The following is a 279,336-nucleotide window of genomic DNA, read 5'->3' on the forward strand; positions in this document are numbered from 1 at the left end:
AGAGGTTTGCAAGATTTTGAGCAGTTAAATATTGATTGACAATTCAATAACAAGAAAGCATAAACTTAGGGTTTCACAAAGGGGAAGTTCGTAATTTTTTTTTTCTTACTGAAGGTTATTAGAACACGGAATATTTTACCACAAATGTCTTCAGGCAGAGACTAGAACATAATTTGAGGTAATTGGATCAGTATTTGAAAAGGAAGAATATGAAGGGATATGGGGCAATGGCAAGGAAATAGGATCAGTACGTAGCCCCAGTTAAGGCAAATAGACATAATTCTCTCTGCTGTAAATTCCTTAAATTTTGGACTTAAATATTTTACTATTTTAATGAATATACCAAAGGAGCAGGAAATGAAATAAATTAATAATGTTGGCGAGATGAAAGTTGGTGAATTGCAGATGGTTAGATCCACATTTAAATGAGTCACTTTTAAACTGCTTTTGGAAAAACTAGATGGTCGATCTGTGGAACAGATCACCATCAAAAGTTTCTAATACTGTTGTGAGTAATGTCGTCAAAAGAACTGGATAAATATGAGAATAAGATTGAAAGTTATGAAGGATAAGTTCAGATATGGATGATCTATCTATGCTTTATTGTTCCAGCCTTTTGGGACTATGGAAATTCCATCAGTGGACTGCTACATTGGTAGAGTTGAAAATAATGGACTTCAGTGCTAAATTGCTATTCTTGGGCTTTGTCCAATCTTCATGGGCCTGGGTGACATTTTGCAGAATTTTTTAAAATGCCAGCTTGATGGGTTTGAGTGGTTTTATTTAATTCCATATTTTATGACGAAGTAGACTTTACAAGAGGTGGTAAATTTTTCATTCAGTTGTCAATCTTGCTGCAGTGCAAAACTTGGATGGGTGAACTTCTTTTAAACAAGCAGAGATCTCACAGGTCTGAACCCTTGATCTGTCAGTTTCCTGGGCAATAAAATTCTGCTGTCTCATTTTCCCTTCCTTGGTATTTTGGAATGGCTTTCGAGAGGATCAGGATTCTAAAGCAGCATTTACACTACAAGTTTAATGCCAGTACAAAGTAGTTTTGTCTTCACACTAATGCTAAACTTGTGTAGTATAATGGCCCAAACATAGGCTCCCTCCTCCGTGGCGTCTCAATGCTTCACTTCAATCACCCTGACTGGATTCTGCCTACATTTATAACTGCAGTCTTGATGCAAAGTGAAACAGCTTTGGTAAAAAGTTAAAAACAGTGGATGTCCAAAGGGACCTAGGAGTTCAGGTACATAGATCATTGAAGTGTCATGAACAGGTGCAGAAATAATAAGGCTAATGGAATGCTGGCCTTTATATCTAGAGGCCTGGAGTACAAGGGGGCAGAATTTATGCTGCAGCTACACAAAACCCTGGTTAGACCGCACCTGCAGTACTGTGAGCAGTTCTGGGCACCGCACCTTCGGAAGGACATACTGGCTTTGGAGGGAGTGCAGCGTAGGTTTACTAGAATGATACCCGGACTTCAAGGGCTAAGTTACGAGGAGAGATTACACAAATTGGGGTTGTATTCTCTGGAGTTTCGAAGGTTAAGGGGTGATCAGATTGAAGTTTATAAGATATTAAGGGGAACGGATAGGGTGGATAGAGAGAAACTATTTCCGCTGGTTGGGGATTCTAGGAGTAGGGGGCACAGTCTAAAAATTAGAGCCAGACCTTTCAGGAGCGAGATTAGAAAATATTTCTACACACAAAGGGTGGTAGAAGTTTGGAACTCTCTTCCGCAAACGGCAATTGATACTAGCTCAATTGCTAAATTTAAATCTGAGATAGATAATATATTTTCTTGCCAAAAAGTTAAGGGGTTATGGGCCAAAGGCGGGTATATGGAGTTGGATCACAGATCAGGCATGATCTTATCAAATGGCGGAACAGGTACGAGGGGCTGAATGGCCTACTCCTGTTCGTATGTTCACACTGACACACAGTTACGCCCTCTGGCTGTCAAGTAAGCTGATCTCCCATTTAGAATCAGAAATCTACGCCTAGAAGGATGCCGTTGAGCTTATCATCTTTGTGCCAGCCAACAAGAAGCTATTCAGCTCTTGATCCGTAGCATAGAAAATAGGAGCTGGAGTAGGCCATTCAGCCCTTCGAGCCCGCTCCACCATTCAATATGATCATGGCTGATCCTCTATCTCAATACCATATTCCTGCTCACTCCCCATCCCCCTTGATGCCTCCAAAGCCTCCGGTGCTAGAGAATTTCACAGGTTCACCACCCTCTGAGTGAAGAAATTTCTCATCTCAGTCCTAAATACCCTACCCCGTATCCTGAGACTGACTCCTCGTTCTGGGGCACCCCCCCCCCCTCAGCCAGGGGAAACATCTTCCCTGCATCCAGTCTGTCTAGCCCTGTCAGAATTTTATATATTTCAATGAGATCCCCCTCATTCTTCTAAACTCGAGTGAATGCAGGCCTAGTCAACCCAATCTCTCCTCATGCGACAGTCCTGCCATCCCAGGAATCAGTCTGGTGAACCTTCGTTGCTCTCCCTCTATGGCAAGTATATCCTTTTTTAGGTAAGGAGACCAAAACTGCACACAATACTCCAGGTGTAGTCTCAACAAGGCCCTGTATAACTGCAGTAAGACATCCTTGCTCCTGTACTCAAATCCTCTTGCGCTGAGGCCAACATACCATTTGCCTTCCTAACTGCTTGCTGCACCTGCATGTTTGCTTTCAGTGACTGGGTTACAAGGACACCCAGGCCCCTTTGTACATCAACATTTCCCAATCTATCACCATTTAAATAATACTCTGCCTTTCTGTTTTTCCTTGTAATAACTTCACATTTATCCACATAATACTGCATCTGCCATGTATTTGCCCACTCAACTTGTCTAAATCGCCTTGAAGCCTCTTTAAATCCTCCTCACAACTCACGCTCCTACCTAGTTTTGTGTGGTCAGCAAACTTGGAAATATTACATTTGGTTCCCTCATCCAAATCATTGATATATATTGTGAATAGCTGGGATCCCTGTGGTATTTATTCCTACTCTCTGTTTCTGTCTGTCAACCAATTTTTAATCCATGCCAGAATATTACCACCAATCCCATGTGCTTTAATTTTGCACACTAACCTCTTGAGGTGCCTTAAGCTATAAGGCTACATAAGTGCACATCCAAGTACCCTTGAAATGCAATGAGGGTTTCTACCTCTACCACTCTTCAGGCAGTGAGTTCCACAGATTTGGACATTCAGCTCTTGGCATTCCCATGTAGGGAAGATTTATTTTTTTTATATTTGTTCATGGGATGTGGGCGTCGCTGACAAGGCCAGCATTTATTGCCCATCCCTAATTGCCCTTGAGAAGGTGGTGGTGGTGAGCCACCGCCTTGAACCGCTGCAGTCCATGTGGTGAAGGTTCTCCCACACTCCTGTTAGGAAGGGAGTTCCAGGATTTTGACCCAGCGATGATGAAGGAACGGCGAACGGGTTCGGACTGCATTATTTGAGGGGTTGCGAATGGAACTGAACGCTGTGCAATCATCAGCGAACATCCCCATTTCTGACCTTATGATGGAGGGAAGGTCACTGATGAAGCAGCTGAAGATGGTTGGGCCTAGGATTTATATTGTGGTTGCTTTAGTCTTAGGTCTGTGAAGTGTACTTTGACCATTGAAAACCCCTACCTAACATGATACTACATTACAGCAGTGCTTATGCTTAATATTGAGTCCTAGATGGCACATTTGGATTTACTTGTCTTGGGAATGCTTCTCTTGGGGCCACCAGTAAATTTCCTTATCTGCAAACAACTTCTGTTTGTTAAAGGGAAAATGTGAATAATTGACCAGACACTCAACCTTCAGCAGTTTGCCATTTGTTTGGAAATCTGGCAATTCTTTTCAACGTTGATCCTCCAAAATTGAAAATGGGAACAGGAAGACAATAAAAAAGGTAAATTTAAACTAAAAACAATGCAGTGTTTAGTCGGCATCTACTGCTGTCAACCACTAGAATGAAATTCTCTTGCTGACAGCATTAATATTAAAGTAATACTACCCAACCATGAGGAATACCGATTGCTATAATACTAAATTAGAAATGTTATCAAAAAATTAGTTTGAATTTCCTTGTCCTAACATCCATATTTTTACTTCTATCCTTGCTCCTATAGTCTCACTTTTTATTTATTTTACTTTTGGTCCCCTACCTAATCTAACCTGTGCTATTATCTCTTAAAATATTTAGTATTAACCCTGATTATATTTTCTGGCTCCCCTCCATTTTGGAAGTTGGAGCCAGTTTTTTTTTAATCTTCAAAAGCTGATGGAAAGCCCAGAATATTGACACGGTTACATCAAAGCTGCATCGAGCTGAATCTTTTGACATGCTTTCCATATAGTTTAAGAAGGATGTCTTGTAAACATTTAATTGTGATAGTGCTTTGATATTTGGAACTTAGTAAAAGTGTATGTGATCTCAGAGGTGTTTGCTGTGACCTGTTTTCTGGGTTGGCAGTCTTGCATTATGAATACCGCCTGTCGCTGTGGGTGGATCCACAACAATTTGGGTTTGGCCCAGATCTAACAGATTCTGCAGACCACCAAGGATCTCTGGTCTGGAACAATCTGCAATGATACTGTTAATTGTTCCAGTCTACAAATCATGGTATAAATAGAACATGAGAAATCACAAACAGTAAATGCTCAACATTCTCTTCCATGGTGCTGATTACTGTGGCATCTTACATTTTTAAAAGAGACAAGGAAAGACACATCTCTCAGCATGTTTCGAAAATATCAGAATGATACAGCACAGAAGGAGGCCATTTGGCCCATCATGCCTGCGCCAGCTCTTTGAAAGAGCTGTCCAATTGGCCCCTGCTCTTTCCCCATAGCCCTACAAATGTTTCCACTTCAAATATTTATCCAATTCCCTTTTGAAAGTTATTGAATGTGCTTCCATTTCACGCAGTGCATTCCAGATCAACAAAACTCGCTGTGTAAAAGTTTTCCTCATGTCGCCTCCGGTTCTTTTGCCAATTACCTTAAGTCTGTGTCCTTTGGTTACCAACCCTTCTGCCACTGGAAACAGTTTCTCCTTATTTGCTCTTATAAAAACCCTTCATGATTTTTAATATCTCTATCAAATCTCCCCTTAACTTCTGCTCTAAGGAGAACAATCCCAGTTCATATTAATTACTGGTTTCATTCTCAAATTCAAAAAAATTTCTGTTTGAAATTCCACAAAATCAAAACTTTGTAGTAGGAAAAATTGTTTTACAAGTTTTGATTTGTCAATATTATGAAAATAAAATTATATGCTTAGTAAAGAAAATCATGTTATATATGAGCCATGTCATGCTTGTAGGAGAATGAGCACAGTTTCTAAATAAGATGTCTGCTGTCGGTGATTGAGTGTTTAATGTTACTAATGTTCTTAAAGACTTCATGTGCAAGCCCACAATCTGTGACCTCGTTTTAATCTTCATGTAAGCAGCATATCTGTTGGATTGGTATTAAGTTTTTCTGCCACATTTTCCCACTGTTCCGTTTATATCATGGTTATGCTGAGGCTAGTGATTTAATTTGAGTTTGATATTTTGAATTTTTAGAGGTTGATTTGAGTACACCTTCAAATGGCAAAAATGTATGTTTCAAAAGAACATCATGAATGGGATGTGATCAATTCAGTCTGTTTTATGTCCAGCCTGAAGTGCTCATGACAGGTTAGTGGACAAGTGCATCAGAAAGGTGCCAAAAGCGAGATGATTTGAGCATTATATTCTCTCCCACCCACATGCATTCCCTTTATTGATAAAGTACCAAAAAAAGTCTTGTTTTAAAAAAAGGCAAAGAATGGTGCACAGGTTCTGAGGGAGCAAGATAAAATTGAATATTTAATTTACAAATCTTATTAGGAATGCCCCTTTACACTAGACATACACAGAATCAGTGGTTCATTGGAATTTAGGATGATTCAAGAACCTTGTAGTTGGTTCAATGCAGAATTTATGTAAAAATGAAATGTTTGTTTATTGTCAATGTTCCATATTTCTCCCTCGTCCCTTAACCCTTGGAAGCACTGAAACATGCTGGGGTATGGTTTTTGTCATCTGGTGTTCGGCTCAAATGACAATTCTAAATTTGTCAAACTGCCAAGATAATGTGTGTTGCCATGCTATTTGGTTGGTGAGGGGGGTGGGAGGAGGCATCACAGTTGGTTTCAATCATGTTTCACCTGATATCCACACATGACTTTGTTGAATGAGTCACTAGATAGCAGTAAAAACCAGTGGCCTGGCTGATTTGTGGTTGTTGAGGCTAATAGAAGCACCACAACCACCCTTGCTGACACAGGCCAGAAATTAAGTCAGGGATCGTCTGATCTATATGATGTAGTTACATGGTACCGTTACCAACTGAGCCTTCAGGGGAGCTCGACATACCATGTTCATTTAAAATTATTTCATGTTTCAAATATATGGTTTTCAATTTTAACAAAAGTGCATAATAATACTCATACAATGAGGGAAAGGGGGTGGTTAGTGAAAGGGAAGAAACACCACAGGTCCACTTTAACTTTAAATGGAGGGGGTGGGGGATGCAACGGAGGCAGAGAATGGATGTTCTCAATCTTGATGACAAAGAAGTGCATAAGTTCCTCACACTTGTTGGGAGGTGAAGGGGGCAGGGGAGAGGGATTTAAGGAAACGATTGGAGCAAAGAAGCCGGGGGTTTTCTTTGCTTTCCTGGAGTAGTGAGCGGTTTTGGTAGGCCACACTAAGTAAGTGTCATACTGTGTTTGTGTTCTGGCATTTTAGTGAAATTACACTTTGTATCTGATGTTGTCCTGCCTGTCAGTATTAATACTCAGCTGAACCACTGTATTAATGAGGATTGTTATCCTGGGTAACATTACAGGAAATGGATATTGATAGGGATATGTGCAGTAATTTGCAACAATGGCGTAATAGTGATATGTTAAACAATGCTGCTGCACTTGGACCTATGGGCTCAGAGGGGCAGCACTCCAGTCATCAAAACGTTAGCAAAAACAGAAAATGATGGAAACACTCAGCACGTCAAGCAATACTAGTGGCGAGAACAGAGGAGTTAACGTCTCAGGTGTGGACCCTTCATTATCAAATCAGAATTTGGTAATGATTTGAATCAAAGTATATATATATATGTATCTATCTGAGATGCAACTAATCATTTTAATTTAGGTTACTGCCGGCCTGCTTTCCTCAGGTGGCAGAGAATGTATGTTACAGTGTGGTATACAAAAAGTCACTTCATTGATATTATTCCTATGCAAATATATTTTGATTTTAAAGCAAGTTAAGTCACCACAGAAACAAAAACAGAAAATGCTGGAAATTCAGCAGGTCATGCAGCACCTGTTGGGAACACAAGTTGTCGTTTCAGGTATGGAACCCTTCCTCAGAACCCTCATGAAATGTAAACAGTTTTTATTAAACTTCAATCTTTATGCCAACGTTACACCAAGGTTTTTGATACATTTGGAGCAAAAGGATAGTATAATGACCCTTTTCATATTATGGAAGTGGTTCTGTTAGTGGATTGGTTCTGGATGGTGCTAAATCACCCTATTTCTACTGTGCACATGCAAGATTTGGTCATAAGGCTGTTGCTCAGAAGTTGCAAACTTTGATATTTTGGCTGTGAATCATCAGGGTAAGAACTATACACACCAGTACTGGTGGCCAGATCCAAAATAGTCAGCCTGAAAGCTAATGCCACTCTATGGCTCCAGGGGCATTTTCTTTGGAGTTACTGAAAGAAACCCCTAGTTGGAGATTTTTGATGCATTAGATGACATGAGCCAGGATTCTTTGCTATAAGGTTTTCTCCACTAAGAACATAAGCAGTAGGAGTAGGCCATAAGGCCCCTCGAGTCTGCTCCAACGTTCAATCAAATCTTGGCTGATCTTCAACCTCAACTCCACTTTCCTGCCTGATCCTCATATCCCTTGATTCCCCTAGATCCAAAAATCAATCTATCTCTCAGCCTTGAATATACTCCTTTGGGGTAGAGAATTCCAAAGATTCACAAACCTCTGACTGAAGAAATTCCTCCTCCTCTCAGTCTTAAATGGCCGATCCCTTATCCTGCATTGCACTTGCTGTTGGGGGAAACCCTGCAATATAAAGGATATAGAACTGGTATTCGAGGAAGCAAGAGCACTTCCAAATTGTGGCCATGCTTTGTTCTTGCCTTGCATTCTAAACTCTTTTTAAGAAATTGACGAGTCAGAAGAATTTGATGCATTCATGTAAGCGTGAAAGTGGCCTGCATTCCTGTCTCCCCGTCCAAAGCTTGAATACTTACTGAAATTATGTTAGTGGGAACTGATTGGTGCTGTGTGAAGACTTTTTAAAGTGTTAAGTGTAGTCTCCCAAATGCTACCTTACTAAAACAAAATTGTGAACTTTGTGCTCAAGTATTGTGGAATTAAACAGATAATCCACTTGGGATACCAACTGCCAAAATGAATTGCTCACAAGCCAGATACAGAATGGGTTAGATGCAAAGTGATACCCTATTTATTTTACCATGTTGTCTCCAAGGGCAAGCATGCGATCAGAAACAGCCCTGTAAAATAAAGCAATGGCGGTGCTGTGGGAGGAACCAGATTCCACTTGAATGGGGATTTCCTGGGGTGCCTTTGACCTCTGGGTACCGCTAATGACAAATATAATCAGGAATCCACCATTTTGAGCCTGATTATGGAAACGCTGACTTCTCAGCTTGCTCATGAAGGCCAACAATGTGGTTTCCCCATTGCTAGCCTGTATGGATTGTTTCCCACAATCTAAGATCGTCTGGGGTGTGATAAGTTGGGTGCACGGTTTGTGTTGGTCCTTTTGCATTTTACCAACGCTCGCTCCATTCTTCCTGTTCTATTTGGCTGCCTTCAGGTTTTCTCCGTCTGTTGATCAGAGATTACCAACCTACTGCACGCCCCATCCAAAAATTCCATTATTAATAATTTCTAAAAACATATGAAGGATGGCCACTTATGGCGAGGCACTGTAGGGCAGACGTCACTAGCGGGACAGTATATGTATCCAATATGAGACCAGGGCTCAGGAGAGGAGAAAAACAGCGTAATTACCATTTTTACATATATTTGTGCGAAATTTGAAGCTTGAAAAATTACATTTCTTAGATGCCATGTGGGATGAAGTTGCTTTCAGTATTCAATCTAACACTTTCTGACCAGAATCCTTGTTGCATTCATCCTTTTCTGTCACTTCTATTTGCTTGTTTTCTCCAATTTGTTCAGTCTTTTTCTCCGGTAATAATTTGTTATTGGACTCAGAGCGATATTCAGCCCATCTTCCCACCTTCCTGACCTCTTCAGTCACATCGGGGGCATTCTTACAGGGATTGTGATCGTATATCACTAGCTTCAGGTTTTTCATGTGAACCAAACTGGGGAAGAACCTAATCCCGTTTCTGTCCACATCGATGATCTCCAGGCTGTTCATCTCCAGCAGAACTTCGGGGAACTCGCAGAATAAATTGCCCGAGATCCAAATGCTTTGTAGCTCTCCGAGGCGCCTGAGCTCCTTGGGCAGCATCTCCAGCCGGTTGCTCCCAGCGTGTAGGATCTTCAGTTGCTTCAGTTCGCAAATGACTTTGGGGATCTGCTCGAAGCAGTTGTTCTCGATCCACAATGTTTTCAGGTCCGTTACTGAGCTCAGCTCTGCAGGCAGGTCACTCAGATTGTTATTGTCCAAGTACAGGATGGAGAGCTGGCGGAGACGGCATACCGCTCGGGGGAGTTCCTTAAAACGATTGAAATCCAGAGCTAAAATCTGTAGGCAGCTCAACAGATGAAACTCAGGAGGTAGCGTTCTCAGATTGTTGTTGCTCAGGTATAATTTAATAAGTTCTGTGAAAGCACAAACCTGAAGGGGAAACTGCCTCAGCTCTTTCCCACTTAAATCCATCATTTTATCTGGTGGCAGTTCTTCGATATCACCTCCTAGAAGATACTTCTGGCACGACTTCGATGGAAAAAAAGCAACCACAGACATTATAGCATTACCCATTCCAACGTCTATTACATGTTTCACTCGGTTCAAACACTTTAATTCTACCGGTACTCGTGTAATGTAAAATACTCCGCGTCTATTAAGCTTTTCGTGGGCAATATTCCCCTTCGATGCTTTTAAATAGTTGAGTTTACAGAGAACTCTCCGGAGCTGGGAAGTGTTCCTGATAACTGAAGGAGTGCTGGCTGGAGTGCGAGTTGAGCGTGACCTTACAGTGAGGACCATATAAGTAAAGTTTCATTGTAAGAATTCAGCACACATTGCCATCTCCATCCTTATCTACAGACGTAAGTGGTGCTCTTGTGAGAGATATTTGCCAAACCCGAAAACAGCGGTTCATAAATTACACTCATCTGAAATACCACCGATGAGTATGTGGCCAGGTCTGTGACACATAGCTTGATTTGCATGCTTCAGAAAACGTTTAATGCAAGCCAAACGCAAACCCAAAACAATTGTACTTAATTTGCTTGTTTAATTCTCACAAATTAAGAAATGTTGCAGTGTTAACACGGGAGTTTTATAAGGTTTTTTTTTCAAGGAAGCTATTCTTTTCTGTCTAATACAGCATTTGATTGAGTGTATGGGAATACTGACCCAAATATTTGGAAGAGACAGAGGAGGAATTCATGCAGGCTCTGCTTCTCGTCATCTTTTTAAAATACTAGCCTGCAGTACTTTCTTACTGCTTACTTTTTGGCCGCGCTTCAGGTATTTATTATCCAAAGCCCCCAGTGCTACTATATTTCGGTAGGGATCTGTGAGAAACAAACTGACTACCAAATCCTAGGTCATGATAAATTGTAGCCTAGCTGATTGAACAACGTAGAGTATACTGACATCCTGTGAAAACAAACAAGAATACGCACAGAAATCTGGCCTTATTTCGGTTTTAAAAGGTTTGCATTTTACATTAATAATAGTTAATGTATATGGTTAATTTATGCAGGATAACTTATCGAAAATATGCCGGAGAACAGAAGTTCATGCAAAAAAAAATCACAGATTGACACAGACCATAAAGTTTCTGTCGTGTAAAGTCATGATAGTTTTCTATTTCATAAAACCAAGTTGTTTATTCCACATATAACTGGTGGGGTGGGGGGAGGGGGTGGAGACTAACCCTCCAACAGAGGAGGTTTGTGCCTACATGCTGAGTTTCTAATCTTAGTTATGCTGTTGTGGGGATGCACCAAGCAGTGAGAGAAAATCAGAGAATACGTTATCCCCAGTTCAGTGCTGTACACCTTCTAGAGGCTGATTTTAGAGCAGCATTGGTGGAGGCCTGATAGCCAGGCACCTGCCTGTTCTCTGGACTGTGGATTGCATGTAGTACAGGAAGAAGGAATATGGGTGAAAAATACCATAAAGAAGGGAGTCTCATGTTTCCCAACAATAATTAACTCCCACCATGTAATTGTTCATAAATTCAATATAGATAATGTAGGCCATTTGATCTATAACACATCGACGACACCTTCCATCACTTTGCTGATGATTGAGAGTAGACTGGGGTGGTAATTGGCCAGATTGGATTTGTCCTGCTTTTTGTGGACAGGACATAACTGGGCAATTTCCCACATTATCGGGTAGATGCCAGTGTTGTAGCTGTACTGGAACAGCTTGGCTAGAGGCGCAGCTAGTTCTGGAGCACAAGTCTTCAGCACTACAGCCGGGATGTTGTCGGGGCCCATGGCCTTTGCTGTACCTGGAAGCCCATTCCATGTATGGATCACCCTTTGTGTGAAAAACTTCCTGATAGCAGCCTTAAATTTGAATTTTACTAATTTGAACCTGTTTACCCCTTGTTCTACCCCCACAATTTAGTTTGAAGTAATTCTATGGATCTACTTTTTGGTTTACTATCATATACCTCCACAACATCACCTATTAGTTGCCTCCTTTCAAGACTGAAAAGTTCAAGTTTTTCCAGTCTTTTCTCATATTCTTGCCTTCTGATGCTAAGGATCAGCCTCATGGCTCTTCTCTGAACTTCCTCCTGAGTTCACTATTTCCCTTGTGTCTATGTGACCAGGCTGGATACAATGCTCAAGGTGCAGTTCAATCAAAGCACCATATAATTGAAGCACAATTTCCTCTGTCTTGATTTATACTGTTGTGGCCATGTAGTTCAGCATTGTATTTGTTCTATTGATTGCGGTTCTGCCATGATTGGACATTTTGAGGACAAAGTCTACTAAGACTCGTAGACTTTTTTTTTACTTAATCCTTCCCTTTTTCAACATAATCTATGCAGTATCCATATCACCTATTTTTCTTATGTGCAATAAACTACACTTAAATTTCATCTGTTCTGCATATTTTATCCAGCTCATTTTGTAGTGACAGGCTGCTTCCTCAGATTCAATTGCCCCTCCTAGTTTGGTATCATACGCAAATATGACCAATTTGTATTAAATTTCTGTATTTATGCAAAACCACAATCCTCCAAAAAATAACTTTATATGGAAGTATTTTAATACAAATAATAATACCCCATATGTTTTGGAGAGGGTGCAGAGGAGATTCTTTCTAATTGTGTCTTCCTTTTTCTGTTCCTACAGGTGGAACCATTCTCCACTGATGTCAGTCATTAATCTTGCTTCTCTCTGCTGTTTTATGAAATTACTGGGTAGGCCTCCCTCTGGATACAAGATGGGTTAACTAATTTATTTTCTCTGTCAAAGTGCACATCATCTCATCATGTGATGTTTAGCAAGCTACTAACAAAGCCTGCTGAGGTATAGTTGCTCTGAAACAGTCCAGTCAGATGGAATTATGTGCAATTAGCAGCTGAATTAGCTCATAGTTCTTTCAAATATGGTCGTCTTTTTTGGAATACCCTTTGGGAATATTGACTTCAGATGCCTTTGGAGGTGGCAACTGGGCATATGATAGGGCAAAGAGAGAACTATGTTGATCTGGGGGAGGTGTTTTATTACCACTCAAGTGGGAGCAGTGAATTGCTGTATCCATCTTCCACCTTATTAGCTCCCTCTGACTTTTTATTACCCATTTCCCCCTTCCCCCTGGAATTTCAATAATCATGGATCCAAAATGCCCAATCCACAACATGGTCTACCGTAAGCTATCCTCATTGAAATGCTCACCAACATGTGTCATTATTATTGAAACCATTGCTGCCCTTCATGACAATATGTGTTCCTGTTATCTTGATTAGCAGTGTTATCTATGTCAAGACCTTTAGATTATCTTTCCATGCTATTGCACTAAGAAACTTAGGTAAATCTAACTCAAGAGTGTTGGATGTTTATTACTGTTATAGATAGTTCTAATTCCCCGTCCCACTCCCACTCTGACCTCTTGTCCTCAGCCTCCTACACAGTTCCAATGAAGCTCAAAGAAAGCTCGAGGAACAGCACCTCAGCTTTCGATTAGCCACTTTACAACCTTCTGGACTCAACATTGATTTCAATAACCTCAGATCATAACCGCTGCTCTCATTTTTTGGTGTGGAGATGCCAGTGATGGACTGGGGTTGACAATTGTAAACAATTTTACAACACCAAGTTATAGTCCAACAATTTTATTTTTAATCCCACAAGCTTTCGGGGGCTTCCCCCTTCCTCAGGCGGTGTGGATTTTTTGGAACAGTGGGTGCTGGTAATGGTTCTGCTGTTGCCATTTACAGCTTCTCTAAACCCATCTTTTGTTTCTTTACTTGTCCCATTACCACCTTCCTTGCCTTCACCATCATCCCTTTTGTCATTTAATCACTCCTGCTCTCTATCCTATCAGAGACCTTCCCTTTTGTTCCTTCCTCCCTCCCCCCCTCCACCCCCCATTTCCCTGGCTCTGTACTTGCTTAAAAACTGTTAAGTCTTCAACTTCTTCCAGTTCTGATGAAAGGCCATTGGCCTGAAGCTTTAACTCTGTTTCTTTCTCCACAGATGCTGCCTGACTTGCTGAGTATTTCCAGCACTTTCTGTTTTTATTTCAGATTTCCAGCATCTGCAGTATTTTGCTTTTGATTTTGTTGTAAAACTAAAAGCTAACAAGTACAAAGTATCAAAAAAATTAAACTCAGTGGCAAGTTTCCACTGTAAGTAAATGAAAATAGGAAGAAAGCATTTCTATAGCTCCTTTTATGACCTCAGAATGCCCAAAGTGCTTCCCAGCCAATGAAGTACTTTGAAGTGGTAGTCATTGTTGTAATGTAGGTAAACATAGCAGCCAGTATCAGCACAGCAAGGCATCACAAGCAGCAATGAGATAAATGACAACGTAATATGTTTTAGTGGTGTTGGTTAAGGGATAAATGTTGGCTAGGTCAGTGGAAGAACTCCTCTGCTCTTGTTCAAATAGTGCTATGGGATGCTTTATATCCACCTGAGAGAGCTGATATCTCGTCCAAAAGATAGTGTAGCACTCCTTCACTATTGTACTGAAGTGTCATTCTAGATTATGTGCTCAAGTCTCTGGAATGGGGCTTGAACCCATGAGGCAAGTGTGCTACCACTGAGCCAAAGCTGACACCTATAAAAGGTAAAATAAAAGTTAAAAATAGGATGAGAAAATTAAATTATTATAGAACTTACTTTTTACATTTTAAATTAAAAATAAAAAGTATATTAATATTACAGTAGTGAAGCTACTTCCAACATCCCAATAGTATTGCTACTGCAACGTTATGCAATTCTTAAAACAGTGTCCAGGGTGAAATGCTTAAATGCATAATCACTGCACAGCTGGTATAGAATCCTCTGGTGATACTGGCACTGCAAGAGTTAGTTTTCCTGTAGATTGTTGACATTCCCAGTTTCATATTGCCAGTACTTCATGGATTTTAGTAAACAAAACACGCTGTATCAAAATGTTCTGTCAGCAGTAGCAGGTCAAGTTGGCCCTTAGAGCTGAACCAACAGAGATTGCATGTGAAGGTTACGGATCAATACTGCTTATTTAGAATCAAAAAGCGTGCATTCTTCGAAGGTCTTTGTTAACACAAATGTAGAAATGTCCATCAAATTCATTTTCACAGGAAGAGGATAAATAAGCTGCAAGATGCATCACTAATTTTAATTACCAGTTGACACATTTTATTTTACTGTTGGACTTACATAGGGTTCAATAGATAGTCAACTTTTTCATAAATCTTCTGAGCAGACTGACAGATGAAATTTCTTCAAAATCCAAGTTATACCAACATGAATTTTGTTTTTACATGTGACACATAAGGTGTGCCAGATTTGTCTAGGTTTCAGACCCTAGACTTGTGAACCCAGATTTTGCAATGCTCTGATGGCACAGAACCTTTTTGGGAGAGTGCTCGTGCATCCGCGAATTTAATCGCCTCACCATTAGCGGCTGTGCCTTCAAGCCCTGGAATTCATTTCTTAAACCTCTCCGCTTCTCTACCTGTCTCTCCTCCTTTAAGATGCACCTTAAAACCTACCTCTTTGACCAAGCTAATATCTCCATATGTGGTTGAGTATCAGGTTTTCTTCGATATCGCTCCTATGAAGCGCATTAGAACATTTTACTGCGTTAAAGACGCTATATAAATGCAAGTAGTTGTTGTTGCTTGGTTCATTAGTTCATGGAGTTAGCATTTTGCGGCAAAGAAAACTGGAAGTCAAAAGGTGGCCGCATTGGTGGCCTTCACCAGCCTCATTGGAATATGCAAATTATATTAATCGGGCCCCACATCAAATCTTATGTCCACTGGGCTAGCTTTATCCACAACACTCAGCTCACCCATATAAAATGGGCATGGTTAATGCACTGGCCTTACTAAAGCTGTAGAAAAGTTATTATTAAGTTTCTAATTGTTATTATTTTTTTAATTCATTCATGGGATGTGGGTGTCGCTGGCGAGGCCGGCATTTATTGCCCATCCCTAATTGCCCTTGAGAAGGTGGTGGTGAGCCGCCTTCTTGAACCGCAGCAGTCCGTGTGGTGAAGGTTCTCCCACAGTGCTGTTAGGAAGGGAGTTCCAGGATTTTGACGCAGCGACGATGAAGGAACATCGATATATTTCCAAGTCGGGATGGTGTGTGACTTGGAGGGGAGCGTGCAGGTGGTGTTGTTCCCATGTACCTGCTGCTCTTGTCCTTCTAGGTGGTAAAGGTCGCAGGTTTGGGAGGTGCTGTCAAAGAAGCCTTGGCGAGTTGATGCAGTGCATCCTGTGGATGGTACACACTGCAGCCACTGTGCGCCGGTGGTGAAGGGAGTGAATGTTTAGGGAGGTGGATGGGGTGCCAATCAAGCAGGCTGCTTTGTCCTGGATGGTGTCGAGCTTCTTGAGTGTTGTTGGAGCTGCACTCATCCAGGCAAGTGGAGAGTATTCCATCACACTCCTGTCTTGTGTCTTGTAGATGGTGGAAAGGCTTTGGGGAGTCAGGAGGTGAGTCACTCGCCGCAGAATACCCAGCCTCTGACCTGCTCTTGTAGCCACAGTATTAATATGGCTGGTCCAGTTAAGTTTCTGGTCAATGGTGACCCCCAGGATGTTGATGGTGGGGGATTCGGCGATGGTAATGACGTTTAATGTCAAGGGGATGTGGTTAGTCTCTCTCTTGTTGGAGATGGTCATTGCCTGGCACTTGTCTGGCGCGAATGTTACTTGCCACTTATGAGCCCAAGCCTGGATGTTGTCCAGGTCTTGCTGCATAAGGGCACAGACTGCTTCATTATCTGAGGGGTTGCGAATGGAACTGAACACTGTGCAATCATCAGCGAACATCCCCATTTCTGACCTTATGATGGAGGGAAGGTCATTGATGAAGCAGCTGAAGATGGTTGGGCCTGGGACACTGCCTTGAGGAACTCCTGCAGCAATGTCCTGGGGCTGAGATGATTGGCCTCCAACAACCACTACCATCTTCCTTTGTGCTAGGCATGACTCCAGCCACTGGAGAGTTTTCCCCCTGATTCCCATTGACTTCAATTTTACTAGGGCTCCTTGGTGCCACACTCGGTCAAATGCTGCCTTGATGTCAAGGGCAGTCACTCTCACCTCACCTCTGGAATTCAGCTCTTTTGTCCATGTTTGAATGAAGGCTATAATGAGGTCTGGAGCCGAGTGATCCTGGTGGAACCCAAACTGAGCATCGGTGAGCAGGTTATTGGTGAGTAAGTGCCGCTTGATAGCACTGTCGACGACACCTTCCATCACTTTGCTGATGATTGAGAGTAGACTGATGGGGCGGTAATTGGCTGGATTGGATTTGTCCTGCTTTTTGTGGACAGGACATACCTGGGCAATTTTCCACATTGTCGGGTAGATGCCAGTGTTGTAGCTGTACTGGCACAGCTTGGCTAGAGGTGCAGCTAGATCTGGAGCGCAAGTCTTCAGCACTACAGCCGGGATGTTGTCGGGGCCCATAGCCTTTGCTGTATCCAGTGCACTCAGCCGTTCCTTGATATCATGTGGAGTGAATCGAATTGGCTGAAGACTGGCTTCTGTGATGGTGGGGATATCGGGAGGAGGCCAAGATGGATCATCCACTCGGCACTTCTGGCTGAAGATGGTTGCAAACGCTTCAGCCTTGTCTTTTGCACTCACATGCTGGACTCCGCCATCATTGAGGTTGGGGATGTTTGCAGAGCCTCCTCCTCCCGTTAGTTGTTTAATTGTCCACCACCATTCATGACTGGATGTGGCAGGACTGCAGAGCTTTGATCTGATCCGTTGGTTGTGGAATCGCATAGCTCTGTCTATAGCATGTTGCTTCCGCTGTTTAGCATGCATGTAGTCCTGAGTTGTAGCTTCACCAGGTTGGCACCTCATTTTATGTACGTCTGGTGCTGCTCCTGGCATGCTCTTTTACACTCCTCATTGAACCAGGGTTGATCCCCTGGCTTGTTGGTAATGGTGGAGCGAGGAATATGCCGGGCCATGAGGCTACAGATTGTGCTGGAATACAATTCTGCTGCTGCTGATGGCCCACAGCGCCTCGTGGATGCCCAGTTTTGAGCTGCTAGATCTGTTCTGAATCTATCCCATTTAGTGCCACGCAACGCATGGGACTTGGTCTCCACAAGGACTGTGCGGTGGTCACTCCTACCAATATTGTTATGGACAGATGCATTTGCAACAGGTGGATTGGTGAGGACGAGGTCAAGTAGGTTCTTCCCTCGTGTTGATTCAGTCACCACCTGCCGCAGGCCCAGTCTAGCAGCTATGTCCTTTCAGACTCGGCCAGCAGTGGTGCTATCGAGCCACTCTTGGTGATGGACATTGAAGTCCCCTACCCAGAGTACATTTTGTGCCCTTGCTACCCTCAGTGCTTCCTCCAAGTGGTGCTCAACAAGGAGGAGGACTGATTCATCAGCCGAGGGAGGGCGGTAGGTGGTAATCAGCAGGAGGTTTCCTTGCCCATGTTTGGCCTGATGCCATGAGATTTCATGGGGTCCAGAGTCAATGTTGAGGATTCCCAGGGCCACTCCCTCCTGACTGTACCGCCACCTCTGGTAGGTCTGTCCTGCCGGTGGGACAGGACATACCCAGGGATGGTGATGGAAGAGTTAGGGACATTGGCTGAAAGGTATGATTCTGTGAGTATGGCTATGTCAGGCTGTTGCTTGACTAGTCTGTGGCACAGCTCTCCCAATTTTGGCACAAGTCCATCCGGTTTTATTCTTATTATGACTTTTTTTAAGCGAGATTTTACAACTGAGTGGCTTGCTAGGCCATTTCAGAGGGCAATTAAGAATCAACCACATTGCTGTGGGTCTGGAGTCACATGACGGCAGGTTTCCTTCCCTCAAGGGCATTAGTGAACCAGATGGGTTTTTACAACAATCTGGTAGTTTCATGGCCACCATTACTGATACTAGTATTTTAATTCCAGATTTTATTTAATTAATTGAATTTAAATTCCCCAGCTGCTATGGCGGGATTTGATCTCATGACTCTGGATTACTAGTCCAGTAACATAATCACTATGCTACCGTTCCCTTATTAACAAAGCACAGAGCTTGGTGAGAGTTGTGTGAATCTACTAAACACAGTGACTTGCTGAACAGAGTGATGACTGGAATTTGGTGAGAGTGGGAATTCGGTGCAGAGGGGGAAGGAGGTGCTAAGTAATTTAAACCAAGGGGCAACAGTAAATATATAAATAAATAATCAGAGCAATTAATTAGATCAAAGGGGATAACATTAAAATTAACTAAATAGAGGATACCAACATTGAAAGGATTTGAATTGCATTAAATAAAAATCTGGTATAGATAAATAATAAATAAGATTTAAGGGGACACTAAAGTAAAGAAGTTAATAAACAAAAAACAAGACTAATTAGTTACAAATTAATCTGAAATCAAGCTAAATCCATCTCCCAAATATAATCTAGATCTTGAGTAATTGTATTTTATCTAGAATTAAATTACTACCAATAAATAAATAAAAACTAGAAATGGCTGTCCAGGCCATAAGTCAGGACTGTGATATGTGGGAGTTTGTGGATATGTGAGATTGTCCTGGATTGCCACATCTGCAGGAAATGTCTCTATCTTGAGACAATCCAGCTCAGAGTCCTGGAGCTGGAGTGCGAGTTAGAGACACTCCAACACATAAGGGAAGGGGAGGAATTTTGGACAGTTTTCTCCAGTGTACAGTGACACCTCAGAGGAAAGCAATCTTTCAGCCATGCATTCAGCTTCCTGATCCGTCTATCCCTATGCCAATTAGCACACAGCTCAGGTAATAATCCCAAGATTACTACCCGTGAGGTTTTTTTTAAAATTTAGTTCTTAACTTCTGATATTCTCTTAGCAGGTTCTCCACCCTGCTAAGGACTTTAAACTAGTAAGAAGAAGGGAAGGGATCTGGTGAAAATGACATAAGGCTGAAGATAAAAGAAATAGAGATGAAAGCAAAGCTCAGACCAAGGTAAGGAATAAGGGTAACATAAATGGTCAGGGAACAAATACAGTTATAGAACATAAATACAAAATGACTGTTAAAAATAAGGTGAAGGGAACAATTATCAAAAACAAAATAAATTGCCTGTACAGCAATGTGCACAGCATCTGAAACAAAACAGGGGAACTGGAGGCAATAATTCGTAGCGAGGAGCCAGATGTGGTAGGGATAACTGAAACATGGCTCCATAAAGAACAGGACTGGCAATTAAATATTTCAGGATATAACTTATTTAGAAAGGATAGGGAAGGAAGAAGTGGAGAGGGGGAGGGGGTGGTGGTGGTGGCTGTACTAATTAGAGATAACAAAATGGCAGCAGAAAAAAGGGACATAAGTAATATTAAGATAGAAACAGAATGGGGAATGGAGTTTTTACAGTGTGTACAGGATTCCTTTCTTACCCAGTATGTGAGAAGCCCAACAAGAGAGGAATCACTGCTGGATCTAGTAATGGGAAATGAACCAGAGCAGATAAGAGAAATAGCATAGGGGAACATCTAGGCAATAGCGATCATAACATGATAAGGTTTAAAATAATGATTGAGAAAGATATAAGAAAGATAAAGCCCAAAGTAATGGACTGGAAGAAAGTTAACTTTGAGGGAATGAGAATGTAACTAGGGAAGGTAAACGGGAAAAAAATTGATAGACAAAGAGATAGAACAGCAGTGGGAGATATATAAAATGGTGATCAATAGAGTTCAGGAGAAATATATTCCTCTAAAAAAACTAAACAAACAAGCTAATAATGAAACACCATGGATGAATAAAGAGATAAGAGTAAAATTGAAACTAAAGAAGAAAGCGTACTCTAAGTATATAGACAATAAAGGAGAGGATGACAAAAGGGACTATGAAGAGGTTAGGAAAAAAAGTAAAAAAAAATAGGAAAGCAAAGATGAACTACAAAATTAAATTATCAAGGAATATAAAAAGAAATAGTAAAGTATCCTACAGACACATAAATAACAGAAGAAAAATCAGGATAGGGATAGGGCCACTAAGGGATGCACAAAATAAACTCACAGGTAATGACAGCGAAATGGCAGAAATATTGAACAGTTACTTTGCCTCAGTATTTACCAGGGAGACTAACAAGGTGGGCATGACATTAGAAGAAGAGATCAAAAAATATATTTAAGTTGGAAGGGGGGAGATAATTGATAAACTAATCAAATTTAAAGAGGATAAAACCCTTGGACAAGATGGATTGCATCTGTGCATATTAAAAAAGTTAGGGAAGAGATAGCACAAGCACTATTACATTTATACAAAAATTCATTGGAAAGAGGAATAGTGCCAGAGGACTGGTGGACAGCTAATGTTATTCTGATATTTAAAAAGGGAGATAGAACAAGTCCAGGGAACTATAGACCAGTTAGCTTAATGCTGGTGGTAGGAAAGATAATGGAATCTTTCTTTAAAGATGTAATAGAAAAATATCTAGAAAATAAAAATATAATAAAGAATAGCTAGCACAGATTTCAGAAGGGAAAGTCATGCTTGACCAACCTTATTGAATTCTTTAAAGAAGTAACAGAAAGAGTAGACAAGGGTAATGTAGTAGATGTAATATATTTGGATTTTCAAAAGGCCTTCGATAAGATACCGCATTGTAAACTCATGACTAAGGTCAGAGCATGTGGAGTCAGGGGACAGGTAGCAGAATGGATAGCAAGCTGGCTACAAAACAGAAAAAAAAGAGTAGGGGTTAAAGGTAGCTACTCAGACTGGCAAAAGGTGGGAAGTGGTGTTCCACAGGGATCGGTACTGGGACCACTGTTGTTCACAATTTACAATAACGATTTGGACTCAGGAATTGAAATTACAATTTTAATGTTTGTGAACGACACCAATTTGGGGAGTGTAGTTAATACAAAGGAAGAATGCATCAAAATGCAAGAGGACATTAATAAACTTGCAGAATGGATGTGAAATTGGCAAATGAATTTCAAAATAGATAAGTGTGAGATGGTGCATTTTGGTAGGAAGAATAAGGAGGCCACATTCTGCTTGGATATTAAGAGTCTAAACGGGATAGAGGGGCACAGGGATCTCTGAGCACAGGTATACAAATCACTAAAAGTAGCAATGTAAGTTAATAAGGCCATTAGAAAGGCAAACCAAACACTGGGGTTCATTTCCAGAGGGATAGAATTGAAAAGCAAAGAAGTTATGTTCAACTTGTATAGAACCTTGGTTAGGCCACACTCAGAGTACTGTGCGCAGTCCTGGTCTCCATATTATAAAAAGGATATAGAGGCAGTGGAGGTGGTGCAAAAAAGATTCACAACGATGATACCAGAACTGAGAGGATATACTTATCAGGAAAGGTTGAACAGGCTGGGGCTCTTTTCTCTAGAAAAGAGAAGACTGAGGAGTGAGCTGATAGAGGTTTTTAACATAATGAAAGTGTTTGGTAGGGTAGACATGGAGAAAATATTTCCACTTGTGTGGTGGATTCCAAAACTGGAGGTCATAAATATAAGAGAGTGGCAAGAATGTGGAACGCGTTACCACAGGGAGTAGTTGAGGCAAATAGCATAGATGCATTTAAGGGGAAGTTAGATAAGTACATGAAGGAGAAAGGAATAGAAAGATATGCTGATGGGGTTAGATGAAGTAGGGAGGAAGGAGGCTTGTGTAAAGCAAAAGCGCTAGTATAGACCAGTTGGGCCAAATGGCCTGTTTCTGTGCTGTAGTTTTGATGTAACTCGATGTAAGCATTGATGTTTAGTTGAATTTTGGTCCTTGAATTAACTTATGCAAAAGAGCATTTTTTTTCCAGAAGACTTTCCTCAATATTGTTAAGTAAAATACTCAAGGTGGAAATTCCTTTGGGGGTTCTCATAGTGTTACATAATATACATGAGGAAGATGAGTTCATGAGCGACGCCAAATGCAGGTGTTGCACCACCTGCACCCGTCAGTACCCTACGACATGTATTTATAGAACCTGACACTCCTAGCATGGCATCTCAGATGAGATCTGTCTTCACTGCTTCTGTCTCACTATAGAAGCTGCCACTGAGCATACCACCTATCCAGGCTGACCTGCAGATAACTTCTGCTACAGGGATGGCTCTTTGCATAACTATAGTTAGTGTAGCATTAAGCTTTTATGTTACCAGATCCTTCCATGTTACAACAGTGAACATTTTAAAAAATTCGTTCATGGGATGTGGGCGTCGCTGGCGAGGCTGGCATTTATTGCCCATCCCTAATTGCCCTTGAGAAGGTGGTGGTGCCTTCTTGAACCGCTGCAGTCCATGTGGTGACGGTTCTCCCACAGTGCTGTTAGGAAGGGAGTTCCAGGATTTTGACCCAGCGACGATATATTTCCAAGTCGGGATGGTGTGTGACTTGGAGGGGAACGTGCAGGTGGTGTTGTTCCCATGTACCTGCTGCTCTTGTCCTTCTAGGTGGTAGAGGTCGCGGGTTTGGGAGGTGCTGTCGAAGAAGCCTTGGCGAGTTGTTGCAGTGCATCCTGTGGATGGTACACACTGCAGCCACAGTGCGCTGGTGGTGAAGGGAGTGAATGTTTAGGGTGGTGGATGGGGTGCCAATCGAGTGGGCTGCTTTATCCTGGATGATGTCGAGCTTCTTGAGTGTTGTTGGAGCTGCACTCATCCAGGCAAGTGGAGAGTATTCCATCACGCTCCTGACTTGTGCCTTGTAGATGGTGGAAAGGCTTTGGGAGTCAGGAGGTGAGTCACTCGCCGCAGAATACCCAGCCTCTGACCTGCTCTTGTAGCCACGTTATTTATATGGCTGGTCCAGTTAAGTTTCTGGTCAATGGTGACCCTCAGGATGTTGATGGTGGGGGATTCGGCGATGGTAATGCCGTTGAATGTCAAGGGGAGGTGGTTAGACTCTCTCTAGCTGGAGATGGTTGTTGCCTGGCACTTGTCTGGTGCAAATGTTACTTGCCACTTATGAGCCCAAGCCTGGATGTTGTCCAGGTCTTGCTGCATGCGGGCTTGGACTGCTTCATTATTTGAGGGGTTGCGAATGGAACTGAACACTGTGCAATCATCAGCGAACATCCCCATTTCTGAACTTATGATGGAGGGAAGGTCATTGATGAAGCAGCTGAAGATGGTTGGGCCTAGGACACTGCCCTGAGGAACTCCTGCAGCAATGTTCTGGGGCTGAGCTGATTGGCCCCCAACAACCACTACCATTTTCCTTTGTGGTAGGTAGGACTCCAGCCACTGGAGAGTTTTCCCCCTGATTCCCATTGACTTCAATTTTACTAGGGCTCCTTGGTGCCGCACTTGGTCAATCTGCTAAATCAGCCAGTCAGCAGTCCATAAATGTATCATACAAGGGCAATACTTTCATCATTTTCCTGTGGAAAGGAGACATCATCCGGACAGAACTTTCATGAACGGGCAGGGTTGCCAAGAGTCCAGGGCATAGTGGATGGTACCCACGTACCCATCAGGACTCCTCACATCAACCCTATTGCCTACATGAACAGAAAGGGATTCCATACAGTTAACATTCAGGTGATGTCTGACCATAGAAACATCATAGTGCAAGTAAATAAGCACCCATGATGCCTTCATAGAATCATAGAAGTTTACAACACGGAAACAGGCCCTTTGGCCCAACATGTCCATGTCGCCCAGTTTATACCACTAAGCTAGTCCCAATTGCCTGCACTTGGCCCATATCCCTCTATACCCATCTTACCCATGTAACTGTCCAAATGCTTTTTAAAAGACAAAATTGTACCCGCCTCTACTACTGCCTCTGGCAGCACGTTCCAGACACTCACCACCCTTTGAGTGAAAAAATTGCCCATCTGGACCCTTTTGTATCTCTCCCCTCTCACCTTAAATCTATGCCCCCTCGTTATAGACTCCCCTACCTTTGGGAAAAGATTTTGACTATCTACCTTATCTATGCCCCTCATTATTCTATAGACTTCTATAAGATCACCCCTCAACCTCCTACTCTCCAGGGAAAAAAGTCTCAGTCTATCCAACCTCTCCCTATCAGTCAAACCATCAAGTCCCGGTAGCATCCTAGTAAATCTTTTCTGCGCTCTTTCTAGTTTAATAATATCCTTTCTATAATAGGGTGATATGACAGTCCACGGCACCCACATTATTTGAAGGCTTCGATAAACTGATGGCTGCTGGGAGGACTGGGCTGTCCTCTGCAGCCCTGGATCATCACCCCAACCAAAACTGTCCTAAACAGCAATGGAATGTAAATACAGTGAGGCAACTGCCCTAACTACAGCACACCACTGGGATGCTACATCAAAGATTCCACTGTTTGGAATCTATGGCCCTGTGGCCCTGCAAAAATATCTTCTATGGCCTTGCAAAAATATCCAAATAATTACTGTATGATACATAACTTCACAATGCAAAAGGAATAAATATGCGGCAAGAGAAAGATGGTGCAGCAGAAATGGATGATGAGGAGGAGTTGCAGTAAGCAGAGGTGCAGCCAGGCGGATTGATATGGTAGACACTCATTGGTAACTGCTTCTAGTAATTTCTAGAACCAGACCTACACATGTAATGCAGATTAATGAAACACCACATACATGTCCCCAGAAACATGTCGTACATTTCTACATGCTATATCTTAACCGTATTTTACACCATCCTACATCAGTTCAACATGGGACTGGGATGTTATAGCTATTACTGAAACATGGCTAAGGGAGGGGCAGGACTGGCAGCTCAATGTTCCAGGGTACAGATGCTATAGGAAAGATAGAGCAGGAGATAAGAGAGGAGGAGGAGTTGCGTTCTTGATTAGGGAGAACATCACGGCAGTAGTGAGAGGGGATAAATCCAAGGGTTCGCCCACTGAGTCTATATGGGTAGAACTGAAAAATAAGAAGGGAGAGATCACTTTGATAGGATTGTACTACAGACCCCCAAATAGTCAATGGGAAATTGAGGAGCAAATATGTAAGGAGGTTACAGACAGCTGCAAGAAAAATAGGGTGGTTATAGTAGGGGACTTTAACTTTCCCAACATTGACTGGGACAGCCATAGCATTAGGGGCTTGGATGGAGAGAAATTTGTTGAGTGTATTCAGGAGAAATTTCTCATTCAGTATGTGGATGGCCCGACTAGAGAGGGGGCAAAACTTGACCTCCTCTTGGGAAATAAGGAAGGGCAGGTGACAGAAGTGTTAGTGAGGGATCACTTTGGGACCAGTGATCATAATTCCATTAGTTTTAAGATAGCTATGGAGAAGGATAGGTCTGGCCCAAAAGTTAAAATTCTAAATTGGGGAAAGGCCAATTTTGATGGTATTAGACAGGAACTTTCAGAAGTTGATTGGGAGAGTCTGTTGGCAAGCAAAGGGACGTCTGGTAAGTGGGAGGCTTTCAAAAGTGTGTTAACCAGGGTTCAGGGTAAGCACATTCCTTATAAAGTGAAGGCCAAGGCTGGTAGAAGTAGGGAACCTTGGATGACTTGGGAGATTGAGGCCCTAGTCAAAAAGAAGAAGGAGGCATATGACATGCATAGGCAGCTGGGATCAAGTGGATCCCTTGAAGAGTATAGAGATTGCCGGAGTAGAGTTAAGAGAGAAATCAGGAGGGCAAAAAGGGGACATGAGATTGCATTGGCAGATAAGGCAAAGGAGAATCCAAAGAGCTTCTACAAATACATAAAGGGCAAAAGAGTAACTAGGGAGAGAGTAGGGCCTCTTAAGGATCAACAAGGTCATCTATGTGCGGAACCACAAGAGATGGGTGAGATCCTGAATGAATATTTCACATCGGTATTTACGGTTGAGAAAGGCATGGATGTTAGGGAACTTGGGGAAATAAATAGTGATGTCTTGAGGAGTGTACATATTACAGAGAGGGAGGTGCTGGAAGTCTTAACGCGCATCAAGGTAGATAAATCTCCGGGACCTGATGAAATGTATCCCAGGACGTTATGGGAGGTTAGGGAGGAAATTGCGGGTCCCCTAGCAGAGATATTTGAATCATCGACAGCTACAGGTAAGGTGCCTGAAGATTGGAGGGTAGCAAATGTTGTGCCTTTGTTTAAGAAGGGCGGCAGGGAAAAGCCTGGGAACTACAGACTGGTGAGCCTGACATCTGTAGTGGGTAAGTTGTTAGAGGGTATTCTGAGGGACAGGATCTACAGGCATTTGGAGAGGCAGGGACTGATTAGGAACAGTCAGCATGGTTTTGTGAGAGGAAAATCATGTCTCACGAATTTGATTGAGTTTTTTGAAGGGGTAACCAAGAAGATAGATGAGGGCTGTGCAGTAGACGTGGTCTACATGGACTTCAGCAAAGCCTTTGACAAGGTACCGCATGGTAGGTTGTTACATAAGGTTAAATCTCACGGGATCCAAGGTGAGGTAGCCAATTGGATACAAAATTGGCTTGACGACAGAAGACAGAGGGTGGTTGTAGAGGGTTGTTTTTCAAATTGGAGGCCTGTGTCCAGCGGTGTGCCTCAGGGATCGGTGCTGGGTCCGCTGTTATTTGTTATTTATATTAATGATTTGGATGAGAATTTAGGAGGCATGGTTAGTAAGTTTGCAGATGACACCAAGATTGATTATCTGATTATCCATCATCATTCTCGAGTGGATGTGGTAGGGCTACAGTACTTTGCTCTGATTTATTGGTTGTGGAACCACTTAGTTCTGTCTATAGTCTCTGTTTTTTTGTGTTTTTTGTGTTTAGTCTACAGGTAGCCCTGTGATGCAGCTTCACTAAGTTATTTCCTCATTCTAAGGTATGGTAATCTCTCCTGTTCTTGATGTCTTTATTTCTCATTTGCTCCCTCTTCCTTTTTATGTCTGTTTCTATGGCTTTTTTCCTGTGTCTCTTTTTCTGTAATACTTTTATCTCTCTCTCATTTGGTTTTCTATTGTTTATCCATGTGTTTCTGTCTCTTGCTCTGGTCTTGACTGTGTGTGTGTTTCACTGTGTTTTTGTCTGACTCAAATTTCCTGTTAATTTTGCCTTTATCTCTCTCTTCTGTGTTACAGTTTTATTTTGTGTGTGTGTGTATTTCTCTTTCTATTTTTCGATCTCTTTGTTCCTGGTGCTTCCACTACTCTATGTGTTCAGCAGCTTTCTTGTTGCCTTAGTCCCTAAAGTCCTCCTCTGTTGCAGGTATTTTTGGTGATTAGCTGGCTGGCATAAAAGTCATTGCTGTGACTTTACACTGATCCAATCAAAACCCTGAATTTACTTTACAGCCAATTAAGTACTTTTGAAGTGTCATGTAGGAAACGCAGCAGCCAATAACAGCACAGTGGGAGAACCTTCACCATATGGACTGCAGCAGTTCAAGAAGGCGGCTCACCACCATCTTCTCAAGGGCAATTAGGGATGGGCAATAAATGCTGGCCTTGCCAGCGATGCCCACATCCCATGAACGAATAATAAAAAAAAATTAAGCATGGCAAGGTCCCACAAACAGCAATATAATAATGACTAGATCATCTGTTTTAATGATGTTGGTTGAGAAAAAAATATTGGCCAGGACATTGGGCAGAACTCCCCTGCTCTTCTTCAAAATAGTGCTGTGATACCTTTCACATCCACCTGAGAGGGCAGACGAGGCCTCTGTTTAATATCTCATCATATCTCGGTTTAATATCTCATCTGAGAGACAGTGCAGCACTCCCTTGAGTGCCAGCCTAAATTTTGTGCTCAAGTCTCTGGGGTGGGACTTGAACCCACAACCTTCTGACTCAGAGGCAAGAGTGCTACCATTGAGCTATGGCTAACACCTAATCAGATAATCAGTTTAGTGATGTTGGCCAGGACACCAGGAGAACTCTGCTGCTCTTATTCAAATAGGGCTCACAGCCTTCTGATTTGGCGGCTAGAGTTCTCACACTAAATATGTGGTCATTAATTTCAAATTCATATATTGAAGATTGAAAAGATTAATTTTAAATTAGATAGTAATCTTCCTATTCATAACATCATAGTAGGTTTTTTTTATTCGTTCATGGGATGTGGGCGTCGCTGGTGAGGCTGGCATTTATTGCCCATCCCTAATTGCCCTTGAGAAGGTGGTGAGCCGCCTTCTTGAACCGCTACAGTCCGTGCGGTGACGGTTCTCCTACAGTGCTGGTACAGCACAGGAGGAGGCCATTCGGCCCATCGTGCCTGAGCCTGCTCTTGGAAAGAACTATCAATTAGTCCCATTCCCATGTGCTTTCCCCCAGCCCTGTAAATTTTTTCCCTTCAAGTATTTATCTAATTCCCTTTTGAAAGTTACGATTGAATCTGCCCCCACCACCCTTTCAGGCAGTGCATTCCAGATCATTAAAACTCGCTGCATAAAAAAAAATGTTTCCTCATGTCACTTCTGGCTCTTTTGCTGATCACCTTAAATCTGCGTCCTCTGGTTACCGACCCTTCTGCCAATGGAAACAGTTTCTCCTTATTTACTCTATCGTAACCGTTCATGATTTTGAATAGCTCTATCAAATCTTCCTTTAACCTTCTCTGTTCTTTTTTTTTATTCATTCATGGGATGTGGGCGTCACTGGCAAGGCTGGCATTTATTGCCCATCCCTCATTGCCCTTGAGAAGGTGGTGGTGAGCCGCCTTCTTGAACCGCTGCAGTCCGTGTGGTGAAGGTTCTCCCACAGTGCTGTTAGGAAGGGAGTTCCAGGATTTTGACCCAGTGACGATGAAGGAACGGCGATATATTTCCAAGTCGGGATGGTGTGTGACTTGGAGGGGAACGTGCAGGTGGTGTTGTTCCCATGTACCTGCTGCTCTTGTCCTTTTAGGTGGTAGAGGTCGTGGGTTTGGGAGGTGCTGTCGAAGAAGCCTTGGCGAGTTGCTGCAGTGCATCCTGTGGATGGTACACACTGCAGCCACAGTGCGCCGGTGGTGGAGGGAGTGAATGTTTAGGGTGGTGGATGGGTGCCAATCAAGCGGGCTGCTTTGTCCTGGATGGTGTCGAGCTTCTTGAGTGTTGTTGGAGCTGCACTCATCCAGGCAAGTGGAGAGTATTCCATCATGCTTCTGACTTGTGCCTTGTGGATGGTGGAAAGGCTTTGGGGAGTCAGGAGGTGAGTCACTTGCCGCAGAATACCCAGCCTCAGCCTGCTCTTGTAGCCACAGTATTTATATGGCTGATCCAGTTAAGTTTCTGGTCAATGGTGACCCCCAGGATGTTGATGGTGGGGGATTCGGCGATGGTAATGCTGTTGAATGTCAAGGGGAGGTGGTTAGACTCTCTCTTGTTGGAGATGGTCATTGCCTGGCACTTGTCTGGCGCGAATGTTACTTGCCACTTATGAGCCCAAGCCTGGATGTTGTCCAGGTCTTGTTGCATGCGGGCTCGGACTGCTTCATTATTTGAGGGGTTGCGAATGGAACGGAACACTGTGCAATCATCAGCGAACATCCCCATTTCTGACCTTATGATGGAGGGAAGGTCATTGATGAAGCAGCTGAAGATAGTTGGGCCTAGGACACTGCCTTGAGGAACTCCTGCAGCAATGCCCCGGGGCCAAGATGATTGGCCTCCAACAACCACTACCATCTTCCTTTGTGCTAGGTATGACTCCAGCCACTGGAGAGTTTTCCCCCTGATTCCCATTGACTTCAATTTTACTTGGGCTCCTTGGTGCCACACTCGGTCAAATGCTGCCTTGATGTCAAGGGCAGTCACTCTCACCTCACTTCTAGAATTCAGCTCTTTTGTCCATGTTTGGATCAAGGCTGTAAGGAGAATAACCCCAGTTTCTCGAGTCTCTCCATATAACTGATGTCTATCATCCCTAGTACCATTCTAGTAAATCTCTTCTGCATCCTCGCTAAGGCTTTGACATCTTTCTTAACATGTGGTGCCCAGTATTGAACACAATACTCCAGCTGAGGCCTAACCAGTGTTTTATAAAGGTTTAGCAAAACTTCCTTGCTTTTGTACTCAATGCCTCTATTAATAAAGTCCAGGATCCCATATGCTTTTTTAACAGCCTCCTCAAGTTGTCCTGCCACCTTCAAAGATTTGTGTACATGCACCCCCAGGTGTCCCTGTTCCTGCGCTCCCTTTAAGGTTTGCCCCTTTAATTCCCTTTTTTAGATCCTATCTACAATTAAAATAAAAATTGTAAGAATATTAAATATTTGGACGTGAAACCATATCACACAAAAATAGTTTAGAAACAAACCATAATTTGTTAATTTTTTGATAATCAAAAATAGTTATTTTGATTTCTATGAAGACTTCAAATCACAAAATTGTTATTGCATAATGTAAACTATGGGCTTCTTACTGCCAAACAGTGATTTTGCATTTTGTTTACCTTGTCATGAGGTCTTGCCGACCTGTAAGTTCAATAAATTCACAGAAACCTTTTCACTGTTACTAATGTACGTTGAAGTGACCGGTCCAGTAACATCTGTCCAGTGAAAGCAGAAATGAAGTGGCTGGTAATAGTTTTAGTTTTAATTTACCTTGCAGAATCTGCCATCAGGTGAGTGGTTTCTAAGTCCTTTTAAAAGTTAATGAAATAAATGCAATGTTTTGTGACAAACATGTATCTTGGACTTTTGATCTGAATGGAAGTAAACTGGAAGTATAGAACATTGCGGAAGAATGAATGAAATCTGATTTTGAAGGTATGCATAATAGCAACAATATAAAATAGTGACCTTGCCTTGTCTCCATCTAAATTATAAATCTATTTAAGTAATAAAGCAATGTTGCTGCAAACTGTACTAGGAAATTGAGTATAGATACATAAAATGTGGCATAAAAATCGTACCATCACCTGGTATATAAGTCAGACCTTCGCAGAGGTTTCTTTCCATAAATCTGGGGGACAAGTAATGTAGCACAGTGATTAATGTTATTCAGCTGACGTAATAGTCACAGGTACAATTTTACACAATACAACCAAATTCGCTGAATATTACAATTGTCAGCCTGTATTTGTTTGTTTGGTACTGAACTCAAGAAAATGCCTTTGTTGCTATTTGATCACAGTTTTAGCCTGGAAATATGTGAAAGAAAAACTTAAATGTGATTTGTGCCTGCTGTCATTTCCTGTTGAGTAACAAAAAGTAAAAGTTGCCAGTGAGTAACAGGACTGCGCATTTGTATTTAGAACTTTTATTTGGCAATTTCTTGCATTGAGAATGAGAAATATTTATATCACAGTTTAGTGGCAGACTCTGAAACAGCAGCCAAATAAAACATAAGTTTGGAAAAGAAATCAAGAGTGCAAGAGTCCAACTCCATGCTTCAAAAAGCTTAGTTGTAACCAAAATAAGAAATGACGTTGGCAAAAAACTTTGGCATCGTAAGTGCAGAGGGACTGAACTTATGCACATTGAATTCTGCATAGGCTGACCCAATTAAATCCCGGAGTCAGCTAATTTAAATAATGGTAGCAGGACAGGCTACCAGAACTAAATGCAGTACTCCAGATGAGGTCTGGCCAAGGCTCTATACAACTGAAGCATAACTTCCTCCTTTTTGTGTTTCAGCGCCCTTAAGATAAAGGTCAACATCCCATTAAGCTTTTTGATTACTTTTTGTACCAGTGCACTAGCTTTTAGTGATTTGTACACATGGGCATCTAAATCCCTTTGTTCCTCCACAGTTCCCAATCTCTTGCCATTTAGAAAATATTCCAATTTGCCATTCTTGAACCCAAAGTGGATGCACCAGCCATTTCAGTCATCTTCCTAGAGCCTGCTCAGCTCTTTAAGAGTCCCACCAGCAGCGAGTCAGACGCACAGGTGGTGGTAGTGGAAAAATTGGGAGAGGGGCAGAACAAGGCTTCAATTCAGTATTTAAAGGACTGGATGCAATTAAATCTCTTCAACAGCTACCACTTTCCTCAGTAGCTGATTAAGACAGAATTCTGCTCAAGTACATCCAAGTTAATAGTACTGTTTTATCCTCCAGAAGCTGCAGACCAGGAGATAGATGAGAAGGATGCTGAAGAGCAAAACCCTGCAGTCCCCTCTACCTCTAGCAACAATAGTGGCCACTCACCCACCCCATCATTCACCCTTTCCTTCGCATTCAGCAGCCCAGGGACACACACTCGAGGGGGGTACAGACAGTGTAGATGAGGAATGGCCATTTGGTAAGATACACAGCACAAGGAAACCAGAGGATATGGATATGGAAGTGGAGCCTGATGTAGTTGAATGGAGGTGGATGACATATCAAACACTGGCTGCAGAGCAAGTGGATGATGATCTCAGGATTCCTGCCATGAAGAGAAGGATGGGAGCAGGGCATCAGACACATATGGAGTTCCGTGACCTCTTCCAAGATGTGTGGCAAATGGTTGGGATAGCAGTGAAGTGTACTCTCCTGCTACGCTCCAACATCCAAGAGGCTTTCAATTCATTGCTGGACAGCCTGTAGAAAGTGGCAACTGCAAACTTTCCTTTGCTGCATGAGAAATTCAGGCAAGTCAGTCAACTCGACATGGAGGTAGTGAATGAAGGACTGCAGGTCTTGTGGGACCATCTGCAGAAGTCAATATCACCCAATTTGCTAAGTATACAGAGCAGTGTCTCAGAGGGGGTAAAGTATATTTGGTTGACTCAGGGACTCCATGAGGTCCATCCTTCCATTGATTGCTGGCAACCAGTGTCCTGTTCCTTGTACCAGTGAGGAAGCTGGTTTGTGTGCCCCAGGGGCTGCTTCCCATCACAGAGAAGCACTCCATCAGGTCCTCACAGAAACCTTCATCTGCCAATGACAAAGAGTCAGCCAGTCCTGTGTCTATCCCAGGACAGAGAAGGGCCACCTCCATTCCTGGAGGCTCATAAGAGTTTTCAGCAGTTGTCTACATCTCAGACCTCAGGTGGCAAGGTAGAAGAAGTTTTACAATAGAGCAGAGAAAATCTCTTGTGGTCACAAGGAATATGCACGGTGACAAAACCAAATAATATTTTTGTAAATAGTTGCAATATATCATAAGAATATAAGAACATAAGAAATAGGAGCAGGAGTAGGCCATACAGCCCCTCAAGCCTGCTCCGCCATTCAATCAGATTATGGTTGATCTTCGACCTCAACTCCACTTTCCCGCCCAATCCCCATATGCCTTGATTCCCCTAGAGTCCAAAAATCTATCCATCTCAGCCTTGAATATATTCAATGACTCAGCATCCACAGCCCTCTGGGGTTGAGCATTCCAAAGATTCACAACCCTCTGAGTGAAGAAATTCCTCCTCATCTCAGTCTTGAATGGCCGACCCCTTATCCTGCGACTGTGCCCCCTAGTTCTAGACTTTTTAGCCAGGGGAAACAGTCTCTGAGCATCTACCCTATCATTGGAATATTTGATGTAAGGACTGTTGGTGTTTTGTTCTCTTGTATGACAATGTGCTGATGTTGAGGTTCAGGATTAGGATGTGATGGTTACCTATGAATAGCATTGATTTTTACTTAGACCATGGAGAGGTTGGTAAGAGGAGGCAGATCGTTGATTCCCATTGGGAAACCCATTGTGCAGCCCTCAGCTACAGGCTCGGTAACTCTCTTGGAGAACAATGCTCTCCAAGGGTATTGTAGAATTTAGGGCTTCCTGAGTATAACAGAAGAAGAATTCCAATATTTGCAAGTTGGCTCAGCTGCTATCATTCTTATCTGAGTTGGAAGGTTGTGGGTTCAAATCCCACTCTAGGTCTTGAGTTTATAGTCAGTGAACTAGTATTTCTTGGCAGTCTCATCACAAAGGTAATTAGTGAAAACATCATCAGAAGAAACCATAGCATAAGAGTAACAACATGGGACCGGATGTGAGAGAGTGCAAGTCAAGGATGATGACGATGGACTGATAAAAAGAAACTGGATTAATCCAAGAAACCTATGAGAACATTCAGAGTTTGATATATTGCTGATGTTACCTATACTTTTCATACAAATTGGGATTCATATATTATTCAATGTTTTTGGCTGGAAAGTAAGAAATCCCGAGAATTTTTTCTTGCAGTTGTTTCTTTTTTCAAGAGTACTTTATATATTCCATAAGTGCTAACCTTATCTGCTTATAAGTAAAACCAGATCTGTTTCACACAATCTAAATTACTGCATTTTGATTGTTTTTTTTGGAAAGTTGATCTCTTGCATAAGTATTCTGGGTTTGTCACTTTAAAAAAAATATTTGATCCTGATGTCTTTTCAAATTTTGCTTTATAAAATTAGGGGTGGTTTTGTAGCAATATTACTGTCACCCTTTCATTCTGCATTTGTTCAAGTGTGATGTTTTTAATTGAAAATTTAATGCATGTTACAGGATTCCTCTAATCCGTTTCAAGACAATTAGAAAAGTCCTGAGAGAACGCAACGAACTTGAAGAATTTCTAGTACATCACAATTCAAGTGCATTTGTCCGCAAATTCAGTAGCTGTTATCCTTCTGAACTTTTAACGATTCGTGGCACTGGTGTTGCTTTTGAGCACTTATCAAATTATATGGATGTAAGTTATCATTAACATGGACGGGAGATAAAAAGAACTGTAAATGTTGAAAATCTGAAATAAAACCAAAAAGTGCTGGAAATAGTCAGCACTTGAAAGAGAAAAATTAAATAAACATTCTGTATGGACACCCGTCATCAGAACTCAGGGCAATTTAATTTCCCAGAGGGGTTCTAAAACAGATAAACGGTCCTCATTAGTATATACAAGGGGCCTAACACCCAATTTTTATCGACTGCCCGAGATGCCTGAAAAATGGCCCTACCCAATATGAGGTCAGTCGTCTTTAAAGCATTCTTGGGGCACAGGTCGCTGGTCCCCAAAATTGGCCCTTGTTGCTCCTGTTTTTATGCTTGTAAAACCAGTTTATCCCCCACACTCAAATGGCCACTTTCAGTTATTTTCTCTGATACATTAGCTTTACGTATTTCCTATTAACGCAAAAGCAATAGTGCATTGTCTATTTTTGGTTTGGCCTATCTCAAAAATGTCAAGTTGTCTTTGCAGTTTTTTGGAACATTTATAAAATTTTTACCATCTTTTGGTTTTTAAATCTGCATCAGCTGCAGGACAGTCTCCCTTATAACTGATACCCACAGTTAATGTTTCTGGTACCTTCATTTTGCTCACAGCTTTGCTTTGTGGGAGGTTTGTCGTTAGGAATTATGCAAATATAAGTTAGACTAAGTCCCTACTTTTCCTGCTCACATTGCTACTTCCGGGTTTCCTGTCCACAATTTGACCCCACCCGCCCCTTTCCCGGCTCGGGGTCAAAATCATGCCCATGAACTCTGGCACTGTTGCAGTCCCAATTTCCTTGAGTTCATGACAGTGGTCTAACACTATATGAATGATAAGCCTATAGTTCAAAATGACTTCAGCATCCACCTTGTGGTGGAAAGTACCCAGGACTTGAGAGGGAGGAGGGAAGAGTGTCCCTTCTTGCACCAACTGGATGTTAAGGAAAGAAAATCCTTGTTGTGAGAAAGGAAATCCAAAGCAATTCAGTGCACCATTTGAATTGTATTGTGAATAAATAACAGGAGCTTGATGTTCTTGAAATTCAATTCCCCTTGAACTGGCAATCTTCAGGGCAGCAAGGTTTACTGAATATTAATATACATATCCACATTTCCATTTGAATCCATGAGGCTGGTATTTGGCAAAATCCCAGTACATTCTGTTTTCACAACACTGCAGTTCGTAAATACCCTGCACCTGTACAGTTTTCATCGACAGTGTTAGTTTGTCCTTGCTGAAACATTTGTAAAGAAAAAAGTTATGATTTGAACCAGCTTAGTGAGCAAGCGATTTGGTGTATTATGCAAGTCCCACCACGTTTCGATTTCGCACCAGGTGTAGTATAACTCCAACCTGGTGTAAAGGAGACTTAAAATGTTCCTATGACCCGGGGACATTATAAAATTAGTTTCCAATATTTCTAATGTTAGGAAAGAATGATATTTGTGCCATAATATTTTAACAAAACAATTCAACCCAGTGGAGAGTGGAGATCTGTGAATGTGTACAAACATGCTCATGCAGAGCTCCTTTGTTGATGAGACGAGTGCAGTGTCCAACTTGAGCTGCCTGACTGCATGCCACACTGTACAGATCAGAGTCATACAGTGTGGTGTATATATAATAAACAGACAAGTCTTGCACAGTAACTAAATTAAATTCTTAGGGCTATCTCATTTTGAGTGTCTTATTAGGATTGCTAAATATCCTGAATCCAAGGGGAAGTAAATTGGTTTGCGCCCGTTTTCAGGCACGAAGCAGGTGGCACGCATAAAAGAGGCCAGCCTGAGGACCGTCCGAAATTCACCCTTGGGCCGCACCTTAATAACTTGGGTGAGCTGTCGGTGCCTGTCATGCCTCCAGAGGCAGCTCGCCACTGTGGTCCCCTCCAATTTTGGGCCACCTGCTTCACCGACAGCGACCCCAAGGTAAGTCCTGAGAAGGGGGAGGAGAACAGGAGGGGTGCGGTGCAAGGGCAGGCAGTGGCCCATAATAGCGCTAAGGACTTGGGAGGAGCATTCCTGCTCCTCCTGGCTCCACATTAAGGTATTTTCTAAAAACTTACCTTTTTGGTGGTGGCCTCCAGCATGTAGACCAGGTATTGGCACAAGGAGGTCCAATTCTGCCCCCAAGGGATCTACCCTAGAATCAAAACACAGGGGGGAAAATTGGACCTCTGTGCCCATGTTTTTTGGGTGAAAAACAGGGGCATAGAGGTCCAATTTAAGGGGCCAACATCCTGCACCAAAACAATGTTGGTAACACGTCCGACTCCATATTGGTTCTGGCGCTGTAGAGATGTCCCTGGCAGCTACCTAAAACCGATGTTAGGCATCTTGAATATGTTAATAAAGGGCCTAATGCCTATTTTAGGACCCACTTTGGAAATTTATATGCCCTCCCCCAGAAACCTCTATATTTACTGTATAATATTCACAACACTAATCTGCAAAGTCACAGTAACGTTACTTTGCATCTGGCTCACTCTCTTCAGCTCACCATCTGTGTCTCTGCTCTGGCCTGCATTGCTGCTGTTCTCAGTAACCAGGATCCAAGACTGCTCTTGCTCACTCTTCAGCAAGAGAGTTGGGGCTACTCAGTTTACTCTAATAGTTATAGTCTAGCCCGAGGCCTGCTTCAGGTGAGGATTCAAGAGTCACTCGAGGAAAATAGAAAGCAGCTGCCAAACCAGGTCAGTCACAGCAGAAAGCTGGGGCTGATGAGATAAATACTTGTGCAAAGGTGTGTGTGAAGACAAGAAGGTAGATTTTCAACATTGCACAGGCATAAAACTGGTTGTTGCAGATCGGCTGCCCAAGTTTCATTTCCATTTATCCAATACGCAGGCAGCAAGCTAAAAATTTACTCCGGTGAGTCAGTAAGAGAATGAGAGGTGAGTGTAAATAGAGAGGGAGATTATGAAACTTGAAGTTAGGATTTATAAATGATTTCAACAACAGAGGGAACAGCAGCCAGCATGGGAGAGCCATTTCAGGAAGCAGCTCAGTAGTATCCAGCAAGAGATTTTTAGCTACAAAATGGTAGTATTTTGATTTTTGGCATGCATAATTTAGTGCAAATGTTTTAAATGTTGTCGTGGTTTAATTTTGTTATGTTTTTGAACACTTAGGCTCAATATTATGGAGAGATTAGTATTGGAACCCCACCACAGACATTTACTGTAGTGTTTGACACTGGCTCATCTAATCTCTGGGTGCCTTCAGCCTATTGCATCAGCGAGGCATGCAGTGAGTAAAACCAAAGTTACAACGATTCATATTGTATCAGATAAAATGATCCTACTTGAATTAAAATGGAAATGTTGAGTTGCAGTATGTTGCTGGTATAACGAGCACACTACAAACAATTGGTTTGAAATGTGCTGGTTGTACCAACAACATATGGCAACCCTACATTTCCTTTCATTATTATAGAAACAAATCTGGTTTCTGGATGGTCATTCTGGAGCCTCTCTGAGCATTGTTTGCAAACTTACAAATTCCGCCTTTACGGTTGGGTCACATGCTATTGCTTATAAGTTTATAATTTTTTTGTGGAAATTTCCCTGTTTGTTCCTCTATTCTTCCTGGTTAGGAACATAGAAACAGGAATAGGCTATTCAGCCCCTCGAGCCTGATCTGCCATTCAATTGGATCATGGTTGAACTATAATGTAACTTCATCTACCCACCTTGATTCTGTAACCCTTGATACCCTTGCCTAACACAAATCTATCAATCTCAGTTTTGAAATTTTCAATTAAGAATTCGGGATAGGAGAGTTCAGATCATGGATGTGAATAAAACTTCATAATATACACTACCACCTTTCCCCTCCTCTGAGTTGGTGCAGAAAGTAACCATGTTGCCCTAAACCTACCTGAAATCAGAAAATATTGATGTTGGGGAGAAGGCTAAATGCAAATATAATGAAAAAAAGACTCAAACTTAAGTTTCCCACTTAGGAGTCTATTATAAGAAGTAGGAGCAGGAGTAGGCCGTATGGCCCCTCGAGCCTGATCCGCCATTCAATAAGATCATGGCTGATCTTCTACCTCAACTCCACTTTCCTGCCCGATCCCCATATCCCTTGATTCCTTTAGTGTCCAAAAATCTATCGATCTGAGTCTTGAATATAATGAACAACTGAGCATCCATAGCTCTCTGGGATAGAGAATTCCAAAGATTCACAACCCTCTGAGTGAAGAAATTTTTCCTTATCTTGGTCCTAAATGGCGACCATTTATCTTGAGGCTATGACCCCTAGTCTCCAGTCAAGGGAAATAGCCTCTCAGCATCTACCCTGTCAAGCCCTCTAAGAATTTTATACATTTCAATGAGATCATTTCCCAGTTTTCTAAACTTGAGAGAATATAGGCCTATTGTACTCAATCACTCCTTGTAGGACAACCCTCTTATCCTAGGAATCAATCCAGTGAACCTTTGTTGCACCCCCTCTAAGGGAAATATAGGTACAGCAACCAATAGGATGGCAAATGCTACTTTAGCCTTTATTACAAGGGATTTCAACTATAAGACTAAGGAGGTCTTGCTGCAATTATATAGGGCTCTTATAGTTTTCTAGTCATTCGACCAGAACACTGGTCCCAGCCTGGTTTAAGTGGAGCCCACCCCAACGGAACAGCTCCCTCTTTCCCTAGTACTGATGCTAGTGCCCCATGAATTGAAACCCCTGCTTCATTATCACTCTTTCAGCCACATATTTAACCATCTAATCTGTTTGTCCCTATGCCAATTTCGCGTAACTCGGGTAGTAATCCAGACATTATTACCTGTGAGGTTCTGCTTTTTAATTTGGACCCTAGCTCCTCAAATTCCCTCAGCAGAACCTCATTTCTAGTTTTACCTATGTCATTGGTTCCTATGTGGACCACGACAACTGGATCCTCCCCCTCCTCCACCAAGTTCTTCTCCAGCTGTGAGGAGATGCCCTTAACCCTGGCACCGGGCAGGCAACACAGCCTTTGGGACTCCCGGTCGCTGCTGCAGAGAACAGTATCTATCCCCCTGATTATAATATCCCCTAACGCTACCACATTCCTTTTCGCTCCCCCCACTTGAGTAGCCTCTTGTACCACGGTGCCGTGGTCAATTTGCCCATCCTCCCTGCAGTCTTACTCAAAAGTGAAGCATCATCACATTTTCTGCAGGTTTTTTGACTCGGGTGAATTTAGCATATGTCAAGTAAGTCAGGACAGTCACCCAGAAGACTCCTTTGGCATAGTCTACATTGATGATAAGGGGTCAGCACAATAATATAACATCACAGTAAGGGTATTCTCGCTATGAATCTTTGCGGGGTTTGACAGTGGAGTCTGATTACTTCCTTCATCTGCTGTGATATCAATGAGAGAAGTTCCAGCCAGAAGTGGAGTTTTTTTTAAATTACCTATTCTCCCCAATTGTCTCCTCTTCTGAAGGTCCTCACTTATGCCAGAGGAAAGTTCTAGAGATGCAAGCAGACCTCTGGTACCTTGGCTAAGTGAGCATTTTTCATGTGTTAGCTTTGACGGTGTATGTTGGCAGGCTATTCAACAGTGGATGGCATCACAGCTGAGCCCGATCCTATCCTCACCCAATATCCATACACATGCACTTTCTAGCAAGAGTCACTGGATCATGATCGAAGGTGATAACCCTGGCTGTTTTTTCCACTTCTTAACTCAAGGCACTGGGGCTAATTGTAGTATCTCTACTGCTGCCCTGTCTGAGATCAGCTGACTGGCCAATGGCATCATCGACTAGGTAGCAATCCTTAGCCCTATGGAATGAAAATAATCTACCCATTATAATGTTTCTCTTTTCTTTATAGGACCACATCACCGCTTTAAATCATTTTCCTCATCAACATATTCTCCCAGAGGAAACCATTTTGCCATACGATACGGCACTGGGCAGCTCGTTGGAGTGTTGGGTAAAGATAAAGTCAGAGTAAGTTTGATTAAAACCATGTCAACTAAGACAGGAGATGAGCATAATTTGAGTGGGTCCTGAACATGGACCTTAACAGGGTGACCTGAATGGACTGATTGTCTTTTCTTCTTTATCCCCTTCAATTGATAGATTTTTATTTAAAATAAATCTAAACTGGAGGATGTAGATAGTTAGTTCATCGAGATGTATTTCCACTTTGCTTTCACTATTGTATTTTTGTTTTATAAGTGATGATAAATGTCATGCTTGTCATATTTTAAGTCAAAATGTGTTTAGTATAATGTGTCATATCCATAAATAATACATGAACCTTTAAACCATTGCAAACAACCAAAAACCTTTATGTAGTTAATTAGAAGGGACTATTGATTGAATATAGAATGTTCTTGCTTTTGCATGGATGAGCTGCTGAACACCATAATACTTCAAACATGCTCAGTGTTGCACTGCATGACAGCAAGAAAATTAACCTAATTAAACTAGCATACAGGATTGGTGTTATTTTATGGCAATGTACAACTCCATGAGTTCCATGAAGTCTTACTAATGTGCTTTTTCTGCTGCTCCTTTATTCCTCTTACTCAATTTCACTCAACTTTTCTTTCTTTCTTTCTTTACTGATTACCTTTTTTTCTGTTTCTATTCCCCTTTGTTTTCTTGTATATGCTTTCCTTCCTCATATTTTTGTTTTACTTGTTATATCTCCATCTACTTTCCTTACTTTTTCATCACCGTTAATCTGTTTTAATATACTTTCGGAGATTATCCCCTTCGTCAGATGAATGAGTGAAAAGGTTCTCAAATCGCATATCTTATACTAGGCTGGGACAGCATCACACCAATCAAAAGGTGTCGTTGTTATTCAAACAGGCCAGTCACGGAGAACAGCACGTCCCAGTACACTGGATATACATTGTGTCAATTACACAGACAGGCAGAAAGAAACCCAAAATGGCAGAGAGAGAGAGAGAGAGAGAATATTAAAAAACATAATTTTTTTCCCTTTTTTGCTGGTGGGGTTACGTTTAGCGTGACATGAACCCAAGATCCCGGTTGAGGCCGTCCTCATGGGTGCGGAACTTGGCTATCAACTTCTGCTCGACGATTTTGCGTTGTCGTGTGTCTCGAAGGCCGCCTTGGAGAACGCTTACCCGAAGATCGGTGGCTGAATGTCCTTGACTGCTAAAGTGTTCCCCGACTGGGAGGGAACCCTCCTGTCTGGCGATTGTTGCGCGGTGTCCGTTCATCCGTTGTCGCAGTGTCTGCATGGTCTCGCCAATGTACCATGCTCCGGGGCATCCTTTCCTGCAACGTATGAGGTAGACAACGTTGGCCGAGTCACAGGAGTATGAACCATGTACCTGGTGGGTGGTGTCCTCTCGTGTCATGGTGGTATCCGTGTCGATGATCTGGCATGTCTTGCAGAGGTTGCCGTGGCAGGGTTGTGTGGTGTCGTGGACGCTGTTCTCCTGAAAACTGGGTAACTTGCTGCGAACGATGGTCTGTTTGAGGTTGGGTGGCTGTTTAAAGGCGAGCAGTGGAGGCGTGGGGATGGCCTTCGCGAGGTGTTCGTCGTCATCGATGACATGTTGAAGGCTGCGGAGAACATGGTGTAGTTTCTCCGCTCCAGGGAAGTACTGGACGACAAAGGGTACTCTGTTGGTTGCGTCCTGTGTTTGTCTTCTGAGGAGGTCTATGCGATTCTTCGCTGTGGCCCGTCGGAACTGTGGATCGACAAGTCGAGCGTCATATCCCGTTCTTACGAGGGCGTCTTTCAGCGTCTGTAGGTGTCCATCACGTTCCTCCTCGTCTGAGCAGATCCTGTGTATTCGTAGGGCCTGTCCATAGGGGATGGCCTCTTTGACGTGGTTGGGGTGGAAGCTGGAAAAGTGGAGCATCGTGAGGTTGTTCGTGGGCTTGCGGTAGAGTGAGGTGCTGAGGTGCCCGTCTTTGATGGAGATTTGTGTGTCCAAGAAAGAAACCGATTCTGAGGAGTAGTCCATGGTGAGTGTGATGGTGGGATGGAACTTGTTGATGTTATCGTGTAGTCTCTTCAGTGATTCTTCGCCGTGGGTCCATAGGAAGAAAATGTCGTCGATGTATCTGGTGTATAGCGTTGGTTGGAGGTCCTGTGCAGTGAAGAAGTCGTGCTCGAACTTGGGCATGAAAATGTTGGCGTGTTGGCGTATTGGGGTGCGAATTTGGTCCCCATGGCTGTTCCGTGTGTTTGGGTAAAGAACTGGTTATCGAAGGTGAAGACATTGTGATCCAGGATGAAGCGGATGAGTTGTAGGATGGCGTCTGGAGATTGGCTGTTGTTGGTGTTGAGTACTGAGGCTGTTGCAGCAATGCCGTCATCGTGGGCGATACTGGTGTAGAGTGCCGAGACGTCCATCGTGGTGAGAAGTGTTCCTGGTTCAACTGGTCCGTGGGTGCTGAGTTTTTGTAGGAAGTCTGTAGTGTCGCGATAGAAGCTGGGAGTTCCCTGTACAATGGGTTTCAGGATGCCCTCGACGTATCCAGAGAGGTTCTCACACAGGGTTCCGTTGCCTGATACGATAGGACGTCCGGGTGTGTTGGCTTTGTGTATCTTTGGGAGGCAGTAGAAGTCTCCCACGCGGGGAGTACGTGGGATGAGAGTGCGTAGGATGCTTTGAAGGTCTGGATCGAAGGTCTTGATCAGTTTGTTGAGCTGGTGGGTGTGTTCTTTGGTCGGATCTGCGGGTAACTGTCTGTAGTGTTCCTGGTTGTCCGAGCACAACGCAACGCCATCAACGCTCTCAAGACCAACCGAAACATCATCATCAAACCAGCGGACAAAGGAGGAGCCATTGTCATACAGAACAGAACGGACTATTGCAAAGAAGCATACCGACAACTGGACAACCAGGAACACTACAGACAGTTACCCGCAGATCCGACCAAAGAACACACCCACCAGCTCAACAAACTGATCAAGACCTTCGATCCAGACCTTCAAAGCATCCTACGTGCTCTCATCCCACGTACTCCCCGCGTGGGAGACTTCTACTGCCTCCCAAAGATACACAAAGCCAACACACCCGGACGTCCTATCGTATCAGGCAACGGAACCCTGTGTGAGAACCGCTCTGGATATGTCGAGGGCATCCTGAAACCCATCGTACAGGGAACCCCCAGCTTCTGTCGTGACACTACAGACTTCCGACAAAAACTCAGCACCCACGGACCAGTTGAACCAGGAACACTTCTCACCACGATGGACGTCTCGGCACTCTACACCAGTATCCCCCACGATGACGGCATCGCTGCAACAGCCTCAGTACTCAACAGCCAATCTCCAGACGCCATCCTACAACTCATCCGCTTCATCCTGGATCACAATGTCTTCACCTTCGATAACGAGTTCTTTACCCAAACACACGGAACAGCCATGGGGACCAAATTCGCACCCCAATACGCCAACATTTTCATGCCCAAGTTCGAGCACGACTTCTTCACTGCACAGGACCTCCAACCAACGCTATACACCAGATACATCGACGACATTTTCTTCCTATGGACCCACGGCGAAGAATCACTGAAGAGACTACACGATAACATCAACAAGTTCCATCCCACCATCAAACTCACCATGGACTACTCCTCAGAATCGGTTTCTTTCTTGGACACACAAATCTCCATCAAAGACGGGCACCTCAGCACCTCACTCGACCGCAAGCCCACGGACAACCTCACGATGCTCCACTTTTCCAGCTTCCACCCCAACCACGTCAAAGAGGCCATCCCCTATGGACAGGCCCTACGAATACACAGGATCTGCTTAGACGAGGAGGAACGCGATGGACACCTACAGACGCTGAAAGACGCCCTCGTAAGAACGGGATATGACGCTCGACTTGTCGATCCACAGTTCCGACAGGCCACAGCGAAGAATCGCATAGACCTCCTCAGAAGACAAACACGGGACGCAACCAACAGAGTACCCTTCGTCGTCCAGTATTTCCCTGGAGCGGAGAAACTACACCATGTTCTCCGCAGCCTTCAACATATCATCGATGACGACGAACACCTCGCTAAGGCCATCCCCACGCCTCCACTACTCGCCTTTAAACAGCCACCCAACCTCAAACAGACCATCGTTCGCAGCAAGTTACCCAGTTTTCAGGAGAACAGCGTCCACGACACCACACAACCCTGCCACGGCAACCTCTGCAAGACATGCCAGATCATCGACACGGATACCACCATGACACGAGAGGACACCACCCACCAGGTGCATGGTTCTTACTCCTGTGACTCGGCCAATGTTGTCTACCTCATACGTTGCAGGAAAGGATGCCCCGGAGCATGGTACATTGGCGAGACCATGCAGACACTGCGACAACGGATGAACGGACACCGCGCAACAATCGCCAGACAGGAGGGTTCCCTCCCAGTCGGGGAACACTTTAGCAGTCAAGGACATTCAGCCACCGATCTTCGGGTAAGCGTTCTCCAAGGCGGCCTTCGAGACACACGACAACGCAAAATCGTCGAGCAGAAGTTGATAGCCAAGTTCCGCACCCATGAGGACGGCCTCAACCGGGATCTTGGGTTCATGTCACGCTACACGTAACCCCACCAGCAAAAAAGGGAAAAAAATTATGTTTTTTAATATTCTCTCTCTCTCTCTGCCATTTTGGGTTTCTTTCTGCCTGTCTGTGTAATTGACACAATGTATATCGAGTGTACTGGGACGTGCTGTTCTCCGTGACTGGCCTGTTTGAATAACAACAACACCTTTTGATTGGTGTGATGCTGTCCCAGCCTAGTATAAGATATGCGATTTGAGAACCTTTTCACTCATTCATCTGACGAAGGGGATAATCTGCGAAAGCTTGTGATTTTAAAATAAATTTGTTGGACTATAACCTGGTGTTGTAAGATTCCTTACATTTGTCCACCCCAGTCCATTACCGGCATCTCCACATCATGTTTTAATATACTGTTCAATTAATTGCCTTTGAGACCAATGTCCCTTGGATCTGTTCAACACAACAATGATTGTGACATTGTCATCGTACCTCTTGCTACAATTGTATTCTGTGTTGAGTCTGAACATTATTCTGCAATATCAGCTCAGAAATGCATGAAAGCCAGTGAAATCAATACCAAGATGGCATTTAGCATCAACTTTACTAAAGCATCTTTTTAAAACCAATTTTTAGTATGGTAGTTACATCAAACTATTATAAAGACACTGATCTGCATGCTATGGGTGTCTTAATCAAAGTTTTTTCAGACTTCAACAATATATACTTAAAAGCATATATGATATAAAATAACATGTATGTTATATGAAATATACATGATTGGAAGATGAAAATGCCATACAGTTTTCATGGTTCAGATCATCACCAACCTATCAGTTGGATTTTAGTCTTCTAACCTGCCTGATACGAATCTACTATTCTTCCTCTTCATTCTTTACAGATTGGAAACATTACTATAAAAGGACAAGAATTTGGTGAATCTATCTATGAGCCAGGTTCGACATTTACTCTAGCACAGTTTGATGGTATTTTAGGACTGGGATATCCTTCTTTAGCTGAAGGTGGAGCCATTCCAGTGTTCGACAGAATGATGCACCAGGGTCTGTTGGAAGAACCTATATTTTCTATCCGAATAAACAGGTTTGTTTTACACATCTCCATATTATATAAAACAAAGTAGTGTTTGCAATGCAATAATTTATATCTCAAAGAAAATAAACACAAATTATATATATTACCAAATTGCTCATGGTTAGTTGGTGAATATGTTTATTTTTATAAAAATAAGATAGCAACAGAGTTGGGAGAAAGAAATTCACTCTAGTGGCCAGAGCCTGCAACATCACGATGAGAGTTGACATTGCAAAATTGAAAGGGAAATCTTGACATAGCGGGAAGAATCTCCCATAATAGGCCATTGTGGCATGCTGCTACTGGGAGATCATTATCATTATTCATGATTACATTTATAGAAGGGAAAGTATCAGAGCTTTTCAGGATAACATGCAGAGAAACAAAATGGAAAAGTGAGCCTGTGATAACTTTGGTAAGTCTGTCAATTTGAGGATATGTATACCTTTTAAGGTTGCCTTCATTAAGTGCAGTAAAAGATATATAAGCTATTATATTAAATATGAATGTAAACACTTAATTGTATACAATAAGCATTCATATATCTATTGTATGGAGTTTCTTTCTAAACTGATAAATAGCCATCAGAGTTGGTTTTTGTCCTTAGTACAACAAAAATCAACAGAATTCACCATGTTATAGCTGTAATTTATAATCCCAAGTGACACTAAAACATATAGCATGCCATGAATGGGAACATCTGCATGTACCCAAGGCAAGCCATAATGGTATCTGATGAGGAGGTTCACCTGCAGACAATACTACTACCACCTGAGTATCAAGATCCTGATGATGCAAACAAACAGCCAGAAGAAGAATCAATGCAACATAATAGGAATGACAATGATATATTCCTACTGACCCCAAACTGTCCATCGGTGGGTCTACTAGACACTTGTATCGGTATTGGTCTCTTTGCAAGGGAATAGATTGTGAACCTGGTACGCTGAACAATTATATTTTTCTCACAGGAAGCCTTGTAGTGGGAAATAATTGCAACGGCACTTTTTTTGAAAAATGCAATTTATTTCCTTAGTCCTAAGCCAACTCTTCTCAAAATCAAAACCTTAAATTTCCACATTGGCAAGTTATGTTTCCATCTTCCTTACCGATAGTAGTAATAGCACAAATGGTGCACATGAATGCCAATCACACAATTATTCTCAACTTAAACCAAATAATTGTTCAAGAATGCAGAATTTTGAAAGGGACCACAATTGCTTTAAAAATAATACAAGCACAAGTTTCTGAAACAAATGTATAATGCAAGTGTGAGTCATGCTAATATAGTAAATCTGTAGTTTCATTTTTCATATGAAGCATTTTTTTGATTTGTACGCTAACTACATTTTTATTTTTCCAGAGAGGCAGACAGTGAAAATGGTGGTGAATTGTTGCTGGGAGGTATCGACCATACAAGCTACACAGGCCCTATTAACTGGGTCAATGTCACAAAAAAGGGTTACTGGCAAATAGAACTGCAAAAGTAAGTGGGTATGAAAGCATTGTACCATAAAGAGTCTGTAAACTCCCCTTCAATATACAACAGTTGTGGACAGTATGCAATTTTTGTTTTGGTGATGCATGTTGAAACTATTCAGAACCTGCCAGAATCTTTATTATTTAAGGAAGGCCATTTAACCTTTTTTATCAATCAAATAATCTGAGTTTAAGAATTTTTATGTAAGCATAAATCAGAAAGGAACAATGAACCCTAGTTTAGTTTACTAGTCTAGTAGCTTTCAGTACATATTATATGGCAAATGGAGTGACTGCTCTGATATGTTACTAAGCATAGCATTAACTTTAATATTAATACTTACAAGAGCTGGGAATTTATTTTTGATAATCAGCATATTTGAAAATCTGATAAAGTGAAAGATTGGGAAACCACAAGCTAAATGTGAGTTAAAGCACAAATTGAAGAATTTTTTTTACACTGAAGTTTAAGTATGTCCATTACCGCAGTAAGATAAATCTACACGAGTAAGATTTCCTTAAGCAAAACTACATGCCATTGGAAATGCCTTTAATTTTATCCATCCTGAATGAAGCATGGATGGTACAAAGTGATAAAGAAAAATGTCTGGTGGGGTAGCTAATCCACGGAGTTGAATATCTCATTTACTCTTGTATCTTTAATCTGAACAAATAAGGATTCAAAATTAATTCCTGAGATTGGTTGGTGCACATCCACTTATGGCTGTGCACCTTGAATCTCAGAGGAAGCAGAGGAAATATATTATTTCAAACCATGCATATCCTTGGGACAATTTAAGTACACCAGCTGAGCAATGTGCAAGGAGGTACAAACTGGTAAATGCATGGAAGGTTAGCAACATTGAAGTCTGCAATCTTAAGAACAACATTGAAAGTCACTCAGGTAGTCTGCACACTCTATTTTGATGAAGTAATAATTCAGCCAGTAGACACATCATAAATTAGACATTTTTTTTGAAAATTCTGCCAGATCTCTTCATGAAATATACATTGTAAAATTGTTTGATATGGCAGATATGGGAGAAATGAAGAGTAGATAAAAAGAGACTGGAGGGCCGATTTCTGTCTGCCTCCCGCCCTATTTTTGGCGTGAGGTGGTAGCAGGATGAAAATTGTGCAAAAAAAAAATCTGAATTTCCACCGGTGACCTGCCTGGTGCGATTTTGGAGTGGGCCCTGATTTAGATGGCCAACTCTCCTGCCGGAAATGGGTGGAAGCCTAATAAATATATTTAAATTAGGTCATGGATGCCATTTTCATGTGTGGCACCCATTTGCAACCTGAGGGAAACAACACCTCCTTCCTGGCCCTGACCTCTTCAATAAGCACCTCCACCACAGTATCAGAAAATTAGGGTGCCCTGGCCCTCAATATTATGCCTGCTGCTCCACACACATACTTTCCTCACATAGCCAATGAAAACTATACCTCTTTAAGAGGTGCAGGCTGGTTGCATGAAGGACTGGCACATCGAATTTCCCACCCTACCTATAGGTGAGTGTAAGCTACCTATAAGCAGCTCACCATTCATACTTAAGTGAGGCCTGATCATGCAAATTGTCCAGGCCTCCCCCCAACACCATTGAGTGGGTAACAGATGGTTCCGGATGGATCGCTCCCCTGATGTGCACCAGAAACAAAATTCAACCCCCGGGAGTGTAACTAAGCTTTTTTTTTAATAAAGCTAGTAAGTATCAGAGAGAGCACTAGAAAAGTTCAGAACTACAAGGTAGAAAAATGCATGGGAGGACTGGAGAAATTTATAGATTTTGTAAAGAATGGAAGAAGAGTAGAGAACTGTTAGAAAATGAAGAGTAAAATAGAAGCTAATAACTACAACAAAATGTTTAAAAATATATCAGTGAGAGCGGTGAAAAATATTGTATCCAGCAAATTAGGCAATGCAACAACTTTTGACCTGTACTCCTTCCTCCCCAAAAACAAATCTTTTCCTCTGGGTATAAGCCCTGCTCATAACTCTCTGTTGATCTAACTCTGTGATTCACATCAGCATCAATTAGGAATCTAAAATCAAGATCTGAATTATCAGCCATGTTGAATGAATAAAGATCTATATGCTGTGCTTATGATTCAGGGATAACTTACATTGTGCAATGCTTTCTATCCAGTATAACATTTCAAAACATTGTCCTCTGTCGCAATGGGTGTTCTGCAATAGTTGACACTGGAACCTCTTTGATAGCTGGTCCTTACTTGGCAGTAAAAAGAATGTTTCATGATATTGCTGGCATGCAGTTTGGCAGGGGAGAGGTATGAATTTTGACTTTAATTTGAACTGATCATAACTATTTAATTTTTATAAGGCATAGGAATCAATGGTTTCATGCTGAATTCTAACTATTCGTACAATCAATATGCATTTTAAGTAATGTTAGAAAATGTAACATTCTTCAACAGAGAAGTTAATTTTTTTAAGTATTACAGGCATAACAGTCTTAAACATTTATCTGTATTTTATTAAAATTTGACATTGAAACATTTTAGAGATTTAAAAATAGATTTCTGGTGACATTAGTTATGAAATTATTTATTACTTTTGGGATTATGGTTCTTGAGTACTTAATATAACCGTGGCATCTCCACAAATCTACTGATTGAATGATGATTTTTCACAGTACAATACAAATTGATTATCAGTTTTCTGAGTTTATTAGTCAAATTCAATTGTTACCAAACCAATAAATATTACATCTCTGTATAAAATACTCAAGAATACATATCAGGCCACTTATAATATGCCAAACATTGATAAAAATGTCAATATTGGCTTTCCCAATGGATCTGTGGATAAATACACTGCATTGTGCGATATTGAGACATACGACCAGGAAGGTCCTAACTGAGTTAACTTATTTCTGCTATGTTAAAGTCTGTCAATTGATTGTCAAAGTGTTTGCTGCTTTAATATAGCACATTTTTAATCCCAGTACTCTTTGGTGTTTGCCATTAGGCAACAACTTTAAATGGGCAATATCAACTATTTCCTTCTATTGAAGTTCATATTATGTTAGTGGAATGTATTAAAGGTTTAATGATATGTACCAACATTTTAGCACATAATCCATAGACCCTAGAGTTAAAAAAACATACAAAACATATAAAGGACAGGCAAAGACCAGCTGGCTCGTTGAGCCTGTCTTATTCTGGCACGGTGTAACTTCTTCACCCCCATCCCTTCCTACACATGCAGCCACATAATCTCCTCGGAGAGGCAAAAAACAGAGAAAAAGACTTGGGTCAATTTAGAGAAAACTATGGGAAATACTTCTCCAACCCCTGAAGGTGATCAAAGAAGCTCCAAGAGACTATGGTGACTGGGTGACACAACCTCCAATGCTTGCAGCGAATTGACATTCACTGCATGTGTCAGCAACTTATTCCAGAGGTCAACGATTCTTTGCAAAAAGAAGCATCTCCTCGCATCTAACCTATTTCTATTGTTACATAACTTATACTTATATCTCCCTAACCTATCCACTTCGACTGAGTCCAATCCTTTCATTATTTTAAAGCTCTCAATCAAAACTTCTTGAAGTCTATGCTTTTCTAAGATAAAAATCCGTATTACTCTTAGCCTATCATGGTAACTGAGGACCCCCAAATGAGGTATTAATCTAGTGGCCCTCCTTTGAATATTTTCCAGGGCCTCTATATGTCTCACCATGTGAGGTCACTATGTGGCCTGACCAAGGATTTATATGGAGAAACGATAGTGTTTCTTATTTTATATTTGATTGTTCTGGTAATACACCCTAACACCCTATTTGCTTTTACAATAGCCTTGCGGCACTGATTATGGACCTTCAATAACTCATGGATTGTATCCCCAGGTCGTCTTCCCACTCACCAGCCTTGAGCACACAACCCTACATGGTGTACATGTGCTTGGAGATCTCCCTACGCAAGTATGGCCTATTCCCCCATTGTATCTAGATCCGTTTGCAATCTATTTTTTTCATCTAAGGTCCTTACACCCACACATATCTTTGTGTTATCCATGAACTTGCAGACAGTTCTCTTGACATCATCATCTAGATTATTGATAAAGATGGTGAAGACCAATTCCTGCCGGACTCCACTCCTGACCCGTCCCCATACAGCCCGTTATGTTTTGAGCTCACTAATTCTAACTAGGACGATATCCACATCCACTTTAGTACTTTGACAAAGATATAGACAGAGAGAACCTAGATCTTAAGCAAAGTCATTTAAATAGCGTGAAGATGTTTCAAGAGAATCCTTTCATCAATAACCTGTCTCTTAATTGCCAGTATATGGTAGAATGCAAAAAAATACCCATGCTGCCAAGTGTGACTTTCACTATTGGAGAGGTAGAATATACATTGGAAGCAGAAGATTATGTTAAAAAGGTACCCCTTTCAACTGGATTCATTCATATTTTATTTTTATTATAAGAATTTTTATTTGTAATAATATTTTATGTTATTTCTTGTAAAGTTTTTAATATGATGTTTTGTTCTTTTATTGCACAAGTTTCATGGAGAACACTCGGTGTGTTTATATGGATTCCAGGCATTAAATATGCTTTCTTCTGAAGGACCTCTTTGGATTCTGGGAGATGTTTTTCTTACAAAATTCTACACCATTTTTGACCGGAGAAATGATAGAGTGGGATTTGCTAAATCTCGTCATATACAAGATAGTCGTGAAGACTGAAACATCAGAAGTGAACTGTTCCTATTTATTATCAGTAAAATTGTCTTTAATGGTTCAGTACTTTAATGCAATGTTACATAGTATTTTTCAACTGAAAGATTAGTGCCTCTGTTTTACTGAAATAAAAATAACCAATTTAAACTCTCAGGCTTCAGAGACTACATTCTACAACATAGATATAATAAAACAAATGCATTTTTTGAGGAAAGCAACTATAACTTCAACCACCAACTATCAACTATATTTTGTTTATTGAGAAATCAAGGTGAAAGGCCCAAGGTCCACACTCCAGGATTCTGCTCCTAAAGCTGAAAGAATGAGAAGACAAGGTAAATCTTAATGGGCTGGATTTTGCTGTGAGCGGCACTTGCACTTGCCCATAGACTTTCTGTGAGCTTTTGCACGGCAAGTTCCTCTAAATTAGAGATCCAAAAAACGTGGTGCCCTCTACAGGGCATCTGGGACCTGTGTGAACAGGGCAAGCAGCTTTGTACCCCCTTAATCAGGTTTAAGCATCGTTAATGAGCAGCACAGACTGAACCAGGAAGTGTAAGTTAGAATAGTGAATTCAATGTCAAATCAGGTACAGTAAGCAAAATAAAGAGGGGGAAAGAAATATTGAATTAAAAGACAGATAAAGCAGACAGAAAGAAAAAATAAGAAACATTTTTTTATTTAATTTTAAAAAAAATGTTCAACAATAATTAAAATCTGAAGGAATGAGACTCCGCACTTGTCAAAGTTAATTTTCAGTGCCAGAGATGTTGTTTGGCAGTAATTAAGACTTACCACGCCGTTAAAATGATACTTAGACTGAAATGACCTGACTTAACTTTTGTTGACTCGATTAGTCCGATTCTGCGATGTCAGTACAGGAACTTCACGCCGTTAAATATATTTGAACTGGGAGTCAGCGAGGGAGATGCAGTTTTTGCGCAGCTTTTGGAGGAGCTGGGCATCTGGTACAGCAACTTTGGGATTTTTGTATTTAACTGCGCATATGCGGTCACCGGAAGTTGCTGCTGGATTTGCACATGAAAAATGATGATCGCTGTTAGCTTCACTGTTATTTTTACGGCAAAATCCGGCCCAATAAAATAATAACTCTAATAATTGTATATATGGGAGAAATCACATAGGAACAGGGAGTCAATGCAACTGTGGACATGGTGGAGCCAGTAGCTAGGTCAACTCCTGACATAACTCAAGTAGATAGATGACCACTTGCTTCCCAAGAGGCTCCCACTGCCATGAAGAAAGCACTTAGGGGGACCAGTAAATTTGAGTCTACAGCATACAAATTATGCGCCACCAAAGGAAAGTACAAGGACACTAAACACCAGTTGCATACATGCATCACTTTTAGGGAATTAAAATGTGGTTGGACCAAGGTTTGACGTGTATGGTAATTGTTTGCAATAAGGAAAATGAACATCATTGTTTTGTATAAACATGTGTCACTAGAGAAATATTCTGAGATTAATTGCATTTGTTATCTGTGTGGATCAATAAGTTGGGTCACTGATCACAAACCACTAACCTGTTGAGTAGGTTTTAGGGAAAACATGTCCATTTTGTCACTGGCATAAGCTGATGGTTAGAATGAAAACAAGCTTTAGTGGCTTAACATTTTAAACCCTTTAAGGATTACTTGGCTACAGCCTGATTAAATTATCAAAAAACATTTTTACTTTGGAATCATACCTGAGGAGAAACAACATTTAACTCTACAAAAATAAGGATACATTAGATATTACTCCTAGCTAATTATACTCTAGACTAATTATAATTCCCATTACGCTTCTCCACAGCAAAATAAAATTAGACCACAAATGCACCTCTTCAAATTATATATAAAAAACTGTGTTCTTGGCTGACACACGGTTTAAAAAAAACTACCACTATACCTTTGGAAACAATTTTACAACACCAAGTTATAGTCCAACGATTTTATTTGAAATTTACAAGCTTTCGGAGGCTTCCTCCTTCCTCAGGTAAATGTCAGGAACTCCTCGAAGCCTACACATTTATAAATCACTGAACAATACATGGTGATTACAGAAAGTCTTTGCAACTGCCCGTTGCCAAGGCAATCACTGTGTTCAGACAGAGAGGTGTTACCTACAGAGCCCCCGAATATACAGTCAACAAAAAAAAAGAAACAGAAAAAAAAAAACAGAGAGAGAGAGGCAGAAACATCCGGAAGGCAGAGAAAGCCAGCAAATGACCCGTTATATTAAAAACAGATAGCTTTTGTTCGCTGGTGGGCTTACGTGTAGCGTGACATGTTACGCTGCACGTAAGCTACATGTCATGCTACACGTAAGTGTGACATGTTACGCTACACGTCACGCTACACGTAAGCCCACCAGCGAACAAAAGCTATCTGTTTTTCATATAACGGGTCATTTGCTGGTTTTCTCTGCCTTCCGGATGTTTCTGCCTCTCTCTCTCTGTTTTTTTTTTCTGTTTGTTTTTTTTTGTTGACTGTATATTCGGGGGCTCTGTAGGTAACACCTCTCTGTCTGAACACGGTGATTGCCTTGGCAACGGGCAGTTGCAAAGACTATCTGTAATCACCATGTATTGTTCTGTGATTTATAAATGCGTAGGCTTCGAGGAGTTCCTGACATTTACCTGAGGAAGGAGGAAGCCTCCGAAAGCTTGTAAATTTCAAATAAAATCGTTGGACTATAACTTGGTGTTGTAAAATTGTTTACAATTGTCAACCCCAGTCCATCACCGGCATCTCCACATCATCGCTATACCTTTGGGATCTGGGTCTGAATCCAGTCTAAATTAGCAGACTGTGATTCTTCTTTTTCTTTCTCTTTTTCTGATGAGAATGATGGGTCCAAAGTGGAAATTAGTTTAAGTAGTTTCTGTTCAGATCCTAGTTGCTACGAGTCCAAAGGAGGAAACTAGTCATATCTTGCCACTAATTGAGCAACCTCACTTGGAGTGTTATGAGGATGGCTGATGTGGATCATGATTTATGCCGCGCAGGAGAGATTTCTTTTAAAGTCAGAGTTATGGTAGATTATTACTGAAGTATAGATGGAGCTTTAAACTGCGTCTGACTTGTGCTACTCCTGAACACGGCATTTTTGGTGTTGGCATTGAATGTAAAATCTGTAAGCTGTGTCATTATCCAGCTCTGCCTATTCTTTACTTTGATAAGTATGAAGAAAATAAACCATAAGGCCAATCCCATCACGTACTGTATCTTAAATGCTTGTGGGCTGCACCAGCAGATTCAGGATCCATAAGTGAGGTGCTGTGCATATCATATATCCTGGTGTGTAGTGGCTTACTTAATACACAGGACTTGCACTCCTATTAAAATAGTATTGCATGCAAAAAAAACTTTAGATTCCCCCTGCAAGGTAAAGAACTAAAACTAAAATGTGTCTCCTGCCATGAAAGGGTATTTGATGTTTACAAAAATAACTCTGCCTTTTCTAATTGGGATATTATGGTACATAGGGAGTGCTGCTTTGTTGCAGCTAATGGCAGAGCTAGGTTTGGCCGACTGTGTGTGTGTGTGTGTGTGTGTGTGTGTGGCGGTGGTTGAACTTGAGATTTGGCCAACTTGGCAGGAAGGGGACAAAGCTGAGAACTGGGAAATGCCAATATACCTAGTCCAAGGAAACGCACAGATTTGCAGGCAGATCCCGGCCAAAGATGGGTGACAGAGGTTCCTGGGAGTGAAATGGAAGCAGTCCTCCAATGACACGTTAAATAATCTCAATGTGATTGGAGGTCATCCCCCCACCCTGACCCCGATTGACTCTGCTACTGTTTATCAGACAAGGTATTAAATCGAGCCCTCGTCTGCCTGTTGAGGTGGATGTAAAAGATTCAATGACACTATTCAAAAGAAGAACATATGAGTTCTCCTGGCCAACATTTATACCTCAATCAACATCACCAAAACAGATTACTAGCCATTCATCTCATTTACTGTTTACTTGCTGTGCACAAATTGACATCTGTGTTTGCTTACAGAACAATGTCTATATTTCAAAAACAATTTATTGGCTGTGAAGCTCTTTGGGGCACCTTGAGGACAAGAAAGGCACTATATAAATGCAAATTCTTTCTTTGATTCTGTGTGCCCTGATCTGAATACAATACTTCCATAACTGAACATGTTCTGGCTGTTCCTTAACTCGTAAATAGGATTGAATGTTTCAAAGTATCACTACATGTATTTAAGTTAACAGAGGATTTTTACTTGTGCATCATCTTTATTGTTCATCCTAGTGGTTCTGTGTGAAAGAACCAGTTCTTGTTGGAATTTTAATAATCAGTGAATAAAATTACATTGGGGATTAGCTGCAGACAGCACCCTTGAGTTCATTGAAGATAGATTGATAAACCAAATCAAAACCTGAAACTAAAAACAAAACCGCTTCCCTCACAACTCAGGACGACATGCATGCGAAACAGCGGAAACAACGTGCTACAGACAGAGCTAAGCGATTCCACAACCAACGGATCAGATCAAAGCTCTTAGTCCTGCCACATCCAGTCGTGAATGGTGGTGGACAATTAAACAACTAATGGGAGGAGGAAGCTCTGTAAACATTCCCATCCTCAATGATGGCAGAGTCCAGCAGGTGAGTGCAAAAGACAAGACTGAAGCGTTTGCAACCATCTTCAGCCAGAAGTGCCGAGTGGATGATTCATCTTGGCCTCCGCCCGATATCCCCACAATCACAGAAGCCAGTCTTCAGCCAATTCGATTCACTCCACGTGATATCAAGAAACGGCTGAGTGCATTGGATACAGAAAAGGCTATGGGCCCCGACAACATCCCGGCTGTAGTGCTGAAGACTTGTGCTCCAGAACTAGCCGCGCCTCTAGCCAAAATGTTCCACTACAGCTACAACACTGGCATCTACCCGACAATGTGGAAAATTGCCCAGGTATGTCCTGTCCACAAAAAGCAGGACAAATCCAATCCAGCCAATTACCGCCCCATCAGTCTACTCTCAATCATCAGCAAAGTGATGGAAGGTGTCGTCGACAGTGCTATCAAGCGGCACTTACTCACCAATAACCTGCTCACCGATGCTCAGTTTGGGTTCCGCCAGGACCACTCGGCTCCTGACCTCATTACAGCCTTGGTCCAGCATGGACAAAGAGCTGAATTCCAGAGGTGAGGTGAGAGTGACCGCCCTTGACATCAAGGCAGCATTTGACCGAGTGTGGCACCAAGGAGCCCTAGTAAAATTGAAGTCAATGGGAATCAGGGAAAACTCTCCAGTGGCTGGAGTCATACCGAGCACAAAGGAAGATGGTAGTGGTTGTTGGAGGCCAATCATCTCAGCCTCAGGACGTTGCTGCAGGAGTTCCTCAAGGCAGTGTCCGAGGCCCAACCATCTTCAGCTGCTTCATCAATGACCTTCCCTCCATCATAAGGTCAGAAATGGGGATGTTCGCTAATGATTGCAGTGTTCAGTTCCATTCGCAACCCCTCAGATAATGAAGCTGTCTGTGCCCACATGCAGCAAGACCTGGACAACATCCAGGCTTTGGCTGATAAGTGGCAAGTAATATTCGCACCAGACAAGTGCCAGGCAATGACCATCTCCAACGAGAGAGTCTAACCACCTCCCCTTGACATTTAACAGCATTACCATCGCTGAATCCCCCACCCTCAACATCCTGGGGGTCACCATTGACCAGAAACTTAACTGCACCAGCCATATAAATACTGTGGCTACAAGAGCAGGTCAGAGGCTGGATATTCTGTGGCGAGTGACTCAGCTCCTGACTCATAAGAACATAAGAACATAAGAAATAGGAGCAGGAGTAGGCCAATCGGCCCTTCGAGCCTGCTCCGCCATTTAATAAGATCATGGCTGATCTGATCCTAACCTCAAATCTAAATTCATGTCCAATTTCCTGCCCGCTCCCCGTAACCCCCAATTCCCTTTACTTCTAGGAAACTGTCTATTTCTGTTTTAAATTTATTCAATGATGTAGCTTCCTAGGGCAGAAAATTCCACAGACCTACCACCCTCTGAGTGAAGAAGTTTCCCCTCATCTCAGTTTTGAAGGAGCAGTCCCTTATTCTAAGATTATGCCCCCTAGTTCTAGTATCACCCATCCTTGGGAACATCCTTACCGCATCCACCCGATCAAGCCCCTTCACAATCTTATATGTTTCAATAAGATCGCCTCTCATTCTTCTGAACTCCAATGAGTAGAGTCCCAATCTACTCAACCTCTCCTCATATGTCCGCCCCCTCATTCCCTGGATTAACCGAGTGAACCTTCTTTGTACTGCCTCGAGAGCAAGTATGTCTTTTCTCAAGTATGGACACCAAAACTGTATGCAGTATTCCAGGTGCGGTCTCACCAATACCTTATATAACTGCAGCAATACCTCCCTGTTTTTATACTCTATCCCCCTAGCAATAAACGCCAACATTCCGTTGGCCTTCTTGATCACCTGCTGCACCTGCATACTAACTTTTTGATTTTCTTGCACTAGGACCCCCAGATCCCTTTGTACTGCAGTACTTTCCAGTCTCTTGCCATTGAGGTAATAACTTGCTCTATGATTTTTCCTGCCAAAGTGCATAACCTCACATTTTCCAATATTGTATTGCATCTGCCAAATCTCCACCCACTCACCCAGCCTGTCTATATCCCCTTGTAGGTTTTTTATGTCCTCCTCACTCTCTACTTTCCCTCCCAAAGCCTTTCCACCATCTACAAGGCACAAGTCAGGAGCGTGATGGCATACTCTCCACTTGCCTGGATGAGTGCAGCTCCACAACACTCAAGAAGCTCGACATCATCCAGGACAAAGCAGCCCGCTTGATTGGCACCCCATCCACCACCCTAAACATTCACTCCCTTCACCACCGGCGCACTGTGGCTGAAGTGTGTACCATCCACAGGATGCACTGCAGCAACTCGCCAAGGCTTCCTTGACAGCACCTCCCACACATGCGACCTCTACCACTTAGAAGGACAAGAGCAGCAGGCACATGGGAATAACACCACCTGCACGTTCCCCTCCAAGTCACACACCATCCCGACTTGGAAATATATCACCGTTCCTTCATCGTCGCTGAGTCAAAATCCTGGAACTCTCTACCTAACAGCACTGTGGGAGAACCTTCACCACACAGACTGCAGCGGTTCAAGAAGGCGGCTCACCACCACCTTCTCAAGGGCAATTAGGAATGGGCAATAAATGCTGGCATCGCCAGCGACGCCCGCATCCCATGAACAAATAAAAAAAAAATTATCGTCGGAACATAGGAACAGGAGCAGGCAAATTACCCCCTTGAGCCTGTTCCACCATTCAATGAGATCATGGCTGATCTGTGACGTAGCTCCATATAGCTGCCTTAGCCCCATATCCCTTAATACTTTTGGTTGACAAAAATCTATCAGTCTCAGATTTAAAATTAACAACTGAGCTAGCATCATCTGCCATTTGCAGAAGAGTGTTCCAAACTTCTACCACCCTTTGCGTGTAGAAGTGTTTCCTAACTTCACTCCTGAAAGTCCTGGCTCTAATTTTTAGGCTATGTCCCCTAGTTCTAGATTCCCCAACCAGCAGAAATAGTTTCTATCTACCCTATCAGTTCCCCTTTATATCTTGAAAACTTCGATCAAATCACCCCATAATCTTCTAAATTCCAGGGAATACAACCCTCGTTTGTGTAATCTGTCCTTGTAATTTAACCCAGGTATCATTCTAGTAAATCTATGCTGCACTCCCTCCAAGGCCAATATATCCTTCCTAAGGTGCAGTGCCCAGAACTGAACACAGTACTCCAGGTGTGGTCTAACCAGGACTTTGTATAACTGTAGCATAACTTCTACCCCCTTGTATTCTAGTCCTCTAGAGATAAAGGCCAGCATTCCATTAGCCTTTTTGATTATTTTCTGTACCTGTCCATGACATTTTAATGATCTGTGTGCATGGACCCCTAAGTCTCTTTGTAAGAGTATCCCTAAGTTCTCCCAGTGTCTCTCATTCTCTTCCTCCTCCAATCTCTCACACATGCACACTCAATCGTGCATCTGCATGCATGCACTCTTGCACTCCCCATTTCACAATCATGCATACACAAAGAGAGGTAGAGAGAAGGAACAAAATATGGATATGCACTAGAGCAGAGAGAGAAAGAGAATCAGAGATACCCACTGGGACAGAGAGTGGTTTTTGTCACTTACCACTATTGCATGTGAAGGTGGGCGTACAAAACATAAGAACATAAGAAATAGGAGAAGGAGTAGGCCATACAGCCCCTGGAGCCTGCTCCGCCATTCAAGAAGATCATGGCTAATCTTCTACCTCAACTCCACTTTCCCATCCTATCCCCATATCTCTTGATTCCTTTAGTGTCCAAAAATCTATCGATCTCAGTCTTAAACATACTCAACGACTGAGCATTCACAGCCCTCTGGGGTAGAGAATTCCCAACGATTCATAACCCTCTGAGTAAAGAAATCTTTCCTCATCTCGGTCCTAAATGGCTGATCCCTTATCTTCAGACTGTGATCCCTAGTTCTGGACTCTCCAGCCAGGGGAAACAGCACCTCAGCATCTATCCTGAGAATCCCTCTTAGAATGTTATATGTTTCAATGAGATCATCTCTCATTGTTCTAAACTCCAGAGAATATAGGCCCATTCTACTCAATCTCTCCTCATAGGACAACCCTCTCATCCCAAATATAAAAATAAAATAATTTTGCTCCAGAGCTTCTGCATTTCAGTCCAACAAAATTAGATGTGCCCACTATTGCACTGGAAAAAATATCCAAAATTCAAATTGGGAGTTGATAGCTAAAGGCCACTCAAGGCTGTAAGGTATGTGGTCCATTCCCAATGCTCCCAATCCATTGTTTATAGTGAGATATAGCATATTTCTGACAGGAAGAAATGTTGCAGATGTGATTGGTATTTTCTTAACTCCTTTGTTTATTTAAGGCTTACACAGTTTCCTCCCAGCTGCCTTCTATAAATGTACAGTAATTATACTGTTATCTATGGCTGAGCCTACAACCAGCATTCATATCATATCTTCAACAGAGTAAATATCCCAATGGGCTTCACCGAGAAGAAAAGGATCCTAAGCAGGAGTGGGGGAATTTGGAAAATCAACCAAAAAGATAGGTTTTAAGGAGGCTTTTAAAAGCAGAAGAGAAGTAGCAAGGCAGAGGGGTTTAGGGAGGAAATTCCTATAATTGGCCCAAGACAGCTGAAGGCTCTGCCATCGATTGTTAACATTAGGAATTATCCATATTCATTTCCTTAAAAAAGGAAAATAAAAAATACAAATCCACAAGAGTAAGTCATTTAATGTTATATTGAAATTGTAATGCAGTTGAATTGGTACAAATAGAGAGAAACATCAAACAAGAGCAAATATGTGTTTTAGTGGTGCAAAGTTTGATCAAACAACATAGTGGAATATCTCTTAAACCGCATCTAAGAAATGACCGTGATATTACTTTACCATTTACACATTCAAATGACATTCCTTTGTCTACTATTTCAACAGAGATGTTAAGCTGTTTAAAATGAATGGGGAGCCACCCCATTAGAATTGCAGATAAAGGAATGTCATACAAATAAGTTAAGGCTTTTGTACACTACCGTATTCTTGGTTTTAATTCCCTAGGAGTGAGGAGCCAGAATTATGACATTATTTTCCTATGTTGAATTCAGTTTATTTGCATGTATTTTGAAGGGAGATTAGAGTGGATTTTCCTGACCTTCACCAACAGGGAACTCCTATTTTCCAGAAACAAAGGTCAGGAAAAGGGGGCAGAAATTTGTTTCACCAGGTCTTACATTGGCCAGGGATTTCTTGGACTTTTGTGGAGGTAAACAACAACATTTCTTCTAACCACCAACCTTGGACCCCACCCCCAAAGGTTACTAAGGCCCTGATCCCTGCAGCCAGCAGGATGACAGTTGAAGGCCTCTCAGGCACCTGCATTTCCTCATGGTTTTAAGGCTCATGGCCCAGCCAGGAGATGGGCCTATGCCTGAACTCTGCACAGACCCTGTTAATAGCTTGGGACAGGAAATGCCAGCGCTGGTGGGCCTGGATGGGAGCAGTGCCTTTCAGGTTAATTTCTTTTGTCCAGTCTCAAGGCAAAAGGAGTCAGGAAAATCGTCCCTATTGTCTTCATGGGGAATTCCTTAGGTTCAGTCAATTCTTGGAACAGCCAAGTGTAACATGCACTGTAATGTCTGCTATGATAGCGACTGGGAAACAGTTGAATTGTACTAATTGCTGTATTTGCTAAAGTGAAAATGTTTCTGAAGATGTTAAAAAACAATATAAAAAAGTACGTTGATATAGCTCCCTAGACGTGATGATGTGATAGCAGTACAGCCATTAAGTATTTTCCTGCTTCAAGTGTCTTGAAGATGACAATGCTCTTTTAGGCGTATTTGCGTGCTGGTGATGTGTATAAGTCATTTGCTCCTGTTTAGTGTTCCTCCAAGCTTCTATCTCAATTGCTACTTTATTTGTGTGCAGATGTAAACAATACTACTTCGAAATAAACTGTATTGCACCATTATCCCCATGCCCTCAAATTTTAAAGTACTGTACACAAACCAACTCATTAAATGACATTCTTGAAGCGCTAAATCCATTGAAATCGTGATATATATATAAAGACACATTTTCACAGTTTTTCTACTTTTAAATCCTCAGTCTTTCATTGCCAGGCTTCTGCTTTTCTATATCCATCAACATTCATATTTTACCATCCTTCACTTTAACAGAAATAACTCTGATGTTTACTACTTTCTTCCTCTCCCAACCAGCTGCTTTGTTGATGTGGAGTGCTCTATCTAGTGGCCGAGCCAAGAACGGGTGATGGTCATCAAATATTAAGGAAGATTTTCTCTCTGCGCCGTATGCGTAACAAAATTGTAAACCTATTCTCAAAGCGCAGGTTACAGTCTTGTCACAGAGGAAATCTTCCCTATGGCGAGTTTTCAAATCAATGAACGTTGGAGTTCAAGCTCATGCTTCAGGTTTTGGAGCCTAACTTTACTGTTAAACCTGTATTGCTATTTTGATCCAAAATTGATCAATAGTTATTGCTTTTAAACAACTTGTTGTTAATTGGAGTAACACTCAATTATTAACCCGTATATTTTCCAATTTATATGCAGCAATATGAATTCCTATTTAATACATCATTACCATATCATAGTTTCAGAACATAAGGTTCTGCACAAGAGATTGCTAGCTTAAAATGAGATGTATGGAATTGGAAGCATGGATATGAAATTGGTTGGGAAATAGAAAGCAGGGAATTGAGGATAAAAGGGACATTATTGGATTGATCGGGAATGATAAGTCACACCTTCAAGCTTTACATATAAATGGCCTGGATTTGGGAACAGAGTATATTCAAGTTTGCAAATTATACTAAGTTAAGAGCCTCAATTTTAACTCCCTCACCTGCCCACTCCTTTCCTGCCCTGATCTGGCCGACTGCAATTTTAACTTACAGGCAGCAAGGACACCCACCCCAAGCTGGCGGGGTCCTCTTTAAAGATGTAGATCAGGCGCCGATGTTATCACTGAGGCCTGATTTGCTATTTTAACCTGAATGCTGAGTGGGAGGAGTAGTAATGGCTTCCTAGCCAGGCCAAACCTGCCTGGAACAGCAGCCAGGGCCAGAAGAGGTCTAACAAGGTAAGTTTTAAAAATTTTATTTGGCTGTTTTTAGCCATTTACACAATTTCTCTGAGAGCTCTGCCAATTTCCCAGTGGAGAACTCCCACAGAAATTCCAGGCGAAGGTATGTGGGAGTACACTTTGGGCATAATAATGACAGATAATTGTTATGAATTGGACTTGCTCCAATTAACTCTTACTTGTTCTCACCATAAAAGGCACCTTCCACAGGCAAGCTCATGCTTCCTATGATTTGATACTTAGTCCTTTACGTATAGTATTTGGAATAGAACATGCAGCAAACTACATCTTTACTGTAAACGTTCTACTGGACAGGGCATAGAATGCCACTATTTCTCATCTCTTCAGAATTCGGCGACAGGGGAAGGGATTTTACGCTGCATTACTGCCTGAAAATAGGCAGTTTTGGGCTGGAGAATAAAGGAAAATGGGGCAGGGAGGCCTTTCACTGAATTTTCCCCACTAAAAATTACAGCTGAGATTTTTCTGCATTCCCTCTGAACAGATTCCCACACATGCTAATGACAGTGAGGGGATAGGGCTTAGGTCTGCAGTGAATTCTCTCTGTTCTCGCCTCTGCTTTGCTGATGGAAAGGAAGGCTTGCAAGGATGAAGCGGTAGTGCTGTGGCTGTGTGAGGCAGGTGGAATGGACTCTAATGGATTCACGGTATGTGATCTGGTAACTCCTGCTTTTTCCTACTCATCCAACTGCTGGGCTGCTACAAAACCAATTACAAATATGAACCCAGCACATTTTGGAGGCGTGTTGCTCCCTTTAAATTTTTCCTCACCCATTTCAGGTGCTAAAGTGAGTGACTCACTGCAGTGAGGTTTCCATCTCCCACAAAGGCAATCGCCCATTTAAGAGAGTTGGGAGTGCGCCATGCATATTTAATTGACCCCAACCTAGGAAAATAAGACAAGGTCACTGCAGGGTCAGAACAGCAGGTGGAAGTTGCGACCCACCCTGTCCCGCTGCCCTTCCAGTAGGAAACCCAAGTGGGAGGAAAATCCATTCCAACATCTGCCACACAAGACATTTTTTGTAGCAGGCTAAACTATTAAATAAGTTTATTCACAAATTGAATTATTTAAAGAAACAAGCAAAATAGGCAAGACATTGATCAGTAGAATACTATACTACAAGTCTGAAGATAGTTGGCAATATGTTAATCAAACAAATCAGTCGGACAAATCTCTTTGAATATTTTTGTAGAACTTATAACCTTGCTCCTTAGCAAAAACTAAATGCAATCTTACTGTGTACAGTTTGGGAACGATATATAAGCAATGGAAAAGACACAGCAGATTCACCGATTGTTACTATGGATGAGGGGTCATAGTTACAGAGAGACTTTAGAAGTTAGTTTTTTTTACTTTAGCTGTGAAGGTTAAGGGGTAACCTGATAAAGATCTTCAAAATTACAAAGGGTTATGATAAAATAAATCGATTTGCTTACACTGATTGACAAGATGGTAATGAGGGGGCACAAATTTTAGATAATTACAAAAAGAATTAAAGGGGCGGTTAGAAAATAATTTATTTACACAGAGGATGTGGAATTCTCTGCCATTATTGAAGTAGTCGATAAATTTATTTAAAGGGGAATTAGATAATTTCTTGAAAAAGCAATGTTAAAAGGTCTGAGGAGGAGACAAGAGAATAGAATTAGACTAGTTGGTTCATGTAGAGAGAAGTACTGGTGTCAATTTGATGAACTGAAAGGTTGGTTTCTGTGCTGTTACAAGCTACCTGACGGTCTTGAGGCCAACAATTAAAAGATGTTGCATGAATTATTTTGTGCATCACATAGTTCCTATTATTGGTAAGAAATGGCAAAGAAGAGTTTGGAAGTTTAGATAAGTATCTTTTGAACCAACTTAAGTTTCTAATAACCAATAATGATCAGGACACAAAGTTGACATTTCAAATTAAAACTACTATGATTCATAACATGGATCTAACATACTTTATATAAAACTAGTTGATCTCCCAAATGCAGTCTTCAGGGTCAGAGGGATAATTGCATGGGGGAGGGGGAGGAGAAAGAAGGAAGTGGACGGAATATGGAAGTGGAGGGAATATGGAAGTGGAGGAGGGGGAGAGTACTTGGGGAAGAGGGGACAGGGATGGAGCAGGGGGAGAAAGGGGAAAGAATGGAGGTAAAGGAGGGAGGAAAGGAGGGTTGAAGGAGGAGGGAAGGAGAGGGGTGGAGGAATGGTGTGGGTGGGAAGGGGGATGGAGGGGAGGGAGGGTAATAGGAGATGGCAGAGGAGAGGTGATGGCAGAAAAGAGGGGAGGAGAGGGGCAGGAGCGATGGCAGGTGAGGAAGAAAGGGCAGAGAGAGAAAAGGTAAGGGGGAGGGGAGGGGGAATGAAGAAAGGGAAAATTACCTCAATGGGAGGTGGGATCTATCCCGGTAGAGGGACAGTGCATTACCAGGCCAGATACATATCTCAGTATAGGGTTGGCAGTATACTGCAAGTCCGGGACTATATTTAAGTTGGGCAGGGTGGAGTATTCGGCAAGTAAATTGTTAATATTTTCAAAAGACTAAAAACTCACCAGGGGAGAAATTCAATTTGTGCCCATAACAGGCTTTGGTCACAATCACCGAAGGTGTCGTTGTTCTCTTTGAATAAGGCAGTCTCAGGGCTGTGGTCAGAGCAGAAACTGGATTGAATGGAAGAAGGAAGTTTTGGGAGAAATGAGAATGGACCTGGTTGGAAATGATGTGTTTAAGGATGGTGGAGAGGAAAGGGAAATTAGATATGGGATGGCAGTTAGAGGGATTTTTGAGGGGGGTGACTGGTAATTTTTAAGGGGAAGGGAATAGTGCCTGTGCTAAGGGAGCGGCTTATAATAGCGAGCATTGGCATGAGGAGAGATGGTGGAGGTATTTAGGTTTTAAGTTTTGGGAGGGATGGTGACGGCAAAAGATGTCTGCTATAGGTCAAAGGAATTCAGTGGTTTTGTCACAGAGGAATAGAACTAAATGGGTTTGGGAACTGAGAGGGGTATGTTCAAATGCAAGTGGACATAACTATAGTAATTTTAGGTTACATAATCAGGATGCAGAGGAAACTAAACATGGCCAAACAAGTCCTTTAGGTCCATGTGTTCTCTCACATGGAACATTTAAAAGGCCTCTCTCCACTGTGAACTCAGTGGTGTGTCAGCAGGTGGGATGAATGAGTGAATCCCTTCCCACACACGGAGTAGGTGAATGGCCTTTCTCAGGTGTGAACCACTGGTGCATCAACAGCCTGGATCAATGCCTGAAACTCTTCCTGAGGGATGGGTTTGGGAAGGAGGAAATATTTGTGGCAGAGGCTGGCAGAGAAACAAGTTGAGGAGGAGAGCAGAGAGGACTTGGAGGTGCCCAGTAAGGGTAGAGGAGCTTGGATGTGAAACAGTAGCCAGTATGGACATTGGTTCTGAATTAGTCTGTTGAGTGGGAAAGAAACCTAGGTGTTACAGTACATGAGTCTTCAAAGGTTTACGAACAGTGTTGAGAGCCTATAGCAAAAGTAAATAGAGTATTAGGATGCAAAGCTCGGATGATCCAATATATAACAAAAAGCTCCTTGTACAAGAGATTAGTTAGGCCCCTTCTAGAATACTGCGTACAGTTCTGATCCCCTCACATGATGGGAGATATAGAGGTTGTGAAAAAGATTCAGAGGATGGCCACTAGGTTAATACATAGTTTAAAAACCTTTAGTTATCACGTTAGGCTCAGAGAGCGGGGTCTTTTACTCTAGAAATGCATCGAATTTAGGATGATTTGATTGAAGTAATGATGAAGAGATTAGACTCTGTCCATGTGGACAGATTAATTGGATTAGATAATTAAGGAGAACAAGGAGACACGTGTATAAGTTATGTAAGTATAGAGCTCGGTTGGATGTCAGGCGGCTCTTCTTTTCACAAAGAATCATAGACCGTTGGAATATAATCCAGCTCATGCAGTGAGTGCAGATTCACTGCAAATGTTTAAAAGCGAGCGTTTCTGGAGGAGGCTGATATTGTTGCATTCAAAAGGTAGTGGGATATTGGGTGATGTACCTCATGGTCACTGATCTCCTGGAATTTGTTTTTCATCACTTTTGAGGGTCAGAGAAAAATTTATCAGAATTCTTTTCTCCCTGAATTGGTTTAGGGTTTATTTTATCTGCATTTTTTCCTCTGCCTCTTTAGGTAGGTGGGGAGCATTGAGTGTAACATTGCTTAGTTGCAACATTGACTGAATAGGATGGAATCGATGGAGTCTGGTCCTTTTCTGTTCATCTTTTTTGTAAGTCCCTATATATGTTCATATACAAACTATAGTAGTTTTAGGTTACACAATCAGGATGCAGAGGAAACTAAACATGGCTAAACAAGTCCTTTAGTTAGAAGCTTAGGAGTCTGGGGTCAAACCAAATGGTGCAATGTCCAGATCAGGCTGGTAGACCAAGTCTGGTCCAGTAATTGGGACCAGGACTCGATTTCTGGTCACAAAGAGTGGGGTTAACTGAAGTATGGCGGTCTTAGCTGTGGTCAGTGGACTGAGAGCAATCTGAAGCTGTCCAATGGTTCAGGAAACAGAGGTCCAAGAATGTTCATAGTCCAGGATAGTCTGCGGTAATCTGAAGCAAACTGGGTGTGATCTGAGGTAATCGGTAACCAGGGCAGTCTGAGAGAGATGTCTGGGGCAGCCAATAGTTGATTCAAAAGGTATCTGCAAGTGGTGGTGTGTGGCTTTGGTTTTCTTTGTTGTCCATCTATTGAGCCTTTAATGCCATATTCTTGGAGATGTTTTTCTCCTTCAGCAGCACTCCCCTAGTGGTTGCTGTGCCCTTACTTGTCCCCTGATATTTTAACCCTCTCTTTGGCTGTCTCACCGCCAACTTACTTGCTCCCTACTTACCTGGATTAAATTGAGCAGCATTCCCTTACTTGTGAGATGAAGGTGGATCGAGCAGCACCAGCCATATGTAGGAGAGTAATTAACCTGCTGCGTGAAGTTAAGTGGGAGACAGGGCCAGCAGGAGTGGTGTCGAGAAAGCAAGAAGTGATACAGGATCAGTATCCAAGGTGCCGAGGAGCAGCAGATTAGTGGCCAGGCAATGAGAGGAGTAGTGCAGAAGTGTCTGAGGTGGCACAACAATGGAGTAGCGATCCTGGTGGCAGCAATGAAGGTTCAATGATCCAGGTGGTAACTTTCACAAGACAAGGATGCCTCAAGCAGAAGAGGATTGGAGAAAGGGATGGCTGTTGATGGCTGCAATGTAGCTTGAAAAGAGAAAAACCCTAATATGGTGCTGCTGTTATAGATGTCATCTTGATTCAACACCAATATATCTGTAGGATCCGGAGACATAGAACTCCTTTGAACTGCTGTCAATTCAACTTGTTTTAAAAAAAAATGGAGTCTCACTTGGATATGTACTGCAATTTTCTAGTTTGCTAATTGTTCTGTTTTGCCAGCCTTCATTTGTGAATATTTCAGAGGGACACCACACTTACAGATTGCATAGTATATGCCATATGGTTAACCAAGAAAGTTCCACTTAAGATATTTCTCTATTATCTTGGAACTTCTAACTGTAATGAAGGAAGCAGAAAACATCTATTATATATTGATAGATAAATATATTAAAAACAGTGAGTGTGGTCAAGATACCAAAGGTACTACATCAATAGGTGAGGCTGTGAATGTAACTTAATATAACAAATTGATTTACAATGGAGCATCCCCTCACATCCCTTTACTGAGCACTTAAAATCGCAATGAAAGCTGTCCATTAAAAAAGTTGCAGTACCCTGCATATAAGTAAGCAGAATGAATCTGTAAAAAAATTGAACTCATCTGAACGAGATCGCAGCCACCCCGAATTCTCTATCCCCAACTGATCAGATATTGCTTCCCTCCCTCCCACTGGGCAGTGATAAAGGTTGAGATCAGGCATCATTCTCCTAACCCACTGTTCAGTCATCACTTCCACCCCTATCAAACGCCCCGCTGAAACCCCCAATGAACAGAGATATTGGCCAAACTACTCCACCCACATTTTGCAGCGATTGGATGCTATTCTTTCAACTGCACTGATCAGGCGTTGCGTCCAACACTCCCTCCCCACCAAGCAGAGTTCAGGAGCCCTTCTCCCAACCCCATTTATCAGACATCGAGCCCAATTCATTGTCTTTTGTTGTTCCTTGTCCTCCTCCTCTTCCCTTCCACTCTCCATCTTCCTGTCTCCTTCCTCTACTTTCTCCATTCCCTCTCCTCCTTCCCTCCACTATCCTCTCCCTCCTATCCTCTCCCCCATCTCTCTTTACAGATAGGTCTGTGTATCATATATCTATGGATAGGTGTGTGTCTGAATGTTTATGTGTAATTTTTTTAACACACAAATTATAACACAGAAACATGCTGTTTGGCCCAACCAGTTTGTGTTGGTGTTTATCCTACACGCCAGCAGTCGTCCTAATCTGATGAGCCCATCTTGTTCCCATATCCTTTATTTCCTTTTCCTTCAACCACCTAACCTATACTTAAATGTTCACATGGTCTCTGCTTCAATCACTAACTCCAGTAGTGCATTTCACAACCATCTGTGTAACAACATTTCTCCTGCTTTGTCCTAAATCTCCTATTTATACAAATGTGTATGTAGAATACAGATATGTGTAAGTTATATGTATAAGATTTGTGTATGTATATCTATAATACAGATGTGTATATGCATATTTGTGTATGTATAATTCAGCTTTGTATACATGGTATATAAGATGTGTGCATGTAAATGTAAAAACAGCAGTTGCTGCTAGCTTAATTGTTAATTTTAAATCTGAGATTGATAGATTTTCGTTAACCAAAAGTATTAAGGGATATGGCAGAACAGGCTCGAGGGACTAAATGGCTTACTCCTGTTCCTATATAAGCTATATGTATAAGATATAGGTGTGCATACATATAATTCTAAACAATTTTACAACACCAAGTTATAGTCCAGCAATTTAAAATAAAATTGCTGGACTATAACTTGGTGTTGTAAAATTGTTTACAATTGTCAACCCCAGTCCATCACCGGCATCTCCACATCATACATATAATTCAGATGTGTATATGTATAATCCGGCTGTGCATATGTGATCTATGCATGTAAATGTTGTATGTGTAAGATGTGTAGTATATGTATAAGATGTATGTCTATATAATTAACGTGTACATACGCCATATGTGTAAAAATGTACATGTTCCCGCGCAGTCGCAGAGGAAGACAGCCGGTGCCGCGCAGGTGCAGTGGCTCGGGCTCGCTGGAGGTGTTCAAGTCTCTGAGCCAAGAGAGGAGACGCGGAAAAGCAGGTGAAGACGTGGAGGAAAGTTAAGCGTGTGGCCGGGATATCGACATCGCGCCTGAAGTGACGGAGGGGGCAAAAATAATTATTAAATACAACGACGAAACTGGACACTAGACTTTGGTTTTTGTTTTTGTTTCCCCTGTCGGTTTAAGGTGAAGGTTTATAGTTCGGCGAGTGTCAGGTGAGAAATGGCCGTGACGTTAAATGAAACCTGATGTTTATACCTGAAGGGTCGGAGCGCCTTGGTCGCATCCCCGGGGCCTGTTTGTGTCCGTCTCTCCCTCTCCCGGACGCTCGCGTGACCAACGGTTTTACCGGCACGCCGTTCCATTATTTTCGAACTTGGTTCCATTAAAGGGGAGGTGGCGGGGTTCTTATTTTATGAATGGAGCGAGTTGTCATATCTGCGGCCCCCCGCACCGCCGCTGAGATACCACCTGCGGCCAAGCCTTGTTGATTCAGACCTTTCAGGCGAAGGCACTGTACGTGGCTTTGCTCTCGCGTATATGTGAACCGAGTCTCTCGGCCTTGTTGCAGCGGTCAACCCGCACGCAGCAGTGTCTTGTGGCTGTGGACTTCAGTTATAGTGCAGGCGGCATCAGGTTGGACAAACACATTAAAAAAACCCAGCAGTTCCTGAGAAGGAAGCTGTTCAAGAAAATAAAAACTGCACCCTTTATAATTGCACACGCTATTTTTTGGTTGAAAAAATATATTTAACAGCATTGGTGAAAGGGGTGGGTTACAGTCATCTGCAAAGGATTTGCAGTTAATCCTGCAAGAATTATGGGATTTTGCCAATATTATTGTACATTGGTTTCATTAGAAGAGTTGATGTAAGCATCAGTTTCTTTATTGAGGATTTGTTGCAATTGGGAAGGTGATTTTCATTTAGTTTACTGGGAAGAAAATATAAATTACCCAGCTACGGTGTAAATAATTTTGCATGCCCAAATTATATGTGAAAATACTAGATCAGATGTTAATAGTTAGTATATAGCTTCCTTTTCGTTTGGCTAAAAAACACATTTGATTTTAGATTTCTGGATCAACTATAAATTTTACATATTGCAGAATTATTGATGTGATTGGATTAAAACTTGCAGTTCTGTGTTCACTCCTTTACAGTGCAGTTTTAGTTTTTGAGTCTGCTTAGTCCTGGCATACTCATAAAGCTTTCCCATCAGGGATTGACATACAGTATTTGCTGACTAACCATCTGGCTTTCTGAATCTGCTCAGTCTTTGTCTGTTTACTTCCACAAAACATGGAAGTATTGCCTGCGTGCTGTCATCATCACCTTTTATCACAATCACCTATTCCCATTTGATATTCCGATAGTTACTGTCTATTTTTATTTTTAATGAGTATAGATTAGAATAAGGATTGTGCAATTGGACTTTCATTTATTTTAGGAGGTTGATATTGTCAATGAAAAGAAAGCTTTAGTGGCTTATATATATGTGTATGTACTCTGAAACTAAAGAGTCTATTACTTGCCCTTTATGTAGTATATATGTCTATACATTATAAACTCAAGAAAATAAGATTTAGTATTAACAATTAAGACCAGAGCTGAAATGACATTGAAGGTTGGGTTTGCAGGACAGTATCGTTGCTTGATTCAGAGGATGATGTGGAGATGCCGGTAATGGACTGGGGTTGACAATTGTAAACAATTTTACAACACCAAGTTATAGTCCAACTATTTTATTTGAAATCTACAAGCTTTCGGAGGCTTCCTCCTTCCTCAGGTAAATGTCACAGGTAATAGTTGGACTATAACTTGGTGTTGTAAAATTGTTTACAATGATTCGGAGGAGGCAGTAGGAGTGAGGAGATCACCACATTGTAATCATGACCATGGATTTTTTTTAAAAAAGTGTTGGAATTATGGAGGCTGCACCTTTTGTTATTTTTGTCATTTCTCTCATGGTGCACCTGGGTCAAATTGAATGATTAAAGATTGTGATGTTGTCACTCAGTTTCAGTGATCCACCAGTTGGTTACTGGGTAATAACAGTATAGGTAAATAACATACACTCTGACGTTCATAGGGATGATTTTGTTCAGTTGTGGACCATTTTTGATAACTGACTACAGTGGCAGATTTTGATCTGCATTATACTGTAATAATTTCATAAGCAATTATTACTAGGAAATAATGGACTCTATAAGGGAATTAGATTTTAAAATCTGTTCTAATCAGACATAATTAATCTCTTCAAGACTTGTGGTCATAATTTCCTCATCTTTTCAGGTGGTCTCTTCAAGTCTCTGTGCATCCACTGTTGATGCCTTTGCCAGAGGTTCTGCTAACAAGTAATTACTGATATAAATATATTTATAGTCCAGTTGAACTTGATCAAACCTGCCTTGCAACCCACTGGAAATAGCCCATTGTCTAAGGTAAGAAACATGTTGTTCTTTAGTAGAAAACCATTAATAGAAAAGATCAATGATTTCAGTAGAATATTAGAAATAATTCATTTGTGGAAAACATCTAATCGCTTATGATTAGTAATCATTAGTTATGAGAGTCTCACTTGTGTGATTATTTTAGTGAATGATTATTCTATAGTATTACTGGGGTTGGACCAGATTTTAGTCTGGAGAACTAAATGCAAAATGGGAAAGGTAATTGCAGTGTAAGAAAATTTTTCTAAGTCAATTCCCCTCCTAATCTTTTCTGTAAAACTCATATCACAATGGGATATGCATCTTTCCAGGGCTAGAATGTATTACTGTCTCCAGATAATTGCATGATTTATATCAGAGTGTTAATTGCATTCAGTTGGTGGTTATCAGTTGGAGATTCTCTTGTATCCTTTTTATAGGAGAGCTTATCTAGGGTGTGGGGTGTGTGAGGGGAATCTCTGTGAATAAAGGCTTGGAAACAACCAAAGACCCCAGGCTTTAAATTTCTATCCTTCACCACATGGTTATCCCGTAGCAGAGGATGGTTGCCCAAAAGTGAAGGTTGGAAACTACGATTTTTGTTTGGGACTTAAAACAAAACTTGAAAGCCGTGTGGCCATTGTGGAAAATGGCAGAAAGCAAGTTTAAATCGTCGAGGTACGATTTCCCTCCGATGTTCTCGGAGTTTGAACCGTATGACCACTGGAAGAATGTGGTTGATATCCTTCACCACATGGCTATCCAATTTTAACATCTAGACAAATTAAACACATTAAATATACAAGAATAATATACCCAGATTCTTCATTGTGGTACTTTCAAATAAAATATTACATTGAGAAATCAATCCAAATTCCCTTCATTCCATCTTGTCAACTGGTCTGAGACATGTAAAAAGCCTATCAGGTCCATCAATGCCTGAGGAACAGGTAAATGGCTGGGAAGGGGCAGCTGCAACTTGTGTATAAATACAATTTTCCCCCTTTCATACAAATTTAAGATTGCTGTTTATATTAAATATTTACATTGTATTTTTTTCTAATAACTATTGTGGTTAATAACTTGTTAACTACTGCAGCTTAATTATATGATCATAACTATATATTTGCTTTAATTACAAATGTTTTATTAAAACTCAAACCAGAAAGGTTGTAAAGGGGCAGTATGTCTTGCCCCTGGTAGTGGAATTGCTAGTGTTATGTATTCTCTTTGTCTTCACCCCGCCCCTTCAATTAAAAGCTGGCAACTTTTGGGTGGGCAAATACGTGGCAGATGAAGTATAACATGGATAAATGTGAAGTTATCCACTTCAGAAGGAAAAACAGAAATGGTGATAGATTGGGAAATGTTGATGTACAAATGGACCTGGGTGTCCTTGTACACCAGTCACTGAAAGCAAACATGCAGGTGCAGCAAGCAGTTAGGAAGGCAAATGGTATGTTGGCCTTCATTGCAAGAGGATTTGAGTACAGGAGCAAGGATGTCTTACTGCAGTTATACAGGGCCTTGGTGAGACTACACCTGGAGTATTGTGTGCAGTTTTGGTCTCCTTACCTAAGAAAGGATATGCTTGCTGTAGAGGGAGTGCACCGAAGGTTCACCAGACTGATTCCTGGGATGGCAGGACTGTTGTATGAGGAGAGATTGGGTCGACCAGGCCTGTATTCACTCGAGTTTAGAGGAATGAGAAGGATCTCATTGAAACGTATAAAATTCTGACCGGGCTAGACAGACTGGATGCAGGGAAGATGTTTCCCCTGGCTGAGGGGGTCTAGAGCGAGGGTCACAGTCGCAGGATACGGGGTAGGATATCTCGGACAGATGAGGAGAAATTTCTTCACTCAGAGTGGGGTGAACCTGTGGAATTCTCTACCACAGAAGGCTGTGGAGGCCAAGTCACTAAATATATTTAAGAAGGAAGTAGATATTTTTCTGGACACAAAAGGCATCAAGAGGTATGGGGAGAGAGCAGGAATATGGTGTTGATAGAGGATCAGCCATGATCATATTGAATGGCCTACTGCTGCTCCTATTTTCTATGTAACTTAAAATTGCAGGCACTGTAGCGCTCCTGCTAACTTGTCGTGCGGTCATTTTACTGGGCAGGCTGCGGCAGCTCGTTCCTAGCCATTTGCAGTTTGAATCTGTTTCTCAGGCAGTGATATTCTTGATAGGCTCACTGTCATGTCTCACTCCATCAGACTTTGGAGATGGTTAAAAGGAGGAAGGATTGATTTCCCAGTTATTTAATATTTTATTTTACAAGGATCTGGATACATTTATATCTATATAATAAAAATCTTAGACTGCATGCACTTAGTCATCGTCATTTGCACACCTGTTGTCATATTTCTGTCACACTTTTCATTAACTTTTTTTCCATTATAATTTCCTATGTGCACATTTATAATGAAAAACACCAATGTAAACTTGTCACTCTGCAATCTGGCTGCCACTACAGTGTGACAAACATCCATAGGCAGTTTCCGATATAAGTGTGGACATAGGAATTTATAACGGAATTGCAAAAATAAAGACACAATAGATGATTCTAAAATGGGAACTGAATTACATCTGCGTGCCCTGGTCCAATTATCTCCCACTCTCTAACTCTGCTTTGCCTGAAGACAGTACTTGGTCTTGACTCCCTGTATACACCACCATGGGAGATTAACAAGTAATATATTTAATTCTTCCAATATATTGAAGCCTTGGAAGTGCTGTAAAGGTGATTGTTTAATACCTTGTGTGATGAGTTTTAAAGAATAGATAGGGACTTCAAAGTAAAGTCTTTAAAAATACAAACACAGCTATTGCATATTATCCTCATGGATACTTGATTTTGGGGCTTTTTCCTGGATGATTTGTTTTAATTTTCCAGTCTCTCACTTAAAAACCACAAGAATTGACTGATGTGGGAAAGGGAAATGGAAATGGCTCATTGGGTGGCAGCAGTTTTCAGAGATTAAAATTACTGCTTACTGTTGGAACATTGTGAAGGGAGCTTTATTCGGCACCTGTGCTTGGAGGGGTGCTTCATACAAACTCTTTTATATATAAAAAAATATTTAAAATGTGCCATTTCATTTCTGTTGGAATGATACCCATCTACTTCACAAAATTTACTCAAAATAACCCCTTTTCCTGTCAATTATTGCATTTTCAAACTTTTCCTGAAAATATAGAAACTAATTTTAAATAATACTCTTTCCTGGATACTGTAATATTGAGATGTTTTCCATCTTAAGAGGTATATGCATGTGTAAACAAAGTAGCTTCTTTTATGTTCTAATTTTGCATTTGGTAATTGAGTGTTTATGCCAGTGCTCTATACTGAACTGTAAATAATTTATGATCTATTCTTTGTGCTTTTAAATAAATAAAGAAGGCACATAAGCTGTGTGACAGCTGACATTTGTAACATGTTGAAAGCAGGTACAGATAATGACTTGGAAATATTAGTTTAAAAAGTGGCTATAGTGGCAAGAATTGATGAGTTTTGATGTTTTGAAATTAATACCATTGATTGCTATTGCCTTTAGTGTTTACATATTTTTCCCCATAGAATTAGTTCTTGTACAGTTCTGTTGCTACAAAATGATAACTTTAATTAGAAATTGATTTCTCTGCTCTTTTGTGTCCCCCCCCCCCCCCCCCCACTCAACCCAGCATCAGCACGATAACTCATTTTGGTGACATTGCCCTCTTTTTTTTGTTAAACCAGTAAGGGAATTTAATTAGTTTGTGGCTCTGAAAATGGACAGTGGGTTGGCAGAGCAAGTAGAACACAAGGAAGTAAGTTTGAAAGATTAAAAAGTAAATCAGAGAAGAGACTAGGGAAGAGAGAGGAGACCGGACAGAAATAATAGCCTAGAAATTCGATCGCGAATCTGAAAATGGGTGCGCAGCGGACAGGGTGCGTGTTGCACATGCCTGTTACCACGTTAAATTGAGGCTGGCAGTTCGTTATGAGTATCCAGGAGTGCAGCCTGTACTATCCACACTATTCATTGGCTGTGCATTTGTTTTTTGGGTGGGGGGGCTGGGGAGAGGAGAAATCGGACTTTACTTACCCTGCTTAAATGCAACCAGCCTTAAAGGCAACTAGGGAGGTTTACTCTGGCTGCAGTCAGCATGGAAACTTTGCGAGTGGAGAAATGACTGCAAGAGATCCAGAGAGAGCACCTAGGTTCTCTGCTGCTGCATTGGAGACCCTGCTTCAGGCGGTGGACAGGAGGCGAAAGATCTTGTTTCCCCCATGGGGCATAAAGTCCACCAGACAACACCTCCATTGCCAGTAGGAAGAGGTCACTGAGGAGGTTAATGCCAGGAGCTTAGCTCCCAGGACATTGCTGCAGTGCCGAAAGACGTTAAATGACCTCAACAGAGTTGCTAAGGTAAGAATCGTACCTCTTAGCTCAACTACTCTCCCCTCACACCTACACCCTTGCTACGCAATGCACCCCTCACTCAACAGCAATGACTTGTAATTATATAGCGCCTTTAACATAGTAAAACGTCCCAAGGCACTTCACAGGAGCGATCAAAAAAAATCTGACACCAAGCCACATAAGGGGATATTAGGACAGGTGACCAAAAGCTTGGCCAAAGAGGTAGGTTTTAAGGAGTGTCTTAAAGGAGGAGATAGAGGTAGAGAGGTTTAGGGAGGGAACTCCAGAGCTTAGGGCCTGGGCAGCTAAAGGGATGGCCGTCAGTGGTGGTGCGATTAAAATCGGGATGCGCAAGAGGCAAGAATTAGTGGAGGTCAGAGATCTCGGAGAGTTATAGGGTTGGAGGAGGTAACAGAGACAGGGAGAGGCGAGGCCATGGAGGTATTTGAAGACAAGGATGAGAATTTTAAAATCGAGATGTTCCGGGACTGGAAGCCAATGTAGGTCAGCAAGCACAAGGGTGATGGGCAAACGGTACTTGGTGTGAGTTTTGGATGAGCTCAAGTTTCTTTTTTATTCATTCATGGGATGTGGGCGTGCTGGCAAGGCCAGCATTTATTGCCCTTGAGAAGGTGGTGGTGAGCTGCCTTCTTGAACAGCTGCAGTCTGTGTGGTGAAGGTTCCCCCAAAGTGCTGTTAGGAAGGGAGTTCCAGGATTTTGACCCAGCGACGATGAAGGAATGGTGATATATTTCCAAGTCAGGATGGTGTGTGACTTGGAGGGGAACGTGCAGGTGGTGGTGTTCCCATGTGCCTGCTGCCATTGTCCTTCTGGGTGGTAGAGGTCGTGGGTTTGGGAGGTGCTGTCTAAGAAGCCTTGGCGTGTTGGTGCAGTGCATCCTTTGGATGGTACACACTGTAGCCACTATGTGCTGGTGGTGGATGGGGTGCCAATCAAGCGGGCTGCTTTGTCCTGTTGAGCTTCTTGAGTGTTGTTGGAACTGCGCTCATCCAGGCAAGTGGAAAATATTCCCTCACACTCCTGACTTGTGCCTTGTAGAAGGTGGAAAGGCTTTGAGGAGTCAGGAGGTGAGTCACTCGCCGCAGAATACTCAGCCTCTGACCTGCTCTTGTAGCCACAGTATTTATGTGGCTGGTCCAGTTAAGCTTCTGGTCAATGGTGACCCCCAGGATGTTAATGGTGTGGAATTCGGCGATGGTAGTGCCGTTGACTGTGAAGGGGAGGTGGTTAGACACTCTTGTTGGAGATGGTCATTGCCTGGCACTTGTCTGGCGTGAATGTTACTTGCCACTTATGAGCCCAAGCCTGGATGTTGTCCAGGTCTTGCTGCATGTGGGCACGGACTGCTTCATTATCTGAGGAGTTGCGAATGCAACTGATCACTGTGCAATCATCAGCGAACATCCCCATTTCTAACCTTATGATGGAGGGAAGATCATTGATGAAGCAGCTGAAGATGGTTGGGCCAAGGACACTGTCCTGAGGAACTCCTGCAGCAATGTCCTGGGCTGAGATGATTGCCCTGCAACAATCACTACCATCTCCCTTTGTTTATGGAGGGTGGAAGATGGGAGGCTGGCCACAAGAGCATTGGAATAGTCAAATCTAGAGGTGACAAAGGTATAGATGAGAGTTTCAGCAGCAGAGGTGGGGCGGAGATGGGCGACGCTACGAAGATGGAAGTAGGCCGTCTTGGTGATGGAGTGGACATGTGGTTAGAAGCTCATCTCGGGATCAAATAAAATGCTAGTGTTGGGAACGGTCTGGTTCAGCCTCAGGTGGTGCACCACACTTCACACCATCTTCTCTTCCTATTCTGTTGGTGGCATGGCTCTCATTGTAAGCCAGCTCCACAAAAGGAGTCTTGAGCTATGTCTGAAGGGGATAGCACTTGTCGCATAAGCCAGCCTGTAACCAGATAGTCTGGTTGGAATAAAAGTGGCACAGAGGACTGGCGCAGGATGAATGAATCATGACTGCTGCCAGGAAACTGGGAACAGACCTGCATAATGCGTTGCCTGTCTCAAAGAAGCTGGATGTTGAGGGAGTGGCATCCCTTTCATAAAAGATGCCAGTATGGTGATGGGGAACATGCAAGGCAATGTTGGTGCAGTCTATGGCACCTTGCAACCCGGGGAAGCCTGCAATGCAGCCGAAGCCCAGCGCCCCCTCGCCCTGCTTCGTTCTGTCCACGGGGAAAGGTGTTTCTCCTGGCGTAGAGAGCCTCGGTGACTTCCTTGACACAAAGATGTATAGCAAATTGGGAGATGTCATTGTCACCTGCTGCAGCCTGGAAAAAACCTGTTGCATAAAAGTCAGGGGCCAGTGACCTTGACAGCCACAGGCAGTGCTCTCCATGCCCTGATTCGAGGCTCTAGTTATGGCTGCAGCAGGTGACATAGCTCAGTGATAGCCTCCTTGATGAAGTAAAGGGGCTGACACATTACCCCTCAGTGAATTTAAGGTAGGAGAAGTGCTCCCTGAAGTTCTGCTATGGCTTGCACAGTGCTCTTCTCCCAGCTGCTCCTGCTACCTCCTGTCTTGGCTGCTCTTTCTCATCCTCCAGCCCCAATGGCAGCACTGCCAGACCACCCATGACTGCAGTGAAACTTCTCTGCTTCCCAAATTGTTGTAAGCTTTGTCATTTAATTATAAGTAATAAAAGATCAAACTATTATATAAAAGTAAGGAAAGAATGTATGACTTTAAAATCGGGAATGAATTATGTCCTCTTTTTATTCATTCACGGCATGTGGGCGTCACTGGAAAGGCCAGCATTTATTGCCCATTCCTAATTGCCCTTGAGAAGGTGGTGAGCTGCTGCCTTCTTGAACCACTGCAGTCCATGTGGTGAAGGTACTCCCACAGTGCTGTTAGGTAGGAAGTTCCAGGATTTTGACCAAGCGACGATGAAGGAACGGCGATATATTTCCAAATCAGGATGGTGTGTTACTTGGAGGGGAATGTGCCGGTGGTGTTGTTCCCATGTGCCTGCTGCTCTTGTCCTTCTAGGTGGTAGAGGTCGTGGGTTTGGGAGGTGCTGTCGAAGAAGCCTTGGCGAGTTGCTGCAGTGCATCTTGTAGATGGTGCACACACCATGATGCGCCGGTGGTGGAGGGAGTGAATGTTTAAGGTCTGCGCACCTGGTCCAGTTATCCCCTCCCGCTAACCCCGCCAAACCTGAAGACTTCCTATGGGCAACTGCTTGGAATACCAATTTGTATATTATGTTTGTTGTTCAGGGGGTCACAGTTATGCTTGTGATTTTTTTTTAATAAAAGAAATGGCCAAGAAATCTATTAGTAATCTTGTGCAGAAAATATTACTGCATTTTTATGGGCCAGTTACTGCATATTATTACCAATGGTGTTTAATGCATAGTTATTTACTGCTAGTATTAATTCATTTTTCCCTCATCTGTTTATCTGAACCAGCTTATAGCTGGTTTAATCTTAATAAAATCTTTGCAAGTAATGTGGAAACTGGAAATGGTGTTTTTTTAAAAAAAAAATTGGATCTGTCTCCCAAAACACATTTCTCTTATAACATTAATGTTTCATATATTGCATTCATGGAGAGACCAGCAGGGGCCTGAGAGTCAGGTCAGCTTGTGTATGTAAGTTGTTACTTTTCACAGGCTATTATATATGAATTAAAAGTACTACTAACAGCCATCCCATTATTAACTCTATTTGCTGTTACTAGTATTTTTACAAGAATATCCCAGGAAAGGTCTTTGTACTTGCAGATGAATGCAAGAACTATTTTTTTTTGTTTGGTGTGGGTTGGGGGGGTGGTTTCTGCTGACATTTATAAACAGTTTGCATTAGGCTTGTTTATGATGCCATTAGAGTTGCTGATTTTAATTACTGGCTTTCTATTCAATGTGCTCATCTATTACCTTTCAGTAAAAGCAATCTTCATGTGCATTCAAAATAACATGCTTTTTTCACATGAAATATTTTTGGAAATAGGCTTTAAAACTGTATGCATCATATTGAAGATTAGTGAAAAATTCTAGATATTTATACCATCTTGTTCAGTTAAACAATGTTGCTTTCATATATTGGTATACAGAGATCCATTTGTGAAAAATATTCGGCTATTTTGAAAATATGACATAAAACATTTACAATTATACTAATGAAGTTAAAGTTCTTCCTAAAAAACACAACTATCCAAGGTATCTGGGACTAAAAACGACTCCTGTATTTAAATTACAGCATTACTGGATTTTCATATCTTACCTGTTTGACTATTAGTATTCATAAATACATTTTTTTATTACTGAAGCAGTGATATAATGTTACCATTAGAACTTGATCACTAATTCTTTGTCTTAAGCCTTCTACCCATACAGAATTGATTGCCGTAAATGAGTTGTGAATTTCTTAAATCTTTGTGGAGCGCAGAAATGGTGGTCCCCTACAATTGTGTAGTGTTTAAAGGAATACTTAGGATGAAGCCTCCCAGTAGCCATGATTATTCATTGGGGAAAACACTTCTATCCTGAAGTATTGTACAACAAAACTTTGTAAAACAAGTCCTGTGAAGTTGGCTTTTGACTGGGGTCACTGTCTTTGCAGTGTTTGAGGCTAGGGTACTCAGAATCACAGAATTTACAGCACAGAAAGAGGCCATTTGGTCTACTGTGTCTGTACTGGTAGTAGTTCTTCAACTAGAGCTGTCTACTTTAATCCCATTTTCTTATCCAATACCCTTGTACGTGATATAGGCTCTGCCTCAGTAGCCATTCCATGTTCTATAATATTTCATATAAAAAAAGCATGTTATTTTAAATGCATATGAAGATTGCTTTTCCAGAAAGGTAATAGATGAGCACATGTTATGTGTGAACAATTCTTCCAACTTTCAGCTTTTGTTCTTCTAGCGATAATCCTGAATCCATGTCCCCTTATTACCAATTTTGTAAAACAATCTTTCACTATTTGCCCTCTTAAAATCTCTCATAATTTTGAAAACCTCTTAGTTCTTCTCTTTCCCTGTTCTAGTAAAAAAAAGTGTTTTTAAGGGCTTTCTTCATTCCATTAAATATAGCCAATGGTAGAGGAAGTGCCAGCGTTGAAATGCGGTGTTCTCTCTCATTTACTGAACCATGTGTTAACTGTGGAAAATCCGTGACTTGGCAATGGTACCCCTGGGGATAAAGAATTGAGAGTAGGATGTAGGGAGGAGGAAATGTATGTTGAAGGGTGTGTTAGGAGCTTAGAAGGAAAAAGAGAGGAAGGTTCAAAGTAGCATAGAACATAGTAGGGGAGGCAGTGAAATACCCTCCTAAGGTAGGTGTCAATGTATCCAGTCATACATGTCCTACTTAATTTATATTGCAGGTCCGCTTCTAGAGGAAGTGTTGAAGCATAGTTGTGCATAAGTCAGGTCCCCAAAACGAAACCACTGTGGTTCTGTAATAGCTATTTATGAAGATAACAATGGGACAGTAAACATGCTCATTCTTGAATAATATAAACATTTGAAGCCAATTAGTGCTATGTTGACTTCTTGTGTTCTGAGTGGTTTGTAAATATGCACTACAAATATATACTGTAAAATAATGAAATAATTTGGTTTGAAAGCAGGTGTGCTTTCAAGTAACCTCATTTGTGATGTTTAAAATGGTGGGCATTGAGCAAAATAACGGTTTTGATGTCTGGAATGAGCTAATATAAGGACATAATCAAGGTATTTGGGAGTTTTTTTTTATTCGTTCACGGGATGTGGGCGTCGCTGGCAAGGCCGGCATTTATTGCCCATCCCTAAGAGGGCAATTAAGAATCAACCACATTGCTGTGGGTCTGGAGTCACATATAGGCCAGACCGGGTAAGGACGGCAGGTTTCCTTCCCTAAAGGACATTAGTGAACCAGATGGGTTTTTACGACAATCCGGTAGTTTCATGGCTATCATTACTGATACTAGTATTTTAATTCCAGATTTTTATTTAATTAATTGAATTTTAAATTCGCCAGCCGCCGTGGCGGGATTTGAACTCGTGACTCTGGATTTTAGTCCAGGCCTCTGGATTACTAGCCCGGTAACATAACCACTACGCTACCGTACCCGGTTATAAACCATAAGTGTGAAGTTTGAGTAGTCTGAAACCTGAAATTAGATTACAGCTTTGAATCAGTACTGTTGGAAAAATGGCTAATCAAAACCATTTATAAAAGATGGGCTATAATTTGAACGGTGTAATGTAATCGTAGGGCTCAGATTACTTTGTGACTGATCAAGCTTACTTTTATAGCTTATGACCTCCTGAACACCTTGTAATTACGCTCTTGATTTTTCTTTCTTTTGTTAAGTGTATACAAAGTGCTCAATACCAAACCGTTGTCTAAAACAAGTTATCTGGTAGGACAGTGTTTCTGAAATGAATTGTGCAACATGTTATTCTAGTGGCAACGTCGTGTAATTTTAACTCTCAGTTGTGGTAGTTGTGATTAAATTGAACTGGTGTAAGCATTTTTTTTCTTTTCACCCCTCCTTTCCTGTGGAAACTCATGTTGGTGAATGGCTTCATGGATGTTGGCAGCCAGTGGACAAGGGGTTATTCCTCGATTTAAACTAAACAATGAGTGTTCGGGGATTTTGTATGACAGTAAAACCTAATCCTGCCCCCAGCTGATGTCACACTGTGTGCACCTTTCAGTAATCCGTAAAGATTACTCAAAAGCACTTTGGCACTTACTGAGGATGAGAAATCTCCTATATAAATGCAAATTCTTTCTTACTTTATAGCAGTTGGGAGTGTGCACCACACCTGATTTCTTGTCAGTTGTGCTGCAGCTGAGGTTCTGTAACAGGGATTGAACCTTGGAACCTCTTGGTCTGTATGACTCAACACCACACTAGGAAATGTGTTTGCACACTAAACCATTGAGGGTGCACATCTTCCGTTCCACACAAATCTCCAATAAAGCTGTGTTTGTACTTATTTTCAAATGGATAACTGTTACTTAAATATCAGCAATTCACAGTGAAATAAAACACTTCTGTTCCTCAGCTTTTATACAGACAGTTCAATTGTAATAGAGTACTTTCATGTATAGATCATAAAGGGGTGGTGTGGTGGGGGTGGGTGGGTGGCAGGAGAGAATGCACAAGGTGCAAGAACTGAAAAGCCAAAGCTTGACTTATTGGACAGATCTTGGGCTCTTTCAGTTTTACTTGGGTAAATGAGAACCTTGCTACTAATGTGCAGATCTATTCCAAGAACTTTTGCTTGTTGATCTTGTAAAATGAACTTTGTAGGTGTGCAAACCATGGGTACGGTAGTTATGTTACTGGACTAGTAATCCAGAGGACTGGACTAATAATCCAGAGAACGTGAGTTCAAATCGCAAAATGGCAGTTTGAGAATTTCAATTTGGTTTAAAAAGAAATCTGAAAATAAAAAGTTGGTATCAATAAAAATGACCATGAAGCTGTCAGACTGTCGTAAAAACCCAACTGGTTCAGCAATCTTATTTAGGGAAGGAAACCTGCCGTCCTTACCCAGACTGGCCTATACGTGACTCCAGTCCCACAATAACTCTTAACTGCCCTCTGAAATGGCGTAACAAGCCAGTGAATTGTACAGGGCAATTAGGGGTAGGCAATAAATGATGTTTTTGTGAGCGACACCCATATCCTGAGAATGAATTTTTAAAAATTGCCTGGTGTGGATTTCTGAAATTGTTCTCTTGTGCACCAGGCTATACCAGACAGCTGTTCTTAGTAAACTAAAACTAATATAGTTGGTTTGAAAATGAGTTTTTAAAAAGCAGATATAAACACTGATGTAAAATTCTCAGAGAGAACTGAGTTAGACAGGCTGTGGTTTATATATTTTTTTAAATGATGCTGAACTTATTGGTTGCACCAAAAGCTGTCTGTTATTTTCAGCCAGAAAATGTGTCACTTTCTGTATTTTAGCTGGTTCCTATGATGATCCGGATTCTTTCCCCTCAGTCTGGTTCAGTAAAAACTGAAGTCGAATACATTTTAAAGTTCAGCACAACTTTAATAGCAGGGTTCTTAGTCTGCAGCATTGATTTGGACTCCTGATAGAGTCCCTCTATGCTGGCAGAGCAAGAACAAGAAACATACAGAAATCCACACGTTTTTATACAAATCAATAGGGTTGGAACATACTTAACGAGGGTCAACACCAATCATAAGCCGGGCACAGGTTGCCATGCGAGGTTACATTATTTCCGGCCAATCATAGATCGTCCATGTGCTGATCATGCTGCTGTTAGACATCAAAGGGGATACTTCCTCACCTTCCAACTTGGAATGTTCTTCCCTGTTCCTTCTGTTCCTTATCTCCCAACCTGGAATGTCTTTCAACTTTGGCTAAGCTCGTTACCTATATTGATCTGCCATAAACATGGAGACATTCAGACCAGTCCTTGAATCACATCAAAGACTCTACATTGATAAGACCATGCAAACCTGCTGACTACGCAAACATATGGCCCAGCAGGAGGGCCAGGCCACCTGTATCAATCTCAGTTACTAACTAATTAACCCTTTCTAATCATTTTGCATTCTGCTTCTTTGCCACGTAGACATTTTAATATTTTACTGAAAACTGACCACGTAGGGATTCTCACCTATGACTGAAAATATAAAATTTAGCTCTGTTTCATGAGAGCCTAATGATTTTTGTATTTAAATTAGTCGTAGATTAATTCAGTATATTAAATGAAAAACACCAAAGATTAGACTTGCCTACTTGCTACTGAGACACTCTTCCACTATTTACTCACCCTTTATTTCTGAAATGGGAAAGCATTGTTACCAAGCCCTTCCCTAAAACACTATTTCTGATTAATGCTGCTTTAAATGTTGTAGTTACTGGGTTTTCTATATCTCCTCAGTTTTGTGCTCTCTGGCACCCTTGATCAAAAATTATGGGTTCCAAATTTAAAGGTAGCTTTGTTCAACTATCGGAGCCTTGGTGCAGGAGTCACTTACCTTTTATTGTTTTGCTTTCTATAAATGGACCCCAAAACCCCTAGGGTACTCAGTCAAATCCCTAATTACCGAGAGGAGTGACATGGGTGGCATATCATTCCTTCCTTAAGCAACATGGGACCTTTTTTCTATGTTAAAGGTGCTATATAAATGGTTGTTGTTGTTTCTGTTGTGATGTCACATTTTAAACCAGGAGTAAGAACATAAGAAATAGGAGCAGGAGTAGGCCAATCGGCCCCTCGAGCCTGCTCCGCCATTCAATAAGATCATGGCTGACCTGATCCTAACCTCAAATCTAAATTCATGCCCAATTTCCTGCCCGCTCCCCGTAACCCCTAATTCCCTTTACTTCTAGGAAACTGTCTATTTCTGTTTTAAATTTATTTAATGATGTAGATTTGACCATATAACATACAAGTGACAGTTATCACAGTTATCTAATTGGTTTCCATTTGTTTTTGTACCAAAGTTGCACCAAAACCCAGATCATATATTGTATTTACATATATAATGGTTAGCCTATGCTACTTAAGAGTTCACATACTTATGGTGGATCTACTAATGCTAGTGCTGTATCACATAGCGACATGGTGATTGGGTTGTTATTCTGGCAGCCCTTCTGGTGAAAAGGAATTTGTTTGAGATATTTTATCTCCAGATGCTGTTTTATAGAAATATCCAAATTACATTTTCATACTTTTCTGTAAATGTTGAGTTGGGATGCTTGCTTTTCACACTTGGCATTTTCTCTCCCTTTTACCAACATTTAACTGTGATGGGTAACAACAGTTATGGTGCTATTTGTGGTTTAAAAAAAAAATTAAAAATGGAATCATGTTGATATTATCAGTACCATTTTAGAAGCTGCAGCTGTTAAATAAGCAACTTCTCTCTGGGGAAAGGGGGGAAGCCTGTTGAGGAATCACAGACTTTAGGTGAGATAAAAAATCTTAGTTGCTACATGGACCTGTCAAAACTGGTTACTCAAAGTATCAGGCTGAAGCCAGGTCTTATGCATTGAAGGATAACCGAAAGGTAGATGTGTGCTGTAAATGTGGGTATATACCAGAGTTGATCATGTAACGTGCTGCTAGAGTTTTCACCATTCCCCACAGGGATACGTTTGATCGTAAATTATCTCCCGTGGTGCTGGAGAAACCCACATTATCCATAAAAAAGAAAGACGTGCATTTATATACTCCTATAATTGTGTGTTTCAAAGCACTTCACTATGAATTACTTTTTGGAGTACAGTGACTGTTAGGTAGGCAAATACAGCAGTTGTTTGTGCACTGCACGATCCTCATAAACAGTAGTAGATAAATGACTGGTTAACTGTTTTTTGATGTTATTTGAGGAAGGAAAGTTGGTTGCAATGCCAGGAGAGCTTCCTGCTCACTTTTTTGAATAGTGCAATGGGATTTTTAACCTGAACAAACAGGCCTCAGTTTAATGTCTCATTTGAAATACAGTAGTTCCTTAATACCTCATTGTAGTGTCAGGCTAGACTATGTGTTGAAGCCCTGGAACGCTACAACTGAGCTGTGCTGACATAATTTTATAGGTTGCTGCTTCCTGTACCTATTAAATAGGAAGTTCTGAGGGTCTTCACTGGACAGTACCATTGTCTGTATCATTTAGCCTTCTGTCTGATTCAAGTTGCTTGTTCTGTATGCAAGAATAGTGCTATGTTCATTCCTATCTTGCTGACCAGCTCATGTAAGCTACTACTGCAGAGGTGACCTTTTATAAGAGTAGTTTAAGAGACAATAAAACCCTTGCAGAATCAATGATTTTTATTAATTATTTTATTTAACTTCAAATGGCTAAGCCAATTGTAATATTAGTGGCTGAATATGGACAGTTTGCTTTGTACCCTGTTTCATTTACAGTAATTTTTACGACTTTAAATTTGCTTTACTCTGTCACTACAGCTCTGTCATGTGCCATAGGTCTCTATTGCTGGGAAGCTCTCTTGTGTACCTGAAACTCCCATGATGTATTATAATCCTTGTTGCCTTTACAGTAACAAACAAAGCATCTGAATGACGGGAAAACTCTTTTTAGTAGCAGTTCAAAGAAAAATGAGCTTGTTTTCACTTCCTCCATGTGAAACCAAACTAGTTTTATTGCTCAAACCAAATAAAACTACTTTGATTAAAAACAAAATTGCAATTCTGGTGAGGTCATGTTTTATTGAGGGACACCTAATGGGGAATTGTGCGATATAGGTCATATTCTCTGGCTACCGTGACTATTTATAGCAGAGAGCAGCCTATTAACTGTAGCAGTGACCAAGCTCATTGTGTGGGGAAGAAATTGCTCCCGAAATAATGGAGAGCTCAACAGCACTGTCCGTTGTTAGTGGCGAAATGGAGGAGCAAGTTCTGGTGTTCGCACATGCACAGTGAAACGTGGAAATCTGGAACTTGCTCCTAGTGGTTCCGTGGCGATATGACAACTTTGAATTAAAGGTATATCGCACGCTGCAATCAGAAAAAGTGCCGACTGGCTTATCTGCCCAGCTGGAAAGTAACTAATTATGCCACCAAACAGGTACGCTTAAAAATACAGGTCTAAACTAAGTTTTAACAGCATGGTAAGTCTTAATGATTGCCAAACAGCTAAAAATTAACTTTTAAAAATGTGGAGTCTCATTACGCCTTATTTTAATAATTTTTGGTCAAAAAAAAAATTTAAATTAAAAGATTTTGTTTTACTTTTCCCTTCTGTCTCTTTTTATTTAATTCAATTATTTCTTGCCTTTTTCGCTGTCTGCAACTGTTTTTACATTGATTTAAAATGTACTTTTCACTTCCTGGTTTTCACCTTCCAAGTTGTCAGAGACAGTGAACGCAGTTGTCAAAAATGTTATGATCTGATTGGTCGAGGGGAGAGATCGATCCTCTCGCTTCTCCCAGGGTCCTAGCTTCGCCTGAACTGACGCTGGGCTCTTCTACGCTTCCTATTAGAGGAAGTGGATGACAAAAAGACTGCGGTACGTTAGTGGGTTAGTTTAAATCTATGGAGTGGTGAGCAGTGTTGGTTCACCGCTCCGAGCAATTTCTACCCCCATTGTGTCTTTTTGCTGTAAGTCATAAACAAGTTAGTTTGAATACTTGCAGTTTTGACTGTAGTGGCGGTAAATACGTAACCAGCATTCCTTTGGAAGATATTGAATTCAATAATGCATGGGGTAGCAAAACAGCACCATGTGATACTGTGTTGCTTATCTGATCCAATTGAAAACCTAGGCCGATTTTTGTTGCTGTTTTGGTTTAATATAACTAAGCTTTTTTTTTTAATCACTCATAAGTTCGCAGCTAATTTTTTTTCAGTGTTCAAAACACATTCCTTCCTCTCATACCATGTGGGGTTCAGTGACTCCAGTCAAAAAACTAAACTGCCATAAATATGTATTTTTTTAAATAGCTTTTACAAATATATGCTTTTGTTTTTGATGACAAATTCAGATAGTTGGAAGAGATATTGATGAAACAGAAGATAAAAGAACCAGGTGATAAATTTTCTACTGACTCTTGAGTTTGATGATGTAGAAAGTTGCAAGTTTACTGATGAGATTTTTGGAGAGCAGAAAGCGACTCTACATTGTCAACACAACGGACAGGGTGCAAGAGTGATGTTACCAAGCAGCCAAGCTTGACAAATGTTAACAATGTCAAGTCTACCTGTGGCTGTTTTGTACTTTTTCTTCTCACCTGGCCTCTTGGAAAAGATATGCACGCACATGTCTGAAGCATTATTTTTGACTCCTGTCATCTTTTAGAATTTGTGAGCTTCATGCTGATTTTTTTCACCAGTCTAACTCTTGCTCTTGTGATACAATTGGGGCAGTAAATGATCGCAAGATAATTAGATGAAGAGGGCCGTTTGGCCTATCTTAGATCCACCCTGCAGAAAGATCCTGAAGTTCCTCATTGTAGCATCCACTTGTTTCTTAATGGTATTTTTTCCTCAACTACTCTAACTAGAAGTCTTTCATTCATCGATCACTCTGTAAAGACAAATTTCCTGATTCAGTCCTAAATTTACCTTTTACTCCCATATGATTATCCATGTTGGAAAATTGTAATAGAATGCAAAGGATTAAAAGACATTGAAGAATATCAAGATATGTCCTTCGCATACCATTACTTACAAGTAGTTGTATTTTTAGATGTTGGCATTAATGATGAACGGGCAATTTGTGTATGCATATATAAAATGTCTTCGTATCACATTGCTGGAGAGGAAACTATAAAGGTTGGAAAACTGCAAAGGATTAAAATATATAAATATCATAGAAAGTATTTATATTTAAAAATCACCTGATCATGATTTACAGTTCCAGGGTCAACAGTCTTCCTAAAAATGAATCCTTCAGGATTATCTAAAAGTGTAGGCTTATTCAGTAGCAACATGTAGAGTATGTGTTTTTAAAACATCAAGCCATTACATAGAATGTACGGCACAGAAACAGGCAATTTGACCCGGCAGGTCCATGTCAGTGTTTGTGCTCCATGTGAGCCTCCACCTTCCCTACTTCATTTAACCCTATCAGCATATCCTTCTAAAGTGAAAGTGAAATTCTGCTGGTGCCATTTTGTGTTTAATTAGGTCATGCCTCACTTATAAATGAAGTGAGATTTTGACAATATAAAGTCATATATAAAAGTTACTTCAAAGCTGCAATCATAAGAAAATCTAAGGGCTGTTAATGACCATTAGGGATTTTATCAAACTGTTTGAGGTGGATGGAAGAAAAGAAAACACTTAGTAAATGCCTTTGTGTGATTCAGTAACTGTACAGTATGCATTTGCAACTTTGTGAATTTGGTCAGGACCTCCCTGATGTCAGCAAGGTCCATACAGACCATCAATGTGTAAAATTAATTCCTGGCTGTACAGATGGTATCTGCAGCCAAATCTAAAACAGCAGACCTAAATGCTTGCAACAACAGCTGTTTATTTTTGCCATGGCAATATCCAATGATTGGGTGCACCTGGCATAACCCCTCACTGAGCGGTGTTTTGATCCCACTGATGGCCTTGGTTGTTTGCTAGGTTGTCTCTGACAATACTCTTATTATTGCCTCCACTGTTAAGTAAATGGGGTATAAGAAATAAATTTGATATTTATAACCATTTGAATGACAACATTGGCTAGAACTTTGTTGATCTGTATTTTGTATATGTGTCAATACAGTATTCTGACTAATAGCTAGCTTTGATGTGATATCCTGGAAGGTGACCAGTGCTTTAGAACTAGATCTAGTGAGGAGTCAATCCCTTCAGAAGAGAAGAAAATTAGGTTGAAAATAAGTTATAAAAAATTTAAGTCTAGGAATACTGTAGGTTCCATGTCACAGATTCAACATACTTTTTTGTTGTGCAGTGCAGTGGGAGTAGCACTAACAGTAGAACTGCACCCTTCCCTCATCACATTATAAAATACAATGGATGTGTGGTAATACAATCTTGGGGTTTAGTTGTTGAATACCTTGATTTGCATTACAGCCTTGTAATTCACTAATGGATACCCATCACCCATGAATGTGAAAATAAAGTACAGATTGAATTTGCAGATCAAACTCACTCAACTCCTGGGATTAGTAACACCATGCAGAAGAAAGAACAATGGTCTTTATGGTAGGAGTACTGGTGTGATAGGAAAAAAAAATTCTTCTTGATTACTGTATCCTCAGGAACCGGCTCAGTTGTCAACCGGGGAAATACGGAAGCATTCCCTTTTAATATATCTTGATGTCAGGATGGTGCCTATCTGACTGTCCCTTCCTCTGTCATATAAAGCTACTTTCACTGGGCTGCTACGCAATTTGAATTTCTATTGTCAGTTCTGTTGCTGTTTTTCTTTGAATACCATTGCTAATTCAGAATCTTTTACTTCATAGGTTTTTGCTTCTTGTCTCATACCAGTCAAGTACACATATCTCCTTCTTTTCCCTGTATTAAGAGCTTGAAGATCACACTGAGATTAACAGCATTTTATCATGAATCTAATTTTTCACAGACTTTCCTTTTGTAATTTCTAAATGGACGTTTAACTTTTTTATATACACAGGGCTCTATATAATGAACTGCTATGGCAAGCAACTCTCTTGAAGGCTTTCATGAAGTGAACTTGGCTTCGCCTTCCTCTCCAGATTACACTGAACTGTCCCAACTAGACACTACAGAAACTGCTACCTCAGGACTTCCTTATCACCCTCTTTCACTGGTGAGCTCAACCCCAGTTCAGCCCAGTACACTGATTGCTGTAGACCTTCCTACACAACCAATTTATCCATCCTCTAAACATCTCAGCAGTGGAGAGTCGAGAAATGTCAGGTATGCTTAGTTTCCAGGTTTGATTACTAGCTGAACTGCTTTTAACCTGTGGTATTCCTAACTTGCACAGTTACAGCATGTTAAAAAAGCATAAGTTTAGGAGGAATAACTGCTTCTTTAGAACATAAAGGTAGCTATTTGCATTTCTAGAACATTATGTATATTTTGGCTATTTCCTTCTAAACAGGTATCTGATTAATCTTCAAATTATAATGTTCATTCTGGGCCAGTAGTAGATGGGGCACTATCTTAACTGACTAATGTTTGGCAAGCTCTAATGATGGGTCATTTAGTAAAGTGAAAGTTCAGCTAAGGCAGAAGGTCCCAGGTACGATTCTATAGGGTGGCCACAGAGCCTTAGCACCCTTGAGCCAGAGAGGAGAAATATCAGCAGATTTCCCACTCCAAATTGCTATCCATGAACCACTACTGGAAATCACTTCTATGCACAGCGAGTGAGGACCAGATCAGATTTGATTGTGATGCCCCCTATGGTAAAACAACCTGTTGACACTAACTGTCTAGGCACACCCATTAAAAAAGGACACTTGGGTGAGTACCAGAGGGCACTCATGAATCTATACCCTGGTAAATGTGAGTACGACGAGAAATTTGGCAAAAAAAAGTGACACGTTGCTGAATACTGCAACGTGATGGTTTAAAAAGGCACTGTATTTGCATTGAATTATGCCACTATCACTTCAATGAAAATAGTGAATACATTGAAGAAATTGACCTGGAATTGAGTGTATTAATAAAAAGAAATTTTACAGCCAATGAAGTACTTTTGAAGTGTAGCCACTGTTGTAATGTGGGGTACATGGAAACCAATTTTGCACAGCAAGGTCCCACGAACATCAATGTGATGACCAGATAATCTGTTTTAATGATGTTGGTTGAGGGATAAATGTTGGCCAGACGTCGGCGAAAACTCCCTTCCTCCATCACTAATTTTACTCAAATTTTGCCTCTAGATGCAAATGAAATTATGTTGCACACACAGACTAGAAGTTTACAGCACAGAAAGAGGCCATTGGGTCCATTGTAGCTGTGCTAGAGCAATACAAAACTAATTTCACTGCTCAATTTATCTCTTTAATTCTATGGTCCTGTACAGTTTTGCGCTTCAGAGAAAATAGACTGTAGTCAGTTAGTTCATTATATTTCTAGAAATAGTTTGTTATCTTTTCATAATGGTATTAATGATTCCAGCAATCAGTTGTCAAATCCGTATGCTACCTCTGGAGCTGTGCATGGTTCACCAAAACAACAGACAAGTGATAACAGCAACCATCGTGCAGAGGTGGAATTTTTACAAGGTGTAATAGCAAATGAAGCTCAAGAAGGTATAGAGGATGTCCTGGGACAAAGTACAGACAGTTTATCTCATTTGAGAAGTCCATTTGTACTGGAAGTAAGGGAGAAAGGCTATGAAAGACTGAAGGAAGAACTTGCTAAGGCTCAGAGGGTAAGTTTATCTTTGTTTTATTGTCAAAGGTGATGTATTAGTTGTACTGTAGTGTATTTAAGAATTATTATAAATGTTGATCGAAAAGTCATTAAGATCAGACTTTAATGCAGCCAATACTAATTCTAATTCAAATTGGAGGGTTTGTTCATGACTTTCTTTGCGCCTCTTCTCTGCGCAACATTGCCGGCACAACAGAGAGATTGTGTTACGGCTGTGCAAATGGAAAGTTTACTCCTTCACATTTTGCTTTTCTTTTATTTCACAGCAAGGCTACTGTAATTACTGCTGAGAATTGGCAGTGTTTATAGTACCAAATAAAGTAGATACAGATGCACATAGCTTTATCACACTCGGTATATCTTTATGTGCACATGCACGCATACTGAGTCCATAAATGCATTTTATTATTTATAAGATATTGTCACTTCTGAAGAATGTAATAGGTTTTACAGTAATGAAACAATCTGCTGCAGTTCATTATTCCATAATGTAACCACTTTAGGAACACTTTCATTGATTAACAAAAGCAGTAGTATGTGTTTATACTTCAAAATAATGACAGTGTCAATCTAACTGTGAAAATATAGAAAGTGTGTAACAAAATTGTCATCAAAAGAATCGCACTGTATGACTTGGTTTTTATTTTTTTTTAAAAGCCATTCATTCCTAACATGTTTGTGACGTTTAGTTTGACTTTTTATACTTCTGAATTAAGACCATTAGCACAAGTCTCACAGGTGCAATATCCTATTCTTTGGGGGCAAAAATTTCTTAAATGAAATGGAAGTAGGGTGCCGTCACCATATAATAGTGTTTTGTATCCAATCCTTCCTGCTAATTTAAAGCTCAAAATTGGCATCTGAAAAAGACTTAAAGTCTTTGCTACCGTCCAGTTGAATCGTTTCAAAGGAACAGTCCACTAAGGATTATCCTTAAATATTCTTCAGGATAAATATACTTCCTATTGTCTAATTAATATTTAAAGCTTTGCCTAACCTTCTGTTGTCTTTGTGGTTTTGAGACTCAAAAATCACGCAATTTAGAAGTTGATTAGTGCTTTCAATGCGTGATGGCGAAGGGAAGAGGTACAGGGAGCCCAGTCCAAGCGAAGAAACTTATATTTTATCTTAAATTGTCAAGTGGAAAAATTGGCCGACATGGTCTGGAGACTAGCCACTATGTGGTGGTTTTAAAAATAAAATCTATATTTTTAAACATATTTGAGGTTAATGTCAATGTATTCCTTTAAAAAGCAGTTAGTGCTGATAGAACAGAGGAGGTATATTTTCTTCCTCTTTCCTTCTGCTGCATATTTGCTTTAACAAAAGATGGAGAAAGCCTTTACCCAATTTTTACAGTATGTAACTATTTGGGATGTTTTCTTATGCTTAGAGTTCAAGTTTCTTATTAGTAGACTATGCACGAAAACCATGCTTCATTCCCAGAGATATAGTGTGGCGATCATTTTAGCAATTGCTGCTGTTAACGGAAAATTTAAAATGAAAGCCATTTGAAAAGTCAATTTTGATATTTTTTTCCAGGATGAGAGAAGGGGTACTAAGCTGATTTTATATCAGTCTGTCATTCTTAAATACGAGCACTATGTAAAGATATTTAAATTAAAATCTCTTATTTAAAGGTTCAAACATTTGGATAAAGTTACAAAAAATACCATAATTGCATGATTGTTCTTGTATAGTAAAACATGGCAATTATTTGTGACTGCTACATTACAGGAGCTGAAACTAAAAGATGAAGAATGTGAGCGATTATCCAAAGTAAGAGACCAACTGGGCCAAGAACTAGAAGAACTTACAGCTAGTTTATTTGAGGTTTGTATTTAATGTGTAGGAGAAATTATAATGGGAAATAAGGAAATGGCAGAGACCTTAAACAAATATTTTGTATCTGGCTTCACAGAAGACACAAAAAACATACTGGAAATAGTGGAGAACCAAGGGTCCAACGAGAGCGAGGAACTTAAAATGATTAAGATTAGTAAAGAAAAAGTAATGGAGAAATTAAGGGGACTAAAAGCTGACAAATCCCCTGGACCTGATGGCCTACATCCTAGGGTTTTAAACGAGGTGGCTGCAGAGATGGTGGATCCATTGGTTTTGATCTTCCAGAATTCCCTGGATTCTAGAACAGTCTCTGTGGATTGGGAAGGTAGCAAATTTAACCCTGCTATTCAAGAAAGGAGGGAGAGAAAAAACAGGGAACTACAGGCCAGTTAGCCTGACATCAGTAGTAGGGAAAATGCTAGAATCTGTTATTAAGGACATAGTAACAGGGCACTTAGAAAATCATAATATGATTATACAGAGCAACACTGTTCTATGAAAGGGAAATTGTCTTTGACAAATCTATTAGAGATTTTTGAGGGTGTAACTTGTAGGGTAGATAAGGGGGAACCAGTGGATGTAGTATGTTTGGATTTTCAAAAGGCATTCCATAAGGTGACACGCAAAAGGTTGTTAGACAAGATTAAGGCTCATGAGATTGGGGGTAATATGAATTGAGAATTGGTTAATGGTCAGAAAACAGACAGTAAGAATAAACGGGTTATTTTCAGGTTGGCAGGTTGTAACTAGCAGGGTGCTGCAGGGATCAGTGCTTTGGCCTCAGCTTCTCCCCTTCTTCTGTTCCCACCCTTCTCCCCTTCCGCCCTGCTCCTCCCCTTCCCTTCTGCTTCCCGTGCTGCTTCTGCTCCCCACCTTCTTCTCCCCTTCCACCTTGCTTCGCCCCTTCCCCGCTGCTCCCCGTGCTGCTTCCGCTCCCCCTTCCCCCCACTTTTCCCCATCCTCCGGGCTGGGCTTGCCACCCCCCCTTATGGCTACCTGCATCGGCTGCATTTTTGTTGCTCGGCCTCCAGTCCGTGCTTTTAGTGAACGGTAGCGAGGGCAGCTGGTGCCCTAAACACACATGCACGGTTGGTGACCTACAATGCACATGTGCGGTCCAACGTGCTCTGGGCTCGACTGCACATGCGCTAGTGTCTGGCTCTAGTCACACTGAAAAAAGAAAGCATTAATGCCACTGAAAGATTAGAAGTGACATGATAGCAATTATACTAAAAAGAATTCTTCCCTCAGTGTCCAAAAATCTATCGATCACAGTCTTGAACATACTCAACGACTGAGCATCCACAGCCTTCTGGGGTAGAGAATTCCAAAGATTCACAACACGCATCTTGGTCATAAATGGCCGACCCCTTACCTTGAGACTACGACCCCCTAGTTCTAGATTCTCCAGCCAAGGGAAACAGCCTCTCAGCATCTACCCTGTCAAGTCCTCTAAGAATTTTTTATGTGTCATTGAGATTACATCTCGTTCTTCTAAACTCCAGAAAGTATAGGCCCATTTTACTCAATCTCTCCTCATAGTACAACCCTCTCTTCCTAGGATTCAATCTAGTGAACTTTCGTGCACCACCTCTAAGGCAAGTATATCCTTCCTTAGGTAAGGAGACCAAAACTGTACGCAGTACTCCAGGTATGGACTCACCAAAGCCCTGTACAATTGCAGCAAGACTTCCTTACTCTTGTACTCCAACCCTCTTGCAATAAAGGCCAACATATTATTTGCCTTCCTAATTGCTTGCTCTACCTGCATAATAGCTTTCTGTGTTTCGTGTACAAGGACACCCTATTCCCTCTGAATACCAACATTTATAAGTCTCTCACCTTTTAAAAAATATTCTGTTTTTTTATTCTTCCAATGTGGATAATTTCATATTTCCCCACATTATACTCCATCTGCCACCTTCTCGCCCACTCATTTAACTTGTCTATGTCCCTTTGCAGCCTCTTTTCGTTCTCCTGACAGCTGACTTTCTCACCTAGCTTTGTATCATCAGCAAACTTGGATGCATTACACTCAGTCCCCTCATCTAAGTCATTGATATATGTTGTAAATAGCTGAGGCCCAAGCAATGATCCTTGCGGCAGCCCACTTATTACAACTTGCCAACCCGAAAATGACCCGTTTATTCCTACTCTCTGTTTTCTGACCTTTAACTTGATAGCACTGTCGATGACACCTTCCATCACTTCGCTGATGATTGAGAGTAGGCTGATGGGGCGGTAATTGGCCGGATTGTATTTGTCCTGCTTTTTGTGGACAGGACATACCTGGGCAATTTTCCACATTGTTGGGTAGATGCCAGTGTTGTAGCTGTACTGGAACAGTTTGGCTAGAGGCGCGGCTAGTCCTGGAGCACAAACCTTCAGCACTACAGCCGGGATGCTGTCAGGGCCCATAGCCTTTGCTGTATCCAATGCACTCAGCCGTTTCTTGATATCACGTGGAGTGAATAGAGTTGGCTGAAGACTGACTTCTGTGATGGTGGGGATATCAGGAGGAGGCCGAGATGGATCATCCACCCGGCACTTCTGGCTGAAGATGGTTGCAAACACTTCAGCAGCCTTGTCTTTTGCACTCACGTGCTGGACTCTGCCATCATTGAGGATTAGGATGTTTACAGAGCCACCTTCTCCCTTTAGTTGTTTAATTGTCCACCACCATTCACGACTGGATGCGGCAGGACTGCAGAGCTGATCTGATCCGTTGGTTGTGGAAGTGCTTAGCTCTGTCTATAGCATGTTGTTTCCACTGTTTAGCATGCATGTAGTCCTGTGTTGTAGCTTCACCAGGTTGGCACCTCATTTTTAGGTACGCCTGGTGCTGCTCCTGGCATGCTCTTCTACACTCCTCATTGAACCAGGGTTGATCCCCTGGCTTGTTGGTGATGGTAGAGTGAGGAATATGCCGGGCCATGAGGTTACAGATTGTGCTGGAATACAATTCTGCTGCTGCTGATGGCCCACAGCCTCATGGATGCCCAGTTTTGAGCTGCTAGATCTGTTCTGAATCTATCCCATTTAGCACGATGGTAGTGCCACACAACACGCAGGGTGGTGTCCTCAGTGCGAAGACGGGACTTCATCTCCACGAGGACTGTGCGGTGGTCACTCCTACCAATACTGTCATGGACAAATGCATCTGCGACAGGTAGATTGGTGAGGACAAGGTCAAGTAGGTTTTTCCCTCGTGTTGGTTCACTCACCACCTGCCACAGGCCCAGTCTGGCAGTTATGTCCTTCAGGACTCTGTCAGTAATGTTGCTACCGAGCCACTCTTGGTGATGGACATTGAAGTCCCCCACCCAGTACATTCTGTGCCCTTGCTACCCTCAGTGCTTCCTCCAAGTGGTGCTCAACATGGAGGAAGACTGATTCATCAGCTGAGGGAGGACGGTAGGTGGCAATCAGCAGGAGGTTTCCTTGTCCATGTTTGACCTGATGCCATGAGATTTCATGGGGTCCGGAGTCGATGTTGAGGACTCCCAGGGCCACTCCCTCCTGACTGTATATCACTGTACCGCCACCTCTGGTCGGTCTGTCCTGCCGGTGGGACAGGACATACCCAGGGATGGTGAAGAAGAGTCTGGGACGTTGGCTGAAAGGTATGATTCTGTGAGTATGGCTATGTCAGGCTGTTGCTTGACTAGTCTGTGGGACAGCTCTCCCAATTTTGGCACAAGTCCCCAGATGTTAGTGAGGGTTGCAGGGTCGACTGGGCTTGGTTTGCCTTTGTCGTGGTCCGATGCTGGGTGGTCCGTCCGGTTTTATTCTTATTATGACTTTTTTTAGCGAGATTTTACAACTGAGTGGCTTGCTAGGCCATTTCAGAGGGCAATTAAGAGTGAACCAAATTTAGATCAGGACTGAAAATGTTCTGCTGTTGATCACAAAATGTGAGGATTTAAGTACTTTTTCATTTTGCTTTCATGGAACTTATTCTCTCTTTAAGGAACCAATAAGTTTAAAAGTCCTCACTGTGCCCTTGTTTTTAAGGAAGCTCATAAAATGGTACGAGAAGCAAACATTAAACAAGCTGCAGCAGAGAAACAATTCAAAGAAGCACAAGGCAAGGTAACTACTTGGAAAATGATGCAAAATTTAGCTTTTATAATAAACACTAAGTAAAGTTTCATGATTTTAGATAGAATATTTTTCATTACTTAATTGAACATAAGGTGTTCTGTTTTAAAAAAAAATGTTTTAAAATCCTAATAAATTGAGATTGGAAATTAATTGCAATTGCAATTTTTCAGTTTTCGGTTCTGCTCTGAACCTGTTCATTGCTTCATTTAGAGAAGCTGTTAATGCAAAGAATGTAAATATTCTTAGCATGCTCCTTCAGAACGTGGTGTTTAGGCGATAAGTGATTGCCAAATGTAAACTAATTTCAGCATACATTATGATCCTCCATTTGGCTGACATTTAAACAAATGGGGCTGGATTTTGCTGTAAAAATAATGATGAGGCTAACAGCACTCGCCGTTATTCATGTGGAAATCGGACAGCAACTTTCGCTGACTGCACATGTGCAACTAAATGAGGAAATCCGGAAGTTGCTGTACCAGATCACCTGCTCCTCCAAAAGTTGCACAAAGAAGGCAACTCGCCAACTGACTCCTCGTTCAAATGTATTGACTGGCGTGAAGTTCCTGTACTGACATCGCAGCTAACAGACAAAACTCGACAACATAAGTTATTTCAAGTCTAAGTACCATTCTAACGACGTTGTAAGTTTTAATTACTGCCAAATAACCTCTCTAGCACTGCAAATTAACTTATACAAGTGTGGCGTTTCATTCCTATGGATTGAGATTATTGTTGGGCATATAAAAATTTATTTTCCTACTTTTTCTTTCTGTCTCTTAATCCAGTATTTCTTTCCCTCTCTTTATTTTGCTTACTGTACCTGATGTGTACGTTGAATTCACTATTCTAACTTATACTTCCTGGTTCAGTCTGCGCTGGTCATTAACGATGCTTCAATCTGATTAAGGGGGTACACAGCTGCTTGCCCTGTTCACACAGGTCCCAGATGCCCTGTAGAGGGCGCTGTGTTTTTTTGATTTCTAACTTAGAGGAACTTGTCATGCAAAAACTCATAGAAGGTCTATGGGCAATGCAAGTCTAACAAACGGCAGGTGCTGTTCGTTCCCCGCTTACAGCAAAATCTGGCCCGATGTTATAATACAAAAGCACACCATCAGAACAGGCAATACTGAAACTCCATGTGAATTTAAAAAAAAAGTTATAAATCTTTGTTTTTAAATTTAAACAGAGTTTTACTAATTGCTTTATTTAAATATAAGCAAAGTTTAGATAAAACTACTCCAGAAATTTGTTGGGCTAAAGAAGTAATGATGATTTAACTGTGTGGCAAAATTATTCTGCATTTACTTAAAAGATTGATGTACTGCAAGCTGAAGTGGCAGCATTGAAAACACTAGTCCAGTCCTCGTCACCAACATCACCTACCAAGGAGCTTCAGCCGAGCACAAAAGCTCATTTTAAAAAGGGACATGCTCGAAATAAAAGTACAAGTGCTATGGCCAGCAACAGCCAAGAGCTGAATGTGACACAACCTATTGTAAGAGATTGTAAAGAGGTAAGTTTTATTTTTCAAAAAGTTTTTTCAAAAAGAAATTTTGAGTAACATGAGGTAGAATGACTCATTTGGAGTCCTTTGGTTACTAAATTCAATCACATTCAAATTAATTTGTAACTGCAGAGTTCATGTTGAAATGAATTTGTAACTTCAGGATTAAACAGGCCCTAATCCAAGTCACAAATGACATCCTCTGTTACTGTGGTGCACTATCCATCCTCATCCTTCTCAACCTCTCTTCAGCCTATGACATGCCATCCTCCTCCAATGCCTCTCCTCCATTGTCCAGCTGAATGGGACTGCCCTCACCTGGTCCCACTCTTGCTTATCCAATGAAAACCAGAGAATCTCCTGCAATGGCTTCTCTTCCTGCCCCCGCACCATTACCTCTGGAGTCCCCCATGTAATACATGCTACTCCTCGGCGACATTATCGGATTTCAGATTCCATGTATATGCCGACGACACTCGGCTCCATCTCACCACCACCTCTGTCGAACCCTTCACTGCCACTGTGTTGTCAGACTGCTTTTCTGACATCCAGTCCTGGATGAGCTGCAATTAAATGTTGGGAACACCGAATCCTTTGTCTTCGGCTCTGCTGATTCCATTCCCCTCCTCGGCCTCTCTCAGGCTGCACCAGACTATTTGCAAAATTGGCGTCTTATTTGACTCAGAGCTGAGCTTCTGACCCATCACAAAGACTGCCTACCGCATCTCCATAACATCGCTCGTCTCTGCCATTGCCACAGCCCATCTGCTAAAAGCTTCCTCTATGCTTTTGTTACCTCCAGACTCGACTATTCCAGTGCTCTCTTGGCCGGCCTCTCATCTTCCACCCTCAATAAATTTGTGCTGCCTGTATTTTAACTCATACCAAGTCCAGCTTACCCATCACCCATGTGCTCTCTGGCCTACATCGGCTCCCAGTCCACCAATGCTTCAAATTTAAAATGCTCATTCTTGTGTTCAAATCCCTCCATGACCTCGCCACTCCCGATCTCTGTAATCTTCTGCATCCCTACAACCCTCCGAGAACTCTGCGTTCCTCCAACTCTGGCCTCTTGCGCATTCCCCGTTCCTTTAGTCATCGATTGATGGCTGTGCCTTCAACCATCTAGGCCCTAAGGTCTGGAATTCCCTCTCTAAATCTCTCCACCTCTCCTTTTATGTTCTTGTGTCTCCCTTTAAGACCATCCTTAAAACCTATCTCTTTGACCAAGTTTTTAGTTACCCATCTTATTAACTTTTTTGGCTCAGTGTTAATTTTTGTCTGATTATGCTACTGTGAAGCACCGAGGGACATTTTCCTGTGTTGTTGTTAAAAACAAATATATAACTTTAAAACAAATCAAAATAGAACCAATTTTGTTAAAGGAAAAATCTTAGCAGCAAATGTTTTGGTTTGGCTTAACTAATGTAACCCAGCAATCTGACGTTTCTGGTGCTTTGCAGTTCGAAAGAAAGCACTTACACTTATGTAGCGCTTTTCAAGATCTCAGGACACCAGGTGAATTCCTGTGCTTTTCTTCAAATAGTGCCATAGGATCTTTAACATCCACTGAGAGGGCAGACGGGGTCTCGGTTTAACGTCTCATCCGAAAAACGGCACCTCCGACAGTGCAGCACTCCCTCAGTACTGCACTGGAGTGTCGGCGTAGATATACATTCAAGTTTCTGGAATAGGGCTTGAACCCACTATTTCTGACTCAGCCAAGTGTGCTACAACTGATCCAAGGCTAACATTCTTATCAAAAGTAGGGTCATTTGAAGTGGCACATAATCTCAGATATTGTGAAAGGTGGCTTTCTGTTTGGGATAGGAGGAAAGATTTTCTGTATCTGTAATCATGTAAACTTCTCATCCAGTCAGAATGGATGCAAACACTTCAACCTCTAAGCATTTCTTTGTAGCTTTGGAGGTAAATTAAGAGTTCAGTCAAATGTCAGTTAACAGTCTAAATGGCAAAGTTTAATTGTAACATACTTCAAAAAAACTAAGGCACAGTTTTAACAATTAATAAATAAATAACAATTAATTGTGTTTTGAATTATCCATAGAAATTTGCAGTTTGTTTTCAGCTTTACTTACAACCTATTGTGTAAATTTGCAAAAGGTTGATTCGCTTCTGTTTGGTGAATTTAAAGCATGGAAAGAAGAACCGTCAATGGATAGAACCTGCTATTTTTTAGACAGAATCTATAAAGAAGATATATATCCTTGCTTGACGTTTTCAAAATGTGAGGTAAGAAAGAGCACAAATCAACAATGTAGTTAAAAGTAACTAAATGAAGTTAATAATGTAGAAACTAATGAAGTCAGTAATGCATACTGAGTAGGTTGTGCTTGAAATCTGAATCTATACCTGTTATAATGGGCATGATTTTGACCCCGAGCCAGGAAGGGGGCGGGGTTCAAATTGTGGCTGGGAAACCCGGAAGTATGGGCTTCCTGGACGTTCTTAGGATTTTGACGTAAGGACGCCTTTTATTTTTTTTGTTGGTTTGCTGTCCGAATGACCAGGCTGGTCTCAGTCGGACGGGAGAGGACATGTTCAGGTAAGTCTCCAGGTCAGTCTTTGTTTGTATGGCTGGGCGGGGGGTGTCAGTCATGGGGGAAGGGATCGGGAGTCAGTCACGGGGGTTTGTTGGGATGGAGGGTTAATTGCGGGGGTCCACGATCATTGTGGGAGGTGATCGGAGGTCATTGTGGGGTTCTGCAATCATTGGGGGGGTAATTGGGGGTCGTGGTACGCGATCGGGATGGGGGGGGTCGGAGATTGTTTGAGGGGGGAGGTCGCTGCAGGTAGGCTTGTTGAGCCTGGGGGAAGCACTCCTGCTCCTCCGGGCCCATAACTTGTGCCTGACATATCTGTTAGTTTCGGGCCTTCTTGCCTACTTTCACGTGGCATAGAAGAGAAGCCCCGGGAATCCGAGCCCCCAGGGGTTGAAATTGGAAACTCTGGAAAAATAGAGGCCCGCAGCCTCCTTGAAAGGTTTTAATCACCAACCTGCCTCCTGGCAGCGGGTTGATCACCTGCCCCTCGTCCCGCCCCATTGAAAACCAGAAGTGGGCAGGTTAGGGGCGGATGCGAAATGGTTGCGATTTTGAATGCCCCCCAACCCATCCGCTTTTCCCTTTTTTAAAATCGCGTCCAATAAGTTTTTGATCAGAGGACATTTAAGAAGTAGAAAACTGATGTTAACAGTTTAATACTTCTGTAAATGTATGGTAGCCCAGTGGTTATCGTGCTGGACTTAGATTTAGAGGGTTTGAGTTCAAATCCTAGTTGTGAATTTTTTTGTTGAATTTGTAATTTGTAGCACCAGAAAAATATCTGTGTCGTAAAAACCTACTAATTCACTAATGTCCGTCAGGGATCGTATTGGGATAAGACCAAGGCAATCTTAAGTCAACCCTGCAAAGTAGTCCTCATCAACACCAGGGGGCTGATGCCCAAGCTGGGAGTGCTGTTGCACATAGGAACAGGAGCAGGCCATTCAGTCCCTTGAGCCTGTTCTGCCATTCAGTTAAATCATGGCTGATCTGTACTTCAACTCCATTTATCCGTCTTTGATCCATCTCTCTTGATGCCCTTGCCTAACAAAAATCTATTGATCTCAGTCTTGAAAGTTTCAATTGGCCCAGCATCCACAGCCTTTTGGTGGAGGGAGTTCCAGATTTCGACTACAAAGTCAAGCAACAGTTCAAAATTTAATTGGAGAAAAATACTCATTTTGAGCAGTTTGTTTAGAAAGTAATCCATACGGATATTAAAATTCAAGATGAGAAAAAAGGTTAACTAATAGTAATTAAGTTTGTTGAACAAGATTTTTGACAGATTGTAAAAATCCTCTCTACCTTTTCTGCAGCTGGCTTCAACAATTCTTGAAGCTGTGGAAGGTAATACTCTAAGCATTGAACCAGTTGGTTTTCAGCCTCTTCCTGTTGTGAAAGCTTCTGCAGTGGAGTGTGGAGGACCCAAGTAAGTTTAACTTGGATTTAACTACTTTTAATTGTTGAATGTTACTCCTGCAATTATTATCATTAAAGTGGGGGAAGAAAGACATGCTTCTCTTTTTCCAAGCTTAAATAATTGATAGAAATCCAAGACATAATGGTCATTTTTAAAATTACTTTTATGCAGTAAATAGCAGACACCAAATCGTAAGACAGTAATTTAGTGTGATTAGGTGAATGTAAGAGTGCAGCTAGAGGGGTTTATCTGCATCATCTGAACTCCTTGATGGAATTTCTGAGTTTCTCTTTGGCATTCTTAATTTTTTTTACTATGCATCCAATATTTGGGTTTACATATTGCATCAGATTATTATTTGTTTAACTTCTGCTACTTCTCTGCCACTGGGAAATGATGTGGAACCTCAAACAATACAAAGAAATTCATAATCAATTGTATTGTGTACAGTGGGTTCTTGATGCATTACTCTTCATTACATATCAAAGTTTTGAATTGTTCCCAATCTCTAGCATATTAAAATATAACCTCAATATCTGTGTGTATAATATATTAAAAAATTTGCATATACGCACACTTCCTTTGTCAACTTTTTCCATTATAAACTTCTATGTTCACATTTATAATGGAAGCTGCCTATATAGACTTGTCATGTTATAATTACACTCCTGCCAATGGTGTAGTTGTAGCACCTCAGTTTTGTCTCCTATCTCCTCAGCCTGTACTGCAGAAAAAAACTACTACGCTCCAACCAACTCTACTTTTCTGCTTCCTAGGTTACTGTGAGGTTTGTTACTTAAAAATCAAAATATTATATAAAGTAAAGGGAAGAATGTCTGACTTGAAAATGGAATCTGAATTTTGCCTGAATGTACCCACTCTCTAATCCCACCTTTCGATGATTACACCCGAGCTTGATTCCCCATGTGCATTGCCACAGGCAATCAATTAAAAATCTTGTGTCTGTGTGCAGTTTCTGTGTACAAAAAACTTCTTCTGTTTTTCATTAACCTTTTTTCTATTATTAATTCTTATGTCCACAATTATAATGTAAACTGCTTATGTAAATGGATCACATTGTAATTGCACAATCTGGCCATCAAGTGGTCTGTGTTATTTTCTCCCCACAAATCACTCAAAATGCTTTGTGATTAACTCACCTGTGTTTTGATATTAGAAATGCTCTAATTGTTTACACCTGCGAGACTGTGATTCTACACGCTAACCCCAATGAGACAAAGTACAAAACATATATATAGATGGAGGCTTTCTTTATTTCAATTAGATTTACATATTTTTTTCTTAAAGAAAGATTAACTTTGAAAGTAAACAAAACCTCTGAGGAAAACAGATAGGAAGGAAGAGGGGAAACGGGAGGGGGAAAAGAGAAATGGGTTTGGGGGGCCTTTACTATCTTGCCACCAGCCCTCGGAAAGTGAGTAAAAGGGGGAGACGTGAATGTGGGATTAAGAGTGAGGCGAATGAGTGTGGCACAAATAGGAGGGGAGGGTACAGAGGTTAAATGTGTAGTTTAAAGGAGAAGAACTTGAGGTAATGGCAGTAATGGGGGTGGTAGGAAGGGGAGGGAGTAGTGGGAAGGTGAAGTAGAAGATGTGAGGGAAGTACAAGTGATTGGGGAAGGGGGTGGGAAGGGAGTCACTGCAGTTCCCACCCCAATTGCAGCCTGCAGCCGTAGGTGCCTTCTTTCCCCACCAGACTTCCTGAAAGGAAAGAAGGAATAAACAGAGAAGCATAAGTGAAAATAAAAAGCAAAATAAAGAATAGGAAAAGAGAAGCAGAACATGAGAGACTGCGAAACAGCAACACAAAGACAACAGGCAGGTATGAGAGAGACCATGTGCAACGCTACGGGAGATTGATTAGTAATTAATTTTGTGACTCCAGTTAGCTGCACTCATCTGTTCCTGGCCTGGTTCTGCTCACCCAGGCTCTGGTCATCTGTTTGAATTTCGTAGGCCAGGAGGATAGGAAACATCTGGTTTCACTGCTGTTCCATCCTTAGCCCTCAGTGTTTTGGTTTTTAATGGTTTTTTTGGAGCTAGATATGTTCAGCCATTTTGAGATCTCAGAAGGATCTGAATGTATTCCTGTACATGGTCCTATTGACCAACAAGTTCTCTTAACATTCAGTTGTTTTCATTGTACAAAGAAAGCAGCAGTGTGTGTGACCTCTTAAAGCGTGCAACCTAAGATCAACTCCCCTCATCAAGTTTCCTGAAAACTTGATTTATTTTTAAATTTAACATAAAAGAGCTGTATGAAAAGATAATCAATGAGTTTCAATTGCCGAAATAGCCAGTAAAATCAGTGAGAATTTTTGAGCTAAATATCTGGGGAGAAAAGCAGGCACCTAAATATAAAGTTGCCTTCTTCATTTCGTTAAAATGTGTTGACATTATTAACAAAGATGCCATTTTTATGACATTAGGTGGATTATGGAAGGGCTTTCCAGTGCTCTGTGCCTATGTCTGTGATCAGTCTTTGGTTCCAAAACCACATCCATGTCGATCAGTTCATTTAAAAAAAAATTATATAACTAGTAGATTTCTTGTGATGTTAGTCATGAGTAGCCTAGGGCATGGACCAAGAGCATGCTTGGAACGCTGGGAAAATATGTTGATTACGCATATGTTGTAAGTCATGAAAATGTGAAATTAAGGCACTTGGCATGTTTTGTACCCTGTTGACATGTAGAAGATGTAAAACTTTTAATCGGATAGATTCGTATCCAGGCTATATTAGTATGCTGTGTGCTTGGTGAGGAACTGACTATCTTATTAGTAGGCTGGGTGATTTGATGGTCCATTCATAAACTGGAATTTGATCTCAATAAATTGACGAATTCAATGGCAACTTCGAATCAGCCACTGTTTTCAAAACTTGAGAATTTTTCTATTTCTGCATTGCTTATTTAAATCTTTCGATACTAAATTTAAACATCCACTCACTCCACCATCAGCATACTGTGGCTGCAGCGTGTACTATCTACAGGATACATTGTTGCACTCACCAAGGCTTCTTCGGCAGCACCTCCCAAAACCATGATCTCCACCACTTAGAAGGATAAAGGGAGTAGGTGCATTGGGAACACTGTTCCCTCCAAGTTCCCCACCAAGCCACGCGGCAACCTCACTTGGACATACATCGCCGTTCCTTCATTGTTGCTGGGTCAAAATCCTGGAATTTCCTACCTAACAGCGTTGTGGGAGCACCTTCAGCACAGGACTGCAGCAGTTCAAGAAGAAGGCCCACCATCATCTTCTCGAGGGCAGTTAGGGTTGGGCAATAGATTGCGAGCAATGCCCATATCCCGAGAATGAATTTAAAAAAAAAACATATGATTTCAACCTCCTGTGTTAGCAGTGCTGGGACGGACATTGTGTGTACTTCACTTAGTAGTCTAAATGTTTTTTGAAATGTACTACTTATAACTGCTGTTTTGTATTTGGCTGTATATTTACACTCTTGCTCTATATTTATATAACCTTGGGTTCTGTTTAATTAAATATATATGCACCATTTGTAATAAGTCTGCCACAGTATGAGGAAATTTTAAAAAAATGTTGGGATAGCTTAAAGAATTTGCAGAACAAATTTTTGATTCATGAAAATGATTTGAACTTAAGATTCAACCTTTTCTACATGCGGAATTAAACAAGATAAAAATAATAGCCATAGTTAAAGAGATGCATTTAGTTTTAGCAAGGATGACTAGTCCTTTAATTCATATAATTTAGAAATGCTGTGTAAATAAAGATTTGAGTGAAGCTATCTAACTTTTACTAATGCAGTTAGTTAGGCCAGTATATAAAACTAGTATGTTTCTAGGTATGCAGTCTAAAATCAAAAAGTAAGTGAGCCTTTGAACATTTGAAACATGTTTTACAAGATATTAATATGAATACAGATTCTTCAACATATGTTCAACAGCTACATGTAAATAGAAGTTGCCATCTTGTGACAGAAAATTATTGGGTTACTGGACCTCTCAGAAATTCATGCTTTGGATGATTAGGTAATCTTTGTTCATTCCACTAAACAAAGCCTGGTGCCCTTAGTTATTTTTCTCCTGTCATTGGTAGTAGGTCTTCTCCTTTATTTCCCCACCAGAAAAGAGTTCAGTTGTCATTTTTGGGTTCAGTTTATTACCAAATCGTTCAGCCACTGTTCTGAAGATTTTTTTTGCATGTATTAAGGAAGTTTTCTTTGAAGCTTTTTAGACTTGTATTTTTTTTCTGCAAAATTCTTGCAGCATTTTCTGCACTATACCTCAGTTGCACAGAAGCCACAGTCTTCATTTTAGCAGCTGGCCTATTCTAGTTCCTGGCTTTAAAATTGCTGCATGCTACAGATCTTTCCAGTGCATAACTTCCTCAAAGCCTGTTTTCAGAGTCTTCCTTTGTTGCAAAACTTTTTGAAGTATGTAGTGTTCTCTAGACTAAGGCCAGGGGGTCAACCATTCACATGAAGATAATTCATTCGATCAGAATGTTGAAGTTAGATTGATTGTGCGCTTGCAGCCATACCTTGCCATTTGGCTCAATAAACAAGCATCCCTCACTGCAGATCAAATAGTGAATCAAATCTAAGCAAGGAATATTTATAAACAATTGAGGCAATATCAGGCATCCCCTAATTACTCTGAGTTTGCTGAGGAAATAACTAGGGTTGTACAGACCATGATTGCCCTGGGCTTGATCTCCAGTTTGTGATTAGTTCCACTAGTGTTGGTATGCTATAATTGGTTTCAGAGACCCTAGATTAGGGATACCAATGCGTCCTTGGCATTGCCCAAAAGAATGGAACTAATGGCCTACATCAAATTGTCAGATTAGAAAGTAAATCAAGACACTATAGATATGGGTGAAGGGTTCCCACTCCATTCAGCCATTTCTTGCCCAATAGCTCCATTGCAGGACTAATTGCCCCTATCTCCCAGTTAAAGCAGTTGAATTAAGACTTCTTACCAAAATAGTTGATGGACATTATAATGTCTTTGAAAAGGAGGTAGATGGTTATCTGGTTAGGAATGAGATTGAGGGTTATATGGATAATTATAGATGGAGATAATTGAATGCCATGTGGAATACGATAGTTCTTGTGCTTTAGGGCATTAGTGATTTTCATCGTACACAAAAACCAAGTGCCAAAAAGACAGTTTCTAGTTGTTTCCATCTAAATTGAACAAAGGCCAACAAACAGTTTAACATCTTCCTGTATGGATACAGGCTGGACTATGTCTGGACCCAACGCCTGTGTACCTAGGTGTTACAATGGACTTACAAGCAACACCTTACCAAAACCTGACAAAATAAAAACGAGAAATAACTTGAACAGCAAACTACCTGCTTCAACTTGGGGAGCCAATGTGCAGATTATTCTGTAGCAATGTGTGGCTCAGCTCTTCTCAGGACTAATAGATGCTCAGCTGAATAAAACCATGCATACAATAAGAGATAATGAGAGACCAACCAGTGTCGCCTGGTTGCCACTCCTATCCAACGCTGCCCTTCCCGACATCAGGTGCCAGGTCACCTTGCAAAATCTGCTCTTTGAGGTGCATGACATGCTACATTTTTTTTTATTCGTTCACGGGATGTGGGCGTTGCTGGCAAGGCCAGCATTTAACCTTGTTTGTTAATCCACTAAGCCACAGCCTTGGCTCATGGCACCCCATTCGGTCGGTTGCTCCTAGATGTCACCTCCAGATGGTATACTAGGTGGAAAGAACAAGTTTCAAACATAGCCAATGTCTATTTAGTGACAGATGTGACAGTCTAGCTCCCTGGTCTCGACCATCCACGTCATCTGTGGATAAAGTTCAATTGCTTCAGATGTTGAATGATGAAATGTACCGTAAATGACAATAAGTGGGGCCAGCGTGACCCCCCCCCCCCCTCCCCCTTTGCTACTGTGGCCAATTGGAAGATGTTGGCCACATACTTGTAGGCTGCACTTGTCAGCAAGTGCTGCCCGGTTCTATAATGAACTTGCACAATGTTCTTCATTCAGCTATTGATAGTCCATGTTAATGCAGTTGCAATAAATAAATAGTGCACAAAGTGCCAATGTGAAAACTGCAGTGTCACCTTTACAGTCAGCAATTTTACTAACCCGAGCATCCCTTGTTGAATGGTATACCCATTTGGAAGGATCCTGATTATAGAGAATGAGATCCTTTGTATGAGCTGTTTGATGTTGAACCATTTGAACAGTAAATCCCACACCAATCTGATGAATGTATAGCCTGACAATAGGGTCTACTGTGTCAACATGCAGGGTGGATACTGTTCCCTACTATTCTGCCTTATCACCTTGCAGATAGGTGCTGGTTTAAGTCAGAATTATTTGCTCTGTCAACCCAGCATCTTTCAGGGCCACAGAATCAGAGAACCAGTGTTTTCACAAAAGCAGAATCCACCTGCACAAATAGACACTGCTCAGAAGTGATCAGTTTTACCGTTGAAATGTGGACCATCTAGAGGTAGAGCTGATAACTGGATACCAATAAGAAGCTAACGGATTTAAGAACATCAGGATGGTAGTCTTAGATAGTCTGTTAATTTGCTGGCAGGGATGATTCTTGTGATCATCAATTGGCCCAGAAAGTCCTTAGTTCTGGCCTGTTGGAAACCTGTAAGGAGGATGTCTTAGCCCAGATGCATAGAAACAGAAAATAGGAGCAGCAGTAGGCCATTCGTCCCTTCGAGCCTGCTCCGCCATTCACTATGATCACGGCTGATCCTCTATCTCAATACCATATTCCCCGCTTTCTCCCCATACCCCTTAATGTCTTTTGTGTCCAGAAATCTATCTATCTATCTATCTTAAATATATTCAGTGACTTGGCCTTCACACCTTTCTGTGGTAGAGCATTCCACAGGTTCACCACCCTCTGAGTGAAGAAATTTCTCCTCATCTCAGTCCTAAATGTCCTACCCTGTATCCTGAGACTGTGACCCCTCGTTCTAGAACCCCCCCCAGCCAGGGGAAACCTCCTCCTTGCATCCAGTCTGTCTAGCCCTGTCAAAATTTTATATGTTTCAATGAGATCCCCTCTCATTCTTCTAAACTCTAGTGAATACAGGCCTAGTCGACCCAATCTCTCATGCACAGGTCTGGCACTGTGACATCCAGAGTTCATGAACAACAGATGGCTCTTAATAAGGCTGGCGGAAGGTGGGGTTCAATACTGTATTGTGCAGCACATAGAGTTGCTGTGCATTGGGCAATGAGCCCTGCTTAGAGACAATTGTGCATTGTGCTTTCATAATGAAATTCTGTGGTGCTGCGAATTGTGCACGTATTGTGCACTGGGGTCATTAAAGCCCTGAAAAATGACTAATGAAGTCAATCCCATAATAGTTTTCAGAGCACTTGGTGCTCAGTGCACATATAAAATGGATGCTGCATGACGGGCTGTTACCATGTTGGGTTCATTTTTTTTAAGTGCACTCATCCTGCTCTTTTTAACTTGTTGCAAATAGCTGCTCTGTTTCCACCAATTTATTTTTGGGTCTCTTTCAGTGCAGCTTTGCTGCATTTTCAAATCTGAATTTACTCAGAATTAAACCTCGACCACATCTTTTATCTTTGCCTGTTCACCAGGGAACTGTCTGCTGGCTATGTAAGAGCAACAAGTATCCCACATCCCTTTCTATTGCAGGTTCATGAGAAGGCAGATGCCAGAATGGTGTGTTTGCACCATAGTGCAATGGGACCTGCGATAGATAGCCACCATTTTTAAAAGCCAAAGCAATCATACCCGGATATGTCAGAGGAAACCTGCAACCAGGAAGGGCATAATAGGACTGTTCAGTTCCTGTAACCAGACCTAAAAACCACTTGAAGGACAGGGACTGCTCTGTCTTTGGCTGTTAACGCTCACTTCTGCCTTGAATGTTTATGTCCCTGAGTGTTTCCAAAGTAACAACAGGCAATAAGCCACACCTCCCAAACTATTACTAAACAGGGTTGCATATTGTGTAGTTGAGTGTATCTCCTTATTCCTTGCTGGGACCCACTAAGGAAAATTAGAGCTCATATTCATGCAGTTGCCATATCATAAAATAACACTTAGTGGCTTTTTCTGGAGGCATTATCCTGGAATAGTATGTTTGCCTTTGTTAAGCTTTATAAAGAAAAAAGAAGACTTGCATTTATATTGCGCCTTTCACGAACTCAGGATGTTCCAAAGAGTTTCACAGCCAAATAAATACTTTTGAAGTGTAGTCACTGTTGTAATGTAAGAAATGCAGCATCCAATTAGCACACAGCAAGGTCCCACAAACAGCAAAGTGGTAATGACCAGATAATCTGTTTTAGTGATGTTGGTTGAGAGATTAAAATTGGCCAGGGCACTGGGGAGAACACCCCTGCTCTTCTTCGAAATAGTGCCATGGAATCTTTTACGTTCACCTGAGAGGGCAGATAGAGCCTTGGTTTAATGTCTCATTTGAAAGATGGCACTCAGTACTACACTGGAATGTCAGCCTAGATTTTGAGCTCAAGTCTCTGGAGTGGGACTTGAACCCACAATCTTCTGACTTAGAGGCTAGAGTACTACTACTGAGCCATGGCTTATACTTTATTATTGTCTTAACTTTGCAGCTCAACACAAGCACGCTGGCACTGCTATGCTCCTAGCTGGCCTGAAAATTTAACTCTTTAGAACCCCATTGCCAGATTTCATGTATTAAAGTGACGGTCTCTATTTCTTTGTGGATGCTGAATGAAAGAGAAAGAATGTCGTTACCCGCTATAAGTATGGGCCTACTCATTACTTGAAAGAAATTTAGCTTCCACATACAAAGCTCCCTATGATCTACTCTATGTTTCTCTTTAGGACCTATCGGCATGAATGGGGGCAGTGCTTTGTTTACTGCTGTATTTTATTTATATCGCTTGAGGTTCATTGCTGTCTCTTCTGGGTACGGTCTAACCCAGAGTAAGCCACATTGTGCAGCAAAATGGGCAAGATCAGTGGGGTTCTAAGTTTTCAAAGGGATAGTAGCATTTTATCCTCTGTGGAATGATGGCAGTTTCTATTTATATGGAGATCAAACTTCTTTAAAAGAATGGTGAGGACCATTTCTATATTAGGTAAATTAACATTGATCAACTTTTGAAAACTTGTTGCTGCCTATAACGAGTTAACTATTTAATCTGTCTATTTTGTGATGGGTGTAGTTTTAAAAAAAAAGTTTTATAGAATTTCTTTTGCATGAAACACAAAAAGCCTCGTCTTTGTTCTTTATTCTTGCTTTTCGTTTTATTTTTTGCTGAAGCTGCTTTTCTTTTTTTCTGTTGTTTTGCATCCTGATGTTTTTTCCTCACTTCTGTATATAGTGGATGGAGAGCTGAAATTGTAACGTAAGTTATTTTTTGCACTTCTCATATACAGTGGTGCACTTAAGATTGAATACTTCTCAAGATCAACTGATCCTCTGGAAAGCCAAAATTGATTTTAATACTTTAGGGGTTGCTTTAATGCAAATAGAAAGTTGGTGCAGAACCTTTGTTCTATGATGGACAGTTATTTTCAGGTAATATACAAGGCTTAGAAATGAGGCTGCTGGACAACTTGAAGTTGGGAATTCACAGTCAAGAATGGTTCTTCAGTTTTATTTAAAGTCATAGTTTAAAATCCAATTTTGTAAAGAGCTTCCTCACCAAGGCATGTGTTCACTGATTTGTCCTATATTCACTCATTGGTTCGTTATTGAGTGTGTTGATAATTGAGTAAATAGACCAGTATTGAGAGGCCTGTATTTTATCTTATTAATTTGGGTATTACAGCCATTTGAATAATCTGTGATAACTGTACATTATATCCAAAACCTTTATTAGTAAAGTAATAGCTAATGAAAACGTGCTTAGTAGCTGCCCTGATGGCTAAGTTGCTAACAAAAGTTTGTAACTCTGCCATACAGGCCAAAAGATCAAAGGTTTGATTCTTGACCTGAACTCAGTTAGCTGATGTCAGATGGATATGGGATTAGTGCCCTCATTCAGGAAACTAGGGTTTGCCAGGGTTTGCACTTCTGGTTGATATCCTGTTCCTCTCATTGGAAAGTGTGCATGGGTGGACATTGGGTGAGGACAGCATCGGCACTATTCTGGTGCCAACAGTTGCAAAACTGCCACCACTAATTTGGCTCGCACATGAAGAATGGTTGTTTGTAGAGAATACAAATTCAATTTGGAGACATTGTCCCTTTGAGAAATTCATGCCCTTTATGCTGACTGTTTTGTAAAGTGATCATCCTGCAGTTCACTTCATACCAAGGGTATGGTAACGTATTGTTTATGTTACTGGATTAGTAATCCAGAGACCTGAGTTCAAATCCCACCATAAAATTTGGAAATAAAAAGCTGGTATCAGTAAAAGTGACCATGAAGCTGTCAGAATTGCACTCATCCAAGATGCTATACAAACAGGCTGACAACACAAAGGCAATGGAGGGGTCAAGAGATGGCTGGCCCATTCCTTTTGGGAGAGCTCATTAACATCTGGTCCTGTTTTGTTCCAGTGGCTCCTGTCATTTTTTTGTCAAGCTTAAAAAAAAGATGCTGGACCTTTGGGAATTAATCCTTAGAATCTTGAATCTGACCATTATCAAAACCATACTATAGCTTGAATCAAAAATCTTCCACGCCAAATAGTTCAAAATTCCAACAAGTGACGAATTGAAATTGTATTTTACATTTCCTTAAGATCTTTTTGTATCCAGACTGATTTAATTTGTCGAAGAGTGCACTGTCATTTGATGAATTCTTTCAATGGATTACAATGTGTAGCTTTTAATAGAAATTTTGATTTTTGTGTAAGATTTATGCTATACTAATGAATGTTATGACAGCCACAAGCTAATGAGTTACTGAAGTACCACAACAATGTAAAGCACAAGTGCCTGAATCAGCTACTTTCTCAATTTCAGGCTACTAAAGTATTGATCTTTTAAGTACTGTTGCATTTTTGTAAGGGAAGAGTTTGTGTTCAAAATGTAACTTGTCTGGTAGGTTTCTTTTGTGTGATATAGTTGATAACTAAGTTAGTAAACTGGGAAAAATGGCTCAAAAATGTTGCCTCCTGTAAAATTGTCAGATGCTCTATATTCCTTTTAATAATTCTTTTTAAGTTTTACGAATTGAAATAGGCAGTTTATGGAAATGCTTTTAGAAAGAAAGAATTTTTAACATGTCCTTGGGGCATCTCAAAGTGCTTCACATTCAGTTAATTGCTTTTGAAGTGGAGTCACTGGGTAAGCAGAGCACAAGTTTCCTTAAGATACCTTCCCTTATGCTGTTAAGTGTGAAGATCATTTACTCCACAATCCCAATAATCTAACTGCTATAGCTTTGTCCATGGAAGAAATTACATGGGATACATGCAATAAAAAATACTGCCATATTTCAGAAACTAAATTGCTTGGAGAAACTCATCTTGCCACAAGGAAGAACAAACAATGGAGAACCATTTTGTCAAGAGATTAGAAAAGCATCACCAGAATGGGTAGGGAAGTGTAGTGGTTATGTTACTGGACTAGCAATCCAGAGGCCCGAACTGCTAATCCAGGGAACGTGAGCTGCCATCATGGCAGTTAGAGAATTTGAATTCAGTTTAAAAGGAATCTGGAAATAAAAAGCTGGTATCAGTAAAAGTGACCATGAAGCCGTCGGATTGTCGTAAAAACCCAACTGGTTTGTTAATGTCCTTTATGGAAGGAAACCTGCCGTCCTTACCTGGCCTGGCCTATATGTGACTCCAGTCCCACACCAGTTTGCTTGACTCTTAACTGCCCTGTGAAATGGCCTAGTAAGCCACTTAGTTGTATCAAACTGCTCAGCAGTTCAAGAAGGCAGCCCATCACCACCTTCTCAAGCAACTGGAGATGGGCAATAAATGCCGGACTTGCCAGCGATGCTTACGTCCTGAGAATGAATTTTAAAAAAAATACTATACCATGGTTTTACCCAGATGAAAGCCGTCTCTCATTTGCAGGGACATATCTGGATTTTTACCTAGGGTGGAAAATCCCCTTTTTTCACAGGATCATTGAAAAGGCAAGGGCTGAGGAAACCAAGAAAGCTTTAACCCCATTTCAGCCACACAATTGATGATATTTTAATCTTCTCTCCCTCTTGAAGTCACGCACCATCCTGACTTGGACATATATCGCCATTTCTTCGTTGTTGTTGGGTCAAAATCCTGGAACTCCCCACCTAACAGCATTGTGGGAGTACCTTCACCACATGGATTGCAGCGGTTCAAGAAGAAGGCCCACCACCACCTTCTCAAGTGCAACTAGGGGTGGGAAATAAATGCTGGCCTTGCCAGTGATGCCCACATCCCAACAATGAATTTTTTTAAATTAAGGATTTGCCAATTGGTGTCAGAATAGAGAAGAAAATACTACCAAATATGTAATCCCCAAGGTCTTAATGCTTAAACATTTTGGTCGATAAATGTCTTGAATCACTCTTTCATTAGGGCAAACAATCCATTCGCTCTTCCAAAGCAAGCCTAGGGGCTTCCCTCACTGGTGGGTTAGGAGAAAAATCTGAAAGGTGAGAGATCCTCCTAAGTTCCCAGTTCTAGTATGATATTTAAATATATTAAATATAAGTTTATCCATTCTCTCAATCTTGTTTGGCATATTGTGTTCTATGCCATAAATTCACTGGAGCAAATCTTTGATCATGAATTATTTTGTATTTGATCATGATTGCATAATTTAATAAAAGTTCACTCATCAATTTTCTTATTGTACAATATCTGTTTTTACAGAAAGTGTGCCCTGAGTGGTCAAACTAAAACTTGTAAACACCGAATTAAGTTGGGCGATTCCAGTAGCTACTACTATGTGTCACCATTTTGTAGATACAGGGTAAGGAATGATGCACCTTCTGTGTATTTTTTAAAGCATCATTGTACTTTAATTCTTCAGAAAATACTGAAAATCAGATAATAAATTATTATAATTCTGCTACCAACTAAGATTTTATGTTATTTTTCTGTCTTGGTCTAGATTATGTCTGTATGCAACTTCTTCACTTATATTCGGTATATTCAGCAGGGTCTGGTTAAACAGCAAGATGGTAAGTGATTATTTTGAAATCAGCAATTGTATTTAAACATTATTTTGATGGTTATTAAGGAAGTATTATTGCCATTTGAGCGTCCGCTGTGATGTAATTTTGTAATCAAAGGCAGATTATGAGCATGCACACTGCTGGGCAGTCTTGCTTGTGCTTGACAACAGAGTAGCATTGGCAAACAATGGTATGGTTAACTGTGTCAAAGGCTGCAGAGAGGTTGAGAAAGATGAGGAGGGATAGTGCACCATGGTTACAGCCACAGAGGATGTAATTTGTGACTTCGATTAGGGCCATTTCAGTGCTGTGGCAGGGCACAAACCTGATTGGAGAGATTTGAACATGGTGTTGCAGGAATGATGGGCATAGATTTGGGAGGTCACAACACGTTTAAGGACTTTGGATAGGAAAGGGAAGTGGGAGATGGGGCGGTAGTTTGCAAGGATAGAAGGTTCACGGGTGGGGTTTTTTGAGGAGGGGTGATGATGGCCATTTTGAAAGGGAGGGGACAGTATCCGAGGAGAAGGAACCAGTTACAATGTCAGCTAGCATGAGGGCCAGGAAGGGAATTTGGGTGATCAGCAGTTTAGTGCGAATAAGAATAGGAGCAGGAGGTGGGTCTCATGGACAAGATGTACTTGGGGAGGCCATGAAGGGAGAGCAGAAAAATTAGAGAAAGTTGCTGGTTCAGGGCTAGGGCAGAGTGAAGTCTTGGGGTGGTTTAGCTTGGTGTGCAAGGGGAAGGGGGTTGCGGCAGAGGCTGCTGAATGGATGGTGTCAATCTTAGTGATAAAGAAGTCCATGAGCTCCTCTCACTTGCTGTTGAAGTTGAGGGTGGAGTAGTGAGTAGTTTTGTCAGAGGAGAGCAAGGCCCAATAGTATTTGTTGTGCAACAGCCATATCTGGTGGTGGATTGCTAAACCACTTGTGCGCCAGCTACATTCAAATCTCTGCCCTTTGGACATTAGGGAGCGAAGATGGGGGCCATACCATGGGGAACTACCAGGGTGCGAGAGAGTAAGCGTTTTACTGGGGACAAGGGCATAAAGATGGAAGTGAGGGAGTGATTGAGCAGAGCAACAGCTGCAGAAGTATTGCGGCGAGTGGATGGCCAAAGGCTAGACAGTAGGGCATTTGAAAGTGCAGTTGTAAGGTGACTTGGGGGAAAATTTATTCAAGGGGCCGATGCTGAAGGAAGTGGGGTTCCTTCTTCCTCAGCCGCCTCAATTCTAGCTGCCACTCTGCTCTCCCCTCCCCTCAGTCCATGCTGCTACTCTTTTACCTCTTCTAGCTTCCCACCAATTCACACTGGCACTCTGCTCTCCCATTAATTCAAGCTGGCACCCTCACTGCCACTCCCAGCTTCTACCTGCATCTGCTTGCGAAGGAGCTCTGCTGCACACAATGGGTGAGAATTCCAGATGTTGCAAAACTTTTACAAGAATTTCCACCCATTATAGAATCATAGAATCATAGAAGTTACAACATGGAAACAGGCCCTTCGGCCCAACATGTCCATGTCGCCCAGTTTATACCACTAAGCTAGTCCCAATTGCCTGCACTTGGCCCATATCCCTCTATACCCATCTTACCCATGTATCTGTCCAAATGCATTGTGTGCAGCTGAAACCCATGCGAGGAGCAGAGGCAGCATGAAGTGAGAGCTGGTACTTCTTAATTAAAACAGTGGAATTGACTCCAAAATATTGACTAACTGAACCACAGGTAATTGGCTTGTAAGCATATATATACTAATAGTACTTTGCCAAGGACAAGATTTGATTTTTAAAAAATACATATTTCTGCTCTCAGCAGCAACTAATTGAGGGAGTGTGCTATCAACACATTGCAATTAAAAAAGGGCCTTAAACACTCTAGTGTCTATTGTGGGATATAGCTTCAGGCATGGGGGACTGCATCTAGCAGTTGCTTGCGCACATGATTCATAATTAATAGGAGGAAAATGTACAGGATAGAATTTTAGAAAAACAGAAATGGAGAGTGAGGGCAGTTTACAGAGAAGGAACTGTGGAAAACCCAGCTACATAACTGTATTGCATGAACTTATTCTTGGACAACAACCTTATTTGTCCTGATCAATTGCTATTTGAGGACGTTTGAATTTTGTGCTCATTAATATGAGGGATATTAGCATTGGAAGATAGGGATATTTACCACCATGTCACTAGCCACGAAAATACACCCTGGATATATTTGGTATTTCTGTTTGTTTGGGTAATGGTTAATATATTAAAATCATTCCGCTGTTATATTTAGTTCTTTTGGATGTAGCCCTATCAAAAATAACAATGAAAGGATTAAATATTTCAACAAATGCTTATTAGATAGATGAATAACAATGTTCATGCAACTACATATAATTTTATAATGACAAATATGGTCAGTGTGTGATTTTAAAAGTCAAGAAAATGTTGTCCCAATTTATATAACCTTACTGCAAGGCATTGTTTTAAAAACTTGGTGCTCAACACCTCAGTTATATCTGAAGTTATGACCTGCATTGCATGTATTAAATATGTGAAAAAGTTTAAATGATTACTGTATTGCATTTATGCATCACTTATGAAAATTCTGACTACCTCAAGTCACCACTATATACAATTACAAACATGTTTGGAGCACAAGTGACTCTTATTAAATCAAGAATGATGTACATTGCAATCTTTGTCATTTTCTGATTTCTACATTCTGTTTTTACAGTTGAACAAATGTTTTGGGAAGTCATGCATCTGAGGAAGGAAATGTCACTCGCCAAACTGGGATTTTACAAGGAGGAACTCTGAGATGCAACAGTTAGAAAAAATGCATGAGCTTTATTGAGTGATCAACAATAATGTGGTTTCTAAGACTTCATTGTTCTAATATTTATTTCTCTTATAGTAGGTCTATCATCTCTGACCATAAGGGTAGCTAATCTTTGACAAATGACAAGGGACTGAAAAATATTTTTTCTGTTGCAAGCATTTCATTTTGGCGTTTGAAGAACTGTGTTGAGTATCTGCAACTGTATCAGTGGCACTGCATAGAAAAGAAGTTATGGGTGTAATGAAAGCAGCTGAAATAAATTTTGACCTCGGTTATGTGTTAAGCAACACGTTTGCAAGAAAAATGAATGCTTTGTGTGTGCTGGCTTCCTGTTTTCATAAGCAACAATATTTAAAATAGTTTGACAGTACATGTGTTTTTCATTCTCAGATTAGTAAATCAAACTTTCCATTATTTGAATTCAACTTCAGCTAATAATGTTGATTTCACATTGTGCACTTTAAATACAGTGTATTTTCTAAGAACAACACTTTATAATTCAAATCTATGGCAAATTTAAGACAAATAAAAGGGACTAATATGAAATGCATTGGTTATACATTACTGTAACAATCTAAAATGCACTAAATGACAATAAATATGTTCTGTTAAATGTTAGCTTGCAGTTTTGAGGATTATCTGCATATAAAGGTTACATAATGAGATTACTGATGTTAGTGAATTACCAGGAGAAATTGATTATGGGGAGGAGTTTTTGTAATACTTGTCCTATTGATAGTACGTTATCCTGTCATTTGACCGTCTCCTTTTTTATGCACTTTATAGCTCTCCCTACCGTGATAGAATTCCAAAAGGAATTCTGTTCAATTCCTTTTATCTCATTATCAGTTACATTGATGTTTCTTAACTGGTACGAGTTTAGGAAATAAACAACTTTTGACTTGGCATCCAGCGGAAAAAAAAATACAGATGTCATTGTCAATGATAAAATGTGCTTGCTGAGCCTGTGTTGACAGCAGTTGATTGTTTCTCTGCCAACTTCCTGAACTGGAATATCGAAATCTGTGAGGGTGCAGGGCAATGATTTTGACCAAGTTTCTTTTTACCAGTTTTAAAACCTTTATCTGTAAAAAGGGGAAGAAAATACTATATGTCAGAAATATTTTTGCCTATAGAAATCTTTAATTTGTTGTTTCTTGCACATCATGGATAATTTGGATGATACCTATCTCACCTTTTTGTTTAGCACAATGTCACTTCCCTTTCACCATACTTTTTTTCAATGTAAAATCAGGGATTCTGCAGTAACATCTTGAAAGTTTTTAGGACTGAGATCCAGTGCTTTTCTGCAATTTTTTAAAGGTCAATTGTATGGCAGATCGCTGGACACATCCACATCATGGCTGCTGATTTTCTAGGAGTTTTTTCCACCATTGAGGAGTTAAGTAGAGTACAACCACTTCCTCCAGGGAAGGAAAATTTCAGGACAAGCCAACTAAGCCACTCTTATGAAACTACTAGCAGTTGGTTAAAGAGGGGATTGACGGTTACCTAAAAGTGGTCTTTATGCCCTCTTCCTCACTGCTTGGTCTGCTTAAACTGCTTGGTCTGAAAAGATGAAAATAAAATGTTAAAATTGGCATGAAAGGGGATGATACATTTATGGTATGCTCAGAGCTACATTTTATTATAGAATCAGCACCACACAACAATAATGATGAGTTAAGTCTTCATCAGTGTGAAAGGCCATAACTCCCGACAGCATTGGGAGAAAAAATAATTCTTACTGAATTATCAAAGTATTTAATGGCCTCAATTTTCATTGGGGGGTGAGGGCCTGGAGGCAGGCGACTAACTCGGCAAGGCCAGGAATGTGGAGGCACTGCCGATCTTAACAGTAGGGCCTCATTTAAATAAATCTCTGCAGTGTCCCACCCGACGCCCAGCCAGAATGATTACCTGTCCGGCAGCGGGGAGTGGACATCTGGCAGTAGGAGGCCATATGGTCCCCGGTAGTCGGTGGGGTGTGGAAGGCTATCTGGACAGGATCGGGAGGAGCGGGTGCGGGAAGGATCTGCCAAAGATCGGGAGGGGGTTATCCTCCACAAGGGAGACCCAAGGCTTCTTTGTGAGACCAGGAGGAGCACTCCTGCACTTCCTGGCCCCCAAGGAAACCTAAAATAAAACTTTTAAACTTGCTTTCTGGGCATCTTCTGGCCCACAATCCAGCTCCCGACACATTTGCTTCACATGCGAGCTGTCACTGCTTCCCCGCTGATGCATCAATTAAAATTACAGATCGGGATCAGAGGGAGTAAGTGACTCACCTTGTTTTAACTGCCCCCTCGCCCAGTTTCCACCAGGTGGTGGCAGTTAAAATTGAGGCCATTGTCTAATGTATTAGATAGCTTTCTGACAATTCAAAATATGACCAATACTGAATCGTTTATTATTAATCAAGGAATTACAATTAAGTTAACCTGGGGCCTTGGTGAACGACAGGACCAACAGTCTATGTCCTTAACCAATTAAATTTAAGAAACCGAAGATGGAATTTAGAGTCAAATTAGATACAGAAAGAGAAATAAACAGAGGGAAAGAAAGATTGGATTAAGAGAAAGGAAAAAAGAGAGGAAAAGTAAGAAAAAAACGTAAACTCTTAGGAACAATTTATAGCAATAAAGCTATGGTAATGTACAAGTCTGCAAAGGAATTTTATTATGTTAAGACTTTAACTGTTTTTAGTAATAAATACTTTTGTCCATTTCTATAAATTTATATAAATGAAAGCTTGAAATTGCCCATGGAAATAAATATTTATTAATGATTTGGAGGAAGGAATAGAGAGTTGTATATCCAAGTTGTAACTTCCTGCTCCCATCTGCACTACTTACTGTCCCTCCTAACTAAAAATATTGCAAGTTTTGGGTAAGAGTTAGTGGGTCAACTGTAGAGTGTTGCTGGCTTGGATTCAATGGTGGTGGTTACTTCCAAATGAACATTGTATTATATATTTTAAAAAACAGTTTGACCTGGATTTTCTACTTCTGCAATTGCCATCCCGCAATTTTCCATCTATTTATTTTAATGGAAGGAAAATCAAGGGCTGGCGAATGGAAAAGTGGAAAACCCAGCCTTTGTCTCTTGTTTATTTTCAAAATCAAGGAAACTGCAGGTGCACATTCTCACCAAATTGCAACGTGCCTATGTGGCCTAGGCAGCATGTAAGCTCACTGCACTTGACCTGCAGACCTGGTGCAAGAAAATATGACTGTGTTAGCAGTGCATAAGCACAAATCATATACAAACATTTGTGGAAATTTTGTTTTAATATTAGATACAAAACACATGAAACAAGGACGGAAGTCTCACAAAATTGACCCTTGCTGTTACTGGGAGGACAGAAAGATAAGAAATTGCATTAGGATACCTCTATCAGGATCTAATTTTGGCATCCTCCAAGAAAATCAAATCTGGTTCAGCAGATTTTGGGGTATCGGCAACTGAAATGTTGTACTGGAGAAGTGGGGGTAAGAATAGTAGGCCTCAGTCTTTGTTACCCATAAATTGTGTAAGAAACTAACAGACTTCTATTCTCACCTATTTTCATCAAGGCGTGTTGATTCTTTTCTTAAAATAAGTCAATAGCCTTGTTACCTCTCATTGTTTCTTGCCCTCCCTCCCTCTTTCATATCTCACTTTTGGCAATGATATGACCTTGGTAGCTATGAAACGAGTAGTGTAGTTTATCAAAGTGCACCGTTTATGTTACTTACGTAATAGTTCCACTGCCCTGTGCAATAAAATCGAATTGCTGCAATCTGCCTGCGCAGAGTACAGTAATGATAGATGAGGGAAAGGCTTGAAGGGACTGGTCAAAGGTCTTTCAAGTATTAAGAATGAGGAAAGATTTCTCGTATTATGTGCGCTTGTTCAGATTTTTTCTACATAGGTCTTGTTTAAGATAGTTTACCACCAAGGAGCAGCGTACATAAACTATGAAGATCTGCTGGTGATTTTCTGTCAAATGTTACTAGTGATAATACAACTGGGCAAAGGTAAATTGTGCAGAAAGATTGAAAGCTAGGCTCGTGTGCTCTTAAGACTTATCACATGGATGTTTTAGGGGAAAATGAAGCACTGCAGCAGTTTTTTGAAGGTAAGAAAGTCTTCTGTGATTTTTTTAAAAACACTTGAACTATCGATTTTAGAAAAGTTTTCAGTTTTTGTCTTTTAAAACTTGACTCTTTGTGTATTCAGTGCAAACTGGTCCCACTTTTGGATAACCATTTGGAATGGTCAGAGAGTAGAATTTGAATAAGCTGGAGCATGTTATAATACACTGAGGGGTGTCTCCTGGTCATCTGGCTTGCTGATTTCCACTTCCTTTCCCCCATCCCGACCCCAATATGTTATGTCTTCGAAACACAATCCACCCTGTGTTAGTCTCAACAAGTTTTACAGCTGGAGTTCCTTGGATGGTGGGGGGTTAGTTTCATTCTAAACAATGAAACTAATCCCCCACCACCTAAAATTTCTTGGCAATTTTTTTGTTCTTTTGTGAATAATCATGGAGGATAGGAACAGATGGCAGGCCTGTCTGAAAAAAATCATCTGTTTATTTCAGTTATTGATACGGTTTTGTTTTCCTTCACTACAAGCAACAGACTAATAGAAATATATTATATTGAATCAAGAATATCGGTCTTCATAAGAGGAACGTTTTCAAATTTTTATTGTGTTCAGAAACACAAATCCAGAAGGAGGCCCAAACTGCATGACATCGAGCCAAGTAAACACTGAACACAATTAACAAATTGGTCTCAGTGGTAATTTTCACTTTGTGTAATAGAATGAAACCTCCAATAAAACATTTCTGATAGGAAATCAAAAGCACACAGTTTTAATGTCAAAACTAAAAGGGGTATGGTGAGGGTTTTCTTTTAATATCCATTTTTATGTCAGCATCACAACAAAAATGACAGTATAAGTCCAGAATCAGGTCCTAACCCGACACTGCAATGACAGTTGTAAGTTTCCCTGGGGGAGGCTGTGTCATATTGGCTGGCCTTGACATAGAGGAAGTATAACTGCAGCTTGGTATTAAAGAGGGTTTAAAAAGTGCTTCGAATCCCTTGGAGCTCCTGACACTTTATAGGAACATAGGAAAATATAGAAAAGATTATACAGTCTATCTGTCCAATCCCAAAAATGAATGCCTCTCAATCGCTCATTCCTCCTTAGATATGGGAACAGTGTCGGAGGACTGGAGGATTGCAAATGTTACACCGCTGTTCAAAAAAGGGGAGAGGGATAAACCCGGCAATTACAGGCCAGTCAGCCTAACGTCGGTGGTGGGGAAACTTAGAGACAATAATCCGGGACAAAATTAATTGGCACTTGGAAAAGTATGCGCTAATAAATGAAAATCAGCACGGATTTGTTAAAGGAAAATCATCTTTGACTAATTTGATTGAGTTCTTTGATGAAGTAACGGAGAGAGTTGATGAGGGTAGTGTGGTTGATGTTGTGTAGATGGACTTTCAAAAGGCATTTGATAAAGTAGCACATAATAGACTTGTTAGCAAAATGCCCATGGGATTAAAGGGACATTGGCAACGTGGATACAAAATTGGTTAAGGGACAGAAAGCAGAGAGTAATGGTGAACGATTGCTTTTCAGACTGGAGGGGCGTGTACAGTGATGTTCCCCAGGGGTCAGTATTAGGACCACTGATCTTTTTGATACATATTAATAGGAACATAGGAACAGGAGTAGGCCATTCAGCCCCTCGTGCCTGCTCCGCCATTTGATAAGATCATGGCTGATCTGTGATCTAACTTGATATACCCGCCGTTGGCCCATATCCCTTAATACCTTTGCCAAAAAGCTATCTATCTCAGATTTAAATTTAGCAATTGAGCTAGTATGAATTGCCGTTTGCGGAAGAGAGTTCCAAACTTCTACCACCCTTTGTGTGTAGAAATGTTTTCTAATCTCGCTCCTGAAAGGTCTGGCTCTAATTTTTAGACTGTGCCCCCTACTCCTGGAATCTCCAACCAGCAGAAATAGTTTCTCTCTATCCACCCTATCCGTTCCCCTTAATATCTTATAAACTTCGATCAGATCACCCCCTAACCTTCTAAACTCCAGAGAATACAACCCCAATTTGTGTAATCTTTCCTCGTAACTTAACCCTTGAAGTCCGGGTATCATTCTAGTAAATCTATGCTGCACTCCCTCCAAAGCCAATATGTGCTTCCGAAGGTGCGGTGCCCAGAACTGCTCACAGTACTCCAGGTGCGGTCTAACCAGGGTTTTGTATAGCTGCAGCATAACTTCTGCCCCCTTGTACTCTAGTCCTCTAGATATAAAGGCCAGCATTCCATTAGCCTTATTGATTATTTTCTGCACCTGTTCATGACACTTCAATGATCTATGTACCTGAACCCCTAGGTCCCTTTGGACATCCACTGTTTTTAACTTTTTCCCATTTAGAAAGTACCCTGTTCTATCCTTTTTTGATTCAAAGTGGATGACCTCACATTTGTCTACATTGAATTCCATTTGCCACCGTTTTGCCCATGCACCTAATCTATCGATATCGCTTTGTAATTTTATGTTTTCATCTACACTGCTTACAATGCCACCAATCTTTGTGTCATCGGCAAACTTAGATATGAGACTTTCTGTGCCTTCATCTAAGTCGTTAATATATATTGTGAATAATTGAGGCCCCAAGACAGATCCCTGCGTGACTCCACTAGTCACATCCTGCCAATGTGAGTACCTACCCATTATCCCTACTCTCTGTCGCCTTTCGCTCAGCCAACTTCCTAACCAAGTCCGTACTTTTCCCTCGATTCCATGGGCTTCTATCTTAGCTAACAGTCTCTTATGTGTGACCTTATCAAATATCTTCTGGAAGTCCATATAAATAACATCCATTGATATTCACCTGACCACTACTTTAGTCACCTCTTCAAAAAATTCAATCAGGTTTGTCAGGCACGACCTACCTTTCACAAATCCATGCTGGCTGTCTCTGATTAACTGAAAATTCTCGAGGTGTTCAGTCACCCTATCCTTAATTATAGACTCCAGCATTTTCCCCACAACAGATGTTAGGCTAACTGGTCTATAATTCCCTGGTTTCCCTCTCTCTCCTTTCTTAAAAAGCAGAGTGACATGTGCAATTTTCCAATCCAGAGGGACTGTTCCTGAATCTACAGAACTTTGAAAGATTATAGTTAGGGCATCTGCAATGTGCTCACCTACTTCCTGTAAAACCCTGGGATAGAAACCATCTGGTCCTGGGGATTTGTCACTCTTTAGTGCTATTATTTTCTTCATTACTGTTGCTTTACTTATATTAATTTTTTCGAGTCCCTGTCCCCGATTCAATATTAGTTTTCTTAGGATTTCCAGCATGCTATCCTCTTTTTCTACTGTAAATACTGACGCAAAGTAATCGTTCAACATGTCTGCCATTTCCCCATTGTCAATGACAATAACCCCACTTTCAGTTTTTAAGGGGCCAACACTGCTCCTGACCACCTTTTTCCTAATGTAACTATAAAAGTTCTTCGTATTGGTTTTGATATCCCTTGCAAGTTTCTTTTCATACTCCCTTTTTGTAGCTCTTACTATCTGTTTTGTGACCCTTTGTTGATCTTTGTATCTTTCCCATTCGCCAGGATCTGTGCCATTTTTTGCCTTTTTGTATGCCCTTTCCTTATGTCTTATATTGTCCCTTACCTCTTTAGTTGTCCATGGCTGTTTTTTTTGGCAATTAGAGTTCTTGCCCCTCAGGGGTATAAACCGACTCTGTATCATGTTAAATGTTTCTTTAAACATTTCCCACTGATCATCAGTCATTTTACCCATTAACAGATTTGCCCAGTTTACTGTGGACAGTCTCTGTCTCATCCCATTGAAGTCGGCCTTACCCAAATCTAGAATCTTAGCAGCTGATTCACTTTTTTCCCTTTCAAACACTACATTGAACTCGATCATGTTATGAACACTATTGGATAGATGTTATGTTAATGACCTGGACTTGGGTAGAACTTCAAAGTTTGCAGATGACATGAAACTTGGAAAAGTAGTGAACAATGTAGAGGATAGTAATAGACTTCAGGAGGACACAGACAGACTGGTGAAATGGACAGACACATGGCAGATGCAATTTAATTCAGAGCAGTGTGAAGTGGTGCATTTTGGTAGCTGGAATGAGGAAAGGCAATATAAACTAAATGGTACAATTTTAAAGGGGGTGCCGGAACAGAGAGACCTGGGAGTGTACTTACACAAATCTTTGAAGGTGGTAGGACAAGTTGAGAAAGCTGCTAAAAAGGCGTACGGTATCCTTGGCTTTATGAATAGAGGCATAGAGTACAAAAGCAAGGAAATTATGCTAAATCTTTATAAAACACTGGTTAGGCCTCAGCTGGAGTATTGTGTTCAATTCTGGGTACCACACTTTAGGAAGGATGTCAAGGCCTTAGAGAGAGTGCAGAAGAGATTTACTAGAATGGTACCAGGGATGAGGGACTTCAGTTATGTGGAGAGACTGGCGAAACTGGGGTTGTTCTCGTTGGAGCAGAGAAGTTTAAGAGGAGATTTGATAGAAGTGTTCAAAATCATGAACGGTTTTGATAGAGTAAATAATGAGAAACTGTTTCCAGTAGCAGAAGGGTTGGTAACCAGAGGACACAGATTTAAGGTGATTAAGGCAAAAGAGCCAGAGGCGACATGAGGAAAAACTTTTTTACGCAGTGAGTTGTTATGATCTGGAATGTACTGCCTGACAGGTTGGTGGAAGCAGATTCAATAATAACTATTAGATAAATACTTGAAGGGAAAGAAATTACAGGGTTATGGGGAAAGAGCAGGGGAATGGGACTAATTTAAAGAGCTGGCATAGGCACGATGGGCTGATTGGCCTCCTCTTGTGCTGTACCTACTATGATGATACTATGATTGATGCAATTCTCCTGTACACTTTTCCACCTTATCTTCCCCCACTGTTTTACAGAGTAGTCCATTCCACACATTCACCACCCTCTGTGTAAAATAGCTAAATTTAAATTGTCTAGAATAAGGAAGAAATGTACTATTTAAAGCTATCGTGGGGTTGCCGTTTTTAAATTTTGTTTCCTCATCATTACCAGTCTTGTCACATCTGCTGTACTGCAAAAGAAAAGCTGTCTAATCAGTGCTTCAGATTTTCGATTTGTGCCACTATTGATGACTTCTTCCATCATTGAAGATTGGGCAGAAGCTGATAGGATGGTAATTGCCCAGGTTATTCACATTGTTGGGTAGATGTCAATGTCATAGATACACCGGAATAGCTTGGTAGGAGGCCAGCTAGTTATGCTGTGTAGGTCTTCAAGACTAGAGCAGACCCATAGCCTTTGCTGTATCCAGTGCAGACAGTTGATTCTCTATGTCAACGTGGAGTGAATCAAATTGGCTGGATACTGCATTCTATGATGGGGTCTCGGGAGACACTTTTGGCTGAAGATGCTTGTTTGAACACTTCAACCTTGTCTCTTGAATTTGCATGCTGGGCTCCACCATGGTTTGGATGGGAATGTTCATGGACTCTCCTCCCTTTAGTTGCCTGATTATCCACCACCATCCTTGACTGGATGTGGTAGGCCTCAAAGCTTTGCTCTCATCTGTTGGTTGTGGAACCGCTTAACTATATCTATAACCTTCTCCTTTTAGTGTTTAGCATAGAGGTAGTCCTGTCTTATAGCTTCACTAGGTTGGTGCCTCATTGTAAGGTATGCCTGGTGCTGCTTCTATAATCCCCATGGAACCAGGATTTATCTTCTACCTTTTCTGGAATAAAAATACCCAGCTACCTGAGCCTATTGTGATAGCTAAGAGTTATTAAACTAGGTATTAATCTGGTGGCCTTCCTCTGAACCTTGTCTTGGGCCTCTATTACCTCCCACTTGTGAAGGGACCAGAACTGGACACAGTATTCTAGATAGGGCCTAATCAAGGTCTTGCACAAATCTATGCTGTTCTTTGTTTGATAGTGGATAGTCCGAGCTATACATTCTAATATTCTATTTGTTTTTGCCAAAGCCTTTTGGCACTGCTCATGGACTTTTAGAGTCTTAGGCACTATAAAATCTAGGTCTTTTTCCCTCTCAATAGACTTTAATTTAGAGCCCAGCATAGTATATACATACCTGTTAATAGCCCAACCCACATGCATTATACTGAAGTTATCAACATTAAATGTCATCTGCCAGACACAGGCCCATTCCCCCATTGCATCTAGATCAGATTGTAATCTTGAAGTGTAACAGCCTTAATACCAATCTGTGTGGAACTCCACTCATAACCAATCTCCATTTGGAGCCACTACGCCTTATGTCTACGGGAATGCAACCAATTCCCTATCCAGCCAAGATCTGTTCACTAATCCCACAAACTGTTGTGAGGAACCCTGTCAAAGTTTCTTTGTAAGTCTAAATATATAATGTCTACTAGGCTACCTTCATCCATCAACCTAGTAACCTCCTCAAAGAATTCAACTAGGTTGGTAAGACATGACCTTTTCTAGAAGCCATGTTGCGTGTCCCTAATAACTCCTTTGTCATGGTAGTCATAAGGAGCATCCCTAATAATGGGCCAGATCTTGCTAGAGTGGGTCATCTTGCAGTGTATGCTATTTGTTAGACTTTTTCTTCAGCTTGAAACTGTTTTGCTGGAAGTTCAAGCTTATAACAGTGTGGCAAGGGCGACGGGGCTACTGAGACCTTAGTGAATGGCCGGACCAACAGTGTATCTCCTTGATAAGATTTAAGGATTGAGAAATAAAAAGAGGAATGACAGAGAAGGAGGGTGAATTAGAGTCAAATTAGGTACAGAAAGAGAAAGAGACAGAAAGGAAAATTAAGAAAATTTTTAAAAATTTGACATTTTTAAAATCTTGAACAATTGACTACATGCAGGAATGAGATTGGACGATCTAAATTGTTCCCTTTATGGGCCAGAGATATTAATTGGCATTGCATTAACAATTATCATGTCATTAAAAGGGTACTTATGCTGTTACATTCCAGCCCTAACTTTCTGCGGCGAGTTTAATGGACAATTAAAGTGCAAATCCAGCAAGTTCTTAAAAATAATGGAGAGGCTAAGGGCGAGATACCATTTGTGTGAAGCAAACTGCGAAGCGGCGTAAATCGACCAGCAAGTTCGGGAGATTCGCAGCTCAAGTGTGTCTCTTAATCCCTGAACTTGCTGGCCGATTTGCACATTAATAACGGTGTGTGTCGTTAATACGCCGTTACTTTTCCAGCAAGATTCAGCCTAATCACTTCTAGCAACTTTCCAACAATTAACATAAGAATGTAAGAAATAGGAGCAGGAGTAGGCCATACGGCCCCTCAAGCCTGCTCCGCCACATGGCTGATCTTCTACCTCAACCCCACTTTCTTGCCCGATCCCCATATCCCTTGATTCCCTTAGAGTTCAAAAATCTATCGATCTCAGTCTTGAATATACTCAATGACTGAGCATCCATAGCCCTCTGGGCTGGAAAATTCCAAAGATTCACAACCCTTTGAGTGAAGAAAGTTTTCATCATCTCGGTCCTAAATGGCCGACCCCTTATCTTGAGACTACTACCCCTAGTTCTAGACTCTCCAGCCAGTGGAAACAGCCTCTCAGCATCTACCCTGTCAAGCCCTCTAAGAACTTTATACGTTTCAATGAGATTACCTCTCATTCTTCTGAACTCCAGAGAATATAAGCCCATTCTACTCAATCTCTCCTCATAGGACAACCCTCTCATCCCAGGAATTAATCTAGTGAACCTTTGTTGCACCCCCTGTAAGGGGGTGCAACGTCAAGCTTAACGGGCCTATAATTTCCTGGTTCTGAAGTTGCTCTTTTTGAATGTCAGTACATTAGCCTCCCTCCCAGGCTCGAGCGAACCGTTGAATAAATGAGCAAGGAACTCAGTTAGCACAGCTCACATTTCTTTCAGAAACCTCTGGTAAATGCCGTCTGGACCAGCAGATCAATCTGATTTAAGAGCCCTTATTCTCTCCAATAACAAATCTGCTTCCAATTTAACACTAATAGCGTTAGTGTCAACCACACACTCCATTAATGGTAACTGGGCACAGTCTACAGGAGCCATTTACAACCTCTGCCGTGTCCTGGGAGTCCACTTGAATCTGCCCTGAGGAATCCTTTAGCAGCCCAATGCAGTCCTTTATCACCCTCTTCTAACATAACTAAAAAAGATTTTACAATTGCTACCACAATTAGCCACAACCTGCTTTCCTCATGACCATTTGGCTTTTTTGATAGCAGCTTTTATTTCCTTTAGCGAAGCATGATACCTCTCCCTATTCTCTAGAGAGTCTCTGAGTGACATTTCTAATTTAATGCCAGTTTGTGGCTGTTTTCTTTTGTAAAGCCACACCCACCAACAACTAGTGTGGGAATGTCCAAACACAATTAAATTGAGACCATTACATATAGGAGACTTTGTAGATTAGATTCAGAGGGCCAAAGGGTAAAAGAAAATACACGAATTTGTGATATCACCTAATCCTCCATAGATTGAACATGGTGGAGAAATTGTGCTTGCCCAAGCAACTGTATCATGATTTGTTTTAGCTTACAATTGTTTTAATGCTTTGGTGGGAATTTTCACATCAAATCAAATGTGTAAGACTTTGAAGAAAAATGTATCTTCTCCTGGTTTCTTACTTGCTTTCCTCATTCCAACATTGCAGAGTTAGTTTTTCTGCTTTACCTTTTAAGTATTTGGGTGTTAACTCACATTGTGTAGTTATCTTAAAATGGATTTGCCTGAAAAATCCCATCTGTAACAGTAGAATTATCTTTATGAATGTTGGGCCCACGAGGTAAATCCAGACACACCCACTGATTTACACGCTACATCTGCATACTTTGTCTCTTCCCAGCAGATGTGAGTTCAGCAGCTATCATAAACTTTGTACAGGAATGTAAATATAATCCTAATATAAAATCTGGAACGCTTCCTTTCTGTCACACAATGTGAAACTGAAAGGAAAATGTTCATTAACTGTAACAAGTTTCTGTATCGAAGATTCAAACTCTGCCCATAGATCTCAAATAATGAAGCTCTGGCCATACAAGTGGTTTAGCTTTGTGATGTTATCCAAACCCCTTGATTGTTATAGTACAGCATATTTCTCCTGCCGAGTCAAAAAGGAAGTAAACACCACAGTGAGTCCATTACATTCAGACTAAACCTACAGTTACATTTATTTACAAATAAGACACAAAAAGAAACTCGTCATACAATTCACCTTCAGGCTACGAAGTTGAGCAAAGGTAGTTGATTTCCATCTTGAGTCTAGTTATTTCAAAACTGCCTTGGACTAAAATATAGATTTCCTTATGGATGAAAGCTCTGCTTTCATCACAAGGGTTGTCATCAGTTTCAGTAAGTAGAGAATAACAGACACATTTTCAAATCAATACAGTCATCATGCAATCAGAGTATTAGAGCTGACAGGAACACTCTTACTGATGTCTTAGTTAAGATCAGTGAACTCAGCACAGACAGAGGATTGAACCTGAGGCCTTCTTGATCTTTATAACTCAGTTACACACTGCCTGAGTCACAGGGGTAACCCACGTCTATTTAATTTTTTTCCAAAAGTTTTACATTTATAATTTAACCCACCTTTGAAAATTGATAAATCTTGCAGAAAGGAAAATCTGAACAGAAAGGGAAAAAATCCATCAATTATTTTTTGAAAAATTCCCAGAAAAGCAACATTGTAGTGTCAGCTAAGATGGAATATTTTTATCACTCAAGATCATTGTGTGCAACTTAATGAATATAGAAGAGAGAATAACTGATCAAAAAAAGTGGCACAGACAATTCAGAGGAAATTCAAGATTCCCGACAGGAGTTTTGTAGTTTAGATGTTTGCAAATTAAACAAGCTTTTAGGCCCATTGCAAGTACTGGCTTTGTATGGAAACTACCCATCTTGTTACTTGGATGTACATCAACGTCCCAGAAGATGTTGAAATTAAGATCAATATGGAAAAAAGACTGAAAACCCATTTACCAGCAAAATCATGTAGTGGAATCTGGAAAGCCAATTCTTTTGTCATCTGTGGAATCTAGAATTGGATTAATCCAGAATCAATTGGACTTCTTCCTAGGTTTGCTAGCACTGTTGGGGGGGGTTTAAACTAACTTGGCAGGGGGATGGGATACAGAGTGGAGCTACAATAGGGGGTGATGTGCAGCCAAATATAGAGAAAAAAACAAGTCAGCTTGGAAGACAGGGCAAATATGTGAGGGCAAGGCTGGATGGCATCTATTTTAATGCAAGGAGTCTTGCGAATAAGGTGGATGAACTGAAGGTGTTGATAAACACATGGGAGTATGATATTGTTGCTGTCACAGAGACATGGTTGAGGGAGGGGCAAGACTGGCAGCTCAATATTCAGGGGTACAGAATCTTCAGGCGAGACAGAGGGGGAGGTATAAGAGGAGGGGGGGGGTCGCAATATTAATTAAAGAATCAATTACTGCCATAAGGAGGGATGATATATTAGCAGGTTCCTCTAATGAGGCCATATGGGTGGAACTTAAAAACAAAAAGGGGGCAAGCACTTTGATGGGAGTGTACTATAGGCCCCCAAACAGTCAGGGGGAGATAGAGGAACAGATATGTAGGCAAATCTCAGAAAATTGTGCAAATAATAGGGTAATAATAGTGGGGGATTTCAACTTCCCCAATATTAACTGGGATACTCAGAGTGTAAAAGGCTTAGAGGGTACAAAATTCTTAACGTGCATCCAGGAGAGCTTTTTGAGCCAGCATGTAGAAAGTCCTACAAGAGAGGGGGCGGTACTGGACCTAATTCTAGGGAATGTGGCCGGCCAAGTGGAAGAAGTGCTAGTAGGTGAGCACTTTGGTGACAGTGACCATAATTCGGTGAGATTTAAGGTGGTCATGGAAAAGGACAGGGAGGGGCCGGAAATAAAGGTTCTAAATTGGGGGAAGGCCGATTTTAATAGGATAAGGCAGGATCTGGCCAAAATGGACTGGGATCAGCTGCTTGTAGGAAAATCCGCATCGGAGCAATGGGAGTCTTTCAGAAGGGAGATTGAGACCATACAATGGCAACATGTTCCCGTAAAGGTAAAGGGTGGTTCCAAGAACTCCAGGGAACCTTGGATGTCAGGGGATATACGAGAATGGATTAGGAAAAAAAGGAGGGCTTTTGGCAGATACAAAAGGCTAAAGACGGAGGAAGCCCTAGAGGAGTACAAAAAGTGCAGGGGGATACTTAAAAAAGAAATTAGGAGATCAAGGAGGGGCCATGAAATAACACTGGCGAGCAAAATAAAGGAAAATCCTAAGATGTTTTATAAGTATATTAAGGGTAAGGGTATGACTAGGGAAAAAATAGGGCCCATTAGGGACAAAAATGGCAATCTGTGTGTGGAGCCGGCAGATGTAGGAGGGGTTCTAAATGAATTTTTTGCATCTGTTTTCACTATGGAGAAGGACGATGTAGACATAGAAATACGACAGGGGGACTGTGGTATACTCGAACATATTAACATCGAGCGGGAGGAGGTATTGGCGGTTTTAGCAGGCCTAAAAATGGATCAATCCCCAGGCCCGGATGAGATGTATCCCAGGCTACTGTGTGAGGCAAAGGAGGAGATTGCGGGGGCTCTAACACATATATTCAGAACCTCTCTGGCCACAGGGGATGTGCCAGAGGACTGGAGAACCGCTAATGTAGTACCATTATTCAAGAAGGGGAGTAGGGAAAAACCGGGGAACTACAGGCCAGTGAGCCTCACATCAGTGGTAGGAAAATTATTGGAAAAAATTCTGAAGGACAAAATTAGTCTCCACTTGGAGAAGCAAGGATTAATCAGGGATAGTCAACATGGCTTTGTCAAGGGAAGATCATGTCTGACTAATTTGATTGAATTTTTTGAGGGGGTGACTAGGCGTGTGGATGAGGGTAACGCAGTGGATGTGGTATACATGGATTTCAGTAAGGCCTTCGATAAAGTCCCCCACAGGAGACTGGTCAAGAAGGTACGAGCCCATGGAATCCAGGGTGCCTTGGCACTTTGGATACAAAACTGGCTTAGTGGCAGAAGGCAGAGGGTGATGGTCGAAGGTCGTTTTTGTGACTGGAAGTCTGTGGCCAGTGGGGTACCACAGGGATCGGTGCTGGGTCCCTTGCTGTTTGTGGTCTACATTAATGACTTGGATATGAATGTAAAAGGTATGATCAGTAAGTTCGCTGATGATACAAAAATTGGTAGGGTGGTAAATAGCGAGGAGGATAGCCTCAGTCTGCAGGACGATATAGATGGGTTGGTCAGATGGGCGGAACAGTGGCAAATGGAATTTAACCCGGAAAAGTGCGAGGTGATGCACTTTGGAGGGACTAACAAGGCAAGGGAATACACAATGAATGGGAGGACCCTAGGCAAGACAGAGGGTCAGAGGGATCTTGGTGTGCAAGTTCACAGATCCCTGAAGGCGGCGGAACAGGTAGATAAGGTGGTAAAGAAGGCATATGGGATACTTGCCTTTATTAGCCGAGGCATAGAATATAAGAGCAAGGAGGTTATGATGGAGCTGTATAGAACACTGGTTAGGCCACAGCTGGAGTACTGTGTGCAGTTCTGGTCGCCACACTACAGGAAGGATGTGATTGCTTTGGAGAGGGTGCAGAGGAGATTCACCAGGATGTTACCAGGGCTGGAGCGCTTCAGCTATGAAGAGAGACTGGGAAGATTGGGTTTGTTTTCCTTGGAGCAGAGGAGGCTGAGGGGGGACATGATTGAGGTGTACAAAATTATGAGGGGCACAGATAGGATGGATACTAAGGAGCTTTTTCCCTTCGTTGAGGGTTCTATAACAAGGGGACATAGATTCAAGGTAAAAGGCAGGAGATTTAGAGGGGATTTGAGAAAGAACTTTTTCACCCAGAGGGTGGTTGGAGTCTGGAACTCACTGCCTGAAAGGGTTGTGGAGGCAGGAACCCTCACAACATTCAAGAAGCATTTGGATGAGCACTTGAAATGCCATAGCATACAAGGCTACGGACCAAATGCTGGAATATGGGATTAGAGTAGACAGGGCTTGATGGCCGGCGCGGACACGATGGGCCGAAGGGCCTCTATCCGTGCCGTATAACTCTATGACTCTATGACTTTGAAGATAATTGTCATTCAAGATATAGGCAAAGTTGAAGCATGCTAACACACTTTTTTTGGCAGTTTCCCAAACTAGACATTTTGGGATCTGATCTTGAATCGCATTACAGCAGTAATTAGTCAACTGTGTCCCATTAGGTGCTGCTGAGAAATCTTAAAGAGAAGGGTCACATTTCTCTCTTATAGCCTTTCCCGAGAATATCATATTTAGTGACTGGATTTTAATCCACCATTGAATCATGAATGGCTGGCCTTATTCCTTGAGTGGCCAACTGTGAGAGTTATTCGCAGGGTTTTGAAATCTCACTCTTTGTGCGTAGGTCACAAAATTCTATTTATGCAATTAAGCTAATTACGGATGAATGTGACCAGGATACATATACCTTTGTAAAATTATGTGATCTAATCTGGTACAAAGTGTCTCTCCACTTGCTGTAGAGGTAAGTAGTTTTTATTTAATGGATCTTTATAAGGTTAATTACTATATTGCGATATTTAAGGGGATCCATTCTGATTATGTATTTTGTATTTTTTGTATTCAAAAGCTGCAGTTTAAAGAATTTGAAAGGATGCCTGGGGTTCATAGTATCATAGTATCACAGTATGATGCAGCACAGAAGGAGGCCAATTAGCCCAGCGTGCCTGTGCCAACTCTTTGAAAGAGCTATCCAATTAGTCCCACTCCCCTGCTTTTTCCCCATAGCCCTGTATTTTTTTTCCCTTCAAGTATTTATCCAATTACCTTTTGAAAGTTACTATTGAATCTGCTTCCACCACCCTTTCAGGCAGTGCATTCCAGATCATCATAACTCACTGCGTAAAAAAATGTTTCCTCATGTTGCCTCTGGTTCTTTTGCCATTCACATTAAATCTGTGTCCTCTGGTTACCGACCCTTCTGCCACTGGAAACAGTTTCTCCTTATTTACTCTTTATCAAAACCCGTTGTCATTTTGAACACCTCTATCAAATCTCCTCTCAACCTTTTCCGCTCTAAGGAGAACAACCTCAACTTCTCCAGGCTCTCCACATAACTGAAGTCCCTCATCCCTGATACCATTCTAGTAAATCTCCTCTGCACCCTGTCTAAGGTTTTGACATCCTTCCTAAAGTGTGGTGGCCAGAATTGAACACAATACTCCAGCTGAGGCCTAACCTGTGTTTTTTGAAGATTTAGCATAATTTCCTTGCTTTTGTACTCTATGCCTCTATTAATAAAGCCAAGGTTCCCATATGCTTTTTTTTAGCAGCCTTCTCAACTTGTCCTGCCACCTTCAAAGATTTGTGTATATACACCCCCAAGTCTCTCTGTTCCTCCACTCCCTTTGAATAATATAAATTGTGGGAGCAAAGTTTTAGTTCAAACCTTGAATCTTGGCGATAGCCTCAAACACACCATCCTTTTCATTGTTTTGATTTTCCATTTGAATTGTGATCTTCTATTGCAATTTTCCTGACGGCTTATTAACCACTACTGTTATGCTCATCAGATTCTCCAAAGATGATTTAGTTGCATGACAGGAAGATTGACAGGAAGGTTGTAAAGATTGTAATCTTTTTTCTCAAGGAATCGTACACCAGCACAAATTTTTATGTCGTCCACGAAGTTGCGGACAGTACACCCAATTCCTTCATCCAGCTTTTTTAAATAAGCAAGATTGTAAAGTGAATGATTACATGAAAATGTGTAATATATGCTATAATTTTGGTATATACATGGTTCGATGAAAATGCCATTAAACAAATGAATGATGTTTAGTGCCTTTGTGTATTATAAAATGAACGTTAGTTGTACAAAGTAGCAGTAGCTTATTTTTCTCTCTTAGGTCAGGATGTCACTGGAGCACTAGAGAATCCTTTTGTAGACACTAGTATGCTGGAAGCATATATTAGCAATGACCTAGAACCAGGAGCCATGTAAGTAGTCCTGTGACATGGATGACTTGTGGGAGTAATATATTTGGTGGCATGACTGATTTGTTTCACTTGCATGTTAACTTGACTTTGAATTGCAATTGTGGTTTTACACTTATATTTATAACTCATTCAGGTTTAATGAGTGACTCAAACTATCACACGTATTTATAAAATTGGTTATGAACACATTTTGACTCATAAATGTATAATTATGACTTTTATATAGATGCTCCATCAATTAAATTATTTCTAATGTTCTATAACTATAAATAATCATTGAAATATGTTAAATTGTTTTACTCTGGTTTATTAACCAGGTAATTATAAGCTGGAATTTATATATCTTAAAGTAGCGTACACTTTCCCCCCCTTTTTTCTCCCCTCCTTTCTTAAACTCATGCAGGGTATGGTTTCACAGTGCTAGTTCCGCTCCAGGATTTTGTCCATGGTCACTGTTTATGTGTGAACCTGTAAAGTGAGTGTTGGAGCTCTATCTAACTGTGGTAGGGGTAGGGATGGGCAATACACAGCCAGGCTTCACCTTGTCCTCGCCCAATTCCATACTGGATGGCGATCAGGAACAGGATCCCTGCTTCTTTTATCTTTTGCTGCACGTTAGCCTGAGGCAAATTTTGGTGTTCCCATTGCTGACGGGCTGAGATCCGGGATTAACATGGGATATTCTTGGTCTCTATGCCTTAGCATTACATCAGGAATTTACTCACTGAACCATTAGTGGGGTCTCAATTCCTTGCTCTAATAGACCTTCTGGAAGTGGTGTCACTTCTCCCACTATAATGCGCGCAGGAGTCAGATCACAGATCCAACTTCTGAGTTATATGGTCACATTTGCATTGATGTGAAGCATAAAGTGCTAAAGCGCAACAATGTTATGTTTGATTTAGTGTACATTGCATTTAAGTTATAAGTTTCTCTCTCAATGCAGTACTTTACCAGATTCACCACCAGATTCCGGATCTGAGCGCTGCTCACCTCCACAGATGACAGGTATGTGACATTTCCATACAAGATGCAGCTCCAAATGACTAATGTTGAGTTTTATGTATGTGTGTAAAACAAGGCTTTTGAATGGGTGAAAATTTGAAAAATGTAAGATAGGATAAACATATCATCTTAATGCTTCTTGTTAAAGTGCTTGCTTTGTTGGCCTCAACATACATAAGTTATAATAACTACAGATTATATAATGATTCAAAGTTTACTTTGTGGTAATTACTTAAATAATCTGCCTCCACTGACTAATCCATCTCTTCTGTTTCTTCTGGTCTAAAATTTCTGCACCGGATCTCAGTCTTTCTTTTATATTTCCTTTTCCCTCAGTGCAGTCTCTTTGTTCTGCTCTATATCTGCTTCAATCTGTGGCCTTGATATCCTGGTTTGATTTTCCCTCTCACCTTGCCACAGATGCTTCCTCTTAAATTCTGCTAATATCTAGGTTTGAAATACACCCCTAATCCTTAAAACCCACCTCATTGACCAAGCTTTTAGTCAGTGCTTCTAATATTTCTTTCTTTGGCTTGGTATCAATTATTTCTGATTACGCTTCTGTGAAGCGCCTTGGGATGTTTTCAACGTTAAAGTCTCTATATAAATGCAAGTTGTTGTTGTAATCAGCTTTGTAGTTTCTATCTGTGTTTTTTGATTTGAACTCCTTATACTTTGTCCAGTCTTCTGTACTTAGTATTGGTTCCCTGTTCCTAAAGATATTTATTTTCAGAAACCTGCTTTTCTTCCTATTAACTCTTCCCTCTCCCCACTACTGATCAACAAAACTCTTTTGTACCTTTGGGTGACACACTAACTCTTAGCTCAGTTACAGCTTAATTTCAGATTAATTGGTAATTAGAAATACATGGGTTAATCATGGTAGGCTTGGATAGACAAGGGAGCATATGGTATAACAGAAAATGTAGCAGGATGGAAAGCTGGTTGACGGACAGGAAACAAAGAAGGTTAATGGCTATTGTTCGATTGGAGAAAAGTTGGAAGTGGTGAATGACATGGGTCAGTGCTGGATCCATTTCTGCTCCCAGTACCTATAGATAATTTGGTTTGGGCACAGTGAATGCAATAATTAAATTTGCTGATGAGGTAAAAATTGTGAGGACTCAAAGGCTTGAGGAAGACATGGTTTGGCAGAGTGGGCAAACAAGTGGAAGGTACAGTCTAATGTGGATCAGTGTGAGTCAATACATTTTGCAAGAAAAGGTTAGGAATGGGAACATACACTCAATGGAAAGACACTGAAGGTTGTGAATCAATGGAGATCTAGGGGTATTGAGTACATAATCCCCATAAGTACAAGTGCAGGTAGATAAAGCCATATAAAAGGCCAACAACATTTTGGGTTTCATAAATGTAGGCATATAGTACAAGAGTAAAGAAATAATGATGAATTTGTGTAAAACATTGATTAGGCCACAGAGCACTGCATGCATTAGGGAAAGGACATTAAAGCCATAGAGATGGTACAATGTAAATTCCCCAGGGTTGGGAAACTATAGTTAAGGAGAGAGACTTTTTAAAATATTCATTCTCGGGATGCGAGTGTAGCTGGCAAGATCAGCATTTATTTCCCATCCCAATTGGTGATACAGCGGACTGGCTTGCTGGACCATTTCAGAGGTTAGTTAAGAGTAAACCACGTTGGTGTAGGACTGGAGTCACATACAGGCCAGACTGAGTGAGGATGCCTAGTTTCCTTCCCTAAAGAACATTAGTGAACCAGTTAGGTTTTCACAACAAAGCAATCCGACAGCTTCATGGTCACTTTTACCGATACCAGCTTTTTATTTCCAGATTTGAATTCCAATTTTCAAACTGCCATGCTGAGATTTGAACTCTCGTTCTCTGGATTATTAGTCAAGGCCTATGAATTACTAGGTCTACTGGTTCCATTTGCACTGGAGCAGAGAAGGCTAAGAGGAGATTTAATTGAGGTTTTTAAAATTCTGAAGAGTTTTGACAGAGTGAATAGTGAAAGACTATCCCTCTGGCTGGGGAGTGAGTAATGAGGGATCATAGAAAGGTTACAGCATGGAAGGAGCCATTCGGCCAATCGAGTCCGCACCAGCTCTATGCAAGAGCAATCCAGCTAGTCCCACTCCCCCGCCCTATCCCCAAAGCCCTGCAAATTTTTTACTTTCAAGTACTTATCCAGTTCCCTTTTGAAGGCCATGATTGAATCTGCCTCCTCCCCCCACCGCCCCCCCCCACCAACCCCCCCAGGCAGTGTATTCCAGATCCTAACCACTCGCTGTGTAAAAAAGTTTTTCCTCCTGTCACCTTTGGTTCTTTTGCCAATCCCCTTAAATCTATGTCCTCTGGTTCTTGACCCTTCTGCCAATGGGAACGTTTCACTCTATCTACTTTGTCTAGACCCTTCATGATTTTGAATATCTCTATCAAATCTCCTCGCAACCTTCTCTGTTGCAAGGAGAACAACCCCAGCTTCTCCAGTCTATCAACATAACTAAAGTCCCTCATCCCTGGAATCATTCTAAGGCCCCTGGCCCTCTCTAAGGCCTTCACATCTTTCCTGAAGTGCGGTGCCCAGAACTGGACACAATACTCCAGTTGTGGCCGAACCAGTGTTTTATAAAGGTTCATCATGACTTCCTTACTTTGTACTCTATGCCTCTATTTACAAAGCCCAGGATCCCGTATGCATTTTTAACCACCTTCTACGATTTGTGTATATATACCCCCAGATTTCTCTGTTCCTGTACCCCTTTTAACATGGTCGCTGAGTGACAACGGAGATTAAGAAGAAATTTCTTTATGTAGGAGCATGGGATGCTTTGCCGTAGATAGTGACTGTAACAGGGACCGTTGCATCTTTTGAGGGAAAGCTGGATAAATATTTGAAGCAGAGAAAGATGCAGGGCTATGGAGAGAGAACGGAGCAGTGTGAAGAGTTTTGAATTGCTTAAGTATAGAGCTGGTGTCATACACAATGGGCCAAATGATCTCCTTATGCGCTGTAGGCTTCTATTGCTGACCTGATGTATGTGTGTGGCTGAACAATTTAAGATATAATTTTAGTTTTCGCTATCTTATCAAACCCAGTTTTACAGGGCTCATTCCTTTGAATGAAAAATGGCAGAAATGCTTTGCAATAGTATGATGCTGAAGTAATTTAATATTTTATTTAGATGTGCAGTATGGTGGTACATGGACAGCTGGAATTCATCCCCAAATGGGGCCGCCGCCTTCAATGAGCCATCATAAAGCTCCATGTAGATATAGTGAGCTGCCTACTCATTCTAACTTGCCTCAACAACACAGACACAATGGACGTCGGGAAAATGTTGTGAAGCCTGATGTAAATATGCCTCCAAGCAACAGTTCAGTACCTCTCAGCTATGGGGGTGTGCCAAATCTTCCTGTTCAACAGAGTACCAATCACCACCCTGAGTATGTCACATTTATTTAAATAATAAAACAACATATTGTATTTGAGTTTATATTCCAGTATCTGGGGAGATTAAACAAAGTCTAATTTATGTGTAATTGTTGTCAACATTCACGTTGCATTTTAGCTCATTGAAATACTTTCGATTTAGAACCAAGAGAACAAATGAACTGTCTAGTCCAGAAAAAGTAAATAATTGCAAAATGGTTTGTACTCAGCACATAATTCCCAAAATCTACAATTATACGAAATGTATTATACTGATATTTGACAGAAATTCTTGTGTTCTAGATTTTTGATTGAGCATTCAAAAAAAAGGAAGCATTCGGACCTATGTGAGAATACCATTGATCATGTGTGGAATGATATTCAAAGTCAAGAAGACAGCAGTAGGTTTATGCTGGATGTATTTTGATTTTTTTTCTTTGAATTTGTCCATGCGTGACAAGTACGGAGATTTCTATATTATAGTTCTTATAAACTCTAGGATAAATTTGATATAAAGATGATTTCAGCGAGCTGTATCTTTGAAGGAATTGCTTTGTCTCTGTGATAGTGGAATGGCCAATATTAATGGCCAAAGATTACTTGGTGATAAGGGAATTCTCCCTTCGCAAAGCTAAAATAGGCAGAGGTATAGACAAAGACATTGGTGGTGATTTTAAACCCCAAGAATGGGTGGGTTGGGGACGGGTGGGAGTTGAAAATAGTTGTTTTGTGGGTCGCGACCGCAACCCAATTTAATGCTGGCGCGTAAAAGTACAGGCTTCCCACTGGGAATGCAAAGTCAGAAAATTTTGCGGTTGTGACCCAAAAAATCAACTATTTTCAATTCCCATTTACCTAGCAAGTGGGAGGCCAAAAACTCTGCAACTGGTAAGACAAAGGGCAGTGAGACACAGAAATAGCAAGCAAGTAAGATGGAGAGAGGCCATAGAGTAAAACCGGAAAGTATGAGATCCAAGTGAGATAAATCAAATGTGGCCTCAATCCAGAGTTGTATCAACTTTGGATGAGGGTTAAATTGGTTAACCCCGGAAAACGGGAGCTGGGATTAACCCACGCCTGGTCGTTGAGATGCAGGCAGAATGTAACATTCGTATTGCCTGGTGATTGCAGTGATTGCTGCATGCAGCTGGCAGTACCTCCGCTGTTGATTGGCTGCAAGCATCAGCAGGGGGCCCCGATATCAGGCATGGCTAGCACTACTTAGAGGCAGCCTGCTCCTCTTAAAGGGGAGGTGCACTGTGGCAGCAGGGAGACCTGGAATTGGTGTGACATCTAACTCTGTGGTGGAACGTACTGAAGAATGGCTGGGCCTGCGAGAGAGCATACGCCAAGGTTCTCCGACGACACACTGGAGGCCTTGGTGCAAGAGATGGACATACGGAGGGGCATCCTTTATCCGCAGAGGGGCAGGAGGCCCTCTAAACACATGCTGAAGAAGCAGTGGGAGGAAGTAGAGCACAAGGTGAATGTCAGGAGCATCGCACCACGCACATGGATGCAGTGCAGGAAGAAGTTCAGTGATTTGACACGAGCGATCAAGGTGAGTGATTTCAACCGTAAAGTGGCATATCCTACCAACTACACCACTAGCTTCATCCACTGCTGCAGGCCTTACACCACCTCTCACCCACCTACCAACAAACTCTTTCCATCAGTACGCAACTCTTCAAATCAGATGCTGCATCTCACCCTCACACAGTACCACCCTTGCAAGCCGCACACCTAAAACTCACAGGTCACACATACTGGCAGCTATTCAACTATGACAGCCTCATCACCCAAACATCTTGCAGGACACTCACTGACACACTTCCCTCTTTCTTGCAGGAGAAGCTGACGCATAACAACAGGCAGCAGGGAAGACCTGGGGGAGGACAGGCACGGCTACACCTCCTCACCCCCATGGAGGGGACAGTGCTATCGATCATTGAGTGGGCTGTTGCTGCGGCCGTGGCCACTGGCAGTGCTGGAGGTATCGATGATTAGGGTCTCTGCATACCTAATCCTCTTTCTCTCTCCCCACTTCTCCCTCATCCCACAATCTTTTCTGACTCATGTACTGCAGATGGTGTGAGCTCGCACATCTTACTTTCTCCTCTCCCCTTACCACAACTCAACCCATGTCCTTTTGTCATTGCAGATATCCAAGAACTGGAACTGGAACCATCAGAGGAGGCAGAGAAAGATGACAGTGATGATGGAGACACACCGTCACTCGGCCTTACACTCGCAGCCAACAGTTCAGAGACTGACACTGTGCATACTTTAAAGGCTAGGTTAGGGGAGGGATCTGCATGTGGTAAGACACTGGGCACAAGAAGGAGCCGGTTTGGGGGGAGTGGATACTGCAAGTGCCAGCTTGCCAGAGGGTGAGATCGCTCACTAGTTCTGCTGCAGAGGAGTCAGATGATGACTTCAGTGGGCCAGGCTACAGAAGAAGGCTGATCGGCGTACACAACCAAATGCTTGGTGCACTGAAAAGCCTGCCAGAAAGCCTGCACATAATGTCAAGGGGCATGGAGGAATCCAACTCCAACTTGGCACAGAGCTTTGTGCAGAGCTTGGAGTCCATCCTTTCCCACATGGAATGGATGGTCACCTCCATCAGCACACCAGTGGAACCTGTTAATTGTATCATGTGATTTATATCAATTCGTGTTAATTGTATTCAGGTGGTGTGTGTCAATTGGGGACGCTGTTGTATCCTTTTTATAGGAGAGCTTATTGAGGGTGTGGTGTGTGTGTAAGGGGGATCTCCATGAATAAAGGCTTGGAAGCAACTGAAGTCCAGGCTCTGGAATTCTATCCTTCACCACTTGGCTTTCCTATTTATAACAGAACCCACCATGATACAGCGTCTGATGACCAATGTCACAGTTTCAATTGCAGCACAAACATTTGCCATCCAAAATCTGACTGCTGCGTTTGGAGCTCAGGCTGCTGCCTTGGAAGCTCAGACTGCTGCTTTCGTAGCTTTGGGTACCACTGTAGAACGGGCCTTCCAGGGCGTCACAGAAGCCCAGCAATCTGTTCTCCAGCAGATCACCAGGGTTGCTGAGTCGCCGCTCTGGGACAGTGGCAGTGGCACCAAGGAAGAGGAACTGCTGTCCTCTCTCAGGATGACAGCATTCCTGCTCCCACCCTTGCCACTCCTCCAGTGCCCTTGCCATTGTCCATTAGCCAGCCAGGCCAGACCGCTGCAGCCCAGGCCGAGATGGTGCAGCCTACAACCGGGCCCTTCCAGCCCAAAGCTGCTCGAGGTCCTCCTTCAAGGCTATCTACACTCTCCTCAGTTGAAGGTTAGCAGCTTTCCACCACCCATGCTCCAGCCACTAGGGATGCACCTCATAGCATTTGATGGTCACGTGGGAGTGGAAAGGTAAGGAGTGTGGGACTGTTGGTGATTGGGGAGGTGATGTTGAGGTTACTAGTATCGCTCATTAATAATCTGATCTCGCAGAGCCCTAGCAGTCAGGGCCTGTCTACCTTGTTGCCTCTCTGCCTCTTCCTCCACTTTCTGCTGCACTTCCTCCTCCTCCATCTCTTCCTCTTTTTTCTCTGTCTCTGGCTCAGGTTCTTGCCGGATAGGTGGTGGCAAGGGTGGTTCCCTCATAATGGCAAGGTTGTGCAGCATGCAGAATACAATGACAAATCTTGATACCCACTCAGCTGAGTACTGCAGGGCTCCTCCAGTGTGGTCCAGGCGGTGGAAGGGTTGCTTGAGGATGCCTATGGTGTGCTCGATGATGTTCCGTGTGGCAGCAAGGCTCTCATTGTAAGCTTGCTGTGTACATTCTGGACCGGAGTCTTGAGCCACTTCATGTGGGGATAATCCTTGTTGCCCTGTAGCCAGCCTTTGACTTGCCGTGCTGTTTGAAATATAGGTGACACGTTGGACTGCCGCAGAATGAAGGAGTTATGACTGCTACCAGGATAGTGGGCATTTACCTGCATGATGTGCTGCGTGTGGTCGCACACGAGCTGCACATTGAGGGAGTGGAACCCCTTTCTGTTCATAAAGATGGGCAAGTTGAGATGTGGAGCACGCATGGCACCCTGCATCATGGGGATGCCTGCAATACGAGCAAACCCTTGTGCTAGTTCATGCTGCTTGCCTCTGTCAAGAGGGAACATGATGAATCTGTTTCTCAGTTCATACAGAGCCACTGCGAGATGTTGCTTATGTCGCCAGCAGCAGCCTGAAAGGAACCAGAGCTGTAAAAATTAAGCGCCACAGTTACCTTGACAGCCACAGGCAATGCTGTCCTTGCCCTGCTCTGAGGCTGCAGTTGTGGCTGCAGCAGTTGACAAATCTCAGTCACGACCTCTTTCGTGAATCGCAGCCATTGGATGCACTGGTCGTCGCTGAAGTTGAGGTAAGAGAATTGGTCCCCGAAGGCCCTCGTTGGATATGGCCTCCTACTGAGTGCCCTGCGCCACCTCCTCCTCCTCCCTCTTCTGGCAGCTTGTCCTGCTTTGCGTGTCCTCTCTGCATGCTCCCAATCATGTTCAATTCCCAGAGGAAGCCCTAGCAGGCCACCCATGTCTGGCAGCAACCTTGTTCAGCACACTATTTTAAATGCCAGTAACAGTACTGTACGACCAGCCAGACCACTATATAATATTGCAACTTTCTCCAACTATAGGAAACTTCCACTAACACCCACAATTGTACCAGCAGCCAGAACAATTAATCCAGCAACTAATCTGTAACTCCTGCATGCTCCCTTTAATAGCGCTCATGGGGGGGGGTCCTTCATGCCCTTTAACTCCTGTTCAGCTATGCAAGGTTAGGACAGTGTGTTGGATGGAGTGGGGAGTTCAAAAATGCTACCAGCTGCTTCAGATCAGCGTTGCACACTGGTTAACGTAATAATCTCCCTACTTTACATGCTGCCGGCATTCATTAGGTGCGTGTGCACTAACACCTTTACCAAGATGGCGTCCTGCGTACATCATGCATAAGTGTGCGTGCGCATGTCGGATATCATTTTCAGGGCTTAGGAGTCCCCGTGGTGCCTACACAACAGGCGCTACGTGGCCCAATTTAGTCCCCGATGTGTCCAGTTTGAACGAGTCCTGAATTTGGTGCATTTAGTAAACAGTTTGTGATTTAATGGTGTACTGCAATAATTTCCTTCAATGGGATTCATTGCATAGTGCATGCATCTTTCAGTATTTGTTTCGTCTAACTTTTATCTTGTTGCATTCTCTAGTGTAACTCTGTTTGAAGTGTAAATTGATGATCTATGGTACACTTATTGACTGATCTTATTAATTTTATTGCATCTCACTGTATAAAGCAAGTAAATCAGATGAAATTAATTTCTTGATTAGATAATACTACCAATAATAGAATGCATTTGGTTGTACTTTCAGTTTGAAGATTTTGTACCAACACCATCATCCTCAGACTGATGTGTCTGTTATGGACTGTTAGTCCAGTCTTAAAAAATGAAATACTAACAACTTACATATTCACATTTATTTTCTCATCAATAGATTCTAGAGAACATGGTACAGATATCTATGGTTATGATACTGACAGTCAAAATGGAGTTTCTATGGACTGGGGCTGCCCATGTTTGAAATGGCATCCTTTTCAGCCCAATCAATGGGCAACTTTGTGTAACAGTAGTTATATTGAATTGTAAGTACCTGCTGATTTTTTTCCTTTTGGCTTACAAGTTTAAACTTTTTTTGCTAAATCTTGCAAGTGAGCTACTTTCAGGGCTACAGATGGCAAAACACATTACTGTGATCTTTAGAAATCACAATGTAAATCCTAATTATTATGCAGGTTCTTTAACCTCGACCAGTTGCACGTTGACGTCAGGTTCTTGCTGCTTAATAATAGAAATGTCTGTGCACAGTTTTTAATTATTTTAGCTGAGTCTCTAAAACTTGGAAGACTAATGGCAAGATTCTCATACATTGATCTCTGCCTTTAATATAACTTTAACTGTACTTTAGTAATCGGACTGAAGGGGCAACAAAAATCAGATTTTATTCTTAACTTTTTTTAATATATTAGATTTGAAAAATGCATCACTGCTCTAAGAGTTGCTAGAATCTTAATGATTGTAAAATGCTTTGAAAATCTTTAATGTGTTCAATTTCACTAAATTGATTTCAAAAGTTGTTTCCGATTATTACAGTATAAATTGTGATTAAGTTTATTCATTTATACAAATCTGTTTTATATTTTTGTGTTACTGTTTTTATTAGACCTGCTCCAGGCTATCAAGTAAATGCAGACAAAGGATTTAATTTTTCAACAACAGATGATTCATTTATTTGCCAAAAGAAGAACCACTTTCAGGTCACAGTGAATGTTGGTTTGATTGGATGTCCAAAATATGTTAAAACACCTCTAGACCTTAAACCAATTGAAACATTCTTCTTGAAAGTTTTTGGAGTAAAGGCGAGTTTTGAAATTAGATATGCTTCTGCTGTTTCACTTTTGAATTTAAATAATTTATGTATAAGTCTCTAAAAAGTGAAGCTTGCCAGTATAGTTTTGTGCAGGGAATATGTCAGTAATCATAGCACAAATCTATAGTGGGAAAGATAATGGCCTGTAAATTGCACTGAGCATCGAACCAACAGTGCTCAACGCTCATTGGATTTGAACTCACCCACTAAGTTACCGTGTTCTCTTTGACAACTTCCTTGAAATGTGAGTTCAAAGGATTGCAACGTTCTTTCGTGGGCTTTGTGAGTGGGGAAAGGATCTCTATGTTCCCTCAACCAATCAGCATGAAGCATGCCATAAGATTAAAAGACTGAGATAAAAGAGGCAGAAAGAAAAAGTAAAAACATTCTTTCTTAAATTTTTTAATTAAATTTTATTTTATATGCCCAAAAACTATTAAAATCAGGAGTAATGAGACTCCACATTTTTAAAAGTTTCAGTGCCAGAGAGGTTGTTTGGCAGTCATTACTACTTACCATGCAGTTAAAAGTTAGTTTAGACCAAAAAACTCAGCGTATCTTTTTGTGACGAGATTAGTTAGTTTCCAGCTGGGCAGGCGGGCAAGTTGTTGCTGGTCCATTGACTGCAGCTGGCGAGGTCCCTTTAACGGAAACTTTCAGATCACCGGTAAATCAGGAAGAGCGGGTTCTGGATTTCGGCATTTCACTGCACATGTGCACTCTCCAGAACTTGCTCTTCCATTTTCGCTGAAGTAACGGTGAGCCCTGTTAGCTTCACCGATATTTGAAGAGCAATTTCTGGGCCATTAGAAATTATATTTTGTTTAATTTTACATCTTAATCTCTGATTTATAACAAATCTTCAGAGTCAAATTATTTTAAGACTTTAGTTATATACTTGGATTTAGTTTAAATATATAACTGTTTTAGTTCGAAGTACTCATGGAAATCGTATAAATTAATATTGCACTGGAGTTCAAAACATATACTTGCAAATGGTGATTTAAAACTGATAACTTAAGTAAATGCATTCAGATCAGTTTGATATACTCTGAGATTCAAACCTTCATTTCAAAGTAACTACTTTTCACTTTCATAGATCACAAGGTGCTGTAACTAAGACACAGTGATGACCTAAATTCCCTGAGCACTATTTTTAATTATTCTAATTGCTAAATGCAAATTCTGACTTGGATATATCACCATTAAACAAAAAAATGCAAACAATAGTAACACAAAGAAATCAGTCATGTTTTTAATATGATTGCTTCTGCTTCTGACTGTAGTGCATGAATGATAGTAATTTAAATATTTATGATGCTTCCATACTATATTGTTAAATGTTGTCTGTGGCATTTATTAATTAACTACAAAAATGATTCAATTTTACAATGTCCAGTATATGTCCCAAGTCTGTGGAAAGCAGTATATAAATACTGGAAGAACTGAAATTGTTTACCATGAACTAATCTAAACTGAATTTGTGCGCATTGATATTTATCGTTTGCCACTGCTCCCAATTTGGTGCTATCTGACATTTTTAGATATTTTGGACACAATTCTTTTCTCTAAATCATTTATAAAAATTATCGACAACAGTGGCCCCAACATTGAATCTTTTGGCTCTCCACTGGTAACTGGCTGCCAACCAAATATCTGCCCATGTTCTACTATCCGTTGTTGGCTAGCAACCAACCATTTACCAATCCATTTTAATACATTCCCATCTCTCCCATGGGCTTGGACCTTACGCAATAGCCAATTATGTGGGACAATATCAAATAGCTTCCTGAAATCCAGGTAGATAACATCCACTTTCTCTCCCCTATCTACTAGGTCTATCATCTCTTCAAAAGGAATCCAATAAATTAGTCAAACATGACCCCTCACTCCTAAAACCATGTTGACTATCTTGTATTAGCTCATGCCCCTCAAGATATTCTCTGTATATTATCCCTCAAAATATTTTTAATCACTTTTCCAACTGTGGACGATAGGCTTACAGATCTATAATTTGAACGTTCATCCCTCAGCCCTTTTTTGAAACTGCGAGTCACATTTGTTGCTTTCCAATCCTCTGGGATTTGGCCTGAGTCCAGTGAACTCTGAGAAACATCCACAAGAGGATTTGCAATTTTTTGACTCAATTCCTTCAGAACCCTGGGATGAAAGTTGTCAGAGCCAGGAGCCTAATCTATCTTGAGCTTCAACAAGTTCGCCACTTATGTTGCCTCTTGAAATTTTAACATTTTTCAGTCTACTTTCACCTTTAAATTGTACCCTCAATCTAGCATTTCTACCACCATTTCTTTTGTGAATGCTGTTGAAAAATAACGGTTAAGTACTTCAGCAAATTCACTATCTTCGGACAAAACTTCTCCATTGTCATTTTTTAGTTAGCGAACCCCTCTTTGCACCTTTTGTTTACTCCTGACATACTTGAAGAATGCTTTACTGTTCTGCTTTATGTTTCCAGCCATGTTTTCCTGTGCCAAAATATTAAACTTTAATGTGTATATGTGTAATATTTTCTTCACTTTCATACTTGCAATGAAAGTATTACAGTACTTAAACTTTATTTTTGCACACAGATTGAGGCCACGAATCAAGTGATCATCATTGAACAATCTCAATCAGACCGAAGCAAGAAACCTTTTAATCCAATCAGGTAAAATGACTGATATGGAGATTGTCTAAAATTATGTATTTTTTTAAATGAGATATGAGATATCTTCTGAGAAAATTTAGCTTCTCCCAATGACGCAATGTCTTTAGCCAGTGAATAACTGAATTGTACAGTTTCAGTGCCTGGTCTGCAGTGAGTTACTGATGTCAGCTAGGCAACAGCAGAAGTGCAACAATTGACCTTTAAACCCCTGAGTGAGGCGGGCAAAATCGTCCATGGTTCCCACTCCTGATCCCTGCTGCAAGTATGCATACGTGGACAGGATTGAGCTTGGCTGCAGTGCCTCCCTACGTTTGTGTAGGCTAACACAAATAACGCCCACTTAGACTAGATACTGGAGGAGAACCGGCATCTGTGGAACTGGACCCCAGCCAGTAATTAATATCTTCAGGTGAAAATCTATACTTTTTTTTTTCTTTTAGGCATTACAGCTGTAGTTTTGAACCTCTTGTGCTGTTTTAATGCTCAGGGAGGTGGTGCCAGTTAAAGCACATTAAACAATGCTGCCCTACTTGTACTGAGTGCCTTATACTCTTCTATGCCAGGGGTGCTCTAGTTTCCTCCAAAATTCACAGCATCAATGTCTGTGCACACAGAACTTGGATGCACACACTTCAATGTACTTACCTGAGGGATTTTAACTTACGCTAGTTAAGTAGAGCCAGCAAAGTCCTCCTGCAATGTCAGACCATTTATTTATTTAAGACAGTTTGGGTGTGCAGATTTCAGGTTCTACTGAAATTATGCCAGCACAACCCTGAATTCAGCATGGGATTCGTACAAAATCAACAGCATGTTGCTGATTGTGGTTTACATTCTGAATTTTCCATGAAGTCATCAAAGCGTGGCTCTGGTTTAGAAAATAGTACAGAGTTTAAGAATTTCACATATGCATATAATATTTGTGGTGTTCAGAACACACCTTTGATCTGCCTACCATCATTGGAACTATAAGGAATATTTCCCACATACACTATTTACCATGCTCATCCTGTGTTATGACATTAAAATAGTAATCAGCTATATCAGACTGTCCTCTTTAATCCAACTACTTTTCGAATAAGAAGAAAAACTGGAAATCCTCAATAAAAACAGAAAATGCTGGAAGTACACTGCAGGTCCACCAACATCTGAAAAGAGAAGGAAACAGGTTAATGTTTGAAGTAGAAACCCATGATCAGAATTGATTGTAAAAAAGCTTTTACCCAAAATATTAATCTATAGATATCTTTTCTCTCTTCATATGATGACAGACTTTTTGTGTATCTCTAGCACTCTCTACTCCTTTTGAGCTTTCTTAAGTGTGCTCAGCTTCTTCCTATCCGTTTTGGTACTGTTTTCCTCTATAAGTTCTCAGGTGTCTTCTGGTTCTGCTGTAGCCTCTGTAGGTTGCATTTCTCATAATTGCTGTTCTTGTACCATTTTTCTATACTGAGAGTATAGGCTCAGTGGTCCCATCTTACACTACTTTTATAGTAGTCTCCTCAGTTCTTTCCCATCCTCCATTAAAGTGTGAATTCTTTTCAGTAGAAACACTTGAAAACAAAGGTGCAAATAGATGCAATGGTGGGATGGCAGAAAGTCAGTGAGAAACAGATGCACATAGTGGTAAGAAGTAGAAATAAGTACATTGAAACCTGTCTCACATTATCATCATTGATACTCTTACTACTTCAAGCAAAAGTTAATTAATGTGTTGAAATCAATAGAGTAATTATATGATATTAAGTATCAGTAAAGTTGAAGACACAGGAAGTTATTTAATTTTGGATGTACACAGTAGTTCTGTGTATGTAACCAATAAATTTAAGGGTACGTTTAAACCACAATTTCAGCATTAGCACAAAGAAGCTTCAACTTAACATTGATGCTGGATTAGCAATATAATTCTGGAGTCAGGGTATGCACTGACTTCGGAGAGACTCTTACACCAGTGCTATGCAAAACTGAGGGACGCTTTTCAAACGAATGTACAATTAATTCAAACGTTTGAAGATTGCTGCCCACGTAAACAAAGTCTAAACATTTAAAACTTAACTGGTCAGAGAGGAGCTCTGTACGTGTGTGGAACCACAGATTGTTCTAGTGTAAGCAGGTTACTACCTGGCTAGAATTGATACTGCAGCTGCCAGTCTACAAGTTATCTGTAAAGTAGCATGTTAGGTGAGATGCCTATCAATATTTCACACATTGCGTCTTTCATGGTTTATAGTGAATTCAGTGTTTTTTTTTTGAAAGGGTTAATTTGCCAGGAGACCAAACTACAAAAATCACTTTGGGAAGATTACACTTCAGTGAAACAACAGCTAACAACATGAGGAAGAAAGGAAAACCTAATCCTGATCAGAGGTATAGGACTGTGATTCATATATAATAAAATATGAGTGTTGTAACAAAATGAGTACTGCATGGATATGTTATTTAACACCCTATATTAATCACAATCTTGAAGAAGGGTCTACACAAAATATTGACTCATCTTGTTTTTCAGATGCTGTTATGCTGTTAAACCTGTTGTGTGTTTCTAGTATATTTTTGTTATCACAATTTTGGTCCTTTTCAATATTAGCTTATGATTTTATTTTAATATATTCACTCATAACTCATCAAAAATGGCCAGTGTTTAATAATTTTTTAAAAATGAGGCTAGGTCTAATAGGACACTCTCCTTTCTCTAGATACTTCATGCTTGTGGTTGGTCTGTATGCTGTCAGCCAAAACCAGAATTATTTATTAGCTGCTCATGCATCTGAAAGAATAATTGTGCGGGTAAGTATGTTGAAATTCAGCTGCATTCAAGGAAAAGGGTTTTGAATATATTTCAAATTATTAATATAACTACAACTTAATAAAGAGGATAGCACAGAGTTTGTGTGTAATACAAGGCAGTAACATGTTGAGATAAGATTGAACAACAAAGTTCTCAAGATTTTTCAGCATCATTTAAATCCATTTATCATATTATTGCCTTTGAACACACGTAAAGTGTGTTATTCTTTTAAATAATAGTATTTCTGCTGGTAGTATGTCATGGCCAACAGCAACAGATGGTCGAATCCAACTCAACACCATGTGATTAGCCTAGAAGTAACATCAGGCTTTGTTTTACTGCTTAATACAGGGGAAGGAAATCATTTCCATATATTATAAAGTCTTATCTTCAAACTTTGCTGTTCACTTCAATAAAAAGACAACTACTGTCTTGACATTTGATTTTATAGTGCATATTTCTTGTGTACTTTCTATTGCATATGGGTTTTGTATTAATATTAAAAGATAAAGTTATCAATAGTTTACACAAATAATACACTAGTAAACAAAAGTTTACTGAGTATTACTTTCTTAAATCAGCCAGCTATTGTACTGTCTGGATAGGAACATCTTAAAAGTCCATTTGCAATGAAAAACACAATTTAAGTGTTAGATGATTATCCATTGTCCAGAGTTGTATAAAATTGTCACTTCGTTTACTCAAGTAAATGTAAATAGAGATAAACAGGGTTATATATAATATATACAATTTTAATATATCAAAAAGTACTAGTTATGAATTTGGAATAACTTTTGGCACCTTAACATCTTTCAGGCTTCAAATCCTAGTCAGTTTGAAAATGACCATGAAGTAACATGGCAGCGAGGACATGCTCCTAACACTGTTGTCTGTCATGGCCAAGTGGGAATCAACACAGATACTCCAGATGAGGCATTGGTTGTGTGTGGCAATGTAAAAGTAATGGGAACAGTCATGCATCCATCTGACAGACGAGCTAAACAGAATATCCATGAGGTGGGTATTTATGATGCATGTATTGAATTATACAAAGTGACCAAGATTTTCCTCTCCAGCACAATTGTAAGCAGAAATATGGTGGGGCTTCCCCCCCCTCCCACCTCTGTGACATCTCCGGGGTCAGCCTCAATGATATTTTTGGCAGGCTTCAGGTGGCATTTGCATCTGTGCTTGAGAGAGCTCGCCACTGGGGGGAGGGAGAAATGGCTGGTGCTGCAGCACTGGGATACTAGCAGCAGCTTAAAGGGACAGACAGCCTCAAACAAAAAAAACAAATTGCAGATCTGATGGAGTGCACAAAATCTCGTGATGCAGACCTCGCAATCACTTCTGCCAATGCTATCACAGACAAACATGCCTGTAACAGATAGATTTCTACAATATATGTGATATTATCTTTTGAAAGTATTCTTTTTATCCTGTAGGTTGATACTACCGAGCAACTAAAACGGATAACACAAATGAGGCTAGTTGAGTATGACTACAAGCCTGACTTTGCATCCAAAATGGGAGTAGATTGCCCTCATGAAACAGGTAATGTAGCTCAAATTTTATTAACCATTCAGAAAATATTCAGTGGAGTATGTTATTTTTATGCTTTTGGAAAAATGTTAATTTGGTATGATGGTAGCACTTAAAAACGAAACAATCTTTGCATCCTGCAATATAGATGAAAACAGACAAGTACTGGTGTGATAAGCCTTTATATAGTGAGTAGAGCAGACCCAAAAAAGCAATTGTGACTTCATTGTTTTTGTATTCTGTCTGTACAGGTCTAATAGGTGTATAAATGGCATGTCACAACAACCCATGTGTTGTGCTGTGTTTATGATGATCAGAAACTCAGTGAATGGCAGAACAGGCTAGAGGGGCTGAATGGCCTAGTCCTGTTCCAATGTCCCATGAGATTTTTATATTGAATGGTTTGTTGGTTTCTTTGCATTAAAAGTTTTGTATTTTGTGTCATGGTTTTGAGTAATGATCCAATTTAGTTCACTCTTATTTGATGTCATGATACCACTAATTTTCTTTTGTAAGTGCATTCATATTTACACATAGCTGGAATGGTGCTTCATTTCCTTTTGCTGGACTGTCATCATCTATAATGCTGAATTCTTGGTTGACTTGTCTGATATTTCTGGGTTTTGTACATATTTGTGTTCTATGGAATAGTAACATTAATGCTAATGACTTGTGTGACATCTGCCCGTTTGATGCTGTTCCTTTTAGTCCCTCATGGAAAAACATAGCATAGATGGAAACCAAAGACTATTAATGACAGATTGATGGGGCAGGAAAGGTGAAGTTGTTTCTATTTATAGGTTTTAGTCAATAACATATTATAACCATTTATCTGCAGCATGTGACATTTCCCATTTATTTCAACTTTTTGTTGTCCTTGCAAATGGTTTCCACCCCCCCCCCCAGTTTTTTATTGCTATCATGCAGAATGCATTTTTTTTGTTTTTGCTAAATAAAAATGTTTCCACTTGTTGGAGAGTCCAGACCTAGGAGCCATAAATGTAAGATAATAAATCATCATCGTTCCTTCATCATTGCTGGGTCAAAATCCTGGAACTCCCTTCCTAACAGCACTGTGGGAGAACCTTCACACACGGACTGCAGAGGTTCAAGAAGGCGGCTCACCACCACCTTCTCAAGGGCAGTTAGGGATGGGCAATAAATGCTGGTCTCGCCAGCGACGCCCACATCCAGTGAATGAATAAAAAAAAAATCCAATAAGGAATTCAGGAGAAACTTCTTCACTCAGAGAGTGTTGAGAATGTGGAACTCGCTGCCACATGGAGTGGTTGAGGCGAATAGCAAAGATGCGTTTAAGGGGAAACTAGAAGGAGAAATTAATAGAAAGATATGTTGATTGGGTTAGATGAAGTAGGGTGGTAGGAGGCTCGTGTGGAGCATAGGTGTTGGGCCAAATGGCCTGTTTCTGTGTTGCAAATTCTATGTAATTCTATGTAATATGTAAAATTCCTCGACTACTATGGTTAGTCGGTTTTTTTTATTGGACATGAAGACATTTTTTCAAGTATTAGATCTTCTATGGTATCTTCCACTGATCTGTTTAGCTGTTGTGACGTAGCCTTGCACATTAGTTAAGCGATGCCTTAATTTTTATGAAGTAATTTTAGTTTTCATTATTTTTTGTATATAATTTCCTAATCTAGAGTTGGTTACTACTTGTCTGTTTTTGCCTTGTTGGTTGTTTATTTGATCCTTTTGATCATTCAGTAGCTTGTTCACTTTCTTTTTTTTGTGCTGTGGATTTCTCTATTGTTATTGCTGTTTGAGTTTCTATGATAATGTATTATATTTGTATTAGTTTCTGCTGGTATTTATAAAAGTTATTATTGAAATGTTTGTTTTGTGTCTTCATTTGAAAAGTCATCGTTATAGGAAAGAGGTCTGAGAATCCTAGGTCAACATTCACTTTGCAAGTATAATAGCAAGTTGTTAGTTCTGTCTGTGTATTATTACCATTCATTCCATTTTACACTCTATTTCCATGTTGGGATTGATCAGTAGGGGGTTGCTATGGAAATTATAGTACGAAGTAATTGCAAGGCAACAGATAAACTACATGAGGTACTGGAGATATCGGATAGTAGATTTTAATGTGTCACATGGAAGTACTGTTTTGATCACAATTCTGATGAAAGGTTTATGTAATATTTCAGTTTTTGTTAAAAATATTTCTGTGTTAAGTTGCTTGTGTTTTGTGATTTTATTGATTTTTTTTATATCGCCATTTTATTTCTTTAAATTAAATTTGAGTGTTTAGTTTGGTCTGTAGAGCAAATAGAGTCTGTAGAGTGATACTATCAGTACGAAATTTGATCATGTAGCGAAATAGTTAACTCAATGGCTAAAAGTAGGCCAATGAAGAAGTGATATTACGTTGCTGGTATTTGCTGTTCCATGGGACATTGTATGAACTGGATTTCCTTTACATATGACAGTCTTTAAAATTAGATTGTAAAATATTAGAAAATTGAATCAATATCAGCTTAAAAACTGTTTGTTATAAAATTTTAGTTGAAGTATGCGATCTTATTAAACTAATGCAAGTTTGCTTTTATAATGGTTAAAAATCATTGCTGATAAGATTTACACATTACCGTGTTTAATGGTTAACTGCAAGTGTTATGTCCTCTTGTTTTAAACAGGTATAATAGCACAGGAAGTGAAGGAAATCCTGCCATCAGCTGTAAGGGAAGTTGGGGATGTGACCTATACCAATGGCGATAAAATCGAGAATTTCCTCATGGTTGACAAAGTAATGGAATTTAGAATTTCTAATATTTGTGACCGATTTATGATCTGAAATGTTCAAAAATAGTGGTCATTTTCCCAGGCTTCAATCTATAGATTCTTTGACATTGAAAATGTTATCATTTGAATTAAAGTTGAGGTTCCCATAAAGTTTAATTCTTTTAAAAGTTACCTTAGGCCATGTTAGTTACCAAAACTATTTGAGTATACTCTTACTTCTCAAAGATCTTCAAAAAATCTTATGTGGCAGTTATTGGAACCCTAATTTGCATTTCATAAGTGAGAAGGCAGTCCAACTCTTGAGATTTCCAGTAAAATAAAAGCTGGGAGTCCATTCTGCAACATTTACACATGTCCAATAAAGAAAGAACAAATGAACTTGGATTTATAAAGCGCTTTTCACATCTTAATAAATATTTTTATATTTTTTTCTTTTAAATTCTCATTATGAAGGCCGTAAGTGTCAATTATGTCTCTAATAGCAATTATGTCTCTAATTCCTGAAGTGGAAATTACACTTACTTATGGATTTCAGTCTTGGTTTCATATTTATAGTATTATGAAATGGTTTTCAGTTTACTTTTGCTTACTTCAAAAGAGCTGTCTGTCATTATAAAAGAATAAAGAATGGGGAACAGCTATTCAAGCCACTTAGCTTTCCTAGATTCAGACCTGAGGCACATTAAAAGCATGTTCTATCTCTGTATTCCCCATTGAATTAGGAATCTGCCCTTTCCTTTTTGAAATGGTCTAACCAAGTTTCCATTCACTGCATTAGGGGGTCAGACTATTATTCCATTAGTGAACTGCTCTAATGCTGCCGGCTCCCTTTTGCAACCAATGGTGACATCAAAGTAAACTTGTTGGGTTTACTTAGGCCGTCGCCTGAAAAAACTTATTTTTATGGGTCTTGCTGGCTAGAAGCATCAACAAATCCAGCAAATTTATTTTGATATTGCCACTGGCTGGACAAGATCCACATAGGGAGCTGGTGGAAAAAACACTAAATGCAATATAAAATCCACTTAAGTTGAAGCAGTTGCTCTTCAGGATCTGTTTAGTCCAAAAGTTGTAGCTGTGAAGGCAACTCAGATCTTCTCTATTTTTGCAGGATGTTTAATTAGTAGTTAGTTGTTCTAAGAAAATTGATTTGTTTCTCCTACTGCTGTACATACTTCTGGATTTGAACTTTTGTTAGTTGAAAAAGAATGTTTCCTTTCTGCAGGAACAAATTTTCATGGAGAATGTTGGGGCAGTGAAAGAGCTGTGCAAGTTGACTGACAATTTGGAAAAAAGAATTCAAGAATTAGAAGTCTGGAACAAAAATCTTGCCAAGCTGAAGTGGATTGGGAGCATGAAATCTACAATAAGTGAGAAAAATAGGAACAGGTATATATATTTTCCAATTTATGTTCTGTATTAATGAACTTTGTAGAAAAAAAGTTACACTTATGTGGCACTATGTTGGTAAATTCATTGCATGATGTGGCACTTAGCCACGCAGACCAAGAATTTCTCAGCTTCAATCGCTGTTCTGTGCTGAGCTAGCAAGTCTTAGCTGAAGTAAAAATAAGGCCACTGCAATGACCTGCATTCCTGGGCTCGAGAGGGAAAACATTCCCTGAAGTTCCCACTCATAATTACTTTCTAGTGTTGGGTGCTGGAAGTGGTTGTGGAAGGTTGATGAGAAGAGAATTAAGCATAGCCGTGATGGCCATCTATGACAGAATAGTCCAACATCACTCACTGGATATTCTCCCACACTAAAATGGCCTGGGAAATACCAGAGAATTACTCATACCTGTGGAGCTATATGAATGTCAATTGCCCACTCAGAAAAGGAGTAAAGAAACCAAATTATTAGAGGGGAAAATTAAATTAGAAAGAAAAGTTGTACTTTATTCAACAATTTATTTCTGTTACCACTGTAACATACTAAGTACTACAAAATATTGCTTCATTAAAATAGTATCATTAATTGGTATTTGTAACTAAATTGCTATAATCAAACCTATTTTGTATTATAACTCATTACATCACTGACCATTGTTTTAGCTGCGTAAAAAGACAGTATCAACACATTAAGAAATCACCTGATCACCTCATCAACAATGAGTGTGCTCACAATGTCATCAACTGTATTCTGTCTCTGTAAGGAGCAATAACAAACACTATAGCTCATTCTTATTTTCCTTTCTCTTCTAAGAATTTATAAGCAAATACCATCTATGGCCAAGAGGAGAGATGTTTGTCCTACTGCAGGCTTCTTGTCACTCTGAGACAAATCAGAGTTTTCTTTTACCTCTTTCTCTACTGCAAGGAAAGATACCTGAATTGTGTTTTTAAATCTCACCAGCTACAACAATTAAATAAATCATTTAAAAAAACAATTTACCTTGGGAATGAAGGAACCTTTCAAGGTTATACCCACTGCTAACACGCTCCTGTGAATTCCCTCACTATTCACTTTGTTTTTCATCCTGTTTGTGTCTCCATCTCTGTTTTTTATTTCATTCATTATTTCTTGCTCATTTCTAGCAGATTTCATTTTTAGGTCCCTCTGTGACCATTTCCACGGCTCCATCATCAGTTCGTGCTGCTGAACCGCAGACTAGTGTGACTTTTGGAACATGGCCACATGTCTGCCATAGAACAAAAGAAATCCATTTTTTTGAACATGTATAAATAGAAAACATGGTAGTGTTTAGTTCAATATGGGATTTTTAACCTCTCTGATCCTGCTCCATTACACACTGAAAACTTTATTTCTGATGCGTTATATAACTTGTCTAATTATCACTCCAATGAGATTTGCATAGATAATTTTCTGACTTTGCAATTCTGGCGGGGAATCTCGCACCCAGGTAGTTCATAACAGAAGTCCAAACGTCCATTGTGCGAAATTTTCCAACCATTAGTCAAGTTAGCACTTTATAGGTTTATAACTTTAAACCACTTTATAGGTTTTATAGCACTTTATAGGTTTATAAAAGAAAACAAAAAAAAATTATTGTGTATCTAATGAAAAGACTAATTAAATTAGGATTTCTTTACTGTTTTATAGCTTATTAAGTCGGACAAGCAACATTCCACCACCAAAGAAACCTGTTATAGCCAAACGCAAGGTATGTCAGAGCAAAAGAATGCTGTATTGTTTTGTTAATTCTTTTTCTTATGGTGAAAAATGAGCAGTGTGGCAGAATTTTGTTTGGAATTCTATGGGTCAAAATCCACAATTCCCTACCTAACAGGACGTGGGAGCAACTTGACCACACAAACTGCAGAACATGACCCACCACTACCTTATCGAGGCCAACTAGGGATAGGTAATAGTTGCCAGAGACACCTACGTACCAAAAATGAATTAAAAAACATCCCTTATTTTTAAAGAATTTTTTGAGAACTGATTGAACCGATAATTCAAAACCATTTTTTGCACTAAAAAATTCAATTATCCAATAATTTTAATTAAGTAATGTAAATAACACAGCAAAGTGGGAATTTAATACTAAAAAAATTATATTATTACATATGTTGAATTAAGTGACTTTGAATTAAGAGAAGTAAAAAGAAAAGAAAAAAAAATAATTTATATAAGCGCCTTTCACGACCGTAGGACGTCTCTAAACAGCCAATGAATTACTTTTGAATTGTAGTCATTGTTGTAATGTGGGAAACGCAGCAGCTAAGTTGGACACAGCAAGCTCCCACAAATAGCAATGAGATAAATAACCAGATCATCTGTTTTTTAGGTGTTCGTTGAGGGATAAATATTGGCCAGGACACCAAGAGAACTCCGATGCTCTAATAGACTAGACTTTTCAGTTGTTTTATCAGCCAACCATCTGGTAGATTTTGAAATTGTATGGTCTCAAACAATTGTAAACATTATTGTAGCTCTCTAGAACTGTCAAATGAATGGCACAAGATCCGGTAGATGAACTGAATTAGGCAAAAGCAGCAACATTTTATAGTTTTCAAACCAAAAAAATAAAAATCTACAATGTTAAAGTTAGATTAAAACGGATAAGGTGGACTTAAAGGTACGGGAACAAAAATTATTCAAGAGGGAAGAAAGAGGAAAAACCACTGCAGGCTGACATTGGAAAATCGATGCTACACAGTGGATATTAAAACCAAGGTGTCATTCTATAATCCATTAGTGCCTTCACACTGATCTACGGAGCTAAAATTTTAATGAAAAGGATCAAAGTGTTCCATGATCGCTTGTTACATACAAGGTCAGGATTAAAAGGAATAAGTATCTGACCACTGCAAATGTTGAGGTAGCATACACAGAATTTATGAAAAGAATCTCAGAAAATAGATTTATTTGGTTTGGGTTTCATTATCAAAGGTGACCAAAATGAGTATTGAAATAGACACCTTATAAGAAAGGACGTATGTGATTTAAGATTGTATATTTTAGAAAAACACTTAATCAAAGATCAATATGAACTTGATTTATTTGTCTCAGTTGGGCAGCGATAGGAAGAGAGGGTAAATTCTGACAACCAAATTCAAATCTTAGGAGTGACTGACAAGGTCAATGAATAAATTGTGCAAATGGATTAAAAAAAAGGTTCTTAAAAGGACACACAGGCTGAAGTGTGTCACAAGGTACCAGCACATGGATTAGGTTCTGATGATATCAAAAACAATTTGAACATTGCTTTATCAACATCATCTCAACTTTCAGAAGCATTATGTCGTTGAAACACACTCCTTCATGTGTTACTTTATATCATAAGAACATAAGAAATAGGAGCAGGAGTAAGCCATATGACCCCTCGAGCCTGCTCCGCCAATCAATAAGATCATGGTTGATCTTCTACTTCAGTTCCACTTTCCCGCCCTATCCCCATATCCCTTGATTCCCTTAGTATCCAAATATTATCAATCTCAGTCTTGAATATACTCAACCACTCTGGAGTAGAGAATTCCAAAGATTCACAACCCTCTGAGTGAAGAAATTTTTCCTCATCTCGGTCCTAATTGGCCGACCCCTTATCTTGAGACTATGACCCCCTGTTCTAGACTCTCCAGCCAAGGGAAACAACCTCTCAGCATCTACCCTGTCAAGCCCTCTAAGAATTTTATGTGTTTCAATGAGATCACCTCTCATTCTTCTAAACTCCAGAGAAAGAAGATCCATTCTACTCAATCGGTCCTCATAGGACAACCCTCTCATCCCAGGAATCAATCCAGTGAACCTTTGTTTCACCCCCACTATACAAGTCTATCCTTCCTTAGGTAAGGAGACCAAAACTGTACACAGTACTCCAGGTGTGGTCTCACCAGAGCCCTATATAATTGTAGCAAGCCTTCCTTACTCTTGTACTCCAACCCCCTTGCAATAAAGGCTAACATACCATTTGCCTGCCTAATTGCTTGCTGTACCTGCATGTTAACTTCCTGTGTTTCATGTACAAGGACACCCAAATCCCACTGAATACCAACATTTCTTAGTCTCTCACCTTTTAAAAAATATTCTGCTTTTCTATTTTTCCCGCCAAAGTGGATAATTTCATGTTTACCCACATGATATTCCATCTGCCACCTTCTTTCCCACTCATTTAACCTATCTATATCCTTTTTCAGCCTCTTTGCATCCTCCTCACAGCTTACTTTCCCACCTAGCTTTGTATTGTCAGCAAATTTGGATATTACACTCTGCCTTCTCATCCATGTCATCGATATATGTTGTAAACAGCTGAGACCCAAGCACCGATCCTTGCGGCACCCCACTAGTTACAGCCTGCCAACCCGAAAATGACCCGTTTATTCCTACTCTCTGTTTTCTGTCTGTTAACCTATCCTCAATCCATGCTAATATATTACTCCCAATCCCATGAGTCCTAATCTTGTCTAACAACCTCTTGTGTGGAACCTTATCGAATACCTTTTGAAAATCTAAATATACTACATCCACTGGTTCCCCCTTATCTACCCTGCTAGTTACACCTTCAAAAAACTCTAATAGATTTGTCAAACACAATTTCCCTGTCATAAAATTGTGTTGACTCTGCTGAATCATATTATGATTTTCTAAGTGCCCTGTTACCATGTCCCTAATAATAGATTCTAGCATTTTCCCTACTACTGATGTCAGGCTAACTGGTTTACAGTTCCCTGTTTTCTCTCTCCCTCTCTTGAATAGCAGGTTTACATTTGCTACCTTCCAATCCATGGGGACCATTCTAGAATCCAGGGAATTCTGGAAGATCAAAACCAATACATCCACTATCTCTGCAGCCACCTCTTTTAAAACCCTAGGATGTAAGCCATCAGGTCCAGGGGATTTGTCTCATTAATTTCTCCAGTACTTTTTCTTTATTAATCTTAATTACTTTAAGTTCCTCCCTCTCATTAGACCCTTGGTTCCCCACTATTTCCAGTACATGTTTTGTGTCTTCTACTGTGAAGACAGATACAAAATATTTCCATATTCCCCATTATAATTTCTCCTGTCTCTGCCTCTAAGGGACCCACCTTTACATTCGCTAATCTCTTCCTTTTTACATACTTGTCGAAGCTCTTACAATCTGTTTTTATATTTCTTGCTGGTTTATTCTCATATTCAACTTTCTTCCTCTTTATCAATTTTTTGGCCATCCTTTGCCAATTTCTGAAACCCTCCAAATCCTCAGGCTTATTAATATTTTTGTCAACATTGCTAGCGTCTTCTTTTAATCCAATAATATCCTTGACTTCTCTAGTTAGCCAAGGTTGGATCACTTTTCCCGTAGAGTTTTTATTCCGCAAGAGAATGTATATTCATTGAAAATTATGATGTAATTCAATGGAAGTATTTTGTTCCATTTTTGACAAGACTTTGGGTTCTTATTTCCCTGTTAGAGGAGAATAGCATATCCTATACATATTCAGATCTAATGGTGCCATGATTCAACAGCATATTATTTTCCTTATTGGAAGTATTTCACTGTTTGCATCTTGCAAATTACGTGTAAAACTCATCATTTCTGATTTTGTGAGGGCTTATGATGTCAGCAAAACAGTCAATTCAGTTGCATCAACTTTTATGCAATTTTTATTATTTATAACCCAGGCCCACCTTACCCAGAAGAAACATGACTGTTATCCACACAAGGTTTTCCATACTGTCATCATGGCTTTATTGGGTCTCGTGGCCTTTTGGTAAGCAATTAAATTTAGTATAAATTATGCAGCATTTTTACAATTTGTGGTCCACATTCTGCCTTTTTAGTTCCCAGGTTCAGGCCTATGGTTGTGTCTCACAGTCTTCTGTTCAAAACCTGCTTGCCCTTGTATCTCTGTACCCCCCTGGTGTCCCCAGCCAAGAGGGGAGCTGAGACACTGACTTCCTCTTCATAGTGATTCACCAGTAGGCCTGGCAATAAAACCAGATACCTCGCCTCCCCTCTTGAAATGTGATCTTAAAAGAAGACATCTCCTCCTGTTCTCAGAAAAATGTGCCTATCTGGCTAATGGGCATGGAAAAAGATAATTGGCCCTCATTATTTCAGTTGTGAATTCCACAAACTGGTCCATCTGGTAAATGTGAAATTATCCACTTTGGTAGGAAGAATAGAAAAGCATAATATTTTTTTAAATGTTGGTATTCAGAGGAATTTGTGTGTCCTTGTACACGAATCACAGAAAGTTAACATGCAGGTACAGCAAGCAATTAAGAAGGTAAATGATATCTTAGCCTTTATTGCAAGGGGGTAAGGAGGTCTTGTTGCAATTATATAGGGCTCTGCTGAGACTGCACCTGGAGTGCTGTGTACAGTTTTGGTCTTCTTACCTAAGGGAGGATATACTTGCCTTCAAGGGGGTGCAAACAAGGTTCACTAGATTGATTCCTAGGATGAGAGGATTGTCCTATGAGGAAAGGTTGAGTAGAATGGGCCTGTATTCTCTGGATTTTGAAAGAATGATAGGTGATCTCATTGAAACATATACAATTCTTAGAGGGCTTGACAGGATAGATGCGGAGAGGCTGTTTCCCCTGGCTGGAGAGTCTAGAACTAGGGGTCATAGTCCCAAGGTAAGGGGTCGGCCATATAGGACCAAGATGAGGAAAAATTTCTTCCCTCAGAGGGTTGTGAATCTTTGGAATTCTCTACCCCAGAGGGCTGTGGATGCTCAGTCGTTGAGTACATTCAAGACTGGAGATTGATAAATTTTTGGACACTAAGGGAATCAAGGGATATGGGGATCGGGCAGGAAAGTGGAGTAGAGGTAGAAGATCAGCCATAATCTTTTTGAATGGTGGATCATGCTCAAGGGGCTGTATGGCCTACTCCTGCTCCTATTTCTTATGTTCTTATCTTATGTTTATTGATGCATGGCTGTTTTCCCAATTCACTTAAATGGTATAAAAATCTTATAGATTTTTTGTTGATTTTCAAATACTTTTAAAATTTCTGCCTCTGCTTATATCCCCCCACATACTGTTCCCTGGCTGAGAGGACAGGCAATTTATGCCAAGTCTTCTGTCTTTAATCCATCAATAGCAACGATGCAAAAAAAATCATTACCTCCAATTTTCATTCCCTCTCTGTGTGGAAGAACCTGTCCTGTCTTTCTCCCTTCCTTGATTGCACTGGACTTCCTCTAACTGTGCGTGGTGTGTTTTGTTTAACATTCAAAAACTTAGGGGGAACGGCCAGCACCCATAGTGCTGGATATTACCAAAATTGAAAATACAAGTGAATCAAAACAAAGTAGTATTTAGGTGATGCGAAGCTTGGATTTTAAAAGTCTGTAGATTGTAGAAGAAAGCTAAGTCTGAGGGTGCTAAGAGTTCCACAGTTTTGAGAATCTGGGAAAGAAATGAGGTGGAGGAGGAGATGTGTGGAACAGAGTATTTGGAGCTTAGAAGGAACAATAGACTCTGATTATGCTATTGGAACATAATTGTGCTGTGTCATTTTATTGCCTGTTTCTAAATTCCTTTTAAGAGCTTTTAGAACCATTATTGACTTAATAATTTTCTGCTAGATGTGCAGTCAGGTGTATAGCCAGTGGAAAAGAAATAAAACTAATCGAGATCATTTCCCTTTAGCATCCATGGCATTCAAACATTTTTATGACAAAAATGTAAAATACCACCAATATAGAGAAGAGAATAGCTTATAAAATTACAAAACATTTAAAGAACCTTAATTTTACTCCATAAGCTGCTCCACTGAGGGCATGAGGAGAAGAGTTCATGTTTGTTTTATCTATTAAATGGTGCAAAGATCGATGATGCCTTTTCCTTCTTGTTATCACAGCACTTGTTTTGATGAACTAAGATTTAGAAGTATGCTGAAATTTCCACTGCCCTATCCTGAATTAAAATAATCTTACAGATCAGCCATGATGTAATTGAATGGCAGAGCAGGTTCAAGGGGCTGAATGGCCTACTCTTGTTCCTACGTTGCCTGTAAGCACTCATCTGCTATCAATCATTTTTGGTATCCAATGGAAAATAGGTTTGCTGAATGAATCCAAGAGAAATTTGTACCATACTAATACTGGTTACCTGGACATTCTTGATATCATAACATGAAAACATGATTCGAATATAGCAAATTCTGGAAGAAAAAAAGTCTTCAGTTTTTTGGAGTTTAGAAACACAAAACTATCGGTGAACTGTTTGCCAGGTGTCGATGTCAATGGAACCTTTTTATGTTTCTTGACAGATGGACAGAGTACATATTACTATTGTAAAACCACTACTCATCAATAAATTAATGAGTAGTGGTTTTTATTTGTATGATCTAATCAATCAATAATATTAATATTTTTACAAAAAAAGTGTAAAGAAGCTTGGGCTCCACCTCAGTTTATCAGCAAAGACTGTGATACCTAGGATGTCTTGTATAAGACAATGCCAGCTCTCTGATTCTATTTTGGTTTGTTATGTTTTTGCAAGCTGTTACATTTAAACAAGATCTTACATGCAGCAATACCTGGACAACATCCAGGCTTGGGCTGATAAGTGGCAAGTAACATTCACACCAGACAAGTGCCAAGCAATGAACATCTCCAACAAGAGAGAATCTAACCACCTCCCCTTGACATTCAACGGCATTACCATTGCCGCATTCCCCACCATCAACACCCTGTGGGGTCACCATTGACCAGAAACTTAACTGAACCAGCCACATAAATACTGTGGCTACAAGAGTAGGTCACAGGCTGGGTATTCTGCGGTGAGCGACTCACCTCCTGACTACAAAGCACAAGTCAGGAGTGTGATGGAATACTCTCCGCTTGCCTGGATGAGTGCAGCTCCAACAACACTCAAGAAGCTCGACACCATCCAGGACAAAGTAGCCCGCTTGATTGGCACCCCATCCACCACCCTAAACATTCACTCCCTCCACCACCGGCGCACAGTGGCTGCAGTGTGTACCATCCACAGGATGCACTGCTGCAACTCGCCAAGGCTTCTTCGACAGCACTTCCCAAACCCACGACCCCTACCACCTAGAAGGACAAGGGCAGCAAGCATATGGGAACAACACCACCTGCACGTTCCCCTCCAAGTCACACACCACCCTGACTTGGAAATATATCGCCGTTCCTTCATCGTCGCTGGGTCAAAATCCTGGAACTTCCTACCTAACAGCACTGTGGGAGAACCTTCACCACACGGACTGCAGAGGTTCAAGGCGGCGGCAATTAGGGATGGGCAATAAATGCTGGCCTTGCCAGTGACGCCCACATCCCATGAACGAATAGAAAAAAAACTTTGTGATCAATTAGTAACAGCAGAATAACATAAATCTTAATTAGAACAGTTTGGGTAAGTTAAGCCAATTGAAACATTTATTTGCTCCTAAGCCAAAATGACTACATGTAAGGAAAGATAATTGCTTATGTATAGAGGAAGAGTTTGTTATAGGCTTACTATGTGACAAATAACATATGCTTTTTGTGACAGTGTTATTTTGATATCTGCACTTTACGTACTAACTTTGAATGAAGGAAGAAGTCTTATTAAAGATCTCAATGACAGGTAAATACTTCATAAGATGTTCCCTACAAATATCTATACGATTCTGCTCTCCACAGTATCACTGGCCCTTGTAATGCACGGTATTGCTGTTTCTAATGGAATAAAAGACAACTCTTTAGTTTGTGGTATACTTGCTTTGAAGAAAACCATTTAAAGATTTTCTACAAATGTGTTAAATCAGCAGTTCTGTTTTCTGTTGCAGCTATATTTCAGAATCATTTGCAACAAAAGATTATATTTCCTTTACTCCACATACAACTTTGTCAGGTAAATTGTTTCACTGAACACATTTAATGTATTATTATAATGTTGTAGAAAAAAGAAGTCTTTATCAACTTTATTGCAACATAAGCATGTTTTACCCATTTTATTCTGTGGCAGAGAATGCAAGTTCAGTTTATACAACAGCAAATATTGAAATCCCCTGGCCTGAAGTAAGCTTCTGTAATATCCTACCTTGTGTCACTGTGCACTGTTGTGTGCCTCAATCACAAAGAAAAGGCATTTCTAATCACCGCAAAAAGAAGAGAATTACCAAAGGTCGTCCTCTTGTGCAAAAGCTTTCACAGCTAGGTGAGATTTTATGACTCCCTATTGCTCTTAAATGAAACAAGCGTTTTATATTGCATAAATATTTGTGCTATTTTCTCTGCAACAGTAAGGTAATAACCGATGGCAGGTAGGTATTTGTATTTTCATTGCACGTAGTTAGTTATAAAAGCCTGTATCACGTGATGAATTTCAAAGTGCACTCTATAATAAAATATTATCTATTGCTGGTAGATAACAAAGGTTCCTTCACTCTTTCGGTTAGGGATGGGTGGAAACAGCCAAAAGTCACTTACACCACTTCACTCTTTCCTATGTGTTTAAGAATTACTGTAAAGGATCTTCACCAGCATCATATCCTGGGCCCTGGGATGTTCAAAAAGGGTAACACATACCTTGGAATGTGCTAACATTCAGTGATGCACTGAGTGATGGAGATGGTGCAAACAGCGAAGACCAAAGCTTGAGCAGTTTATTATCCTCAAGAAATGTTACCTGCCTTAAAATGCAGTCTAGTTTTAAAATATTTATTTTCAGAACACAGATTTGAAGAAAATATCACTGCAATGATTTGATGAGAGGCATGGCTGGCACATCAGTATAATGTCTCCGGATGTTTTCTGTTCTCTTAGTAAACACCAGAGATAAATGTGTAATACATCCGTTCTTGCTTGACTTCTTCAGTAGAAAAGCATTGAAATGCTTTATACAGGAAGTAACTCAGGAGCATGTAAGAAAAGTAGAGGCAGTAACATCAAACAACAACTGTTTATGCAAAGACAATGTTTTATTAAGGATAATCTAACAAAATGGGTAGGAATTATACAGCCTTTTAAATTATTCATTACTGTTATTCCTAATCAAAAAAACTCTTCTCCATAATGAATTTTTAATGTTAGAGAGCTTGGAAACAAAAGCAGATTGGAAACAAAGAAAGCTGTGTATTGTACCATTTGTTTAGAAGACCTCAAATGTATTTTAATCTAGGTGCATAAGCTGCATTTCAACTTTTCTTGTTAGATTTTAGTTTGTAGACAAACTTTGAATGAAGGAAGAAGTTTATTGGATCTGAAGGGATCTTTTGAGCAGTTTTCCCCCTCCCATTGAAAATGCTGAAAGAGGAGAGCATAATAAGATGGACCATGTGGACATGTACTATTTTCTTGTCGTTCCAAGTTTTAAATGAAATAATGTAAATGGAAGCTATTTCTATTTATCAGTTTTCTGCTTCCCACCACTCCAACCCCCTCCCCAAAATCTGGCCTTTCCATATGAAGGGGAAGAATGGACCTTTCTGCAATTTCATTGATAAATCAAGACTATTGGGCCCCTCCTAAAGAAATCATATGTGGACATATTCTCTGCATTTTTATTTAATTTATCAAATACGATACTTTCATTTAACAGAGAGCACAGTGTACTTTGTGAAAACAATCTTCTGTTCAATTATCGAGTTATATCTGAATGACTCATCTCACCCATTAGATATTTGCACCTTTTTCAGCTATTGGTGGTCATAGACCTTACAAGCCACTGAAACTGGCCCTAGATGTGTACACAGCATTTATTTTTCTCCCCAAGACAAGTCCTACTTACTACATTCACTCCCAAAGGTGCTTTTAATACATGGATTTCACTAAATTACAAAAGGTGCTTGTAACAAAATTTCACGAATACATTTTAGAAGTAACAAAATATTGAATTCTCCTTTCAGAACCGAGAACAAATGTGAAGCAAAGGAAACAGGGTGATTGTAAGTGACAATTTTAGTTTTGTTCTGCATCTTCAACAGCAAACTGATAAAGATTGTTTTTTTTTAAAAGAATGATAAAAGTTCTGTGTAGTATTGACTAGCTAATATTTTAGTTCAATTTATCCTAAACAAGAGAATGAATGCCGGGATTGTTCCATCAAGTGGAGTGAAGTGTATGATAGAATAATTCTACTGGGGTTCTGGGTGGAACAGGCTTGATGGGCTGAATGCTCTTTTCTCACCCCAAAAAAAAATCAATTGAAATTGATTTGTGGTGTCAGCCTTTCATTGTGATGTTGTACCTGTGCAAATATGATTTTTATTTCTGCTGGTATTTACCCCACAAGAGTATAATAATACTTCTGATCTGCACAGAAGTTCATGTGTCACATTCAACTATTGTACATTTACAAGTCTCAAATAGTGTTTGGGTAGTTTGGTAAAATGTGCTTGCGCTGAAAATCGCCGAGTTTGAGTTGTGTGAGATCAAGCAGTTGGGTTGGTTGGAATGTTATTTTTCCAATAAAATTTCACTGACTTTGATTTGTTTTTGATATTAATAGGGTTTGATACATCTGTTCGCTCAATACAGATTGTGGAAAGCCAACAACTTATTGACCATCGTTACTGTCCTAAAGGGATTCACTGTGGGTTAGTTACTTTAAAACATTACTTACAAAATTGTTGAATGTAGTTTGACAAAAAGCAATTATTATATAAGTATCTTAATTTGTGTTTTTTATTGTTATACAGCACAGTCTTTCCTAATTCATAGTTTCAGGCTGGAAAACCTCAAAGCGATGGTTAATGGGGTTTAACTTTCACATGGCTTTCTTCCTGACTGCCCTGAGTAACAAGATGGAAGGTTGCAGGTCAATCAACCTATGTGATTGGAGTATTTTTTTTTCCTTTCCATCTTTTTTTTTCTGATTCTATTCATATGTTTCTTATCTTTCATTTTTTAGTTCTATAGAAGGGTCCTGCTTTTTCTCTCTACAGATACTGACTGACCTTCTGTATATTTCCAACATTCTCTGTTTTCGTTTCATATTTCAAGCATTTTTGCTTTTTATTTTCACTTATATGGTAGATGGATAGTTCAAGTGATAGGAACATTGTTGCTCTAGTCCACTTAACATGCTTAATATGTTCATTTTTGGTCAGTTCACAGCATAGATTGTAATTCTGGAGATGCCAATGATACTTGCTAATTTGGCAGAGTGGTGAGTGAGGGATACCTTTGGGAAGAAAACCAGATGATTGAGACCTAAGTGGGTTTTTTTAAACTTAGACTGTGATCACAGAATCAGAGATCCATATCTCGTTAACAGCCTCAAACAACAAGAGAGATTAGGATTTTGTTCCTTCATAGGTATGTGGAATAGACTTTCAACAAATACAGTTAATGCTATATTTATCAGCGTTAAAAAAAACCCTGGTTAAAGATCTGATTGAGAATTGAACTGAAAGTGATAATAGAAGTAGATGATCAAAGTCATCAGTGGTTTCTGTGCTGCTGAGACTGTGGAAATCTGTGCAATTAAAGTAGATAGAGCTAATTAATGCAGCTTATATCTTAAACTGATATCCTGGAGACCTTCAACACTGCCTCGGAAATAAGGAGCGAAACTTCAAGGAGCTCTGAAGTTGTATGGTATGCATGTGATTAGATACTTCCCTTTAGAGATATCATTAGGGCAGAAATCATGATTGCAAATTGTTCATGGTCTGCAGAAGAAACACATTTGATGGACAGAATGGCTCTGGAACTCGCTCCCCAAAAAGGCTGTAGATGCTGGGTCAATTGAAATCTTCAAGACTGAGATCATAGATTTTTGTTAGGTAAAGGTATCAAGGAACATGGATCGAAGGCGCGGAAATAGAGTTGAGGTGCAGATCAGCTATGATCTAATTGAATAGCAGAACAGGCTTGAGGGGCTGAATGGCCAATCCTGTTCCTATACTCCTTTCTTTCAACATATCTTATGCTTATATGTGAACTTGAAATAATCCTAAAAATACGAGGAATATGTTTGCTGAAGCACGCTGGCCACGACTTCATTTTCTGTGTAATGCTCTGCTAGAGATGGTTTTTCCATAGTTACAAAATTGTATCGTTACGTGACTTGTCCTCATCAACAGTCACTTTGCACCTGTACTGGACTATGAAGTCACAATGCACTCAAGGACTTCATCTCTCAGCTTGATTGACAAGAATTAGTACCTGACTATAAAGTCCCTACCTTTTGTGATAAGTTCACTTAAAATTATTTTAATTTTTTTTAAAAAGTACAACTTCCCGTTAAAACAATTTTACACTGTCACCATACAAACAGAATACCCATCGTTTGTCCATAGAATACAAAGTTTAGTAGCTTTCTTTGTGCTTTGCATTATTGAAGAGGGTACTTTGTTTTCAAATTAAAATGTCTTACATAGAAACATAGAAAATAGGAGCAAGAGTAGGCCATTCGGCCCTTCTCCGCCATTCAAAATGATCATGGCTGATCGTCTAACTCAGTACCCTGTTCCCGCTTTTTCCCCATATCCCTTGATCCCTTTAGCATTAAGAAATATATCTATCTCCTTCTTGAATACATCTAATGACTTGGCCTCCACTGCTTTCTTTGGTAGAGAATTCCACAGGTTCACCACCCTCTGAGTGAAGAAATTTCTCCTCATCTCGGTTCTAAATGGCATACCCCGTATCCTGAGACTGTGACCCCGGTTCTGGATTCCCCAGCCATCAGGAACATCCTCCCTGCATCTAATCTGTTCAGTCCTGTTAGAATTTTATATGTTTTGATGAGATCACTTCTCATTCTTCTAAACTCCAGTGAATATCGGCCTAGTCAACCCAATCTCTCCTCATACGTCAGTCCTGCCATCCCAGGAATCAGTCTGGTAAACCTTCGTTGCACTCCCTCCATGGCAAGGACATCCTTCCTCAGATCAGGAGACCAAACTGCACACAATACTCCAGATGTGGTCTCACCAAGGCCCTGTATAACTGCAGCAAGACATCCCTGCTCCTGTACTCACATCCACTTCCAATGAAGGCCAACATACCATTCGCCTTCCTAACTGCTTGCTGCACCTGAATGCTCGCTTTCATCGACTGGTGTACAAGGACACCCAGGTCTTGTTGCACCTCCCTTTTTCCCCAATCTATCACCATTCAGATAATAATCTGCCTTTCTGTTTTTACAACCAAAGTAGATAACCTCACATTTATCCACGTTATACTGCATCTGCCATGTTCTTGCCCACTCACCCTACTTGTCTAAATCACATTGGAGCCTCTTTGCATCTTCCTCACAGCTCACATTCCACCCCAGCTTTGTGTCGTCCGCAAACTTGGAAATGTTACATTTAGTTCCCTCATCCAAATCATTGATATATATTGTGAATTGCTGGGGCCCAAGCACTGATCCCTGCGGTACCCCACTAGTCACTGCCTGCCACCATGAAAAAGACCCGTTTATTCCTCCCCTCTGTTTCCTGTCTGTCAACCAATTCTCAATCCATGCCAGTATATTCCCCCAATCTCATGTGCTTTAATGTTGCACACTAACCTCTTGTGTGGGACCTTATCAAAAGCCTTCTGAAAATCCAAGTACCCCACATCCACTGGTTCTCCCCTATCTATTCTACTAGTTACATCCTCAAAAAACTCCAGTAGATTTGTTAAGCATGATTTTCCTTTCATAAACCCATGCTGACTTTGTCCAATCCCGTTAATGCCTTCCAAGTGTTCTGTTATCACATCTTTTATAATCGACTCTAGCACTTTCCCCTCTACTGATGTTACGCTAACTGGTCTTGCTTTTCTCCATTCTTCATTCAGGAATGGCAGCTATAGCTACATAATTCCAATCAACAAATATACTCCTGTGAATATGAGAATTACTTTGGAAATGAAGTAAGTACAGTTATAAAGCTTTATATTTTATCTTGTCCACTGTTCTCCATAATCAAACCCTAATAAGCATGCATGCACTAATGCTAGTTGGCAATCAGATTGCCTGCAGTTGCCCACAGATTAACATTCATTTATTTCAAGCAGCCGGCTTGTATTATTTTATAAGCGGTGTCTTAATTCCTAAAGGACTAGATTTTATTGAAGGATATTCAAAAGAAGGATATTCAAAATCATGCTGACTCATTACTTTTTCTCTTTTTGGAACCCTAACTAGCATTCATCACAAGGTGTCACACAACCTGCTTAATTATATGCAAATGAAACTGCCTTCGTTTAATATTTGATTAGTGAATGTTAGAATGGACCTCTTTGTGAATCTGACTTGTTCATACCACAGTGTCATTTAATTAATAAGCGGGGAGGGGAATAACCACTCCCAGACTACATGCCTCCAGTTCTACTGAATCTGCCGTTTTGTGATCCTTGCCTCAACTTCATCTTTTCTTCTCGCTACGTAAAAATTGGGGGAAAAGTTGAGAAAAATAATCTGCACAAGAGCTATTTTTCTAATTCTACATTCATGATGCCTTAAAGTCACAAATGGAACCTAAATCATTGTTTTTTCAGTGACAGTTCTTTCGATATAGTTGTTGAGGGGGAAGGGAAAGAAAGAAACAATATGGTCTGAACTGGTGGCAATTTTTCTTCTACCCTGACAAATTAATGGAGTTCAGCTTCTCATAACATGGACTTCTATATATCAAATGATCCCTCAGATGAACATTTCCCATTAATTAGATTACTTTCATAGCTACTGTGCTAGCAGTGCACTGAGTACCATTTTAACTTTATCTTGGGACACAAGGATAGCTGAAGCAAGGTGAAGGGAACTTGAATGCACAACAAGAATCGAAGACCAAAACACATTCCCAAGAAAAGAGTCACCTTAAGACACACAAAGATAACCCAATGTGTGTCTGATGAATGTTACTTGTGCTTTGAAATACATTTTAACTATTATATTTTGATTTAAGTTGCCAAGGACAAAGTGTAAGATTCAATTTAGTTAATTGGAGCAAAATATGTATTTCTTTGATCACTGCATTTAAAGAATGATTGTCAGAAATATTTTGTCAGCATTTTCTATAATTTAAGCTAAAATGTTAATCAGTTTATACTTTGCAGCACTACAGCACCTTTGATTGTTTACAAATGTACAATGAGCCTTGGCAGGACATGTATAAACTCTGCAAGCAGTGTAACTAAAAGGGATGCTTCACAAGACGTGTCACAGGTAATTTGTAATTCTGATGCTCAGTACAATACCTTACAGAAATACATGTTTAAATAGGTAATGAAATTTCAGGACCATCTTCGTTTAGGAAATGTTTGACAGAGTTTTTCAGTAATCGATGAACTACCATTAACAATGAAATTCAGTGCAACATGAAAGCAAAACGATTTGCATTTATTCAGCACCTTTAACTTACAAAATGTCTCTTGGCTCTTCAGAGGGGTGCTCCTTCCAGCTCCACATTAAATTTGCGAGCCACTGCTGACCATCGCTTGCCCCACCTCCCAATTGCCTTCCCCCTACCAAGACTCTCCTTATGTCCTTGGCCAGCGTCCATGCCAGCTGATCTTTATACCTCTTGGGAACGACGTGGCTTCCTCTGGAGCCATGACTGGCGCCTGCAGCCAGCGGACCAATTTCCCGCAGTCCTGCCACCAACCTCATTAGGCTTGTGCAGCATAGGGATTGTGCCCTTCATGTCAGATGGTCAATGGTCATGCGGTAAGAGAAAAGTTGAGAAGTAGAGCTGGGATTCACTAGCATACAAATGGAAGCTGACCCCCATGCCTGAAGCATGTAGTTAAGGAAGAGCAGGTGCCCAAAGAGATCCTTGGGGGGACTACAGAGATGACCATGAACAGATGGAAGAGAAGCCATTGCTTGAGATGTGTTGGCTTTTTTTGGATAGGTAGGAGTAGAACTTGCAAGAGGCATCCCATAGAACTGGATAAGGGAGGAGAGCTGGTGGTGGAGAATGCTAAAATTGGATAGCCATGTGGTGAAGGAGAGAATACTAGACCCTGGTCTTTAGTTGTTTCCAAGCCTTTATTCATAGACTCCCCTTACACCCACCACACCCTCGCTATGCTCTCCTATAAAAAGGATACAAGAGAGTCCCCAATTGATACCCACCACCTGAATACAATTTACACCAATTGATATAAATCATACAATTAACAGATTCCCTTCTCTCTCTTTAAATAAAAAAAAACTTTATATATACACAATACAAACAAATTTCAAAAATCAAAAGTTTCCATACTCTTTACAACTTATACTATTCACAGCTTTACATTGTGTGGCGAACCTTCTCCAGGACCCCAAATAATTTCTTCGTCCTTGTATCTCTTTAAGTAAAACAATCCGACAGTTGATGGCTTGAATCCACCCAGTTAATTTTAGAGATTTCCTTTCCCTCCAGCATTTATTTCAAGCCAGCAAGGTCAATCTGTAATCTTTTCTCACTCACATTTTTCGTAGAGCGTACATTATCCCACAATGAACGATTGTCTACATAACATTCAATGGGTATACTATCTTCAGTACTCCCATTGTAAAGGATGTCACTCAAAATATTTGCTAAATAGAATCCCATATCCACTGCATTGACAAGAACCGGTGTTTCAGCAGCCAGAGTACTTTTAACAACTCTTTTTATTTTCTTAGCTTCCCAAGCTAAAGGACAACATTTTCCATTCTCACCCATAAGAAACACTATGAAACCAGCTGCACTAGAATACCCATCAGGAAGATTAGCATGTGAAGCATCGCTAAAGATAACTAGCTTCATTCTCTTTGGGTCACCTAAGGATGGGAACTTAAGTACACATTTATCTATATTTAATTTTTGTAATGTTTTATTTGCCCTTAAAACATTCTCTACTATGGGATGTTTCACTGAAGTACTTAACTCCAACACATCAAAACTAGCATCTGGTCTAGTCCCAGTGCTCAACCAGTTCAACTGACCAATCAAGCTTTGTAATTGCTCTGTCTCTTCTTTAGATATAACATCACCTTTCTGTGGTGACCTGGTACAATTCACCGGGATGAGAGTAACACTCTCTAAATAGGACTGTTGATTTAAAATTACACCAGACCTACTCTGCTTAATATCTAAACCAATATATTTAAAAGCCACACAGGTCTGACTCCCAATTTTAAATTCTACAATAATCTTATTAATGACGAATTTTTCAAATTCCGCAGTACCATCCCATGGATCAACATGCATCATGAAGATGCCTGAAAGTTTTCCGTTATGGTACCGATAAAACATTGCGGGATCTGATTTTAGTTGAAAACAACCTATTTTCAGCAAAACAGATCTCACCCAAATATACCATATCCTGGAAGCATCATTCAGGCCATAGAAGCGTTTGTTTAGTTTCCATAGTTTTCGTTCCACATCTGCTGCCTCTTTAGGCAGTTTCAGAACACTTCTCTCTGAAAAGTATCGCCCTGCAGAAATGTGGCTTTTATGTCAATTGACCTACAATCCCATGAAAATGTTGCCAAAGGAGTCAAAAAGATTTTTGATATTACCTTTCCAGCAGTGGGAGAATCCACTCGAACATCTGTATCACCCAGTTTCTCTTCAAAAGCCTAGCAACAACTTTGCTTTAGCCTTAAGTCCCATCTGCAAGGACTTTTTCAGTACAAACCCATCTATGCGACCTCAGAATAAACTCCAAATTCTTCCCAACTATCTAACTCCTTTTGTTTTGCCTCTCTGACACATTTATCCTCAAGTTTATTGGCAGCCACCAAAACTTTATGATCATGAGGACTTCTGCTTCTAGCTCTGTTACTGTGGTCTTTGTTTCATTGTCTGACTTAGTCAAGCTACGTCCTCTACTTCCACTTCGATGTCTGTAAGGACTACTACTGCGAGATCTCTAATTCGTGATCATTTTCTGATGTGAGATTCACTTCAGGACTCCCTATCACTACTTGTACTCCGCTTTCATAGTCTCCAGTCTTTTACCCTTTTCTGCCAGTCCACGGAGCTTGCTTCTTGACCATCATCCTGAACATTCAACCAATATTTAAACCTACCAGTAGCTTTGCCTGCACATCCCAAAATTGTTGCGTCCCTCCATTCATTAGTCCCTTGTGGAACATATGTCACCCGTGCACCCACTTTGGATAATTGTTCTGTGGATGTGATGGCTCTTTCGTGTGTTTCTTGATCACTGACATTACCACTGTCCAGCCCTTGATCTACCTCAGTATGTACCTCAGGAACTTCATTAAAAAAATCATGAACATCTGGAGGTACAAGGTGCCTCATTTATTTCTCTCAACTGCTCAGAGTCTGAGATTTTGTAATTAATTCCAATTATTCATGAGGAATGAACCCCAACAGTTTGATTGCTATGTTGGACAAGTCCATGTCTTACCATCACAACCTATTACCTTAACAGGGTGTTTCCATTCCCTATGACCCACTCTTTTATAGTATACCAAATCTCCTGAATTGAACTCTGTCTCAGATGGTCTAATACGATGCCTCAGTGCACTACAAATTTTCTCTGATACCTCAGCCTTGATAAAAGCCTGTTTCCCTGCATGCATAGCATTTAAATGCTCAGAAAAAATGGCAATAACTGTAGTGCCTTCTAGAGCAGGAGGATTTTCACAAAGAACAGAAGGTAATTTGGGATTGCGCCCATAGACTAGTTGGTAAGGACTATATTCTCCAACCATCTGAAGAGAATTCTTTGCATGAACTGCCTATGCTAGGGCAGTTGACAATTTACACTCTGGTCGATCAGCCAAAATTTTATGCACCATGCTATCAATCACAGCATGATTCCTATCACAAAGACCATTGCTAAAAGGGCTCTCAGGTGCTGTATTCATGAAAATTAAATCCATAGTCTCACACATATTGCTGAACTCCATGTTAGCGAATTCACCTCCATGATCGGTCAAAAACTTTGCTGGTGTCCCAAGTCCAGTCCCTATCCATTTTTCCATAATTTTATCTAGAATAACCACCTTCTCCTTACTATATATTAATGTAGAAATACTAAATCTGGTAGCCAGGTCAACAAAAATGTTTGATGAAAACATTTCTGTCTTTGTCCCGTACCTTTAGATCCATGGCAACTACCTCGTTAAAGTCACATACCAATACTTACAAAGGACGTGGGGACGTCCGTCTATACTTCTTACAGATTTCATGGTTCTCACTAATCTCCTCTATTAGTTTTGTATACTCGTTAACAACTACACCTGCATCTTTTAGCAGGATTTTAAAATATTGACAAGTAGGGTGGGCAAATTGTCTATTGTAACTTTAAGACAATTTTTTTTTTCCCCTCTCTTGTCCTTATCGCCTGATGCCATTAATACTTGCCGAACATGCTGATGAGAAGCATCAGGTTTTATTAAGGGGATACAATAATGCCCTGACTGGGTAAACTGCAGATCAACCGATTTCCACAAACGATTGTCTCATCGTGTTCCATGTTAAGTTTCATTTTTGCCTTTTTTGTGGAAGGTTTACCCAAAAATATAGGTACTTATAAAATGGCATACTCCAGCTATCTTATATGGAATTGCCACTCTCGAGTGACCTCAAGGTGTTGTCATCTCCAAACTTAAAACATGTGGCACTTTTATTTTCCTTAACCTTGCTTCGATCCTCACTACTTAGTGAATCAAGATTACATTTTAACCAATCTACCCCGCATAATGTTGAAGTACATGTACTATCTAAAACCTCACAATTAAAGGAATCGGCGACTTATATGTTCATCACAGGATTGAAACTTTTTGTGACCAGTATAATCTGTTCATGGTCATCATTATCTTTGTCCTCTTCCTCAGAACTACTTTCTTTATGCATCATTTCAAAGACCCTGCATCTTCGCTCTTGGCAATTCGCCTCATAATGATACTGAGAGTCACATCTAAAGCATCTCCTGATTTTTCCTTGGGCATTCCTGGAATTCATTCACCTGTTATTACTGTCCCAATTTTGTCTTCTGTTGATATAACTGGATTTGCTGCACCTGCTTTAATCATCAATCTGGCTGTCTTTATTGACGCCTGTGTCCGGTCTCTTGAAAATTTTGAAACCTGATCTGGGGCCTGTGTTTAGTATCTGGAACATTTTGAAACCTGGTAACCATCGAATCTTCCGTTCTTTGTATCACATTTGTTCTATGAAGGCTGAAGGGAAAGATTGTTTCCCCAGGAATCTCTAAGGCAGTAATCATTTGATCCAACAGATTCTCATTTTCCAAGAACTGGATGCCAATAAGGGCCAGTTGCCTATCCATATGAGACACCTTCGCAAGATCCAGTAATTTAAATGCTAGTACCGATCCAGGGATTCCCAATTTGAACTTGTTCAACCTTTTGTACAATTTGCTAAAGTCCATGATATACTCTTCCATTGAATGACCGTCCGTTTTCCAAAATCCAACAAAAGCTGACCAGGCCTCGTAGGCACTTAACAGGTCATCTTTCTTGTAGATTTTATCCAGAAATTCTATTAGAAAGGTAAAACGTTCATCATTGTCTAAAAGATCTGCATTCGTCTCAGAAAATACCATTGGGGCTTCTGATTTCACTTCGTTCAGGAAGCGACAACGCCAAGGCTATGCCTTGTTTTCTCTTTGGTCGAGTAGTAACCCACTTCCACATATCAACCTCATTCTTCCACTGGTCTTACGGTTCAAACTCCGAGAACAATGGCCACTAGGCTTTCAAGTTTTGTTTTATATGTCCAAAAAAAATCGTAGTTTCCAACCTCCACCTTTAGGCAACCATCCTCTGCTACCATGCTAAATTTTGATAGCCATGTGGTGAAGGATAGAAGACCAGAGCTTGGTCTTTAGTTGTTTCCAAGCCTTTATTCACATAGACTCCCCTTACACACACACACCACACCACACCCTAGCTAAGCTCTCCTATAAAAAGGATACAAGAGAGTCCCCAATTAATACCCACCACCAGAATACAGTTAACACTAATTGATATAAATCATACAATTAACAGAGAATGGCATGGTCAAATGCTGTTGAGAAGTTCAGGAGAACCACGCAGAATCACAATCACAAAGGATGTCATTCATGACTTTGGTCAATTTGTGTTGTAACTTAGGTGGAAGCCATACTGGCAGGATTCAAAAAGGTGTTTGGAATGTTTTTTCTGGGATTTAATTTTTATTCCAATTTTTGCATAATTTTTCACTTTCTAATATCATTCCCTATAGTATGTATATGAGAGCAGTAACAGACAATTCCTCCCTGCTAGGAAGCATCTTTCTCTGATCAGTATGTCCCTATATTGGCTAAGACTCACTGGGGGTTATATTGGGTAACCCCCAAAACCAGGCATAGGGGTTGTGGTGCGCGATTAACCTGTGCCCAGTCGTTGAGATGCAGGCAGCATGTAAAATTCGTTTTACCTGATTGCTACAAGCACCAGGCCTAGCTGTGCTGATGAGTGGCTGCTCAGCAGCAGGGGCCCCGATATCACGAGTGGCTAGTACCACTTAAAGGCAGCCTGCACCTCTTAAAGGCAGCCTGCCTCTTTTATTTGCAAAATATAAGATACGGGTCCGCATGGAGTCTGAACGGAGATTAGACATCGCACACGTAAAACACAGATGCAGGTCTCGTTCCTATATTTATAAACTGTTGAGTTATGTTAATACATTGAATAAAAGTTGAGCACTACTAAATCCCACATCCTCCAATCTGCACGCCAGACCTCACCAATCTGTCGATCTGAGTTTGTACCAGGCCTGTGAGAGTGTGCACCAAGGTTCTCCGATGATGCACTAGAGGCTTTGGTGCAAGAGATGGACAGAAGGAGGGGCATCCTATATCCGCTGGGGGGCAAGAGGACCTCCAGACATATGCTCCCGAGGCAGTGGGAGACAATAGGGGATGAAGTCAATGCCAGGCGCATAGCTCCATGAACATGGATGCAGTTCAGGAAGAAGTTCAGTGCTTTGACACGAGTGGTCAAGGTGAGTGAGGTCAACTGTCAATTGGCATCTCCTACCAACTACACCACAAGCCGTATCACTACTCCGCGCACCACACCCCCCCATCACCCACATACCAACAAACTCTTTCAATCAGTACTCAACTCTTCCAATCAGATGCTTCCTCTCACCCTCACACATTACCACAGTTGCAAGCCGCACACCACAACTCACAGGTCAAACACTCTGGCAGCTATTCAACTATGACAGGCACATCACCCAAACGTCTTGCAGGACATTCACCAACACATATCCCGCTTTCTTGCAGGAGAAGGTGGAGCATTAGATGGATTCCTGATTAACAAGGGAGTCAAAGGTTATAGTAGGTAGATGGGAAAGCAGGGTTGAGGTCACAATCAGATCAGCCAAGATCTTATCAAATGGCAGAGCAGGCTCGAGGGGCTGAATGGCCTACTCCTGCTCTTAATCTGTTTGCTCATATGTTCGTATAACAGGAGGCAGCAAGTGGCAGTGGCTCCATGGAACATGAACCTGTTGCCCTCTCTCAGGATGACAGCATTCTTGTCCTACCCCTGCCACTCCACCATTGCCCTTGCTGTTGCCTGTCAGCTAGCCAGCCCACTCCCTGTAGAGTATTGAAACTTTATTGTAGGAACATAGGAAGATAGGTACAGGAATAGGCCATTAAGCCCCTCGAGCCTGTTCCGCCATTCACTGAGGTCATGATTGATCTGTGACCTAACTCCATTTACCCACCTTAGCCCCGTATCCCATAATACATTTGGTCAATCTCGGTCAATTTCTATCAACCTCAGATTTAAAATTAACAGTTGAGCTGGCATCAACCGCCGTTTGCAGAAGAGAGTTCCAAACTTCTACCACCCTTTGCATGTAGAAGCGTTTCCTAACTTCACTTCTGCAAGTCCTAGCTCTAATTTTTAGGCTATGTTCCCTAGTCCTAGTATTCAAGTATAGGAGACCTCCAAAAACAAGTACAAACGCGTCAGCAGCCAGAAGCAATAATCCAGCAATTAACCTGTAACTCCTGCATGATCCCTTTAAATAGCACTGGTGGGGATTCCTCCATGCTGTTTACGACCTGTTCAGCTGTGCGAGGTTAAGACCCTGTGTTGGCTGGAGAGTTGAATTCCAAAATCATATCTGTCCCTTTAAATTAGCGTTCCACATTGATCCACCGTACATTTTCCCTACTTTACATGCTGCCAGTGTTCGTTATCTGCGCATGTATAGAAGCCATTACCGAGATGGCGTCCAGCGCATGTCACACTAGAAGTGTGCGCGTGCATTCCGGATGCCATTTTTGGTCCTTAGGAGGCCATGTAGCGCCTACAAAATGGGTGTTACGCAGCCCAATTTGTAGCCCACCATATGGAGATTTCCTTGGAGCAACACTTTGGGCCCGATGTTAGCAGGGCTGCGGGTTCTCGGCGGGGAGGCTATCGGGCGCGTGGGTAACGCGCCCAGTGAAATTAGTGGGTTTCCCGCGCGATCGTAGCAGAGAAACCACTAATTGGATCCACTTACCTGCTCCTCCGGGTTCCCCACTGCTGATCTGCACGTTGGGCGGGCTGCGCATGCGCAGTAAGATCTGTCAGCTGGAGGGGCAGTCCTCCACTGACAGATGCTGCAACAAATAGAAAAAATTACAGCATGGAGCAGCCCAGGGGGAAGGCTGCTCCCAGTTTTATGATGCCGCACTCCAGGTATCAATACATGGGGTGAGGAGGAGGGGGAGGACAGAGATCTTCCACCCGGCGGGTGGGAGGAAGCGGCCCGCCTCTGCCACCAGGAAGGCCTGGCTCGAGGTGGCAGAGGAGGTCACCAGCACCACCAACATATCGCCCATCTGCATACAGTGCAGGAGGCGCTCCAATGACCTTAGTAGGTCAGCCAAAGTGAGTACACGTAGTCTTTCCCCTACACTCCGTCTGCCACAGCACTGCCCCCACCCCACATCTCCTTCGGCACTGCCAACACTACCCTGTCACATCACCGCTCACACCCACACAAACCTCATCCTCATCTTACCTGCACCTACTCACCTCGCCAGTACTCACCCCGCCACTACCACGCAACCCAATCCTCATACAACCTCATGGCTCTATCTCATACCCACCCTCTCGTGCATCTCTTTCACGGCCAGCCTCACTCAACCTGCCACTACCTGTGCTGCAGCCACAGGGCATGCATCACATACGTGCAGTAGGCAGCGTAAGGCAAACGTGTCGTGAGCATGAAGGGGATGCACAAGGGTGTTTGAGGGTTTGGCATGGTTGTTACTTATATTGAATTTCAGAACAACGCACATTACACATTATATTGGCACCACTACTGCTATGTCTTCGCGAATCCTGTCTGGTTTGTGCAATAATGCCCGCTCCTGAGGATCACTATGAGGACCCACCACTGATGCCACCCATTGTGTCACTGCAGAGTGGGTGTAGGTGTATTTGCAGGGCTCTTCTGCGCAGACGACTGAGAGACATCGGCGATGTCCCCGACTGCACCCTGGAAGGATGCGGAGGAGAAGTTGTGGAGGGCAGTGGTGACTGTGACAGCGACAGGTAAGAAGATGGTGCTCGGGCCAGCCAGGAGCAGCTCGGCCTGAAAGAGGCTGCAGATATCCACGGCTACATGCCGAGTGACTCTGAGCCTCCGTGTGCACTGCTGCTCAGAGAGGTCCAGGAGGCTGAGCCTCGGTCTGTGGACCCTGTGGCGAGGGTAGTGCCCTCTGCGACGCATCTCTCTCTGCGGTAGCCCTCCCTCCTGCTGTACAGGTGGATGTGTCACAGCACTCTGTTGTGGAGCTCCACGTGTCAGAGGTGGACGGCGTGGATGGCGAGGCTGGTGATGCTGTTCGCCCTCCGAGGGGGTCATGACTGCAGCTACGGCGGCCCCCATTCGCAAGATGTACATCTGAGGGGGTCCGCAAGGTAGGTACATGTCTCCGGACCCCAGGGTAAGCGTGCAGGTTGGTGACTTTGACTGTCAGGAGGAGGGTGGTGGAGGCCAAACTTTGTCCCAAGTGACGGAGTGGCTTCCTGCAATGGGTGAGGGTCTCCCCCACACACCTGTCAAATGGACCTTTGCAGCTGCCACAGGCTGACAGCTGCAACACGTCCATTTGACCTGGGAGTGTTTCCCCCAGTGTGGGAAACAGTCCCATTTTGTTCTAAAATCCCACATAGTCCCTTAATCAAGTCAGTTAATGACCTGAAATACCTAACTAAATACTGTCAAGTGGCATCCCGCTGGCTTTAATTGCCTACGGGATTCCCACCACCGGGGGCTGCGCGTGCACACCGGCACGTCAGCGGGGAACCCGGAAATGCGCGGGTTCGGGACAGGCTCCGGTACCGCACCGGGATTCTCCAATTTTCGGAGCCCCCCCGCAGGAAACGCACCTGATAGCGGGTGCTAAAATAGAGCCCTTTGTGTCTTATGGCAAACATCCTTCAGAGTTATCCAAAAACCTGTCCAAACTTGGGTAGAAAAATACATCTATGGATGATTTCAAATTCTGAACCATTATATTGCTACACAACACCCTTGGCAGTCTCTGTTCTGTGCCCCTGAAGTTCTTTTACTAAGGCTGCCATTATTCTACAGCTTCCGCATCAAGTGAAAATCAATGTAAATTTAGCAGTATAACTCGAAAGTCAGATTAGTAATTTTGTCGTTTCAAGAAGTGAAACCACTTTCAGTAGCTTTGTACCAGGTGTAATATAAGTTGAGGGCCCACACTGTCCATTGCATAGTCATGCCACTTCATAAACTTAAGCACTGTCTTTTTAATGTTAATATGTGGATGCTCTCTAAATTTAAAAAATTTACTGGCCAGGCAAGCATGCACAGAACGCTATCCTGAGTTCAGTGATGAGACCCAGCATTGCAAACCCAGCAGTATAACTGGTCTTCAAGGCATATGTGACAAGGTGTAAAATGACAACAATCTAAATCATACTTCTGACCACTCATCTCTTTAGCAGCACAAAGGGACAGCTGTGTGGTAGAACAGCCCATCTTTGAAACTGAAAAGGTTATGTTTACTTGCAAATTGTGTGACTATCTATATATTTAAGATCTCAGTCTGTGTACACATATAAAGCATGCAAGCAAACAGTTAGAAATAACATCTAAAAAATGTAATGACTGAAGCAATTGGTCAATTAATTTAGAAAATATTTAAGTAATCTAGCATTCATTTTTATTGGATTATTTAAAATGTATTTGACCCTATTTGAACCTGAGATGAGCTTCCGGCCACATATCCGCTCCATCACCGAGACCGCCTTCTTCCACCTCCGTAACATCGCCCGTCTCTGCCCCTGCCTCAGTTCATCTGCTGCTGAAAGCCTCATCCATGCCTTTGTTACCTCCAGACTGGACTATTCCAATATTCTCCTGGCTGGCCTCCCATCTTTCACCCTCCATAAACTTGAGCTCATCCAAAACTCTGCTGCCCATATCCTAACTCGGACCATGTCCCATTTCTCCCATCACCCCTGTACTCGTTGACCTCCATTGGCTCCCATCCAGGAACGCTTTGATTTTAAAATTCTCACCCTTGTTTTCAAATCCCTTCATGACCTCGCCCCTCCCTATCTCTAACCTCTTCCAGCCCTACAACCATCCGAGATCTCTGCGCTCCTCCAATTCTTGCCTCTTGCTCATCCCTGATATTAAATCGCTCCACCATTGGCGGCCGTGCCTTCAGCTGCCTAGGCCCTAAGCTCTGGAATTCCCTCCCTAAACCTCTCCACTTCTCTATCTCTCTCTCTTCCTTTAAGACGCTTCTTAAAACCTACCTCTTTGACCAAGCTTTTAATCACCTGTCCTAATACCCCCTAATGCGGCTTGGTGTCAGATTTTGTTTGATAACGCTCCTGTGAAGCACCTTGGGACATTTTACTATGTTAACGTTCTATATAAATGCAAGTTGTTGTTGTCGTATTTCATATCTTTAATGTACAGTGAACCCCTTTCACTGAATTTCTAAATATTCCTGCAGGGATATCAGCATTTCTGGATCTTGCCCGTAGCGCATCTACATGAGTGCAGATACCATTTCCGTGTTGCTGCACCAGTAAGTCAATCTGCAACTAATTTAAAATCTACTATCGTTTTAGTATATTCTATACTGCAGCACTTGTAAAATCAAAAATTGTATGCATCTGAGCCATACCTTTATCTGTTTAATCAATGAGAATTCTTTATTGTATAGGACCTGGCAGATTGCAAAACAAATCAGAACTTCGCTGGAATATTCTTCACAGATTACTACTTTTACTTTTACCGACAATGTGGCTAATTCAGTGAAACAAATCCTACATATTTGTTGAGCTTTGACTTCTTGAAGTACATTTCTGTGGTTTAGGATTTCATATGCACCATAAATATGTTCAAGCTCCTTTTAGCTGTTTAACTCATGCTAATCTACCAATTTAATTCTTTAAGATATAAAGTGTCCCATGTTACATGTCATCTTATGATTCCTGTCACCTCAAGGTATCTGAAGCACAGTACTAGCATCAAATTGGAATGGACAAGAATCTGCAAAACAGCACATTATACACAGGACCACTATTTGTAGTTTAAATGAATTAATAAGAGTGAACATAAATTTTAAATGTATTTAATTTTTTTACTTCTGTAAAGTTTATAGATTAATGAAAAAATTGTAACTGACTAAATTCTTAGAGACTCTGAATGGTTTATTAAGTTGTACACTGTACAGTATCCTCCAAATACAAACTGCCTAAATGCTTACAGTTTAGAAATCATAAACTTCTGTAAACTCTTCACTCTCCATCAAATTTGCACATGTAACTAAGTTAGAGGGTATAATTAAACGTGAAGAAGACAACAGAAAATTGCAAAAAGATGTAGAGTGAGTGGAACAATAATAGATGGAGTTTAATAAAAAGTGAGGAAGTACACGTTAGAATCACAGATGAGAGAATAATCAAAATAAGGAAGTTCTGAGGGTGGGGGGAGGGGGGAATAGATGGACAAAGGGAATTATTGTTCTGGTACATAAGTCATTGAATTTTGCACCTATGAGCTAAGTTTTAAACAAAAAAGTTAATGAGATACTGGGCTTTGTCACAAGATAGAATAGAAATGTTAGCAAGTACTGCTGCAATTATACAGAGCACCAGTTAACTTCATTTGGAGCATTGTCTTTAGTTTGGGCACCTCACCTTCGGTAGGATTTACTGGGCCTGGAAGGCGTGCATCAGTGATTCACCAGAATAATGGCTTGGATGAAGCAAGGGACTTAGATATAGTAACAACTTGGGTTGCAGCCTCTAGAGATAAGAAGGTTAAGGGGTGATTTGATTAAGGTGTTTTAGAAAATTTACAATGTAGATAAAAGACTCTAGTACAGGAATCCAGAGCAACAGGACTGCCTCAGAAGGCCATAGATACATAATCAATCAAAGAGAGATACTTACTTACTTGGCTGAATGGTCTATTATGCTTTATGTTCCTTAACCAATTCCAATACTTAAGTTATTTAGTGAACCAGGGAGGCAAACTGAACAATTTAAGGTCGTTGGTAGTGATTGAAGGTGATAGGGTATAGGTTGCCAGAATCATTCATTAGTGGCATGGGAAGCAGAGAGATAGAACAAGCTGGAAAGGATTAGGGAGTGCTGTGGTAATGCAGGCTGGCAACAATTGACAAATTTGAAAGCACTGAGCAATTCAACTTAGAAATTACATTATGAAGTGAAGTTATAAACAAAAATGATTAGAAGTAGCAAGGAAATAGAAGTAAGGAATTATGAGAAGCAGTGGAGAAACCAGACATACAGGGAATAATAAGCAGTTACATGTTCAGGTGTGTTTATTAGATAAACGTTTTGAATCCTAATAGACTATTTTCTTGTTCTTTAATTTAAAGGGGAATTGTTGGTGTTTTGGGGAGGAACAGAATATCACATCATAATGATGCATAAGTAGCTGTGTTTGAATACAAGTGGCACAATCGTGATTAAATCACATCAGTACTCCACCTATGTGTTAATAAACAATGAGAGAAAGCTTGTGGAACAACTGTATAGTGCTCCTTTTAAAATTGCAGTTTTGATACCCCTTAATGCATTATTTTACAGAACAACCTTAATTGACTATTAACCTTATGAGCTATTGTACATTTTCAAATGAAAATATCGAAGTATTTTGCTTCGACAAGCCATTGTGCAAACTAATTGAAAATTCAATGCAAGTCCACTAGAGGGCAGAATGTAATTCTATAAATAAGTGAGTTGATTTTGTGAACAAATACAAATCATAGCAACTGTTTGACCCTGTTGAAGCAAATGGTTGATGTCTTAGTGGGTAAAAGCACCACCTAGAACAAAGCCAAACAGACCAGAAGGTTCCAGGCTCGACTCCTAGTCTGTGCTGAGTTAGTTGATCTCAGCAGTTGGAGTGCTACAGCCAGTGCCACTGGGCTATGGAAGGGAAAAGTCAACTAAGATTCTTTCTCCTGATTGTTATCCAGTGACCCTTCCTGTAAGAAGCTGTGTATGGATATCGGGTGAGAACAGAATTAAGTTTGCTTGTGATATCCTTCATGGTTGAATAGTCTGCCATCATTCACTGTCCAGCGCATGAGAATTGCCAGGTGAAGTACCAGAAAGCTGCTGGTGCTTATGGAACTGAGAGATGGGGAAATAATTGGAGGGGAAGGAGGAAAAGTTTAAATAGTACATGTTAAATGAATTGTTATTATATGTACGATTGCATACTCATTATAAGAGGAAGTAGAGGAAAAGGATAACCGAGCAGATTTTGCCGTCAAAATAACGGTGGGAGTATTGATGCTCACCGTTATTTATGCGCAAATCACACAGCGGCTTCAGGCGAGGGTAAATGCACGGTTAAATGTGAAAATCCGGAATTTGTTGTCCGAGATGTGCAGCTCCGCTGATAGCTTCCCGAAAACGGCGGCTTGCTGTCTGACTCACCATTCAAATGCATTGAACGGAGTGAAGTTCATGTATTTGTGTGGTAGATACGAACTAAATTTGCCACAGAAAGTTGGGGCTTGTCCATTCCAGTCTAAGTACCCTTTTTAATGGCGTGATAAGTCTTAATTACTGCCAAACAACCTCTCTGGCACTGAAAATTAACTTTTACAAGTGTGGAGTCTCATTCCTTCAGATTTTAATTGTTGGAGATTTTTTTAAAAATGTGATTACATTTTTTTAAAAACTTTTTTTCTGTCTCCTTTTTCTCTCTCTCTTAATCCAATTTTTCTTTTATCTCTTTATTTTGATTTCTGTAACTAATTTGACATTGAATTCACTAGTCTAACTTACACTTCCTGGTTCAGACCGCGCTGCTCATTAACAATGTTTCAATCTGATAGGTTAAGGAGATACACAGTTGCTTGCCCTGTTCACACAGGTCCCAGATGCCCTGTAGAGGGCACCCCCGTGCTGTTTTGATCCCTCACTTACAGCAACTTGCTGGGCAAAAGCTCATGGAAATTAAACGGGCAAGGGCAAGTCTAACGAATGCCAGCTGCAGTCAATTCTGGCTTAACCTCTATATTCTGTCAAGAATAATTGCTGATCATTTCTCTGTTCCAAATCATAACTATCCGTGTGTCTCATTCACATTTTAGAGCTGTGTTAAGTTACATTTGAAATTGGACTGTTTCACCAGCGACGCCTCGTGGTGAGGTCAGAATATTAGCGGATTTTTAAAAAAAACCTAACTTTTTTGTCTAAATTTTAGCATAACAAATGAAAAGTTAAGTTATGTATGTTATTCTTTTAACAGCTCTGCCGGACATTAAACATTAAAAATGCTTTTTTCTGTGTTATTAACCATCATTCTGCTGGAACAAAATTTAAAATGTGCAACTCTGATTGGTACGTATTCCAGTCAATAGCAAAAGGTATAAATCATTACCTGACAATAAAAGGCTGCTAATGATCTCTCAGAAACAGTGGCACCAGGTAAGTGGCAATCATCATTACTGAAAATAACTTTTGGTCCTTAGATGAAATGAAAAAACTGGATTGGTGCCATGAAGTAAAGGAGTGCTCTTTTAAGTAAGAATGCTGATGGGGGTGGAGAGGTGTCCTGTTTAAGTGAGAACTGTAAGTCCACAATTATTATTTGCAGATTTTATTGCAGTGTTTTTAAAAAAAAGAAGCTGGTGGCCTAAAGAGGTGAGCTCAGAAAAATGCACGGTATTCACTGTGATTATATGGAGTACAGACTTCATTTGGCTTTTCAAAAAATAGTAAAACTTTATATGGTATTTTAAAGACATTTGTGGGTCAAAATTTCATAACTGACGAATATCTATACAGTTTTGTTTTCTGTCTAGTTTTCTCCCCTCAACCCTCCTTATTTGAAGTTAATGATTCACGCTTGGGGAACGGTTCCACAGACACTGGTGATTCTCCAGTACTTCATTTAAATGGACATTTTTCAAGTGTGAGACTTGCTGGTGTCAGCAGGCTATTTAACTATGGGACCCATTACAGCTAAGTGCAATCATGTTGTCACTCAGCATCCACACCTTCACAATTCCAACAAGCATCATTGGACACTTGGGTGAAGGGAATTAGGGGTTATGGGGAGCGGGCAGGAAATTGGACATGAAGCTGAGTTCGGATCGGTCAATGCCCTGTGGGTGGCGGAGAGGGCCCAGGGGCTATGTGGCCGGGTCCTGCTCCGACTTCTTGTGTTCTTTAGATTTGTGGTTGGGATCAGATCAGCCATGATCTTATTGAATGGCGGAGCAGGCTCGAGGGGCCGATTGGCCTACTCCTGCTCCAATTTCTTATGTTCTTATGTTCTTATGAAGCACCATAAGGCTGCTGATGGCTGCAACTGTACCTCATTAGATTCAGCGCCTTCAGTAGATCAGGAGTGGGAACAGACTGACATAGCCATACTCACAGAATCATACCTTTCAGCCAACGTCCCAGACTCTTCCATCACCATCCCTGGGTATGTCCTGTCCCACGGGCAGGACAGACCTACCAGAGGTGATGGTACACTGATATACAGTCAGGAGGGAGTGGCCCTGGGAGTCCTCAACATTGACTCTGGACCCCATGAAATCTCATGGCATCAGGTCAAACATGGGCAAGGAAACTTCCTGCTGATTACCACCTACCGCCCTCCCTCAGCTGATGAATCAGTCCTCCTCCATGTTGAACACCACTTGGAGGAAGCAGTGAGGGTAGCAAGGGCACAGAATGTATTCTGGGTGGGGGACTTCAACGTCCATCACCAAGAGTGGCTTGGTAGCACCATTACTGACCAAGTTGGCCGAGTCCTGAAGGACATAGCTGCCAGACTGGGCCTGCGGCAGGTGGTGAGCGAACCAACATGAGGGAAAAACTTACTTGACCTCGTCCTCACCAATCTACTTGCCACAAATGCATCTGTCCATGACAGTATTGGTAGGTATGACCACCGCACAGTCCTCGTGGAGACGAAGTCCCATCTTCGAACTGAGGATACCATCCAACGTGTTGTGTGGCACTACCACTGTGCTAAATGGGATAGATTCGGAACAGATCTAGCAGCTCAAAACTGGGCATCCATGAGGCGCTGTGGGCCATCAGCAGCAGCAGAATTGTATTGCAGCACAATCTGTAACCTCATGGCCTGGCATATTCCTCACGCTACCATTACCAACAAGCCAGGGGATCAACCCTGGTTCAATGAGGAGTGTAGAAGAGCATGCCAGGAGCAGCACCAGGCGTACCTAAAAATGAGGTACCAAACTGGTGAAGTTACAACTCAGGACTACATGCATGCTAAACAGTGGAAGCATCATGCTACGGACAGAGCTAAGCGATTCTACAGCCAACAGATCAGATCAAAGCTCTGCAGTCCTGCCACATCCAGTCGTGAATGGTGGTGGACAATTAAACAACTAACGGGAGGAGGAGGCTCTGCAAACATCCCCATTCTCAATGATGGCGGAGTCCAGCACATGGGTGCAAAAGACAAGGTTGAAGCGTTTGCAACCATCTTCAGCCAGAAGTGCCGAGTGGATGATCCATCTTGGCCTCCTCCCGATATCCCCACCATCACAGAAGGCAGTCTTCAGCCAATTCGATTCACTCCACGTGATATCAAGAAATGGCAGAGTGCACTGGATACAGCAAAGGCTATGGGTCCCGACAACATCCCGGCTGTAGTGCTGAAGACTTGTGCTCCAGAACTAGTTGCGCCTCTAGCCAAGCTGTTCCAGTACAGCTGCAACACTGGCATCTACCCGACAATGTGGAAAATTGCCCAGGTATATCCTGTCCACAAAAAGCAGGACAAATCCAATCCGGCCAATTACCACCCCATCAGTCCACTCTCAATCATCAGCAAAGTGATGGAAGGTGTCGTCGACAGTGCTATCAAGTGGCACTTACTCACCAATAACCTGCTCACCGATGTTCAGTTTGGGTTCTGCCAGGACCATTCGGCTCCAGACCTCATTACAGCTTTGGTCCAAACGTGGACAAAAGAGCTGAATTCCAGAGGTGAGGTGAGAGTGACTGCCCTTGACATCAAGGCAGCATTTGACCGAGTGTGGCACCAAGGAGCTCTAGTAAAATTGAAGTCAATGGGAATCAGGGGGAAAACTCTCCAGTGGCTGGAGTCATACCTAGCACAAAGGAAGATGGTAGTGGTTGTTGGAGGCCAATCATCTCAGCCCCAGGACATTGCTGCAGGAGTTCCTCAAGGCAGTGTCCCAGGCCCAACCATCTTCAGCTGCTTCATCAATGACCTTCCCTCCATCATAAGATCAGAAATGGGGATGTTCACTGATGATTGCACAGTGTTCAGTTCCATTCGTAACCCCTCAAATAATGAAGCAGTCCGAGCCCGCATGCAACAAGACCTGGACAACATCCAGGCTTAGGCTCATAAGTGGCAAGTAACATTCGCGCCAGATAAGTGCCAGGCAATGATCATCTCCAACAAGAGAGAGTCTAACCACCTCCCCTTGACATTCAATGGCATTACCATTGCTGAATCCCCCACCATCAACATCCTGGGGGTCGCCATTGACCAGAAACTTAACTGGACCAGCCATATAAATACTGTGGCTACAAGAGCAGGTCAGAAGCTGGGTATTCTGTGGCGAGTGACTTCCCAAAGCCTTTCCACCATCTACAAGGCACAAGTCAGGAGTGTGATGGAATACTCTCCACTTGCCTGGATGAGTGCAGCTCCAACAACACTCAAGAAGCTCAACACCATCCAGGACAAAGCTGCCCGCTTGATTGGCACCCTATCCACCACCCTAAACATTCACTCCCTTCACCACTGGCGCACAGTGGCTGCAGTGTGTACCATCCACAGGATGCACTGCAGCAACTCGCCAAGGCTTCTTCGACAGCACCTCCCAAACCTGTGACCTCTACCACCTAGAAGGACAAGAGCAGCAGGTACATTGGAACAACACCACCTGCACGTTCCCCTCCAAGTCACACACCATCCCGACTTGGAAATATATCACCGTTCCTTCATCGTTTTTGGGTCATAATCCTGGAACTCCCTTCCTAACAGCACTGTGGGAGAACCCTCACCACACGGACTGCAGCAGTTCAAGAAGGCGGCTCATCACCACCTTCTCAAGGGCAATTAGGGATTGGCAATAAATGCTGGCTTCGCCACTGATGCCCTCATCCCATGAACGAATAAAAAAAAACTAGCTGATTTGTCTTGATTTTTAATGTGTGGTGGCTGAGGCCGTTTGTGCACCTCCACCATCGATCACAGCTGAGACTGTGTTGGTCAACGCAGAACAGGGTCAAACTTTGACCCACATAGTGCCCTTACTCACTGTACCACTGGAGAGCTTCTCTACTGTTCATCTAACAACTGCATATGTGAGCAATATCAGTTGTTATCTGTAGGCTGTACTCTTTCACAGGATTTGTGGTCTAACTTCATGATCTTTGCATCGTCAGAAAAGCAAATTCCAAGGGTTATACATGGACTTAAAAGGATTTAAGCTAGACAAAGATTAGTATTTAAATGTACAAACAATAATTACAAGTTATTATTTTTAAATGAAGATTGAACAGCACTTGAAATTCCTCAATAATTAACTGAAAATTTATGTTTTTTATACTAAATACAATGAAAGGCCTCTGAAGACTTGTGCTAATTTTTACAATGAGAAATGAAATCTTATTGTTCCCATATGTGTACATAATAAATGGCACAATCACTTTAGAAATTATTGTGAGCAATGTTGTTATATGAACATTTAATGTATTTGTATCAAATTCCTCTTTGCCATTTTAACAAATGTGTCTCACAGGGATCTGTTTTGGAGCCTCAACTATTCACTGTGTTTATTAACGACTGGATGGAGAGCCACATATCCAGGTTTGCTGATGATACAAAGATAGGCAGCATTGTAAGCAGTGTAGACCGAAGCATAGCATTACAGAGAGATATTAATAGATTAAATGAATGGGTAAAACTGTGGCAAATGGATTTCATTGTAGGCAAGTGTGAGGTGATGTACTTTGGACCTAAAAAGGACAGATCAGAATACTTTCTAAATGGTGAAAAACTCGAAACAGTGGAGGTCCAAAGAGACTTAGGTGTCCATGTACTTAGATCATTAAAATATCATGGACAGGTACAGAAAATGATCAAAAAGGCTAATGGAATGCTGGCCTTTGTATCAAGAGGAGTAGAATACAAGAGGGTAGAAGTTATGCTCCAGCTATACAAAGCCCTGGTTAGACCACACCTGGAGTACTGTATTCAGATCAGGGCACCGCACCTTAGGAAGGATATATTGACCTAAGAGGGAGTGCAGCGTAGAATTACTAGAATGATACCTGGACTCCAAGGGTTAAATTACGAGGGGAGATTATACAAACTAGGGTTGTATTCCCTGGAATTTAGAAGACTGTGCATGATTTGATTGAAGTTTTCACGATATTAAGGGGAACTGATAGAGAGAAACTATTTCTGCTGATTGGGGAGTCTAGGACTAGGAGACATAGCCTAAAAATTAGAGCCAGGACTTTCAGGAGTGAAGTTAGGAAACACTTCTACACACAAAGAATGGTAGAAGTCTGGAACTCTCTTCCGCAAATGGCAGTTGATGCTAGCTCAATTGTTAATTTAAAATCTGAGATTGATAGATTTTTGTGAACCAAAAGTATTAAAGGATATGGGGCTAAGGCGGGTATATGGAGTTAGGTCACAGATCAGCCATGGTCTCATTGAATGGAGGAACAGGCTCAAGGGGCTAAATGGTCTACTCCTGTTCCTATATTTCTATGTTAATCCATTTAAAATAATTGGTTTAATGTCTCCATTAAAGTAGCAGAGAGAGGAATTTGATATGTGCATATTAATCATTCATATGATAATATCGCTCAAAGTAATTTCCAGCCTCTCTGTTGACATAATTTACTACTGCTTTTGCCCATGGTGTTGTCAGAGCAATTATAAAAGTGTTAAGAGCATTTGCTTAAATAGTTCTGAGTCGTGCTCTATAGTTTAGTTATTTTGTATCAGCAAAAAGTTATTTAGTCTTCATTAGAGATAATTATCATTTGACAAATCCCAGTAAGATGAATAAGCTCCTGTGGTAATCAGAACCTAGTTAAACACAATTAAATACAATTAAACATTGTGAGTAGACATCAATTATCTATCAAATTTTAAAAGCATTTTAAAGAGTTGTCATGACAGCATTACTACATTTCTGTTAGTGAAAACCTCTGGACTCAGGCGTGCATGTTGCTGGCACAGATGTATGTTCACCAAAGTCCTCGGTGAAGTCAACTATTTTAGCTGTGATTATCCACTAATTTTACAGTGATTTTTTTTTAGATTAATTTCACAGGTCCTTTTGGCTAAACTGCACCCCACAGAAGCTATGAAAAAGGATACAACCATCATTACAAGTTAACCATTACAGAGATATATACCAGCAAACTATAGGATACAACATTTGTCTACTGAGCAGAGTTGACTGAATAACGCACAAAAGACAAATTCCCAGAAAAGATACACAAAATCTTTCCTATTTATATATTTAGTTTAAATGCTGAAATATTTATCCACTTAAAATAAATCAGAAAATAGAAATAAAACAGCAACTTAATATATAAAGCATGTTTAATGTAGAAAACATCTCAAGGTGGTTTACGGAGGGGGAAGAAATAGATAATAGATAAATGAACAGATGCTGCATGGCACTAGAGTTAGAAGAGGTGGTTGAAAACATGGGATTTGAGAAAGATTTCGAAGGTGAAGCGAGGTGAAGGGATTTAGGGAAGAAGTAACAAAGTGTGAAGGTTGAGATGGCTGAAGGGCTGGATATTCAGAAGTCCAGAGTCGGAGGATGCAGGACAGGATACAAGGCTGGAGCATTCAGACAAAAGGTGGGTGAAGCTATGGAGGGATTTGAAGAGAAGATTTTAAAATCAATATTTTGGGTGACCAGGCGCCAGTATAGGTCAGCAAGCATGGGTGGGGCGGGTTGGGGGGCGGTTGCTGCTGAAGGACGTGTCAACATAGTGTATGAGTTCTGGATAAGTTAGAATGTATGAAGAGTGGAACATGGGAGGCCAGTTAGAATGTTAGTCGAACATGGGAGGCCAGCAAGGATGACATTGGAGAAATTGAGTTGAGAGGTGACAAAAGCATGGAGAAGGGTTTCAGCGACAGTGAGGCTGAAGGAGAGGTAGAGGCGAGAAAAGTTGTGGAGATGGAAGTAAGTAGTCTAGATGATGGGTAATATGAATTCACCACAGATTAAGATGATGCAATGTAGTGACATTACAGTATCACAGAATATGCAACTTTATATCTAAACAGCAAATAAAACATGGCTTTGTTGTTGTCTTACCTGCGATTGCAGGGGCCATCTTAATTATTTAGTTTGGGTTTCCTTGTTCATTGGTGGTTGTGTAGCTATTAGCTGCTTTGTTTATAGCACAGGATTTTCTCCATGTGGTTGAAGAGAGAACAGCTGCTAAAGTTTAAACATTGGTCATGCTTGGTTATATCTATGTAAGGAATGAAAAGTTTATTGAAAATGTGTCCATTGAGTATTAACTTATGGGCTGAACATTGTAGTTTACATAAATCAATTCTTTTGAACAGCTGTTAGCTGCATGGCTAGTTGGATTCTTAAACAATATTAGGTTAGACAGCACTGGCATTCTTTTGAGATTTAAATGTTTATTCTTGGCTCCAAAACATGGGTATAATTTCCTAATTTGTCCCAAGGTATTTGACCTGTTTCATTAATTGTTCATTGTTGGGTTGATTGTAATTGGATAATAAATATGTCTATATATCGATGCAAATTTCTGTGCCACACTTATGAAAAAAGTACTGAGAAAGAAAGGCATTTCATTGTACAAAGAAACTGTCCCAACAATGTAAAATAACGATCAACACAGGAGTCAGAATGGATGTACTTCTGACTGATATTAGTAATCACATACTTTTTTTTTATAAAAAAAGAGAAAGCAAGCTTAGGTATTTCTTTCTGGCTTGTGACCTGCAGCTTGAAATTTTGCAAGAAATTTTCTATTTGCAAAATTCTCTTACCAAAGAGTAACTGAAGTCTGATCTCACTCTGTGCTAACTTGACAGTGATTAGACTCTGTGGTCTTTAAAGGACACAGATTCACCTTGGCACCTTGTGTCTGTTTTTATGTAACAACCGTTATCCTTACTTTAGCAGAATAATATATTCTGTACTTTATAGTAAAGCAATGTATCATTTGACTTACTATGGGCAATGCCAAGCTGCTAGTAATAGCATAAAGGGTATATGTACATGCATTTCCTGTCCACTGTAAGAACACTGGGATATATTTTGTGACAAAAATATTTATCAAGATGAAACCTTAATCCTTCATCTTAATTCCTTGTCAAGGAATCATACCATTTATGCCTAGGAGTGTACGGTACCCAAACTTGTCTCACTGAACTGTCTTATTATCAACCAGTTCAGATTATATTAGCATTTGCATGACCAACCTCCCATCAAGAACTGCACAAGCTACTAAATGAATGAATTAACCCTTGGTTACCAATTATCAAACAACAAACTCATGAACAAACAATTGTTAACCTTAGAATCATAATTAGCAGCGCTTCAACATTGAGTATGCAAATAATTAGTAGATAAGGTTAATTGACAATAAACAGGTTACAAACACAATTCAATTATGTCACGATAATTCAGCTTTAACTGCTTGCTCATTACAAATTTGCAGTTGAGATCAGTATCTGAGATTTTTATAAATTGGTGAGATTAGTTTAGGATTAATCTCCTTAGATAGCAGACAAGTTAACAGCATTAGATAACCAGTCTAGCGAATAGATTAAAGTCTATGGCCTAAATTTTAACCCCACGAATGGGTGGGTTGGGGGCGGGTGGGAAGAAGAGATTGTAAAAAAAAAATTAAAACTCAACCCCAACTCACCTCCAACCTACCCACTTCCAGTTTGAACAGAGGCGGGATGAGGGGCAGGCAACCAACCCGCTCTTAGGAGGCAGGTTGGTCAGTGAAAGCTTTCAAGGAGGCTGCGGGCCGCCATTTTTACAGCTTTTTTATTTTTAACTGCTGGGGGCCGGGATTCCCGGGCCTTCTACTTCACGTCACGTGAGAGGAGGAGAGAAGGCCGAAACAGCAGGTAAGTGCCTTTATCGCACTGCTTGTGGGCCCGGAGGAGCAGGAGTGCATCCCCCAGGCCCAACAAGCCTACCTGGAGCGACCCCCCTTCCCACACGACCTCCAACCCTCCCCCCATGATCTCCGACCCCCCCTCCGGTGACCGACCCCGGTGACCCCTGACCCCCTGACGACTGACCCCTGATGACCCCCGACCTCCCCCCCCCCCCCCCCCACCAATCTGCGACTTACCTACTTGCATCCGCTTCCTGTCTCTTCTCCCATCCAACTGACTGGCCTGTTGGGTGGGAAACGGACAAAAAAAAGACGTCCTTACGTCAAAATCGTAAGGATGTCCAGGAAACCCGTACTTCCGGTTTTGCCATCAGGAATTCCCCCGCCCTCTTCCTGGCTCCGGGTTAAAATTTACCCCTATGTGTTTGTATTTAGCAATGAGTCCAGAATTTGTACAGCCTCATCCTTGGTGCAGATGAACTGGTTGACACGCGTACCTCTGGGAGGATGGCGTTGGCTTTCTGAGACATCAGATTGATGAACCTCCATCTGTAGAGGTGCTATTCCTTCCTCTGGGTTCGTCTGCAGTTGGGTAAATTTAAGTTTCACACTGCTAGCTGTATTTGGACTAGCTGGCTTAAATCACACCTCCCTAGATCTCAGGGTAACTTGTATATCTAAATAATGCACTTATATCAGCCTGTATCTGGCTGGTATAGCCGCACAATCTTAACTTCTCTATCTCTATCGGAGATGCAACTTCCGATTTTACAGAGTGTTGGCCAGAGGCTGCAGAAACCTATTGAGGTTAATTCGAAGTGCTAACAAAGACATTGACTTTTGAACTGAGGTGACCTGGAGTTCTGTTACTGGTCTGAACTGGCCAGAACCGGTTTGAATTCGTTCCGCTTCTTACAGGGACAAAGGAACTGTGATGAGACACCAGTCCTTATTTAGAAAAGGAGTATGAGGTGATGCTACCTAGGCCCTTGGAACAGAGCCAATCAGGGGATGACATCAATCACTCCAGCAACTTTGAGCCAACCAGAGAAGACAGCAGCATTCGAAAAGACAGACTTGGGAATAAAACTGAAGAATTGCTGGCTTGGTCCCAGTTTGTTTGTGAGGGAGACTCCGGAGACTGACCATCGTGGAAGTAGGGACCCTACGTCAGGGACGTAGAGACTACGTCAGGGACGTAGAGACGACGTCGGGAGTGAGAGAGAGAATTGCCTGGCCAGCAGTATCTCTCCTTTCCGGGTAATATAATATCCTTTCTATTCTGTGACCACTCAGGGAGTGTTCGTCATAGAAACCTAGTGGGTGTGCGTTTAAATCCTAGTTTGAGTATAAAACTGTATAACCTGCTGTAAACTGCATGCCTATATCTAACTAGACGTATAAGCGGTATGTACATGATCTAATAACGTTAATAAAGCGAATTGAGAATTAAGAGAGAATTGACTCTTCCTCTGTGTACTAAGCCAAAACCGTTAACCGGTGACTTCCGGTCAACAAGAGACACCTGTCTGCACATACAAGATGAAATACTACTAAAAAAAACTAGAACTAAACTAAGAACTAAATCTGAAAACTGAAGACTAACAATTGAGACTGAACTTCAGTGTCAAAAACACTATTTTGTATATCCTTAATTTCCAAAAAAAACCCTCCCCAATTCTGTTGACAATCCAAGCGACATGTTAGAAGAGTTCAGCCCCTCTGGTGTCAATCATCTCAGGCAGCCCCGTTAGTCGCCTTGATGACCTCCAAATAATTGAAGAACTGGCACTTAGACAAGCCAGGCCATTTTATTCCCTAACTTCTGGTCTTTGCTAACAAAGTCTCACACAGGTCCAGCCAAGCTAGGACATATTTATGACACCCTTAACGAGCTATCTCCTGCCCTGTGGTCTTGAAGGCTTGTCTTCTGTTCCTGGTAAAGGATGTTTTGTTTGTATAAGACTTCATGGTTAAGTTGGTATTGACCCTTTCCTCCTTTCTTAGCATTCAGTCTGACTACATTTTGAGGGTATGTTTATGTCAATTCTTAGGATATTGCTCCTACACTATCCCATCGTGCGTAACAATAAGCATACTTGTTCAATGCAAATTTCTTCCATCTGATTGGCTAATGTGCAAATTACATAGAATTTGCAGCATAGAAACAGGCCATTCGGCCCTACAGGTCTATGCCGGTGTTTATGCTCCACACGAGCCTCCTCCCACCTTACAACATCTCATTCTATCAACATACGCTTCTATTCCTTTCTCCCTCATGTACTTATCTAGCTTCCTCTTATGCGCATCTATGATATTCGCCTCAACTACTCCAAATTCTTCTTATGATCTTTTCGGACAGCCATTTGGAAAGTATAGAAGAAACTCTCCAATCAACACAAAATACCTTATTATCAGAATATCTTTAGACTATAATTTAATAAAGAACCTTGGCAATCAGAATTTTAAAAAAATTAATTAACATGTTTGTAATTAATTAATGATGGGAGCAGAACAATTAAGCTAGTGTTTAATTAAGCTAGGATTTATTTCCGTGAATTTAAGTAAAACTCTTATCACGTTAGTGTCTCAAAGCACTTCATATATTTAATTGCAAATTATTTAGGGATGTACATTTTACAATTAACTTACACATGGCATTATACCTAATTTCAACAATACGTTGGGTTTATAGCAGTGATTTATGTTTTGTTGTTTACTGTGTGTTTTGCTGTTGTCTGAATAACCTTTGAGCCTTCTTATGTCCTCAGTTGCGCTGAAGTTCGGCAAAGTTACGGTGGTGGAGTGGGAGTAGCTCCAGGGAAATTCCCAGCCTTAGGCAGTGGATAAAATATTCCGTACTCTGCTCCAAAACCAAACATTTTAAATAAACTAGATTTACTTCTAATTTTTTTTTTGCTTTTTAAGTAATTTTATCCATTTAAAAAGAAAATGAATCTTCCTCTTTCAGTCCTCTATCTCCTCAACATTGTTGTTTCTCTCTCAGCCTATTGGTATTATTCATAGTGCCATCAAGTTCTCTTTCCAAAACATCCCATTTTGTTTTCACCGCTGCTGCCTGATCTGCTCCGTGTCTTGAGCTCTCTGTTCTCTTTCTCCATCAAACACCTTCAAATTTATTGACCAGTATCAAGCTGACAAATAGCCTAAACATGCTTGCAAGAGTACTTCACATGATGTGTGTGGGATGTGAGTTTTATAGCTTGCCCAGTCAATGATTTGGTTTTCATAGTTCTTTTCCTGAAATGTAGCTTCCATTTAGTGAACTCCATACTGATGTTGCTCAGAATTCAAAATATTACACGCTCCAGGATTAACAAATATCGCAATTAGTGCTGTTGAGTTATGGAAAATCTGTTTGAAATGACCTTTCAAACATCAATTATTTCTAATTAACCTTATTTGCCCGCAGAATTGAGATTAATTGGAATAACTTCATTAGTACTAAGGTTGCTAAAGCCATTGGTATAATAATCATGCTCAGGCTTTGTAAATCTAGGACTGCATCACTATTTTTCCTCTCTTATATTTTGTCTTTTGTATTGTAAAAGTAAAGATGCAGAATTTCTATTAACATAATCATATTTATTAAAGAATGGATGTTGCTGAAATACTTAATATGACTTAAGTTTGTGTTTAGAAATTTAACTGAATTTAATGCCCGTTTTCCCAGGTATTGATCTCAAAACTGCTACAGTCCAGAATTTAATACAAGGTTGCAAAGAAAAATAATCTGATAATCTGCAGGTCAGATGCAGTTTACTTTTTTAGATAAAATGGTAATTGGGAGCTAACAATTTGGATCAGTCATCTTGGGAATAGGGCTTTTGGTTCCGGCAATAATTATTCTTTAATCTGTCAGCTGTCATTCTCTGCTGGTCATATTTGAAGTTGCTTAAATTACAATATTTGTTTGATATTCATGATGTGGAGATGCCGGTGATGGACTGGGGTTGACAATTGTAAACAATTTTACAACACCAAGTTATAGTCCAGCAATTTTATTTTAAATTCACAAGCTTTCGGAGGCTTCCTCCTTCCTCAGGTGAACGATGTGGAAATGTTCCAACAACGTTCACCTGGGGAAGGAGGAAGCCTCCGAAAGCTTGTGAATTTAAAATAAAATTGCTGGACTATAACTTGGTGTTGTTTGATATTCAACAGAGCTTCTTTGATAAAGGAGGTTGTTGAACATCACAGAATCACGGAATCAGCTACTTTGCTGGGTTAGAGCTCAAACAGGAAGCACATTTTCCAACACAGGTACTGTTTGCTTCCTAATGGTTACAAATAGGTACAAAGCTTATCAAAGTGTGTTATTCATTCCCAAATTCAACTCAGTATCACAATTATGTGTAGTTGCTGGTGCAGATTTAGGTGTGTGCATAGAGCACACTAATGGTGGGAATGGAAAGTCTTGGGTTGGTGAAATTTAAAGGGATGTGGACAATTAAAGGGAAGTGTCAGAAAAATTTCTGCAGCCTTGAGAAAAACCCAAGACATTTCAACCCATTGGAAACCTTTGCCAGGGCTGAAGGAGAGGAATATAATAAAGTGACAAGCAAAAATAAAGTGACAGGAAATCCAATGTGCAGAAATGAGTCTGCAGGCACGTGATCGAGCAACTGGGCACCTGACCCTCTTCGGCTGTTGAAATGCAGCTGTTATGAAGACAATGGCCCGGGTTTTTGACTCCATGGCACCATGCCCATAGGCCAACAGTGCAGCATGCCTGGAAGGAGGTGCTGGTATTTTTGAGGCCGCAGCTGCTTGGTACTGTTACTAGCCCTAAGCTGCATTGTGGGTGCAGCTGTCCTACCAGCAGATTGCACACCTCTGCACCTCAAGACCCTGGATCTCAAGACTCGAACCCTGTGAAGACAGTCCCACACAGTTGTTGCTAGTAGGTGTGCCAATGTCTGCAGATATTATTGGTGGCATCTTATAGCTGTGGCCAAGTGGGCTATGCTGGTTCTTGAACAAACCTGGCATACCTTTTTCATGCAGCACCACAGAAAACACAACATACTGTGATTGGGTTGCTTACGAAGAACCATCCAGCATTACATTTAGTCAGGTTTTCACATATCCAATGGCACAGATATACCTTTACCACCTACCTTGGGAATTGAAGCCTGGGCGTGAATTAATCCTTGGAGGTGCTGATGAGAACCAAAGAGGATGACCTCCGTTTTTCTGACATTCAGCCGGATAAAGCTTTGGCTTATCCAAGACTTGATATTGCACAGGCAACTTGAGAGTGTCGCAGCAAACTTTGGAAACTGACCCGGTGTTTCTGGATAATGTTGCCAAGGGGCTAAAGCTGCATGGTTTGTAACCTCTATCAGCATCACCCAGATTAATAATTATAATTATTGTGTGCATTGTTTGAATCTATATTAGATTCTTTATAGAATCTATAGAGCGGAGCAAGCTCGAGGGGCCGATTGGCCTACTCCTGCTCCTATTTCTTATTTATTGAAATTAGGTTCAGGTTCCCCTTCTGTTGAAATCCTTTATATTTCACTTCCTTTGCCAATTTTCTCATTTCCTTTTCTCCTCTCCTGAAGTTGCTGATTCCTTGTATGGTTCCACAGGTGTCCTCAAGTACTGTGCCCAAGTGACCATTGTTCATGTGTGAGTCATGATGTTGTTGACAGGCTATTTGCTCATGGGAGTCATTACAGCTGCACCTGTTACTGTTCCCACCCACACACAGCAGGGCTTGCAGTGATCAGGAGCAAGAATCCTAGTCAATCTCCTCTTTCCAGGGCTGTAGGGGTGAATAGTAACACCCTTACTGCCATCTTGATTGAGATCTGATAACTCAGCACAGACTGGGAATTGAACTTGAACCTTCCTGGTCTGTATGGCTCAGCTATTCAATGCATCAGCCCACTTAGCAATGTGGAAGCCTGTTGGAATCTGGTTAAGGAATAACTAAGATTCTTTAACAGGGAGACACTTTATTTTCATTACTAAATTTTCTCAGAAATGCTCCCATTCCACCGCTGTTAACTTTGCTGGAAATGTGGCAGAAACACTGTTTACACACATAAGAGGGGTTTACGCCACACTAAAGGCAAAGTTACGGCTCCGAGGAAATTCCCAACCAATATCGCGTGTGCTTTAATTAAAAATTATACAGTATACAATGACTGCAGTGCAGATGCTCCATAAATTTCCCAAGGAGAACAGAGTAGATGAATGGCTGCCTGGCAAACAGTCATCAGCTCCTCTTTGCACTTCAAAACAATTTGATCTGTCAGGCAATAAAACAGATTGGCTTCACACTCCTTTGATAAATAGGATCAGATTTGCTTAAATGCAGCCACTATTTCAAGCATGAGTGGCACTCGAGAACAAGACGCGAAGTGAAACAGCTCTCATGGTTTTAAGTGATGGAGAAAAACCTCATAAATCAATCCATCACTGCCAAAAGAATGTGGCCTACTGTGCGTCCTGGCATTCACTTTGGATGATGCTTCTCTCCCTTCATCCCCAGTACACACATGCTTACTAACTAGTTTGGAAACTGAGGCTATGACATCTGGTTACTAGCAGAAAGGAGTTCAGATTTTAATAACATTAATTTAATGAGTGACTAATTAGGTTAGTACTTGACCTGTACAGATTTGCTATAAATTATTAGCTATAAATCCATTAAATGTATACAGTCTACTCCTGATAATTTAGTCATTCTTTTCATTGAATCATAGAAAGGTTACAGCACGGAAGGAGGCCATTCGGCCCATTAAGTCTGCGCCGGCTCCATGCAACTAGTCCCATGCCCCCGCCGTATCCCAGAAGCCCTGCAAATTTTTTCCTTTCAAGTACTGATCCAGTTCCCTTTTGAAGGCCATGATTGAATCTGCCTCCACCACCCCCTCTGGCAGTGTAGTCCAGATCACAACCACTCGATGTGTAAAAAGGTTTATCCTCATGTCACCTTTGGTTCTTTTGCCAATCACCTTAAATCTATGTCCTCTGGTTCTTGACCTTTCCGCCAATGGGAACAGTTTCTCTCTACCAACTCTGTCTAGACCCTTCATGATTTTGAATACCTCTATCAAATCTCCTCGCAACCTTCTCTGTTCCAAGGAGAACAACTTCAGCTTCTCTAGTCTATCCACATAACTAAAGTCCCTCATCCCTGGAATCATTCTAGGAAATCCCTTCTGCACCCTTTCCAAGGCCTTCACATCTTTCCTAAAGTGTGGTGCCCAGAACTGGACACAATACTCCAGTTGTGGCCGAACCAGTGTTTTACAAAGGTTCAACATAACTTTCTTACTTTTGTACTCTATGCCTCTATTTATAAAGCCCAGGATCCCGTATGCTTTTTTAACTGCTTTCTCAACCTGCCCTACCACCTTCAATGATTTGTGCACATATACTCCCAGATCTCTCTGTTCCTGTACCCCTTTTAGAATTGTGCCCTCTAGTTTATATTGCCTTTCCTCGTTCTTCCTACTGAAATGTATCGCTTCGCATTTTTCTGTGTTAAATTTCATCTGCCATGTATCCGCCCACGCCACCAGCCCGTCTATATCCTCTTGAAGTCTATCACTATCCTCCTCACTGTTCACTACACTTCCAAGTTTTGTGTCATCTGCAAATTTTGAAATTGTGCCCTGTATACCCAAGTCCAAGTCATTAATATTTATCAAGAAAATTAAGTTTCTTTTCCACAAAAAAATGAATTATCCAGTAATTCAAGTTACCCAATGTCAATAAAATGCAAAAAAAATTAATTGTCTAGTAATTTGAATGGCTGCCTGGCAAACAGTCATCAGCTCCTCAATTTTGAATTAGAAGGAGTAAATTGTAAATTGTATTTGTAAATCATACCTGAAATCCAAGATCTTTAACATATCAAATCTAAACCTTGAATCGGAAAAAAGTGTCAATTTTCTAATAATTAAGCGCAAACTAATATTCCTTTTAGCTTGTGCTTCCTTTAGATGCGGGATGAGGGTACGGTAGCATAATGGTTATGTTACTGGACTAATAATCCAGAGGCCTGGACTAATAATCCGGAGTCATGAGTTCAAATCCCGCCACGGCAGCTGGGGAATTTAAATTCAATTCATTAAATAGAATCTGGAATTAAAATACTAGTATCAGTAACGGTGGCCATGAAAGTACCGGATTGTCGTAAAAACCCATCTGGTTCACGAATGCCCTTTCGGGAAGAAAACCTGCCGTCCTTACCTGGACTGGCCTATATGTGACTCCAGACCCACAGCTATGTAGTTGATTCTTAATTGCCCTCTGAAATGGCCTAGCAAGCCACTCAGTTGTAAAATCTCGCTAAAAAAAGTCATAATAAGAATAAAACTGGATGGACCACTAGGCACTGGACACGACAAAGGCAAACCAAGCCCAGTCGACCCTGCAAAATTCTCCTCACTAACATCTGGGGACTTGTGCCAAAATTGGGAGAGCTGTCCCATAGACTAGTCAAGCAACAGCCTGACATAGCCATACTCACAGAATCATACCTTTCAGCCAATGTCCCAGACTCTTCCATCACCATCCCTGGGTATGTCCTGTCCCACTGGCAGGACAGACCGACCAGAGGTGGCGGTACAGTCAGGAGGGAGTGGCCCTGGGAGTCCTCAACATTGACTCTGGACCCCATGAAATCTCATGGCATCAGGTCAAACATGGGCAAGGAAACCTCCTGCTGATTGCCACCTACCGTCCTCCCTCAGCTGATGAATCAGTCCTCCTCCACATTGAGCACCACTTGGAGGAAGCACTGAGGGTAGCAAGGGCACAAAATGTACTCTGGGTGGGGGACTTCAATGTCCATCACCAAGAGTGGCTCGGTAGCACCACTACTGACCGAGCTGGCCGAGTCCTGAAGGACATAGCTGCCAGACTGGGCTTGCGGCAGGTGGTGAGCGAACCAACACAAGGGAAAAACGTACTTGACCTCGTCCTCACCAATCTACCTGTCGCAAATGTGTCTGTCCATGACAGTATTGGTAGGAGTGACCACCACACAGTCCTCGTGGAGACGAAGTCCCGTCTTCGCACTGAGGATACCATCCAATGTGTTGTGTGGCACTACCACCGTGCTAAATGGGATAGATTCAGAACAGATCTAGCAGCTCAAAACTGGGCATCCATGAGATTCTGTGGGCCATCAGCAGCAGCAGAATTGTATTCCAGCACAATCTGTAACCTCATGGCCTGGCATATTCCTCACTCTACCATTACCAAGCAAAGGGATCAACCCTGGTTCAATGAGGAGTGTAGAAGAGCATGCCAGGAGCAGCACCAGGCATACCTAAAAATGAGGTACCAACCTGGTGAAGCTACAACTCCAGGACGACATGCATGCTACAGACAGAGCTAAGCGATTCCACAACCAATGGATCAGATCAAAGCTCTGCAGTCCTGCCACATCCAGTCGTGAATGGTGGTGGTCAATTAAACAACTAACGGGAGGAGGAGGCTCTGTAAACATCCCCATTCTCAATGATGGCAGAGTCCAGCACCTGAGTGCAAAAGACAAGGCTGAAGCGTTTGCAACTATCTTCAGCCAGAAGTGCCGAGTGGATGATCCATCTCGGCCTCCTCCCGATATCCCCACCATCACAGAAGCCAGTCTTCAGCCAATTCAATTCACTCCACGTCATATCAAGAAACGGCTGAGTGCAATGGATACAGCAAAGGCTATGGGCCCCGACAACATCCAGCTGTAGCGCTGAAGACTTTCACTCCAGAACTAGCTGCGCCTCTAGCCAAACTGTTCCACTACAGCTACAACACTGGCATCTACCCGACAACGTGGAAAATTGCCCAGGTATGTCCTGTCCACAAAAAGCAGGACAAATCCAATCCGGCCAATTACCGCCCCATCAGTCCACTCTCAATCATCAACAAAGTGATGGAAGGTGTCGTCGACAGTGCTATCAAGTGGCACTTACTCACCAATAACCTGCTCACCGATGCTCAGTTTGGGCTCCACCAGGACCACTCGGCTCCAAACCCCATTACAGCCTTGGTCCAAACATGGACAAAAGAGCTGAATTCCAGAGGTGAGGTGAGAGTGATTGCTCTTGATTTCAAGGCAGCATTTGACCGAGTGTGGCACCAAGGAGCCCTAGTAAAATTGAAGTCAATGGGAATCAGGGGGAAAACTCTCCAGTGGCTGGAGTCATACCTAGCACAAAGGAAGATGGTAGTGGTTGTTGGAGGCCAATCATCTCAGCCCCAGGACATTGCTGCAGGAGTTCCTCAGGGCATTGTCCTAGGCCCAACCATCTTCAGCTGCTTCATCAATGACCTTCCCTCCATCATAAGGTCAGAAATGGAGATGTTCGCTGATGATTGCACAGTGTTAAGTTCCATTCGCAACCCCTCAGATAATGAAGCAGTCGGAGCCCGCATGCAGCAAGACCTGGACAACATCCAGGCTTGGGCTCATAAGTGGCAAGTAACATGCACGCCAGACAAGTGCCAGGCAATGACCATCTCCAACAAGAGAGAGTCTAACCACCTCCTCTTGACATTCAACGGCATTACCATCGCCGAATCCCCCGCCATCAACATCCTAGGGGTCACCATTGACCAGAAACTTAACTGGACCAGCCACATAAATACTGTGGCTACAAAAGCAGGTCAGAGGCTGGGTATTCTGCGGTGAGTGACTCCCCAAAGCCTTTCCACCATCTACAAGGCACAAGTCGGGAGTGTGATGGAATACTCTCCACTTGCCTGGATGAGTGTAGCTCCAACAACACTCAAGAAGCTCGACACCATCCAGGACAAAGCAGCCCGCTTGTTTGGCACCCCATCCACCACCCTAAACATTCACTCCCTTCACCACCGGCGCACAGTGGCTGCAGTGTGTACCATCCACAGGATGCACTGCAGCAACTCGGCAAGGCTTCTTCAACAGCACCTCCCAAACCCGCGATCTCTACCACCTAGAAGGACAAGAGCAACAGGCACATGGGAACAACACCACCTGCACATTCCCCTCCAAGTCACACACCATCCTGACTTGGAAATTTATCGCCGTTCCTTCATCGTCACTGGGTCAAAATCCTGGAACTCCCTTCTTAACAGCACTGTGGGAGAACCTTCACCACACGGACTGCAGCGGTTCAAGAAGGCGGCTCACCACCACCTTCTCAAGGGCAATTAGGGATGGGCAATAAATACTGGCCCTGCCAGCGACACCCACATCCCATGAACGCTTAAAAAAATATATAGGTTAGTATGATTAGTCATGTTCTCGAATTTGCAAATAGTTCAAGCTGGCTAGGTGTTGGTATAGTTCTCATATACATACGCCTATTAAGTATTGTTTAGTTATTGACTTCCAACCTTGCATATTAAAGTGGTAAACAACATACTGTCAGGTGCTTTTACTGGGCTTTTACTGTTATGAGAATCTAAATTAAAAGTCGTATAATATTTACATCGAATTACATCAAAACTGTAGCACAGATACAGGCCATTTGGCCCAACTGGTCTTTGCCAGCAATTGTGCTCCACATGAGCCTCGTCCCTCCCTACTTCATCTAACCCTATCAGGATACCCTTCTATTCCTTTTTCCCTCATGTGCTTCCCCTTAAATGCATCAATGTTATTTGCCTCGACTAATCCTTGTGGTAGCATATTCTACATTCTTACCACTCTTTGGGTAAAGAAGTTTCTCCTGAATTCCCTATTGTATTTATTAGCGACTATTTTATACTTATGACCTTTAATTTTGGACTCCCCCACAACTACAAACATTTTCTCCTCGTCTACCCTATCATACCCTATCGTTACCTTAAAGGCCTCTATCAGGTCACCTGTCAACCTTCTCTTTTCTAGAGAAAAGAGCCCCAGACCATTCAATCTTTCCTGATAAGGGTACCCTCTCAGTTCTGGTATCATCCTGGTGAATCTTTTTTGCACCTTCTCCAATGCCTCTGTATCCTTTTTATAATATGGAGACCAGGACTGTGCATAGTACTCCAAGTGTGGCCTAACCAAGGTTCTATATAAGTCTAACATAACTTCTTTGCTTTTCAATTCTATCCCTCTAGAAATGAACCCTAGTACTTGATTTTCCTTTTTTATGACCTTATTAACCTGCGATGCTACTTTTGTGATTTGTGTACCCCAAGATCCCTTTGCCCCTCTATCCCGCTTAGACTCTTATTATCCAAGCAGTATTTGGCTTCCTTATTCTTCCTACCAAAATGCACCACCTCACACTTATCTATATCGAAATTCATTTGCCAATTACTCACCTGTTCTGCAAGTTTATTAATGTCCTCTTGCATTTTGACACATTCTTCATATGTATTAACTACACCCCCCAATTTGGTGTCGTCCGCAAATTTTGAAGTTATACTTCCAATTCCAGAATCCAAATGGTTAATGTAAATTGTGAACAACAATGGTCCTTGTATTGATCCCTGTGGAACACCATTTCCCACCTTTTGCCAGTCTGAGTAGCTACCTTTAACCCCTACTCTCTGTTTTCTGTTTTGTAGCCAACTTGCTATCCATTCTGCTAAATGTCCTCTGACTCTACATGTTCTGACCTTAGTCATGAGTCTACAATGCGGTACCTTATCGAAGGCCTTTTGAAAATCCAAATATATTACATCTACTACATTAGCCTTGCCTAATCTTTCTATTACTTCTTCAAAGAATTCAATAAGAATGGTCAAGCATGACTTTCCCTTCTGAAATCCGTGCTGACTATTCTTTATTAAATTTTTGTTCTCTTGATGTCTTTCTATTACATCTTTGAGTAAAGATTCCATTATCTTTCCTACCACAGGCGCTAAGCTAACTGGTCTATAGTTCCCTGGACTTGTTCTATCTCCCTTTTCAAATATAGAAATAACATTAGCTGTCCGCCAGTCCTCTGGCACTATTCCCTTTTCTAGTGAATTAAAAATATATTTAGTAGTGCCTCTGCTATCTCCTCCCTAACTTTTAATGTTTGTGGATGCAATCCATCTGGTCCAGGGGTCTTATCCTCTCTAAGTTTGATTAGTTTTTCAAATATCTCCCCCCTTTCTATCTTAAATGTTTTAATATCTTTTTTGATCTCTTCTTCTAATGTCCTACCCACCTTGTTAGTCTCCCTGGTAAATACAGAGGCAAAGTAACTATTCAATATTTCTGCCATTTCATTGTCGTTACCCCTGAGTTTACCGTGTGTATACCTTAATGGCCCTATCCCTATCCTGATTTTTCTTTTGTTATTTATGGCTGTAGAGTACTTTATTTCTTTTTATATTCCTTGATAATTTAATCTCAAAGTTCCTCTTTGCTCTCCTCATTGTTTTTTGACTTCTTTCCTAACCTCTTCATATTCCCTTTTGTCTTCCTCTCCATTATTGTCTATGTACTTAGAGTATGCCTTTTTCTTTATTCATCCATGGTATTTCATTATTGGTTAGTTTGTTCTTGCTTTTTAGAGGAATATACTTCTCCTGAACTCTATTGATCACTGTTTTAAATAACTGCTGTTCTATTTCTTTTCCAGTTTACTAGCCCTAGTTCCATTCTGATCCACTCAAAATTATCTTTTTCCTATCTATTACTTTGGTCTTTGTCTTTCTTATGTCTTTCTCAATCATTAGTTTAAACCTGAAAATGTTGTGATCATTATTGCCTAGATGTTCCCCTATGCTTGCATCTCTTATCTGTTCTGGTTCATTTCCCATTACTAGATCCAGCAGTGATTCCTTTCTTGTTGGGCTTCTCACATACTGGGTAAGAAAGGAGTCCTGTACATACTGTAAAAACTCCATTCCCCTTTCCCTACATCTTCTTGCCAGTTTATTTGGGGGTAGTTGAAATCTCCCATGATTATTATTTGTTTTTTTACTCATGTCTTGGATTTGTCTACATATTTCATCCTCCACTCCCCTTCCACTATTAGGTGATCTGTAGAATATGCCTATTAACATGATCGATCCTTCTTATACTTTGTCTCAATCCATATGGACTCTGTTTCTAGCTTAATGTTACTTATGTCCCTTTTTTGTATTGCCATTATGGTGTCTCTAATTAGTACAGCTACCCCACCACACCCCCTTCTTCTTTCCCTATCCTTTCTAAATACATTACATCCTGCAATATTTAACTGCCAGTCCTGTTCCATGTTTCAGTTATCCCTACCACATCTGGCTCCTTGCTATAAATTATTGCCTCCATCTCCCCCGTTTTGTTTCGGATGCTGTGCACATTGCTGTACAGACAACTTAATTTGTTTTTAGTAATTGTTCCCCTCCCTTTATTTTTAACAGTCATTTTGTGCTCATGTTCTATAACTGCATTTGTTCCCTGACCGTTTATGTTACTCTTATTCTTTAACTTGATCTGACCTTTACTCTCGTTTCCTATTTATTTTTTCTTCAGAATTATGTTATCTTCCCCAGATTCCTACCCCTGTTTACTAGTTTAAAATGCTATTGACAGCCCTATTTATCCTTTCCACTGGTCCCATTCTGATTCAGGTGGAGCCCATCCCAGCTGTACAGCTCCTTCCTGTCCCAGTATTGGTGCCAGTAAGACTGTTATGTTCAGATTAAAATAGTTTACCTCAACCTCAATTGGGAAATGTTTACTTGAGACAAATTAGTAGATATAATCAGGAAAAGTTAGCATCTCCTGATGTTGAGCTTAAAACCACAGACTTCAAATGAGGGATTCATTATCTGAAGGCTGTGTTGAACTGTGTGATACCTTTTTTTTTAAAAATGGTGGTGTGATCGACACAGGGAGATTATCAACTATCGCCAATAGAAGCTCCCTTCATGTGAGAACTCTGCTGAGCTCGAAAAGGGTAATGTCTCAGCAGTAGTGAAGAGGAAGGGGGATCTGTCAACCTGATCTTACTCTTCTAATCATAAAGAATTTTGGAGTCACTTCCTCTGATAAAGAAATGAAACTATTTAAAATCTTGTATAATGTTATTGTTAAGTTATTGAAAAAGGTTCCAGACAACAGATATCAAAATTAGGTTCATTGGAGGCAGAGCTTTAGAAAAATCAACAAAAGGAATACTACCACCCTTAGTGATATATTCATATTCCATGTCTAAAGCCAATCTAATGGTGTTACTGATGTGTCTGCTTTCCATAAAGTTTGAATACTATTCAGTGATAATTAAATCAGGAAAGAAATTAGGTTTGTTCAAAAATGGTTACAACTGTATTAAAGTAACAGGACACAATTAGCTGCTACACATGGAACTTTTTCTTGTTTAGGTATTAGTCAGAATATCTTATTTCATGGATAGGCGGTGGGGTGGGATCATTCCATTTTCCTGAAATACACTGCTTGATGTGCTGCCGAGCCCTGGAAAAGAAAGACTTGCATTTATATGGTGTCTTTCACAACCTCAAGATGTCCCCAGTGTTTTACAGCCAATTAAGTACTTTTTTGAAATGTAGCGACTGTTGTAAAGAAGGAAGCATGGCAACCAATTTGCACACAGCAAAGCCCCACAAACAGCAATGAGATAATGAGCAGATAATCTGTTTTGGTGATAAATATTGGCCAGGACACCAGGGAAACTCCCCTGCTCTTCCTTGAAAATAGTGCAATGGGGTTTTTTTACATTTACCTGAGAGGGCAGGCAGGGCCCTGGTTTAGCATCTCATCTGAGAGACGGCACCTCCAACAGTGCAGCACTCCCTTAGTACTGCATTGGAACATTAGCTGAGAGTTTGTGCTTAAGTGTCTGGAGTGGGAATTAAACCCACAACCTCCTGATTCAGGGGCAATCAGGGGCGATAGTGCTACCACTGAGCCACTGCTGACACCTACAAGGAAGGTCCTAGTCTGTGATAATTTAGCTGATCTCTGCCAGGCGGTAATAGGATTGCTACAATTACATTAACCATCCCTCGGATTCAGGGGGCCGGGGGAGCGGGGGTGGGGGGTGGGGGGGGGCGGTGGTGTAAGAATCATCCTTGATGACTGCTTAGTTATCCAGCTGGACAGTGTGGACATTACGGGGGTTAAATTGGTTAACCCCTGAAACCGGGCGCGAGCTTTGTGGTGCGCGATTGGCCCCGCCAGGTGATATCGATGCAGCCAGCACATTAGATTGGTGCTGCAACTTCATTTACCTGATTGATGTGCAGCATGGAGCCCAAGCTGCTTTCGTCTCTCCATTTTCTCTGTTCTCTCCACTTCTCACCAGCAGGGGGGCCCAAATCTTGGGGTGAGTTACTCGTACCACTTAAAGGCAGACTGCACCTCTTAAAGGCAGCTTGCACCTTTTATTTGCAAAAAATAAGATACGGGTCCGCACGGAGTCCGAACAGAGATCAGACATCGCACATGTAAAACACAGATGCAGGTTACGTCCCCATGTTTACAAACTGTTGAGTTATGTTAAAACATTGAATAAAGGTTGCGCACTACTAAATCCCATCACCTCCAGTCTGCACGCCAGACCTCACCAATCTGCCGATCTGAGTTTGTACCAGGCCTGTGAGAGAGCGTGCACCAAGGTTCTCTGCTGATGCACTAGCGGCCTTGGTGCAAGAGGTGGACAGTAGGAGGGGCATCTTATATGTCCAGGAGGGCAAGAGGCCCTCCAGTCATATGCAGCCGAAGCGGTAGGGGACGAAGTCAATATCAGGTGCATGGATGCAGTGCAGGGAGAAGTTCAATGCTTTGACATGAGTGGTCTATGTTAGTGAGGTCAACTGTCAAGTGGCATCTCCTACCAGCTGCATCACGAGACGCAGCCACTGCTGCATGCACTACACCCCCCATCACCCACATACCAACAAACTCTTTCAATCAGTACCCAACTCTTCCAATCAGATGCTTCCTCCCACCCTCACATATTACCACTGTTGCATGCTCCACACCTACATCTCATGGGTCACACATACTGGCAGCTATTCAACCATGTCAGGCACATCACCCAAACAACTTGGAGGACACTCACCGACATACGTCCCGCTTTCTTGCAGGAGAAGATGGCGCGTAACAGGTGGCATTTAGCCCCTTGAACCTGTTCGTCCATTCAATAAGATCATGGCTTATCTGTGACCTAACTCTATATACCCACCTTAGCCCCATATCCCTTAATACCCTTGGTTAACAAACATCTATCAATCTCACACTTAAAATTAACAATTGAGCTAGCATCAACAGCTGTTTGAGGAAGAGCGTTCCAAACTTCTCACACCCTATGTGCATAGAAGCATTTCCTAACCTCACTCCTGCAAGTCCTGGCTCTAATTTTTAGGCTATGTACCCTCGTCCTAGTATACAAGAATAGGAGCCCTTCAAAAACAGGTACAAATGCATCAGCAGCCAGAAGCAATAATCCAGCAACTAACCTATAAATCCTGCATGATCCCTTTAAATAGTGCTAGTGGGGAGTCCTCCAGGCTGTCTAGGACATATTTAGCTGGTCATGGTTGAGACAGTGCATTGGCTTCAGCGTTAAGTGCCAAAATGGTGTCTATGCCTTTAAATCAGCATTGCACACTGATCTAACGCATATTCTCCTTACTTTACATGCTGCCGTCGTTCGTTATCTGCGCCCACGCAAACCCCTTCACCAAGATGGCATCCGGCGCACGTCACGCTAGAAGTGTGCGCACCCATCCCGGATGCCTTTTGGAACTTCAGGAGACTGCGTAGTGCTGAATCAACGGGCGCTACGTGACCGAGTTTCTAGCCCTACATGAGAACAGGAATTGTTTAGCTTTGATGCTGTCATGCTGAATAGCTTGGTGGCACTGTGGCCCTTTGGGCAAGATATTGGATGGTGACTGCTGGTTGTAAAAACATACTTACAATATAAGATAGAATTTTCAGAAAAGGAAAGTAATAAAGAAGAGAAAATTGAAAAAAAATTTGTATGAATCTCTACAAAATTTTATTTTAAGTTTGTTATATAGGGTCCATCGATGTCTACTACTTTTTTTTGGTTTCCAGGGAGTATTTTCACAAATTTTGAGCAGAGTTTTATTCCTTAAAGTTACACTTCTAACTGAATTAGGCCTACAGTACAAAGGCACACAGCAGATCACACTGAAACGTGGAATATAGCTGTTTCAAAATTTGAACCTGAGGTGCATAGATAAAATTAATAGATAGAATTTTGGCAAAACAAATGATTGTACACGTATTCATTAAAGCTGCATTAAATGTTAATCTTCCAGGATCATTTGAGCACAGAGGTTTCTAAGTACAGCAACAGATGGACAAGTCTGAGAAAAAACACACAGCATCTTGCTGCTCCAATTTAGCTACACATAAGTCCCTCCTTATGTCAGTGTTATTCATAATACAGACATGCTAGATTTTTGTACACAGATATTTCATTAAAGTCATTTTCATAGTCAGAAAATACGTGTCCAGTGGTCTATCAATCTTTTCAGAGCTTTGATAACATTTATACACCAAAAAGGATAGGGATTAATATTTTCATATTTCTGCTCCTTCCTCAGATTCTGCTTTTTTTTCCATTATGGGATACTCATGGCCACGTGACACTCCCAAGCAAAGAAGATGTGCCAGAAGCCTCTCCCAAGTACCACATTTGAGGCAGCTGCTCGGAGTTTTATCGGAGTAGACGGATGGCCTGTCTCATAATTTCCCTCTCTCTGTAGGCAAAGGCTAACTTCCATTCAGTACTCTCCATGGCGTGGTTCAGATTAGAAATCACAGACAATAGTTCCTTCAGTGAACAACTGCCTTGTCTTTGATATTTCCTTATAGTACCTGATATTAAAAATGTAAATATCATTCACCAAAGTTAGAAAACCAGCTTTGATGGCTGAAAGGATTATGACAGTTTAAAAGAAGTGATAAGATTTAAGTAAAACTATATAACCACACATTTCCTGCAATTTTATCAAAAAAAATACTGCGGATCCTGGAAATCTGAAATAAAAACGTAAAATGCTGGAAATACTCAGCAGGTCGAGCTTTCCCTGGCTTTGTACTTGATTAAAAGCTATTAAATCTTTACTTCTTCCTATTCTAATGAAAGGTCATCGATCTGAAACATTGGCCCCAATATCAGCGGGGAGGCGGGATGGCAGCGGGGGGCTGGGGGGGGGCGATTGGGCGCGTGGCAAACCCGCATGAACCAAACTTACCGTTTCTGACGCGATCGCACGTTGATTGATAGTGATTAACGTCCTCTCCAGGTTTCGCGCCTAGCAGCTAGCCTGATTGACAGGCTGGCTGCCGTCAGGAGCTGCAACTCGAGGCGGGGGCGAGAAAGAGAGAGAGCCAGACATCATCCGGCGCTGGAACAGAAAACCTGGGGGGAGAATGGAAGATCTGGCGCTGGACGGGAAGATCGGGGGTGGAGGGGAGAGGGGAAGATCGGGGGGAGAGGGGAAGATCGGGGGAAGAGAAGGAAGATTGGGGGGACATTGGGAGGGTGAAGAGGGGGACATCGGGGGGACATTGGGAGGGTGAAGAAGGGGACATTGGAGCGGGAGACATCGAACATCGGAGCAGGTTTCAAAGGTAGGTTCACTTAGTGTTTTCACTTCCTTGCATGGTTTTTTATTAAATTTATTTAGTTTCTTTTTCCCTGATCCGGCCCTTCATGCCTGGTTTGACCAGGCCTGAATCAGAAGCAGTGGGCAAGCCGCCCTGGTAAGTTAAAAATCTTTCTAATCTCTTACTCTGTCACAGGTAAAGTGCTTTAAGTACCTCAATGAGGTACATTTGGTTCTTTAACTGTCATCCTGCCAGCTTTAATTGCCGGCGGGACTTCTGTTTTCGGGTCGCCCGCGCGCACACAGGTGGGTCCCTGCGAAACTCAGAAGTCGGGTTGGAGCCGGCTTCCAAACCTGAACGGGATTTCCGTGATTTTCGGAGTCCCCCTGCCCCCAACGCACCTGCATTTGCCTCCTAAAATCACCCCCTGTTTCTCTCTCCACCGATTCTGCCTGACCTGCTGAGTATTTCCAGCATTTTCTGTTTTTATTCCTTCAATTTTATGTTTGATGTTTAACAGTTAGATGCTCGATCTAATTTAAATAAGTGGTTACAAATGCTTCATTCAACCAGTAGCAGCAAAGAGGATCTCTGATTAATTCTTGCATTACCATCTTCTACAGGAAATGCCAAATTGCCATGGTACAAATTAAAGAGAATTAACAACCTGTGTAGATACAACTAATTGTAACAGAATTGTAGGTCTGTGCATTAAATACAACTGTTTATAAATGCAGATAATGTATCGGGTCTTCCTTAGGTCTACACACATTAAAATTTCATCTGTTTACAGTGAAGCTGTCTCATCGTCTTGCAGCTTTAATGAAGTACTAGAACTAGCTCGGTTGGGTTTGATTACAACAGTAGATTTTTACTTCTGAGCATTTCATTTCAAAATTTCTAAAATGTTTCTCTATTGATGTAATAAAATATATACTGAACACAACATATTCTGACAGTCAGCAAGAACTTGCATTTATATCGTGTCTTTAATGCAAAGAAATGTTCCAAAGTGCTTAACAATTAGTCATAAGGAAAACAGATGCTAAGCCAAAAATGGAGAGATTAGGATGAGTGAATGAAAGCTTGGTCAAAGAGATGGGTCTTGAGGAAGTTTTTCGAAGTGGAATGTCAAATGAAGTTCAAAAAGAAAAAAAGAAAGGCTTGCATTTATATAACGCCGTTCATGACCTCTGGACATCGCAAAGCACTTTACAGCCAATGAAGTACGTTTTGAAGTGCAGTCGCCATTGTAATGTTAGGGAGAAAGTTCCAAAGGATAGGCTTGAAGTGCCTGAAAGCTCTGGCACCAATGGTGGGGAATGCACGGAGATTGAAGTCAAAGGAACTCCAGGATGGTAATAGGGCTGGAGGAGATCGCAGCGTTTGGATGGGACAAGGCCACGGAGGTGTTGAAATTAATGCATTGGACGACTGAACCAGTGTAGGTCAGCGAAGATGGGAGTGATGGGCAATCAGAATGTAATGCAGGACAAGATACGTGTAGCAGAGGTTTGGACAACTTACAGTTTATGTAGGATGGGAGGTCAGCAAGGAAAGTGTTGGAGCAGTTGGGTTTAGAGGTAATAAATCTCTAAGGGTTTCAGCAGATGAGGGGCTGAGGTAGGGGTGAAAGCATGCAATGCTGCAGAGGTGGAAGCGAATAGTTTTTCTTCTTTCCCTGTACTAAATTAGCTGCTCACAGCATCCATTCTTTCTTCTTCAGTCAAATGGGGAGAATTGTTTGTGCTTCTTGGTCAATCTGTTAGGCATATGATCCCAGCCTGTTTAATTCCTTCCAGATGGCCTGGCTATCAATGGCAAAAGTCACCTATTAGAGGAAGCCAGATTGTTACTGACAGTTTAGAATAGGATTCAAACTCATTTGGGAATCCATTGTTTGTGCATTATAGCCACTGGATGGGCCTTTTACATCTCCATTCTCAGTTTGTCTCCTGGCTGCATTGCAATGTGCTCCTTCAGCTTGGAGAGTGGGGATGGTCCAGTCTCTGAGACTTCAGACCAGAGTGATAAGGAACATATTTGCAATGACAGCCATTTGATCTGGTTTAAAACTGTGAGCTATTTTAATATCAATCACTCATTAAAAATAAACATATTTCATCTGTTTAAATGAGTTTGTGATCTGGGTCATTCTTTTCCATCAGAAATGTCATTCCTGGCAGCTCTTTCAGAACAATATCAGCTCTCTGCTAATTTTTCCCTTCCCTAAGGTAGTTCTCTCAAATTTTCAGCTTGGACTGGTAATTTGTACCCAGGCACTGTGAATGGAATTTGAGCACTGTGCCACTGGAGCTGCAGGGCTGCCAACCGTATCTTCAAACATATATAGCTAGAATTTCCAATGTATAGTTGGGATGTTACTTCAAAGGCTGTAATAAATGAATACCCTGGGTCAGTATACTGCTAATGAGGCCCACAGAAACCTTACAGTGTGCCAGTGTTGCTATAATAGGTCAATATTTAAATGACACTCATTTGTCTCAAAATTATCTTGCTGATTCCTTCACTTGTTATTCTGCGCATTTATGGAAGAATGCATTCAAAAGATCACAAAGAAGCTTGTACAATTTGGAGAGCTGCCAACATTTAAGAATGTACATGGGGAGCAATAAACCCAGTTAGCACTTTAATTTTCTGGGCAAATGTGCAAAAATGGACACAAGTCCTGGTGTAATTGAACCTTGTTTAACCCTGAGCACCATCAAGAGATTTTGGGGGTGAAATTCAACTTCAGCAGAGGCGCAAAACGGGCCAATGGAAAGAAAAATCGGGTGGGGTTTATAATGGACAGCCAATTTGCTACCGTCGTTTTGTGCCCCTTCTGAAGTTGAATTTTACCCCTTTTGTTTCTTCTCGTATGTAAAACTTATTGAAGTGAGATTGTGATTGGTTGAGCAGGGCTTATTTTCATGGGGGGAATTCATTCAGGGAAAGCCTGAAAATTAACTGGACAATTCCTCCTTTATTTGTCAATTTCCTACGGTTAAATATTAGTTCTGATTAAATAATGTTATAAAATTTTAGCTTTATTACCACATAATTTTTACAAATAAATGTCTATTCATAATTTCAGTGAAACATTCTGACAGAATGCAAGATGCAGCGACTTACTCCAGTATTGACCTACACATCTCCCAACCACATAACTCCAGTACCAGCATCCCAATGTCTGCAATAGTGGGAAGGAAAAGATTTCAAGTGTTTGCCCTTGGATTTAACACTTGGATGGCAAGAATATATGCACTAACAAAAGGCAGGATTGTACCTTAGAAGACCTCGGTAAGTCTGTACCCTTTACATCTGTTTTGCTAACAAATTTGGCAATACTAAAACAGAACAGTTTTGCAATGAGAAATGTCCATAAGGGGTTAATTACCAATTTTCAATAATTGCTCAGTGGTTCTGAGAAAGTCCTTTAAAATAACAGTCTCTAGATTGCCAGATAAAGCATCACTGTTTGAAAGGGACAGATGATAGGACAGAAACACTGCTGACCAGCACAAAGAAACAAGGTCTTAGTTCAAGCAATGCTCATGACTTATTTAGCAAGAAATGGTTCTTGTGTGAGTCATTCATGGAAAGCTAATTAGATAAAAACAAAGATTGATGGTAAGTTTGTCATGTTAAGGGGTGTAACGTATGCTCCCTATGAGGACAGATTGAGAAACTGTACCTTATCCTTCAATGCATTATTTAGGAACTGAGAGACTTATAAGAAATACTGACTGAATGAAGAGTTACCAATACTGGAAAAGGGAAGGAAGGTTCATAGGAATTTATGGGAGAGAAAAAAAAGAGAAGGTTTCAAGGAGCAACTAGTGAAAATAAACTAGGGAGAAAGAAGGCATCATGGAAATCAGAAAAGAGGTTGGTGATAAATATTCATTGAATTATTTGATAAATCTAACCAACAACTCGTGGAAATTTACAAAAATCTTAAAGGTAATGTACAAGTTGTAGAAAAAAAAGGTTCAGGCCTCGTTCTTAAAATACAAAAAGAAAATAGACCAGTGTTGTGCACTGTTGTATAAATTACTTTGTGTAGAGTGTTCAAAAGACGAAGTGGTAATTGTGTGTGTTTAAATATTTATATGGTGCATGATAACCTATTAAATTATATAAACAAAACGTGCGCAATAACTTTTAAAATGTTAGCACTTTTCTTTTAGTTTCATGAAAGATGCTGACTATCCATGTTTTGATACTCTTTGTTGATTTCCAAATAAGATTCTGAAGTATATATAATGTAAGATTGCATTTTATAATATTCATCTACTGCCTCTTATGATAAACAAACTCATAGAGATTGTTGTGTCCTTCTACGAAGTACAGATAGAAGGATTGAAATAATTCCTCAGTAGTGATAATTAATATAGATTGAAATCTGTATCAACAGTCATGTTGGACAGTTCAGGTCTGTCAACTTCATTTAGGGTTGGCTCCCTTTAATTACTGTGGTTGAGTCCAGAGATATAACCAATAAAGACAAGTACTGCATGACCTTATTAGTGTCAGGTCTTTGTCATTTCTGATAAGACCTGAAACAAATAGATTTTACCCTCTGAGTAAAGACTGACTTTTCCAGCATCATACACTATTCTCAACAACATTCCACATAGTCAACACTGACCATCACTTATCCACGTCGGCCTGAGACTACCACTCATCAAAAGTACAAGAAAATCCCGATGGAACTTCAGGAAAGCTAACTGGACTTAGTTTACAGAGACTATTGAATGAATCGCTGTTACTATCCCATGGCATAACATCCCACCCGAGGAAGCTTACAATTGCTTTTGTGGCACCTTCAACTAAGCTGCAAAATCCACAATCCCTCTTGGCTTTCACCCCTTGTACACGCCGTGCCTGGACAAAGAGTGCACTGCACGATTGAAACTGTATGAGGAATCTGGCAACCCAATGTGGTAGACCACTTGCTTGAATCACTTGATGCTGATTGCCAAGCCTGTTGGGAGGAGTTCACTTCACAAATGGACTTTACTTGCTCAAGTGGGAAAAGCTGGAGTCTCATCCATCATCTGGGTGCTGCTCAATGTCTACTAGCACAGACTTGACCGTTACCAGTCATCTACTAAAAGTGGCCAATGCTGTTACCAGTCATGATGTTACTTTATTTGTTAAGCCCCAAACCAGACCCCCCACCAACCTTTGTGCCATCAGAACTGGACTCTGTGCTGCATAATGTGAAACCTGGTACTGCAGCCTGTTTTGAAATGAACCTAAGTTGGATCTTGGGGTCATTTTAACTAGAAAAGGTTATTTCTGGCTTTTTTTGGTTACTAGTTATACTTGTTAGACACCCATAGACACATCTCCAACTTTTCCGTCAAATTCACCTATGTGGCAAAAGACAACCAAGAAAATCTGAAGAGGGCCAGGGAATGAGGCCTAGGTCATTAGTTGACAATGAAGAAATGGTAAAGATAGCCCCTCAAATACCACCACTTGCAGCAAAGATCGACTTAAGATCACATAATGCACCCCAGACGAGCTGCACAAATTTCAAAGCTCCACAATGGATAGGATCCTACTACACATAGAATCTTAGAGAGGTTACAGCACGGAAGGAGGCCATTCGGCCCATCGAGTCCCTGCCGAATGCCCAGCAAATTTTTTCCTTTCAAGTACTTATCCAGTTGCCTTTTGAAAGCCATGATTTGAATCTGCCTCCATCACCCACCCAGGCAGTGCATTCCAGATCATAACCACCAGAGAGGGCGCAGAGGAGATTTACGAAGATGTTGCCAGGACTGGAGAATTTTAGCTATGATGACAGATTGGATCGGCTGGGGTTGTTTTCCTTGGAACAGAGGAGGCTGAGGGGTGATTTGATTGAGGTGTATAAAATTATGAGGGACCTAGATAGAGTGGATAGGAAGGACCTATTTCCCTTAGCAGAGGGGTCAATAACCAGGGGGCATAGATTTAAAGTGATTGGTAGAAGGATTAGAGCGGAAATGTGGAAAACAATTTTCACCCAGAGGGTGGTGGGGGTCTGGAACTCACTGCCTGAGAGGGTGGTAGAGGCAGAAACCCTCAACTCATTTTAAAAATACCTGGATGTGCACCTGAAGAGCTGTGACCTGCAGGGCTACGGACCTAATGCGGGAAAGTGGGATTAGGCTGGGTGGCTCGTTTCCCAACCGGTGCGGACACGATGGGCCAAATGGCCTCCTTCTGTGCCGTAAATTTTCTGTGATTCTATGATTCTAACCACTCGCTGCGTAAAAAAGTCAAGTCACCTTTGGTTCTTTTGCCGATCACCTTAAATCTATGTCCTCTGGTTCTTGACACTTCCGCCAATGGGAACAGTTTCTCTCTACCTATTCTGTCTAATCCCTTCATGATTTTAAATACCTCTATCAAATCTCCTCTGTTCCAAGGAGAACAACCCCAGCTTCTCCAGTCTATCCACATAACTAAAGTCCCTCAACCCTGGAATCATTCCAGTAAATCTTTCCTGCACCCTCTCTAAGGCCTTCATATCTCTCCTGAAGTGCAGTGCACAGAACTGGACACAATACTCCAGCTGTGGTCGAACCAATGTTTTATAAAGGTTCATCATGACTTCCTTGCTTTTGTACTCTATGCCTCTATTTATAAAGCCCAGGATCCCGTATGCTTTTTTAACCTCTTTCTCAACCTGCCCTGCCACCTTCAACGATTTGTGCACATATACCCCCAGATCTCTCTATTCCTGTACCCCTTTTAAAATTGTGCCCTCTAGTTTATATTGCCTCTCCTCGTTCTTCCTACCGAAATGTATCACTTCACGTTTTTCCGCGTTAAATTTCATCTGCCACGTGTCCGCCCATTTCACCAGCCTGTCTATATCCTCTTGAAGTCTACCAGTATCCTCCTCACTGTTCACTCCACTTCAAAGTTTTGTGTCATCTGCAAATTTTGAAATTGTGCCCTGTACACCCAAGTTCAAATCATTTATATATATCAAGAAAAGCAGTGATCCTAGTACCGATCCCCGGGGAATACCATTGTACACCTCCCTCTGGTCCGAAAAACAACTGTTCACCACTACTTTCTGCTTCCTGTTACTTAGTCAGTTTTGTATCCATGTTGCTACTGCCCCCTTTATTCCATGGGCTTCAATCTTGATGACAAGCCTATGTGGCACTTTATCAAATGCTTTTTGAAAGTCCATATACAGCACATTAACTGCATTGCTCTCATCTACCCTCTCTGTTACCTCATCAAAAAACTCTATCAAATTAGTTAAGCAAGATTTGCCTTTAACAAATCTGTGCTGGCTTTCCCTAATCAATCCACACTTGTCCAAGTGACTACAAATTCTTGGATTATCATTTCTAAAAGTTTCCCCACCACCGAGGTTAAACTGACTGGCCTGTAGTTGCCGGGTTTATCCTTACACCCTTTTTTGAACAAGGGTGTAACATTTGCAATTCTCCAGTCCTCTGGCACCACCCCCGTATCTAAGGATGTTTGGAAGATTATGGCCAGTACCTCCGCAATTTCCATCCTTACTTCTCTCAGCAACCTAGGATGCATCCCAAACGGACTGGGTGATTTATTTACTTTAAGTACAGCTAGCCTTTCTAGTACCTCCTCTTTATCAATTTTTAGCCCATCCAGTATCTCAACTACGTCTTCCTTTTCTGAGACTCTGGCAGCATCTTCTTCCTTGGTAAAGACAGATGCAAAGTACGCATTTAGTACCTCAGCCATGCCCTCTGCCTCCATGAGTAGATCTCCTTTGTGGTCCCTGATCAGCCCTACCCCTCCTCTTACTACCCGTTTGTTGTTACATGCCTATAGAAGACTTTTGGGTTCCCTTTTATGTTTGCCACCAAACTATTCTCACACTCTCTCTTTGCCCCTCTTATTTTCTTTCTCGCTTCCCCTCTGAACTTTTTATATTCAGCCTGGTTCTCACTTGTATTATCAACCTGACATCTGTCATATGCCCCTTTCTTCTGCTTCATCTTACTCTCTATCTCTTTTGTCATCCAGGGGGCTCTGGCTTTATTTGCCCTGCCTTTCTCCCGCATGGGAATGTACCTAGACTGTACCTGAACCATCTCTTCCTTAAAGACTACCTATTGTTCAATTACAGTTTTACCTGCCAATCTTTGATTCCAATTTACCCAGGCCAGATCTGTTCTCATCCCACTGAAATTGGCCCTCCTCCAATTGAGTATCTTTACTTTAGAGTGGTCCATGTCCTTTTCTGTAGCTATTCTAAACCTTATGATACTATGATCGCTGCTCCCTAAATGTTCCCCCACTGACACTTGCTCCACTTGGCCCGTCTCATTCCCCAGAACCAACTCCAGCAATGCCTCCTTTCTCGCTGGGCCAGAAAGGACTTTCTGTCGCTGTCGTCCAGTACTTCCCCGGAGCGGAGAAACTACGCCATGTTCTCCGCAGCCTTCAACATGTCATCAATGAGGACAAACACCTCGCTATGGCCATCCCCACACCTCCACTACTCGCCTTTAAACAGCCACCCAACCTCAAACAGACCATCGTTCGCAGCAAACTACCTAGCTTTCAAGAGAACAGCGTCCACGACGCCACACAACCCTGCCACGGTAACCTCTGCAAGACATGCCAGATCATCGACACAGATACCACCATCACACGAGAGGACACCACCCACCAGGTGCATGGTTCATACTCCTGTGACTCGGCCAACGTTGTCTACCTCATACGTTGCAGGAAAGGATGCCCCAGAGCATGGTACATTGGCGAGACCATGCAGACGCTGCGACAACGGATGAACGGACACCGCGCAACAATCGCCAAACAGGAGGGTTCCCTCCCAGTCGGGGAACACTTCAGCAGTCATGGACATTCATCCACCGACCTTCGGGTAAGCGTACTCCAAGGCGGCCTTCGAGACACACGACAACGCAAAATCGTCGAGCAGAAATTGATAGCCAAGTTCCGCACCCATGAGGACGGCCTCAACCGGGATCTTGGGTTCATGTCACGCTACACGTTACCCCACCAGCGAACAAATGTTATCTGTTTTTAATATAATGGGTCATTTGCTGGCTCTCTCTGCCTTCCGGATGTTTCTGCCTCTCTCTGTTTTTTTTCTCTGTTTTTTTTCCCTGTTTGTTTTTTTGTTGAATGTGTATTCGGGGGTTCTGCAGGTGACACCTCTCTGTCTGAACACGGTGATTGCCTTGGCAACGGGCAGTTGCAGGGGCAGTCTGTAAACACCATGTATTGTTCTATATGTATAAATGCGTAGGCTTCAAGGAGCTCTTGAAACATTCGCCTGAGGAAGGAGGAAATCTCCGAAAGCTTGTGAATTTAAAATAAAATTGCTGGACTATAACTTGGTGTTGTAAAATTGTTTACAATTGTCAACCCCAGTCCATCACCGGCATCTCCACATCAGAAATGTACTGGTCAAGGAAGTTCTCCTGAACACACTTGAAAAATACCTCCCTGCCTTTTCCCCTTATATGATTACTATCCCAGTCTATATTAGGGTAGTTGAAGTCCCACGTTATCACAACTCTATAGCTTTTGCACCTCTCTGGAATTTCCCTGCAAATTTGCTCCTCTAATTTCTTCCCACTAGTTGGTGGCCTATAGAATACACCCAGTTGTGTAATGGCACCTCTATTGGTTCTTAACTCTGACCAAATAGATTCTGTCCTTGACCCCTCCAGGACATCCTCTCTCTCCAGCACTGCAATATTCTCCTTAATCAATACTGCCACCCCCCTCCCACCTCCTTTCTTTCCTTCCCTATCTTTCCTGAACACCTTGTACCCAGGAATATTTAGTACCCAATCCTGCCCTTTTTTGAGCCAGGTCTCCGTTATCGCCACAACATCATATTCCCAAGTGGCTAATTGTACCTGCAGCTCACTAACCTTGTTTACCACGCTTTGTGCATTTACACACACGAACTGTATACCTATCTTAGACTTTCTTGTACTCTCTCTTAGTCTGGTCCCATCTACTACCATACTATTTCTTGCTTTAGTGCTATCTTTCTCTCCCAATCCTTTGTGCACCTTGCTTCTCCTTTCCAATGCTACATCCTGGTGCCCATTCCCCTGCCAAATTAATTTAACCCACCCGCCCCACAGCACTAGCAAACCTCCCCGTGAGGAAATTGGTCCCAGCTCCGTTGACGTGCTCCATGGAGGAGAAATCACATCAGCAACATCAATTCACCCATAGCCAGGCCAGGACAACGATGTTAACCAATAGGACCACAAGTAGGCAGGGCCTCTCCATTTCCTGACCCAAATTAATTCCTGAGACCAATAACAAATTGCTTCAACCCGTAAGCTCATATTACTCCCAGCACAAGTACACTGTTCCCAGGCACGTTAATATAACAAAGCATTCTTCCTGCAAGCACCATGTAATTAAAATGTACAATGGCTTCTTAAGATAAATTTGTGAAAGTAAACGCTTGAAAATTCAATTCAAAAAGTCATCAATGAACTTTCATTAATTTGTAAAATATGTAATGTTCTAAGAACCATCTGTTTTCTCTCTTCAAAAAAAAAGATTGCTTTTTCAGCGTCACCATTGAAACAAAGTGAGACTTCCAATCCAGACGTCATTCCTCTCCAATTTCAACAAAGGAAGGTTGGGCATTCAGTTTCATGACTCTACCCTTCAGAGTGTCTGGTCTCAATGGGGGTGCAGGCTTACTACAGTAATCCAAGATTCATGAGGATTCATGTATTTTTATGGGAGCCCTGAACAAAATTAGTGAAACTCATAAAATGAAACACTTTTTCCTGAGGGCGGCGCTCTTTTAGATGCATTTGAAAAGCACCATCCACAAGGGAAGTGTTCGACAAGTAACTTTCTGTTTGGGGAAGAAAAGAATCAGAAAACCATGCATAATTTTTATTACACTCACAAAGTACACAATGTTGTATTTTGATGCATTTACAGCATTCTATTGAGTTTGCAAACAAATGAAGGAATGTTTGTGGAACACTTTTTGTGGTGATGGTGATCATTTAATTCAATGGGGCAAATACTTTTATGTAAGTAGATTTTGCATATATTCAATTTGTATTTAAGTTGATTTGAGGATAATTGATTGTAACTAGTTGGGGGAAAAATTCTCTGCCTAAATAAGTTTGTTGAAGGTTACTCCGTGCTGTAGTTAGCTAGTGATTCAACTTATCAAGGACAAGGGTGGGGTGACTGGGTAACAAGATATGTCCAGATGGATTATTTAACAGTCCAGATGGCAGAGTGCTGTAAGAATGATTACCTGATTCTTTTAGCAGCCCATATTGCAAGCAACCAGAGCTTTAGTGACGGGTGCTCCCTGGAGGTAGAAAAGTTTCTTTTTTGAATTCTTGATGTTCTGAAATCTAATAACTCTTATGGGGGTCACCAATCTAGGATCTCAGTGCCTGTCCATAAGGCTAGGAGACTTCCTTTATGTCAAGCTAATGCTCAGGCCTCCTTATCTGTGGATAAGGATGGCACAACCTTCTGTGTGCACACACTACCTCAAATTTTATCGTCACGGTGAGGTAAGGGTGAATGGCTGCCATCTGTGCTTGGAACCAGAGTAACAAAGACAGTCATTTTATTGTTTATGTCTCTCCTGTTTGGAGATGCCTGATGGTTGACAGTTTAGTGGGAAGTGGGCATTCAATATCACGCAGTCGAGCTCAAGGACTGTTCCATGATGGTTAAAGATGAGTATAGAATGTGCATTACTGCCTAATAGTACAGCAATGTACCTGCCTAACTGCACTGTTAGGAACAGAATGCCTAGCTGCCCCTACATTAGATTGCCAGGGATGAGAGCTAAAGCTCAGACTACCTTGCCCTTCCCTCTCCATTAGACATTCTTTTAGATGATGAAAAATTAGACCAAGTGTGAGACAGAATGGAGAATGTACCATTGGAGCTCAAATGGTCATTCTTCATGTGTGAGCCAAGGAGTGAGTGTTAGCAGGTGTTTCAACCATGGGGATATCAGAGCCTTACCGATCCTGTCATCTCCGGATATCCGATGTCCATATGAGCACACTTTCCAGCTGATAGTACTGGTTAACAGTCAGGAATAGGAACCCTGGCTGATTTTTCACTTCCCTAGCTGAGGGAAACTGAGGCCTATTGTAACACCCCTACTGACCCCTTGGCTGAAATCAGCTAACTCAACACAGACCAGGATTTGAACCAAGGTCAGTACCAAACCAGTTGGTGCATTTACCCACTAAGCTTTCAGAGGAAAAGAGTAAATTTCCTCAGGAATTCTCCTGATAAGCCCCTGAAACTTTGGCAGAAGATCAGTGGAAATCCTGCTTCTACCTGTAACCAGGGCTTCCGCCGATCTTCTGACAAAGTTATGGCAGCTGATCGGTAAAACCTCCGGGGAAATACCCAGTGTAAGTGTTACGTGATTGAGGGTTCTTTTGGCCGTCCTTTTTCTTTGTGTCTCTGATATATGGACAATGCCTCTACATTTTCAGGCTGCCCACTGGGTGGAAATGGGATGGTAGCACTGACGCTATCTTCCTAAGGACCTACCAGTGGGTGGCCTGATCGCCTGCCTGAGTCAGGCGGTTGGCCCTTTTAATACGCAAATTGGGGTCCAATGATATACGTAGAACCCCGATTGGCATTTTAGGAGTCAACTGGGCAGAGCAGGCGCCTTGCGTACTCCATGCAGTTTGAGCCAGCTGAAGTGGAGGTAAGTATTAATTTATTTTTGTGGGCCGGACGGAGCAGAAGTGTTCCTTGGAGCTCCACAAAAATAATCCAGGCCACTGCTGTACTGGGTTCCCTCCTCCCGAGAACGGATCTATCTCGGACCTGCCTTTATCTCCATCCAGAGGCCGGCTGGGCCATTCGATATTCCGGCCAGTGCGGGCCTCCTCCGAAAATGTCCAACTAACCGTTCTTCATGAATGAGCAAAGGCAGTGACTGTCGGAAGAGGATTCAACTGTGGAGTCAAAGCATGATCCTGGCCTGCAATTCCAGCATATGTTGCTAGATAACTTAGACTTCCAAAAAGCTTTTGACAAGGTACCGCACAAGAGGCTTTTCTGCAAGGTTGAAGCCTCTGGTGTAAGTGGTAATACATTGAGCTAGATTGAAAACTGGCTGGAAGGCTGTAGACAGAAAGTAGTTATAGATGGATTTGGGTCTGTTTGGAGACCAGCCACCAGCGGTGTCCCGCAGGGATTGGTGTTGGGACCGTTGCTCTGTACTATTTTTATTAATGATCTGGATGTAGGTGTTGGGGGTACTATCTGCAAATTTACAGATGATATCAAAATCTCTGCGAGTGTCAGGGCTGTAGATGTTGCTCAACTGCTTCAGACGGATCTTGATGTGTTGGGGGACTGGGCTCGTGGCTGACCAATGATGTTTAATGTGGAGAAGTGCAGTGTTATGCATGTGGGCAGGACAAATGCTCAACATACCCACACCCTTCAGGGGAAATCATTAACGCAGGTGGAGAACGAATGAGATCTGGGGGTTCTACTGTATAGATCGCTAAAGGTACACGAGCAATGCCGTGAAGCGATAGCTAGAGCAAATAGGGTGTTGGGGTGCATTTATAGGACAACTGACTAAATGACCAAGCATACTATTTTGTCCTTGTACAAGACCTTGGTCAGGCCTCATTTGGAATACTGTGTCCAGCTTTGGTCTCCTCACACGGGTGGTGATATTGAGGCTTTGGAAAGGGTGCAGAAGAAAGTCCTAAACTAATTCCCAGCTTAAAGCATCTTAGCTACCAAGATAGGCTAAAAGAGCTGGGTCTCTACACTTTAGAGAAGCGTAGACTTTGGGGTGATCTGATTGAGGTTTATAGATGATGAAAGGAATAGATTGTGTTCCAGTTGACAGTTTGTTCCAATTAAATAGGTTAAAGAGGACCAGGGCCTAAATTTTAACTCAGAAAAATGGGTGGGTTGGGGGAGGGGGGCCAGTAAAAAATTTTTAAAATCTAAAGCCCGCCCCCAACCCACCTTCAACCCACCCATTTCTGGTTTTAACGGAAGTGGGACGACGGGTGTGTGACCAATCCGCTCTCAGGAGGCGGGTCAATCACTAAAAGCTTTCAAGGAGGCTGTGGGCCTCCATTTTTACAGCTTTTTTGTTTTTAACTCCTGGGGTCCGTGATTCCTGGGCCTTCTACTTCATGCCACGTGAGAGGAGGCAAGGAGGTCTGAAACAGCAGGTAAGTGCCTTTAAAGCACTGCTTGTGGGCCCGGAGGAGCAGGAGTGCTTCTCCCAGCCCCAGCAAGCTCAGTTGCAGCGACCAACCCCCCCCATGATTTCCAACCATCCCCCCCCACACGATCTCCGACCCCCACACGATCTCCAACACCCCCACGATCTCCGACCCTCCCCATGAGCTCTGACCCCTCCACGATCTCCGACCCCCCCGACGACTCCCGACCCCCGATGACCTCCAACCCCGACCCCCGATGACTCTGGATGAATCCCAACCCCGACTCACCAATGACTCCCGACCCCGACCCCGATGACCCCTGACCCTGAGCCCCCCGGTGACCCCCCACCCCGACTCACCCACCATGACTGCCCCCCTGCCCCCCCCACCTAAGACTTAACTTTTTGTATCCGTTTCCTTCCTCTTCTCCCATCCGACTGAGGCCAGCCTGTCAATCTTGTCAATAGATTTTTGGACTTGAGGGAAATCAAGGGATATAGGGATCAGGCGGGAAAGTGGAGTTGAGGCCAAAGATCAGCCGTGATCTCATTGGATGGCGGATCAGACTCAAGGGGCCATGTGGTCTACTCCTGCTCCTATTTCTTATGTTCTTATGTTCTTAAACCAACAAACAAAAAGAAAAGATGTCCTTACGTCAAAACCGTGAGGACATCCGGGAATCCCGTACTTCTGGGTTTCCCGTCAGGAATTCTCCCCCTCCCCCCCTCACCCCCGTGTCTTCCCGGCTCGGAGTAAAAACTTCGGCCCAGGAGTCACAAGTTTAAGTTGTACAAGGCCAGATCTAGGTTAGATGTCAGGTGGTGGTTCTTTTCCCAGAGAATAGTGGACCTCTGGAACAGGTTGCCAGCTCCTTCAAGCGAGATTTGGACCTGTTTCTGGCTGGGGTGAAGATCACCTCTTGCAAAAGGTAGGTAATGGAATGCACAGAATTATCAGGGACAGAGTGATCTCCTGGACTAGTTTCGACCGCCAGAGGGGGGTCAGAGAGGAATTTCCCAGATTTTTTACCCCTAATTGGCCTGGAGATCATATGGTGTGGGGTGGGGAGTGTATATATTGTGATATAGAGCAGGGTAGTTCTCCCTGGTGCCCTGGCCAATATTTAATCCTCAACCAACACCACTAAAACAGATTATCTGTTTATTATCACATTGCTGTTTGTCGGACCTTGCTTTGTGCAAATTGGCTGCCGCGTTACCTACATCACAGCAGTGACTACACTTCACTTCAAAAGTACTTCATTGGCTGTAAAGGGCTTTAGGACGTACTGAGTCGTGAAAGGTGCTATATAAATGCAAGTCTTTCTTTAGGTGCAGAGAGTATTTGGCTAAATATGGATAGTAGATTACTAACTGGCATGAATATTGTATTCTCGTTGCATATAGTTCCTGCTTGCTATCTTTTTATCTTATGATTTTAATTTCATACTCTTTTGGTTGTTTGTTAATTGGGCAAAATTGGTTATGGTATCATCCTATTAGTTATTAGAAGGCTAAGTTGATAGGATTGGATGAAGTAGGATGGGAGGAGGCTCCTGTGGAACATAAACACTGGCACAGACCAGTTTGGCCGAATGGCCTGTGTCTGTGCTGTAAATTCTATGTAATTCTATGTATTACAAGTGTAGATCTATCAATATAGAGTGCAGCATGAATGATCTTTTAAAATGCTGAATGGCTTCATTCACTTGCACATAACTGCATATGCAGACATTATGTATAAAATGCGTTACTTGTAACTAATCTACCTATCTATTTAATAATTTAAATAGAATCAGCTGTAGCCAAGTGTTTACCACTCGAGCACTCTCACAGACATACATTCACACATCACTGTTTACAACATTCTAAGATCTTTGAACCCATACGTCAGTGGACTGCATTAGCTTAATATTCATTTATTTATACAACATACCAGAGGGAAGTCACTTGTCTTGATCAGATATCTAGAATAATCAGCAAGGGTAACTGCTTAACAAAAGTTTCGCTGCATTTTAAGATCCTGTTACGTGGACGTGAAATGATATTACTATTCTCTTCTGTATGTTGTGTAGTATAGGCTACCTATTTCCATCTCTGTGAAATGAGCACATAATGTAAATAATTGTAAATTAACGGAGAGAAGCAAGGGATCAGGCTACCTACTGTCAACAGTCAAACTGAGACCAGCTTTTCAAATGGTTAACAACAGTTCCAAGTGTGACCTGTGTTTTTAGTGTATAGCCGCTGCTTACATGTTTTCAAAAGACATGTGTTCAAAGAGTAGCTTTAAAAAAACATTAAATTTTGTTGAACAAATAATGCCAAATAGGTGTCTCGTTACAGACGGTGTAATAGTAGATGTAGACTACTGACAAGTTCAGTTCTATTTCGACGTCAGAAACTTTATATCCTGGCTCAGCTATCACAATGAACAGCTCATTTTACCTCACTAACCAAAGAACTACTTTCTCAATATTAACTGTTCATTTGTGCCTTCCTGTGGTCACTAATGTTTCTGGTGTTTGGGACTTTCTTATGTTAACATGAAAATAGTTAGCAGATCAATCTTTTCCAACAGGTACAGGATGACTTGCTCGGATCAGTGAAAAAACAACATGTTGTTTTGGGAAAACACTGGCAAGCTTCCCAAAAATGGATGTACAGAAAGCAACAGGAACTTGAAAGACTAAGGTACAAGAATTCATATTTCTACCAGACTACTGTATCTTTATGCACTATTAATAGAAAGTTTGTGAAATTGCTCACAGATAGAAAAAAAATTGATTGCATAAGTTTCCTCACCCACTACATATAGATAAATGAAGAAACAAGTTTGTGTGCTTTCTGCACTAGAAGTAAATAATAAATCTGTGGATGTAATGTACTATAGTAACGTAAATAAATAAGATTCTGTTATGCATCTCATTCATTTCTGGAATTTGTTATATAATAATTAGAAATATACACACAAGCATGAGAAACATAACACAATATACAATAGGTTTGTATAAATATATATTTTTGCATATACTAGCACATACTCCCCATGGCTACTTCAGTCACTGTTGCCCTTCACAAATACTGTTCCGCACTGACTTCCCTGAACACTTTGGCACAATCCAATTTTACTTTCACGGCCAGTTGCCATTCTGCTTTACTCAATGGACTCATTTTTAATTAAATTGCTGCATATGAAACAGGGGAAGAGATGCAAAATTAAAAGCTGAGATATTTTTTGTTTCTCAGGACTTGAACCATGTAGATCTGAGGAATAAAATGATTGGTTCCCTCTCACGAGTGACTGATCATCAAATGGAATAAACTATTAGAGAGATTTATTTAAATAAACAGTTTGACAAATATCTGGACATTTCCTTGAAGTTGAAGCTGAGGAGTCACACTCAAGTATCCCTGAGTCCTTGAGCTCCCAGTGTGCACGTAACCCTCTCCTCTATCCTACCTGCAGATTCTGGGTGTTGCAGTTTTTTAGGATGCTGTAGTTTTTCTCTGAGCTACTGTTTTGGTTTCAATCCTGGAGGTGTCTTTTATAGATGGGGCCAGTAGCTTCTTTTAAAAAGCCTCTATAATCTATTCTTAAGAATTCCTGAATTAAATGAAAATAATTAATTCTCTTGTGATTGACCCAGTCTTTGTGATTACTGTCTGGTTGTTCAGATTTTGTTCTATCGGTAATTGTGGATATACCATTGTGATTTATGACTATTGTTTAGTTTACTGGTGAGCCAATCACTGTACTCAAAAACAAAATACTGCGGATGCTGGAAATCTGAAATAAAAACAGAAAATCAGGTGAACGTTTCAGTTCTGACAGAAGGTCTTCGACCTGAAACATTAACTCTGTTTCTTTCTCCGCAGATGCTGCCTCACTTGCTGAGCTTTTCCAGCATTTTTGGTTTTTATTTCACTGTACTGTATTTTCCTTATGTATATTATTATATAGCAATAGATACCACCCGGATGCGATTTTGTCTTACTGTGTTTTCAGCATCTAGCAAAGCTCAACATAAAACCTGGGGAACAAAAAGCAAAATACTGCAATTGCTGGAAATCGGAAACAAAAACAGAAAATGCTGGAGACACTCAGAATTGAGGAAGGGTTTATACCTGAAATGTCAACTGACTCATATTTTCTCGACGGATGCTGCCTGACCTGCTTAGTGTCTCCAGTGTTTTCTGATTTTGATTCACAAAACTTGTGGAGTTGGGGAACCAAACAAGGCAGATAGAAAGATTCTGAATAACTATTTAAGGCTATATACACTGACATGCTATGACATTTTTATTCTTAGTGTTTAACTGTTGACGCCTGAAAATTAGTACAGGCGACCAAAAGCACGCCCTAATTTTCAGCCAGTTGGGGTTGATGGTGATTCATGGTCTAGGGCAATAACCACTCTGGTAGACTAGATACTCCAGATCTGATCGTATGGGGAAGAAGGTCGTAGGGTTCAGACTCTGGCTCAAATTAGGCGGTGAGTCCAGTTCAGATCAGTCGTTACCCAGAGCAGGGCAGTATCTTAAGTGGTTTCTGCTTCTGTCTGGCCCACACTCAGGAACATTGACAATCTACCTCTCCTAGCTGGAGTCCAACCTCAGCAACAGTGACTCCAGGGAATTGCCTCTTGGATGATGCGCTATGGAACATGATGTGGTTTGGATTTGGCCTGTAAATGTGGGAATCCAGTTGGCTCAGTGGGCATTGTGAAGATATGGGACTGGGAGGAGGACAGTAAGGTGTATGTGGAGACCAGGATGTTCAGAGACCTGGTGCAGTGCATTGTGTTGTTTTTATTTTGAAAAGTTATATATCGTGCGGGGTGATGAATTTTGTTTTCATTTGGATTTGACAGCTAGGAACTACAGGTTAGTATCTGGTCATATGTGGTATGTGCTCCTCAAGAACAGGTAACAGGCGATGTGTCATGTAGTGTGGTGTTCTCATTGATCCCTGGTTCAGTGGGGAAGATTGTAGGCAGTCTCAGGACAATGGGGTGTCAATCTGATCTATGGAACCTACTCCAAAATGGCATAATTTCCTACCGCACTCCAGCACAAATTAAATTGCTACAGAACTTGAGGGGCATGGGTAGGAACTGCCACCATTTTTTCTTTTTTACAATCCTCAGTCTTAACATTTTGGGATTTGGCTTTCCTCATAATGACAGCTACACCTTCAAAATGGATTCCTAAATCAAATCACAAGATCATAATTACAGATAAGGAAGACCTGAATGACCTTAAAGTCCTCCTGTTGCAATATCTAATTGTTTCTCAAATTATTCCAGCATTTTCACTTTCATTACCTGATTCAGGAGCCCTTTCCATGTGTAGGTTGTTCTTTGTATTAAGATTTCTTGCTATCAGTCCTAAATTTGCCTTTTACTAGCTTGAACCCGTGTAAAGATAATTACATTCTCAAGAGACGAGAAACAAAATTTGAACTGTACAAAACAAGTTACTCAAAGGGTTAATAACCATTATTGCGATTCAAGTATTTTCTCTTTAAAATTTTCTATGCTTCTTAGTAATATCCGATTATCTGGCCTGCAGCATGTATAAGCCATAAGCTTTAAAATTACTTCTTTATACAAATTAATCAGGGAAGGTGAAGAAGAGGAAATTGATGAAAAGGAAGTGCAGTGGCACACAGAGGAGCAACAAAAAGAGGAGTATCTTTTCCTAAAGGAGGTAAGATTTAAGCAGCTATTGGCTCTGCCTGATTGTTGAATTCAGCATGAAATGTTAGTTTGTGTTCAAAAATTACAACAAGCATTTATTTTAAGTTAGTGCATTCCTACCACATGTCATGCTCAGAAATGTTGACATCATCTTGTGCCACAGTTATACTTACTGACCTATTTTGGATTGTTAATTATTGCACACCCTTTCTGTCTTAATTATCGCAAGACTGAGCCTTGCATTTGAACTGAAATTAATGGAAAATTCTGCCCTCCAAACAACTCTATATTCAATACTTGGTCCTCTGATATATGTATATTCTAGTACTATTTTGTTGCCATTTCATGTACAAAGTAAAAATAATCTTAAAAATAGACTGCACTGAACATGATTGGCAGCCTGTTAGCCACAGATGAAGAAAAGCTAATGTCACACTGCTGGCTGCTGTCTGAAACGCAAGAAAATCTAGGAACTTTGGATGTTTGGATGTATATAGTTCTTCCATAAAAGCAGGATGACCATTAACCTGGAAAAGTCACCTTTTTAATTGTTGGTAAAACATAATGTTTAATCTAATTTAAAGCTGGCTATGTTTACCTTTCCAATTTGCCACGTCTCAGCTACCACTAGTAAGCAGTGTGACATAGTTATCTAATGGGAAAATGTTTCTAAAGATCTCTCTGAAGTAGTAGATAGTTATCAGATAAGTGGGGAGGGGGGAGCCTGGAAACCTTTTCTACTGGGTAATTAAAATACATGAAACATAAAATGCAAAAAAATTGAGTTACTGTTAAGTATTGACACAGAATATAATCAGTATAGTATATTGGAGCTTGGAAATTTCATTTAAGATTAAAATGGTTAACCAAATTGTACCTGGTTTTAAAGAATGTTCGTTCATATTCTTTAGGCATGCTCTGTGCTGGAACAGCTCAGGCTATAGCTCTGATGTTATGATGGTATCTTGGTAAAGGTTTGCCATGCAGCAGCTACTGTAAATTTGTATGTGAAGCAGTTTGAAGTTTTTTTGTTGCTCCCTCAAAAATGTTTTAGTCATTTTGAAAAATGGTTTTAACAACCTCCTAACTAGGGTACAAGGTGATGTCATGAGGTAATAATGTATGAATGGTGTTAGCATATATACTTATGTTTATAAATGGTCTCAAAGGATCCTTTAGAAACTGACACAGCCTGTTTGAAATTTGTAAATACAAATAATAAAATAATTGATGACAGGCTAGTATTAATACGATGACTAATATGAGCAAAAGAGGAGCCACAAGTGGAAGCCCAACAGTCAGATCACTAAAAAACCTACCATAAAGTCCTAACTCTATTTTGAGAATGCTAAAGGACTTTCTGCTATCTCAATGGACAAGCCCACTGACTATCATATTAGATAAGGAGGGACCTAGATTTGATGACAGGGCTATGCTAATTAGTAGTGTCACCCAGAGCAATGATGGCAGCGTTATAGTTGACCTCACTGTTCTTGTGGTGGGAAAGGGGAAATTTATACCCGGTTCCTGCTCCTGATCTGGTGACTGCTGCTGGAAAGCCCACATGTGAAGATGTTAGTTGAGGACAGGAGCAGTCTTAGCCGCTTTAGCCCTCAAGGTTGAATAACCTGCCAATACTTATTGTCTAGTTGAGTATGAGTTACTACAGAACTCATAAACGTAGAAGCATAGAATTTTACAGCACAGAAGACCATTCATCCCACTGCAGCTGTGCAGGGTCTCTGAAAGAACTATCCACCTGGTTCCATTTCCCCGTACTTAACCATCATTTGCATTATCTATACTCATTACTAATTGAGCATTTATACTTACGTACAAACTCACAAACATTTTTATGCACGCACATTCCTAAACAGTTTGATCTATCTGCTCCGTCACAGCAATCTTACCAGTTAACTGGAGAAAAATTGGAACTTTTCAGCGAAAATATACTGCTGATAAATACTCTGGCGTGTCGAATGTGTGATCTTGTTTTGCTAGATGCACCTTGCAGGTTATTTCCATAAAATTACAATGAAATAGAAAATATGTCATAAATAGTATATTAATGAAAGGAAGTACAGACATGCAGCTGAGATCTTTATTGCTGTCATAGTGAGAATAGTAGAAAAGGTGCAGGAAAATGTTTTAAAATGTCCTCTGATTGCCTGGGAATCAGAGCGTTAAAAAGTGCAATTTATTGTCAAAGTAAATACCTCTAGAATGACAAATAGCTGGGAGGTTAACTCACAATGAGGAGGTTCAAATGACAGCAAAAACTAATTCCAACGGTCAACTGATCCTAAGACTGTGTAATAGCCATTACAGTATAGTATTTTCCGCAACATATATAAATGGGCCAATTTGAGAAGTTACGGTTAATAATAATACTTACAGCAGTAGCATACGATATGATGTAGATAATTGGGTACAAATACTACAATTCAAAACATTAGAAATAGTACCAAAGGAAAGATACTATTGTGTTAAAGATTATATTTTGCTGCATGTTACTCTTTTGTTTCCTGCTTTGAATAAATTTAACAGTAAAAAAGATCAATATATATGCTTGCAACAGAACCACAGAACAATATCTGCGTAACTACAGATACAGCTTACAATTTACGTTTGATTAAATAAGAGTCCATGATAACTCATTATGCACATTTTGTAACAAGTTTCTTTTATTTTGTTTATGAAATATCTAAAAAATACAGCAGCATTCAAATTATTTTTGATCGTTAAAAGAAAGATTTAGTACAACAGAACTGAAAGTAGAATTAAATAAATGAAAGTCAGCACAGATATGTTAAAGGAAAATCATGTTTGACTAACTTGATTGAGTTCTTTGATGAAGTAATGAAGAGGGTTGATGAGGGTAGTGTGGTTGATATTATGTGTATGGACTTACAAAAGGCATTTGATTAGGTACCATATAATAGACTTGTAAGCAAAATTAAAGCCCGTGGGATTAAAGGGACAGTGGCAGCATGGATACAAAATTGGCTAAGGGACAGAAAGCAGAGAGTAGTAGTGAACGGTTGTTTTGCAGACTGGAGGGAAGTATACAGTGGTGTTCCCCAGGTGTCTGTATTAGGACCACTGCTCTTTTTGATATATATTAATGACCTGGACTTGGGTATACAGGAATAATTTCAAAATTTGCAGATGATATGAAACTCAGAAATGTAGTAAACAATGTGAAGGATAGTAACAGACTGGTGAAATGGGCAGATACATGGCAGATGAGTTTTAACACAGGGAAGTGTGAAGTGATACATTTTGGTAGGAAGAATGAGAAAAAGCCAATATAAACTAAATGGTACAATTTTAAAGGGGGTACAGGAACAGAAAGATCTGGAGATGTATGTACACAAATCTTTGAAGATGGCTAAAAAAGCATATGGGATCTTTGGCTTTATTAATAGTTGCATAGAGTACAAAAGCAAGGAAGTTATGTTAAACCTTTATAAAACACTGGCTAGGCCTCAGCTGGAGTATTGTGTTCAATTCTGGGCACCACACTGTAAGATGGATGTCAAGGCCTTAGAGAGAGTGCAGAAGAGATTTTCTAGAATGGTACCGGGGATGATGGACTTCAGTTATGTGGAGAGACTGGAGAAGCTGGGATTGTTCTCCTTAGAGCAGAGAAGGTTAAGAGGAGATTAATAGAGGTGTTCAAATCATGAAGGGTTTTGATAGATAAATTAAGGAGAAACTGTTTCCAGTGGCAGAGGGGTCAGTAACCAGAGGACACAGATTTAAGGTGTTTGGCAAAAGAACCAGAGGCGACATGAGGACGTGTCTTTACGCAGAGTCGTTATGATCTGAAATGCACTGCCTAAAAGGGTGGGGGAGGCAGTTTCAATAATAACTTTCAAAAGGGAATTGGACAAATACTTGAAGGGAAAAAAATTACAGAGCTATGGGGAAAGAGCAGGGGAGTGAGACTAATTGGATAGCTCTTTCAAAGAGCTGGCACAGGAACGATGGGCCGAATGGCTCCCTTCTGCGCTGTAACATACTATGATACTATGAAATTTATTGGCAAATTATACTGGCACTTTAATAATGAGCTAACCAGCATGTCCTGTTGTCCATCTTCTTGGATTGTATGCAGAAATACCAGGTATGGTTATTCACTAGGGTTGAATGATTCTGTTTAAATCTAAATCCAGATTTAGGTTTGTAATTCTTCACATGTTGGGAAATTTTGGATCTAGACATTTTTTTCCCCACAGAGCATAGTTGGGTTACATGCCAGCGCCCTGTGTATGTGATGTTATTGTTATAATATAGTAAATTCCACAACAGATGTTGCAACCAAGTGAGACCTACTATTGGGTTACCGTTTTGATTGAAAAGGTGTTCGCTATATTTAGGAAACCTATAAATAATGTGAAGGTGAATCTACAGACCTTCAAATAAATGTTACTGTCTTGTGAGTGGGCAAAGTTGATGTTTGAAGCAGTTGAAACTGATTGCTTAACTTGTTCAGAAATAATAATAAGAAAAAAACTGGAAATCTGAAATAAAACAGGAAATGCTGGAAATATACCCCAGGTCGGCCATCATTGGAAAAACAAAAGAAGTAAATGGGGAGAATTTTAACCCCACGGGGTGGTGGGTTTGGGGGGGGGCAGTTAAATTGTTAAAAATGGGAAACCCGACCCCAGCCCGCCGTGAACGTGCCTACTTCCAGTTTACCCGGGGCAGGTTGCGGGCGGTGGGGGGGTTGGGGGGGAGGTGGCAGGTGAGTTACCTGCTCTCAAGTGGCAGGTCAGTAATTATAATATTTAAATGAGGCTGCATGCCTCATATTTTATCAGCCATTTGGATTTAACGGCTGCCGGCCAGGTTTCCCAGAGCTCGGGAAACCCGACAGCGAGAACAGCCGGATCCAGCAGGTAGGTGCATTTCGAGCACTGCATGTGGGCCAGGAGGAGCAGGAGTGCTTCCCCCACCGAATCCTCAATCTAACTCACACCAATCTGCTGACCCACCTTGCAATCAGTCGACATCCTCCCTGCGATCTCCAGACCCCCCTCCCCGCGATAGGTCGGCCCCCTCGCCTCGATCTCCAGACCCCCTCCACTCGATCTCCAGACATCCTCCCCGCGATCTCTTCCCCACGATCTCTCCCCCCTGCGATCTCTCCCTGCATTCTCTTCCCCCGCGTTCTCTTCCCCCCACATTTTCTTCCCCCCATGACCTCTTCCCCCGTGTTCTCTTCCTCCCACAATCTTCCCCCCCACCACGATCTCTTCCCCCCCATGATCTCTCTCCCTGCAATCTCTTCCTCCCAGTGATCACTTCCTCCTTGCGAACTCTTCCGCCCCCCCCACGTTCTCCTCCCCACCCTGATGGTCTCTCCCTCCCTCCCTCCTCTCCAGCTCCCGGCTGCGGTCATGTACAGCAGGCTTTCCCGCACGGCAGCCATCTAATCTCTCAAACTGACCAGCTGCCATACCGGAAACTGCCCCAATCCCTCCCTGCCTCCCCGTAAATATCGAGGCCAACGTTTCAGATGAAGGCCTTTCATCGGGGCTGAAAAAAGGAAGAAAGAGGGGAGGAAAGAACAACAGTTGAAGGTGAAAACTCTGCTACAGAGAGCCAGCTAATGGATTTAATAACCTGCAGTCAGATTTTTTAAAAGCAGGAACAAGATGATATACAAAGAGCGTTTCAGTGAAAAGGCGTTAGAAAAGCAAGGTGAGTAAAACAGCTCCAAAATGGAATGGAACAAATTGGAATATGTATGAGAGAAACTGGCAGGAAAATGGAGAAGGCAGGAAAGACTTAAAGTAGCTAGTCAGTGTTCACATCAAAGGACTGCAAAGATCAGGAGGAAGACAAAACACTTGCTCTGAGGTTTGCATTAACCTATCTTGAAGCAGAGTCCATAAATTATTTTGAAAGGGAATTAGTTGCTTGTAAAAGATGAATATTAAAAGGTATGGGGAGCAAACGAGGGAGCGAGATTAAAGTGGTTGGCTTGTGGGGAAAAAACACTGGTGCAGACTTGATGAGCTAAATAGCCTGTTTCTGTGCCGTGACATTTTATGATTCTATGATTACAGAAGGATAGGAGGTCAATAGGAGGTCAAAGGTGGAAAGGTCAGAGTAAGGTTGGGGGGGTGGTGCGGTGTTGAATTGAGCTACAGGGAGGTCAGGATTGCGTTCTCAGACAAAGTGGAAATATTTGGTTAAGCAGCCACCAAATCTTCATTTGGCCTCCTAGTACAGGGGAGACTGCACCATGGGCAGTGAATGCAGTGTACAAGATTGGAGGAAGTATATGCAAATCATGGCCCCAAAATTCCAAGCCCTGTGATCAGTCCCAGAGGTGTAGTGGTGCATCTCCCTACCCTATTGTCTCGTCACTAACACTGTTGGAAATCCCTTGTCTAAGTTACCCCTGTTTTATAGTAGCATAAGTTACATTGACAGATCCTAGGGTCGAAGTGACAAAGTTTAGGATTCATGATGTCATCCTGGCCTAAACCCAAAATTTGCTTGGCTGTATCTTAGCTAGGATAGGCATCTTACACCCTCTCTGGAATTTAGGGTGGAACTCTGGTTCGGCCATAACTGGAATATTGTGTCCAATTCTGGGCTCTGCACTTTAGGAAGGATGTGACGACCTTAGAGAGGGTACAGGAAAGATTTACTAGAATGGTTCCAGGGATGAGGGACTTCAGTTACGTGGATAGACTGGAGAAGCTGGAGTTGTTCTCCTTAGAGCTGAGAAAGTTGAGAGGAGATTTGATAGAAGTGTTCAAAATCATGTAGGGTTTAGATAAAGTAAATAAAGAGAAATTTCCTATTGGCGGACGGGTCAAGAACCAGAGGACACAGATTGGCAAAAGGTGATTGGCAAAAGAACCAAAGGCGGCATGAGGAAAAACCTTTTTACGCAGCGAGTAGTCATGATCTGGAATGTGCTGCCTAAAAGGGTGGTGGAAGCAAATTCAATTGTGGCTTTCAAAAAGGCATTGGATAAATACTTGAAGGGAAAAAATTTGCAAGGCTGCAGGGAAGGAGCAGGGGAATGGGACTAACTGGATTGCTCTTACAAAAAGGCTTGATGGGCCGAATGGCCTCCTTCTATGCTGTAACCATTCTATGATTCTAACTTCAATGGGCCATTTAACCAACATATCCTCTCTAAGTCCCAAATTACAACACCCTCACTCCCCCCTCCCCGATAAATCCACTGGGTTTACGCTTTGCCAAAACATCAGAATCTTGGTGCCCATGTGTTTATGGCCCCAAATAATGGTATGGAAACAAACAAATGGATAGATGTTGCACCTGCTATGGTTGTGTGTCAAAGAGCAGTTAGAAGTGGGGGCGACGGAAGGGTGAATAAAGGCACTGATGTCTCCGGATAATCAGACGGGATGGGACAGGAAGATATCTTTTGGGGGTGAGATGGTGGAAAAAAGTGGCAGATGATCTGGTGGGTGTGAAGTCTAGTGGAAAAGAAGATAGTCATTCATATTTTATTGAATGAATGGAATTGATGGCTCAAATGCCCTTTTCTTGTTCTGAAGTGAGGACAAGAGGGACACTGTCATGGTTGCCAGAGGGGCGAGAAGCAGTCAGGATGAAGGTCAGGAAATTGTAACGAATGACCTTGTTGCCCACAGATGAGGGATATATTTTGGCAAAGAAAAGAGTACATTTCAGAAGCTCTACTGCAGAAAGCGACATCATCAAAGTACATACAATAGAGAAAACAAAACTAAGAGAAAGGGATGAAACCCTTTCAGGATGAAGGCTGAGAGAAAACAAGTAGTTTTGCAAGTTTTATTGTAGGGTTGTAATAGATAGGAATGGAAAGTCCATTGCCAGAATTGGAGAGAAAGGTTCAGGAAGGGTTGAAAAGAGTTCAGAGGTGAAGGATGGATGGAAATGGAAAGTTTAGTGATGAACTTCTGGTTGAAGAGAGAGCAAAATCATTAATACAATGGAGGACACAACGGCCCTTCACTGCTTGGGCCAGAGGGAGTGGAATGGAGAGTAGCGGGTCAGTATTCTATAATGGAGGTGTGAGGATGGATGAATATTCTAGAGTTATACTTGATCACTGTTGGAAATCAGGAAGTATTTTTCTAGATTTTCCTTTCAGGAGATTAAATGTGAGGGGTAAAGTACATTGCACATAATTTGTGGATTGATGGCTGGATGGCCTTTTCTCATTCAGTTTTTTCGTCTGTTCACATTGATCCAATGTAGACAACCTCAGATAAATTGCTACTGTTCCAATTCGGAGCAGTTTAGATCCCTCAACAAGTTTTGTTCTTCTTCCACTCCTAGTAGATATAAATGGGGATGACTAGTGTTAATTCAACCAGCACACTTTATTTTGCAAGTGCGAAGTTATTTAAATTTTTCAAGAGAGGAGCTACTTAAATCCTTAACTAGATTTTGCAGAAGAATATTTTTAGGTTACCCACTGGAAAGGAAGTTTTTATTTAAAAAAACAGAACAGAATGATTAAATGGTCTCGCATAACCCATGGCCTATATGTGTGCTATTTAAGTGAAGCCAAAGAAGTAATTATAAAGGATGCTAAAACTCTCTATACTAACAACTTATTTACGACTAATAGGGTAATTAGCAAGATATGGGTGCATATTTTTGATGTCCCTCTCTGATATTCCTGTGCTTCTGGACAATGCATGTTTGTTGCATAGTAGTATTCTCTAATGTATAGGACTAGGCCGAGACATGGTTCAGACCATAGCTAATAAATCACTGCCATGGTAGCAATTTATTAGTTCTAGAGCTGTCAGATGAAATATGGTCACACCTTATCTCAGCTACCACTAAAGATTAATGATCCATCTTTCCACAGCTAGCTCAGCTTGAGGAGGAGATCCAAGAAAAAGGGAGGAAAGAATGGGAGCGTCGGGAGGCTATAATTAGGAAACGCAAAGAAGAAAATCAAGACAGATGGAGAAACCTGTATTATATCACACTGAACCAACGCATTAGCAAGTAAGATTTTTTCTGACTGTGAAGACTAGCTCTGAAAGTAATTTATATCATCCAAAAAAAAATCCACCACAAATTTTCTTGTAGCAGCATTATGATCGAAAGGTACCAGTCTGTAACATGCTCTTCCTGAAGTGTTTGATGATGAACACTTACTGAAGTGCCTGCACTTTTCGCTGCTGGTAATATTTCTATTTACTGTTGAATTCTAGCTGCCATAAAGAAATGATCATAATTATAATCAATCTCACAAGAGTATAAAAAGTGCATATTAATTTCACAAGAAGACAAAAATTGCATTTTTATCTCTCTCCGTATAAGGTGTGTAAATAAATTATTGCCTCCAGCATATTCTTTGAAAACTGATTAAAATATAACAAGGGGCTACATCCATCGCGACACATCGCTTGTAATATTTAAAAACAATAAAGATACCTATATGAGGTAATATAAAATCTCTTTGAGCTTACTAAGATCATTCCTGTTTATCCTTCAGTTTTATTCAAAGCAGACCTGATAACTAATGTAGCAGGACTAATTAAATGACATTTTGTTTTACCGTCATTATTTTCGACTTAACAAATTTAAGATTCAGGAACAGTGATTCTCCGTTCTGCCTGTGCTTCTAAAGTCTATTGTGTGAGATAAGTCAGATTCAGGAAAGCCGTTCTACTTCCATTTGCAAAGGACTGCAGACATTCTGTTCTGTATAATTCTTCTTTAGACTATGAGATGTGGGTATCCATGTAATTATTTAGTATTATAAAAACATAGCTAATTGATTTGCTCTAAATATGATTCTTATGGAATTTCTAAATCAACTAATGACAAAATCGTCACTCATTTTACTTTCTGGTCTGCTGAGATTGGACAATCAGAGATGTAATGAACTGATCAGATTCCTCATTGAACATTCTGGAGTTTGAATATTCACAACAACACTAGTGAATATTGCCTAACTAAGCTTATTTAAGGTACTTTTGCTTTATAATACCTAATCCTGTTCTAATAATGTGTGACAGAGGAATTACTAATAAAACATAATGAAGGTTCCTGAATCCTTACAGAATAAAACATAACTGGGAGTTACCCTTAAGACTAGAATTCAGTGGAAGGGTTTAGAATAAGGCCACAAACTGTCAGACTAAATCTGGAATGGCTTGTGAATGTTATGGGAATCTCACAGTTGAATCGAAAATTTTAGCTTAGTTCCAGATAAATAAGTCTCATATCAAGTGTGTGTCTAAAGTCCATGTGAAAGTATATGTAACACTTGCAAAACGTCACACACAACTTATCACACTTATCTGGTTGTCTCAAATACAACAACAACTTGGATTTATATTGTGCCTTTAACGTAGTAAAACGTCCCAAGACACCTCACAGGAAAGTTTTCAAACAAAATTTGACACCGAGACCCATAGGGAGATATTAGGACAAGTGACCAAAAGCTTGGTCAAAGAGGTAGGTTTTAAAGAGCGACTTAAAGGAGGGTAGAGAGGTAGAGAGGTGGAGATGTTTAGGGAGGGAATTCCAGAGCTTAGGGCCTAGGTAGCTGAAGGCACAGCCACCAATGGTGGAACAATTAAAATTGGGGATGGGCAAGAGGCAGGAATTGGAGTAATGCAGAAATCTCGGAGGGTTGTAGGGCTGGATGAGGTTAGAGAGATAGGGAGGGGTGAGGCCATGGAGAGATTTGAAAACAAGGATGAGAATTTTAAATCAAGGCATTCCTGAACCGGGAGCCAATGTAGGTCAGCGAGCACAGGGGTGATGGGTGAATGAGATTTGGTGCAAGTTAGGATACGGGCAGCAGAGTTTCAGATGAGTTCAAGTTTATGGAGGGTGGAAGATGGGAGGCCAGTCAGGAGAGCATTGGACTAGTCGAGTCTGAAGGTAACAAAAGCATGGATGAGGGTTTCAGCAGCAGATGAGCTGAGCAGAATCAGCAAGGGACGCCGGAGTTGGAAGGGCAGTTATTGGCACATAGGACTGGAGGAGGTTGCAGAAGTGGAGTGGGTGAAATAATTGAGGGATTTGTAGATGAAAATGAAGATTTGAATTTAATGCATTGGTAAAGAGAGACTGTGGAGGGCAGGATGCGGTGAGTTGGATTAATTGCATTTGTGTAGGGTGTAGCTCAGGAGGCCAGTGAGGTGAACATTGGAGAAGTGGAGCCTAGAGTTGACAAAGGCATGGATGTGAGTTTCAATAGTGGTAGTGGAGAGATAAGGGCTGATGTGAGTGATGTTGCACAGGTGAAAATATGATAGTCTTAGTGATGGTTAAGAAATGTGGGTTGAAGCTTAGCTCAGGGTCCATCACAACACCAACTTTGTGCATCGTCAGATTCAACCTGAGCAAGCAGCTGGGAGGAGGCTGGAACTGCTGGCTATGGTCTTGCTGGTAAAGTGGAGAAAGTTCTAATTCACCCATTTGATGTCAGACAGCAGAGTGATGGTCGGAGAAAGGTAGAGCTGGTTGTTGTCAGCGTGTAGAAAAGGAGTAGGAAAGGGTCAAGGATGGAATCTTGGGGTATTCCTGAGCTGACCATACGGAGGTGGGCGGAGAAGCCACTGCAAGACTTGTGCTGGCTACAACGGGACAGGTAGGAATGGATTCAAATAAGGATAGTCAATTGTGATAAATGCAGAAAGATCAAGGTCAGAATAGCTCTTTGCAAACCTCCAAGCCTAGGAATTTCAACCAGGGCCAACCAATGAGTATTAACAAAAAAAAACTTGCATTTATATAGTGCCTTTAATGTGAGAAACATCCCAAGGTGTGGGGAACAACCCAAGGTGCTTTACAGATAGGAGACAAAAAATGAATAAAATAGACAAAACAGTATACACTGAGCTATGGAAGGAGGCTGAGATGTGACTGAAAGCTTAATTTTAAAAAATGGGTTCTGAGAAGATTCTAAAAGCTGAGCAACAAGTGGAGATACGGAGGAGTTAAAAAAAAGTGTTGCAGAGTGTAGGGCTAGGTGGCTGAAGGTTCTTCCACCAACTGTGGGTCGAAAGGAGACTGAGATACAGAAAAGGCCAAAATCAGAATACCAAAGGGTACAGGAGGGGATATAAGGCTGGAAGAGATTGCAGAGACAGGGTGAAGTGAGGGATTTGAAGATGAGGGCAAGGATTTTAAATTTAATGTGTTAGGGGACAGGTAGCCAATGTTCGACAGTGAGGATGAGGATAATGGACGAGTGGGACTTAGTGTGGGACAGGATATGGGCAGCTGAGTTTTGGACAAGTTAGATTTTATGGAGGGTGGAGAATAGAAAGCCAGCAAAGAGGACATTGGAGAACTCAAATCTAGAAGTAACAAAAGCATGGATAGGCATTTTAGAAGCAGTGGGACTTAGATGGTGGGGCAATGTTAATGAGGTGGAAATAAGTGTCTTAGTGATGGATAGGATGTAGGATTGAAGATCAGTGCTGGGTTGCACAGGATGCCAAGGATTCACAGAGCCTGGTTCAGCCTGAATGAGTTGCTGCAGCTAAAGCCAATGGAAAGGGAGTGAAGTTGATGGTAGAAGCCAAAAACAATGATGTAAGAAATATAAATGCAAACAGGTTGAGTTGCCTGGGCTTTGTGAACTGCATTGTCAGGGCTCATTGGTTGCTTGTGGCACCCGCATTGTTCAGACACACCTGAAAGTGACGACAACATATATTGTGTCTGTCAATTTTAGGTGTCGCATTTCAGAAGTTCTTCTTTTCTTCTGTATACAAAATCTTGCAGCACCTTTGCACTTGGTTGGCTGAAATGTTCAATATGTAAAACAGCAACAAATCACAACTAAACAGATAGGCAATGTACCAATTGGAAGCAGGCAAAGTGGGTACATTAACCTCTAATGAAAAACTACTAAGGAAGTATGTAAACAATGAACAATGAACAGTCGCCAAAGTTACCAATATAAAGTGAAGAGGAATGAGATTGCATCAAACAAGTTTTGGAAATCCTTTTGGCCACCATCTTGAACTCTCATTACTTGGTAAACTTAATACAGGAAATAATGCATATTGTACACCTTACTTCTCTGTCCACTCCCCTGATCCCAGTACCCTCCTCAAACCAGTACATATTGCCTGACAGGTTACTGAGTACCTCAGCCCTCAAAAAAGATGAGAACTATATTGTGAATAAGTCAGAAAATGAATATGTGTGAGAATCATACCGAGATACTAGAGATATGTCGAATATAGAAGATAGAAGGAGGCAATAACAAAAAGCTGGACACAAATGGAGATACAAACATCACAATAAAAAATGTATGTGACTTACATATATACAGTGTGTGAGAGTGCAAAAGGAACTGAAACAAATAGAAAGGCAGAGAGGGACTCATATTAGTGATAGAGAAGCAGAGAGGCAGTTACAGGAAGAGAGGTACATTGGGCAATCCTATAGGAGATCAAATATATTATAATACATAGTGTACTGCGTTCTAGGTTACTTGCTATAACATCCATTTATTATAAAATAGTATATCTTCTGACTTGCTGTGAGCAATGTCATGAAAGATCTGTTAGCAATACATAGAAGGTAGTTTTAGAGCTTTTATTGTTATTGTTCAGGTACACTGAGCAAATAATTGAGGTTGAGTTGATAGTTAAGAGATCGAGTACTGAAGGCAATTTCCCACTGATTATGACTGTGATAATACAACAATTTCTTACTTCAACAGTTTATAGGCAATGTATTTTAGTATAATACACGTAAAATAAATATTACTGAGAGGCTATTTTTAGTACGGGGGCAACTAGTTTAACACTTCTGTTTTAGTTATAGCTTTGTCAAGAGCAACTGTTACAATCTGTATCTGATTAGGAAAGTATATATATATATATATATATAATAGATAAACATTATGTGCTGCCTTCTTCTTTTCCAGACCATGGGTGTCGAGCTATTTCAGAAACATTCCTACTCGCATTTACTGTCAGCCAATGTTTGAAGAGCCTGCAGGTAGAAGGGGACAGAACCGAAAGAAACATTCTGTAAAATAAAAATCCGATCAAAAGAGTCACATTACTGTCGTTGTTTTCACACCTTTATAGTAAAGTCAAGAGGTATATGAAAAATAATGGTTATATTTGCTTTTTATAAATATTGGCTATGGAAGCTGTCAGTGTGATTCTTATATTGTTTTGAAATGTTCGAATACGTAAGTACTTTTCTCAGAGAGATTTTCACTATGTAACTGGTGGCTTGTAATAACAATCATTTGCAACACATAATGCCTCAAATCATTTTAGGACAATCTACCTCCATGTTCACAGTTACTCCAAGTTGGGATGCAGGTTCTGTACATGTCCGTTAGGTGTGCATGGGCTCCTTCAACCCCCAACCTCTTGAAACAATTCATCTGCTGCTGCAACCAGTTGCCACTTTGAGGTATAATCCCAACCTACAGAAAGGCCTTCCTGGTCAACTGTAGGCTAACTTACCAGCAGGAGGAAAATCCAGCCCAAGAACTCAAGTCATGTTCATTGCACATATTTACTGCTAAGTAACAACACTGGTGTTTTCGGCTGTCTTGTTTTTGGATTTTTTGACCATATTTCCACAGAAAGGATTTGTAAAAAAAAAGCTACTTTTAAATATTGAGGTTTAAAGCAAAGCGTATTCACGCAATTTTTTTAAAAGGTACTGAGATTTAGAGTGGTTAAAAAGATAATTTTTGCCAAAGACTATAAACAATAAGTAATTTATTGTCTTGTCTTGGTAATCAATAAACACCTCATACCCAGTGCGTTGAAAGGTGGTCTTGGGCATTTGGCAGAGGTTGTTTGGCAGACCTTCTTTACTGCTTTGGAACACCAGGGAGATACAAATAGAGTCAGAAACACAGGCAGTCAGATCCAGCAAAGGCCGCAAAGTCAGGTTTTCCAAAACAGAAAGCTGTGAGGACAAGCTTTGGCCAAGCTCAGAAGTTTAGCACGCAGGAGTGTAGTTAAGAATTTTGTTTAAGATACAATAATCTAGTGGTGATGGTATGGGTCCAGCAACCCTGAGGTTATGAGTTCAAATCCTACCATGGCAATTTGGTAATTTGCAGACTAGCACCAGAAAAAAACCATGAAAGCTTCTGGATTGTTGCAAAACCCCCCAAAGTTCACTAATATCCTGCCACCCCTACCTGGTCTGGGTCTACATGTGACTCCAGTCCCATACTATGTGGTTGACTCTTACCAACCTATAAAGTGGCCTAAGAAGCCACCCAGTTGTAAACAATCTCTACAAAGCTCAGTAATAAGATTGGTTAGCCCTGTTGGCAACAATCTAGGCATCATATTAAGATAAGATTAAGATAATCTCAGCCTAGTTGACCCTGCAAAGTCCTCCTCTAACATTTGGAAGCTGGGTGCCCAAGTTGGGAGAGCTGTCCCACAGACTAGTCAAGCAACAGCCTGGCACAGTTGCATTCACAGAATCATATCTATTAGCCAACATCCCATCCCCAGGTATGTCCTATCCAGCAGGATAGAACCACTAGAGGTAGATGCACAGTACAGCTATGAAACTGGCGTCTACCCAACAATGTGGAAACTCGACAGTAAGGTAGTATTCAACCCAGTGTGACACCAACAAGCCCTAGAAAAACTGAGGTCAATGGGGGTCAAATGGAAAACCCTCCAGTGGCTGGAGTCATACCCGACACAAAGGAAGATGGTTGTGGTTGTTGGAGGCCAGTCTTTACAGCCCCGGGATAGCACTGCACTAGTTCCTCAGGGAAGCATCCTTGGCCCAAATTCAGCTGCTTTATCAAGGACATTCCCTCCATCATAAGGTCAGGAGTGGGGCTGCTCGCTAATAGTTCTACACTGTTTGCATTATCACATGAAGACAAGTTGTACTGATTCAATTAACTAAGTCTGATCAGAACTGTTGCTCTGGATGTTCACTAGTTATGAAATAAAGCAGATTAATGATTGGCCTTGTATTACCAGATGTTTTTTTTCACTCTGCCTTCACAAAGATTGAAGAGATATGCATGAAAGGCATGAGTATCCTGGGTTACACAATGGTATAGTCAGATATTGTGCAGTGTCGGCACATCCCTAAACGTAAGATGCTCAGATCACTTACAGAAGTGACTAGCACTACTGAATCTTAACACCGTTTCCAGGTTTATATGATATACAGGCAGTATGGAGGTGGAAGGAACATAGGCTTCTGTGTATGAAAAGTGACTCAAGGTTAGAGGGCACTAAATCAGGTGCTTCCCTTTCTCTGGAACTGTTACCTGCTGGTGACTTATGCACTGGAAGTATTACTGTGAAATAAATTACATAATAGCTGCCATCTATTGGTTCCAGAGATCTTGACTATGGTATAAGTAAAGAATAACAAGGACCAGTGGTTTACTGAGTGATGGCAAATCTTATGACCTGTAAGCAGGATATTTAGTCTTGATGTTGTTCTGTAGTTTATTTCTCTCCATAAAGCATTGTTCTCATCATTTATTTTACTTATGCCACATATCTTCTGTATTTAAATTTTCTCTTTTAAAATTATACATTTGTTTCGAGGTTTTGTTTCGTCTTCCTAAAGAGGAGTTATGAGATTAGAAGAGATATGGAGACTAGGAAAAGATTAGCTATGGATTAGGGTAATGATCCTGAAGATGGAAAACTATTTTTATGGACTTTAATTAGTAAGGAGCCCTAAGGTAATCATTTCAATCCAGTTGTACTGACAATTTTGATAGGCAATCACTCTTTGAAATCACTATGATTTAAATATATAGTTATATATAAGTTATGCCAGTGGTATTTTTGCAGGTTCTGGAGCTTTTCTTATTTATCAATTATATTTCAGGGCGGTGTGCGACGAATTGAAATTATGTTAAAAAAATTATCATGCAATATTTTACTGACAGGAAAAGTTTTCATTTGATGCAGGGAAATTATGTTGTGAGCTTAGGAAGGTATAGGGTGGTAGAGTAAGCAGTGTTTAGATTGGGTTATTGGACATGCACTGGAGGGTTAATAATGACTGGTTAGGACTAGTGGAGGGTTAAAAATGTTTGAGTAGAGTTACTGAAGATGTAGTGGAATGTTAATGATGTGTCTGACAGAGTAGTAACAATGTAAATGCAAGTGTGTGTGTGAGAGTAAGAGAGAGGAGAGGTGCACATTATCCTGAAATGCCACGTGTGCACAGATGCAAAGGTATAAAAAAGTGTTCTGTTGCATTTATTGCATTTTGTGAGTTGCAATCACTACACAATCTAACAGATGCAGCTGTAGCTGTCACATTTGCATAACTATATTGTTTATTGAATTTTTGCTCTGGAACATAGGAACAGGAGTAGGCCATTTAGCCCCTTGAGCCTATGTACTCTGGACTTACACATTTATTTAATTTTGTGAAACAGAGCAAGTAACGGGCTCTAATATGGTAATATTCACGTCCGTTTTACAGTATCCTTTCTATCCATAAAAAGAAATAGATATTTTGCCATTCTCTACCAAGCATTTTTAATGTTAATAGATTAGCCAATTAGCTCGTTTCTGCATTGTATGGAAAAGAAAATGTTTAATCAAATGGCAATGGAATTAACTGTATAGTCTTTGTAAATTGTTGGATGTCAACATCTTTTCCATGAAATTGGATAATTTATTTCAACAAAGTATAAAAGAAAACAACTTGATTGTAAGTAGCAGTCATAGAAATTAGAATAGGATTCCCCAGGGAAAATGCAAACAGCTGTAGGGCAAATTGAAGAATTTTTACTCTCTGGAAAAAGTCTTCCTCACCATCAAAGTGTAGGAACAATTTCTGAAGGCTGTAGTTATCACATGCAACTAAATAGATCCCGGGATGGGAGCTGGTGACTTTTTTTTGCCCTTTCCAGAAAGCCTTTAGGAAAATCTTGTCATTGAAAGGTTCTGCTTTCAAGGCTGCTGTATGGAGGTTTTCTTTCTCTCGATCAGCTCATTTAATAGAGCTGAGGTTCTTCCAGATGCATGCTAATGAGGCTCGACCACCAAAATGGTTCAGGCCTCTTGCTGCTGCCCGCTCGATTACCAACAGGATGGGAGCAGGGGAAGGTCCTGAGGCCCCAGCCCATTGTGCACTAATCCCCAGATCATTCTCCCAGGGCTCCCAAATGCTGAGACTGTCCAAACACTTCCAGACTCCAGGGAGCCGATTTTGGTTTGCTGTGATAATAAGGCGGGCTGTGGGCATTATGATCGCGCTGCCTGTCCAATCTCAGCATTAAGAAGACCCGAACCATCTTGGTGGTTGGGCCTCATTAGCACGCAACAAGTGAGCTGCAAGCATCAAGCAGGCGCTCTAAGGCAGCTTGCCAGTCGGGGAGGGTCTTGGGGTTCAGGAGGTCTGCAGAGAGAGTTCTGAGAGCATTTGGGGGCTGGTATTCACCAGTATTGGGAGATTGCTGGAATCTGGTACTATTGGGAGGCCGGGTCTAGCAGCTTTGAGGGGGAAGTGACCCTGGAGAATGGAATCCAAACTGGCCTTGCCTCTTATGAGCCATCACACATCTCCTCCCACTGCTTTCCCAGTCATCAGCCAGATATTTGCCTTTATGTTCCAGTCTTAAAGCATTAAGTGCACTATTATTGAGTTTACCCACTTATATAATATTTAATAAACATAAATTTACATAAACAATGAAAAATGACCTAATAAAACAATCAAAAGTTAATTGTTTATGCAGTTTCCAAGTTTTTAAATAATAAAAAAAGATTGACCTTTAAGCCCCCAAAATGGTTTGCTGACCCTCTCAGAAGAGAAAGATTTTTTAAAACTGAATTTGGAGCCTAAATGAAGTGAGGAGGGTCTTGGACAGCAGTCAATCAGAGGAGCCTCAATAATTCAAATGCATCTTTCAGCTAGGTTTAAACCACCTGGAGAAACAAATTAAAATACTATTTAACTTTTTTACTGAGAAAATGAAATAGAGGACTGGATTCTCCATCTGTTGGGTTAATGATGGGGTAGGACTTCCACCCACCCAAGTGACTCCACCAATAACCCTCAGCCTTTTCCTCCGGGGTCCTTAATTATGTATCCGGAAATAATTAGGAGCAGTCATACAACCACTCTTTCGGAAAGCACCCCTTTCTATTTCTCTTAGTGTGTTTCTCTCTCTTTCCTTTCTTTTGTTCTTTCCTTTCAAGTGGGTGGTTTGGAGGATAAGAGAGTCACCAAGATTATATTTTTCAGTGGCAACTGTGGGATACTGGTCACGAGAGGGATATGGCCAGGGCTGTAGCTTAATGGACTTGGGTGGGAGGGATCCTGTTAGGACTGTGGACTTGCTTTGTGGTGATGGGTTACGAAGCTGAAGGATGGCTTTCAAGCCACAGGTGACAAGTGACACATGACAGGTGCAGGGAAGGATATCATCAAGGCTGCAAGCCGAAATTGAAGCATTGGTGAGTTGAGGGATCCTCTCCTGCCCCTTCCTACCATCACTTCGCTGCCATTTCATCTCTACCCCTCATCCCCTGCATCCTACCCTGCCCCTTTTTTCCCTGTTGCATCCCATTTCCCGTTATATCCCTACCCCTCAACCTATCCCCTCATCCCATTGAAGTCAGTGGAAAGTAATATCGGATGGGGTGTAAAACCAGTGTTCCACTTGACCACATCAGATTCCCGACGGTCCGGAGAGGTTGAAATTGCCCCCTATGCGTCAAGCTTATTGATACTGCCATTTGGAGTATTATGGCTTGTTAAGGGTGAGCCTACAAATTTGCAGTATTCATTCATCACACATGTGATGTGCTATTCTCTCCCATGCATAATGGATGTTAGAGTTCAGGTTCTGATATGTTGGGGACTTAGAAGCTAATTGCAGCAGTGTTAACTAGATTTTGTAGTCAGAAAGTTCATTGCAATGAAGATTGCTTTCAATTCTCCCTTGTCACTTGATGGTAGACTTTCTAATTAGCTGTTCCACTTTTGCTTGCACAGAATTGTACAGTGGGATGTATAGAAATTTGCCAGCCTTTGGACATATGTAGAACACAGTTCCTTCTGGCTGTGGTTTTTACAATGGCTGCATTGTGTACATTTTATGATATAACCTCATTAAGGCCTCAGAATTCATGCAAAAATAGTTAATTGAATAACTGTTCAATTTTTACAGAGTATCTATTGACACCACTGTGTCGGTCAATGAGTTACACTGTGTTAGCCAATGAGTTGGTGGTGGGATGGGACTTATGGCAGGAATCACAGCAGTCTATTTCACAGCAAACAGGAAAGCAAACAAAGTCTATGTACTCAGCAAACAGAGTCTATTTAAACAGCACACTACAGCAAACAGTCTGCAGAATCTATTTAAAAAGAGTCTCTACGAATTACAGCAGCAGAACTCACAACCGAACCGAGAGCAACTTCTCCCGACAAAAGCAGAGTGATTTCTCTGCAAATTATACAAATAATTTTGTATTCAAATTATACATACAAATTATGCATGTAAAATCAATCCTAGCCACTTACTGCAGTGCGGTCTCCAGGTGTGATTGACAGGGGAATTATCAAATCATCTCCATTCTGGCTAGGAATAGTAATGTCACTATATGCAGCCCAATTTGTGTGCGTTTGTGCTGGGATTGCTCTTTCATTGCCCTTTTTGGATAGGACCAGGGAAGCTTCATGTGAGATTTTTTTTATTATTCGTTCATGGGATGTGGGCATCGTCGGCAAGGCCAGCATTTATTGCCCATCCCTAATTGCCCTTGAGAAGGTGGTGGTGAGCCGCCTTATAGAATCATAGAAGTTTACAACATGGAAACAGGCCCTTCGGCCCAACATGTCCATGTCGCCCAGTTTATACCACTAAGCTAGTCCCAGTTGCCTGCACTTGGCCCATATCCCTCTATACCCATCTTACCCATGTAACTGTCCAAATGCTTTTTAAAAGACAAAATTGTACCCGCCTCTACTACTGCCTCTGGCAGCTCATTCCAGACACTCACCACCCTTTGAGTGAAAAAATTGCCCCTCTGGACACTTTTGTATCTCTCCCCTCTCACCTTAAATCTATGCCCCCTCGTTATAGACTCCCCTACCTTTGGCCTTCTTGAACCGCTGCAGTCCGTGTGGTGAAGGTTCTCCCACAGTGCTGTTAGGAAGGGAGTTCCAGGATTTTGATCCAGCGACGATGAAGGAACGGTGATATATTTCCAAGTCAGGATGGTGTGTAACTTGGAGGAGAACGTGCAGGTGGTATTGTTCCCATGTGCCTGCTGCCCTTGTCCTTCTAGGTGGTAGAGGTCGCAGGTTTGGGAGGTGCTGTCGAAGAAAGCTTGGCGAGTTGCTGCAGTGCATCCTGTGGATGGTACACACTGCAGCCACAGTGCGCCGGTGGTGAAGGGAGTGAATGTTTAGGGTGGTGGAAGGGGTGCCAATCAAGCGGGCTGCTTTGTCCTGGATGGTGTCGAGCATCTTGAGTGTTGTTGGAGCTACACTCATCCAGGCAAGTGGAGAGTATTCCATCACACTCCTGACTTGTGCCTTGTAGATAGTGGAAAGGCTTTGTGGAGTCAGGAGGTGAGTCACTCACCACAGAATACCCAGCCTCTGACCTGCTCTTGTAGCCACAGTATTTATGTGGCTGGTCCAGTTAAGTTTCTGGTCAATGGTGACCCCTAGGATGTTGATGGTGGGGGATTCGGCGATGGTAATGCCGTTGAATGTCAAGGGGAGGTGGTTAGACTCTCTCTTGTTGGAGATGGTCATTGCCTGGCACTTGTCAGATGGAGCTCTTAAAAAGAAGAGATTTTGTATGTTTTATTTGTTACCTTTTTAGTACTCTGTTGATTTTATTAGAGATTTCTTTCATCTTTTTGAAACTTTTATTAATAATTTAAGTATTTTTGAACTAATGTTTGGGGAGACAGTTCTTATTTACTTATTGTGGTAGGCTTGTTTTTAAAGCTCCCAAAAATAATCCATCAATTTCAGCTAAAACACTGGAAAGCAAACCATAAGTGAAACATATGCAGGACTTATAACAGGTAGAAAAAGAGAGCCCATGAAAAGAAGCTCTTCTAATACCAACTTTCATGGGAGCTCAGAGAGCCTCAAGGCATCTATGTACAAACTGCTGAGTCCATAGAATCATAGAAAATTACGGCACAGAAGTCCTGCGGCAGGGAGCTAGTGAAGGTAAAGTTAATGATTGGGGATTGGTTTGGTTGCACCTCTAATAAAGTATTTCATAGATGAAGTGGCACAAGATGAAAGAAGGCATGCCATGAAGATCAGTGGACACCTGAATTGCATTAGCTTCTCTTGGCATTCTGCTGCCAATCATTTCTGTAGGCCTTGTCCATGACATATGAAAACAGCCTCTATATTGTCTGAGGTCAGCAGGATGCCAGTTGCAGAGCTTTACCATCTGTTGCAAGGACACTTGGAGTCAACCTGCAACATGGGCAAGGCACTTGCATTGGCAGTCAAGATCACCCCCAATTTTCTTCCCCCAGCTCATTTCAAACTAGAACTGTGAATCAGCTAATGTTCTCGCCACAAATGTATCAAACAAGTGACTGTTGCATCAATCAGCATGGCCAGTACTTCCATCTCCTTTCCCACTGAAGAGTAACACAAACATGAGAAAAACAAGGGGATGATTGATGGCAGTCATGTGACCATTCAGCCAGCAGGTTCCTGCTCCTTCTCTGCTACCACCACTTGCTTCTCTTCACCTGAGCACTCTTTTCTAAATTGGTGCTACCTCTTCCAGCTCACTAACTGCATCCTCCGGGTCCTGATGTTTGTAAATTTCAGTGTGTGGGACAGTGGATATCTTGTGCTTCTGTCTTCTTCTGGGCCATTGGCAACATTGGCAGTCTGCTCTTCCAGACCTACAGTAACAGAAAAGGAACAAATGTAAGAATGCTAGTTCCAAGACATATCTTTAAACAGAATTTGCATTATAAGATACTGTGTGAGATGCTTGTATGGTTGTGTGTATACCTGTGTGGGAGTGAGTGAAAAGGGGGATAAGATATGAGAGTAAGATGAGCTTCCCCTGCTTCCTCCGTGCTGTTGCATGGTGGTCTCTGCCAAGGGAGTCAAGGGTTTGTGATTTATAGCCTTCTTCCAGGTCAGGTCTGTCCCCTTGTATTATGTGCCACCTTGTCATGCAAACAGAGAAGTAGTGTTGAGATACTTTTGTGTCCAGGGTGGCATCCTCAAATGGAAGTAATGGTTTATAGTGTCTGGGACCTCCTCCAGTTATGATCCATTCCTTTCCATCTCTGCCATTTTATCCAGCAGGTAAATAGTGTGGAGATTTGGCAGGTTTAGGGAGCGCATACACTGACATACATCTTCCCATCCTACAGCCTATCCTGCCTGTCATTAAATCAACATGTATCTAGATTGTCTTACAAGAACTTCCAATGTCAAACACCTTTAAGATTTCTGTCTAACAATTGTCTCAGTTCCAAATTGCTGTTTGTATTAGTGACCATGCTGCAATGTGATCATGCATGGTCAGCATTCAAAAGGTGGTCTCTCCTGGGAAGACTGCACAAGATAAGCTTGCATGAATGCTTACGATGGGTCTGCACACAATATATGATCATTTTGAATAGCGGAGCAGACCCGAAGGGCCGAATGGCCTACTCTTGCTCCTATTTTCTATGTTTCTATGTTGTGAGGGGACATTTTATGGAATATGTATATTTGGAGCAAATACTTTGGACGGAACAATGTTCTGTAACCTTACCGTAGCAACTTTCTTCAGGACGGCCATCTTCCTAAACTGGATTCAGGTCCCTTAGTTCACACAGACACCATTTACTCTGTGTGCGATCTGCAGCCATGCTTCCTTCACCAGCCATTTTTGATGAGGTTGCCATTCTTTTCCATACAGGACAGCCCTTCTTTCCTGCGCTTCCTGTATTCGGAGCAATGCGGGCAATTCTCATGCGGTACACCTCCATTTGCTAGCAAATTTCAAGCACTAACCTGCAGTCATGCTCTCCCCTGGGCAAATACAATGGTTTAAATGGTTACTTAAGCCATTTAAGTGCTGTTCGGCTGTTTAATTGATCAAAACAGCAATATCAAAAACAGGCAGGCAAGCATTTTCCAAAGACCTGCAGTAACTCATCATTAACCCACAAAGAGCACAGGGTTGAGTTTCATAAAGACAATATTTTTAAAAAAATTGTTAAGCTTATTTGACTGGATAATTTAAGTCCAATTACTATAAATATGTTGAATATGCCAATATATTTGTTAAAACTGGAAGCTACAATTTTTGAATCAGCAGTGATCAATATGGAAACTGTTTTACTGCTGAATTCTCTAGGACAAGACTACAAGTCCCAGCAAGCTTTAAACTGACGCAAACTACAGCTCCCATCATGGCTTGTACTGCAGGGTCCTCCATGTTAAATTCAAGATGTCTTGCATGTGATGAAGATTGAACAGCCCATACACTCTGAAAAAAGATTTATCTCGATGAAGACTCAGTCAAGTGACAATGGCATAACATGTAGCAAATGTGCTGACGTTCACAGACTGTTTTAGGCCACCAGAAGCTTTGGGTCATAATTAACCTTTCATTTATTCCATTTGCTATAAAATATACCAGTGATTAGATAAGTACATGTACATTAAAATTGTAGGGGGTTGTTTAGGAATTCGGAAGTCACCTCGAAATTAGAATGAGTTGGAAGATCTGATAATGTTTGGTGAAATAAAAATTATTTGTACATCTATTTATTAAGTAAAAAATGTGAAAAGAGAAAGATATTAGAAAAGGATGAAGTTTTTAGTAAGACTTTAGTGTGTAAATCTTTTGAAAAATAAACATATTAAAAGGAAGTATTGTTGCCATATACAAGAGATTTTGTTTTGGGCAGATTAAGTTCCTGGAACAACCACTGTAAAAAATCTAGTTCAAAGGCTACCATGGTAGCTGCTTTTACAAATTGCAGCAGCAGTAAATCCTACAGGGCCAATATTCCTCCCCTCCCTCCACCTGGATGCAAGTTGTGGAGATGCCGGTGATGGACTGGGGTTGACAATTGTAAACAATTTTACAACACCAAGTTATAGTCCAACAATTTTATTTTAAAATCCACAAGCTTTCGGAGGCTTCCTCCTTCCTCAGGTGAATGTGGAGATTCACCTGAGGAAGGAGGAAGCCTCCGAAAGCTTGTGGATTTTAAAATAAAATTGTTGGACTATAACTTGGTGTTGTAAAATTGTTTACAATGGATGCAAGTTAGACAGAGTGCACCCGAACTGTGCTCTTCCTGACCTAATCGGAACCCGCCGGTACCTGCGGATTCAGGTCATTACCCTAGGCCTGACATTGCCAGGTGAATGCCTGACATAGCCAGGTGAATGCCTGCCCCTTGCACTTGGAAAGGGGGAAGGAAATCCTACCACTGCTGCAGGCATTCTTGGAATTTCATTGTTCTATGCATACATAAAGTTGTAAAACATTTTTCTATGGGGTATGTTGTCTGGGCCTGATTAATTCCTCCAACAACAAGAAGTTTTAGCATTTCATATCATGATAACTACTTACTTTTTCCTATAAAAAATTAAAGACTCATGACAGCTTGCCATAATATGCAAAATTTCAGACTGTTTTGCTCTTGCTCCCAGTTGTAGCATTACTGGTTTGCTGTTTCGTTACCTTCACCTAAACCATAGACATACACTTGCCTTTTAACAACTAACTTGCTAACATCCTGATGTTGAGCGTGCATTTACACTGCAAGTTGAGTGTTGGTTCAAAACAAAGATTGCTAAATTTGCAGTGTGATTTGTAATGAGTCCAGGTCTGACCTGGAGCAGGGAGTCTCACGATGTTCGTATGTACGTTTGACACCACATGGAGTGCGAATGCAGTGCAGCGTCAAACCTGGTAGGACCCTCCAGGACACTTTTTACGTGTATTTGATCTTAGTTTTGAATGTTTATACAGTAGGGACCCTCACTTCCACATTACCCAAACATTTACATTTTTCACTGTTGGGAGACAGCTCTACACATGCATGCATCTTCCCTGGGCAGGATGATTAGGGTCCCAGTCAAGTAGGAGCCAAGATAAGTAAACATTGTACTGCCTGACTGGAACCAGGAAAGTGTACCCTTAGATACAAACAGAATCTATGATTAGACGATAATGGACACAGAAAGTGAAAGGCAGGTGAATTCCTAATCTCCAGGACCAGCAAATATACATTCACACTGTATTTCTTCACAGAAGAAAGGTCACATACGACCTTGGGAAGACCTCCTCTCCTTAGACCATGTGTAGAGTAATGTCTATACAAATATAGCACTAATATATCAACTATGGAACATCTTGGGCTACAGTCATACTGCAATACTGGTCTGAGAATACAGTGCTAAGCACACCTGGAAAAGAAGGATTATGCTGCAGATTGTGAATCACTTGCTGCTCAAGAGAGAGCTCTTTATGTATGTTCTTAGAAACATGCCTAGGGCTTCACTCCATCTGCTGCTGTATTTTAGTGTCAGGACAGCATTTTTGGGAGCAGCTGTTTTCTCAGCACATCAAAAAGATTTAATACTAAGTTTATAAAGTGCTGAGTGACCCAACACACTGCCTCAGCCCTTTTAAACCTGTCCTCACATTGGACTGGAATTATACTCTACCTGTGTGAGGGTCAAGTGGTAACAAATGACCTCTGGGAGGGGAGTTGGCTTGGTTTTAGTACCTCCCAGAATCAGAACAAGACAAGCCAGTATGGTCTTCAATACAAGTAATTGTGTCAATTAATGTCATACAGAGAAAGCTAATTTAATTTAATTTAATTATAGCGTGAAGCTAATCTGTTGAAGTAGCAAATTTGGTACTCTCAAGATCAATTTGCATTTACCACATTAAGGATTGATCTCAAGATTTACATCTTGATTTCAAAGTTGCATAATCACAATTTTTATTTATTTCAAAAATATTGATTTCAAAAAAGTGAAGAACTTGTTACTTTGAAGATAAAGTTTTTAAAAATAATTTTATTTACGCATCAGTTGATTGTGGATGTATATCAGGAACATGGATGAGGGGCCAGATTGAGGAAGGAGAATGATTATGGGGGAAGATTTCTGTTGTTTGCTGTATACAGTGAAATCGTAAATCATAGAATCATAGAAAGGTTACAGCACGGAAGGAGGCTGCGTGAATGAGTTCACAATTTTGTTATAAGTAGTGGACAGTGGAAAATTCCCCGCAATGTATTGAAGAAATAACCTTAATTTGTGTATAAGCACCTTTTTTGCTCAATCAGTTACTAAACCAATGTAAAGTTAGCCATTTTTCCATTGGTATTAAATCTCCCATTAATAAAATGCAATGGTACTTTACTATTTTGAAATTTTATACTTTAAATTCGCCTGTTGTTTTTCAGTTTTTTTTTTACTTTAATAAACATTCCTTTAAATCAAATGAGAAATGAAGAAGCCATAAACTGAGAAATGTAGCTTTACACAGGATATGTGTTGTAGATCTTTGACAGTTTTTGCTATATTTGCTAGTGTAACAACATGGTGTGGCTGGAACTAATTAATAAGGATTGACGTTTCAGACAAAGTAGTTGAAAGCAAAGAAATTATACAGAAAGATAGGGAAGACATATAACATCACGCAATTAAATAATACTAATAAGTAATGGAATGCTATAAGAAAAGATTTAAAATTTTGAGTCAGGTTGAATCCCTTGGTTTTAACAATTTATGGTTGAGGCTTTTTTGGATTAAATAGTTAGAAATACTGGTTACATTAATTATAAAATGATTTGAAGAATAAGATCGGTCTGAATTTAGGTTTTAATGGGTATGTTTTTTGAGAACCTTGCTAAGAGATTATCCGTTTCAATATTCAATCTGTTCAATATCAGAATTTGAGTTTTAAATTACAGGAGTTTACAGTAGAACAATAACATTTCTGCAACAAGATCATGATCATTCAAAGGCAAGAAAAATAACTATCCTGATTATGCAAAATTGTCAAAATGGCACTTATATAGATGTAGACAGCTGTACTAAAAGTTTATTGGTACATTTTTAAATATTTTCATGCATTTATGTTGCCTAGCAAATTCCTACAGAATACAGAACAACAAAGATAATACTTGTTAAATGGAGGGAACTGCATCAAAAACACCAATAGGGCTTTTAAAAATAATTTTTGTTAATTAGGAGACATCAGGCTGATTTGGTTGTATTTGGAAATATGCTGGAATTACCTTAATTATCTGACAGCGAGGAGGAGATACTTTAAATAGTACATCTAAAGGGAAAAAAAAATTACAATTTTAAGCAGCAAATTAGTTGGTAATGATTCTTTTATTGAGAAACTAAGGTGAAGAACCAATGCTTATAGTGCAGGAGAGAACTTAGATTGCAATGAAGAAAAGGGATAAGGTAAATCAAGTAGTAGATAGGTGATACCAAATTTGGACTTTTAAAAGACTAAATGTTGTAGGAATAAGGAAAAGCTGAGGGAGATACGGAGTTCCTAGTTTTCAATTGCAGTACCATCAGCTGACTCTTCAAGAAGCAACTAGTAGAATGCAGATCAACTGGAATAATCCACACAGGTCATACTATTGTTATTAAAAATAATCAATAGGTTCTTGACAATATCAACTCTTTTATGAATTGCTGCAGTTAATTTGGATTAGCATTGTCATGTGTAAAATTTTTTCTCCTTTTTTCAGATAAAATATTAAAAACTTTTTTCTTATTTTTTCAGAAGGGTTACAGTTTTAATTAGAGTACTATTTGATGACTAAAATTAAAATAAATTATTCTATAGTTCATATTAAACACTGTATTGTAGACAAAAGTTGTTTTGGTGCTAATATGCAATTGTGCAATTTCAAAATTGGTTTAAGAATTGGAATAACAAATGATTAACTGCAGCACATCTATTCCATGGAAATTGTTTTATGATAGAATTAAACTTATGTGGTGCAAACTATTGGAGTGGGTCAAAGGCTAAAGTTGCCTGATGACTGGGTTAAATTTAAATATATTTTGGTGAATTTCTCCGTTTAGCTGTGTGAGAGATGGACTCTGGGGAATGGAATACTTGCCTAATTTTGTATTCAATATCAGCATTAAACACAGACAGGAAAGGTATATCACAACCATAAGCAAAGTAAAATTTGGTTTACTTTATCCCAAAGATGGGTCTCTACCTATCCCCCGAAAGAACATCTCTTGCTGCACCTGTGTTTTTCTGCTTTCCACACCAGTCACTTTCACAGTTTGTCCCACTGTAGTGCCAATTTATGCCAAACTTGGGCAACTTAGACTTTGGACCCTTGCTTACTAGGAATTGGGTTGAGACTGCCCAAACTGGTCTCAAATTGGACTCTTCCAGCCATAAGAGGGGGGAGAATTTCATCATATCAGACTGACTTGAATTCGAATCCAGAAGTCAATGCTGAGAAAGTGCCAGCCCACGTAGGCATCAGGATCATTATCAAACACACTATAAGCATCTTGAAGCAACACTTCACATGTCTAGACAGATTGAGGATATCTTGCAAACCAGTCCCACTAGAGTCTCAAAGATTATCCTAGTTTACTGCAAACTTAACAACTTTGCTATGCAGAGAGACCTAACAAAGGAACAAATGGAAGTGGAAGAAGTTTTACTGCCAATGGCAGAGTAAAAGTGACGAGCAGCCAAAAGATATCTCTTTTCAGGCACCATTGCAGACAGCAAGAGCCATACGCAGGCTCTCACAGAGTAGATCATCGGTTGTTTTGTGAGGTTGCTTCCTGAGCCCATCTTTCCAAATGGTAATACAAAAAGTTCCAGTTTTAAAACTTTACTAGTTTCCACTTTTTTCTCATCTGTGTGCCAGCACTTTGTCTGTTTGACACAGCACCTGCTCCTGCCAAGCAGACTGTAAGCTTCTCCTGTGGGAGGAAGCACTGCGTTTCATTAGATGACAAGCCTCCTTTGCTGCACTTCTTGCAGGAACATTTTCAAAGCATCATCAGAATTTCAAGTTTCTGTAAAGCAACAATGAAGCAGCCTCCTTAGATAGCAGCTGCACCCTTTAAAAGCTTCAGTTGTGAATTATTTCTCAATCATACTGACAGTGGCAGGCCCAGTCCAGGTCAGAAACTCACTGTGCATACATAATAAGGCCAACCTTGGTAAAGCCTGTGAGGTTGACCTATATGTGATGTTAGTGAGTGCTAAGCTTGCTATGCATTGGCCCTATTATTTCAACCCCAGGAATGGAAAAATCAGACCAAGGCTGAAAACCTGAAATTTCTCCAGTCTTTTCTTTTTAATAAATCCTCAAACACTGGGCCTAGGCTTTCCACGCCCCTGCTCGAATTGGCGCTCATCTCTGGCAGGGTGGGACTTCTGAAAACCAGAGATGCCGTGCTGATCCCAGCTGTATTTCTGGCCCCAAGCCTCCACGAGGGAGTTGCGCCAGTCTGAGGGTGGAGACTTGATGTGGCAGGCATCGGAGAACTGTTGTAGCAGGAGAAAGAGGCAGCATTAAGTTGTTTGTAACAAGAAACAAAATTGTCTCCCAGTAAATTTTTCATTTGGATGAATGGTCCTGTGCACGGCCACCATCTAAGATAACCTGTACAGGCCATTTCACTTTTTGCCTCGAGTGTCCTTCTGCCGACCGCTTAACACTGGGTCCTAACAGATAGGAAACGTAGTGCAGGGCATGTTTCCTTCATTTGCATGTAGTTACCATTTGTACCCATATATGGGTGGGAGTATTGTCCCCTAATGGGACCAACCCCCTGAAATGGCGGGAAGGTAGAGATGTGGCAGAGTGCCGCAAGTGGCTTTCAATATCTATGTGCCCCAGATCTGCTAAAAGACTGGGGGGAGTGGGGGGAATACAGTAAGTCCAGGCCTACGAATTGGCTTGTTGCTCTTCTCTGGACAGCCTCCAGGTCTTGTATGCCTTCCTCTTGTTCTTGGTGACCATAAACCCCCATCAATCTTACACAGTTTCAGTTTCTACAATGCTAAAGTTATTTGGACAAGTGGGGGAGGGGACGTTGTACAGTGTTTTAGTATAAATTTCAACTTTGGTCCGTTGTAGAGATTGATGGATTGGACCTTTAGATAGAAATGTTTTGCTATAACAGTTAAACTGCTACCAGATCAAAGAGATTGTATGTTTTTATATTTATGCTAGCCAAGACATAGACTTAAACAAGAAGAGAATGATTGCTATCTGTTAATTCACAATGTAAACTGAAATGGCATAATTTTGCCAAGCTCTGAGCTGAATATTATTGATGTGCTATGTTAAGTTGAACCCAGCTTAGAGTATGATTCTATAATTCTGAACTGAATTATGCTACTAAATTGAACAGAGTTAATGATGCAATATTGTAATTCCTAAACCAATTATTTAAAAATCTGTTCACAAGATGTGGACTACGCCGACAAACGACATTTATACCTATATGTGACCCCAGTCCCACACCAATGTGGTTGACTCTTAACTGCCTTCTGAAGTGGCCTAGCAAGCTACTCAGTTATATCAATTCACCCAGCGTTTCAAGAAGGCCCACCACCACCTTCTTAGAGCAATAAATGCGGCCTTGCCAGTAACATCTTCATCCTGAGAATGAATAAAAACATGTATTCTAACTATGGCTTAAACAATGACGTACAAAATTTCATCATTACTTCTAAACCTTGTATTCTGTGCCCATATTTATAAAACCTAAGATGCTATTGGGCATTTTATGTCAAAGGGTATGGTAGCATAGTGATTACGTTACTGGACTAATAATCCAGAAAACATTAGTTCATAATCCAATGCAGCAGTTTGAGAATTTGAACTTAGTTAAAAAATCTCAAAATAAAACACTGGTATCAATAAAAAAGTGAACATGAAGCTATCGGATTGTCACTAAAAACTCAACTGGTTCACTAATGTCCTTTAGGGTAGGGAACCTGCTGTCCTTACCTATATTTGACTCCAGTTCCACACCAATGTGGTTGATTCTTAACTGCCCTCTGAGACGGCCTAGCAAGCCATTCAGTTTCAGGGCAACTGGGGATGGGCAATAAATGCCAGCCTTGCCAGCAATGTCTGCATCGAGGGAATGAATTTTTAAAAACTACATAAAGTATCAACTATAAACTGCTCAGCTTTTGTTGTTTTATGACTTCATCCGAAGCCCTCAATGAATTTTTGCTTTTTAAGGATACTTGAGATACAATCTACTTGTATTCCACTGCACATTATTTCTTTAAAAACATGCAGCATTGACAATGTGACAAAAAAGTAATTATTTTGATTTAGCTGTGTATGGGTTCCATTGGTTCAGTCACTAGTTATAAGGAGTTTAACAAAAAGGACCAGCAATAATCAGAATCCTGACCCAAGCTTAACTTGATACAAATGTTACAAGTTTTGGTGGCTGCCTGCAATGCTAGGAGAAGCCAAGCTACTTTCGAACAAACGTAGACTGTGTGATTTGTTCAGTTCTATGTATGACACTCAGTCATTTTGAATGTGGTCGGCAATTATTCTAATCCTGGAAGTTCTGGTAACTGTTTTCAGGTATATTTAAGGAGCTGCAGATATTCAAATCGAATAGCGACATAGTTCAAGCTAGCACAGCTCCTCCAGTGGTAAGAAATACAAGAAAATAAACACTGTGTATAAAAGTTACTAACAAAAGTATAGTTTAGCATTTAGATGTGGTCCTATTTTTTTTGGGAAGCTAGATAGAAGGATGTCTACTGTGAACTGTTATACCTAATTTGGGAGTACTTGATGCTTACACTAAACATCCAAAGTAGGAAAAAGTTCCACTTCGCTATGCTAACGTCCCTTACCTTGATGAGTGCAACAAAAATTAGCAAAAAGTGTAAAACAAAATATGATTTATCACAATATTAGAAGGAAACAAATTTCAAGGTTGTGATCATATCATTTTTGTAATCAGATTTTGGGGTTGATGATGTTCATAAGCTACTGAACCTCTGTTCTTGTTGTTTATGCAGTTATCTGAAGCCCAAGATTCAATTACAGTTTTGTAATAATTGCCTCTATCATTTTATATATATTTACCAGTACCTACATTTACTACTATTCTGATCTCATAAAAAATAGTATTGCAGTCAGAAGCTGCTTGTCTGTTCACCATTTATCGATGGTTTAGCCAAACTGGCTGCCTTTACAGCATGCTGTGCATACAAAATTCTTCAATTGTACAATATAACAGTTTCTATGTTCAATGAACATTATTGAATGAAACTTATCCAAATTATTCATTTATTTGAATAAGGTGTTTGTGTAAATGCAGTTTATTGCTACAGTATCAGTCACATTATGATGTGTATCTTCACAGCTGAAATCACTATTATCTTGACATCCATGTCATTTGCAAAATTAATTTTTAAATTGCTAAAGAACAATGCTGCCACAAAATGGTAGACAACTGTCAACAAATTAAATAACAATAGATATTAAGATACATTGCAGATATTTTAAAGAGTAAGAAATATAACTGGCAGTGTAGTAATCGATTCTTTGGATTCCGGTTATATTGAATATCATTCTTACAATTTATGACATCATCACAATCCCTCCATTACTGCTTTGTATCTAGCTGTAGCCATCTGTTATTTAATATTTATTGCATCAAGAAGCAAACAGAATTACAGTTAGATATTAAGATAAATTATCACACCAGCATCAATAAATTTTGAAGATTAACATCAATGTATAGCTATGTAGTTACACCAACCTGATAGATCCAACGAATAAATTCTACAAGCCAAATAGCAAATCATTTCTTAAAAGACCTTAAAGACTGTCTTAAAATGTATATTTTTTGAATCTCCCAAATATTAATGTTCAAGCAACTATCAATT

The 279,336-nt window shown here is 41.0% G+C and overlaps 4 protein-coding genes across 6 annotated transcripts; 3 read left to right on the forward strand and 1 right to left on the reverse strand.

Annotated features, from left to right (window-relative positions):
- Nucleotides 1-7,280: 7,280 nt before the first annotated feature.
- On the reverse strand, nt 7,281-10,241 carry lrrc10 (leucine rich repeat containing 10). The gene has a single exon (XM_067999428.1). It carries the CDS (start codon nt 10,063-10,065, stop codon nt 9,208-9,210), a length of 858 nt encoding a protein of 285 aa, XP_067855529.1. The 5' UTR covers nt 10,066-10,241; the 3' UTR covers nt 7,281-9,207.
- A 21,124-nt stretch (nt 10,242-31,365) lies between these two features.
- On the forward strand, nt 31,366-53,355 carry LOC137334950 (cathepsin E-like). Its single transcript, XM_068000043.1, has 9 exons — nt 31,366-31,421; nt 35,214-35,397; nt 38,549-38,666; nt 41,250-41,368; nt 46,826-47,025; nt 48,380-48,502; nt 50,646-50,787; nt 52,809-52,907; nt 53,032-53,355. Exons 1-9 carry the CDS (start codon nt 31,366-31,368, stop codon nt 53,212-53,214), a joined length of 1,224 nt encoding a protein of 407 aa, XP_067856144.1. The 3' UTR covers nt 53,215-53,355.
- Nucleotides 53,356-72,222: 18,867 nt separating this feature from the next.
- On the forward strand, nt 72,223-123,597 carry rab3ip (RAB3A interacting protein (rabin3)). 3 transcript variants are annotated; one of them, XM_068000044.1, is made up of 12 exons: nt 72,223-72,456; nt 74,536-74,684; nt 94,170-94,435; nt 95,648-95,903; nt 97,643-97,738; nt 101,765-101,842; nt 103,173-103,373; nt 105,489-105,617; nt 107,245-107,357; nt 120,160-120,259; nt 120,401-120,470; nt 123,189-123,597. In XM_068000044.1, exons 3-12 carry the CDS (start codon nt 94,191-94,193, stop codon nt 123,269-123,271), a joined length of 1,371 nt encoding a protein of 456 aa, XP_067856145.1. In that variant the 5' UTR covers nt 72,223-72,456; nt 74,536-74,684; nt 94,170-94,190; the 3' UTR covers nt 123,272-123,597. The 3 variants fall into 3 exon arrangements, with proteins under 3 accessions (XP_067856145.1, XP_067856146.1, XP_067856147.1); XM_068000045.1 differs by lacking the exon at nt 74,536-74,684; XM_068000046.1 differs by lacking the exons at nt 72,223-72,456; nt 74,536-74,684 and adding an exon at nt 84,386-84,406.
- A 3,770-nt stretch (nt 123,598-127,367) lies between these two features.
- On the forward strand, nt 127,368-193,728 carry LOC137334914 (myelin regulatory factor-like protein). The gene is made up of 25 exons (XM_068000001.1): nt 127,368-127,428; nt 142,329-142,419; nt 143,366-143,427; nt 146,595-146,856; nt 147,146-147,243; nt 152,366-152,513; nt 153,092-153,287; nt 155,890-155,966; nt 158,223-158,333; nt 158,663-158,753; nt 159,571-159,771; nt 160,200-160,308; nt 162,960-163,069; nt 164,291-164,454; nt 166,130-166,190; nt 170,135-170,223; nt 173,987-174,061; nt 174,264-174,328; nt 174,443-174,634; nt 176,325-176,363; nt 176,927-177,014; nt 180,211-180,285; nt 181,471-181,579; nt 193,363-193,437; nt 193,576-193,728. The coding sequence occupies exons 1-25, from the start codon at nt 127,368-127,370 to the stop codon at nt 193,660-193,662; spliced, it is 2,736 nt and encodes a 911-aa protein (XP_067856102.1). The 3' UTR covers nt 193,663-193,728.
- Nucleotides 193,729-279,336: the final 85,608 nt, after the last annotated feature.

The sequence above is a fragment of the Heptranchias perlo genome, chromosome 18 (assembly GCF_035084215.1).
Source record: "Heptranchias perlo isolate sHepPer1 chromosome 18, sHepPer1.hap1, whole genome shotgun sequence".
Taxonomy (NCBI): Eukaryota; Metazoa; Chordata; class Chondrichthyes; order Hexanchiformes; family Hexanchidae; genus Heptranchias; species Heptranchias perlo.

What these genes read in the sequence shown, in the direction of transcription:
- lrrc10 (XM_067999428.1), bottom strand. Translation starts at nt 10,065, where the DNA reads ATGGGTAATGCTATAATGTCTGTGGTTGCTTTTTTTCCATCGAAGTCG.
- LOC137334950 (XM_068000043.1), top strand. Translation starts at nt 31,366, where the DNA reads ATGAAGTGGCTGGTAATAGTTTTAGTTTTAATTTACCTTGCAGAATCT. An exon ending in ACTTATCAAATTATATGGAT is followed by an intron (nt 35,398 to 38,548) that starts GTAAGTTATCAT and finishes TTGAACACTTAG; the next exon opens with GCTCAATATTATGGAGAGAT. An exon ending in TGGGTAAAGATAAAGTCAGA is followed by an intron (nt 41,369 to 46,825) that starts GTAAGTTTGATT and finishes CATTCTTTACAG; the next exon opens with ATTGGAAACATTACTATAAA.
- rab3ip (XM_068000044.1), top strand. Translation starts at nt 94,191, where the DNA reads ATGGCAAGCAACTCTCTTGAAGGCTTTCATGAAGTGAACTTGGCTTCG. An exon ending in TGACGTTTTCAAAATGTGAG is followed by an intron (nt 105,618 to 107,244) that starts GTAAGAAAGAGC and finishes CCTTTTCTGCAG; the next exon opens with CTGGCTTCAACAATTCTTGA. An exon ending in CACCATTTTGTAGATACAGG is followed by an intron (nt 120,260 to 120,400) that starts GTAAGGAATGAT and finishes GTCTTGGTCTAG; the next exon opens with ATTATGTCTGTATGCAACTT.
- LOC137334914 (XM_068000001.1), top strand. Translation starts at nt 127,368, where the DNA reads ATGGATGTTTTAGGGGAAAATGAAGCACTGCAGCAGTTTTTTGAAGGT. An exon ending in CTGAAAGAATAATTGTGCGG is followed by an intron (nt 158,754 to 159,570) that starts GTAAGTATGTTG and finishes AACATCTTTCAG; the next exon opens with GCTTCAAATCCTAGTCAGTT. An exon ending in GCAAAAGCTTTCACAGCTAG is followed by an intron (nt 174,635 to 176,324) that starts GTGAGATTTTAT and finishes TTCTCCTTTCAG; the next exon opens with AACCGAGAACAAATGTGAAG.